We start from the raw sequence: 288,358 nt of genomic DNA, 5'->3' as shown, positions 1-288,358 counted from the left end.
GAGTTGGGCTCCAGAGGCCACACTCATACCTACTGCTCTGGACAATGGCCTAGTGGCCTTTGAAACCCTCCACAATGCACCTGCCACCCCACCAGCCTCCCCATTCCCTGCACTCCAGTTACACTGGCCTGCTTCCACTTCCTGTACCCCTTCTGCTCTCACTCCAGGGCCTTTGCACACACTCTGCCCTCTACTGAGCATGCTCTTCCTTCCCCTTTCAGCAGAGGTAACTCCTCCTCACTTGCTGGACCTCGGCTCAGGAATGCCATGCATGGTTTCCTCCAGTAGATCAAATCCCCGCAGAGAGGCTCCCAGAGCACTGAGAACCTCCTCTGCACAGCATATATCCCATTTGTGCCCCATCTTCCCACTCCTCCAACCCACACAGAAACTCCATGAGGACAGAACTCTGTTCTCTGCTGTCCCTCCAGTGCCCGGCACAGGCTCTGGCTCACAATATTTGCAGAATAAGAAAATGGATGAGGAGGATGCTGATGAATCACTGATGCCTGATATTAGGTTAAAAAAAAGTCCTTGCTGCCACAGCTTACAAAAAAACGAACAAGAGACGCAAAGGACTGAAAGTATGGTTTTGTTGTACAGTGTGGTGCTGGCTATGGTTCTTGGCCATTGGCCCTGATGTGGACAGCAGAGAGCAAGCAGGTGGTCGTGGAGGGAGCCTGGGTCTTGGGTCCAGAGAGACGGTGATTTGAAGCCCTTCCTCGGGGCTGATGTTCTGCCACATTTCTGTGGATTTCAAATGCTCTTTTTTTCCTTCAAATTTTAATGTTTTTTGAAAGCACAATTGATCTTACAACTGAGCTGTACACTCAATGAAGTGTATTTTTTGTTGGTCCCCGTGAAGCAGTTATGAAATCAATGGGGAGTCCCACAGTCAATGGCATTTTAGAATTGCGGTAATTCCATTTGTGGCCTTGGGTAAAGTCTTTGCTTTTCTGAGACCTAATTTCCTTATCTATAAAAGGGCAGAGTTGTCGTAAATATTGGAGATGTATATAATGGCCTCTGCACAGTGACTCGTGGCTTTAATTCATCAATAGAAAGTCTATTATGAGTTTCATAAAATATGTGTCAGATGAGTGTTTTGCAAGAGTAATCCATATCCTGGTATGGTCGGTGACACATATCCTGGTCGGTGACACATTTGGCTACTCACAATTTTAAAAAGGAAAGAAGATTTTAGGGGCTCTTTCTTCTTTACATTTTAATTAATGCTGCACAAAACCTTTTTCTAGTATCTTTATGTTGTGAGACGAGACTTCACCAATAACTGCCATGGGGAGAGAGGCGCTTTTGAACTGGTCACTAGGGTGCACTTGTTCCTTCGCTTTCTGAAGACTCGACGAATAGTCTCCATAGGACTTTGCTTCACCCTTACATTAAAAATTATATGGAATTTGACTCATCTACAAAGCACATCTCTCTCTCTCTCTCTCTTAAACTCAGGGCAATTACTTGTTCTATTTCTACAACTAATGCTCTTTTCCAGTTTATTCTTAGTGGGCATTAGTCAGTGCCTCTATATTCTCGGAAAGGATTCTATTTGCTATGAACCAGGAACTGGAGTATCATCTCAGTTAGTCATCTGAAGTCTTCATTTCTGTCACTGTTTGTGGTTCATCGACTTGAACCAGGACACAGACAATGACATAAATGAAGCCTTCAGATGATCCCGTGAAAAATTATGCCTTTATGAAGGACCTCCCTGTACCCTTAAAAATAATCACAAGACCAATAGCTGTCTTAACCATATTTAACTTGGCAGACGAATGAGTACTAAGAATAAATAAGAAAACATATATTCGGATTAAAAACAGAAAAGCAACTGCTGAGTGAGGGCAGAGAAGGAGTATAAAGTGGACTGAGCACATTTTTCAAGAAGAGAGACTTAAATCCCTTTCCTGCCGATTGGCGGAGTCTGCCATAGCGAAAGACAGACTTCAAAGCGTACCTTTTCCATGGACCAGCTTTTGCGATGTCGGCAAATCGTTTTTCGTCTCTATTTATGTTGCTATGATAAGGTTTTCCATTATTTGTCATTCCATTATTCCGCAACTCTTTTAAGAGTTGATTTAATTTTTGGAAACCGCAAAAAACATTGAGAGCTAAGTTGGGTGAATAAAGATGATGATAAAGTAGAGCAATGAGTGTGTGTGTGCGCATGCATACACACGCACACATGTGTGTATGTGTGTATGAGATCTTCCAAACTGACCATGAAGCAATGAAACTGGTCGTAGTGGGTTAAACAGTGCCCCCTCCCCCACAGAAAAGGTCCATGTCTACGTCCTACTCTGAGGAATCTGCGAGTGTGAGTTCATTTAGGGAAAGGGTCTTTGCAGAGGTAATCAAGGATCTCAAGATGAGATCATCTTTTATTATTTGGGTGGGCCTTCAATCTAATGACAAGTAGCTTCTAAGAAAGAGACAGGAGGAGACAAGAGACAGCCCAGAGAACACCATGTGAAGACAGAGGCCAAGGAAGCAGCCATGAGTCCAGGAACACAGAGCCAACAGAGCTGAGCAGACAACGAAGGGTTCTCTGAGAGCCTTCGGAGAGAGTACAGGCCTGCCAACACCTTGACTGCAGGTTTCTGGTCTACAGAACTAAGAGAATAAATTTATTTTGTTTTCAGCTGCCATGTTTGTGGTAATTTGTTATAGCAGCTCCAGAAAATTAATACGCTGGCTTATTTTTTGGCTTGAAAATGTGGTTTTGAGACAATTCTCAAAGAGAAAGGAATTTCAGAACTAATCTGAGTAGTGATATTATCATTAGAATAAGTGTCTATTTTCCTCTAAAGTCTACTTAAAATAATTTCTCCCCATCTGTATCCGTCGTGGTCCAACTAGGGAAATTGAAACCACTGTGGGTATTTATAGAGAGTGAATTTAATGCAGGAATTTGCTACTCCACTGATGAGAGAAGCCAAAAGGAGACAGAGAGGCAACCAAGAGATTCTCAGCAGTGGGAAGCCCCAGCTGCCTCTAGGGAGGAGGTGGTGGTTGGAGTTCAGGGTCACCAACAAGAAGCTGGAACCATGGTGGGCTTATGGAGTGGGAGATGCTACCTGAGGTGGAGAGGGAGGGGAGAAAGGCCTCGGCTTCTCCCTTCTTGTCCCCTTCCATCCTCCTCAGTCCCTGCCATTGCTGAGCTCAGCCAGCAGTTCCCTCACAAGGAAACCTAAGAAACCGCCTCCAGGGGACAGAAGAGGGGAAAGCACAAGGAATGGACTGAGAACGTGGCTGCCCAGGACCTGGAGCCTGTCATGGGGACACATTGCAGGAAAAATGCTCTAGAAGGTGAGACGGCCATTCTACTTATTTCCTAGAAGATTTGGAATCATTCCAAATCTTTTATTTTATTCCTCCCTCTGTGGCAGACAGGATAACAGTCGCCCAAAGATGCCCACGTGCTAATTTCTGGAAACTGTGAATATATTACCTTATTTGACAAATGTGACTTTCTAGACATGGTTAAGTTATCCTGGATTATCCGGGGTAATTATAGGGGGCCTTCAAAGTGGGAGGGAGGAGGGTCAGAGATTCGGAAGGAGATGTGATGATGAAGGCAGAGGCTTTGCCGATGGAGGGAGTGGCCACGAGCCATGGAATGCAGGCAGCCTCCAGAAGCTGGAAAAGGCAGGGGAAGGATCCTCCCCTGGAGCTTCCAGCAGGGAATGGCGCCCCGCCAGCACCTCGACCTTAGCCCAGTGGGACTGATTTTACATTTCTGACCTCCAACTTTGTAACATACTCAATTTATGTTGTTGCAAGCCACTAAGTTTGTGGTCATTTCTTACCGAAGCAATAAAAAACTTATTAGGTTTTTACCTTCTATTGCAAATAGCAAAATAAAACATCCAACATTATTATATCTCCAGCTGACACGATGTGCAAATAGCACAAATGGGAGACTGTGCTCTTTCCTTCCCACTCATTTCTCAATGTACCTCTCTGCCATGGAAGCTCTGGGAAAGCCAAAGGCCAAGCAAATAATGGCAGTGGACTTCGTGCGATCTTGAGAGTTACAAGCCACACTCTTTGCAGTGAATGATGTTACAGCTATCTTGTGTTAAGAGTTTGATTTGCATCTACAAATGGTATGCAGTCGAATGCTTCTAGTCAACAGGCAATCCCATTGCATTCTGACAGATGCCCCTTTTCGACCCTTTGGCATAATCGCTTTACTTTGGTGGGTGGTTAACATTAGTTTGGTGGTATTTATTAAAGCTATAAAATGTCTCATGCTATTACTGGAGTGTCTTCATTAAAGGAAATGGGCTTGATTCAGATAGATTAAGTAGGAAAGCATATTTAATAAAATAATAGCTCATGTGTTTGCAGGGGCTTTTAAATCTAATTAACGGCAGGGCTCATGGCATTGACATTCCTTTCTTCTTTCTCCATGCAAGGCGGGGGGGGGGGGGGGGGGGCGGGGAGAAGAGAAAGACAAAGGCCAAAAATAAGGAGACAGATTCTTTTGAAAATAAGGGATAATGCTACAACCCAGCAATTGCAGTACTAGGTATTTACCCAAAAGAAGTGATCCGAAGGGACACCTGCATCTCAATGTTTATAGCAGCAATGTCCACAATAGCCAAACCATGGAAAGAACCTAGATGTCCATCGACGGAGGAATGGATAAAGAAGATGTGGTTCAATATACAATGGAATATTACTCAGCCATCAAAAAATGAAATCTTACCATTTGCAATGACATGGATGGAACTAGAGGGTATTATGCTAAGCGAAATAAGTAAATCGGAGAAAGCCAATTATATGATTTCACTCCTATGTGGAACTTAAGAAACAAAAAAGAACATAGGGGAAGGGAGGGAAAAATAAAATAAGATGAAATCAGAAAGGGAGACAAACCGTAAGAGACTCTTAACTATAGGAAACAAACTGAGGGTTGCTCGAGGGGAGGGGTGTGGGAGGATGGGGTAACTGGGTGACGGGCGTTAAGAGGGCACAGGATGTGATAAGCTGGGTGTTATATGCAACTGATGAATCACTGACCTCTACCTCTGAAACCAGTAATACACTATATGTTAATTAATTGAATTTAAATAAAATTAAATTAAATGTAAAAAAGAAAATAAGGGATAACAGACTAATAATAACAGTAGCAACAGCAATAATAATATATGACTTAACTCTCTAGAATCTACGCTATGAGGAGGATTGTACATACCCTTTTTGTTTGGTTCTCATGACCTCATGAAAGAAGTATGATTAGCCACATTTTTTTTTTTTAAAGATTTTATTTATTTATTCATTAGAGACAGAGAGAGAGAAGCAGAGGGAGAAGCAGGCTCCCAAGGAGCAGGGAGCCCGATGCGGGACTCGATCCCAGGACCCTGAGATCATGACCTGAGCCGAAGGCAGACGCTTAACCATCTGAGCCACCCAGGCGCCCTGATTAGCCACATTTTGCAGCTGAAGCAGCTGAGTCTCGGTAGATCAAGTTCATCCAGGTGGCAAGCATGTGAACTGGAACTCTGGAATCAAATTTTTTCAGCGCTATATTCGGGTTTTGGGGTTTTTTTTTTTTTTTTTTTTTTTGCTTTTCAGCTTGGCTTTCTCTCATTTGGAAAGGGGAGAACAACTTCACTCAACAAAAATTTATCCATGGCATGCATTTGTTAAATATTTATCACATTCATGTATGAATAAATGAATGAAAATTTCCACCCACCTACTGCACACCTCCAGGCAAGTTACCTGCTAATTCTACGCCTGAGCAATGTGATGCAAAGAGGCAGAACTGCCTCTGGTTTGGAAAAGAGTGAATGACTTGAGTTCATTTATTTGTTCATTCATTCATTTCCTCATCGAACAGACATCGCGGAGGATTTACCATAAGCCAGGTACTGTGCTGGCCAACAGGAGTTAGGGGTGAGAAAGACACAGTTCCGGGGCACCTGGGTGGCTCAGTCAGTTGAGCATCCGACTCTTGATGTGGGCTCAGGTCATGATCTCAGAGTCGTGACAGACAGCCCCACGCCGGTCCCCGCGCTACGCGGAGAGTCCGCTTGAGATTCTTTCCCCTTCCCTCTGCCCCGCCCCCTGCTCGTATGCGCATGCGCCTCTTCATAGAGCCAGGAACCTCAGCCCACCCCGATGACTGGGACAACGCCATAGACTGACAAAGCCTAGACCTGAATGGGACCTCGGAGAGCATCTTCAAGTGAAGGAGCATTCAGCTGACCAGCTGGGCTGTAGTTAAGGGTCAGATAGGCCTGGGTTCGATCCTGGATCTGCTGCTTACTAGTTAGACCTCACTAGCTGCCCTTGTTCACTTGGGGAGATTAGTACATACCCTAGAGGTTGAAATGAAGTTCAGAAATGACATAAGATGCTTAGACATAAGATGACATAAAGTGCTGGCTTAGGATCTGTCCATAGGAAGCACTCAGTCAAGGTTGTAATGAATGTCACTCTCTGTACCACGCTTTTGATTCACATGGACAGCCTCCTGCCTTTAGTGAATGTTTCTGTTTGTGCATCATTTCTACTCGTTTATATTGCAAGTGCTTTCAAGTTTGGTGAGACAAGGTGTGCATATAAAATGTTGGGACTGCATATTTTTCAAAACTCTTTAAAGTACAGGTTCTAATAAATAAATAAAGTGCAGCTTCCAGATCGCAAACCTCCTGGTACCATGACTTGTTGGAGCTCCCCATCACATCTTCCAGAGACCCTTCTCCAGGCTGCTGTGTACAGTCTATTCTCTACATGCCAGATCTTGTCCTTCCCCTGCTTTCCAGAGGCTTCCCATTGCACTTAAAATGAACATGAGCCTCCTACCGTGGCCTGGGAGGCCCCTGCTGGCTTCTCTGCCCATTTCCACGTTGATCCACCTGTGCTAGCCAACTCAACCTTCTCCCTGCTCCTTGAATACAGAAAGACCTTTTGCCTTCTCTCCCTTCCACATACATAGTAGGATCTTCCCAAACTCCCTCAACCAGCCCTGCCTTATTAAATGCCACCTCCTCAAAGACAGTGCTCTCTTCCTACTTTTCAAGCCTTTGCCCACTTGCATTCCCTTCATGATACCGACCACCAGGCACTGACTTGTTTATCCTCTGTCTCCCACACTTGGAGAAGTTCTGAGAACACTGCTGCATTCACTTTTGCATTCCCACGGCCTAGAACAGAACCTGTCCCATAGCAGGTGTTCCATAAATGTCTACTAAATAAATGAGCAAATCCTTCACAACAGTGTGTTTTTTTTTTTTTTCCGATTCAAGGAAACCCACTTCTATACTTCAATAACAAATTATGAATATCTAATTTTTTATTGTGCATGCTTGAATTATAACTGTTTAACAACAACACCAAAAAAGCATTAGATGCTTACTGTTCTCCCGTCCCATAGACCTGTGGGCTGCACTGGACAGAGTAGCCAGAAGACAGGTGTTTATGCCCCACACCCCCAAAACACCAGCGAGGAAAACCTCCTTAAGCCCCGTGATTGCCCGTGAGAAGCCCAGACAGACCAAATGAAGAAGAATGCCAGTGCCGAGGAAATTAAATCTGCAGCCAGAAAAGGCAGGCTCTATAACTCTGCAAAGAGAGGGCAGTACGTGTAACATACACCACGCACAAGGATGTGGTTTAGAGGTCTTCAGATCTGCCCGTGTTTCTTGGGCACTTGGAGAAAGTGACTTGAAAGTAAAGTAGGCTGGGTAGCAAGTCTTAACACTGATGGTTTGTTTTGGAAACAGATGCATTGGAACTTTGATCCAGAGGCTGATATGGAAGGATGGCATGAGGCGATGCAGATCTCAGTGTGCAAACTGGTTCTTGGGTGACGGAAACATCTTATTTTTATGTATAAAGCACAGATACACAGACAGATTTCACAGGGAGGGAAGGCAGTTAGGAAGAAAAATGTCTAAACGTTACCCAGATGTAATTCACCTAACAACCCCTGTGAGGTTGGGACTGTTTGACCACTTTGTAGACGGGGAAACTGATTCTCACATAGAGTAAGGGGAGCACTCAAGCTCTCCCAACTGGAAGTGGGGAGCAGGGACTGCGAGTTCCAAAGCGCCATATTGTTCCAGAAAAACGCATTTCTCATGAAACCCCTAGAAGGTGCTTAGGTTCACGCAGTGCTGTTGGAATACTCTGTTAACAGAGCAGTAAATAAAATTTGGGAGCTGGATATCCTTCCAACTTCCCACCAGGAAGCTTTCTGATATCTCAAGGGTTCCAGAGCTCCTGCTTTGGGGACCTGTTTGTCAACACATCTGAGACCTCCCAATTATGTTGTTAGTGTTCCGTGTCTCCTTATGAGAACACGAGGTGGTGGGGCCTGGAGGAATTACACAGACATAACAAAGCACAAGGGGAGATCTAAAGGAAAACAAGAAAGAAATGCAAAGTGTAAAACCATCAGGCTCTCTCAATGTAGATCTCTGGGCCTATAAAGACAGTGAAACCAAGCTCTGTCCCCTATGGACTGCGTGACCTGGGCAAGTTACTTAACCTCTCTGAGCCTCGGTTTCCCCATCCGGGAGAAGGGTGTGAGGACTAATGAGATATTCTATGAGAATGGACCTCCCAGGCTCTGCTAGGGAAGAGGCTCGTGTCTCCATGCCTGGCTTGCTATACTCTAAGATGAACAGTTTCCTTTTTCTGGGAGTCCTTCCATTTCATTCTGATGTTTGGTATGTCCGAAATGATTCATCAAGTGGGCAGGACAAAGCTCACTGAGTCCTAGTGTGAGTTTTCAAATGGATCCATTTTCTGTGAGCATCATAAGGAGCCATCAGCAACCACAGAACTACTAGTTGGGCAAAGAGCAAATCAGGTGAATGGAAAAATCATGTAAAACCTCACATTATTTTCAATACTCTTGAATACTTTAAGAGCCCCTATTTATATGCAATTGACATAATAATTCCTAATTACTTTTCCTCACTCATTAGAGCACATCTCTTGAGAGTCTTTACTCAGCCTCCCTATTTTAAGGCTAGTTCTTTTCATTCCATGTACATGAATATAGTTAATTTCCATTTTTCTGATGCACAGGAAGTAACCCCCCCCACCCACGTTACACTTCCCACTTTGGTGTCATTATTCTGCAGCCGGATTTGCCATTTTGTTGCCTTTCTTTCTTTGGTTGGTATGGGTCCTGCACTTAGGAGGCAGGGGGGACCGTTAGAAATGCCACCTGCCTTGGAGTCAGAAAGAAATGGGTGAATCCTAGCGCTGTCGCTTCCTGGCTGGGTGAACTTGGGAATGCTGTTCAAGCTCTCAAAGTCTGTCTCCTTATCTGTGGGATGAACATGGTGACTCCTGACGTGTAAATTCATGAGATCTTGTTGGCCGTGATAGTTAACATTCTTCATAGCAGGTGGCAGAAAACTCAACTCAAATTGGCAAAAACAAAATAATATAATTTATTGGCTCATGGAGCAATGAAAAAAAAATCCAGAAGTATGCAATGTCATTAAGGGGAAACCCTCAGGTCCGCAGTGGGATAGAAAGGAGGTGGTGACCACTGATCACATCTGCCTTCAAGACTGAAGACCCACTGTGTGCCTGCACTCTGCAAATACCCAAGGAAAATGATTCTCTTGGTACTTAATTCAGTTATTGCAAAACTTTTAAGTGTGCTTTGTAAAATTTGGATACGTGAATCTACTTTCCACTGGAAATTTTATGAACTCTAAATACAGATAAAATATTGTGGATGAAAATTTAGTGCTATGAGGATAAACTATTTGAAGTATAAAATACACCAGTATATATATATATATATATATATATAAGTGTAAAGTTCATCACTGAATTCCTAAGGCTGAGAATGGAGAAAAATGAAAATATCTCAGTAATTTTTATTTTGATTACATGATGCAATGATAATATTTTAAACATCTTGATGTTATGGATTGAACTGTGTCCCCCAAAATTCTTACATCGAAGTCCTAGTCCTCAGTACTCAGAATGTAACTTTATTGGGAAATCGAGTCACTGCAAATGTAATTGTTACAACGAGGTCATACCGAAGTAGGGTGACCTTGTCGGGTGTCCTTATCAAAGGAACAGCATGTGAAGAGAAAGAGATACATACAAAGGGAAGACAATGTGAAGACCCAAGAAGAATATCATCTGCAGGTCAAGGAATGCCAAAGATTGACAGCGAACCACCAGAAGCTAGGAGAGTAGCATGGACCAGACCCTTCCTTCCTACCCCAGAAGGAACTAACCCTGTGGATGCCATGATTTCAGACTTCTCCCCTCCACAACTATGAGAAAAAACATTTCTGTTGTCTAAGCAACCCAGTTTGTGGTGCTTGGTTATAGCAGCCTTGAGGAACTAATACAGTCAAGTTGAATAAAATATATTATTAAGGTTAATTTCACCAGTTTTGTTCTTACTTTTTAAATATGTAGTTAATAAGAAGTTAAAATTACACACGTAGCTTGCATTATCTTTCTACTGGACAGCACTTCTCTGGGGGAAAAGCGCAGGTATTAAAAACACAAAGACAGGGCCACTTGACCTACTTAAGGGAGCTCAGGAAAAGCTTCCCTGAAGAAGTGGTGTTTAGACTGAGGTCTGGACAATCTTTGGGGCTTCATTAAGTGAGGGAATGGTGAATGGGGTGTGGAAGGGCAGAGGGCTCCAAGTAGAGGGAATGGTTGGCGCAAACACTCAGGCAGATAAAAGCACGGCTCTGGCCTGAGCCCTCCCTAGTAACGACATGGCCCCAATTGCCAAAACACTCCTTTGGTGCATTCAGCTCCCATGGGGTAAATTCCTCTCTGCAATCCCACCCCGGGCTGCTGAGAGGTGCCAGAGTGCAACACCATGGACATGGAATAGTAAAGAAGAATCAAAAGAGAGTCAACAGTTGATGGGGAACATTGGGTGCAAATGAAAGTATGAGTAAATAATTCTAATAAACACAGATGAAAATAAACAATTCAGGCACACGTGGAAGAAGAGATGAGCCTGTTATCAAGTTTAATGATTTCAAGTTCCTAAAATATTTCCCATTATCACTCAAACACAACAACTCCAGTGTACCCCCATGAGTCAGTGGTGGCTGTGACTTCCAGGTGTCTTTTCCATGACAGCCAATAGGACCTGTTGTATTGGGTAATTGGAGATAACAATCCCAACCACCCCATAAGGATTTTACTGACTAGAAGCTAAGCAAGACCCACCAGATCTAATCTCCATGCCCAGAAGAGGAACCCATCCTCCACCCAAACAGAGGATGTGAACCCAACACTCCGAGCTGAGAATGTGGATGAGCTAGGAACTTTACTCGAGAAGGTAACAGAATGAAAGGAAGGGGAGAGAGAAGAAGAGTCATGTATTGATTTCCAAGGTCAGTCTTGTGCCTTTATTTTTTTTTTTTTTAAAGATTTTTTATTTATTTATTTGAGAGAGAGAATGAGAGAGAGCAAGCACATGAGAGGGGGGAGGGTCAGAGGGAGAAGCAGACTCCCTGCCGAGCAGGGAGCCCGATGTGGGACTCGATCCAGGGACTCCAGGATCATGACCTGAGCCGAAGGCAGTCGCTTAACCAACTGAGCCACCCAGGCGCCCAGTCTTGTGCCTTTAAATATATCTGATTTCTTGTGAAAGAATTTCCTCTATACTTTGAAAAATGAAAATGTAGATGTTTAGCACTAGAAGAACATCTTTGAGTCAATCTAATCCCCCTTTCATGCTCTGTTGAAAGGTTGAACTACTGAAAGTTCCTACAGCATCATTCATTCATTCAAATAACTATTTATGGAGCCCAGAGAGGTTCAGTGATTAAGGTCACAGAGCCAGATGGTGACACAGTCTATCCTTTTTGGCTGGAGCATCACTCCCCATGATGATAGCGCAACAACTTTCACACTGTGTGACAGGAGCCTCCTCATCTTAGACCAGAGATCCAAGAAACTCCAGGAGTCTAGAGCATTTTTGGTCTAGACTTCTCTTTTAGGTTTTTCCTCTTCATTAGGGCCCATTCCAGGTGCTCCAATCCCAAAGCTGTGCAGGACACTTCCTCAGTCACACAACGGGGATGCTGACATGGACATTGGTCCTTCCTTCCTTCTTTCATGTATTCATCCAACAAATATTTGAAAATCTATGATGTGTCAGAGACCGTGTGAGGCACTGGGACCAGGACAGTAAACCAAACACGATCGTCTCTGCCCTTGGGCCCCAGAAACATACCGTCTCAATGCCATCAGTGCATTGCTCAATCTTCAGTATTTACTATTTAGTGCCCGGAGCTTTTCTAGGCCTTCAAGAGACAGCAGAGAACAAGACAGGCAAGGTCTCTGCCTGCGTGGAGGTGACATTCTAATGAGAAAAACATTAAACAAATAAACCAGCCAATGAATCTGTACTATGGTGAGTAGTGGGAAGTGCTTATGAAGGAAAAGCTGCATGAACTGATGGAGGGTCATGGAGATTCCATTTTAGATGAGTGGAGGTGGGGGAGGCTTGGCAAAGACAGGATATGGGAGAAAAGATGAGAATGAAGTGTGGGGTGAGCCTCTGTTGAATGAAGATGAGTGATGGGCTATTATTCTTCCCAAGGGCAGACGTGACAATGAAGGAGTCCTGTGTTGTCTCGGTCCCTGGCCTGCCTGAGTAGGGGAGGGTCTTCTTAGAGAGGAGGAGGTCTTCCCAGTGTCCCTCCGCCTGCCCCCCCGCTGATGAAGTTGTGTGTGATGTTGCCCAGTGTCCTCTTTGGCTGGAGACAGAGCAGCCTGGGGACTGGGGAGAGCCAGCCGGAAGAGTCAAAGTCAGAGTAACAGAAGGGAGACTGACCGCCACTCGAGATCACATTCCTCCTGCCTCTTGGAAGCCCTTCATCCGTTTAGGAGAGGGGAGCATCATTTCCCAGAGCTGCTTGATCAGAACCTAATTATCCCTGGAGCCATGAGTTTGAGCAGTGGGGTTCCTGTCACCTGGCATTGGGAAATGGGTCAGTAGCCAGGACAGAATGTGCTGCCTGCCATGTGGGCAGCCTCACCAAGCATGCACCTCAGGGCCACAACCCCAGTACACAGACACTTTCCCAACTGGACACACCTTATTAAAAATCATGGACACTTGATCTCCTAGGCTGGAGAACGGCCATCTGGACCTACTACTTACTCTCCCCTCCACCAAACCCAGGGGGCAGCTCTTAGCCTGTGACCTTCTCAGTCTCAGCCCTGGACGCTGCCTCCTCTAAGTTGCTTTTGTCTGTCCAGTGCTGGACAGTTTACGCTGCTCCTACCTTCCTGCTCGATCTTCCCGAAAACCCACAGCTTCATAAAGTCAACAGTTCTGGGGGCTGAGGGGCTGGAGCTTCCATACAGAGACATGAGACCCAGAGGCGTTCTGCTGATTTCCAATGCCCAGCAATTGGTTCAGGGCAGAGCCAAGCCCCAGACTATACCTTCTGCTCAAAGTCACCTCCATCCTCTCTCTAGTTTGCCTTTTGCTGTCTCCTTCACTGGATTTGGTCTCTGTTACAGCTCCTTAAGAGGTGACTACAGTTCTATCCTCAGCCAGTTCTTGCTCAAGCAAGGCCTCCCTGTTCCATGGAGACTTTGGTACATTTGACTTGAACCTCTAGCCCGTGAAAGGCGGCTCTGCCCATGATTGCCGCAAGTTCCCAGGGCTTGGGTTGCCAAGTTCCCTATGCCTTGGGTCTCTGCTCTGATCACAGAGTCTTTGTGTCACCCAGTGTGGGTGACATGAAAGCTTCTTCTGTTGGCTTTCACCAAAAAAAAAAAATCACTCCTCCTGAAGCTTGTGTGTTTTGGGTTGTTATTCCAAAGATCAGGGAGTTGTGAGGAAGGGCTCCTAGCTAGCAGGACCTTCCTCATCTCTCAGTCTCCATCTTTCCTTCTCTCCCCTTATTTCTCTGGCCCACTTTAACCCCCAGCAAAACATATTCTGCTCCTCTCCTCCCACAAGGCATTTAACCAACTTTTGGAGTCTCATCCTCATACTATTTTTCCAAGCAGACCCATTGTTCTCCATGGCAAACCCCCAGGTGTCCACCTCCTTACACAGCAGTGATCTCTTCCCCGTCTCTTCCAGACCCCTCCCTGACCCCACTGTCTTCTCTGCATTTCGAAGCAAATTTCCACCTGGCCCCTGTGCATGTCCACCCAGATGTTCCAGTGCTAGACCCTCTGTTCTTCTCCCCCAGACCCTCCTCCTTCTTCCTCCTCATTCTGTAGGGTGCCTTCCATGGCCAGCAGTGTCTCAAGTTCAGCCACGCTAGGGACAGCGTAGGAGTGGGGATGGGCTTTCAAGTCAGATGACCCACTCTGAATCCTGAATCCACCACTGCCTCTGCAACTTTAGGCAAATTACTTAAGCTCTCTGAGCCTCAGACTCTCCCCCTGTATGTTGGGGATCCTAATACCTCCTTGGTGGAGATGCATCGAGTCTTAAGTTAGACTAACTTATATAAAGTGCCTGGTACAAACAGGCATTAGAAAAGTGCTAGCCGTTATTCTTGCTGTTGTTATGTATCAATGGCTTTGCTCATTCTATTCCCTCCAGGCAGGACGTCCCTCTCTTTTTATCTGTCTAGATCCTACCCATTCGTCATGGCCCAGCTCCGGCAATCGCAGCCCCGGGAAGCTGGTCCTGGGAAGCCTTTCGAGTTAGGAGAAATCACTCCCTCTTCTGTGCATTTGTGGCTCTCTGTGCTACTAAATCCTGTTCAGCGGTGAATGTATAAGAAGAAATCACTGCTCATAGTCCCTTGGGTCCAGAAAGACACGAAGATCTTTGATAGCAATTTTTCTGGAATTCCTCAGTTTTTGTTAACTGATCAAGCCCAAATGTCATTCCTTTCAATAGCAATTGTAATATGATTTCTTTCATTCCTCCCGTTGTTTATCTGTTGCTTAAGTGTCAGTTCTTTTTTTAAAAGATTTTATTTATTTATTTATTTGAGAGAGAGAGAGAGCTGGGGGGAGGGCCGGAGGGGGAGGGAGAGGGACAAGCAGACTTGGTGCTGAGCGCAGAGCCCGACACGGGGCTCGATCTCATGACTCCCGAAATCATGACCTGAGCAGAAATCAAGAGTTGGCCACTTAACTGACTGAGCCACCCAGGCGCCCCTACTTAGGGGCTCTTGAGGGCAGGCCTTCAGTATCAGCAAACTTTATAGCCTTAGTCCTTCACCCAGGCTTTGCCATATTCAAGTAGCTCAATAGATAGATGTTGAAAGTGCCCCATAGATGCTTATGGAATCAACCGCTGATGTATAAAAGAATGGAATCTAATAAGCGGCAGATATCAGCTCCTGCTAGGCAGTAAATTTACTGGACCTACTGGAAGGTACCTACCAACTAGGAAGCAACCACTGCTAATATTCTCTTGCATCCAGAAAGGCCTAGGGATCTTCTGTAACAGCTTTGTACCGCATCCCCCTTAGTTCATGTCAACCGTCGAGCCTAAATGTCTCTTTTACTATTTTTAGCAGATCTCCAGAATCACAGCTCAGGTCTCTCCTTGTGAAAGGCCAGGAGTGTGCTTAGCTGCCGGTCTCCAGCTGTCAGGTCCTTTGGGATCCTCCTTGGCTTGCAAGCCAGGTCACTCTTCTCTCTGGAAACTCCTAGATTTGACTGAGCAGGGCGGTGATACAAGGGCTGGCCATTTCTGCCTCTGGGAACTGCTGTCAAAGGCTGGCTGTTTCGGAGCCCCTACCAAGGCTGGCTGACATCTGTGGGGTCTGCTTCACAGTCTAATGGTTCTCCTACCCCAGCCTATTTCCCATCTTTTCTTTTACAGGTATTACCCCCCTCAAGCCGCCCCCCCAAAAAAGCCTTTGCATTTTCTTTCTATTCCAGCTCAGCTTCTGCTTTGCAAAGATTCCAAATAGCACGCCACTGCAGACCAGTGTCCCAAGAGAGCTTAGAAGGAGCCAGAAGGGAGAGTGATCTCATTTTCCAGGAGCCATGAACATTGACGGCATGTGAGGAAATACAGAATCCTGAGCTGAGCCGACCGCACCAATTTCAGCCTTCAGAAGCCTTGTCCAGTGGCCTGCCCATATACCAGGAAGGACAGTAAGAGTCCTTTGGTTTTTATGGGGAGATCCAGCTGTAATTACATTGTCCAGAATATTACAGTAAAATCGATCAGAAAGCACGCTATTTTGGGGGAAAATTTTCTGATTTCCCAAATGAGTCCAAAAACAAGACATTATTGATGACTCCTATTATTCCTCTCAGAGGAGATATAGATAAAAATAAATAGTGCTGCCTTGGAGTGTCCACCCCCTGGGGAACCCGCGGGATGGGGAAGGGCATGGAGGCTGGCTGGGGGCGCTTTATCCAGCTGGCCGTGTTGTGGTCTGGAGGCTCCATGATTTGCCCTGCTCTCCAAGGGTGACCATGTCTGTTCCTCCCTCTGCTCTTGTCACCCTTCAGCAACTCTCTCACGGCTCCTGGGGATTCTGGCCACAGGCCAGGCCTCCTTGGCAACAAGGGGACTTTTGTAGGGGGCCTTCTTTCTGCCCATCACTCTTTTGCCCTCAGCTAGTGCTTCTGGGGATATTTGGAGAGGTTCATCTTATAGGTCACGTAAATCATCTAGAAATCAACTAGACCCGCCTCTTGAAGGCTTGAAGAATGGTCCTATCCAACATTCAACAATAGTCCATCATGAGAGAAAAGCTTTCATCGAAGGACACTTAGGTGGTTTCCATATCTTGGCTATGGTGAATAATATTACAGTGGACATGGGTGTGCGGGTATCTCTTTGAGATTCCAATTTCATTTCCTTTAGCTAAGCACCCACTAGTGGGATGGCTGGATCGTATGGTAGTTCTATTTTTTTTTTTTTTAAAGATTTTATTTATTTTTTTGACAGTGAGAGACATAGCGAGAGCAGGAACACAAGCAGGGGGAGTGGGAGAGGGAGAAGCAGGCTTCCCGCAGAGCAGGGAGCCCGATGTGGGACTCGATCCCAGGACCCTGGGATCATGACCTGAGCCGAAGGCAGACGCGTAACGACTGAGCCACTCAGGCGCCCTGGTAGTTCTATTTTTAAGTGTTTGAGGAACATCCATACTGTTTTCCATAAGAGCTGTACCAATTTATATTCCCACCAACAGTGGAAAAGGGGGAAAAAAAAGACGCCTTCCAATAACCTGGGCAAGATAGAGGAAAGAATGCCACTGTTTCTGCTTTCTAGACTCTTGTGGAAAGCATTGATACATTTATTTCCAACTCATCCCTGACCCTGGCCCCAATGCCCCCGAGCAGGATTGTGAAGGAGTAGGACAGTTCTGTCCAGTACAGTCTTTGACACATGGACATTGGCTGCCTGATCTTGGGGAGGCCATTTACCTTGTCCAGGCCTTGGTTTCTCCATCTGAAAACGTCTTCTGTTGCAGGGTTATCGGGAAGCTGCAGCTGAGATAATGGGGGTGAAAAGGCCTTGTTAACTTTGAAACCACCGCGTGAACGTCAGACCTCATATGATACCTTTCAGAGCTACTTCAGTTCTCCTGCCAGGGAGGGTAAATATCCCAACAGGGACGCTTGAGATAGAAACCCTCCCTGGACTTTGTTTTTGGGCAAGCCTTTGTCTGACATGAACCAAATGGCCTGCTGAGGACAAACTCGGGATTTACAACTGCCCTCCTCCTGAAATAACCACTCTTGAGTGTCAGCATTTGGGCCAGTAGACACACCCCTTTTCCCTTTCTTAAGTGATGGATCACCCACTCTCCTACTGAATTAGCAGTCTTCAGGAGCAGTCTTCAAACAGCCACATTTTGATGTGGGCTGGGGTCAGTTGAGCAGAGAGGAAATCAAGGCTCCTCGAAGGTGACCTGACAAGGTCTCTTTGGTGGTAAATGGTGAAGCTGGGATTCAAACCAGGCCCTCCAACAACACATTCCGTGATGCTTCCCACTGCCTCAGCGCTTCTTAGCACCAGATTCTGAAGAGTGCGGGAAAGGGCGGCAGGGGGAGGGCTCTGAAGGCAAGTTCCGGACACTTTTCTTCAGGACAACTCTTCCTGGAAGACATGGGTGGGGTGAAGAGGAGGCCCATAGCTAGGCCTGGAGGTAGGAGGAGAAGTCTTAGTCTATTTTCTGATTTCAGGGACCCTGTCTGAAATTTCCCCCTTGGTGTTTAGCTTATGCCTGAGAGCTATGCTCAATCACGAAGGTCCCTGGGATTGAAAGTCCAATGAATAAACAGCCACTGGGATTAAGTGTGGACGCATTTCAGATACTGCCTTCAGAACACATTTTGATGTGGGCTGGGGTCAGCTGAGCAGAGAGGCGTGAGACCACAGAATAACTCAGATGCTATAGAATGGAAAAATGATAAGCCCCAAATATCTTTAATTTAGTCTTGATTAAAATTAAGTTGAGATGAGAGGCCACAGGCTTCCATAGCAGGAATCTGGAAAAGATATATATCCTCTGAGAGGACAAAGCATTGAATTAACCATTGCTTATGGATAACAGAAGAGCTTAGAGGATATTTACAGACCCATTATTAAACATTTTAGTTAAATCTGTACTCATTTGGTAACATGCCCTTTTAAAGTAGAATTTCTGTCTAAGTCTGTTTGTTAAGAAGAACAAAGAGACTTCCCATAAAATTATCATATTGACATATACATTTGAGATTGTGGAAGACTGTTACACAGAAAACTGTCCTTGTCTTAAGGGATAGACTCCATTTACAGACCCACTGTCTGTGACTCACAGATGTACTTCTAATCAACTCAACCCAACTTAAAGATGGGCACACGTTCTTGGAACTAGAAATGGAGTTTATAAGTCTGGCTTGTAAATATAAATAAAGAGATGTATTAGTCAGCAGTCTCCACAGAAACAGAACCAATAAGATACATATGAGAAGATTTATTATAGAAATTGGCTGATGCAGTTTTGGAGGCTGAGAAGTCCCATGATCTGCTGTCTGCAAGCCAGAGACCCAGGAAAACTGTTATTCAGCTTTGTCTGAAGGGAGTGGGGGATGGGCAGTGGGTGAGGGATGCGGGCACACTGGTGTAAGTCCTGTTTTAGTCCACAAGCCTGAGAAATAGGAGAGCCAATGCCCGAATTCGCCCTTCCTCTACCTTTTCGTTTTATTCAGGCCCTCAGTGGATTGGATGAAGCCCACCTGCATTGGTGAGGGTGATCTTTATTCATTCAACCAATTCACATGCTCATCTCTTCCTGAAACACCTTTGGGTAGACATACCCAGAAATAATATTTTACCAGTTATCTGGGCATTTTATGGCCCAGTCAAGTTAGCACATAAAGTTAGCCTTACAAGTGACTCTTATAAAATAGAGCGACTTGTAAAATAAAGTTACTCGAACTGGTCAACTTTAAAAAAAAAAAGCGCAACATTTCAGAAGAAGTAGAAGAAAACAGATGATGAAGATGAGAGCATATAGTAATGAGGGAGAAAACACAGAGTAGAGAGAATCAACACAAGCATAACTTGATTCCTGGAGAAAACTAATAAAATAGACAAAACTTCGGCAGTATTGATTAAAAAGAAAAATGAACCCGAACAATGCAAAAATTAAAAATTTTCCTTGAAAAGGGAAAGAAAAAGGACATCACAAAGTTGGGGAATGAGGACAAAGAGCATTGAGGGACACAGCTGTCGACATGGAGTTTTACCTGCTTCCGAGTTTCATCTTAGCGTGGCTGCATGTGGCCTGATGTCTGAACAGACTAAGATTCATTTGGTTGCAATAGAGCAAAACCCATACCTTGACTAATGAAGCAAATAAGGGAATTTATGGTCCCACATCACTGCAAAGTTGAATGGGATGGGTTGATCAGATGCCCAAACAATGCCATTGAGATCTCTTCCCCCAGGTGGATGTCTTTCTCAGGATATGCAGGTTCTCAGGCTTGTGACCACAACTCCTAGGCCAGTGGGAAAGCGAGACTGCTTCTTGACATTTCAAGCAAAAGCCCTGACAAGGGATTTTGTTAGCCCTGATTGCTCCAGCTGGATGATGTGTTCTACCCTAAGCCAGTCACTGAGGCTGGGAGAATGGAATGTTCTGGAAAGCTCTAGTCTTGACATGAGCAACAGGAGATGGAAGTATTGATCAAATAAGTCACATGGATTGAATGTTGAGAAGGAGTCATTCCCTCCAAAGCAAAGTCGCGACCTACTGTCATGAGAAGGAGCAGCGGATGCTGGGTGAGAAATATTCCATACTGGTGTGGGGGCAGAGGTGGCAAGGGTCACCAGAAACCATGGGCAGGGTCCTGAGGGCCTTTCTGCTGATTCAGGAATCCATATGAGATATCCATAGGCAGCCCTTTGAGAACATGACTGAATTCAAGAGGCCAGTCGGGGCAAATTTGGAAGGAATTCCAGACTTGTAACACCCACTGAGTTTATGAAGAGAGGAAATGGCGGAAGGCAGAAATGGCATCCACATTTGACCAGCAGCCAACCACAAGAGTGGCATATTGGGGTGAGGTGGTCAAAGAGGGATTGGCACACTCTTTGATTAAAAAAAAAAATGAATGAGACTTTTAAAAATTTTTACTCCAGGGAATCCAATTTGTAGCCATTCAAACCAAGTGCTTTTGAGGTTTGGATGAATAATTTTTCTTCCGTTGTTACAGCAAGCCTCCAGGCCAGAAGTGTTTGACATTAGGGAAGGCTTTCCAAAGCTTACGGTTGTGGGGAGAAGACCAGCTGGGGGTGGGGGTGGAGTTTGGTCGGAAATAGGGAAGGGGGATTAGAAGCATGATGAGGTCTCTGAGATTCTTACAAGATCTACAGTTCGGCTTAGGATTTGAAGATTATTTTTGGTCTAAAAATAGATCCCCAAACTGCAATATTCTTAGATTCACACTCTTCTGTAAGATTTCTGGTGCTCCTTGCTGATCGCACCTGAGAGAGATTTTTCTCTTGAACGTCTGTATGTCCAAAATGTCATTCATTCACTCATTCATTCCTTCAACCAACCAACATGACATTGAGGGCTTACTGGGGTAGAATCAATGTTTCATCCAGGGTATGAAGATTTCCCATCCACACCCCCCCCCCATCATTTCCTTGCTATCCCCACTGGTAAGTTAGCTGCCAACTCAGCCGCACATGGGTGTCTCCTGGACATTTCAGAGTCAACATCTCCAATACTAAACTGCTGATATCATTCTCCCAGCCAAATTCGCTCTTCCTGGCTTTCTCATCTCAAGAAACGGTGCCTCCATCCCCCACTGGCTCCCGCTAAACCCTGGGAGGCATTCTTGACATTTCTTTGCCTTCACGCCTAAGTCCAGCCCAGCATCTAGGGGGCTCTCAATCAATATTGACAGAAGGAACTGACAGGTGGTTGAATGCGAAGGGGAATGAACGAACAGTGCTTTAAGCAGCCTACCCCTGCCGTTCCAGCCCCTGCAGGAAGGCCTGCTCGTGTCCTGGAGACACAGCTGGAGTAAGCGTACATCTGAACGAGGATTTTTACAGTTTGAAAAACTCTTGCTATTTCCTGGAAACAGATTGTGTCTCTCTGATTGTCTATTAAGTTTTTTTTTTTTAACTGCTGAAGATCCTGGAACCAAACCAAAGTAATCTGCATGTCCATTTTTATATCTTAATTTATAGACTGCACCTTATAATTCACAAGCTTTCACTTGGTGTCTCTAACAGAGCTAAAACAAATTTCAACCCGGCCAGTTCGGCTACCCTATCTGAGTCTTCCTTCTGCGCTCTTCCCCTCAGGAACTTTCTAGTTTTTCAGGTTAGGGAGAGTAAGGACAATAATAATGATGATACGTCACATTCACTTAGGGTGGGGGGAAAGAGAGAGGAAGGTCTGATTCCCCCCCCCCCCATTTTACAGATGAAAAGATAGAGGCTGGAGATGGGACCGATAGGACCAAAGTCTTGCTTACAAAGAGTGAAGCCGGGCCTAGAATCTGAATTTCTGGAATTCCTCATGCCAAGGGTCTTTCCAGGACACCAGGCGAGGGTCTCTCCACCTCGGTACCAGTAATATTTTGGTCTGGATCATTCTTTGCTGTGCATTGGTCTGGATCATTCTTTGCTGTGCATTGTGCATGCTGTTTAATAGTATCTCTGGCCTCGATGCATCAGCTGCCGGTAGCAGCCACCCCACTGTGACAACCCAAAATGTCTCCAGACATGGCCAAGTGTCACTGCTGATTGAGAACCACGGTGCTAGACTGTGTCCTTGTCCTTGATTAAAATGGAGGCACAAAAGTCAGGAAAATTCATCTCCTTTTAGAGCCCCTCTTGGCCTCCATCTCTCTCCTCCAGTTCCAGGGTTTTGCTGGGAATTGCCCTGCCTGCAAGATCACATAGACCCCTGGACAAATACCCAGTCCCTCCTGTGTGGCATTGGGTGCTGTGCATTCTTGGTCACAATTAACTCCCGGGGGGGGGCGGATACAACCAGGTGAGGAAATCGAGGCTTAGAGAGGTTATCATTTGCCCACAGCTATAGCCAGTGCATGGCAGGCTGGGATACTAACCCAAACCTGTCTAGTTCTGGGGACAGAGGGTTTGCCTTCTCTACCCGCCCCCCCCTCCACTCCACTCCACTCCACAGGGCTGAGAACCAAAATTTCTTCTTCTGGGGCAGCAGGAAGGCACCGCGCTAGAAAAGCCTCACCCCTCCTCTCCATAAAGCAATAGCCCATCCCTCCGAAGGCTGGTGCCTTTCAGACGTGCAGGACACACATCCGCGATGGATGGTGGGTGCACGTGCCTGCTGCCCTCCCGAGAGTCTGCGTCCTCAGCCCCCAGCACCGGGCCCTGCTGGGTAAAGCCTCTGTGCAAGGCCTGCCAACACAGCGGAGAGCGCCTGACTCAGCAGCCAGCTCCGGAGTAGGATCCTCCTGGCTGGGTCCTGTGTAACCTTGGGCAAGAGAAGAATAGCTCTGAGCTCAATTTTCCCATCTATTAAATGGGAAGACCCCCTTCTCGGAGCAGATGTGGCAATTAGATGGGTGATGAATGTAAACTGATGGACAGGGATGCCGGTGCTGGAAGAACAGTGCCCTGCAATGAACGTCCAACTCCGTCCGTGAAGTTGCCTATAACAAACCCGCTCTCAGCTCCCGAACTTCTTCTGGTCAGCCCGTGACCCCCATGCACCATGTGGAGTGACTTCTTTAGGGCTGTCCGCCCAGCTAGACGTCAAGCTCCCCGAGGATCCCTATGGCCTGTCCCCTTGTCCCCTCCCACAGTGGCCAGCCCAGGTTGTGCTCAAAATGTTTGTGAGGGTTAGATGACTGATGATTCCAATAGTAGTAACCTTTTCCAGCAGGTACTGCCTTTTCTGGGTATCTCTCTCTCTCTCTCTTTTTTTTGAAGAGTTTATTTATTTATTTTATTTTATTTTATTTTAGAGAGCGGGGAGGGGTAGAGGGTGAGGGAGAGAGAAAATCTTAAGTGGGCTCCATGCTCAGCACTGAGCTGGACCCAGGGCTGATCTCAGGACCCTGAGATCAGGACCTGAGTCAAAACCAAGAGTCCCACGCTCAACCCATTGAGCCAGCCAGGCGCCCCTCCGGGTATATCTTAACAGACAAAATGATTTTCCTTGGTTAGTAGCCCGGATGGTGCCCTTGATTCCCTACCCTGAGCAGTTTGGGCTCTTTGCCATTATTTTGGTTCTGCTCTGGCCATTTTCTCTGCTTTCCCCAGTTCACACCACCTTGTGGTAAGATTCAAGCTCAGTGTCTCAAACGTGCTGAGTGGAAGAGGGGCTCCGTAGGGTCCCAGTCCCCATCCTGCTCTGACCCCATCTCTGCCCAGCCACTTACTCCTCCACCTCCAGCCAGCTACTGTGCCTCGGTTTCCTCATCAGTGAAGTGGGGAGATGAACGGGACCTGCCTCCAAAAGTTAGCAGAAGACGAAATGTACGGCGCCTCGGACGTGTGGGGCCTGCAATCTCCGCGGATGTCTGTCCTTTCACTGGGGTGGGGCACTGCCCCTGAGCCCGCTGAGCCAGGGAAAACTTTCGGAGGCTCCGTAGCTCCGTAGCAAGACCGTAGGCCGGCCGCAGAGCAGCGGGCAGGGGCGAGCAGTGCTGGAGCCCCTCTTCGGTCCTGCGTTCCTTCAGCAGGGAAAGGTGGCTGGCTTCAGTCACCCCCCACTCCCGGGGGGGGCTGCGGGAACGCGCGCCAGACCCCGCCGAAATCAGTGGCCACATTCACTTCATTTCCTTTCTTGAAAATTAATAAAGGCTGCTCAAAATTCTGTACTCTTCAAAGCACCCAGCAATCAAGGCAGTTCCCCCGGTTCCTACTTTTTTTTTTTTTTTTTTTTTGGCCTCACACTTTGTCCCAGATGAAAGGAGCCCAGTGCCTCCCCCAAATCCTTTGGAGCCCTAGGAGGGACTGCGGGGATCTGAGCCCCCCGCCGCTCAGCCGGGCCCCCGGGGAGGGGGGGTGTCTCCGTCCAGGGCCGCCCCTCCCCCCAAGGTCACCCAACTTTTTCCCGGGGCCCCGCGGCTCCCGGGAGGGTCGGGAGGGCCCGGGCGGGGCGCGCGGCGGGGGGGGCGGGCACCCGGGCCGCATTAGTCATTGGCCAGAGCGGGCGGCGGGCGCGAGTGCTGATGTCAGGCGGGCGCGAGTGCGGCGGGCGCAGCGGCGGCGGCCGCCCAGCAGCCCGGGCTCGGGTGGGGGGGGCGCGAGTGGGGGTGGCGGGCAGCATGCTGCTCGGCTGCGGCTCGGCCTCCCACACCCGCGGCGCCCTCGTCCTCGCCAGCAGCGGCCGCGGCGGAGCAGCGAGCGGCGCCCGCGTCTGCGGCGGCGGCGGCGGGCGCCCGGGCGGGGAGCGGGCGGCGGGGACCCGGCATGGCGCTGCGGCGGGGCGGCGGCGGCGGCGGCGGCGGGGCGCTGGGGCGGCTGCTGCTGTTGCTCAGCGCCGCGTGCCTGATCCCGCCGGGCGCGCAGGTGAGGCGGCTGGCGCGCTGCCCCGCCACTTGCAGCTGTACCAAGGAGTCCATCATCTGCGTGGGCTCCTCCTGGGTGCCCAGGATCGTGCCGGGCGACATCAGCTCCCTGTGAGTGAGTGGGACCCCTCCGGTGCCCGCCCCACCCCGCGCCCGCCGCCGCCGCCGGGGAGTTGCCTCTGGCGCTGGGACCGCGCGACCCTGACCCCACTTCCCAGCCTCTTTTTGGCGTTTGGTTGGGGGCCCGCTGTGGGACGTGGGTGGAGTCTCGGGCCCTGGGGACGGTGGAGGGAACCCGAGCCCCAGAGCCTGGGAACCCAGACAAGTCCCCGTGGCAGTGTTGCTTAAAGTGTGGCCTGCGGGCCACCTGCCTCAGACCCACCTGGCGGGGGTGGTGGGTGGGGGGGTGAGGGAGCTCGTGCCAATGCAGATTCCCGGGCCCGCGTTGAATGAAGCAGGGTCTCAGGAGTGGAGCCTTGGAGTCTGCATTTGGCGTCCCAGGTGATTCTGGGGGTGCATTAAAGTTTAAGAGGAGGGCTGTGAGGGGAGAGGTGGTCGGGTAGGGGCATGAATGTGCAGCCGAGCGTGACTGGAGTGAGCGTCAACAGGGGAGGGATGAGGCCTCACCGGCCCACCTCGCGTCTGGGGCGGTGGTTTACACCGTGTCCTCCTGCCGACCCGTCCACACTGCAGGTTGGGAAGAACCCGAGTAAAGGCATGCAGCCTCTGGAAGTGGGGGGCCACCTCCTGAGGCCTGGAAGAGGGGAGCACAGGGCTTGGCAGAGCTTTGGGGCATGTGGGGCACCCAGGCCAGTGGCCAAGTGCTGGAAGGCAGCCTGACTTCTTGCCCGGAGTTCACAAGCTTCTTGCCCCTCTCCCCACCACACATTATGCTGGCTGCTTTTTCAGCGCTGGAGGAATTGACAGGAAGGGTTCCACCTTATTTCTTCACCTGCTGAGAGATGCTTTCAACCCGCCCTCACACAGCCACTCTCCCCCACAACCGGCTCTCCTAATGGCAGTGGAAGGGGCTACGGGGCCATATCTTTACTGCTGGGAAATGTTTCTGGCTGAAAGCACTTCCTCCTTCCAGGCCAGAGTGCTGGGGTGATGCCCACTCAGTCACAGAGGCAGGGAATCCCAGGGGCAAAGTTGCTCAGGTCCCTTGTACGACACGCCCCTGCTTCCCACCCCTGGCAAGGTCCAGGGGTGAAGGGGTTCCCATTGGCATTACAGAAACTCAGGATGACCTGGCTGGCAGGAACGGGCGGCCTTTTTGATTACTGATGTTGCTAGGTCGTGTGACATGGAGGATTCCAGAAACTGGAATTCCCCTTGTTAAATCCTTTAGAACAGCAGCTGCTTAATTGATCTGCCTGTTAACTGAAATAATTTTGAACTAATGTGTGGCGGTCCTGCTGTGGCCAGAAAGGATAGGGGACCCGGTGGCAAAAATAGTCAAGCAGCTTGCCCCTGTATTGACCATTATATCTGGCAGATGGCATTGTCTCCCACCGGACATTCAGGTTCAGGTGTCTCTTGAGTTTTCCCCCAAGGCTTTCACAGTGCATTTAATCAGAAGTGCTCTGAGTGTCTTTCAGAGATGTGCTCCCAAGGAGAATGCTTAATCCTACCCTGGAGTTTCCCCTGCGGACATTAATGCTGTGTCCATACAAACAGAATCATGGGCAGAGGTGAAGCAACTATCCATTTTCAGCCAGGGCCTCCTGTAGTTAAGAAAAGGAAGTGAGGAGATTGATTTAAACTTGCTGAGATAATGTCTGTGGAAGGAGCTCTATTATTCAGACTAGTTTTCATATTGATCCAGCTCATTGGGAAATGGCTTGACTCTTCTCATTTCTACCCCTGAGAAGCCCCTGGTTGACTATTTTAAGCCTCATCCTGCGTGGAGGAGTTCGAAACACAGGTGGAGGATAAGACTGGTTGCCCAGCCTGCAATCACTTCTAGAAAAATAAAACAAAACCCCAAAATCCTAGGCCTTGTTTTGCTTCTCTTTTGCCCATAGGAGCCTGGTAAATGGAACATTTTCGGAAATCAAGGACCGAATGTTTTCCCATCTGCCTTCCCTGCAGCTGCTGTGAGTATGGGAAGTTCTCTCTGAAAATGGGGATCCTGAAGGTGCAGTCCTGGGAGAAGCCATCTCTGCCTCTTTGGTGTCAGTCCTTCCTTAAATACCCCAATAAACTCTCGGTGTTAACTGTCCTGTGGTGTCCCCACCTATCTGAGTCTCAGGCTCTTTGCTCAGTGTCCCCTCCTTCTTTTGACACACATTTTCCTCAAAGACTTTATCATAGATCCCAACACCTGTATTTGGCAACTGAGGGACGTGATTACACTGAATGATGGCCTGAATTTCACCTAAATGAAGTGTTTCCCAGACACCTAACTTTAAAAGAAAACCTACATTGTGGGGCGCCTGGGTGGCTCAGTCATTAAGCGTCTGCCTTCAGCTCAGGTCATGATCCCGGGGTCCTGGGATTGAGCCCCGCATCGGGCTCCCTGCTCCGCGGGAAGCCTGCTTCTCCCTCTCCCACTCCCCCTGCTTGTGTTCTCTCTCTGGCTGTGTCTCTCTGTCAAATAGATAAATAGAATCTTAAAAAGAAAACCTACATTTTAAACTCTTTATGTGTCTCTGGAAGTAGAAGTATTTTTAGTTGACTGACCATGTAAACGATTGGGCAGCATACTATACGTTTATATGGAAAATTTTATTTAATCATCCCTACAAGGAGAGTATTTTTATTTCCCCCTTTGACCGACAAGAAAATTAAGACTCAGAGAAGTTAAGTAACTTGTCCAAAATCCCAGCCACAATTCTTTTTTTTTTTTAAAGATTCATTTATTTACTTGAGAGAGAGAGTGTGAATTGGGGGAGGGGTAGAGGGAGACAGAGAGGGAAAGAGAGAATCTCAAGCAGATTCCCCGCTAAGCATGGAGCCCCTCACAGGGCTCCACCTCAGGACCCTGAGATCATGACCTGAGCTGAAAAAAATCAAGGAAATCAAGTGTCAGACGCTCAACCACTCAACCAACTGAGCCACGCAGGCGCCCTCCCTTCCCCACGCCCACCCCCAAGCCAGAATTCTTTTTTTTTTTTAAGATTTTATTTATTTATTTGACAGAGAGAGATAGCGAGAGAGGGAATACAAGCAGGGGGTGTGGGAGAGGGAGAAGCAGGCTCCCTGTGGAGCAGGGAGCCCGATGCAGGGCTCGATCCCAGGACCCTGGGATCATGACCGGAGCTGAAGGCAGATGCTTAACAACTGAGCCACCCAGGCCCCCCCCCCCCCCCCGCCAGAATTCTAACCCACACTCATAACTGCTCTGCATCTAGCCACTCTTGGCGAGTACTCATGTTATGCCTGGTATCCCAGTTCAGTTATTGTTTGCTGATGAAAAGAAATGTCCAAAAAGCAGTATTCAAAAGGAAGTCAGTGATAGGCGAAGTCATGAGTACATAGCTCATTCTGTTTGTTCTGTTTCTTAAATTTGAGATGAGATTAAAAATAAGCAATGTACTACAGAAAAATAGGAGGAAATAGCCTTTAGGAGGTCACTTCTCATCCTAAATAAACTTAATGTTGATATTTTTGTTCTTGAAATGTTATGGACCTACTCATAACATTGTACTTAACATTTTAAAATCTGTAATTTCTTGGAAATTTTAGTTCTATTAAAATATACTTTCCATATGCTAGAAATGCAATTTTAGGTATCTCACCAAATAGACTTAAGTGGTGACTAATAGAAACCTATGTGCTGATAAAGAGTCTTCTGAAGATTTCTTAAACTTTTTTATTATTTCTCATGGGAATGTATAATAGAGAAGAAAAGATTATTTATTTATTTATTTATTTAGGTCTCAGCTGTGTGACCTTGGTCAAGTCACTTAACCTCTCTGGGCACAAATTTCCCCCTTAAAATAGAGTCGGATTAGGTCCTTTTAGATCTCTGATTCCAGGACTGCTTGTGCATGTTAAAGCATTCACTGGCTGTTTAGTTGTGCTGAGCGTTAGAATGTTTTGAGATACAGCTATCAAGTCTTATTTACTGAGACCTACCGGGGAGAAAGGGTAGAGCAGTGGGGGTGACCAGAAAATCTAGCCAAAAGAATCCACTTGCCACCGTCCATCGCATCTGTGAGTTGGGCTGTGCACCTAATGAGCCAGTCTTAGGCTGAGAAGAGCCCATGTTTGCCATGGATCAGAACATAGCGAAAGAAACCGAAAGAGTTTCGCTATGTTACTCAAGGTGTCCATCTCTGCACTGAAATCCATCCTCTACTTTCAGATTGCTGAATTCTAACTCATTTACCATCATCCGGGATGATGCTTTTGCTGGACTTTTCCATCTTGAATACCTGTAAGTTCTGTGCTTTGTCTCTTTTCTGAGCATTTGGCATGTCCATAGAATCGCTGTCTTGCTTTCCAAGCAGGAACAGCATCTCTCAGAGAGCTTAGGGGTGGAGAAAATGGAGAAAACCCCATTCTCTTTTCAGCACTGACCTTTTATAGTTTACTTGTGTATAAACATGCTGGGACAGGAGGAGGTTGGAGACAAAGCGGGTGAAAGCAAACAAAGAAGGCAAGATATTCATTCATTCTCTGCTGACATTTAATTTGGCATGTAGTAAGCACAACTGGAGATTGCGTTGGATATTTTTACCTCTCATAACTAGGCATGGATTTGCTGATGAGCCAAAATAAAGCTGAAGGATTCTGAGTGTTACTTATTTTTAAGTAAAGTCTCCCTATATGGGGATACACCTTCATGTTTTTAATTTGGCTCTCCTAGATCCCGTTTGCAGTATCTCCTGTGGGCTGCTGCTGAGAGTCTAATTTTATTTTTTTCTTCTCTATAAGAAGAGGGCTTTTTTTTCCTTTTCAGGTGTGCAGTTTTCTTCCCGTAGCAATGAGCTTTGCCCGTGTTCTGATTTCGTTTCCTGATTTCTTTTCTGATTTGCCCCTCCCTGCCCCCTCCATGTCCGTTTCCCCCTTAAAAGCTTTCATCCTTGTCTTTTGTAATTTTGTAATAATATTAATCCTGCTATCAGATGGGATTTCCTTACTTAGCATTCAGAGGGATTTTTAAAGCCTCGTCTCTGCTTTCTTATCTGAGGTTAACAGGTAGATGTTTGAATTCTAAACACATCCTGGGTCTAAAAAAAACTCTGCTGATTTTATGTCCTTAGGAAAGAGGTCTCTGAAGGAATTCTTCCTCCAGAGTACACATAATATGTATACTTTCCTAACAGCCCTGATAGTATACGTAATATGGAAAGCGGGGTATGACGGAAGCTAAGCCTAACCAGGTTCTATCAAAGCACACGAACAGCTGATGGCGGTAGTGAATGTAAAGCTATCGGTTTTCTCTTGTGAGCAGTTCATCTTACTGCCAAGGTTATTGAGGGGAAGTTCGCTTATCAGTCTATACTGAATTCTATTACTGAATAGACCCCTGATTTAAAAAAAAAAACACATCAAAAAGATGTCAGTACAAGAATCAAGAACTATTTCACTAATGAATGGCATCGTGTTGCAAAGCCTCTCCCTTGGACTATCTCATCAAAGACCCTCTTACATTTGATGTCATGGGATGCCATAAACTAAAATATAGTTCCCTGTGGTCCTAGGGAATAGTTGGAGTGCATTCGCTTCATGTATTTCCCATAAAGACTTTAAAGCATGGTCAGAGTTATTACTGCAAGGTCCTGTGTGCAAGCCCTAAGCCATTTTAGCACAGAGCAAGAGGTTTGGCCCATGCTCAACTTCATTATATTTCCTATTTTCTAGTGGCTTAGAGATCTTGAGAGAATCCTGCCTTGTTACCCATTTGTTCAGAGATTAGACTGTGTAGGACATGCTGAAGTCAAGTTTGCCAGAAGCCAAGCTTAATGGAATTCTCCCTCGGCAAAAACTTGAAGGCAGAGATGTAAAACAATGAGCTCCCCTCAAGAGACAACGATATTAATGAAAGTATTAATAGCCAGGCACTGTGAAATATAAGAAGGTTGGAGTGGGGAAGATGTCTGGAAGCATTCCAGTCTTGCAGAGTTTTAAGAATTTCTTGCTTTTGTATAGGGCTTTCTTTTTTTTTTTCTTTTCCCCCCAAGATGTTTTTACCCATGTTGCCAGCTCCGAATGTGAAGCCTTCCATGCTGCTTTTGGAAGGAGCGCAGAACATACATTTGTGTGCACGCATTCTTGCACACAAACCCAGCTCCCGTGCAGCTACCTAACCCTCAGAGATGAATGTTTTAAATTCATGCATGTTTTCAGATTTTGTTTTGAATATCACTTTTTAGAGATACTAAGTCAAGAAAATTCCGTTGAATGCTACTGCTTTTCTCTTTAGGTTCATTGAAGGGAACAAAATAGAAACCATTTCAAGAAATGCATTTCGTGGTCTCCGTGACCTGACTCACCTGTAAGTCCTGTGAAAAATGTTGCGGGTCCTTTAATGGGTGGCATAAAATCCACTTCCTGGTGCCTTGCGCTTTCTTGGCTGCACTGTACATATCGTTAACATTCTCTCAAGGAAACTAATTTCCAGGTTGCCCCAAAGGTTTCTGTGCTGTTGATCGGACACCAGCCTAGTGTCATTACCCATGCACTTGGCTTTATGATCTTTTCCATCATCCTGATGGGCTGTTGTGGACCATGTGACTGTACGTGCGGTGAGGAGCCCGCTGAGCCGTGAGGGGTGGGCGGGGGGTTATGGAGGAGGCAGGAAGGAGACCTCCATCCACCCGCACCTGCTGTGTGCGGGGCACATACCTGCGTGCTTCGTGAGCCTTCTCTTCTTTATCTTTCACGATATTTAGTGAGTCTCCATTTTACAGATTTGGGAACTGAGGCTTCCCTGACTCATTGAAGAATGTTGAGTGCAGGATCAAAATTAGGAAGAAGTGGAATAGAGACATTTTTGTGGTTGCTCTAATTTGAATGCAAATAGCTTTTTCTTTTATGTTGGATTAATCTGCAGCTTAAGCTAAGCTCTCTGGCTTCTTTAATAGCTTTCTGGAGGAAAAAAAAATTAAACAAATTGATTTGAATTGGCATATCAGAATGAAGCAAGTACACACACTTGGCAAACTTAGGAAGCCGGAAAACATTGTGGCGGTATTTATGAAAATGTAAAAATAGTCATTGTCTTGGTAGGAGCAATTTATTAGCCAGGGCCAGGTCCCATGTGCATGATAGGTATTTTGTGATTGAGTAAGATAACATGTCTCATCTTGGTGATAAAAGGAAAATTGGGAGAATAGGAGGATGTTGAGTGGGGGGTTTTGGGCAGGGGTGATAGAACGTTCGGCAGGTTCAGCCTTGACTGATACACATCTAAGGAGATAATCATGTACATCAAGTCCTGATACAGCCAAAGGTGTCCGTCCACAGGCTCAGGGGGCACTTGGTTCTGGAAGCCTACCAAGCAGAAGCCCTGCCTGAGTTAAATAAAGCTCCTAGAATAAGAAGATGAGGGAGGAGCGTGGGAGGGAGGTCCAAACATCTGGATCGGCACCATCAATACCAGAGAGTGTCAGCCTCTTGTTGCCATTATTGCTCCAGGTTTTCCTTCCTTTCTGGAAAAGTCTTGTTTTGTTGTTGTTTTCTTTTGTTTTTTCAGATTGAACCCAGATACCAAATCCCCATGTTCCTGTAAAGGTTAAGATAATGGATTTGGAGTCATGTAGACTTGGGTTCAAATCTCAAAGCCGTCATTTATTACCATTGCTTGGCCTTTCTGAGCCAGAGTTTCCTTATCCTGAAGGTGTGGGTGATTACACTGACCCCATAGGATTGTTGCACATGATGGGTTAATGCTTGCTTGCAAAGCATCCAGCCCATTACCCTTGGTAAACGCTCAAGGGCTCAAGGTATGGTTGGCGTTGCTACCATCATCATCATCAACAGCAATATCATTGCCTCCGTCCACTCATGAAGAAGTCTCCATTTTCTCTATGGACTGCCGAGGACCCTTGGCAGTGCGAGCGGCCAGACAGGGTCTGCTAAGAAGACAGCTGTGGGTGTCTGGAGAGGAACAGCTGTGGCCAGACAGATCTGGTTCCCAGAAGTCAGGAATGAGGGGCTTTGTTTTTGAGCAAAAGCTCTGGGCAGATCATGAACCTAAGCAAAGCCCATGTGACTGACTGAGTTAGCCCAGATGTCAATTTTCATTTGACCAATTGGCTATGGGTCGTTGGTCTGAACACAGGTGTGACCACGCCGGTATTGTGCATGCAGGTTTGCATATCTTTGCACAGGTTTGCTCAGGGACGCATGGACTTCTATGCATGGGTAGGTATGTGTATATAGTGTGTGTGTACAGAACTGTGTGTGCATGCTTGTTATTCGTGCACACAACCACATGTGTATATAATGCGTGCATATGTGTTAAAAGGCACCTCCTATTCTGTGTGACATGTAGAAAGCAAGAGTCCTTTGGGTACTTCTTTTTTTTTTTTTAGAGAGAGAACATGCAGTGGCGGGGGAGGAATAGAGGGAGAGGGAGAGAGGAGTCAAGCAGGCTCCACACCCAGCGCAGAACTCGACCCAGGGCTCGATCTCATGACCCTGAGATCATGACCTGAGCTGAAATCAAGAGTCAGATGCTTAACCAACCGAGCCACCAAGGCGCCCAGGTCCAGAGTACTCGCCCGATGCAGTAATTTGCCATTCTATAGTCAAGCGTATAGAACCCGCCTCTCCCCACTTCTCCGTCCTCATTTCCTGAAATGTCTGCAGAGCACTGCTCTCTCCGTGGACCCCCGTGCACACCTGACTCATCTTATAACTGGGCTTTTCCTCACATCCTTCCCTTGACCGGAATGTTGTTTCTTCTACCTTCCACCTCCTATAATCTGCTTTTCCTTCCAAGTCCAGATTAAGTTCTGTCTCCCCTCCTGGAGCCATTCTTGATCTCCCCTCTGCCCTTCCCAGAGCCCTTACTCTGGTTCCACACACCCAACACTTGACCGTGGCAGTGGCCATACTGGTTGGTACTGTTTCATGATGTCAGTTTTATCCCCCCCCCTCCCCCCCCACTGCATTGAAAGCTCCCTGAGGGCAGGGCCCAGGCGGATGGTTCATTAGCTCTGCTCTTCCCCCAGGCGTCTAGGACTGAAAGCCAGCACGACATTCTTTCTGATTACCTGGTTGATCAATCAGTTCCTTACTGAGTTGGATTTTCCTTACATACTCTGCTTCTGGGCAAATCAAGTGACTTTCAAAATTGACTCCTTAGGTTGGAGATGTAGGTAGTAATTAAAGCATTTAATGCATTGTTTAAAGAATGAACCAGTCCTCCCCACTTCATCCCAGTTTCTGTAAACTTCTAAGCAAAGGGACCAAGAAGTCACTATCTGGACTTTGCTTGTTTAAGGATCTGGTTTTTATCTTTTATGACTTTTTCCAACACCTACGGGCTCACATTCTTGTTCTCAAGAAGCATAGATCAGGTTTCAAAGCATTGAAGAAGCAGTCCCAATCTGTAACTAAAATCTAGGACATTTGTTTTCCAGCAGTCCTATAAAGCCCAAGGGACAGGTTGCTGTTAAGTAGTTTTAGAAATGAAGTAAGTGCCATAAATTTGTAGACAAAATGAAGTGGAAAGTGAGATGTTATGCACTTAGCGTGAGTGGAGTGGATAGTCCATCTAAATAATTTGGCTTTCTGAAATCCAAATTGAACACTTGGAAAGGTTGCTAAACATACTGCTTTTTTTTAGCTTTGACCATTCCATCTATTCTTGTCACTTCAGTACCATACGTTTCAATTAACTAAAAATGTTTAGCTAAATAATTAACCCTTAATTAGCTAAAAAAGTTGTTTGGACTTTCCAGAAAAAATGACCCTCAACCAACAAAAAAGCAAAACAAACGTTTTTTTTTTAATTTCAGAAAGCTACTTCTAGGGCATGTTCTGTCTGATTCCATAGTCAGCCTATTTTCCAACATCTTTAAAAATGTACCAATAAATCATTTAGGAAAGAAAGATAAAATAATAGATGAAATTGTATTTTAATCCATTTGTGGTTACCTAGGTGGGAAGGCACATAATTCTGAAATGATTAGGTCTCCCCATAGTCTCTTGGTATCTTGCAGCAAGTATGTTTGGGCTAAAATGGGCTCAAAGTTTTCTCTGCGAGCTGATGCTAAGGAGGGAGGAATGCCCATTTCTTTAATTCCCTTTTCTGCAGTGGATCACTATGAGGCTACGGAAGGCTAATTTCATGCATATATTTTAAAGAGGTTGGTGCTGACTCGTCTGCGTGTTTATGATTTATGCGTCTTGCTGTTTGTATTCCCCCATACAAAAGAAAACAAAAGTAGACATCAGTTTCTTGGCTGACTCCCGTTAGAGCATGATGCCCAGGGGGGGAAGCACAGACTTGATGAGCATCTTTCAACACCCAGCATCTTTCTACGTCAGCCGCCCAGCACCGCGGACATTCATCTTCAGCAGGATGATGACAGGGCACTGCATGATCCTGAATCATCAGAAAAAGAGTTGATGATATTCATTCTTCCTGGAGAGGGAGAGCAGACTAGGACATTTTGGAAAGATCTTCAACACTGAGAGCAAAAATGCAAAATGTTTTCTGGTCAACCTTCGTTAGTGAGAAGATGCAATTGATCACAATCAGTTGTTCTCTAAACATTGTAGTTCTTTGCAATTTTTATATTATCATGGGGCTAGAGCTGAGCATCTTTATGTGAAAGAGTATTTACTGAATCCTTTCTTAGAGTCACAAGTCATAGAATTCACTTAGATGGGCTGTGAGGGAACTTCTTGGACAAGACTATACACCTTTTCTTTTATCTTTCTCACTTAAGTGCTTCCTTCATTCACTCAACAGAGACTTAGTGAGTTCCTGTTAGGTGCCAGGCACTGTTTAGATGCTGGGGATTCAGATGTGGACTAACCCAAAATCTCTGTCCCCATGTTGCTTATGTATAGGGAGAATACACAGCCAATAACCGAAGAGGTAATTAAAGTAGGTAGTATGCCAAGGGACAGTTGTGCAGTGAGGATCAACAGAACAGGGAAGGGAGATGGTAGAGGTCAGGGAAGGGGTGATCGTTGAGGACAGACCTAAAGGAGAGCGAGCTGTGTGCTAGAATGAGCTGTGTGGGTAGCTGGAGGAAGACCGTTCAGGCAGACGAATCACAAGTTCGGAGGCCTCGGGGTGGGTGCGTGCCTTGCCCGTTTGAGCAGTAGCAAGGGGCCCAGTGTGGGTGTTCTGAGTAGTCAGAGGTTCAGTCCATCGGTAAGTGGGAGTGGGGGTAACTTGACAATGGAGAGTCTTGTATGCCATCAAAGGGATTTGGCTTTTATTCTGAGAAACATAAGATGCCATCCAAAGTTTAAGAAATGTATATAAATAAAGAGCTTAATAAATGCTTCTTTAAAAAACAAAGCAAAAAAACTTACATTGTACTCCAGCATCTGTAATGCTGTCTTTGTACAACAAATCTCATTTCTTTGTCTCAGTATCCATGCGCAAAGCCAGAAATTGAACCAGGTTGTGCTGAAGAGGGTTAGAGCTCTGTTTTAAATCATTAGCTTTGTTTCCGGGACTTTGGAGTGACAGGGCATGAGGATAATAACCACATTAAAATATGACTTTCTTGTTCTAGTTCTTTGGCCAATAACCACATAAAAGCACTCCCAAGGGATGTCTTCAGTGATTTAGACTCTCTGATTGAACTGTAAGTAAGGAAAATTAAGTTTATGTGTGCTTGTCATTGTGCCCCAGTTAATCATGTCTTTAAGCCCCCTCTCCCCATCACTGCATTTCTTTTATGCTGTAGTTAGGAATCGGTGACAAGAGTGCATGGTGGGAAACAGCATACATACAGTTTATATTATATTAGTTAGATCTTGCCATGTTGGAATACACTTAGTAGCATTAGGCCAATGGTAAGGTAGGCTTGCTGGTGTGAGGTTTCCTTTCTCAAGGTAGCGGATCCCTCTGTTTTATCTTCTAGTGTTCGTCACTTCTCACTGGACATTGATCAACAAGATCTTAAAGTTTCGATCGTGTTCGCAAAAGCGATCTTCTTAGAATGTCCTGATTTTGTTTGTGAGAACCTGCATCTTGGGGGGGTGGTGTTCTAATGTCGACCCCGTCCCCCCTTCCCCATCTCCAGCATGGCGTGGTGACAGTTTCAGGAGAGTTTGGAGACATGGTGATAGGTTAACTCTGTGAGCTCTCTGCAGGCTCTAGTTAAAATCATGATAAGTACAAGAAATAGGATGTATTAAATACAATTTTTAAAATTTCATATAAGTATATGAGGATGTTAAATCCTGCTGGATTTCCATATGACTGCTGAAACATTTCAGGCCTGTCTGTTTCTCCGTCGATGCGTTTGTGTTTCATTTTGTTTCTTAGCGATTTAAGGGGCAATAAATTCGAATGTGACTGCAAAGCCAAGTGGTTGTATTTATGGTTGAAGATGACCAATTCCACTGTCTCCGATGTCCTCTGTGTCGGTCCACCAGAATACCAGGAAAAGAAGCTAAATGATGTGCCCAGCTTCGACTACGAATGTACCACCACAGGTATTCAGAACCTCTATCACTGAAGACTGTTACGGAGGATAATCGGTTTGTTTTTCTTTTAGGTCATCCACAGGGAATGGAGAAAAGCGGGTGTAAAGGCGTTCTGTCCAGATTATTTTAGGCAACGTTTAAGCGTTCTAAAAGAAATGAATTGATGCGGTCAGGAAAATATCTCAGCAGTTTGGAAGGATTTTTGTTAACTGCCCTTTGCCTTAATTTTGATTTTTTACACAATTCCAATCTCTCTGACTTTTTTTTTTTTTTAAAGGGCCAAAGTATAAACTGATGAGTTGGGCATAAGCCCATTTACGGGTCAGGTTTCATGGAAGGTCAGTGCAGAGAGGCCCGCATTCCTGCTCTCGGGATGATCCGCTCTGGTCACTCCTCTCCTGATTGAATAATGTGAAGTTTACTGAATATTCAGCTAATAAATACCAGCCTTTAACATCCGTAAATTCCTTTTGTAGTTCTATGTACAAAGAGATAACTTGGTGAATTATAACCAATGGCAAAATAGAAATAGAAGGGAACAACTAGCTATCTAAAAAAAAAAACAAAACAAAAAACTCCTATTGAGGAAAAATGTACAGAAACTTTGATTTTGCATTTTTCCATGGCCTGCCTCAAGGTTTCCATTTATACATTTTACAGGTTATAAGACAAAATTAAAATACTAACTGCTTCCCCTGTCGCGTCTCGTGGGGAGCAGGGGCGTGTCTCCGTCTGAGAGGCCTCGGTGAGTTCCTCCGGCTTCTAAGGCCAGCTTTTAAAGGAAAGCAGATCAATCCCCAGTATGAAACCTGCTTACGAAACTCATAAGAATAACCGTTTCGGCTGAGAGCTGATACCTACAAAGCCTCAAGGCATGTCAGGGGGAATAGCAGGCATGAGAACTCAGAAAACAGTGACAGAAACTCAAAAGGAAAACAAAAAAAAACAAAACAAAAAAACAAAAAACCCTCCAAGAACCAACTGTGAGATTTAGGCCAGTCCTGCTGCCCTCCAAACAAATAAACAAACAAGAACCCACAAAGTAAAAACTATTTCTAGGTATCTTCATAAGTAAGGGACTTGGCAAGTTCTCTCTCTGCTGGGAGAAAAGCCACAGATTCGTGGCTGCCCATGTCTTCCAGTTTGAAAAGGGCCTTACTCAGCTGTGTAATTGGCAGGTACCCTTTGGCCAGCAGAGACCACGAGCAGGTTATTTATTATATCACGGAGGAGCGCAGTAAATCAGAGCTCAGAGTCAATCACATCTGCACCAAAAGGTGGCATTCAAGGCCATTTGGTGTGAAATGCCAAACCACAGCTCCCCGGGGCTCCTTTCTGTCTCCGCTCCAGTTTTTCTGGAGAGTTCTCTATCTAAACCCCAGGTGAAGTGAGCCGCTTTTTCATTGTTCTCTTCACACCTGGCCAGAGTGGCTGAAAATTTTGCCAGTCTCTGGGAGACATGACATGGGTTATCCAGGGCCTGGGAACAGGGAATAATTTATATGAGAAAACAGGATTTCTGATTTTTGCAACCTGGGGATGGTTATGAAAATGATCTGGGCTCTCAGAATTGTCACAAGGGTAAAAGGGGCTTGGAACCAAGGTAGCCAGCTCTGGAAACCTGTCCTAAACCCAGAACCCATGGGGCAGCATGAGCCCCCTAACATTTTAGGGCATCCTCCCTCTCTTATATATATTTGTCTTTGTTAGAAACCTTCCTACTAAAATTTAGATAGTCAGCACTACTCCCTGGTAATAGGCAGGTGATGATTCTATCTTTGCTACTGTTTTCTCCCTTTAAGACCCACGAACAAATTAGCTTTCGCTCATGGTTTCCTCCATCAAGAATAAATGGCGTACCCAAGCGGGGCCCACCCCCAGATACAGTCCCTGCCTTGTAAGAATGAAGTCAATAAATTCTGAGTTTTTTTGGTGCCTGTCTTCCGCTCATATCAAGCCTCATCCTTTGGTGCTTTATTAAAGGCTGGGAGGGAAACGCGTGAGGATGGAAGGCAGATAGAAAGCCCCATCTAAGAGCCCGGGGACTAGTGAGGACGGCATCCTCACTACATTTTTGGGAAGAAGTACATTCTCTGAGGGCATTATTTTTCTCTTAGCTCGGATTTTCAGGAAAGGCGTAAATTCTTCAGGTAGGGGAAGGAGAGGAAGATCCTATTCTTCCCAGAGAGAGGAAGGTTTCTCTTGCCATTGTGTTGTGGTGCCCGGGTATAATTCACACGGCAGAACCACTGCCGGACTGTTTCGGCTTCTAGCTTAATCACAGTCCTTCCATAACCCTCCGCTTTCAAGTCTATTTTTAACCACCTCAGAAATCCCTGTTACCTACTCATGATTCCCCGTGTTAGGTGGGTAATTCGATAAATTCCTTAGAGGGAGTGCATCTTGCATCCTAATTGTCCTGTTAGCAGGGGTTTAGTAGCTATCGCCGGGCTGATGAAATGCAAAGAGAAATAATGCATTAATGTGCAGTTTCTTTCCCAATAGGATCAGCGTCATGTATAATTTATTTTCTGCAAGGGCTATAAATAGCTATAAATAGCTGTGTAAAAATCTGTTGATTCCAGTGGGAGCAAGGCCTAAATTGTAAGCGTCCCACTGACATCATGAACTTAATCCAACGTGAATGGAAGTGGCAGCGCTTTGTGGAGAGCGTGCCATTAATACTTTAACACTAGTAAATTGATGTCATATCAATATGTGTATTGTTGGAGATCTTTGCACGACGAATGTGCTTTTGCCGGTCGTGAAAGATGAATTAAAATGGGGACGGGAGAGGGTCTTTAAATTCCTCCAGCCCCTCCCCACCCCCAACCCAATACATAGTGATCAGTCATTTTCTTTTCTTCCTTTCTTCCTTTCTCTTCTTCCTCCTCCTCCTCCTTTTTGGGGGTGGGGGACGGGGAGAAGGACTCTCCTATTAAGAATTAGATTTATAATTCAGATGATTTAACAGTCTGTGTTGTGCCAGATAGTCAGCATATAGAAAATATTATGAAACCAATGTTTTGGGAAAACAAATGAAAATAGAACCGTTAAAAGCTAGATTTGTAAAATGCTGTCTAATTTTGGCAGCTCTCTTTCTTTCTAGGGTTTTTTTAAATAAAAAACTGGAACTTTTTGGTCTGCCCTTTAAACAGCCTGCAATTTTCAGTGAATGCTCATGTTTCTGAGACGTCGGTGTGCAGGCGGGAGACGTGGGTTAGAGGCAAGGCAGGACTGTTGGGAACCTTCGGGGCTTGCGTTAGCAGAAGGCAGCCCGAGAGGCAGAAGGGGTCTGTGGCTGTCTCAGAATTAAAAGACCGCAGCTGTATTCTCGGAGTCCTTTCCTGTCTCCAGAAAAGGAAGCAGACGATGACTGCTACCATTTCCCTTTTTCTGTGTATCTACAGGTTGAGTTTTGTCCGTTTTTACTCTTTGATGTACTCTAGTATCTGGGGGGTTTGACAAGGGACAGGGCTGGGAGCCATCATGATCCTTCCTGAGTGTTCACGCAGCAACTCAACACGGTCATTGTTCTACAGCCTACAAAGCTATCGTATCAAACTCCCCATACACGGGACTCTAATGCTAACACTTACACTCTCTTACATAGTCGCTGCGGCAACCTCACGAAATAGGTGTCACCTTTATTTCACTGATGCGGACCCTGAGGCTCAAGTTTCTTGCCCAAGGTCACAGAGCTGCAAATACAAGCGGGAACCCGAAGCCTAGCCTGTCTTAGCTAAAGCCTCAGCTCTTGCGGATGCTCTGCTCCCGGCTCTGGGGGTGAGGGGATCCCTCACAGTAGTGGTACTGTCACTTGTCCCCGCTCTCCCTCGGCTACTTCTTGCTGTCAGGTGCAGAGGCGGCCTCCTCTTTGCTTCTCCCTCTTGTCCCTGCACCTGCGTGCGTCGTTCATTCACCCCCAGCCTCCTCCCCACACGGTCTGCAGAGTGGACCACAGGGTGGGCGAGGCCAGCCTCCCACACTCCTGTGCCAGCACACATTTATTAGGCTGTGCACTCAGAATGGGGATAGGGACACCTCCCAAAGTGAGCGTGTATTGAGCCCTCACTGTGTGCTACGCACAACTCTACGTGAGTAAGAATTAAAATATCCGATGAGGACACTAAGCCAGACAGAGGTGAAATAACCTCCCCGAGGTCACTCAGCCAGACATCAGTCACAGCTCTGCCATGTCATCTTAGATGCTGTTAGGATGGACACTTCCTCAAGAGACAGCCCAGGGATGGCTGGGACGGAGGAGGCAGGCTGTCCTTCCTCAGACCTCAATTCCATATTTATGAAGCCCCTACCACGTGCCAGGCCCCGAGATGGGCACTTCCACCAACATTACCAATGCGTCCCTGCCATCAAGCTTGGCAGGTAAGAATCATCGCCCCCATCTGGCACAGAAGTAAACTGAGGCCTTGTCAGGGAAAGTGCACAGCCCCGGGCCTCAAGTGCAGGGGTTGGTTTCAGGGGGTCTGAATCCAGGCACAGGGCTCTTCTCTGTGCCGCATGCCATCCTGGTTCCCTCAGCCCTGCTCCCTTCTCCCGCCCCTCATGATACCTGCTCTTCTCATCCCCGCTCTACCCTTCCCACCTCAACCCTTGCTCAGCGTCTCTCAGTCTCTCCCTTCCTTTCCTGCCTCTGCCCCATCAGCATTATCCTGCCTTTGCTCACCACTGAGTGGCTCACCCCTTTACTGTCTTTCTCACTTGACCTCATTTATGAGGCTTCCTCCAAATCAGAGTTATTTCTTGAGTGGCCACCATGGGCTTACGCCGTGGGAGGCTCTCAGGAGGGTGGGACCCAGGCCTGACCTCAGAAAGCCCTTGGTTCAGGAGGCACAAGACCCTGGCTGTGTGGACGCACGCCCTCTCTGAGCTTCAGCTTCTGGCTCTGTGAAAGGGCTCAAGGCTCTAAGATCTTTCCCATTTCTCCAAAGCTGACTCTGAAGTTGCCATGCTGGAGATTTGTGAAGAATGAGATTGAAAGAGCCATGCCTAATGATGAACCCAGTGAGGGAGGAGAGAGTCCTGTGCATTGGATCTGGGACGGCTTTGCAGGAGAGATGGGGCCAGAGTTGGCACGGCTAAGGGGTGGGTGGGCAGGGGATGGGCAGAGCCAGGGTTTTCTCAGAGGAACGACTTCCCTCAGCCAGACGTCCACCGTCATTTGACCCTGGGTATGCTTAGCCTGCCAAGAAGCGGTGCACATGGAAGCATCGCTAGCCCAAGAAATAACTTACCTTCAACTTTCTTAGTGTTTTGTTCATTTGTTTGTTTTAATTTTTCTTCATTGCTTCCCTAGCTCCCACACACTATCCCTCCTTGCATCCCAGGGCATGCTCACCTGGTTCCTTGGTAAGATGGTACCTCCTTTCCAAGAGAACACAGTGAGTCAGTGGGAGCTGAGGGGGCCATACCCTGAGGAGTGTTGACTTAGCGCTAAGTGTAGGAGTAGAACACGTGTTCAGATAGGATGGTTCTACGTAGCTTGAAGATCCAACAGAACTGTCATTGTTCGCGGACCGCGGGACACTGTCCAGATTGCAGGCGTAGCCGTCCCTCACCCCCTAGTCCAACAACCAATAAACATCCTTCGGTTCACTTCTCTGCTCTACGGGCTTCATAAATCTCTGGGTCTGTATCAGAGGGCTTGGCTTGGTTCCCCAAAGTGCAGCGTGCCCTGTGGGGAGTTTACCTTTGGTTTTGAACCTGGAGTTGGGGAGCGTGGGAGTGTAACCACAGCCGAAGCAATCACCTTGGCAGGTAAGCTTGAGAAGCACCCAGCAAGCAAAGCAAGTCAGGTTTTTTGCTCCTGGGGCCATCCTGAGAGGGCTAGAAACCGCATTTCCCAAACCCCTGCGACCACTGCAGCCCTCTTCCCAGAGTGATTTGCATGATCGTTGAGGCAGTGTTGTTCCATGGCATCTTTGTGCTGGTGTTTTTGAGAGCCAGGTCTCCCCAAATTTGTTTTAAACTTTGCAATCCAGCAGCCAAGCTGTGAGCTATTCATCATCCTGTCCAAGGCAGAACCCTTCTGGAACCTTCCAGAGTAAAACATGCTGTGATATGTGTGTTGCTTCTCTCCGGTCCCCCCTCCTCCCTGCTCATCTTTGGAACCGATGCTACAAAGGGTAGAAGGGAAATGGTGGGCAATAATTCCCACAAGGGATCTCATGGAGACTTTTTTTTCTTTAAATACCCATTCCCAGATTTTGTTGTTCATCAGACTTTGCCCTACCAGTCGGTTTCGGTGGATACGTTCAACTCCAAGAATGACGTGTACGTGGCCATCGCTCAGCCGAGCATGGAGAACTGCATGGTGCTGGAGTGGGACCACATCGAAATGAATTTCCGGAGCTATGACAACATTACAGGTGTGTTGTGACTTTGATCAGATGTACTGACGGCCTCAAGCTGGTGAGAGAAGCAGCATTCTGGCATCCCAAGGAGGGGAGGCGTGGCTCTCTGACTTGGCTAGAGTCGGGAGCACATTCCAGCCCACCCTCTTCTCTCTGATTGCTTCTCGACTTGGTCAGTTATTGGTGAGAACAGAAACTGGGGGTGGTGATCTTATTTATCGTTTGTGATCCTTTGAAAGGGGAGAGAGGATGGGTTTCATATAGTGGGAGGCATTTTCCAGTAGTGCTGAGAAGTCACCTGAGAATCCCTTAATCCTGAGCACTTCGGGCAGCCTAAGACCGCAACAGCTTTTTAGTAGCTAAATGATACCTTTGACTTCTGTTATGCTGATCGTTAACTAATATGCTAACACATGCTCATGCACACGTGCTCGTGGATCACATGCATGCACAGACACACATCCATCCACGCACGCACACAGACACATATCCATCCACGCACGCACACACAGACACACATCCATCCACGCACGCACACAGACACACATCCATGCATGCACACACAGACACACATCCATCCACGCACGCACACATAGACACACATCCATCCACACACGCACACAGACCGCATCCATCCACGCACGCACACAGGTGCACATCCATTCAGGCATGCACACACAGACCGCATCCATCCACGCACACACACAGACACACATCCATCCATTCACGCACACACAGACACACATCCATCCATGCACACACACACAGGCACACATCCATGCATGCACACACAGACCACATCAATCCACGCACACACACACAGACACACATCCATCCATTCACGCACACAGACACACATCCATCCATGCATGCACACAGACACACATCCATCCATTCACGCACACACAGACCACATCAATCCACGCACGCACACACAGACACACATCCATCCATTCACGCACACACAGACCACATCAATCCATGCACGCACACACAGACACACACCCATCCATTCACACACACAGACGCACGTCCATCCACGCACGCACACAGACGCACACCCATCCACGCACGCACACACAGACACACGTCCATCCACGCATGCACACAGACACACATCCATCCACGCACGCACACACAGACACACGTCCATCCACGCACGCACACAGACACACACCCATCCACGCACGCACACACAGACACACGTCCATCCACGCACGCACAAAGACACACATCCATCCACGCACGCACACACAGACACACGTCCATCCATGCACGCACACAGACACACATCCATCCACGCCCGCACACACAGACACACGTCTATCCACGCACGCACACAGACACATCCATCCACGCACACACACACAGACACACGTCCATCCATGCACGCACACACACATCCATGCACGCACACACAGACGCACATCCATCCACGCACGCACACACAGACGCACATCCATCCACGCACGCACACACCGACGCACATCCATCCAGGCACGCACACACAGACGCACATCCATCCACGCACACACACACAGGCGCACATCCATCCAGGCACGCACACACAGGTGCACATCCATCCACGCACGCACACAGACGCACATCCATCCACGCACGCACACACAGACCGCATCCATCCAGGCATGCACACACAGACCTCATCTATCCACGCACACACACAGACACACATCCATCCATTAACGCACACACAGACACACATCCATCCATGCACACACACACAGGAACACATCCATGCATGCACATACAGACCACATCAATCCATGCACGCACACACAGACACACTCTATGGCTTGTTCCTGCTGCCCTCTTGCCAGGTCCTGGTGATCACTGCTTCCTTTAAATAAGTGCAAACAAAATAAGAATAAATGGCTCTCTAAATTCATGCCTTTGGGTCGAGGCCTAGTTAATGCTTCTTTCAACACTGTCAGGAGCCCAGTGTCTCAGCGCTACTAAAAATGGGCCGTCTACTTGCTTTTTATTTTTAATTAATTTTTTTACTTGCTTTTTAAATAAGTAAGTAAAGTCAATAACCTTTTAAAGACTTCTCATTTATCAAGTGCAATCTGATCATAATATTGACTTTATAGACAGCACCACGGTAGCCTGTGACCCCACAAGAGGATTTCCTTTAGTGGTTCCTGATTTGGGGTCAGAGCAGTATTTTGCTGTTGCAGCGTATCAGGTAGACATTCTGGATCAGGAGGCTCCTAGGAAGCTCGCAGGTGCAAAGTCGTTTTGCAGCAGGTGCAGGGGTGGAGGGAGGCAGGGAGAGCGTGGTTCCACCCCTCCCAGAGCAGAGATGGTAATAAGCCTGATCTTGGCAGCACTGGGAGGTCTTTGAGGTGCAGAGGCGCCCCAGAAGCTCCGAAGATGCCATGTCAGATGCGCCTCCGCGGTGCAGCCACCTGGCCTCCTAGTGCTGAGCTCACACTCCCGAGAGCAGCCCCACCCCCGCCAAGCGCGCACTCAGCACAGAGCACCGCAGGTGAACCTGGCGAGAAAGCCCAGGCCTTTGGACCCTAAACCCGGTGCATATTAAAGGAAACAAGGAAGGCGAGACCCGCTTTCCATGTGCTCTTTGCTTCCCTCTTTTTCCAGACTTGGGAAACGGGTGAGGGATGAATGGGCCGGCCCCCTGGCCTCCCCTCCTCCCACCCCATGCTAGGAGATGGGAGCAGAGTGAAGCTTTGCTTTGTGCAGGGCGGGGAGGGGGGTCCCCACCAGGGCTGGTTGCCAAGGCTGCTTGCAGGCCCGTGAGGTGCCAGGAGCCGGTTTGTCTCGTTGGAAACTCACCACAGCCCCTGAGGTCTTAGCGTGGGTTGCCTGCCCGCAGGTAGACAACAGAAGCCCTGTTCAAGAGAAAGGGGGCATAGAGATGATAAGGAGCTCGGCTTGTGAAAACTGATGGACGTGGATTGTACTCCGGACTCTGCCAGGCGCTGAGATATAATGTGGACTGTGGCCTCTGGGGCTCGGTCTCCTCATCTGTAGAATGGGCAGTGCATGTACTTTATATGGATGCTGTGAGGAGTCAGTGAGTGCCAGGCACCGAGTGAGCAGTTCTAACGAATGTCAGCTTCCTTCTCACACCTTCACAGATGGAGAGATCAAGGCTCAGGCGTGTTGAATCACTTTGGGGGCAGAGCCCAGGGCCTGTCACTGCTGCATCTCCCCCCTTTCCTCTCTTAGGTGGACCTCGGTAGGAAGGGACGGTACTGCCCTCTGCTTGCCCTTCCGACAGTCTGCAGCTGGTCGCATCCCTACGTGCATCAAGTCATTCATTCGTTCATTCATTCATTCACAAGGATTTCTTGAGCCCTTAATCCGAGCTAGGCACAGTCTAGGTGCTGGGGTCACAGCCATGCACAGGCCAGATGAAAACCTCCATCCTCAACGGGTTTGTATTATAATGGGAGCAAGAGACAATAAAAAAGACAATTATAATACATCCAACACATCAGATAGCAACACACTAAAAAGGGACAGGAAGAGGGGGATGGGAGTTTTGAAGAGACGGCCATGGGAGTGTTGACATTTTAGATTGTGTCTGGTAAAGGCCTCGAGAGGAAGGTTGTTTGGAGAAGCCAAGTGGGACATGAGGGGTTGATCCATGGGGACAGTGTGAGGAGGAAGCAGTCCAGACAGAGGCAACAGCAAGTGCAAAGGTCCTGCAGCGGGTGGCTATCTTTCCTGTTTGGCTCCTCCAGGGGGCCATTTTGGCCTGAACAAAATGCTCCAGAGGGAAAGCTGCAGGGGACAAAGTCAGAGAGGTAAGGAGGGCTGAGCACGGGGGCCTTGCAGGTCCTGGGAAGGACTTGGGTTTTTAATCTAGAGCTCGGCAGAACCACAGCGAGCTTTGCACCGAGGTCGGCAGGGCTGCCCAGGACGAGGCAGGGGTCTGGCGCAGGGTGCTGGGCTGTGAGCAGCTTGTGTTGGGGACAGGGGACAAAGGCGGAAGCAGAGCAACTAGCTGAGAAACTGATGCGGGAATCCTCGCAAGCGCATGGCCCAGGCCCGGCGTAGGCTGCAGTGGTGGTGTGTAGGAAGCCGGCCGTGAGGGCGCACTGGGTGTGGCCAGGGCCCGAGCGAAGGCTGGGCCTTGCTAGTTTCTGGGGACTTCTCAGCCCCTCGTTCTCAATCTTCTGAGCGGTGGGCAGCCCCCCATGATGCCCACCTGGATCCTCTTCACAGCCAAGCCTGAGAAACAAGTTACAACAGTGGGGTAGTTCAGCCCCTGAGCCCCAACAACATCAGGCTTGTTTCTGATAAAACTGGTTCCAGATCTTTCTAGGTGGTGACCTTGGCCAAGTTAGTTACTTTCCATGAGCCCCTTTCATCTGTAAAATGGAAGTATCGTGAATTCTCATTTCATCTGTAAAATGGGATCGTCATCGTATCGGACCCATGAGAATTTAATGGGGATCGTGTGTGTAACACTTTGCCCAGAGCCGGGCATATAGTAAATCCTCAACAAATGTCAGTTTTATCATCTGGGGATAAAAAAAGGAGCAGCCCTCCTTCTCCTCCCTCCCAGACCCTAAAATCTCTCACTTCAGGTAAACTTCTCCGTAACTCTCATCAGCGCAGGAAAGGAGGGGCCAGCATGGAAGGTCCCAAGGGAGCAGGGGAAGGGGGTGGTTCAGAAGTCACATGGATCCCTCAGCGCAGGAGGGAGTGTGGCTAGCTGGGATTGAGCTCGGTGTGGAGGAAAGCCCAAGGCACACGCGTGCCAGGCAGATGCCAAATGGACAAGCAAGGGCACAGCCCTGCAACCGCTTGCCTTGAACGGGACCAGCGTAAACACGGATCTGTTCTCTGCGCATGGGCCATGTGCGTCTCATTTGTCATCTTGCTTGATCACGGAGTGATCCTAGAGTCTGCAAGGGCTGGGCAGGGGTTTCTCAATCCATTCCCAGCGAGACTGGGGCTCTGAGCCATGGAAGGGGCATGTGCGTGCAGTCTTCCTTTGCCATCCTGGTGAGCATGGTGCCGAAGGGGCATCCCCAGCCATACATCCGCTTTTGGGAGGAGAGGGAAAGCCACATCAGGGTCACCCCAAGGCCTTGCACTTCCTATCTTCTCCTTTTGTTCCTCTACATCTCTTTTCAGCTCTCCTGTTTTTGGTTTATTTTGTTTGCCTTTGATTTCTCCATGCCAGGTATGTTCCAGCCTGCAGGCTCTCTTCCTACATTAACACACACACACACACACACACACACACACACACACACACACACACTGATCTCTACGGCTATTGACCGTTCAATAGACTAAAAGTGTTTAGCTGGATGAAGGTATTCTGGAACATCTCCAAAGAAGGAATTCTTTCTGTCTTATACAGCCCCTCAGCAGAGACAGGCAGGCAGGCAGGCCCGAAGGACACTCCCAGGTGGCAGGGACCTCCCTAGCTAGGCCACTCAGGAAGGGAACCCGGAGAATGCACCCACAGTTAGCGTTGGCAGGGAGGGGGTTAGTAGAGCTTCCAAAGACCAGTTTGGTAGTTTAAATCCAGAAGCCTTCAAAGTGTGCACAACGTTTACCCCAGCAATGCCTACATTTAAGAACACTGCCAGATGGTTTTCAAAAAAGATTGCTCTACAAGGAAACATGTTACTCAAAATAATGAAAAGCTAGAAATAACTGCAATGTCCAACAATAGGGGATTTGTTAAAAAAAATAGGATACACCCGTACAGTGCAATACCTTATAGTATTTAAAATTCAGGTTGTAGAAGGTGCAGTAGCAGGGGAAAACGGTCACAATGTCATGGTCAAATAAAAAAAAAGGTAGGTTGTAAAAAGCTCATGTATCCTATAAGCCCAAATTTATTTGTTTATTTATTTTTAAAGATTTTTATTTCTTTTTTTGAGAGACAGAGAGCATGAGCGGGGGGGAGGGGTGGTCAGAGGGAGAGGGACAAGCAGAACAGGGAGCCCCATGCAGAGCTCGACCCCAGGACCCCGGGTCCGTGACCTGAGCCAGAGGCAGACGCTTAACCGACTGAGCCACCCAGGTGCCCCCCAAATCTATTTTTAAAAAACACATTTAAGTATGTGTGTAGAGTAACGATTAAGGAAATATATCAAGACGTTAAGTGTTATTTCAACTTTGCAGTACAAGTAATTTTGATTTTCTTCTTGATGCTTTTTGATATGTTCGTAGCTGAGTGTAGACTGGAGCCAGACTACCCGGATTTAGGTCCCAGGCTCTACCACATACTAGCTGTATAAGTTATTTCACTTCTCTGTGCCTCAGTTTTACCCTTTATAAAATGAGGATGATGCTGATGATGATAGCACTGGTCTTATTGGGTTGTGTTAAGGATTAAATGAGTGAATACCTGTAAAATGCTTAGTATCATGCTCGGTCATAGTACACACTATAATTGTTACCTATTATTTTTAAAATTTGCTTTGGGGAACATTGAAAACTTTTATACTCAGAAAAAAAAAGGAATAATTAGTTTAAACAAAATAATTTGTTTAAACAAAAGAAAGGAACCAAGTTCTTGCAAGAAGGCCAAAATAGTGAAAGAGAAAAGTAAGTACCACTCTAAAAACTACCCACTGGCTGCCCCCAAAGTTAATACTGAGGACAGGAATTGGATAATTATCCTTGTAATTTACAGACTAAATTCACTTTGGTCCAATCGCCTAGAAAATCAGGGGGAAGAAATAACTTTTAATCCAATGACCTAGATGGAGGGTCAATCCTCTTTGGGATGTGGGTGGTCCATTGCTGGCTGGCTGAGGAGGCTGAGGGGGACAGTCTGGGGGTCCGGGTGCAGTGTGGGAGAAGACTGTAGGAGGTGGTCCAGACAGAAGACTTCCCCTTTTCCAGCAGAGTTCCGGTTCTGGGCCGCCTGAGCTAGATCATTCACGTCATTGACCATTCTTCAGGTACTTACACAGTGCCTGCTGTGGGAGATTTTAGAGGGGTGAGGTCAAGACAATCGTTTCAATTATCCAGTAATGATAGCTACTAATTGTTGACCACTTCCTGTTTGTGGGTGCTCTGTTCTAATAACACCAGGAATTTTCTCACTTAGTCTTTACTAACCCTGGAAGGTCAGTGCTAATAGCGCCCTCATTTTATAGATGGGGAGCCTGAGCCCAGACAGTTAACTGGCACAGGGTCAGAAAGCTTATAAGGTACGGGCTGCATTTCAACCCCTGGGCCACCGTGACCTGAGCCGAAGGCAGACGCATAACCAACTGAGCCACCCAGGTGCCCCCCAAATTTATTTTTAAAAAACACATTTGAGTATGTGTGTAGAGTAACGATTAAGGAACTATATCAAGACGTTAAGTGTTATTTCAACTTTGCAGTACAAGTAATTTTGACAGAGGGCTTAACACTCCTCTGTTCCGTCTCTGCCTCCGTTCAGCTTCCTTTGGCTCCAGAAATCAGAAGGAGCCAAATGTCTTCATTACATTCTTTTCCTCCTGTCTCTGAGACCTAACTCCTACCTTTTTACCCTCCCTTACCCCCATGCCCCGAACAGAAGCCCATTTGTCTCATTCCACTGTCCGGAGTTGGGAAATACTTTTTTGAGTAACATGGAGACAATTCCCTTGGTGTTGGTGCCTTCCCTGGATAGTACTCTTGCCTCTAAAGATACCAGAGGCCAGGAGACCAGCCCTTAATGGAGACACATTTTGTTTTTTAAGTTTTTAAAAATGTTTTAATTGTGGGGAAATATGCAGAACATAAAACTTACCATCTTAACCATTTTTAAGTGTACTGTTCAGTAGCGTTAAGTGCATTCACGGTGTTGTGCAAACAATCTCCGGAACTCTTTTCATCTTGAAAAACTAAAACTCTATATCCATTAAACACTAACTCCCCATTCTCCCCCAGCCCCTGGCCCCTATCATTCTATTTTCTGTCTCTTGGAATCTGACTACTTTAGGGACCCCATGTAAGTGGAGTCAGATATTATTTATCTTTTTGTGACTACCTTTATTTCACTTAGGATAATGCCCTCAACGTTCATCCATACTGTCATGTGTCCTGTGTGAGGATTTCCTTCCTTTTTAAGGCTGAGCAATGTTCCATTGTGTGTCTACACCACATTTAGTTTATCCATTCATCCATCAGTGGACACTAGAGTTGCTTCTACCTTTTGGCTATTGTGAATAATGCTGTTATGAACATGCGTGTGCACATCTCTTAGAGACCCCCTGCTTTCTGTACTTTTGGGTATGGACCTGGAAGTGGAACTGCTGGATCATATGGTATTTCTATGTTCAGATTGTCGAGAAGCCGCCATGCTGTTCCATGCATCGGCTGCCCCATTTTCTCACATTTCTTTACATCTGTCCTCATTTTCCAGCTCACGAGGGTTCCAATATCACTACGGAGGAACATTTCTCCCTGCGGTGCCCTAATGCCCTCTCGTTTCTCTTGGGGCACAGGTCAGTCCATTGTGGGCTGTAAGGCCATCCTCATCGACGACCAGGTTTTCGTGGTGGTGGCCCAGCTCTTCGGTGGCTCTCACATCTACAAATACGATGAGAGCTGGACCAAGTTTGTCAAATTCCAGGACATCGAAGTCTCTCGCATTTCGAAGCCGAACGACATCGAGCTGTTTCAGATCGAGGACGAGACGTTCTTCATCATCGCAGACAGCTCTAAAGCTGGTCTGTCCACGGTGTATAAATGGAACAGCAAAGGGTTCTACTCCTACCAATCTCTGCACGAGTGGTTCAGGGACACGGATGCAGAATTTGTTGACATAGACGGGAAGTCGCATCTGATTCTGTCCAGCCGCTCCCAGGTCCCCATCATCCTCCAGTGGAATAAAAGCTCTAAGAAGTTTGTCCCCCACAGTGATATCCCCAACATGGAGGATGTACTGGCCGTGAAGAGCTTTAGGATGCAGAATGCCCTCTACCTTTCCCTCACCCGCTTCATCGGGGACTCCAGGGTCATGAGGTGGAATAGTAAGCAGTTTGTGGAGATCCAGGCTCTTCCATCCCGGGGGGCCATGACCCTGCAACCCTTTTCTTTTAAAGATAATCACTACCTGGCCCTGGGGAGTGACTATACATTCTCCCAGATCTACCAGTGGGATAAAGAAAAGCAGCTATTCAAAAAATTCAAGGAGATTTATGTGCAGGCACCTCGTTCCTTCACAGCTGTCTCCACTGACAGGAGAGATTTCTTTTTTGCATCCAGTTTCAAAGGGAAAACAAAGATTTTCGAACATATAATCGTTGACTTAAGTTTGTGAAGGGGTGACTGGTGAATTTAGAGACACGTAGCACTAGCTTTCACAAGAGAGGCCCGAGAAGCAAATAGAAGGCCAAGTTCAGAGCTCCACAATTAAAAACTCACTGGGGAAATAGAAGTTTTCAACATTTTAGAACTCGCATTTCAATCAGGGATTGCATTTATTGGCTAACTGCATGACATGTCCATTCTCCCATTTCAAAAGACATCTTAAAGCCTGTTATCTCTGAGAAAAGAGTAGAGCATTAACTCTTACCATCTAGGAAAGTAATGTGCTTTTTTCTTTTTCTTTTCTTTTCTTTTTCTTTTAATGAGGAAGGAGGAAATCGGATAAGATGGGACAGTTCTTATGATGAAATTAAAAAAAAAAAAAAAGACCAAACTATGGGCCGTTCTCATTCCATTTTAGCAATCTTATTGGGTAAGAATGCTTAAAGCCGAAGTCAGCTGAAAAAATTTGCTGATGATTCATTTAAAAATCTGATAACACTCAGCAATGCTATTTTGAGTCATTTCAGTTTCCTGAATGCCCCTTCATAGCAGAACGTTGGCTGTTTCATTGGCTCGGGCGGATGCTCGTGATGGGGGGTGTTCACAAAATAACGTTGGGCATTGCGTCCTTTGCCACAAAGAAAATACTCTGCTGACACGCGTCCAGGCCCAGCACGGGCCATAGGCCCATGAGTGAGACAAAGGCGGTTTCCCCTCTTCCTTGTGGTTCAGAGCCGACCTCGTGGCGCCCGGAGCAATATTGCTTTTAGATGCCCTCCATGACTCGGCTGCTTCCCTGAACCCATTCTTTGAGTTTGTGGGTAACCAGCAGACAGGCCAAAGACTGAACGGTGCTTTTCATCCCATCCTTTAAAGCAATAGAACAGGGCTTTCCAGCTGATGAACATTCGGTAGAATTTCTGAAGCAAGATTTTGTGGGATCAAAGAGGACTTTACACAAGTCTCGCTGTACTTTGAAACCTAGAGGTGGCCCTTTGATTTGTGCATGTCTGTGCCCTCTGGGCAGCTTCCTGTTTCGAGTCATTGAGTACCAGCCTACCTTCCTGCCTCCCTGCCTTCCTCCCTACTCCTTCGTCGGTCCTGCTTTGTTGATGTGCTGTTGCCCCCGCTGCCAATGCGGACAGGCTGGGGCACCACATTGCAGAACCCAGGGTGCTCCTGACGCTGGTGCCCCTTCCTTTCCCAGTAGTTTAGCTGAGGAAAACCCCCTGGGGCTCACACCCTGACGTGGGACCACGTACTGGCAGGGGGCTCATCCTGAATAGGCTGGGGCGGGGGGCAGGGGCGGGCTCGGGCTGATCACTGGGGACTAGCTTTGGAGCTAGACATACTGCATCCCACAGACCAGGTCTGCGCTCAGGGGGCCAGAGGATCTATTTCAAACTGGCCTTCTCTGGTGTGGATTATTGGGAAGCCCATGGGGTCTGGTTTTGTGGAAGCTTCCCAGTGGATGCCTAATTAGCTGGTTCTCTTGAAGTGGATTTTAGGAGTGGCTCTCAAAGAGCCACCCAACAGCGTCTCTGGTAGCCCCCAAACCAGCACAATCATGTTGTACTGGAGAGTTAATGATCGTTTGCCAAGTCATGAGTAGGTAGATGTTTTGCCGCAGATCTGAGCACGGTGTTGTTTCTGGTTGAAGCGATGCAGATCAAGGCAATGAGTAGCCTCAATGCTGGCTACATTCGGGACTGCAGACTGAGGGCTTCCAGCCTAGGACACTGGGGATTTTAAAGAACTCGGTCACCCACACGGAGTATAGCGTTCCTGCTTGAAGCTTTCCTACTAGGCACCAGCCAAACAGGAAAAAAGTGGTTTGTTCTCATTTTTGAAGCATCAAAATCACCCTTCCACGTTCTTTTGCCTTCCTGGCTAATTTGCATTGACTGCAAATGCCCAGATCCCCGCATCATCGGCGGCTGAAAGTGGGACAGCTCTGCTATTCCTCTGGCTGTTGAGATGGGCAAGCAATTCTTTCTGGCACATGGAACACCTCAGACAAGCCTGGGTGGAAAAACAGGCCCTTGGCAAACAAGGTAGGGGACATTTCGGCAGCCCTAGCACTTGTGCGAGCTCGAAATGATGTTCCTGAGTCCAACCACTTGCTGAGAAGGCAACTGGGGCATCTTTTTGCAAGGCTGCCCCTGGGGAACCGGACACCGGCTCCGCAGCTTCCCCTCTGAGGGGGGAGGTGGCTGGAGAAACCGTCGGCATTCACCGTTGCCGAGAATGAATCTGGGAAACCTGGAAGCCCGGGGTGCGGGGCTGGGGACGGGGTGCTTGCCGAGTCCGGGGGAGACATTGACCGGTGGAAGAAAGATCTAAGGAACTGGCGGCAAGGTGAGGGCAAGAGGGCGGTAGTCCACGCGGCTGCAGCCAGTTCACTTTTCCTTCTTAAGAAATTAGACAAGATCAGAGTCTGCAGCCTCCAAAAGTCTCCACGCCGAGGGAGGAGGTATTTGTTCTGGCCGGCTTGCTAAAGGAGCGTAGATGTTCTTGGCGCGAGGTGGTGGAAGCTTTGCTTCATTAATCTCACTGCTCCATCCCAAGAATCCCTCCAGTTTTAAACAATTTCTGCAAGAAGCTTTTTCCCAGTAATAATGTAAGACAAAACAACAACAACAACAACAACAACAACAAAAAAGCCCCAAAACCCCAACAACAACAACAGAAACCCAAGGCAGAGAGACACGTGGGACCATCCCCTGTGGAGCGAGTTCTGGGAAGGGCTGCTCTTGTCCATTCCTTTCCCATCACCCATGGGTTGCCTTCTTGCTAGCTTGTTTCTTCTTTACAGTCTCTGTGGCTAGGACTGAGCTCCCCCACGTAGCCAAGTGGCCACGCCACACAGCCTTAAAGCGTGGGATCAGGAACCGATCTCTCACGAAGACTAAAAACGAGCCTTTGGTGTGAACGGCAGGGTGTTCTCAGGCAACGGATAATAAGCCCACCCTGCATTTCGACAAAGCTTTATGTTCTTTCAGTGTACATTTGTGTCCATCTCATTTGTTCATAAATAGTTCAGTTTATTGGTGGGCAGGTATTCTAATTTCAGGAGAATGAAATCGGCATAAAAAATCTAAGTCAGTCGCCTGCTCGAGATCATCCGGTAGTGAGGCAAAAGCAGAGCTTTGTCCTGCACAGCGGGCTTTGTATTTTCTTTGTGACACTCTGACATTGCCTTCCAAATGAAGACTTTTTCTCATGATTCAGAATATAGCAGCACCTTGAGATAAAATAAAAAATACAACAAAATATGCGTAGCCAGAAGGAAAATAGTGTTGAATAGACACCATCTCATCAGCTGGTCCCTTTAACAATTAAACGCTACGGGATCGCTATTACTCGTGAGGCCCCACTCTTGAAAGTCTTCCAGAAGTTTCAGATAATGTTCTGTTCTAAAGAGGATTTCTAGCTGGCAGGGTTGCTTCTCCACACACTCCCCCCCCCGCCCCAATAGCGGTGGGGCGATGTTGAGGTCGAGACACATCTGGTTCTTGTCACAACGTCCACAAGATAAACAAGAGAGTTCTATCAGGGAACAACTAAAAACTCTAATGCACGAGTGATGATGAATTGCTCCGGGTCATAATCAGCCTTTGGGGAGCACGCTGAAAATGCCAGTGTTGCATTTTTCTTCCCCATGGATTGAGAGGCTGTGTATTTTTAGGAAAGAAATCAGCGTGGGATGCTGGAGGTTTGGCTGCCAGGAACACTCACGATGGAAATTTCTCTGACCCGGGGTGTAATGAAAGAGAGATGAAGGTCTGCAGGAGGGGAGTCTATTTGCATGCCACCTAAAGAAAATCTCTTTAGCCAGCTTCCTGATTCTTCCGAAAAGGTGTCAGCCCCTCTGCTCCGCAGTTTTGGAAGAGAGTTCTTTAATTAGGCAGTGGCCAAAGATTCTGTTGAGCAGGGCTCTGGAGTGGAATGCAATAATCTAGTTGCTGACGCGGTGAGTAAGGTGGTCCAGACTTAGGACAGTCTAAAGGGAATGGGCAGAAAAGCAGGGCAGATGGCTGTGGAGGAAACTCTTTTGGGAAAGTAGAAATAAACTGGAAGAAAAAAAGGTCATCATGATTTCCTTTGCCTCAGCCAGGCAAGTAGAGGTTGGACCGACTAGGCAAATTAACAGCCAATTATTAACGAAGAGAGCCCATTGTAATGCTAATTGAATAAGAATTGTGTTGTAAAACTACTGAGATCTAAACCTAGCGAGGCACTCTTATCCTTAACGTTATTCCATTACTTGTATCAGAATCTACCTTTTTTTCTAGTAGGAAACTATGCATTCCCTATGGATCCCTTTGACTATCAGGAATGTATAAAAACTGTGATAAAATAAGCCAATATGCCATTTGGTACCATTTTTATGTATCTTAGATGCATAACTTAGGTAAAATAAGAATAGTTTATATGTATATGAAAGCAAATTTTGTAGTATGCAAGCTACAATGGATGCATTTTAAGGCTGGATATATATTTAGCTCTTTTTTGGTAAATACAGTTAACAAACAACATGCCTCTTAATTCGATATATTCTGTAAGTCTATGAATAAAAAGTAGCTCATGCCTAATGTGGCTTTGATCTCTGGTCTGCTTGAATATGGGTATGTCCACTCGGAGTCACAGAGTTGAGGGACTGATGGGCTATTGTGGAAGGGCGGAGTTTGCGCATTTATCTTTGTGGCTTACTCCCCGTTTAAATGGAAAATGGGCACCTCGGGGGACTTTTGCTTCTACTGGCAAACTAAAAAGTCACTAAAAAGTCACTGAGGTTCTTTACAGCTACACCTCTACCTGATCTGCAGAATCATAATCTTGACAGACTGACAAAGAACTCTAGAGATCTTTGGGCATCTGATTCTGCATGGTGAGAAGATGAGGTTCCGAGATCCCATTGATTGGGTTGAACCATGAACAAATTGAGGACAAGACTTTTGTCTTGTTCTCTGCATGTCTGGGCTCTCACCTAGTACACAGCACGGGTGCAGTGCAAGTTTGCCTCATGTCTCTATGTCTTTAGACCCATTTGGTTTCATTGGACAAATGAAGGGTCAAAAACTCAAATCACATGCCCGTGTACTTACTGTGTGTCAATTACTTTGATATGCTGTGGAGCTTTTTAAGAAGTCTGAGAGCAGAGGAGCACTTGGGTGGCTCAGTTGGGTAAGTGTCTGCCTTCGGCTCATGTCATGATCCCAGGGTCCTGGGATCGAGTCCTGCATCAGGCTCCCTGCTCAGTGGAGAGCCTGCTTCTCCCTCTTCCTCTGCCCCTCCCCCTGCTCAAGGGCTTGCGTGCGCGCTCTCTCTCTCTCAAATAAACAAAATCTTTTAAAAAGTACAGAAGCAGAGTTCTTGGCCTCAAGAGACTTAAAGCTAGTTAGGAAAAGTCACACTTGCTGGAAGCTATAGTTACAACGCTAGGTCTAGTGTTTCTGCATCACACAGAAGTGTATAGCTGATTGTGCAATGAAACAGGTAGTGGTGATAACCAATTATTTAACTCCTGGCATGGCATATGTGTTGAATTAGTTCTCTATGGCTGTGCAACAAAAGATCACAAATGTAGGGGCTTAAAACAAAGCATGATCATTCACTCACAGTCCCCAGGGGTCAGGAGTCCTGGCACAGCTGGGCTGGGTCCTCTGCTCAGGGTCTCATGACATCAGCCAGACCGTGTTCTCATTTGGAGGCTCAACTACGGAAAGATCTTCTTTCAGGCTCGTTCTGGTTGTTGGCAGAATTCATTTCCTTGCCATGTTGGGACTCAGGACCCTGTATTTTTTCCACCTCTTGACTGGGGAGCCTCTTTCAGCTTCATGGGGGCCACACACAGCTCCACACTGGTGGCCTTCCCTATTGATCCTCTCATGACAGAAGGCTTCTGCAAAGTCATCAGGAGTCCTAGGTGTGAGATCCCATCACCTTTGTCCTACTCTGTTAGTTTGAAGCAGGTCATAGGTCCTGCAGTCACTCAAAGTGGGTGGGGGATTATAAAGGACTCATGGGGTAGGGGGTCCCCTTAGGGTGTGTCCATAATAGGCACCAACCAAAGAGAATGGATGCCCAGCTGATCAGGTTGATACTAGCCATAAACAACCATTGACCTGGGCGCAGTGCATTCCAGTGAAATATGAACTATGAATACAGATCATAAATTCATAGGAGGAAGGGTCGCTTCAGGCCAGAGTAAGTATTCTTTCGACCAGGATAGAGGGGAGAATGGCCTGGTTCCTCTTCATTATCGTCCTACCACGAAATTGTTGTTTTTGGATTTGTGGAGAAGTACAGAAAAGAACTGAACTTTTCCAGACCTGCAAGTCAGAAACTCATTAATCCCAGTATTTCAGCACATTTCATGTTGGAGCTAAAATGCTGTGTAAATTGCTCAGTTCTGACCATGTGGTCATTAGCAAGGCAAGTACACTTATGTTCTCTATTTCTCAGAAAGCTAATTGAGGACTGTCTAAGAAGAATTGGAGGCATGAGTAATGTGTCACTTTCATTGATCACCTCTTCTTACAATTGGCTCCTCTCCCCGCCTCCCAGACAGGACAACCCTTTACTAACCAGAGCTTAATTGGCACAAATGACTTTTTCCAGCAAATTGGTAGCAGAGCTAAGACTCCAGGCCTGGGGTAAGCCCCACCTCTTGGTCTCGGCTCTAGGCAGCCTCTTGCTAAGCCTCAGCTTCTGCCTTCAGCCAGGCAACAAACCAAGGCAACATAGGGAGAAGCCTACAGGATTTTAAGTGCTACCCCCAAATTCCCAGCACTTTCTGAAATCTGTATATGAGCCCCGAAGAATATTCTCCTGCATTTGTCTCCAGGTGTCTATTCCGGGAAGTCTACTAGAGACCAAGAAAAAAAAAATACAGCTAAGTTCTTTCATGTTGCAAGAAACGTTAGGGCAGAGGTTCTGTCCAGCTCTGCAAGCCCCACCTGAGCCCTTGCATCATCCCCCGAACTGACCCAGACCCTGACCGGCATCTCCAACAGTAGGGCTGAGAGATCCCTGCTTGTGTCACCACGCCCACTTAGTTCTGTCATCTCCGTGTTTGCTTTCAAGGGTTGTGTGGGCTGAAGAGCATGTGAAAGTAAGGTTGGGGCCTCCAGAGAAAATAGTAGTCTTGACACTTGTCCTGGCCTGTAGGCTCCACTCTGCTCATTCCTGATGTGATTTACCCTGAATCTCCTGCACTTGTTTCTTCTAACCCATCTAGGCATTCTGGGCACATGGTAACCCCAAAATGTTTTTATTTCAAGTTTACATCATTCCTCTGTCCCTTTGGATCATAGCATCTTCTTGGCTCATAAATCATGTGAAAATCCAAATTAACTTTTTTCGCTTGATTCTTTCTAGTACCCACTGTGTGAACAGTGCCGTGCTGGGTCCTCAGAATACAAATATCTTAAAGAAGATACAAAAGCATTTGAGAAGCTTTAAAAGCAATGCTTCCTCGCTACTTTACATTTGTGGTGGGAATTCTCAGGGAATGTGAATGTAGCCTGAGTAAATAATAAGACCCAGGCGATTCAGTCTCACCACAGTGCAGAGTTTAATGAAACAACCCCCAAATAAGGGAGTAATTACAAGTAGCTCTGGTCTCTCCTTGTGTCCCTGAAAGAAGAGGAAAGCTTGGTCATAACCCTCCACATGTTTCTTCTTCTTCTTTTTTTTAAGATTTTATTTATTTATTTGAGAGAGAGAGAGAGAGAGCATGGGCGGAGCAGGGGCGGGGGGTAGAGGGAGAGGGAGAAGCAGGCTCCCCCCTGAGCAGGGAGCCCCACTCAAGGCTCTATCCCAGGACCCTGAGATCATGACCTGAGCCGAAGGCAGATGTTTAGTTGACTAAGCCACCCAGGCATCCCCTGACACACTGCTTCTTAAAACCAGTCTCCCCCAAGCTTCCTGCTCTCTAACATCTCACATTCTGCAGCAGCCCCTCCTGATCCTCCAATGTTCAAAAACCCCTCCCATATGCCACCGTTCCATCCACTGCCTGGCCTCCTTCTCATCTCTCCACATCAGTTTTCCTGGGAAGACAGTGGGCGGGGTGGGGGGAAGGTCTGAATCCTCAAATGTTACTATATTTTATTCCTGCCATAGCACATTCAGTAAATTTTAAGATTCTTCTGCCTTTGCTTCTCTTTTTCTGCACCGTGTTACCCATGGTGGTTTTAAAATGTGCTCACAAATTCTTTGGGGCCCCGCGTTGGGGAGGTGGAGACTGATTTCCCTCCCATGAATGCAAGCTGTACTCACTGACTTGTTTCCAAGGAATGGAATGTGGTTGAAGTGTCGATGGGTAACTTCTGAGAATGGGCCTTCCGAGGCAAGGGGCTTCCCCCTGGCTCTCTCTTAGACAGCTCACTGGGGGAGGCCAGTGTCATGCTGTGAGGCTGTCCAAACAGCTGTTGAGAGGCCCACATGGAAGGGCTTGAGGCCTCTTGCCAACAACCAGCACCACCATGTGAGTGACCCACCTACGAGGTGGGTCTGTCAGCCCCAGTCGGGCCTTCAGATGACTACAGCTCTGGCTGGCATCTTGACTACAGCCTCATGAGAAACCCAGTGCCATTAAGCCACTCATGGGTTACTGGCCACAGGGGCTGGGATAATAAGTGTTTATGTTTTAAGCTGCTTAGTTTTGGAGTAATTTGTTGTGCAGTGATGAATGACCTGTACACCATCTTTAATGGCTCGTAGAAATGAGAGTGCTGCCAAATGAACCCTTAATTGGAGAAAGTTGAGGAACCAGCATAAACCACGCCCACACCCCGCACACAAGCCACATCACACACACACACTACACATACACGTGCACACACACACCCCCACACTACACCCCACACCCCACACACACCCACTGTACCCCCAACACACACACACACCCCACACTACACCACACACCATATACACCCCTACCACACCCCCCCCACACACTACACTATGCCACACACCACACATGCATCCACTTCACTCCATACTACACACACCCCCCACCACACACACACACACACACACACCACACTACACCACATACCACACACACACATACACAGCACAAACATACATACATACACACTCCACCACTCCCCCCCCCCCCCATACACATTGTCTGAGGGACAAGCACCATTTCCACAGTACTCAGGGGAGGATGAAGGCATTTAAGCAGAGTCTTGACTGGGAATTGAATACGGAAGAGGAACATAATTGCCTTCGCTTCCTTGACCATTCCCAAGAAGATTTCTTAGTGACAGTGAGGCTTCTGGCCTGTGTTTCATGGGTTGTGGCTGAAGTAGAGAAAGACAATGATGCTCTGAAGACCATCCATGGTACCTCAGAGATAGCTTTGTCGACTCCCGGAATTGGAGGTAAGTTGGTCACTAGCTGCTATGGACTGAATGTTTCTTTCTCCTAAAATTCATATGTTGAAGCCTAAACCCCAATCCCCAAGGGGATTTGGAGGTGGAACCTTTGGGAGGTGATTAGATTATGAGGATGAAGCCCTCATAAATGGGATTAGGGGCCCCTATGAAAAGAGGAGGAGACATAGGATCTCTTTCTCTATCTGTTCTCTGTCATGTGAGGATATAGGAGAAGGTAGCGAACTGCGAGGTAAGAAGAGGGTCCTCAGCAGACACCAAACCTACCAGCACCTTGATCTTGGACTCCCAGCCTCCAGAATGGTGAGGAATAAATGTTAAGCCACGCAGTCTATGGTGTTCTGTGATATCAGCTCAATTAGACTGAGACAAGCTCCTATTCTCCGTCTGAAAACTGTACCCATTGAGAAGCAGTAAAATGCCAGAATAGCACCTTTATTGCTGATGGGGTTTATATCAGAGACTGTGACTCCTTATATGCGGGCAGGTGGGCTTCCTAACACTCAACCCTGAAACAGACAGACATCCCCTGGTCACAGAAGTACAGTGTGGAGGAGCAGGGGACAGCCGTCTTTGTGGGCGGAGCAGGAGGGGGAGGATGAGGTTGCCTTCAGCATGCCCATTTCTCTGGGTGAACTCACCAGTCACATCAGGATGTCCCACCTCGTCTCAGTGGAGAGAGGGAGTGCGCAGGTTGGTGTCAGAAGTATGATGCTCCTGGGGGTCCCTCCACGTGGAAGGAAACATCAGGAGTAGGAAAGAAGTCTTTTCCCCGCTCACATCAACAGCTCAGGACAGGGCAGTGTTTCTGTATCCACGAGCGGATCTGGGGAACAAGGACTCCCTATTTCCTACCTCTGTGTGTAAGTCATCCACAGAGACCAGGGGAATATATTTTTTCCCACTTGTGAAAGATTTTTCTGGGATGAAATAGACCCATAGAGGAGGAAAATTGGCCAGGCCTGAGAGAGGATGTTTTCTGCAGGTGATGGAAGTTGGTGGAGCTTAGCAGATCTCTCTTCTCCCCTACAAACCCCTTCTAGTGTGTTATTCGCTACCTCAGCAGCCTTTTCGCACTGAATAGCCCCCAATACAGTGAAATATAATGTCATTCTGGGGTCCTGAAAGAAGAAGCAGGTCAACTTCAAGTGTCTTTCAGTAACATAGGAAGTCAGGAGAATTTTCTGGCATTTCATATTTTCAGCAAAGTGGAGTATCTGCTCTACTTACTAAAAATGACACTCTCTCCCCACCGTTTCCATCTGCATTTACGTTCTGTGCATACTGCTGAGGTAGCTTTTTCCCCCTTATGTTTACTGCCAACCCATTTGCATTTTCTGTCACAATAAATAACCCAGTAAAACCCTCCAATGAGTAGGTTCTAGCCCTGGCTCTTTCTAAGCCTGGAATCATGAGACAATGATTTATAGTCATGATGGCCCAGGGGAATGGAAAAGTGGACATTTGCAAAGGAATAATAAGTGAATTCAAACAAACACTCGGTGGTTGTTAGGGAATTAAAGACATGCAATTTCTAGAACCATTAAAGTCATGGGTGGTTAAAGGAGGCCATTGCGGGAGGCCTCTAAATGGAGGCCTGGGTCTGCACGGGTCACCACTGTTTCCCCAGCACTCAGTGTGTCGCCTACCTAAAAAAGTTTCCCAATTCATATTCGCCGGAAAAATGCTGTTTGAATGATGGTTGGCATTTGTTGAGTGTTGGGCAGAGTGTTACATGCATGAACTCATTTATTCTCGTGACTGTTCTGTGAGGCAGGCACCCTCATCTCCCCATTTTACAGATGAGGAAATGAAGGTACAAAGAGGTTGAGGGTTTCCCTGGTCACACGGCTAAAGACTGGCAAAGCCAGGAAACCACGCATGGCCCAGAGCAGTTACGTAACTTGCTCAAGTTTGTACAGTGAGTAAGACCTGGGATATGAACACAATTAGTTCGACTGCAGAATTGGGTTTAAATTGCAGGATGCTCAATTAAATCTGAATTTCAGATAAACAGGTATTTTTTTAGTCCCAAATATTGCATAAGACATATGCTAAAAAAAATTATTCTTTGTTTTTCTAAAATTCAAATTTAACAGAGCATCCCATGTTTTTATTTGCCAAATCTGGCCACCCTAACCCAGAACCCACTCTTTTAACCACTGCACTATACTGTCTTCAAGATGCTCAAAGTGCACTCAGGGAGAATGAGCCCCTTCTCATTTTAGTTTGTATGTCTGTATTGTTTACATCACGTATAACATATTTACATCTGATCTTCATAACCAAGGGGCAGGGCCAATATTATTATCTTCTTTTACAGATGAAGAAACTGAGACTCAGATAGCTCACATCACTTGCCCAGGGTCACACTGAAAATACTAAGCATATCTAACCCTTACATGGCACTTGCCCGATGCCAGGTGCTGTCTAAGAGCTTTCTACCTGTTTTTTTTTAATTTGATCCTTGCCAATTCTGCAAGGTAGGTCCAATCATCCTCCTACTTTCATAGATGAAGCAACAGAGGCACAGAGGGGTTAAAGAACTCTCCTGGGTCCAGAGACCTGGTTCATGTGGGCCTGAAATCCTTTGGAAGCCCTTGCTCCAACATCGTTGTGTTTTAGGTGAGAAGCCAAGGCCCAGAAATGACATATGTATTAGCCACGGCTCTCCAGAGAAGCTGAACCAATTGGAGAGGGAGAGAGAGAGATGATAGATTATAAGAAATTGGTGCACACCATAATGGAGGCTGAGAATTTCCGAGATCTGTCGTCCAAACACCCGAGAACCACGAGAGCCAGTGGCGGAAGCTCCAGTCTGAGTCTAAAGGCTGGGGAAGACCAGTGTCCCAGCTCCAAGACCATCAGGCAGAGAGCATGAATTCTCCCTTGCTCAGTCTTTTGTTCTATATAGGCCTTCAGTAAATGGGATGAGGCCCCCTCCATATTTGGGAGGGAGGTGCTTTGCTCAGTCTACTGATTCAAATGCAAATCTTATTCTGAAGCACCCTCACAGACACACCCAGAGATAATGTCTAACCATATATCTGGGCACCCCACGATACATAAAATTAACCATCACAGTGTGTGTTGCCCAAGGGTCGTAGACCCGGCAATTTCCTGCTTCTGCTTTGTCTCTGAAGTAGAAGATTTTGAACATGGCAGCCCCTTGGAATCTGCAGCTTTAACCATCTTGGTTCCAAGTAAGTAAGACTGTAAAAGCCTCTGGCTTTGTGATTGACTGAAGCACAACCAGGAGGCCGGGGCTACTGTGGCCCTTGAACTAGGGCTGAGCCAGCTGCACCCATCCCTCCGTCTTCTTTTGGCTCAGTCGCTCTCTCAGTCTCACGTGGCAGCAGTTCTAAAGCAAAAGCTGTGCGTCTGCACGGAAGGTCACACAAACACTTGGTTTATTGGCAGACTCTGTGTGAATTGCTACACAGTGCACTGCCTTGCATGTTTGCATTTTGTTGGGGAAATTCATTCATTCATTCATTCGTTCGTTCTTTCGTTTGTTCATTCAACAAATACTTGTTTCAGAGCCTGCTCTGTGTCCGGTATTGTGCTAAGCCCTGGGGGCATTTGGTACCAGTTCGTGTGGACCCATTTGCTATTAGGATGCCCAGAAATTAAGTGGTTTCCTGAGGCCTGTGGTCACATCCCAAATGTGTCAGGCCTACACAGTGATTTGTAATTTTTTGGAGGATCCCCTTTGGATAAGCTGAATAAAGTCATGGATCTTCCCAGAAAAAAAAAAAAAAAGCATATTTCCATTTAAAAATATATCCAGAATCTAACCGTTCCTTGTCACCATTGTCTCCTGCCTCATTGATTGCATTGGTCACCTCACTGGTCCCCTCCTTGCTTCCCTGACTATCCCCAGTCTGTTCTCCACATAGTGGCTGTCTTGATCCTGTTCAAATGTAGTTCAGATCAGGTGGCTCCAAGAAAAGTTAGGGATACTATCATTCACAGAGCAGAAGTCATGTCCCACCAGCAGCCTATGAGACCCTAAACTACTCTCTCTGTCCCTGTCTTCTGTCTCTCTCTCTCTCACACACACATAAACACACACACAACCTCTCTGACTTCCTCTCCTACCCTATTCGGCTTGCTTGCTCAGCTTCAGCCCCTCCAGGCTTACCCTTGCTACTCCTGAAATATTCCTTAGGCATTGAAGAACAAAGGATGGAAAGAACCTGGATCCCAAAGGTGGCTCACCTCCAGACTGTTAACAGAGCAGAGAAATAAGCTTTTGTCTTAACTAAGTCACTATATTTGGGGGTCTCCTTGTTATTGTGTAGCCCTGTACTCTAACCCACGCACCAGCAAACTAAGACTCGAGTCAAATCTGGCTCCGGTTTTTGTAAATAAAGTTTTATTAGAACACAGCCATGCTCATCCATTTATGGATTGTCTGTGGCTGCTTTTGAGCATCAGGAGCAGAGTTGAATAGTTGCAATAGAGATTCTATGAACTGCAAAGTCTAAATTATTTATTCTCTGGCCTCTTTTGGGAAATGTTTACTGGTCTCTGGCTCAAACAATATTTACTTGTGATCATCATTTAACATGTGAAGAAGATGTAGCCGTAGAGGGTTAAGTTGTTCAAAGTCCAAAAGCTAATGAGCAGCTCAGCTGGAGTTCAGACCCAGAACTTTCTGACTCTCAAGTTCAGACCAAATCGTTCCTTAGATATAAGCCAGGCTAAGAAACAAAGTCAAGTCGTGGATTGACTTGCATTCCACCCAAACATGCAAAAAAATTAAGCTTCTGTAGTTTTCTTCTAAGTGACCTAATATTTTTTATGGACCCCTCCCCACTAGGTGGTCAATGAGTCAATGTAGGCCAAGCCAGTAAACTCAAGTTTAATCCAACTATTTAAATCATTTAGTGAGATCATTCAGGCTGTGGCAAGTAAAATGCACAGTGCTTCACATTTCCCCCCTCTTGGCTTCTCCTTCAGGAGAACTTTCAGGGTCCTTGTGGCAGTGGGAGTCAGGTGGAAAGGGTCCTCACATGCATGCAGAATTTTCTGGATACTCCCCGGCCGGCCTCTGCCCTGCCCTGGTTTGCTCCCTGGCCTTGGGACTACTAAGGTCTGGCTGGTTTTATCTAATCTTGCAGAGGGGCTTCAGACAGGTTTCCTTGTCTGCAAAAACTGGATCACAATAGTACCTACCTCACAAGATGAACTCAAAGACATTTATAAATGAGATGACAAACAGAAAGGTTTTAGAGCAACACCTCGCATTCACTAAGTGGTCAATATGGGTCAGACGTTGTTGGCCAGGCCCGTCACTGGGTGTTGGCCATTTGCCCCAGTCTTAGGTGCCTACCTGCAGTGGCCTCTTTGTCCCCCTGCAGGCCACTCTGCCAGCTCTCCTCAGGACCCCCTGGTCTTCTCACTAAGGCACATAAACCCTGAGATCCCCGGGGGCTAGAAGTACGGCTCTGTCAGACTTATTGTCCCTCACCTTGCGCCATGTTGGAAGCGGCCACTTGGTGGGCTGCTCCTAGATCCTGGCAGCCTCTGCCGGGATGCATGGGGAAGTGTGTCATGGCTCTGCAGAGTTCTTGGCCCTCCCCTTGACCTCCGCAGCACACCCCCGCATCCAGGACCTTGGCCAGCCTCTCTGCTTCCCCTGCCTCTCTCTCAGCGTCCTCCCATCTTCTCCCAAGGTAGAAGGGATGGTCTTTGCGTTTTCCCCACCTCAGACGATGGCTTCTTCCTCCTCTGTCTCTAGGTAAAACTCTAGGATCTAGTCAGCCAAATTCTAATATCACAGTGACACCGGAGGAATTTAGAAAATCCTTCTCTCCTGACAGAGTCTGGCTGTCAAGGCTATTGTCTTGCTAAAGAGGTTAAGGAAAGCAGCTTAGAGACTCAAGCTGATGAATGGCCTCTTTCTTCTGGATAGAACCTGCCCTTTCCTTCTCTGGGGCAACTGAAAGTTATGATTATCCCCACTGGAGAAGCACTCTGGCAGGCCCACTAGGTGGGGATGTTGTAGAAGGGAACTGAGCCCCAGATGTCTGCTTGGCCTGAACGTCCTCCCAGGCCCTTCCTAACTGGAGGCACTGGAGATGGGGAGGGGGGGCCTCGCTAAAGGTCAGCCTATTTCCAAGGACACTTCTCATGGTGCCAAGGCCCACACTTCCAGTTGGCTCACTACGATCATGCTTTCCCAGGCTCAACCAATGGATCCAGCCACTAGGAGCAGCAAAGGTGGGATGAAGGAAAATCTATAAAAATTTAAAAAATGTTTCTATCATCTATCAAGGCATCATGAGAAAATGTCCGACTGAAGAGTCACCAAATGTGGGCAGCGTGTTTGGAAAAGCCTGTTTTATAATATACGCAGGGATTGTGACACCAGCTTGTGCTGTGTCTTCTGGAAAGAACAGACAGACATCCTCTGGGGTTTCGAACGAGCCTCCATGTGAGGGCCAATTGGAGAAAACGCGCAGTGTCAGTGAAAATGATGTAGATGCGGGAAGCAAGCTACAGTTTCAAATATGAGCCATGAATTAAGATTCAATGATGCAGGTGCCACAGGCTGTATTTTCCAAATTTGGCCGCGGCAATACCTCCGGTCCCAATATTTGAATCTGGGTGGGCTGCTGGTTCACTTGCACCCAAATGAAACACAGCAGAGCTTGTGCTGTGACTTTCAAGGCTGGATCATAAAAGGTGGGTGTGGTTTCCATGATGCATAACAGATGACCACACGCTTAGTGGTTTCCCACAACATGTGTTACCACTTCACACTTTTCGTGGGTCAGAAGTCTGGGCAGGGCTTGGCGGAATTCTCTGCCCGGGGTCTCTCAAGGATGAAATCAAAGTGATGGCTGGCTGGGTGGTGGTCTTATCCGGAGGCTCAACCAGGGAAGGATCCACTTCCAAGCATCCTCAGGGTTTTGGCAGAATTCATTTCCTGTGAAATTAATTTATGGCAACATTTATGGCAGCTGACTTCTTCCAAGGCAAGTGTATACATTTGCTAAGGCCTCCATAACAAAATACCACAGATCAGGTAGCTTATATCACAGAAATTTATTTTCTCACAGTTTTGGAAGCTGGAAACCCGAGATCAAGGCATTGACAGGTTTGGTTTCTTCTGAGGTTTGGCCCCTCTCTTTGGCTTGCAGACAGCTGCCTTGTTGCTGTGTCCTCACATGGTCCTTTCTCTCTGCACATGCCTCCCGGGTGTCTCTTTGGGTGTCTTAATTTCCTCTTTTTTTTTTTTTTTAAGATTTTATTTATTTATTTGACAAAGAGATAGCAAGAGCAGGAACACAAGCAGGGGGAGTGGGAGAGGGAGAAACAGGCTTCCCGTTGAGCAGGGAGCCCGATGTGGGACTCGATCCTGGGACTCCAGGACCATGACCTGAGCGGAAGGCAGATGCTTAACTGACTGAGCCACCCAGGCATCCTCTAATGGTCTCATTTTTATCATAATCACCTCTTTGAAGGCCCTGTCTCCAAATAGTCACATTTTGAGGTCCTAGGGGTTAGAACTTCCACATATGAATTTGTATGTGTGGGGAACACAGTTCAGCCCATAACAGCAAGCAATGGACCGAGAGTCTCTGCCTCTTAGGGTCTCTTACTTCCGGGGAAGTCTAGGTCTCCTCCTAGATGACTCACATGATTTGGTGGGGCCCATTCAGGATCACCTCCCTTTTGATGAACTCAAAGTCAACAGCTTAAGGACCTTCACTGCACCTGAAAAAAATCCTTATACTTTGCTGTCCAGTGTAACATCATCATGGGAATGACAGCCCACTGCCTTGTCGTATTCCATTGGTTGGTTGGAATCTGGTCACGGCTCTTGCCAACCTCAAGTTGGGGGATTCCACAGGGTGTAAACATTAGGAGACAGGAATCATGAATCTCCCTAAGGCATGTGCAGCTCATTGGTTTGCTGGGACACTCCCTGGAGCTCTGTGTCATCCCATTAGTGGTCTGGCTGCACTGAGGCCACCATGCCGTGAGGAAGCGCAGACCCTCCCGCACAGAGAAAGCCCCTGGAGAAAACTGGAGCCTACATTAGAGAGAGATGCTTGGCAGCCCCCTGCTGCTCCAGGCTCCAGCTCTTGCAGCTCTAGACCCCGTCTGACTTCACTGCCGGCGAGACTCCAAGCCGAAACCACCTGTCCGAGCACTTCCCTGAATTCCTGGCCGACAGAAACACTGCAAGATGATGACAGAATTCTTGTGTTCGGCCACTCTCTGTGAAGCCATCCCTTAGGCAGCAGGAATTGAAAGAGCAGGCCTTCCAGATGGGAGCCCGTTCAGAGAGCGCTGCCCCTTATTGATAATGCTATTGGCCGCAGATCAGAAGGAATTCATTCCCTTAGCAACCCTCCCCTGCTCCCTATCCCCCATGTTTCTCAAGTCCTCACCTGTTTTACATGTCCCCATTGCCCTCGCCATCTGGTACACGCGTGTTTAGCTGTGTGCCTGTTGTCTGTGCCCCAGCCTGCCCCTCCCCCCCAGGTATGAACTCCATAATGACAAGCTCTTGTCCCTTCTGCCAGTGCCTGGCGGGAGTGGATGCTCAAGACAAACTTCACCAGTTCAACTGTGGATGGCTGATCTAACAGCTGCAGGGAGGCCAGAACAAGAAAACAAGTGTCCAGAAGAAGTCAGGAGGCCAGAAAACCCTACAGAAATAGAGCAGGGCTGGTCCTTAGTGAGCATACAGTTCAATGACACATTGTATCCTTGGGAGAAGGACTGGAGTGGACCCACGAGGAGGTTAATGGCAGGGCTGACTCCGAGCACCAAGGCCTCTGACCCTGCTTCTACGGTTCTCAGTGCTAGGTCACGTTCACGGTAAATATACACAAAGCTGCCGTATCTACGCCGCCCCCTGAGTCTTCTGGTAAAATTTTGCCTGAACCTATACCAATGGAAAGGTACTTATTTTTTTTTTTTTTATAGATCACTTCCTTTTATTTCTCCATTAAAATACAGTTAGAGCATTATACTGATTTTAAAAAATACTAGGTGTGGAGGTAGGTTATTATGAATGAATGAATGAATGAATGAATGAATGAAGTTCAGGAGAGTCCATGGGGGTTGACTGAGCCTGGGTTCCCTGGCTCCCCAGGGCCCGAGACAAAGCCTTCCTTGCAAGGGGCTCCAATCAGGGAGCGTGACCCATGGGGGCAGGAGTGAGGAGCAGGGGGAGGAAACGAGTTTGCTGATGTGCTGGGGGTTGCTGCCCGTTCCCACTAGGTCCTTCCAAGTGGCCCGTGAACTGTACTTCAGAGCTGCCTACTGAGGGGGTGAAACATGAGCATTTATGCTTCAACTCTCATCCCCTATTAGCCAAGAGATGACCTTGCAGGCATCCACCGCTGCCCACTTCTGGGGGCGCCCAGCCTCTGAGGGTGCCCTGGAGGATGGCATCAGGATGCATGTCCTCCCAAGGCAGGAGGACAGACGTGCAGGGCTAATCCCACCCAGCGTGCCCGGCTGCATGCGTGTAAAGCTGTTCAGGGGCTTTGGGGGAGCGAGGGTTAAGAGGTGAGGCCCTGGGGATGGTAAGGGGTGTTGGAGAGAGAGCTCGGTCATATCTCAAACCTCAGTTCTTTCCAGCGCAGACAGGTGTCAGTAAGTCAGCAGGGGGAGGCCGCTCAGAGCCTCTGCTGTGAGCCTGTGGTATTTCTGGCTAATCACATGGCCTGGATTTATCACCACCAAGTCCTCTAGGAAATTCCATCCACAGCGTCAAAGTCATAGAGAAGTTCAATGTGCCTTTATATTTGGAAAGAACTGAAACGAAATCCCACTTCTGGGAATTCTTGGTTGCCTAAGTTTTCCAAGTACCTTGCTGCCATTGTGGGTGTCAGATTTGTCCCCACCCGGGCGCTGAGTATGTGGAGGTTGGTGAGGCAGAGCTAGGATCCCAGCCAGGGAGGATGCTGCGGGAAAATGCACCTGCACCAACAGGTAACAGCCATCGGTTGCTGAGAATGTATTTTTTCCAGGCCCTGGGCTAAGCTCGTAAGAGCCGTTTTTCTCAGTTAATTCTCACCGCAAACCTCTGAAATAAATATTATTCCCATTTTGTAGAGGAGCGGGACTGGCTACCTAATTTGCAAGGCTCCATGCAAAGCGAAAATGCAGGGCCCCTTGTCCAAAAATTGAGAATTTCAGGGCTCCTGGGTGGCTCAGGTTGTGATCTCGGGGTCGTGAGATCGAGCCCCGCGTCGGGCTCCGCGCTCAGCTGGGAGTCTGGGATTCTCTCTCTCCCTCTCCCTCTGCCCCTTCCCCCTGCTCTCTCTCTCTATAAAATAAATAAATAATCTTTATAAAAAATTGAGAATTTCAAGATGGCAACAACAAAGCATGAAACTAAGTCCTGGGACCCTCTAAGTCAACAGGGTCCTATGTGACTGCACGGGTCACATGAGTCCGAACCAGCCCCGCAGAGGAGGAAACCAAAGCTCCCAGAGGTTAAGCGAGCTGCCTAAGGTCATAGAGGGAGGAAGTGTTGGTACAGTGATTGGAATCCGGGTTGTTTAACTCTACGTACACTTTCTTGGGCTGAGGCAGAGGGCTGAGCCGGGAGACTGAGGCTTGAACAACTCCTCACTCCTCACAGGGTCTGGTCTTGGCCTACTTTCCTTGTCAATGCTTTCCACCCCAGAAGCCCAGCACTGGGGCAGTGGTGGTGGTGGTGGGGGGCTTTGGAAATGAGATGAGTGGAGGTACCAGGAGCCACCTGGCATTTTGCCTGTGACACAGAGGCTTAAGGTAAGACGGGCCTGATCTCAGACGGGCTGCTTCTGCTGAGGAGCTAAGGGCTAAGGGTCCTTCCTTGGGGACTGGAATTTAACAGGAGACTGTGAGGGAGCGGGACGGTCAGGCCTCTGAGTCACCGGCAACAGACGCCCGCCGACATGGGCTGGCCAAGGAGAAAGGCTGTTTATTAAAAGGTGGCTGGGCACACCACCCGCATCCCCCTCTCAGGTTTCTCCAAAGGAAGTCTCCCTTCCAACGGTCTGATCGGCAGAGCCTTGTGCTGGGAAGGGCCTGGCATTTGTGTTTTCTGAGTTCTGCCACGGAGAGGCCCAACTCTTACTGTTGGAATTGCCCCAAACATAGCAAGGATGCTCCAATGTTCGGGACAGACTGAAATATCCGTGGCATGGACTCCGAAATGTAATGATGCTGACCAGTTAGACTCATGTTCAACTCATGTAACAGAAATCCAGCTGCAGGGGAATAACCCAGGGGTGTTCGTTCTGCTCACATCATGAAGAGTCTGGGGATGGGCAGGGTGGGCCAGTGATGCTGCTCAAGCAACTGGTCTCCTTCCTCCCCCCCACCACTCATAGAGTGTGGCTGTCAACCCTTATGGTTCCAAAAAGGCTGCCCTACCTCCAGACATTGTGTCTGCATTCCAGGAAGGAAAAGGGGGGAAGAGCAACGGGCAAAAGGCACATGCCAGCCAGGTCCCCTTTTTCTCACCTTAAAGATGACTTTCCTAGGGGCCCCATCCAGTAGACTCCCATTTGTACCCTTTGGGCAAGAACTGGTTTACATGGGAAGCCAAGGAAAGGAGCCTTCTAACACAAGGCCATCCGAAACACAATGCGGATTTTGTCAGTCCAGGAGAAACGGAACCCAGATTTTGGCTGGGCTGGTCTAGCAGCATTCACTGCAGCAGCTCTGATACCACACGGCTCAAAAACGCTTCCACGACGTCCCACTGTCCGTGCCGGCACCAGCCGCATGGGAATATAACACAAACCACAAACTCAAGTTTCAGGTGGACTTCGACATTTTCTAGTGGTCAGATTAAAAAAAAAAGGTAAAAAGAAACAGGTGAAATTAATTTAAATATCTTAGTTAACACAACATAGCCAAGGCATCATGATTTCATTGTGTAATCAATATTTTAAAGTATCTTGAGATACTTCAGGGTCTTGTTTTTTTTTTTCATGCCAAGTCTTCAAAATCCAGTGTGTATTATTGTACTACGTACTACCTACAGCACATCTCAGTAGGACGAGCTTCATTTCAAGCGCCCCACATCCACAATGCGGCCAGCTTTCGTCCTGTGCAGCACCCACCTGGGCTTTAAGAAACTGGTTCTCAGCTGGGTGTTTTTAAAAGCGCAGGGCAGTCAGAAGTCATATGTGAGGGTGCACCCACTGCGCTCTGTGAGTAGAGATGCTGAGGGTCCTGCAAGCCCCTTGCCGATCGTACACTGACTGGATGGTCCCAAAGGGGATGAAGAATTGCCCTGCTGAATCTAATAGGGCTGTTAGTGGGGATCACTGCTTTAATACATGCAGAGTGCTCAGAACAGTGCTTGGCTCATCATGAGCACTCAATGCAAGTTTACTGTTATTATCATTAGCCGGTCAAGGCCAGATGTCATCCTCTGGCATATAAGAAACACACACACAGAATACCCACGGTAATACAGGAGGGTAGTTGGTCTACTGTACATATTACAGATGTGTGTGTGTATGTATATGTATGTGTGTGTGTATGTATGCGTCAATATATATGTATGTGTATATGTATATCTACCTCCAGGCTCTTCATATTTCACTGGTCCTCCAATCTGCCTCGGGAATAGGTAAGGATTATTAGTCCCATTGTACAGATGAGAAAACAAAGGCCAGAGGAGTTGAGCTGATTGCTTCAGTTCGCACAGCCAGTGAGTGTGACTTCAACCCTCTTCGTTAGAGGTTATCCGTAAGTCTGGGAGTCACCCCGATGCCGAGGCTGTGGGCATCGTGGCCTGGCCAGTGCATTTTCCATTTCCAAAGATCTGCCAAGCCTTACCTGGGGCGACACACCGGAAGAACGCTTCTCCCCACCTCGGGCCTCAGACTCACCACGGTTTCACTCCTATCCTAGAAATGAGCGTGGAGCAGGCGACAAAGAGAAACATCCCCGCGCAATTGCAGCCTCCACAATGAGACTGATGAGGCACAATAGCAGGGTCTGGCCTGTAATCAGTCTCAAGCTAGACTCAGCCGTTTAGACGTCCATTCTGCTCGCTCCGGAGAGGGTGCGGGGAGAGGCACACACCCCTCAAGTTGGGTTCCTTGCTCATCATCACGGCGCACCACGCGGAAAAAGGACCCCTTTGTGACAGCACCGCAAATTACAGCCCAGGCAATCTGGAGTCTCAGCTAGAGCGGGCTCTTCTCTCTCTCCTAAAAGAAAAATCTGTTTTAAGCTTAATTATAGTCTGTCATTACCCGCAATCTTGTAATGATCCAAAGTCCCTGGCAAAATGATAATAATAAAAAAGAGAGAGAGAAAGAGAGAAAGAGAGAGAATCAATTCAAATAGGAGTTGAAAAGACACAGACAAGTGTGGGGAAGGGAGGTGATAGTGGCATTCTTCAGAAACAATTGTGAAATGAGGATCAGAGCTTTAGAATGGTAAATAGTTATTCTGGCTCGATTGTCAATTTATCAGGCCCAAGGGCTCAGTGTTAACCTTACCCACTTTCTGAATCTTTAATATCGTTGTTCCAAAATTCACCTTGTAAAATGTAGGAGCAGCTCCCAAGATAAACTGATGCCCAAAATCAAATGACCTAGATTTAATAGGACAATGCTTCTCAGATCCCAGGAGGATGCATTGAACAGACTAAAAGTGTTCAGTGATTGTTCTTGGCATGTTAGCGAGAAGATGCTGAGGTTTATCAGAAGACACCTTTTAAATCGAGTTTTCTTTGTCAGTTTCCATGGCCTGGACTAGAATTCCTTTTCAGGTACAGCCGGCCATTGAGAGCTCCCTCTTGTGGCCACGTCGGGTATGGAAATGTACGTATCTCTTCCCACCTCCTCACTCACCCCCAAAAGCAAAACAGAGAAGGCCAGTTGACCCAAGCTGGTCCGTCTAGGATTGGATACTAGAGAGGCAGGCTTTCTGGGAGTGTCAGAGGTCACGCTAAATCTACATAGAGGCTGGATATCCTCCTGAAGCCCTGAAGCTTTATGAAATGATGTGAACGTCAGGATAAATTTCTTCCTTTCTTTTCCCGTTTACCTTCCTCCTTGGTTGTTGTTCATAAATAATTTGTGGAAATAATTATTTTACATTGTATATAAAAGACTCCTTCATTATTTTTTATTGATTGCTCTGTGAGAATTAGTGGAGCATCAAAGAAAAATTTAAACCTTTGTGCTCCCACAGGAAGATTCTTGGTGTGAATTTAGTTTTCTGGAATAAACGTCAGTGCATTAGACATAGAATTTGGTTTGAAACATGGAGCTGACTGTGTTTAGAGAGAGTTGAATGAGTTCCTTAGTAAGATCCCCTTCACTGGAGTGGCCAATGGGTCACAAAAAGAACTTGGCCACGAGCTAATGTGGCTCCTCATTCTCTTACCATCGTGTTCTGGTTTCAGGAAGGAAGAGATAGCATGACTTACCCATCAGCCCTGTTTCCTGGTTTTGAAGCCACAGGGAGTCTTCTCAGTTATGGGAACAAAGCTAGGAAAGAAATGAGTTAGGAATAATTGTTATAAGTAACAGAAAACTCAGGTCAAACCAGATTAAACAGTATATGAAATTCAGAGGTGCAGGTAGATAAGAAGTCTAGATATAGGCTTCAGGTAAGGCTTGATCCAACAAACCAGAACTATCTTGCTTAACTATCTTAAGATCTTGCTTCTTTCCACCTCTTCTCTCTGTCTTCTATGTAGCACCCACCTTCTCTGTGCTCTGCCCATTTTCCTCATTTCAATCTTTCATAAAGGTCACTTGCAGACATTTCTTGTATGCGCTAAAGTTTCCTTGGATCTTTCTACCTGAGGGCATTCTCTGTCTTCAGTAGTGTACTCAACAAGCTGGAAATACCAGAGAGTTCATATCTCAAGACCAACCCTCAACATCAAGGAATAAAAGTTAATGAATAAATATCCCAGCTTACTCACCCCCAGTGAGACCATGGGGATGTGCTCCACACCCTTTCTCAAAGTGTCCCCCAAGGAACTTAGCCCCCATTACCTACAGTGATCTTATCAAACTACCTTTAGGGGCATCCATCCTTTCCTTGTCTCACCCCTACTCCCACACAGGGCTTTTTGGAATCCCTTTTCCTCCAAATCACTTGCGCCCAAATCCTTGTCTCACAGGATCTCTTTCTGGGGGGTAGCCCAGGCTAAGCTCACTGTGTTCAGAGAGGGGGGCATGGATGTTGGCCAACGGACCACAGATCTCACCCCATTGAGAAATCCAAAGACACACAAGAGTCAGAAAAGCCAGTGGACCTCCCTTCTGGGTGTGGGGCATTCCAGGGAAGGAGGTCAGTGAGGACAGGTGGAGGAGACCCTGCAGGAAGATCCCCATGGAAGTAGCACATAGGACGCTGAGCCCACTCCATTCTGTGGAAAGCAGTGGGTTAGAAATGGGGGGAGGCGTAATGGGAAACAGGAAGACAGGCCATTTTATCCACAGGGCAAATTAGAGGCAACAACCAAACAAGACTGTTTCTAAATGGCATCCCACCCCCAACCCATCCCCTGATCTGAGATTGGTCTGATTTTCTCGACTGCTCTAGAGCTCGCTGACCTCCCACACCAACAACACACCATCCCCCACAATTTAGGCTCATGGTGTCCAATGGGAATATAAGATGAGCCTAAATTCAAGTCATATATGTGATTTAAATTTTTCTAGTATCCACGTCACATGAGGGAAAAGAAATAGGTGAAGGTAATTTTAATAATAAATTGTATTTAACTAATACATCATAAATATCCTTTCCATGGGTAATCATTATAGAAATTGCTAATGTGATAGTTACATTATTTTTAAAAAATACTTAGTCTTTGAAAGCTGGCATGCACTTTACACTTACAGCACATTTCAGTCTAGCCTGGCCCTATTTTAAGGGCTTAGTACCCGCTTGTGGCTACTGTGTAGGACAGGACAGATTTAGAACATGATTTTTTGCTATGTTTGCATTGGGCTTTAGAACTGCAAAATGCTTTCATATGCATGTTATCATTTGGTCAATATTCCTAAGAGGCAGACTTCTGGGGTATCATCATCCCCATATTGATAATACCTTAGGGAAAGGCATTATCAGGAGTGGGTAAACTATTTTCTACCCCTTGGGGATAGTGGGACTGGCACTTGAGCCAGACTCTGGTGCTGTGTGTCTTCCTTCACATACATGCATTTCATCTGGGCTTATAGCATCTTTTTTATCTTCTTCAATATCAAGTAATTGCTAGAGATGTTTTTTGATTACCAGATAATATTATTCAGGATTTATTTGGGACAAATGACAGAAACTCAATTCGAAATGGCTTAAATTGAGAGAGAGAGAGAGAGAGAGAGACAATATTGGTTTATAAAATGAATGCATGTGGTTTCAGGAATGGTTGGATCAAGGGGTAAAAACTGATGTTTTCTGACTCATCACTCTGCTTTTGTCTATGCTTAGTATCATTCTCAGGCAGGATCTCCCCCAGAGATGCCATAGAGGATCACCATCCTGCCAGCTTGATATTCTCAGTGGAAAAAGGATACCTCTTTCCTAATAGTTATACCAAAAATCTTTTGGAGGGATCTCCTTAGTCTGGTGTGGTCTCATGCCCATCCTTGACCCAGTAACCATATACCAGTATTGACATGTTTCCAGCCCTGGAGTTATAGAGCAAAATAGAAACACCGGAGCTCCCCTAAAGAAAAAGAGAATAATGAGGGCTGGGCAGGCAGAAACCACAGATATCGCTCCTGTGGATCTCACAAGCCTGTCTTAGGATTTGCGTAATTAAGAATAAGTTTTTTCTGGTCAGGGCCCTCAGCTAACTCAAGCCTGGAGAGGAGTAACTGGGAGTGCATGGGCTCTGGACTCTGGGTAATCCATGGATATTCCTTCGGTGGCCAGATGTCCCCATATCTGGCATCACTTCCAAATGCCCCCATGGCTCAGAGCCCATGCGAATCACACTGCACAGTTGACAGTGCTTCTGGTGACATCCTTTGGGCAGGACACAGTACCAGCATAGGCCTGATGACGGCACAGTTTGGGTAACCGTGTCCTGGTGATCTTCCAACCCTTCACCATTGCCACCCTCCCCCTGCCCCTCCTTAGAGTCACACTTCTACCCTTCGATCTCTCCACACAGACCCAGTTCCAGGGCCAAACCGTATCCAAGCAGGAAGGATAACTACAGACTGTCCCAGCAAGGGACTGCACTGCTCCCCATGTTGTTTTGCTTGCTAAGTGGGCCCTGGGATGACTCTGAGGGGCCTGGATGTGTTAGAGAAGATCCCTTTGAGTACCAGTTCCTCTTAAAAAACATTAAACCAGGGGCGCCTGGGTGGCTCAGTTGGTTAAGCGACTGCCTTCGGCTCAGGTCATGATCCTGGAGTCCCGGGATCGAGTCCCGCATCGGGCTCCCTGCTCAGCAGGGAGTCTGCTTCTCCCTCTGACCCTTCCCCCTCTCATGCTCTCTCTCATTCTCTCTCTCAAATAAATAAATAAAATCTTAAAAAACAAACAAACAAACAAACAAAAAAAACATTAAACTGACTTTAGGGAGAAGGTCATTTATTGCCCTGTATAACTGAAAAACCCAGTGTAAGCACAGGCTGAACAGAGAGGGCTCAAGAGCTTGTCACCAGATCTCTTCCCTCCCTTTCTAAAATGGACAAGCATTTGAGTTTGGGAGAGACGGACAGACAAGAAATGCACAAAAGGGAACAAGATAATTTCAGAGGGTGACATGTTCAGTGAGGTCAGAGATGGAGGGAGGGTCCCCCTTGGACATGAGGAACCAGGGAGGCCTCTCTGAGGAGGCGGCAGCTGAGCTGAGCTGAGCCCTGAGAGAAGGAGCCAGCTTCCCACAAAGCCAGGGGTGGAACATTCTAGACTGAGGAAACAGCGGGAGACAGAACAATGTCTGAGAAACATTGAGGCGGGCAGTGCTGAAGGCGACGCTGTTTGCAAGATGAGGCCAGATCACTAGGGCTCTGAAGATCGTGGTGAGGAGTCTGGGTTTTCTTCTAAATGCCAGGTAAAGCCACTAGAAGGTTCCAAGCAGGGGAGAGCTGGGATCAGAGCCACACCTACCTCCTGGGGTCTTCGATGTCTCTGTTTTGAGACATCAGCCCTGACCGCAAGTAGGCTTCAGTGGAACAAGGACAGATGGAGATCCCCATAGACTCAGAGAAGCTTCCCACCAGCTTTGAGTGGGCCAGCGGACATGGACACCCTCAGAGTTAGGGAGAGCCCGAGCCCCACCACTGGAGGCCATGCAGCCCAGTATGAGAAGATGTGGTTCAGTCATACACTCATTGGGCAGACATTTGTTGAGCACTTACTGTGTGCAGGCATGGTGTGGTGGTGTAGAGATGACCTGGACTTGCTTCCCTCCCCTCTCCCCCTCCCCCCTCACACACACACACACACACACACACACACACACACACACACACACTCCCCTCCCCACACCCCCACACACACTCCCCTCCCCTCTCCCGCCTCACACACCCTGGAGAAGCTCAGAATCTGAGAGAGGAGAAAAAGGAAAGTCACATTGCTAGAGCACTTCCTACATCCCGGAGAATTATCTCATTAAATCCTTCGATGAGTCAGCCAGGAAGAGGCGGAAAGTCCAGTTCTCTCTGGGTGTGACAGAGGAGCTGGGGGGTCTTGTCAGCTCTGCCTGTCTCCAGGGGGGGTCCCTCTGCCCTCTGGCCCCGTACGTTGGCCACTTGAAAAGACACCTCCCGGCCTTGCTGACAGAGCAAAGCGGTGTGGGTACCCTTGGTGGAATTCGAGGATTTTTCATCCCACTGGGTTCTGGGTTGGAGTGGGGGCACCCCTCCTCTCCCATGGACATGGGGGGCCTGCAGCCAATGGCGTCCCAGGCCCGTTCCAGGTCTGAGTCTCAAACCACAGATGGCTGATTGGTGGGGAAAGGAGCCGGCACCTGCCGGTCACCTTCGGGAACAAACTGTCAAAAGGAGTTGTGCCTGAGGCTGACCTAGTTTGACAGTGGGCTGCACACAGGCGCTCTCCTTTTCAGGATTTGTTCCAGGCGTTTGTTTATTTGCAAACCACTCTATTTGTCGCTAAAAATACTCCTCCAAAGCAGATGCGCAACTGACCGTGACTCTCAGTGAAACAGCCCAGCGCCCAAGCACTGAAGCCTGCCCCCCCGGGGCCTCTAGGCTCAGGGACCACAGGAGAACAGGGGAAGGCCTTCCAGCCTTAAGACAGGCAGCAATGGTCACTCCCCATGCCCCCCCGTGAATCCCTCCCTAAGATATGTGCAGATTATGAAGGGCCTCTCTGGCTGGCTACGAATAGTATTATGTTGAACTCTTCAGTTGCAACAGAGTCAAATAAGCTCAGACTGAGATCACACACACACACACACACACACACACACACACACAGATGTATTGCCTCAATGAGCAAAAATTCTAGGAGTAGTTTCAGGCGCAGCTGGATCCAGGTGCTCAATGGATCACCAGAATCCGATTTTTTCTGGCCTTCTTACAGTTCTGTTTTCTTTTTTTTTAAAAAAACTTTATTTATTTATTTGGCAGAGAGAGACACAGCGAGAGAAGGAACACAAGCAGGGGGAGTGGGAGAGGGAGAAGCAGGCTTCCCGCGGAGCAGGGAGCCCGATGCGGGGCTCGATCCCAGGACCCTGGGACCATGACCTGTGCCGAAGGCAGACGCTTAACGACTGAGCCACCCAGGCGCCCCACAGTTCTGTTTTCTTCTGGGTTGGCTTCACTCTCAAGCAAGTTTTTTCCTCACAATGTCAAGCTGGCTGCCAGTAGCCCGTGGCTTATATATTCACAGTGCCAAGTTCAACCGAAGGCTTTTTTTCCCCCAATAATTTTTTTAACAGTTTTATTGAGGTACAGCTGACATACAGGAAACTGTACATATTTAAAGTGCATGATTCAATAAATTTTCACATAATACACACCCATGAAATTAACCACCACAATCAAGGTAGCAAGTATATCCATGACCCCACAAAGTTTCCTTGTGTCCCTTCGTACTCTCCCCTAGTCTTCCTTTTCGCCCATCCCCAACTAACGATTGATCTGCTTTTTGTCACTTTCGATTAGTTTGCCTACTCTAGCGTTTTCTATAAATGGAATCCTACAGTATGTACCCCCGGTGGGAACGGGGAGTCCTGGATTACTCTGAGTTTAACTGGCTCTTGTTTTTCAAGTTCCTTAAGGTAAGAGCTGAGATCATTGACATGGGACCTGTCTTATGTCTGATGTATGTGTTTAATGCCATAAATCTCTCCCTGAGAACTGCTTTAGTAACAGGTCACAAACTCTATGTTGTGTTTTCAGTTCCATTCCCTTCAAAATATTCCTAACTTAATTGTTAATTTCTTCCCTGACCCACACAATTTACAAGTGTGTAATTTAGTTTTAAACATTTGGGAATTTTCTAGAGATATTTGTGTTATTGATTTCAAATTGTTTCCACTGTGGTCAGAGAACATACTTGATATGACTTAAATCTTTTTATAGTTTTCTTTAGGGGCTGCTGTAGGTATTTCAATATCCCTAGAAGTCTGACCAAGGACAGACTTTTGCAGTCTGGTGGCTGAGTCATTGGTCCACGGGGCTGTTTCGTGTCCCTCCTGCAGTGGGTACTGCAGTTCGGGGAAGTTAAGGAACTGTTCAAAGATATCACACCTTATGTCTGCTCAGGGCTCCATGCCTCTCCCCCAGACCCTCCTGTTCCCTGTCTTCTAATCCTGCCCCTTCCAGTCCTCTTCTCAACTGTCTAAGTCAGGAGTCAGCCATCCTTTTCTGTAGAGGGCTGGAGAGAACCTGTTGTAGACTTTGCAGGCCATACACGTGGTCTCTGTCACAAGCACTCAACTCTACGCGGCAGTACAGATGTGCCAACGGAGCATGAAAGTGAATGCTGTGGCTGGGTTCCAATAAAACTTTATTATACAACAGGCATGCGGCTGGGTTTGGCCCCCGGGCCGGAGTTGGCCAGCTGTGATCTAAGTCAATCCCCATTGCCCCTGAGAACACGCGTTCCCTTGACTCCCTCTCTTATTGCTCTGTGCAGAATGGATGACCAACCGCAATGCCCAAGGGAAGATTTTCTCTCGCCACTTTCAGGACCACCGCCCAGTGGGGCTGTCTTGTGGCGGTGGTCCATTTTAGGCCAACGTGTACGTATCAAGTCAGTGAATCAGTGGGGTGGGCTTGGGCTAGTTTCTCCTCTTTCAAAGTGTTGTAGGGAACCCCACGTGAGGTTGGAGGTGGGTGCGGCAGGAGAGTTGGGGAAACACTGGTGGGTGACATGAGATCCGGGCCACTTGTTTGTGATGCTTCCTGTGCGCTCTGACCCCGCTTAGGTCTGACCCGGGAGGTCCATGTCTGTCTTACGATGGACAGTCACTCGGTCTGTCTGTGTTATTGCTTGGTTGGTTTGACAGTCCCAGCAGATGACAGGCAGCTCTGGTCATATAGTCACTTGATGTCCCATGGTCAGCAACTCAGTTTCCACCAGAGTCCAATTACATGTGAGCAGCTGTGTTTCGAATGGCATATAGTTCTCTGCTGTAGACTTCATCGCCTGTTCCAGAACTCGAGGGGTCTGTGTTGTGTCCCTACTATCGGGACCAGAGATTCCACAAAGCTCTTTCTCTTGCACAAATACCTCTAATGATATGGGACTTCTTGGTTACATAGCATGAACTACAGAGATGCTCAAACTTCAGTGTAGTCCTTCTTCAGAACCCTTCCCTGCTCTGGGCTCCACTCAAAGCTAGAAGCTTTCCAGCTCACCTGATGAATTAGATTGTATTGGTTTTCTCCAATGTGAAATATGCCGCCTCCAAAACCCAAAGAGGCCTAACAAGTGTGAGTTTCCTTCTTAGTGGTAGGAGGTCCCATCCTGCCTCAGACCACTGAACATCTATAAAGTTCACAATGTGGCAGACCCCTGATTCTTTATAGGTTTTATCTCCCATCTCTTCAAGTGTCCCACTGTGACATTCTACTTCTCGTGCATTGGGCCCAATTCACATGATATCATTGATACAAGAGACCAATGCATTGTTCTTGTGGTCGTCCACATAGCCCAGATCCCTTCAGACTATAATAGGACAGAAAGTGGAATAATCTCGGGCAAACTGTGAGTATAACTCCAGAGCAAGATTGTGACTATATTATTGTCCATCTCATGCAAATGCAAACTGCCTCTGACCCTCCTTCTTGATGGGTGTGGAAAAAACCACATTCACCATAATGACAGCCACATACCATATTTCCAAGGTCATGTCAATTTGCTCTAGTAAACATATCATATGCAGCACATTAGCTGAAATCGGGGTTATTACTGTGTCAAGGTTGTGATGGTCCATGTTCATCTACCACGATCCATCTGATTTTTGCAGGGGCCAGACTGGGGAAGAGAACTGAGAAATGATGGGGACCAACACCCATGCATCCTTTAGGCCTTTGAAGATGGCACTAATCTTAGTTGTTCCCCTCCCACAGGATTAGGTAGATAGATAGGCAAATAGAGTCATATTTATAGTTCTAAAAATTTAATATAAAATATGTATATATTCTTTACTATCATGTCTTGGCAGGGGTGAGGGGATGCTGAAATTTCAGGAGCTTCCCCTTGGTGTTTACAGATCAAGAAGCCAATGTGAGGCCTCTGCCAATTGCTAAGGATGTCCATTCACATTATATGTTTGACCAGAGATATTGCCCAGTGGACCCACTGTGAAACAGACCTGCCCTGGGATTCCATTTATTACCGACCTCATATGTCTTCTCTAATGGTGTTGATTTATGACTCCGGGTATCAGTGTCAATTTAGACCTTATGTCCAAAAACCTTTGAGGTCTCTAGCTACTCCCTTCCCCAGGTTACCTGAATTAATGGACATAGATCCTTTGTGGAAGGACTGACACATACTCTGTGGTCGTAAGATCTATCCTCATGAGGACTCGGCTGCTTCTTCAGTCAGTGGGTTCTGGGTGAGGTGTGGCTCTGGTCTGGAAACTGGGCAAAGGATCATGACTTCCTACCAAGGTGGCTAATCTTGGTCTTCACTTCATCCATCCTTGATATCTCTCTCTCCCCGTCTCTCTTTTAAGACTTATTTATTTATTTTAGAGAGAGAGAGAGAGAGAGAGAGAGAGCATGAGAGCATGGAAGGTAGGGGGGAGGGGCAGAGGGAAAGGGAGAGGAGAGAAAGGATCTACCTAAGCAGGCTCTGAATTGAGCACAGAGCCTGAAGAGGGGCTCGATCCTACGACCCTGAGATCATGACCTGAGCCAAAATCAAGAGTTGGACTCTAAACTGACTGAGCCACCCAGGCGCCCCCACCCCGATCTCTTGAGTATCCATATGCAACAGCACCCTTGTTGGCTGCCCATCCCTCTCGCCCCCCAGGGGACACCATGCTCTACGGGCCAAACAGCGGTGGTGAAGGCATGGCGTAGCTGGAGTAAGGGGTGAGTGTGCCGTGTGTGCTGGGTGTAACTGAGCTACCGGAGCGCGAGAAGAATTTACATTAATGGCCTGAAATTGCCTAGATCTGATTCAGTCCTCATAGGCTGGCAGTGTGGTAAATTCGCAAGTCCAGGCTGGAGGATGGAGTCCGAGGGCTGTCAGCAGCCTTTAAACAAGACAGGACAGCTTTAGAAGTCACTTTGAAGGTCTTTACATATGTTAATAGAGGGTCACCAAGAGGGTGACTTGGGACCGGCAGGCCTGGGGCAAGTTCAGAGAAATCCTTGTTATGGGGTCGAGTTGGGTTAACTAGGTTTTTTGTCATCTCACAAGAACTACTTTGACTTCTACCTCAGCGAAGGAAGAAATGACTCAGCATACATCCAATTAATTTGCTAGAAGATACAGGAAAACCCTGAGGTTGATATTTTTGCCTCTTAATACTCTGACAATTGTGCCAAAATTTTTTCAGAACCACCCCTGGAGTCTCTACTACGTGAGGCTTCCTGCCACCTTCTTGGGGGAAGATTAAAGCAAAGATTGTTTTCCTGTCTTTGGGGGGAGGCGGTGGGGGGGAGGGGGAAGTGTTTAACAGAAGAATTTTATCTTTGTTTCTTCCAATGGAGCCTAGGCACGCCACTCCTTTTCTAGCCACCAGAGAAAGTTGGCCTCACTGACTCTCATGCCTGGAGGGAGTTGTCTTGGCCGCTTGGGAGCCCTGGCACCTTCCGGGGCTGATGAGAGCCTGGGGACGGCGCCTTCAGAAATCCTGGCAGTGGGAGAGGAGGTTGGAGGTAGCTGTGCCCCACAGCATTGGCTCTGCTGGAGCCCCCCACCCGACCCTGTGAAGTGCTCTTCCTCCCTGGCCCAGCTGTCACCCACTGGCCAGTCCCCTCTAGACCAACAGATGGTGGACAATGACAATGGGAAGGGGCCTGCCTTCTGTCACTGGGGGAGTGAGCCCTTTACCAGAGGGGCAGGTGGTTCTCTCAGAGCAACACGGAAAGGGCATTTCTATCTCTTAGTCACATCATACCATCGTCTAGCAGAAATGCTCAAATCCAACCTTCTGATAAAAAGGCGTTTCCAAAAAGACAGCTACACCACGACTCCACTTACATGAGGCATCCAAAAAAGTCAGATTCACAGAAATAGAGTAGAATGGTGGTTGCTGGGGTTGGTGGGGGGTGGGGGTGGGGGAGTTATTGTTTAATGAATCTAGAGCTTCAGTTTTACAAGATGAAAAAGTGCCGGGGAGGTGGGGTCAGGAGGAACAAAGAGGGTTTTCAGGGCAGTGAGAATATTCTGTATCAAACCATATTAATTGACAGATGTCATTATACATCTGTCCAGATCCATAGGATGTCCACCACCAAGAGTGAACGCGATGCAAACCGTGCCCTTTGGGTGGTGATGACGTGTCAGTGGAGGTTCATCGGTTGTAACAGAGGTCCCGCTCCGCTGGGGAATGGGGGTAACGGGGGAGGCTGAGCATGTGCAGGGGCAGGGCGGGGCGGGGCGGGGCATGGAAACTGCTGTTTCACCCCCTGAGTTTTACCGTGAACCTAAAACCACTCTAAAAAAAAATAAAGTCTTCATTTTGAGCAAATCTCCGCCAAAAAGTTCTGGAGAGCTGTTTCACAAGAGTGTGTAAATACGCTTAAGACTACTGTACATTTAAAAATGGTTAAGGTGGTAAATTTTAAGTTACGTGTTTTTACCACAATAAAAGACATCTTCAGAAGTCATTGAAACCTCACCTACTTCAAACCCAGGTGGCTCCAAATGACTAATACTAGGATATGCATGTGTATAAATAAAGCCGGATGTTCTCGGCGCGTCTGTTTGCACACTCCGTAGGTGAATGTGTACACACAGGCCGCCGGAATACTTTCAGGAGAGAGGGGTTATGAGTGTCCTAAAGCCAGGTGGAGAAAAACTGTCTGGGGCGCTCCTGTGTCAGAGGGGTAAGAAGGAGGAGGCCCCGAGAGACTGGGCCAGGCGAGCTCTAGTTGAGCCGGGGCCATTGGAAGCGAGGGAAATGGGAACGCCCCAGAAGAGGATTGCAAAGAAAGGGGGGAGAGGCCTTGCCCTTCATGGAAACTTCTGCATTGGGGGCTTTTGTGAAGATTTGGATTATTAAGATGCAAATTAATAATCGTAATTCCTGGCCCTTTAACGGCACCTCTTCCTGAAGGGCCTCAAAGAGCTTTACTATTTACTGTTCCACACAAAATGCTGCTCTCTCCAATAACACTGTGAGGTATAAATGGCCACAAAACCGATATAAAAAGAAAACATTTTAAATACAGTCACCATCGCAGGTGCATTTCGGATAGGAAATGCATTTGGTCGGATAAATTGTTATCAGCTAGGCTTTCCCTACTTTTCTCCCTTTTTAAGCCACCGTAAAAACCCCAAGTAAGTTACCATGAAAAGCTATAATAATGCTAATTTTGTTCCCATTTCCTGGCTTTTTCCACTAGACTTGAGGCTCTTTAATATGACTTTAAAATTTTTTTCCATTAATAATACCCTTTCTTTTGGGCTCTGCTCTTTTGAAGTTGTATTATTATTTCCCTCTATGACTGACTGTGGCATATTTGCTGTTCAAAATCAACTCCTAATGCATGAAAGCACATTCCCAAGGGCCATACTGTCTACCCTGAAGTTTAAAAGCTTCCAGAAATGAGTGGGGATGCATCATTCTGAATGGAAACTTTTGGGGCGGCTTGCTCTGAAACCTCCTTGGGAACAGGCAGATCTGGAGCATGGGGGCGCACCTCGATGAGGAGGCGCGCGTCTGATTTGTCACTTGCTGCCCGTGGTCCTGGTAACAGCCTGGGCACATGTGAGACCCACACGTGGGTGTGGTAGCACCCACCGAGGGCAGCGGTGTCCCGCACACTCCTACCCAAGGCCCCCCACCTGCCTCCCCGGCATGGGAACAGCTGCTTTTTCTCCAGAAGGGGTCCCCAGGGGTACACAGATGCTGAGCTGGGGTGCTGAGAGAATCGGAAGGCTGAATTTGAGAAACCTGGGGAGTATTCAACTTAGAAGTGAGAGTGATGTCAACTCACCTTTGGCCGGGGGTCTGCTTATCAGAGGCCTCGAAGGACCGGTACGTGTGCCTTAGACCCACCCCCAAGCCAGGAAACAGGTTTGTGACCCTAATATGCTCAGCTTGCTTGGTGGGAAAAAAATCTGTTTATTGAGGAAATGAATGAATGCATATACGAAAAGTAGAGGAGTGGTTAGTGTTAAGCCCCAGCACAACCCTAAGAGGTACACACTATCATCATCACCATTTTATAGATGAGAAACCTAAGGATCAAGAGGGTAAGCTCTTGCCAAGATCTTAGGAGGGTAAACCCTTCCTATGAGCTGGCTCACAGCAAAGCTAAGATTCTAATCTCTGTCTTGCTCCAAAGCCTGCAGTTCTTCTCCTCTTCCAACCTTGTGCTCATGCCCTTTGGCAAAATTCCCACCTCCAAATCCACTTGATTTGGGGACCATCTCGAAGGTCTTTTACAACTTGGTCACCAGTGTATGAAAATAGTAAAGTGACCTGGAGTAATCTTAACCGAGACTTACATAGCACTTACTCTGCACCAGGCACTGTTCTAAGTGCTTGTGTGTATTAATTAATTAAAGGTTCCCAACCCTCCTAGGAGGTAAGGTTAGAACTTGCCTTTGCACAGGAGGAGAATGAAGGCAAACATATGACATGTCAGCAAGTGGCAAAAACTGGATTCCAAGCCGGACCATTTGGTGATTGAAGCAGGCGCTTTTGTGTATTCCCTCTGCCCCTCACCGGGCTGAGGAGTGTCAGGGCCATGCCAACATTAGTCCCAGCAGGACAGAGATGTCACATTCCCATGGGCAATTGAGGAAAATTTAAGGAAGAGATGATTTACGAAGGTGTGGGTGGGGGTTAAAGGAAGCCCAGAATGGATGATGAAGTTCTTGAGAAGAACAACAGCCGTTGCTACCCACATCTGAAGGGGTGAGGTTGGGGGATGGTTCTGGAAGCCAGCAGAAGGGAAAGAGAGGTATGGTTGAAGGAGAGGGACACCCAGCAGGAATAGCAGCCCAGCAGGGAGGGACCTGGGGAAATAAATATCTTGATTTCTCCCCCCGCCCCTTACCCTGTGTGGCTCTTCCTCCTGGCTGAACCCAAATGGAAGCAAGGGGTTCTTCTCAGTGCCTTGGAGCTCAGGGCAGGGTGAAGAAGGCTGGTGTTGTAATCCATACAGGCCGCTAAACAAAAGTATCCATGGACAGGTGGCTTAAACAGCAAACATTTATTTTTCCCAGTTCTGGAGGCTGGTGAGTCCAAGATCAAGGGGCTGGCAGATTCGGTGTCTGGTGAGAGCCCGATTCTTGGCTCACAGATGGCCATCTTCTTGATGTGTCCTCGAATGCGAGGACAGGAACAAGGGTCTCTTTATCAGGGCACTAATCCCATTCCTGATGGCTCAACCCTCATGATCTCACCTACCAAAGGTTTCACCTCCTAATACCCTCCCACAGGGGAGTCGGTTTCAACATGGGAACCTTGGGGGACAAACACTCTAGCTATGGCAGGGGGAGTGTGGGGCTGGAGGAGTAAACCAAACACGCAGCACAGTAAGATAAATTCACTGACTAAAAAAAAAAGCCTTCTATGACTGAAAAGAAAAACAAAACAAGACTTTGGAAACCATGACTGGTCCAACCCCCTTTTTCACAAGTGAGGAAATGGAGGTAGTAGAAAATAACGTCTTGAACTGATCCGAACTGCAAAGCTAGAATCCTAGTCACCTGACTGCAAATCTCTACTTTGTCCTCAAGAATATTCTTCTAACTTTTTCTTGTGGACATACTTCAGAGTCACATGCTCCTCCACGCACTGGTGTTCGAGACCACTTGCTGATTTTTCGTGATAGGTCCCCTAAATCACTTGCTGTAACCCACCGCCTGGCCACTCTGAGGCCTCTGAATTTACAGTTAAAGTCACGTCCATGAAGAGGGAGGGAACGAACAGCTCTCCCATCCCTTCAAGCCCCCAAATTGATTTGGCACTCAGAGTCACTGTTATATTTTATACTGAGTCTTCTGAATCAGTTCATTGAATTTTAGCTGTAGCTATATAAAATCCTCTCCAGTGAAATTATTTGGCCATATTGCGGATAGTTCTGCCATGATCTATCAATGACACTAACTATCAGCAATAAAAAAAAAAAATCCTCCTTCTTCTCTTTTCATTATAATGAATTTTCTAAACTCAGATTGAACCTCGGAAGATGCTTTACCAGATTTTTAATTTTTAAAAGGTAGCATTTTGTATTTGTATAGAAAACACGCAAGTTGGGTGATGGCAAATTTTGAGTATTTGTTATGCTGCAGCAAGGTTGCTGGGGAGATTCGGGAAAGTTGGCTTGGATTTCTTGGGAGGAGAGGATGGGTTTGGGGAGGTTTCAGGGGAGTCCAGTTGGACTTGGACACCTGTCATCTAGTGGCAGTCAGGGGGTTGGGGTTTAAGCAAAGGGCAGCTGTGAGAATCTGGTTGGGATCATTTCAGTGCACAAGTGCATCGATAAAGGGGCATAATGCATCCAGCGGTTGCAAACATATATATTGTTGTCCTGCACAAGAACCTGATTTCCAGATCAGAGCTCTGCAAGCCAACTTCAGGAAAGCATTACAAAATGGCGTAGGTGGAGGACGCAGATGGTATCGCAAAGAGAAAAGAATTCACAGTTCAGGGAGCAAAAACTATGCATCCAGATGAATACTTAGACACCACAAATAATTCTGTATTAAAAACCTCAGTCTTATACTCTAAAAGTGCATCTGGAGTTAACATAGATGAGATCTTTAAGGCAAATCTTTAGGTAATGATGAAGCCAGAGTTAATATTAAGTTGCTCAAAAAAATGTGGGACAGGAAACCCCCCCTACCCCTTGCGAGGGTGAAGTGGCCACATATTTACTAGTGCTTTGGTCTTTTCAGACAGACTTTTTTTTTTAAATATTTTATTTATTTATTTGACAGAGAGAGACAGCGAGAGAGGGAACGCAAGCAGGGGGAGCTGCGGGCAGAGGGAGAAGCAGGCTTCCCAAGGAGCAGGGAGCCCGATGCCGGGCTTGATCCCAGGACCCTGAGATCATGACCTGAGCCAAAGGCAGACGCTTAACCGACTGAGCCACCCAGGCGCCCCTCAGACAGACTTTTAATATACGTGTTCCCTCCTCAGGGGAAAGCCCTTTAGCTAGTCAATATTATGTCCTCTCACTTCTATTCAGTGGAATATACAATGACAATTTAACCAATGGGAAGCCACATAGAAAGATTAAAAAAAAAGACAATTTCAGAAAGCACTCTTTGTTGAAATATTTGCATTACTTTTGTAATTGGGGGGAAAAACCCCAAGGTGTTTCTTTTTTTTTAAAGATTTTATTTATTTATTTGAGAGAGAGAGAATGAGAGAGAGCACATGAGAGGGGGGAGGGTCAGAGGGAGAAGCAGACCCCCTGCCGAGCAGGGAGCCCGATGTGGGACTCGATCCAGGGACTCCAGGATCATGACCTGAGCCGAAGGCAGTCGCTTAACCAACTGAGCCACCCAGGCGCCCCTCAAGGTGTTTCAATAGAAAAAATGTCATGTTTGAATGATAGAGAATTTGAAGTAAAAAAAATTAAGCCCTCATTCCACTCCACTTTCAGAGAAGAGCGGACCACTTGAAGAGCACAAATGAAGACAACAGATATTCTATTAGTTTAGCTCCTTTGGTTGCAAGCAATGGCAGCTGACTTAATTAATTTAACAAAAAGGACTTACTGGAAAAACCCACAGTTCTCACAGAATCTCCAGGAGGCTGGAGGGCTACTTCGTAAAGTGCAGGGCCTGGCAACCAAACCCTGACACCCATCTCCTAGTGACGTTTGGTCACAATGTTGGAAAGAGTAAATGCTGTATGTGTGTGTCTGCATCTCTTGCTTACAATCCGAAGCCCAAGAAGAGAGGGTGACTGGCCGAGCAGGGGCTCATGCCCACTTCTGCCTGCATTAGGTCGGGCACAAAGAGGGTCCAGCTTCAGAGTAAAGTCTCCTGAAGTGACCTTTTCAGTGGCAATTATCCAAAAGCAATATGAAATGCTTTGGTATGACCCCAAAATAGCACATGTCTGCTACAGAACCCAAAAGAAAAAAAAAAAAAAAGTCAGAACTTCCCTTTTCTCAAAAATATGCTATCACCCAAATTCTATATTTTCTGGTGGAAAGGTACTTGACAATTTTCCCCTTTTTTCTAGAAGAATAATTCTCAGCAACCACTGGTGCATTAGTTTTCTAGAGCTGCCATAATGAATTACCGCCAACTGAGGTGGCTTAAAAAACAGAAATTTATTCTCTCACAGTTCTGGAGGATAGGGGTCTGAAATGGGGGTCTTGGCAGCCTGTGCCCCCTCTGAAGGCTCTTGGGAAGATTCCTTCCTTGTCTCTCCCTAGTTTCTGGTGGTTGCTGGCAATCCTAGGTTCCCATAGCATGTCAATGCATCACTGCAATTTCTGCCTCCTTCCTCACATGGCTTCTCCCTGTGACTCTGTGTCTTTTCTCTTCTTACAAGGACACAAGTCACATTGAATTGAGGGTCCACCCTAATCTAGTAGGACCTCATCTGAACTCATCACATTTGCAAAGACTCTAATGCCAAAAAAGGTCATTTTCTGAGGTTCTGGGTGGACGTGAGTATTGGGGTGGAGGAACACTATTTGACTCAGTGCACCCAGGAAAATGCAAATCCTCAGAAATGCAAATTCTTAGGCCCCCACCCTAGACCTATCGAGTCATAAGCTTTAGCAGTAGAGTCCAGCAATCTATGTTTAAATAATATGTCCAGGGGATTTGAAGCCCTCGAAAGTGTGAGGACCAATGTCCCAGAAGGAGCCACTCATGCATCTCCCAAGTCAGCACTTGGTCTTCCCAGAAAACATGGAAAATTATCATTTTGAGGAGAAACAAGGGTCTGATGGGAGAGGGGGAATATGGTAGTAGGGTAGCAGGGTAGAAGGAATATGGATCTGCACTTTGAAGGAGGAGTGGACTTGCACTTGAACTCTGATAACTTTGCCAATGGTTAGAAGCTACTGCTTACTTATACTTACCAAAAATAACCATCATCATAGTCATTATAATCATCATCCACTCAAATCACATATGGCAGAAAACAAAAGTCATCACATAGAAGATCTCAGAACTTGTTTATTAGAGTCAAATGATGTTCTTTCTACCTTGGCAATAGATTTAATTTCTTTAAACTGTGTTTTTAGTCCTTAATGTTGTTTCTTTCCACTAGAGAAATTAAGACTTTTCTTAATAGCCAAAGGAAAAATAAATAAAATTCTCTCTTAAGATTTCTGCACTGTTACGATTCCTCCTGATTAGGGCTCTGTCATTTCTCTTTAATGCCAGTCATTGATGTATGGTACAGACTCGTTCTCAGGGTTTGGTTGAATCGAATTGATGCCATTTGAAGATCTTGGTTCAGATGAACTATAGCTATTTCACCATGGTTAAACTTTATGCTTCATATCAATCAATCCATCAGTCAAGGAGAAATTTCAAGCACATTCTCTGTGCTCCAACACTATGTAAAGAATTTTTAGAAAGGAATAAAAAGGTACATACAGAAATATTTTTAAATACCCCCTACATGCCCCTCCCCTCCTACACATATAATTGTTAAGAAGGCGGTGTAGTATTAGGAAAGAGTGTGAATTTGGTGTCTGTAGACCTTGGATGTTAGTGCTAACCTCCCTCTTTCTGCTCCAGAACAGCCTGTGACAGAGACATTTACTGCTCACTGAATGCCATGTGCTACCCCATAAGTCCCTGCTTCCTTACAGTTAGGCAGTCATGTGACTGATTCGGACCAATAGGTATTAGCAGAAGTGATATATGTCCCTTCCCGGCCAGGGCATTTGAAAGCCAGTGTGTGACCCTCCTGCTTTTCTCTTCCTCTCCTTCAGAAAGCTCTGAAGCAATATATTGAGACAGAGCTACCAGTGTAACCTCCATCAGCCTGAATCACTAAGTGACCAAGTGGAACAGAGCCTCCTGCTTACTTACAAGAACTGAGCAAGAAATAAGTCATTGTTTGTTAAGCCACTGAGATATGTTTTTTTTTTTTTTAAGATTTTATTTATTTATTTGAGAGAGAGAGCGAGAGCATGAGCGGGGGGAGGGACAGAGGGAGAAGCAGACTCCCTGCTGAGCAAGGAGTCCAACATGGGGCTTGATCCCAGGGCCCTGGGATCATCACCTGAGCCAAAGGCAGAGGCTTGACCAACTGAGCCACCCAGGTGCCCCAAGTTATGGGTTTTTAATGTTACTGCAGCACAGCCTAGTCTATACTGACTAATAGAGCCACTGGTCTACATTCAACCAGTAGTTACCCTCCCAGGACTTTGAGTCTTGAGTGAGTGCCTCTATAAGTGGTAAATGCTAAGTGAATGAATGCTTGGAGAATATTCATTACACTCACGGTTTGTTCATTAGACTGTTCTTGCTAAGAAACAGATACCACAGTACCCCCTGTCCAGCAACCCAGGGTTCTACTTATTCCTATCCCTTTCCTAGCCAGGTTGTCCAGATTTTTGTCAATTCTGTGGGTCTCTTCATATCCCTTAATATGTTCACCTTTGCTTAATTTAGCTAAGGTCTACTTCTTTTGGCCTTGGTAAGGCTCCTCTCCTTGGCCTTGGCACCACTGACAATGGGACTTTAAAGAGACCCACCTGTGCCCCTGATGAGACTCACTGTTCCTGCTATGGGCATACCCACTGCATGCCAAAAATTATCTCAGAGACCAGGCCCAAGAAGGGGTTTATAATTAGAACTGGAGACCAACAGGACCAATCTCATTACCTCAGACACCCCCAAACAGTGCCAGCCTCCCAGGCCATTCCTAACTCATCTGATTCCCACATAGCTCTGGGTATTTCCTAATGTGACTCAAGCTGCCAACCCCCCCCCCCAACCCCCAGGTTGTTCCAACATACCTCTAAAACTCATGTTTGATCAGCAGCAAAATCCCACTATCCCCAGCCTCTTCTCTTATTAAAGCCTGCCTTTCCCTCTGAATGTGTTTTCCCTAAAGCCCTCTCTAATCATCACTGACTTTCTCCTAGAGGCACAGGGCATTCTCTGCAATTCTCCTTCTAGACCACTGCTTTCCATTTTACCCTGGCCTCCCCATTCTGCACAACCTTCAGCTCATTGGAAGCACATAGACTCACTTCTTTCCTATTGCACTTAACTACCAGCCTTCAAGACAGGTCTCCTTATTCAGGAAGAGTTGGACTAGCTTGGCCCATTGTGTTTTCTCTCCAGCATCCTTGGAGGCTTCAGTACCTATGAAGATGGCTCATCCAACACTCTGGCCTCTCAGTTTCTATCCCCCACTTGTCTTGTTTCTCATGCCATCTCAGCAACCTGTTCCCAGAATCATATTCTAGACTTTGACGTGATCAATAAATCTACCCTCTCCAGAATCTCTATTTCAAAAAGCATCCCACTCTCTGATTACATCTTTTCCTCTCTCCAGCTCACTCCTTCTATTATCCTAACTCCAACCAAACCTTTCTGTTCCATTGACCCTACAAACTCTTTGCTGTCCATCACTTGCTTTGTGTCTCTACTCCCCTCCTTACCCATCCCTACAGCCCCTGTCTTGTACAAATCCTCTGGAGAAGCATTGCAGGGGTTAGCAGCACAGGCTCAGAGTCAGACTGCCAGGGTCAAGTCCTGGCTCTGTCACTTAGACATGCTATGTGTCCTTAGACAAGTTACTCAATCTTCTGTGCCTCAGTGCATCATCTATTATAAACGGGCGGAATAATAGTATCTATCTTTCTCAAAGTGTTGTTATAAAGATTAAATGGGTTAATATTTAATATTAATATTTCATACACAAGTACTTACATGTGGCTGGTACGTAGGAGCCACTATACAAGTGCATGTGAAATAAATTTTTAATACTCCTCAACCATTTCTGAAAAAAAAATGCAACCCATCCCCTCCCTTTTTCACACTTGGCAAAAACCAAACTCTTGGATAAACTCTCTTCTCCATTTACTCCATATATGCACCTTAGCAGGTACAAATGGCTAGAGAAAAACACACAATCATATTTTACTCTAAATTTATAAATATATAACCACATACCTCATGTGGGTTCAGAATTCTGCCTCATTCCCTAATGAATAAATTCTTCTACTCTATTTTTAAAGCATAATCCTCTCACTGTAAATCTTTAATATCTCTACCTAACCTTTAGCTGACGACCTTCTTTCTCCTTTCATTAAGAAACCAAAACAGTTAAAGAACTTTCTCATATTTCAACCACCATATCACCTAGGCCATTTGCATCTGTATCTACCCACTCTTCTGTTTCAGGCCAAGCCTTCCTCTGAGGCACTGGATCTCATCCCCTCTTATCTACTGAAAGCCATGGTTTATGAAAGTATTTTCTGCCTCCCCTGATATATAAGTTTCTCCCCATCAATAATGTACATTCCCTTCAGTGAAGAAGCATGCTCTAATATTGCTCATCTTTTAAAAAACTTAAAATCTCCCTTATCCACAGCCCCTACTGACCCATTGCTGATCTTTAAAGCAAAAGTCTTTGCAAGAGTTGTCTATATCAGCTGCCTCTACTTTCTCATAAGATCCCCCCTCCTCTTTACTCATTGAACTTGCTCTTGTCAAGGTTGCCCCAAATTTCTGCACTGGCCAAAACCAAAATGTCCTCATCCTACTTGACCAACACCAGCAACTCGGTGAGCACTGCCTTCTTCTTGAAACATCTTTCCCTGGCCTCCGGGACATCACTGCCTTTCTTGTTTGTTCTCCTCACAACTTTCCTTCTGTCTCTTTTGTTGGCCTCTCCTCTTCCTTACCTCTGAAAGTTGAGAGTCTCAGGTCCCATTCAGTTTCGTGGTTCTAAATACCAGTTATATTTTGATGACTCTTAAACTTATTCCTTTAGTTTCCCCTCTCCCCTGAAATCTAGACTCACATATCTAACTGCTTAACTAAAATCTATATTTTGATTCTGAAGAGTCACCCTGAACTTAAAATATCTAAAACATAACTCCTTATTTTTATCACCCTACCCCAAACCTGCTCCTCTTGGGTCTTCTCCATTCCAGCAAATGATAGCATGATTGATGCCATTGGCCAGGCCAAAAATTTTGAACTCAGCCTTAATTCTCTCTTTTCTCTGACTTCTATATCCAATCTATCAGCAAACCTTGCTGGGACTAACTTCAAAATATATCCAGAATCTAATATATTCTTGTGCACCCATTGCTACTATTCTACTCTACGCCACCATCATCTCTCACCTGGATGACTGAAGGGGTCTCCCAGGTGGTCTCCCTCCTTCTACCTATACTCCTTCTTTCCTCTCATTCATTTTTCACACGGCAGCCAGTGTGATCCTTGTGACACATGAGCCATTTCATATTACTCTTCTGTGAGAGCTTCTTGTCACATTTGGAATAAAATATAAAGACCTAACCATGAACTCCAAGGCCGCTGATAATCTGACTCTATCTCTGGCTCCATCAACTGCCTATTTACTCTATTGTGCGTTCTTCTTAGACACATCCCCAGGATCTTTGACATCTTTGTTAAACTTCAGACACACTATGTGCCTCCCATCTCAAGACCTTTGTCCTCATGGTTCTGTCTGTCTAGAGCACACCCCCACACACACCCATCTTTGTCATGGCTCAACCTCTCTCCTCATTCCAGTCTTTGTTCAAATGTCATCTCCTAAGACCATAATATCTAACACAGCCTGCTTTCTGACTCCATTCACTCTCTGTTGTAGACAGTTTCCAATGATGGCTTCCAACAAGTCTGCCCACTGGGAGATGGAGTCTATTTGCCCACCCTTGAATCTGGGCTGGTCTCATGCCCTGCTTTGGCCAATAGAACACAGAGGAAGTGGCAATGTTCCGGTTCCAGGACTAGTCTTTAGCAAACCTAGAAGTTTCCAAGATGCTTTCTCTGGGGAGGCCAGCTGCCATACTGTAAAGAAGACCAAGCTAGACTACTGACTGATGAGACACCATGTAGAGAGAGAGAGAACGCATGGAGGAGCATGGAGGCACCACACATATGAATGAATTCTTGGACTTTTCAGCCCAACCCAGTGCCAGTGAACGTGGCCAAGTGATTGACCCCAGTGGGTTAAATGAACCAGCTGAACCATCCCCAAATTTCTGACCCACAGAATCATGAAAAATAATAAGTCCTTGTTTAAAGCCACTAAATTTGGAGATAGTTTTTTACAAGGCAATAGAAAACTGAAATACTTCCTAATACCTCACTCTGTGCTATAGACTAAATGTTTGTGTCCTTCCCAAATTCATATGCTGAAACCTGTTCTCCATTGTGATGGGGAGGCAGGGCCTCTAGGAGGTGATTAGGTCATGAGGACAGAGCTCTCACAGATGTGGGACACAACACCCTGATAAAAGACACCACACAAAGCTCTCCTGTGCTCCTTCCACCACGTGAGGACACAGCAAGAAGATGGCTGTAACAAAGCAGAAAGTGGACTCTCACCAGACATCAAATAACCAGGCACCTTGATCTTGGGCTTCCCGGCCTCCAGAACTGTGAGAAATACATTTCTGTTGTTTATGAGCCACCCAGCCTATGGTATTTTGCTACTTCATATTTTCATGGTGTTTTGTTAGAGTAGTCTGAACAAACTAAGACACCACTTACTTTTTTTTTCCATTTCTTTTTCTTCATAGCAATTATTGCAGCAAGAAATTACACAATTATTAGTTTACCTCCTGTTTATTATCTGTCTCTGCCTCCAGAATATAAACCTACAAGGAAAAGGACTGTGTCTCATTCACCATATCATTCCCAGTGTTTGGAACAATCTCTGGCCTATTTTAGGACTCGATGGATATTTGTTGATAAATTAATATACCAAGAACGCTAACTGATAATGAACCTTACTTTTCTACAAAAATGATATCCATCCTCACAGAAACACTTTCTTTTAAGTTCCAGCATCCAATTACATTTGCCCTTTAAACCAGAGATCTCTATCAGCTTACTAGGAAAACATCAGGCTTTTTTTTCTCCCCCCAGAGAATACTTTGGGTCAAGATCTGCAATGCATTTTAAGATGACTTGGATATTGTTACCACTCACTGGATAATGCAGAGTGATCCTGTGGGTTGGTTAATGACAAAGTACCACTTAGTCCCCTTATCTTCCCAGGACAGACTTCTTGTGCCTTCCAGCCCCTCCCATTTAAATACATACAAGTCCCCATTTTAGGACAGAACATCCCAGCAGGGGCTGATAGTTCTTATTAATTCCTGCGATCCCACCAATTTTTCCATCAGGGCAACATGAGAACAGCCCCCTCTGTGTTAGTCATCGAAGATCATTTTCCATGTTTCCTCCCTGACTCACTGGCCCTCACTGTGCATAAGATAGCGGACACTGCCACATTGGGGAATGCCTTTCTCTGAAATAGGTTTACTGTGATTTCTTTGATGCCTGGTTGGAACACAGAGTCATAATTAGAATGAGGCTCCTCTCCCAGGTCATTGTTCTGATGGTTCTAAATTGGTTCACACAATCCCATTTCTTTCTAAATGAGCAGGACCTTTGCCTTTCTGATTGGAGACATGTGAGATTGACCACCAGGTCCTCAACATCTCCCCATGACTACCATTTTCCCTGATGTTTTGGCGTACTCTGCCCTATACATTTCATTTGGGGAGCCACATTGCTAGGTTGTAATTTAATTTTTCTAAATTTAGTTTGTAGAAGGCTCACAGCCAATGGAAGGGGATCATAGCTTGCTAGGAATCCACATTTAAGCAGGAGAAAGTCCTCTCTGGGGATCTGGATTTATTTACGGAGTTTGGGGACTCAAATGAAGACCAAATAGACTTAGCAGCCACACTTCCCCACTGCAATTTAACAGTGTCTTAAGCACAAAATCAAACACAATATAAATAAAGTGGCTTGAGTCTTTCCTGAGTGTCTTACCTTAACTTCCGCTGCCTTCCGTCTTGCTGTCCCCTAGATGTCCCCAAAGACCCCAGTCTATCTTCTTAAAGAACTGTAGCTTTTAAAGGAGAAACAGTCACCCATCCTGAAATGCTTTCTGATACTTCAGGAGCAATCCGGCAATGCAGAAAGAATTATTAAAAGATCAGATCTGTTGAAGATCTTAATTAGAAAAGGTACTAGTTGTGTGCAATACCTTTCAGAAAACATGTTATGTGCCTAAACCTGTACTTGGCATTATGGGAAATAAAGAAATGAATCTATTTTATATCTTACTCTCTGCTAATAAGGAAGTTAAGAAGACAAGCCATAATATAGTAGAGTAGTTCAGAGCATACACTGTGGAAGTAAATTGGCTGTGCTAGAATCCTGGCTGGAATCTGGTTAGGACACTTAGTCTTTCTGGGCCTCAATTTCCTCATCTGTACGTTGGAGACAATAAAAGGAGGTACCTCATTGGGTTATTACGAGGATTTCAATGAGTTGATAAATGTAAACAGGACAGTGTCTCACATGCAGTAAGTGATTTCTATTTTATATAGACATGGATGTGTGTGTGTGTCTATGTGCATGTGTGTGTGTGTGTGTCATCTTCATATAATGTAGAAATTACCCACTGCAAGGGAGGCGCACATATAGTGCTCTCAGAATCCAGAGGCAGGAGACATCATTTGCAGCTAGAAAGAACCAGGGAGGCTTCCTGGAAGAGCAGCAAAGATGATTGTGCTCACTAAATATTACCTTGCTTTGCCCACTTCCCAGTTCTTTCATCGGGGTCCCATGACAAGTTCTGGCGAGTGGCGTGTATGTGAAAGTGCCGGACTTATTTGGTCCCTCCCCTCCTGCTACAGTCAATGAGAAGGCTCTGCGTCCCAGATAGTGCAGCTACAGATGATAGAAAGTCCTTCAGTCCATCAGCCTGAGTACCCAAGTGTTCAGCATGGAGTACAGACACCTCCTCTGACCCAAACACGCACATTCAGTCCCCTGCCATGGATATATAGCATGGGCAAAATATCAATCTTCCATATGCTAAGCCACTGGGAGTTTAGGCTTCGTCACTGTAATGTAACCTAGCCTGTCATGACTAAGTATATCTCTCTATATAGACATATATTATATGTGCATTATATTAATAAATAAATATAAATATATAATTAAAATTCTATAAAATTCAAAAATATATATACACAAAATGGTGGTGGAGCAACCCAAGAAAAAGAAAGGAAGTATGACAAAGTACAACATATTGAACAAATGTTTGTTTGATTGGAAAAAAAAAACTGGGGTCAGATCAGGGAGGGCCTTACGTTCCAGACTAAAGAGTTTAGACTCTATTCCACATGGGAACAGGGCAGCATTCAGCATGTTTCCTGGGATAATTACACCAAACAGGCGGCCCCAAGTGAGAGTTCTTCGAAGAGCAAGAGCCTGTCGCGATGTCCAATCCTTTTAGGTGGTACCTGTTTGAGCCGGATAATCCCTCCCTCCCTCAAACAGTTCAGAACACTAGAAGTTTGTGCTATGAGTTGATATCAAGAAGAACTGGGTTTTATGATCTCTAAAACAGAAATTTTTTGTCAGGATTCCTAACCCATCTCCATAAACTCTCCCAGTCCAGGGTAGCAGGAACCTCCTCTGCATTTGTTGTTGGAACTGGAGTAATGTGTTAGTATAACAGTTTCTAGAAAGAGCAACCAAAACTCTCCATGCTCCTCTTCATTGAATGGGGCCTTTCCTGAGTGAGAGCATTTCTGAAAGTGGAATGGCTTTAAATACTTCCACAACCAAAATGAAAAGAGGGTATGTTTCTGCCCAAATTGAAAAAAAAAAAAAAAACCCAATTGCTCAAGAAAACCAAGAATTATAGTTTTTGCACTTTCCCCCAGAAATATTAAAACCTACTATACTGGTTAAGGTAATCACAGTTACTATAACAAATAAACCCCAAACTGTGTAATGGCTCAAACATGGTAGACATTGGTCTTTTCTACAAAATCCTAAATGGTATTTCTGATTTGGAGGTGGCTTCTCTCTGTGTGATGATTCAAGGATCATGGCTCCTTCTTCCTTGTGGCTTTGTCATCGTCCAGATGCAGTGTCCAAGGGTCCAAGGTCACCATGCTAACCTGCATCTAGCTGGCAGATGGGGAAAGAGAATAGAGGGTCACGCGTGGAGGTTTAACAGGCCAAGTCTTGAAGTGGTAGTCATCCTTTCTGCTCACTTTCCATTGGCCAGCGCTCAGTTAGAGGGTATCTTCTAACTGCTAAACCGGCAGGTAAATGTCACTTACCTGTGTGTCCAGGCAAAAAAGAAAAGCTGTTTGAGAAATAATAACCAGGTCTGCCACACCTGCTATTGTTCCCTTTCCTCCCAATAGATGTCTATTAAAAAAATGAGCTAGTGAATTAAACTTCTGGTTGCTCATTCTTTCAATAGATATTTATTGAACATTTATTTTGTTCAAAGCACATGCATGGTGGTTGGGGGCTGGGGGATGCAGAGAAGAATGTGACAGAAAGCCTCCCTGGAGGAGCTGATGAGGCAGAAAGGTGCCTTGGTGGCTCATTGGATGAAGCGTCTGCCTTGGGCTCAGGTCATGATCCCAGGGTCCTGGGATCGAGCCCCGCATTAGCGGGGAGCCTGCTTCTCTCTCTGCCGGCTGCCCCCCGCTTGTGCTCTCTCTCTCTCTCTGTCAAATAAATAAATAAAAATCTTAAAAAAAAAAAGAAAGAAAATGATAATAGCTCCAGGAGAGGTTCAGATGGGCTTTTTGGAAGTTCAGCAGCGGGGTCAGGTGGAGGATCCCATGATAGGAGTGGTGTGCTGACAGTTAACAGGAGCAGAAGCACAGAGGTGGGTGATCAGGGAGTCCTCGCGGCAGGAAGTGGGAAATTCAATCGGACTGGAGTGAAGAGTGAAGGAGATGAGAGCAAGTGTAAGTTGGACAAGTTTGTTAAGGTCCCCCGCCCTCAGACTCTCACCCATCACGGGTGATGATGTGCTTTCTGAGAAAGGCTATTCAATCACTTATTTTCCCCCCATCTATTTTTCATTAAGCAGGTACCCTGCTCCCTTTCCACTTCAAATAATTATAAAGATGATTATGGAAATGATAGTGGTGGTGGTGCTAATGAGGAAGGAGAAGAGATTTTGTAAAAATTTCCTAATCTACTCGGAAATCTCTGCCTCACTCAGAAGAATCCCTGAGATCATCATTCGTGAAGCTGCCCTGGGCTGATTTCCACTCCCTGGGAGCCCACAAGAGAAAAAGTGCAGCAGATTCGGGACCACTTCTCAGACTCAGCAGAGCAGGGGGGCTTGGCAATCAGTTTGGAGAACACGGACATCCCAGAGCAGCGCACTGAGGCCAGCTCTGAATGGGACCCAACATCTTCACCAGACCATGGGACTGAAAACCTCTGGTGTTGAGACTAGTTTCCTCCACGCTCAGCCTTTCAGAAAACAAAGCAAAACAAAACAAAACAAAACGAAAAACACCAATGCATAAGAGCTAGAACACTGGGCTAATAAGGGTGCTGCTTCTTCATGTGAATTAGGCAGACAGACCAGAGAAGTGCATGACACTGTAGCAGCCTGGCAGATGAAGTTTAGCAATAATCCAGATCAATTCAGTTGGCCACCAATGTCACCAAAGAGAAAGGGTGTGTGTTGCCCAGCCGGCCTGTCCTGCGGAGTGCAATCTGCCTTTCTTGTCCTTTGCCTGTCTTCCTTTCTGGACTCATTTCAGCTCCCAGACACATTAGAGGATGATGGGCAAACAGCTCTATTCTGTGAAGACTCTGAGACATTTGTCTTAGTTCGCAGGTGAGGTTGCCACAGCAAAGTGCCACCAACTTGGTGGCTGAAAATGGAAGGCACGGGAGTTGCTAAGGCTGTGGGGTGGGAGGCTGCATGGCCGGGCTAATGGCCATTAAGAAAGTGAGAAAAATATAGGAGATCAATGCCAAGCCTTCCTCCATTGCATATGCCATCCATGTCATTGGCATTCCTAGGCATCCTTCCAAATTGACTCGTGCCCATTTCCCTTGATTCTGCCCCCTCCCTGGGCATCTACTCTGTCTACACACACTACCAGTCTCACCCTCTTTTAATGCCAAAACCTCCAATGTACATATCTCCAGAAAAGCACCTAGCATGTTGCTTTGGACACAGTAAGCGCTGAGTGGTGTTTCCCTTTCTTAGCTCCTAAAATCCTTACCACAACTTTAGGGATTTTCACTGCAAATCACATCTGAAGTGAGTTTTTAGAGAAGACCTGGTTCATGTGCAAAGACACAGAGATGCAACAGAATCCTTTCGAAGAGCTCTCTTGCTAATGCTAAATCGTAGGGAACAATGCATTTCCTGACATTTTCAGATTCCCAGACCAGAGATAGACTATGATCAAGGGGGGAACAGGGGTGAGCAGTTTTATAAAGGTTCTTTTGTCCCATCCTTCTTCCAGACTATGTCTTTATTCATGGGGCTAAGGGAGGGAATTCACTTTGAGTTCATGGATGTACACAGGTGTGTGTGCCCTGAATTTTGTCCAAGCCAAGTCTTATGGAAAATATACCTGTTCTGTAAAGGAACTCTAAAGGGCTCCAGGGGGATGGAGAAAATTCTGTGTATGCATGTGTGCGTGAATGTGTGTGGGGGGTGGGGGCGTGAGAGAGAGAGCATGTGCAAGTGTAAATCCGTTTATGTTGGAGAGGGGAGGGAATGGGGGATCAAGTTAACGCAAGGGAATTTAATCTGCATTTGACTGCTTAGCCAAATAGAGAAGTAGTACCTAAAGGATGACATCATTATACGGGAAGGTGGTTGTTTCTAAGTGCAACACTTCAGGCTTGGAGAAGGTTTCAGCACCTGCTTTAATCAACTTTACAACTATTTTTATGAAGACTTACACTTACAGATAGAAGTTTGAGTAGTTTTCTCAAGTTCCTTCCTTTTACTTATAGTTTGGAATTTTTCCATGTTTTTGGACTCAAATAAATGCAGCTGTTTGCTCTGTGAGAGCAAGGGAAAACATATATTTATGCTGCATTTGTAATATAGAGAATGTTCAATTGAGACTGGATTTGGCTTCTTGCCTTATGTTTCAACTTTTCTTTTTAATAACATAAGAATCTTTATTCATGCAAATGATGCTATTGACTCATCACCATGGTTAAGCAAAAGAACAAGGGTCTGGGCATAAAAACAACTGAGTTTCAGTCCTGCTTCATCAGTAATGACCTTCCTGGATGTGGCAGATTATATTTTCCAAAGATGGTCCCCAAATCTCACATCAGTACATCTTGACAATGTGACCTTGACCCTGTCCCATCAGGAGGAGGAATCTGTGAACCCTCCTCTATAACCCAAATGGGCTTGCGACCTGCCTGTAACCAACGGAATGCAGCAGAAGTGACCCCGATGCACCACTTCCGAGGCTGGGTCATAAAAGACAACGAAGCCTCCCTCACCTTGTTTCTCGAAGCTGCCATGTGAGAAGTTTGCCCCTCCTGAAGCTGCTTTTCTGTGAGGAAGCTAAGCGTGTGGTGTAACCGCTGACAGGCACTCGAGTCAAAAGTCCTGGTCTTTGCTGGGTGGTGTACGGAAGTGTTGAATTACTATACAGTATGCCTGAAGCTAATATAACACTGCGTGTTAACGACACTGGAATTAAAATAAAAACTTAAAAAAACTCCCGGTCTTTGAGAAAGACAAATACCATATGATTTCACTCATATGTGGAATCTCAAGAACAAAACCAATGAATAAACAAACAAGCAGAAAATAGATTCAGACCTCTAAGTAAAGAGAACAAGCTGATGGTTGCTTGAGGGGAGGGGAGTAGGCGCAGCCTAAAGAATATGGTCAAGGTTATGGTGATGGTTATGTGGTGACAGATGGTAGCTACACTTGCGGTGAGCATCATGTAATGTATAAAGAAGTTGAATCCCTATGTGCACACCTGAAACTAATGTAACATGGTGTGTCAACTACAGTCAAATTAAAAAAAAAAAATTAAAGTCTTGGTCTTTGCATTCTTGCAGCCCAGGGGCCAGACATAATGATTGAAGAAGTCTTCAGATGATCCACACTCTCCGTCATGAAGTTCCTCAACACCTTCAAGGGTTTCCAGCTGAGGAACCAGCGAGGCCAGAGACCAGCTATCCCCGCCGTGCCCTTTCTGCCCTGTCAGCCTGACCATGGGAAGGAGAAATTCAATTCTTTCTTATTCAAGTCCCTATACATTTGGCTCTGGATTACTCAAGCTCAGCTTTGATCTTAATACACCCATCAAAGACTCCTGGTACTTGTATGATAAATTCCCATTTCCAGAATGTGGTTAAGGGTCTGGTCGTCCCTCCAGCCTGACCTCCTGTGACAGTCTTCCTCACTCTTTGTGCTCGGGTTCAGGTAGTCTTCATAAAGTTTCTTTGTTCTCACACAGTTCTCTCTGCCAAGGCGGTCCTTTTTCTCAGCCCATCCTCTTGCCTAGCTAACTTCAGGTCTTAAGTTATTGACACTTTACATAGATTCCCTATTATGTACTCTTATAGCACCCCTGTATTTTTCTTTCACTGTACTTATCACCTTGGTGATGAAATAAGCATTTGCACAATTGTTTGATATGTGCTTCACCACAACATCATGGGGACAAGGCCCATATCCCTCATGTTTCCTGCTCTGTCCCCAGTACCTGAACCATGCCTGGCACATAGTAGTTTACTCAAAGAGTATTTGCTGAATTTTATTGAATGAACTTATAAGATAGCTGACCAAAGTTTGCAAGTTAGGCTTGTGGCTGTAGAAGTAAGCAAAAGATGAACCTGCACATATTGGTATCAACCTATGACCTTGGCTTCATAGTTATTATGCTCACAAATCAGCTGAGCTCACCCCACCAGGCTGCAGGCATCCTGAGTTTGTTCCCTATAGGCTATATTGAGTGTCATCAGGGACACTTCTGATAATAGAGTCTCTCTCTTTAAAAAATTGGTTTATGGATGAAAAAGTCCCAAGTATATAGGATGCTGAGTTTAGCAGAATCTGTATGTAAATTGGTATTTTGCTGGTGATCAATCTTGTGCTAAAAATGGAAAATCAATAAAAAAAAAGAAAATCTAAGGAGAAAAATAAGTTGTAGACATTTTTGGTCCAATGAGTTTCCAAGTCCGAGGACACTGCCTCTGAGACCAAGGTTACTGTCTGTTTCGAAGGAGTGTGCAAGAAAACCGGATGACCATCTCATATACACAGAATATGGCTGAAGCTCTCAGTGAGAGAAAAGTTCCAAAAGCAATGCTTCCTATTACCCTTCCTGGGAAAGGCCTTTGCAGGAGCTCCTTGAGATTGGAAGGGATTCATCATACACGACCACTGGTCCTGGGATCCCTTGAGCTGCAGAGTTCACAGAACTGTTGAAGGGACAAGAGCTGAAACAGCAGCGAGCTTAAGGACATGGAAGTAGCATGAAAATGAATAAAAGTCAGTAAAAAAACACCTCATCTCAGATCCTTCAACTAGATATCGAAATGGGTTGGCACAATAGACACCTAGGGATGACAACTGGGCAAGAGCAAATGTCGCCAAGTAGTGCCAATTCAAACCACTTCTGACTGAAGTAAGGAGGGGAGCCTTGGGAATGGTGAGGCACTAACGGGGGACCTAGTAGTCCTATACACTGTGAACTTTCTCCAGATAATTTATGTAGATGCCTAATTAGCTTTGTTAGAGATGAGGGAAGTCTCATTAAGGAAAATAGCTGTTAGAGTTGAACTGTGTCTCATCCCCCAAATCATGTGTTGGATTCCTACCCGTCAGTACCTCAGAATGTGACCTTATTTGGAAATAGGGTCATTGCAGATGTAATTAGTTAAAATGAAGTCAGACTGGAGCGGATAGGCTCCTAATCAATCCAGTATCACTGGTGTCCTGTTGAAAGGAGAAATTTGGATGCAGGGACAGACACATATAGAAGGAAGACAATGCGAAGAGACACAGAGAGAAGTTGGTCATCCACAAACTACAGAGAGAAGCCTGGAACAGATCCTTCACAGCCAATTTTGATTTCACACTTCTAGCCTCCACAACTGTGAGACAGTACATTTCTGTCATTAAAACCACCCAGTGCGTGGTCCTTTGTGACAGCATCCCTAGCTAACTAATGCAGTAGCATAGCATAATAGCACAGTGCACAGAGCTCAGAGAAAGTTTAGTCCTGGACCCACCCTCACTAGCCGTGTGACCTTGGCCAATCATTGAACAACTCTTTAACATGCTCAGCTTCCTCTCCTTTCACATGTAGATAATCAGAAATGATATTCAAAATATTTAACATCCCCTAAGGTACACTGCAGAGACTGCCAATCCCACAGGCGGCCATAGGAGGGTGACTTCAGATGCATTCGTTCTTGAAGACTCATTCCAGTCTTGGACAACGAGATGGACACAAAGCACTTACCTGTTGAGGTACCAGCACCAGCCACCAGGGCTCCATTCACCCCTTCAGCATCTGGTCAGCTCAGGCCAGGGAAACACATGGGGATGGGAGCCGTTGTGGGGGAACCATGATGAGAGCTCCTTGGCGGTGCCCACCTGGCTCTCTCCTGGGCTGAGGTATTTGGTGAGGGAGAGGTATAAGGGTACAGGGTTCATTCCAGGGGCACAGAGCATCTGTTATTTACCAACCTGTATGGAAGTATTTTACACTTCCAACAACCAGCCGGGTCTTCCTGGCTTTTGCCTGCTGAATATCAGATCTGGGATAATTACAGATACTACATGGTTTTGTGAAAATTAGGTGAAGTGACATGTGTCAAGTGCTTAGCAAAGTGTCTGGCATGTGGCAAATGCTCAATAAATGCTAGTTTAGATTATTATTTTTTTAAAGATTTATTTATTTATTTTAGAGGTGGGAGAGAGGCAGAGGGAGAGGGAGAAAGAATCTTAAGCAGACTCCCTGCTGAGTGTGGAGTCCGATGCAGGGCTCGATCTCACGACCCTGAGATCATGACCCTAGCCAAAATCAAGAGTTAAGACACTTATCCGACTGAGCCACCCAGGTGCCCCATGTTTACGTTATGATTGAGAAGGAATGTATTTAAATAGAACTCAAGGAATATTTATTAAGCACCTGCTATGTGCTGTGTACCGTCCTGGGTACTGGGGATCCAGAGATGAATATGGCCAATCCCCGTCCTCGAGGAATGTATTTTTATTCTTTTCTACTTCCCTGCTCTTCATAATGAAGGGGCATTGAGTCTTTCAATGTTTCAGTGCCTAACCCTTCCTTTCCACACAGGATGTACTCATACCGTCGTCATTTAGGTATTTCTTTTTTTTTTTTTTTTTTTTTTTTTTTTTTTATTTTTATTTATTTGCGAGAGAGAGAATGAGTGGGAGGAGGGTCAGAGGGAGAAGCAGACTCCCTGCTGAGCAGGGAGCCCGATGTGGGACTCGATCCCGGGACTCCAGGATCATGACCTGAGCCGAAGGCAGTCGCTTAACCAACTGAGCCACCCAGGCGCCCCGTCATTTAGGTATTTCTATAGGGACTCCTCTATGCCATGGTTTAGCTTGAGTGATTCCTGAACTGATAGCATCTAAAACAAAATGAAACAAAAAATTTATATGGAGGCCTGAATTCAATTGATTTTGTTTGCATTAAGATAAAAAGAAAAAAGTCAAGCTCGGTTAATATGCTCCCAGGGTTGCTTTTTGCAAAGATGGCATCAAAGGATCATTTGTGATAAAAATCAGAACTGTTGCTGTGGTCGTGTGTTTCCAGAGATGGAATTCTTTGGAATTCATCTCTCCCTATGTGCACATGGATGGCCCCATCCCATCCTTATCTAGAGGTAGCGTCTATTACCCTACTCTCTTGAAACTGGGCTGACATGTGACTACTTTGACCGAAAGCTTGTGGTGGAAGTGATCGCATGCTAGTTCCAGGGCTGACCTTTTATAGGCCTGGCAGCTTCCACTTTGCTATGGTCTGAATGTTTGTGTCTCCTCAATATTGAAATGTTACAATTTTACCCCAAGCTGATGATACTAGCAGGTAGGGCCTTTGGGAGGTGATTAGACCACAAACGCTCTGCTCTAATGACTGGGATTAATGTTCTTATAAGAGACCCCAAAGACCCAACTCGCCCCTTCCACTGTGTTAGGTCATAGTGACAAGATGGCCGTCGAAGAACTGGCCCTCACCAGACACCGAATCTGTCTGCACCATGATCTTGGACTTCCCAGGTTCCAGAACTATGAGGAATAAATGTCTGTGGTTTTTCAGCTACTCAGTTTAAGGGATTTTGTTATAGCCTCCTGAATGAACTAAGACACACTTCCTCTTCCTTGAAACACTTGCAGTTGAGAAGCTCCTTCTGGGAACCTGGCTGCCATGTCGTGAAAAGCCTGACATGGCGAGACAGGAGTAGGTGTTCCAGCTGCCGGCTTTAGCTGAGTTCCCAGCGGGCAGGCAGCACCGACTGCCAGCCTCAATGGCCGGCCATGTTAATGAGCTGTCTTGGACATCCGGTCCAGTTGAGCCTTCAGAGAAGCACAGGCCCAGCCTCTGTCTGGTCTCCACAGGGGAGACTCCACATGAAAATGACCCAGCTGAGCCCAAACAACCCACAAAACCCCAGGAGACAATAGTAAATCAATGTTGGAGCTACTAGGTTTGAGGTGGTTTGTTGCATAGCAATGGGTGACCGGAATTCTGCTCTTCGGGAACTTCAAATATTCTCAACTTCAAAGCATGGTAAAGAAGCCAGAGCATGGGAATCAGAAGCTGGGCTCTGGCCACAGCTCTGTCCCTAACAGGCTCTGTGACATTGGGCAAGGTGCTTCGTCACTTGGGGCCTCTATTTCTCTCCTTGTAAACTAAGGGGTCCAGATCTCTGAGATTCCTCATACTCCTAACTCTTTATGGTGGTGTAATCTTTCTTGGGTGCTGGTTAACAACACCTTCACTAACCTTCTGTGCAGAGCTCCACCCAAATGTAAAATTTGGCTTCATTTCATTGAGCTGCAGACCCTCAAGGTCATCTGGCTCAAGCTGCTCATCGTAGAGACGAGGACACCAAATCACAGACAGGGTGGTGAAGGTGCCCCAGATCCCCAAACTCACTACTCCAACTCACTGCTCCCTTTCTCAAGCTTTTGTCCGACTATTTCTTCCTTCACCTCAGAAAGGAGTCATTGCAACCTCTTTCTCAAATAATCTGGGATGTGGTGCAGAAACTCGCCAACTCATGTTTTCTGTGTCTTTGATTCTGCCCTCTCACAGCTTTCTAATTGGACCTGGTTTTTCTTTTTTATGTGTTTTTAATTTTTTCAAAAGTTTTTTTTTTTTTTTACTTATTTTTATGGTAGGATATATAGAACATAAAATTTGCTGTATTAACCATTTTTAAGTATACCAAATGGGTCTAGTTTTCATGATTCATTCCCAGTTCCTGGAAAGGGTGACTATGTGACATAATATATAGCCGTAGAGGCCGATTCTGGAATATTTCTCCACGTTTCTGCAGTGTTCAGCTGCTTGGGGAACTTGGCCACTAGACTAAGAGCCTCGAGGACAGAAGCCAGCATCTTAACCTGGTTGTTAGAAGATCCTCCTAAGATCTCTTATATCACCTTAAGATTGCTTTTCCTGGGTGCCTGGGTGGCTCAGTGGGTTAAGCGTCTGACTTCCATTCAGGTCATGATCCCAGGGTCCTGGGATCGAGTCCCGCATTGGGCTCCCTGCTCAGCAGGGAGTCTGCATCTCTCTCTGCCCCTCACCCTGCTCTCGTGCTGTCTCTCTCTCTCTTGCTCACTTGTGCTCTCTCAAATAAATAAATAAATAAAATCTTTTTAAAAAAAAGTTTTTTTTCTGCCTCACGGGAACAACCAGGGCTCATAAATAGCACCAGTCACAGGTGGGCATATATGCGCCTTTTTCCCCCCTAAAGGTAAGCTACTCAATGGAATAGCAGGAACACAGTAAGCTCATAAATACCCTTGTTGACAGTCTCTCTTTAGAAATCATGTTTATTTGCCAAGTTGTGTTTCTGCTAGAGAACAAAGAGAAATTTGCCCTTTGGTGACTGAATGAGGTCAAAGCATTATAATCGGTGTCACCAAGCCCTGACAATTTCTGCCCCATGGATGTAGTAAAAGCAAGCAGATCACTGCCATCCTTTGAAACATTTGCTCAAGTACACCCACAAGCCCCGGCTGCGGACTGCAGGCAACAGCTCTTTGTCTGCCCCTAGCTCAGGGAGCCACAGCAGCTCAACCGTTTGGACACTGAAAGGAATCACAGTTCTGGTGGAAAGCAGACACCCCAGTGCTGGTCCCATTCGCCTCTGATGGGAATGAAGGGGCAGTAAAACACTTTGGTGGACCTTGCGTTCTGGGGTCTTGAATCTCCGGTCTCACCGTGGTTGCAAGTTGCAGAGGAAGGCCTGGCTCAGAGAAGCTATTCTCAAAAATCCATGAAGGGTTCTCTTTGCAGTCACGGTCATGGCCAGGCTGGAGAGGTTGCTCCCAACTGGGAGAGGCACATCATCAGAGAAATGTCATGACCCTGGATGAAGGGGGAAGATAAAAATCAACATCCAGGGTTCTGAAGGACAGCCTAATGGACAATAAATATTTTACCAGCTCTAGCTATTTATATGGAATGCCACCTTTTCACCCTATCAAATTGTTTTCTTTGTGTTTTCTTCCCTCCCCCAGGTCCCATTACTTTTCCATAGCGCAGAAGGAAAAAAAAAACAACACTCTTGTCGCTTCAATAGTGAATTCTGTACACACAGTAGGTTCTAGATAATGTTAGTTCTTTTCTTTTGGTGTCCCTTTTCACTGAAATAAGCCTGTCCGTCTCTACTGAGTAAAAACCGTCCCCCCAACCCTAAGAGAAAAATCTGACCGGAGGACAATGTAGGTGATCCTATTTTAGACAATCATCAGACTTTTTTTTTTTTTTTTAAGAAGCCTCGCAGAGCGACAGGGTCAGTCCCTCCCTTGGCCTGCAGGAGAGGCCAGTGGCCCCCAAATCAGCCGTTTCTATTTTCAGATCCCCAAGTCCAGAGAGTGCTAACCTCCCCTGTGCTGAGGGCCACGCAGCCAACCCGGCAGCCGCTCAGGCCTGCAGCCTCTCTGCATTTACATTTCCATAAATTTACATCCAATTTGTGCTGAATCATATCCCCCCCACGCAGAAGAAATGAAATACATTATCAATAAGTACAACAAATTTGAATAATCTGGGAGCAGAGTGACTTTCCCTGTCTCTGTACATTTAACTCCTTCCTTGGGGCCCCGACTCACACCATTTCCCCCACCAGCCTGCCCTCGCCTCTGCTTCCCCCCGCCCCCCTCCTCTCTCCCACCTTCTTGATTTTCTGGCCTCTTACCAGGAGCCCCACCGGGCCCTGCCTCTCCCTTTGCCCCTCCTTTCCTTCCTGGCCTCCTCCAGCTCTTGGCCCTTTGCTGCTGACTTCTCGGTCCCCCTTCTCAGAACCCTTCCATCCCAGGAGCGGCCCTTCTGCCTCGGCTGGTCCCCGCCCCCTGCCCCCACAACGCCCCAGCCAATCACACCGACGCCTGCACCCCTCCAGGATGGCACCGGTCCCGGCCTGCCAGGCCATCATCAGCCCCACTCAGTCATTTGAGCACCTCAGTGGTGGTTCAGCGGGGAGTGGAACTTCCTTCCACCCCCTGCTGCCTGGCTGATTGGCAGCCAGCGGGGCTGGGGGGGTTGGGGGGGGGAGCAGCGAGCAACTGATTGTTTGCTGCTGGGCTAGGAGGGCGTAGTGGTGGCAGAGGGAGGGCCCAGGAGCTCAGGAGGCAAACAGACAGAGGATGCTCTGAGTCAGGAACCCCGGGCAGAATCCGGGTCTGGCTGATGTCTGGCTGCCAGCCGTGGGAGGGATATGATGGATGAAGCGCTTTGCAGAGCATCCCCAGGTAGGGAGAAGAGAGGAGGCTTATCTTTTATAGAATTGAGGCCAGTGGCCCAGGGGACCTCAGGTCTCAGCGCTCTGTAGGAAGCCTGACTGCCATAGACACTAGGACCTACAGTCCTCTGCAGTCTTCCCCCCACCCCCTTAAAATAAAGAACAAAGGAATGCACTTAGCAACCAGGTGGGGTGGGGGAGGGCTCCTGGCAGGATCTGTCTATATCCCTTCTTTGACAAAAGCAAGAATTGGGGATCTTAGTTCATATGGAGTTAATTTTTTAAAATTATATAAATATACAGTATATACATATATAATACATCACTATAAACCGTTATCATTATGAATCATTTTCTTCCCAGGCTCATCAGACTGGATTTCCTAATTCAGACAAGAGAAAGGTGACTAGGGGAAAGGAGTGGTCATGAATATTGCCCCAATTGTGTAGTTCAGAGAAAAGCTGAGCCAAAAATCTCAACTAGAGATTTGCTAAGTTTCCTTTAAGGAGAACACTGACATTTTTGCTTGGGCAGCCAGAATTTGAATTGAAAATACTGTCTGGAGAAGTTGTATCAAAAGCTTTAGGGCTTTCCCGGGTCTCTGGGGCTGTTGGGACTCGGCCAAAGTCATCTCGCAAGTCAGTGGAGACGTGGTGATGAGAGGCTAGGTTCCTAACAACAAGTTCAAGTCATCCTTTCGCTCCCAGTCTCTCCAGAGATTTTTTTTTGTTTGGTTTTGTTTTGTTTTCATCAGTATCTATCTGCTGGTTCAATGTCTTAGATTAAGCTATTTTGGAGTTGCTACATCTAAAACCCTCTCAAACTTTTGAAAGTGAGAAGCATCACTCAAAAGCATCTAAGCACTTTCTTCTAACCCTATACATACAAGAAAGAAAAGAAGAAAGAAAGAAAGAAAGAAAGAAAGAAAGAAAGAAAGAAAGAAAGAAAGAAAGAAAGAAAGAAAAAGCAAGCAAGCAGGCAAGCTGGCCCTGGGGCTGTGAATCAATATGGAAAAATTGGGACCCTGGAGAGTGTGTGAAAATAGAGGCAAAGCCAACGTTTCAATACTAGTGTCTGGGTGGCAAATTTAAGATAAAGACAAATTTAAGACCATGCCTGGTTTTCCATTGGTCCCGTGCGAATGGACTGTGGGCTGGAGCATTTCATGTACCGTTTTTATCAGACATAAGGACAGTTGGTGAGCAGTTTTAGTTTTTTCTTTGACAGAAGTTCACCACAATATAATTAGCTTTGTTTTTGTCAGCCTGGGCTGCTGCTGAGGTATCTAGAGGCCTTCTGGTATAGGTGCCTAAAAGCTTACACTGCATTTAATTATTATTATTACTCAATGTCAGGCTGCGTAAATGAAAAGAGATAAAAAATCTCTTAAAAAATCTTAAAAAATCGCTTGCAGCTCCATTGCTTTGGTTCGTGATTAAACCACATCTCACAAGCTAAGCAGGTTCGAGCTGGCACTCGAGGCCTGGAACCCTCTAAGGAAAACTCCAGCCAACTACAGAGACCGTGTCAATGGAGTTGAAAGTCTCCCTGCATGCTGCTGTGGGTAGAGGCTTGCCACTCTTCGATTTTCCTCCCCAATTTTATTTTTAAATACCTCAATCACTGGCTGACTGACTGCAGGGAAGAAAAACACATAGGGGAAACAGAGTCACACAGAGGGCTGTCTTAAAGGTACATGGTCTCTCAGGTGAAGATTCCTGGGCTCGCAACTGCTTCCGGATTGTCCTGCCGCCTGGCTCCAGAGCAGCAGGTGAACTGAAAGCCTCAGGTGCACATGGTAACGGGAAGGGCGGGGCTGCTTTTCTACCTGACTGCCTGCCGAGACAGAGGCACAGACCAGGAGGCAGTGGAAGGCAGATGGACCAGATTATGCCTGATCTTCCTGCAGTGTATATCGTCCACAGGTCGGATGAAACCAGATGGTTTGCCAGAGGGCAATATATTGGCAGACAGTACTTTGCTTCGTAGCATGAGACATTGATCAGGCTGTTAGGAACAAGTGTTTGGCACCGAGTTAACCCTAGACGTTCAGCTCAGGGATGAACCTTCTTTCCACCACCTCCTTGGATTAAAAAGAGAATGGATTAGGTGGCCCAGCATGGTCAGAAACCAGAAGCCTTAGGCTGCATTCTAGCCTCTTCTTTCTTCTCTTCCCGCTCACTAGAACATGACTTTGCAAAACCTCGATGGTAAGGCTTGTGAACCCTCCTAGACAGGGACCATGGTCTGCAATGTTATTGAACATTCCCAGGATGTGTACAGTATTTGTACACAACGGGCACTGAATATATGTGTTACCTGGTAGACTGGCTCTTTCTCATAGCCCGAGCTGTAGAATCTTCTTTAGATGAGGGCCCAGAAGGTCATGATGCCAGGGGTTGTTGCTTGTTAAGGGCTGCCAGGGACAGTTCCGACCAGCCAGGCTCTTTATCAGTGTATCACCATCTGTGTTGGTTATCTGCTGACATATAGCAAACCACCCCAAACCTTAGTGGCTTCAAACGTAACAGCCATGTATTTAGCCATGTGATCTGTGGGTCAGCAAATTGGGCAATGCTCAGCTGGGTGGTTCTTCTGCCGGTTTCAGCTGGGCTCATGCATGAACATCTCATCTGTGGGGGTCATTGGCATCACTCACATATGTGGCAGTTGGCTGGTTGTTGGTCGTGAGTCCATCATCCAGCAAGCTATCCTGGGCTTGTTTGTTTGGTAGGGTTCACAGGTTCCCAAGAGCATAAGCAAGGATTAGTCCCCCTGCACATTTGCAACCCTGCACTAGCTAAAGCTAGTTACGTGGCTGAGCCTAGAGTCAAAGCTACAGACAATGGCAGGGAATTATTAACACCATTTTATAGTCTACATGCCGACAAAATGAGGCCAACGATAAAATGCAATATGGCCTTCTTCCAGGTGTGGTACCTCGTGTTCAGGTTTCCAAGATGCTGAAGAGACCCTCTGGGAGCCAGATGTCCTCACCAAGTCTCTGTTTCTCCATTTTTCAGATCTGTTTCCACATCTGATAAATGAAGAGAACACTCATCTCACAGGGTTGATCCAGGATCCACAATGGGCTAAAAATAGTAAGTAAATGTTGACAGTGATGCTCCCACAACTGTAAAATGGGTCCACAGCTTCTTCTCAACCTACCTGCTTGTCTTCACAGGTTGGGCTTCTGCAAGACTGGAAAGCTCACCTTGGTGGTGGTCCATGAGAGGATTTTAGGAGACCTGGGAAAACCATCTTGAATATTAATGACTTATTTGTGAAGATTCCCTGCCCTCTGTAATTCTCTTCCGTCTTTCCTCTCAGGAGACAGCCTCAGATTGAAGCCAGCAGGTCTTTAACACCTCCCCTGGCAGAGCACGGCATCCCACTCAGAGCTTTTGGTCCTATTTAGAATTCAATATTGTTTTGTTTTCTATTTTATCATTTGCTTTCTATTTATGACAGCTGATAATTTGCGAAATAAATGTAAGTAAACATTACTAGCTTCAAAACCAATGTTAAATATATAATAACGCGTGGTCCCTTCATTCCTGTGACCAACAAACATTTGTACAGCACCTACCATGTGCCAGGCCCCGCACCGAACGTTCACTGGGGAACAAAGCCGCTGCCCTCCCCCGGTGGGAAGTGGGTCAGGGGCTGGCTGGATTTGGGGGGTCACGCAGGTGCCTGTGAAGCGCGCCTCCCGCCAGGGGAGAGCAGGAATCCCGGAGCTAGTAGTGACCAGCATGCTGGGACCCCTCCGGCCCCTTCCCTGCGAGAATCGTGGTGTGTGTGTGCGGGGGGGGGGGGGGGGTGTGAACGTGGGGCCCGGGCGCAGGAGTCCGGGGCACTGGGCGGGGGGGATCGGAGGTCAGGGGCTGGGTGCATGGCGGTGCGGGGGGCGGGGGCCCGGGCGGCGCGGGGAGGGCGGCGGGCGGCCAGACTGTGGCTGCGGCCCCGGCCGCCGCGGCTCCTCCTCCCCTTCCCGCGGAGGCGGACGTTGAGTCAACAGCGCGGGCGGCCGCAGGCGGCGGCGGCGGCGCGGCGGATCGGAGGTGCCCGGCCCTGTCGGGGCCGCGCGGGGCTCGGGTGGCGGCGACGGCGGCGGCGCGGCGCGGGGAGGCGGAGGCGGTGGAGGAGGCGGAGAAGGAGGCGGTGGAGGAGGCGGAGGAGGGCGGCGTCCATGAAGCCGGCCCGCGCCTGCAGGAGGAGGCCATGAACGGCGACCGGACCGAGAGCGACTGGCAGGGGCTGGTGAGCGAGGTGAGGCCGAGGCGCCGGCCAGGCGGGAAGGGCCGGGCCGAGCGGCCGCCGCAGCCCGGAGCCCGCGGCCCCCCCACCCCCCACCCCGCCGCGGGGTGGCCGAGCGGGGCGGGGACGCGCGGGGGACGCGCTGCCCCCCGCCCCCGCCAGGTGCGCCGTTCCTCCCGCACTTCCCGGGCTAGCCGGGCGCCACTTCGCTCCGCGCCATCTGGTACCGGCTTCTGGAGAGGGGCCTTCGTCCCCCACCCCCCGGCAGGGTTGGGCCCCGGATTGGAGAGCGCAGCGCGGGGATCCGGGAGGAGAGGCGCCAAGCCCCACCTGCTTGTCTGGTCACCGCCGTTCTGGAGCCTCGCGATTGGACGGCGGGTGCTGAAGCGGAAAGGTGGTGCCAGTGGGGGGGGGGGGCGGGGGGGGAATCCGGGCCCTGGGGTTCCACTCGGGCCAGGTGGAATTACCTGCCGTGGGGGTTCGGGTGGGGGAGTTCGGGGTCCTCCGTAGCCTTCATGCAGTCACTTACTCGTTTCTGTCAACACATGTATGGCGGGCCTACCCCGTGTCAGGTGGAGAGCCTTTTGTCAAAGGCGTGAAAGGCAGGTGCAGAAGTCATCCCATCTGTGGAAGCAGAAAACACCAGTCCTCTCCCCCCCACCAAACTCTTTTGTCACAAACACCCCTGGGGCCCGCTTGTAGTCTCGTAAGCTATTCCCTCTTCAACCCAGCTTGGGCTTTTTGGCCCCGGAGGGGCTGTCCACAGACTTTTCCGGGTGAGAGTGAGGGCCCATGTCCCCCTCTCACAGGTAGGTAGCTGTTCCTGACTTACCACCATATGTGACTAGCCACGTTACCCAGCCATGCTGAGCATCCCCCGGAAATTTTCCATTCTCTCCCTCCTGAGAACCATCCCCTTTGCCCAAGGCCAACTTGGGGCCTCTTGGACTTGACTCCTGTGCACACAATGCAGGTTGTAATGGTTTGCTCTCTTCCTTCCCTTGTGGGATGCTGGAGGGGAAACCCGGCATTGTCTTTCTCCTTTAATCATTTTCTGGGCCTCCAGGTCAGTCTGATAACATTACTAAATGTTCAGTGTGTGTGAAGCATTGTATTTCTGAAGAGGAATAAGATGTCCTAAGTTCTCCCTGGCTTAGTTTGTTTACTCTTGGTCTAGTAGTTGAAAGCTCCTAACTAGACAACATTCTGATACATTGTTTTTGCCCGGGTCTAACTATCAGGCTTTATGTCAAGGGACAGATCCTCTAGAGGACTTTTCTCTTGGCCCTTCAGGACTCACACCCATTAGTCAAGGAGGCTGGAGGTGGATCTTCATAAAAGTCCAGTGCTGGGCTCTGAAATGACACCACTCCAACAAATACTTACCGAATGTCTATTAGCAGCCAGGTACATGGTGCTTGGGATTCAGTGGCAAAGAAGACAGACAACCTCTTCTGCCCTCTAAGAATTTCTGGAGCATAATGCTACAGTTTGAGAGAGTCCCACAGTAGACACAAAGAGAATGCTAAGGAACAGAATGTAAAGGATGGAAAACCAAAGGAAGGAAATGCTTAATTGCACTCGAATGTGCCCCTCCGTGGCAGGCTTACCTCCACCTTGCACTGACCACACTGTATCGCAGCCTGACGGTCGCCCCACTAGGACGTGTGTTTTCCTTCGCTTTGTTCCAAGTGCCTACACACTGGGCTCCGTACACAGCAGGTGCCCCCAAAATGCTTATGGAATAAATCAAGGTCCTGGAATGGGTCTTTCAGGAGTTGCCGTGCCTGTTCCAGCTGCATTTCTGCAGGGTAATGCCTTCTTGCCTTCCACAGACATTCATTAAAGGCTTGCTAGCCTCACAGCTAGAGAATTTGAACCCTGGTCTGTCTGACTCCAGAGCTTGGGATCATTAGGCTGTACTTTGTATTTTGATCATTGGTTCATCTGTCTATATCTTTAACTAGACAGCGGCTTCTCCAAGGGAGGGGACCATGTCTTACTCATCTTTGAATCCTCAGCGACTAAATCAGTGTTTTTTAGAGTATGATCTACACATCACCTGCACTAGAGTCATTTGGGGAGCAAAGAGTGCAAAGAGTTACTCTGCGTTTTTGGAAAAAATGCAAGTTTCAGAGTCTCTCCCCAAATCTATTGTGTGCCCACCTCCTCACCATGGATACGTCTAAGTCCTAACCCCTGAGTAGCTATGAATGGGACCTTATTTGGAGATAGGGCCTTTGCAGATGTAATCAAGTTAAAGACCATGAGATGAGATCATTCTGGATTTAGGGGGAGCCCTAAATCTAATGACTGGTGTCCTTATAAAAGAAAGTAAAGGTAGATTTCAGACACAGGGATACAAGGGAGAAGGCCATGGGAAGACACACACACAGAGGGAGGCCATATCAATAGAGATTGGAGTTGTACAGCAAAAATCCCAGGATGTCGAGTTTTGCCAGCCGCCACCAGAAGCTGGAAGAGGCATGGACCAGATTCTCCCTCAGAGCCTCCAGAAGGAATCAGTTCTGCTGACACCTTGACTGTGGACATCTGGTCTCCACAGCTGTGAGAGAATAAATTTCTGTTTTAAACCACCCAGTTTGTGGTAACTGGTTATGGCAGCCACAAGAAACTGATACACCCATGGCATGAAAATGCCCAGGAGTGTAGCCTCAAATCTGCTTTTCTGAGAAACTGAGCTGCCCGGGGGATTCCCCTGCCCACTCAAGTTTAGCTGGCTGGGTGTGGACTGGGTCTGGCGTGGAGATGTCTGATACTTAGCCAAGCAGGATTCAAGGAAGAGAGTGGTCAATGGCCCGTGGTGTTTCACAGTGATTTTGGACCCCAGCCGAAGGAACTGGGGAAGATGTCACCAGACATCTGACCTGAGCTGACTGGGCTTTTTGACAGCTCCCATCGGTTTTCTGCGGAAGACCTGGCTTCTGCCTCCCACCCTGGATGCACACTCCATTACCCCTCCTGCCCAGAGCCCCGTGCTTTCTTTCAATCAGTTTGCTTCCTCGGCTTGCCTCTAGGAAGCAGTTTTCATTTAAAATGATCCTACAGAGATCAGTTTTATTTTCATATTTTTAGTATAACAAGCTGAAATTACAGCCTCCTCTCAGGCCCTGAAGTCAACACGGCCATGCATGTGAAAAAGCATGGCTGGTGTGCTATTTTGGAAATTAAATGTCTGGGGAGGGGGAAATGTTCTTCTTAACACCACCTGAGGTGATCTTTCAAAATCAGGGAGAAATCTGGAACTGCAGCCGTGCAGACAATCAATAACTTTCTATTTTTAAAATAAAAATGCTAGCCACTTCTCAGCCTACTGCCCTGTGATAAACCATGCCGAGTTCAATTTCCCTATTTTCACTATTTGAGTGTTGGTTAATTAATTAGATAGCAATCAGTCTCATATTCCTTGAGCGTGTCATATAACCCTGGGCCTCTGCCCAGAGTGGAGCCACTGACATTTGAAAGAGAGAAATTGAAGAGACATATAGTTGGCCCTGTGGTTAATGGCACAGCTTTGGGTCTCGGTTGTCGACTCAAATCTAGGGTTAAATCTTGGCTTCCTCTTTCTGGGTGCAAATGATCAAAAACCCAACCCAAAGTGGTTCAGCTCAGGGAATTAATTGGCTGGTGTTGTGGGTTGAATTGTGCTCCCCAAAAACATGTTCAAATCATAACCCCCACCCCACAGCTGCGAACGTAGCCTTATTTGGAAATAGAATCTTTGAAGACGTAATCAAGTTAAGGTGAGGTCATTAGAGTGGGCTCCTAATCCAATGAGGAGAGGAAAATTTGGATGTAGAGACGCACAGAGGGAAGGCAATGTGAAGTTATAGAAGAAAGAAGGCCGTGTGATCAGTTATGCAGCTAACAGGAGTGCCCGAGATTGCTGGCAACTACCAGAAGCTAGGAAGAGGCAAGGAACAGTCCTCCCCTAGAGCATTATTAGGGAGCATGGCCCTGCTGACACCTTAATTTTGGACTTCTAACCCCCAGGAGTATCAGAGAGTTCATTTCTCTTGTTTCAAGCCACCTGGTTTATGGCAATTTGTTACAAGCAGCTCTAGCAAACCAGTACACCTGGCCTGACTACTGATTCCCAGGTAGGGTGGTTTTGGGCACAGCTGGATTCCCTACTCACACGGACGCTTGGGTCTCCTTGCTGTTTGTCTTCAGCCTCAGCCTCCCATACATTCAAGTTCAGAGCAGAAAACAGAAGCTCTTATGTAGTACATTCCATAAAACCACAGGAATCACTCCCCGTGAACCCACTCAGATCACTGGCCTGCCCTGGAACGAAACTGCTCAGGAGCGTGGTGATCTGACGGTCTTAGGCCCTGCCCCGGAGGCCACATGGCCCGAGAGCAGGTCAGGGCCCTGGGGGCTGTTTGCCAGAAGCAGAATGGACTTGAAAGAATCACCTCACTGTGCAATTTCTCTGAGCCTCGTTTTTTCCTCATCTTCAATAGAGTAATAAAGTGGCCCCTCATAGGTGCTGTGAGGCTCAAAGGAAGTAGTGCTGGTTAGTGCTTTGTCCTCTGCCAGGCAAATGGTCTGTGAACATTAGTACAGTGACCATGAACCTCAGGACGGAAACTTGGATATTCACAAAATGAAAACTTCTGTATTTTGCTACAACACCTGAATTTTGGTTACGGGTTCCCATTGTAAGGGTGGTGGAAGGATAATTTGGAGTGCAGTCATGCCTCTCTCCCTTTCCCTGAGCTTGTATTTACATCCCAGGGGGCTCCAGCAGGACTCCGCCATTGGCAGGGGTGATGGGGGGGGCACGCATCTGGTGCCTGGCCACAGTCTCCTCATTTCAGGCTAGTATCTGGTCAGAGGTCACTGTTGTGTCCCTCCTTGTCCCCCTCTTATGCTACTCATGTCCATGTAGTGCTCAGTCACTGCTCTGAGCATAGGGGACTTCACTCTCTGGCCCAGGCTAGGGGACAGGCATTCCTATCCTGCCACCCCCGAATCACTCCTCAGCTGAGGGAAACTTGTGGAAACTGTTGTGCACTTGTCTGCGTAGATGTATCACATGACACCAGGCTGGGTCCAAGACCCGTGGGATTATTTCCTACTTCCTCAGAAAGAAGGGTAGATTGGTAGGGTCAAGTTTAAGCCACGATAACAAAGATACCTACCCTCAAAATATATCATTCTAATAAGGTAGATATGTAGGTCTCATGCATGTTACAGTGTGGTGGTCCAGCTGGGGAGGGTGGCCCTGCTCCACAAGGCATTTAAGAACCCGGATTTTGGGGCACCTTCTTACTCCAGTGTGTCTTGGGGATGGTCCTCAACTGTATGTGAAAGCTGGTTGCTACCATGTTTTTGCCCCAGCCCATGAGAATGGAGAAAAAGAGGGCAGGGGGAGTCCAGGGCAAGGGGCTTTTCTTTAATGAGGGATGACTTCTGCTCACATCCCCTTGGTCTGAGCGTAGTCATGTGGCCGCACCTTGCTGTAAGAGAGGCTAGGGAATATAATCATTAGCAGGATGTGCCCAGCTTAAATTTGGGAGGGTTCTTCTTATCACCACCTGAGACGATTTTTCCAAATTTGGGAGATTCAAAAGTAAGAAGGGTACATAGGACATGAAAAATACAACCATAAAAGGAAAAAAGGATAAATTGGACTTTATCAAAATTTAAAACTTCGGCTCTGAAAAACTCCATTAAGGAAATGAAAAGATAAGCCATAGGCTGGGAGAAAATTTGTGCAGAGCACGTATCTCATACCTAGAATATAGAAAGAACTCTCACAACTCAATAATAAGAAAACAGGCAACCTAATTTTTAAAATGGCAAAAGAGTTCAATAGACACTGCTCTCGAGAGATTTGGATGGAAAACAAGCACATGAACAGATACTCCACATCATCCATCGTTAGATAAATGTAAGTTAAAACCACAGTAAGATCCCCCCGACACGCCTATTAGAATGGAAGAACAAACAAATAAAAAATGAGTGAACCAAGTGCTGACAAGGATGCAGAACAGCCGGAAACCCCATGCATCACTGGAGGAATAGGACATGAAAAAAGTTTCGCAATTTCTCATCAAATCTCAATATACACTTAACCGAACAACCCAGCAATCCTACCCCTAGTTTACCCCAGAGAAACGAAGACATGTGTTGACATCAAAACCTGTATGTGAATGTTTATAGAGTTTTCTTGATAGTTGCTGAGAATGGAAACAGTCCCAACGTCCATGAGCTGATGAGCAGGTAAACTGCTGCACATCCGTGTAACAGAATCGTGCTCAGCATTAAGATGGAACAGATCACTGATCCATGCAAAAACATGAATGAATCTTTAAAACATTTGGTACACCTGAAGCTAATGTAACACTGTGTGCCAACTATACTAAAAAAAAAAAAAAAAAAAAAAATTGGCAAGTGAAAGAAACCAGAGGCTCAAGCCAAGCGTACCTACTGTAAGATTCCATTTATATGAAATTTTTGGGGAGGCACAGCTAAAACGGCAGGAAGCAGATTGGTGGTTGCCAGAGCCTGAGAGTGGGGTGAGCAGATTGCAGAGGGACATGAAGGAACTTTCTGGAGTGATGGACGTATTCTATGCCTCGATTGAGCTGATGACTACATGACTGTATACGTGTGCTAAAATTCATAGAGCTGCACACCCAAAAAAGAGGAATCTTTCTCTGTGTGAATTATGTCTCCATAAAACTATTTTTAAAGGGGAGAGATGGATAGTCAAGATCACCATTCTCTAGAGAGCTTCACTCCTTACCTCTCCAGGACCCCACCTCATCAGGTTTCCATCAAGACTGGTCATGCTCCCACCCCTGTCCCCTGGTTCTCACTCTGCTCTCCCCACGCAGGCTGATTAGGCAGAGCTCTGTGTTCATTCTTAGAGACTCCCTGATAACCAAGCTCTCCTTCCTTGCACTCTGATTCTGTCCTTTCCTTAACTTTGGAGATCTTTCTAGTTTTCTGGGGGGCTTTGGGAGAGAAAGCTCCTGGGGAGACTATTCTATGCCCTGATGTCTTAAGGATCAAACTTTCAACACTGAAAAGCCAATCACTTTGTTACCTGTGTTTTGCTGGGTGCTCCCTTCCTGGGAACACGAAGGCAGGATGTTGGCTTCTTAAAAAGGGAGGGGAGAGGGATATGTAGTGAGAAACGGGGTAGGGGTTATAGGAAATGGAGGCAAGGTGGGTAGATAGGACATCAGTTAATATTTCAAGGGTATTATTCATATTAATAATATTATTATTAAATGAAAAAGCAGTGCCCAATTGTGAGCACATATATAGATGGTTGGTAAGGCTTGAGAAGTGGGAAAAAGCTTCTCAGAGGCAGTGGAACTTGAACTGGGGTCCCTCCCCTTTGGTTGAAGAGGACATAGATGATCATGACGGGAAGCAGGCATAAGCCCTGGGCTGGTGGTTGACTTTTGAGGAAATGCTTCTGATAAAGGCTGTTACTAGTGGGTTGGGGTATAGCAGACATTAAGCCTGGACTAGCCGGGGTGGACCAGATGGTGAACAACTTCAAAAGCAAGACAGAGGGTGTGCTCTAATGTAGCTGGTAATAGAGAGGCACCGGGTGCTTTTTTAGATGGAGTACAAGTTGATGAAAATATTTGGAATTAGATTTGTTTCCACTGAACTCAGTGATCGGGGAACCTCTTACATCTACGATGCACCATGCCAGGCACTGGGGATGTACAGGCAAATTTGGTAACTTTGCCAGGAATCAGGAAGAGACAAGACGAGAGACCAGTAATCTAGTCTTTTCTGTCACCACCAACATTCCCGATTATTCCTTTTGCACCTAAGTCATACCACTAATCATATAGTTTTCTAACTCGTAACTTGTTTATCTCTCCACTGAACGCAAAAGATCTTGAACCCCTTGAGAGTAGTGACCATGTGTTATTAATTTGTGGCCTTAGCTCTTTGCACTATATTTTGCCCTTTGTAGGTATTAATTGTAGAATATATGAATTTGGATGTTTGAATAAATAAAGTGATAAGGAGCGTGGCGTCAGTAGGAATAGAGGTAAAAGGATGGCTATGAAGAAGATTTTTTTAAAAAAGACCCCGACAGGATTTCGTAGTCAGCTATATTGGGAAGATGAAATTGAAGGAGTCCGAGATGACCTTTGAGAGTTGGTGACGCTGGGTGTGATAGAGGGTTGGGGGTGGCTAAGTCTGGTGAGAAGAGATGAGTTCCATTTAGAACTCTGCATTGTTCAGAGTTTCCTGGGAGTACTTGAACTCTTGCAAGGCAAGCTTCGTGCTTACTGGGAACATTTTGGATGAGCAGCTATCTTCCTAGTGGCAGGCTAATTTCAGAGTAAGTTTATTAAAATTAGCATGTGGGGGAAAGTGAGCACAACTGCTATTTTTAACTAATAGGATTCATGTTCTCTCCTGTGCAGGGAAATTCGCATATGTGCTTCTAAAATTGACAATTTCTACTCTTATTATGTTAAAAAATTAATTTAGTGGCTTTCACATTGAATAAAATACATTGGCTGAAGATTCGAAGAGGACTTTGCTAGTCCCTGAATGAAAATGACCAGAGTGAATGACATTTCTCACTCACCGCCTGGTTTTCCACTAATCAAACCACACTGGGGCTTTGGGTGCCTCACAGCAGAGGGCCTTGCTTAGTGGAGAGTCTGCATCTCTCTCTGGCCCATCAGGTAACATGGCGCCAGTGGGAGGGGATACCTGGTTCCCAAGGAACACAAACCTTTGGTTGGTTTTTTTATTTTGAAGTCTTCCCATTTTCAATTTTTATGTAAGTTTGCTAAATAGTCTACTCTGTTTCCATTGCCTTATGCTGTTTTATTGTAACAAACATTTATGTGCAGGGTATCAGCTCTTCTTCAAGCCAGCCTATCCCGCATCAACTATCAACAACCTGTTTTGCCACCTTAAAAAGAAAAGCACTTTTCACTAGGTCTTCTTACTCAGAAGCCTTCTATGGCCCCCATTACCTGGTATTCAAAGACCTCCCTCAAACTAGCCCTGACCTTTCTAGCTTTATATCTCATTGCCCCCCTCAGAAATTGGCTGCCCCAGACAATCTGATCAGTGATGCATTCTGGCTTTTACCTCACTCTCACATCCTGATCTCATCTGGGTGGGCCTTTGACTTCTTCCCACAGCCTTTACTAGTCCTTCTGGGTGGAACAGAAGTCCACATCCATCATAAAATCATCCATGACCACCCAAGCTTGAAGTGAGGTCTTCGACCTGTTGCTTTATGTGGTTCATGTTCCAAGCCACGCATCCAGCATGAAAATGCTCCCAGAGAAAGGAAGGGACCTTCTCTGTGTGTGGATTTTCACTCCTACACCAGTGAGCTCCTAAGAGAAGGGATCGTGATGGCCTGTGTTGGGTAGGAGATAGGAATGAGTTTCATGCTATGACTTAAGAGGAGCAGGAACTGAGTGAGGACACTGAATAATACCCGAGAACCAACCTAGTTCTGGCCATAGATAGGGCCTCTACTTCGATTTCACATCCTCACTTACGGAAAGTAACTCATCCATGTTCCTGCCTACTTCTAGCTTTATTAAATGGCTGACACACAGGTAGAGTGTTAGTGACATTAGGATGGATCTGTTGCTGCGTTAGGTTGGTTGGTTGGTATGATGGAGGAGTAAAGGACAGCCAGGAATATTAAAATGGGACGGGACAGCAAAGGAGAAGGTCAGCATTCAACACACCAGACGCAGATTGAGAACTACTGTGTGCAGTGCCTTGGACATGAGACAGTTGCTCTTGAGGGGTTTGTAGTCTAGTGGTGATAGAGAATGGGGATAGGCCACTACCCTGTGACATACATTTTGGTAAGTGCTCTGCTGGTCAAGGGGAAGTTAATTTAGATTGGGGGATTGAGGAAGGTTCTTGGACCTGGAAGGTTGGGCAAGATTTGAGCAAGTAGAAGTATAAAGGAAGGGTGTTCTAGGCAGAAGGAACAGAAATAGCAAAGGTGCAGAGGTGGCAAATGCAAGACTTATTTGGGAATTAATAGAGTCTGGTCTCTGGTTGGCAATGCATAGTGGGGCTTGGGGTGGTAGTTGTTAGGCAGACCTTGAATGCCCATTGGCTTTCTAGAGAGTGCTAGGGTCCCGAGTGTGGCCTTTACTCCGGAGGTGACTGATGGCATGATTATACCCTTTGAGCAGGGAGGAAATTACCTGGATGCATTGGGAAGGTATGTAAGCGGTAGGGATGAGGATTGAGCCGGACACAGGAGCCCACCTGTACCTCTTCCTCTGTCCCCTTGCTTTCATCACTCTCAGCCCACCCGCGTCTGCCTTCCACCTCTTCTTTACTCCTGCAAATGCTCTTGCCCAGGCCATCCAGGACCAGCCTCCTCTTTGCCATATGCAGTGGTCTGTCTTCAGGCTTCAGCCTTTGTGGTCCTGAGCATGCAGCCTCTGACACTCCACCCTTTTTTCCCTACATGCTGGGCTTCTACATCCCTCCATGTGGCCGCTGGACCTGTCTCCGGGCACCTCACACTCTATGTGCCCTAACCTGAATTCCTTCTCCCTCTGCCTTCCGCCGTTCCTATGTCTCTTCCCTCCTTCCCTCCCGGCTCAATTAATGACGTCACTACAGAGTCTGTGATTCTTCCTCCCAGCGGAACCCAATCCAATTATTAATGAAGGCCCCTATTCTCTGCTCAGGGACGAGTCTTTAATCAGGGCTCTGGGTCACCACTCCCACCATCCCACCATGGCCCACGTTCTTATCCACTCTCCCCAGACTATCTACCACATCCTGTAAGGTCTTTCTTCCATGTCCGGCTGTCCAGCGGGAGTTGTCCTTATAAGCACTGAAATGATTTACCAGTCCTTTGCCTCAAGCTCTTGGATGGCCTTCCGGGGCCTGCGGAGTGAAAACCCAGGCCCTCTAGGGGCCCTACTCCCTCCTCATCGCCAGCAAATCCCCGTCTGCCGACCACTTCCCCACTCTCCACAGAACTCCTGACTGACACCAAATCATTCCATGCCCTGAGCATCTCCAGGCCTTTGCTTGTGTTCAAGGTGACCTCCTATGCATACTTTGAGGCCCAGGTCAAATGTCACATCCTCTACTTAAGTTTCTTACCTCTCCTGGGCCTGGTGTATTTTACTTGGGAAGTGGATAGTATATTTGAGTTGGGAAGATGGTGTGGGAGATTGTTGGCAGCATGGCAAGGCAAGGTAATGGGGTTCCTGAGGATGGGGACCCTCAGAGACGTGGGTGGCCAACAATATCGAGTACAATTCCAGGCATGTGAGACTTAGCAGGGACTCAGGGAAGGAAGGAGAGAAGGGAGGAAGGAAACAGTCGATGTTGCCATTTCTGATACTCGCTGTGAGGCCAGCCCTGCTCAGCTGCTGCTGTGCACCCCCTTCCAGCCACTCGCCCAGACCGATCATGGCCCTGAGACCCTGCGAGTGTGTGTCCACATGGCCCCAGCCCATGGCCGGTGTCCTGGCCAGCTGCCGGGCTCAGGCCGCGGTGCGTGACGGAAGTCATCAAGCTCCACCCAATCTCATGACTTCTCCAAGGCCTCGGTTTCTCTGGACTTCATACAATGAGGATAACATTATCTGTCTTGTGTCTCTCACCTAAGATGGGGATAAAGTGAGGTGAGATATATGGAAGTGTGTTTTAAAGTCCCCAGCCCTCTCTGGCCGAGGTGGCGGTCCAGTCCTTGCCTGAGCTTTAGGAAAACCCTTCCCAGGGCCCTGGAGATGCTCCTGCAGAGAGAGGTGATGTGTCAGCTGCTGGTTGTCAACACGACGCCATTGAAAATCCATGTCGCTGGGGTGCATGTGGACGTACCTGCCTGCTCAGCCATGTGCAGACCCCACGACCAAGGCAGGATTGGAGGTGGCAAGGATGGAACTCCCTTCTTTCTAGCCAGTTCCAACTGGCTTTGTAATTAGCTGCAGTCCGGTGAGGGCTGTCGGGGTCAGTCTGCCACCTTTCCTTCTTTCCTGGCAGTCTCCAGCTTTGCCAGACCTTCCAGCACCTGGGCAGGTTACTCATTCCGTTCCTGGGGGGGTTGCTCAGTCCATTCCTGGGTGCCTTCCATCTCCCTGGCCCCTTCCGCGCTCCTCTCACTCGCCCTCCGGCCTCGCATCCTTCCTGCTCTCCCTGAGTCCAGCCTCACGCTCCTACCCCCTTCTGGTCTTCAGAGCCGTCTGATGACAACTCTCCTTCCCTCATTTCTTTGGTGCTGAAGAAGCCTGTTTGCGAGCTGACTTCTGTGCTCAGGACACAGCTCTCTTACACAAAGAGCTAGCAGCAGCCTCCTCCCTGGAGGAGGTGCGTCCTCATCAGCCCTCCTGCCTCCTGCATCCCCGTCTGCCTTTCCACCCTCCCCTCTGCCTGGTTGAGTGCCTGGAAGCCAGACTGGGCTTCTGACCCTTCCTTGCTCGAAAGCCTCCATAGCTCCAGCTGGCCCTCACTTTGGCCCAGACTCCACTGTCATTTAAGGCCTTTCTTACCTTCATCCAAAGCAAATGTTCCAGCCTCATCTTCTGTTTCTCCATTTCACGTGTCCCGGGCTCCTGTTACATAGAACCACACCGGGTCTCTGCCAGGAGCCCGCGTTTCCACACACCCACAGTTTGCTCAGGCTGGGCCCTCTGGCAGGAACTCTGGTCCTCTTGCTTCTTCTCACTCCTCTTCCGAGGCTCAGTGGTAACCACCGTAACCTCCAACTGGAAGGTCTTCGGCCTTCTGCGATCCTGCAGCGTCCAGGTGCCCCTCTGTGACCAGCGTCTCCCTGGCCGCCCTAGGCGGGAGTGATTTACGTACGTGCCTTGTCTCCGGCCTGGAGTTACTCAGAGCAGGAACGGGCTGATGCAGTTTTGAATCTGCCATTGTGCCCAGCACGACGTCCTGCTCATTGTAGACAAATCTGAAAGAGATGACAAACCTCTCGGGTTCTCCGTGAATACCTGAATTGAAAAGCTCCTGAATTAAAACAAGGACATTTCATTTTTTGTTTGTCAGAACAACATTCTCATTTGTTTCTTTCCCCAAAGCTCCCTTTTATCCGTTTGATCTCACACACCTTCTGACTTTCAAAATACAGATTGTGATCTTTTAAAGGTAGTAAGTCAAATCTCCTCTTAATAAGCTCCAAGGGATTTATGAATTCACTACAAGTCATTTCCTCCCTCCCCCTCTCCCTCTCAGCTGCCCCTTCTTTCTCTTCTTTTCTCCCAAACTGAAATTTTATTGTATCAGATATATTGCTTGAAAAGAGTCAGGCAGAAGCCGCGGGTGGGAAATCATTCGGTTCTAAAGAGCTACTTTCTGTAATGGGCTCTGACCTGTATTATAGCATGTCTGAACACTCACCAGTCTCTGCCTCTGCTCTGGACTAGACGTGAAGCTCGCTGCAAGGTTGTTTGCTCCCACAGGTCTTTCATGCAAAGAAGTTATGCAATTTCTTTGGTCCCTGTGGTCACGGTCTCATCATGAGAAATAATTGCTAAAAACAGTACCTTATATCTGTCTGCCTTCCACTGATATTAAAGAGGATGAACGCAGCCTCAGGCACTTTGCTAAAAGTTGGGGTGCAGAAGGCTACAGGGTGTTGTCACCTTCCTCTCCATTCCCTTATCCTTGTAACCGCCTTGTCAGTTGGAATGAGTAGGGGGTAGTGTCCTTTTATAAATGAAGAGACAGAAACTCAGAGTCCTTATTGATGGTCACTCGGCAAGAAACGAGTGTGTGGAGGCAGGCCTCTTAACTTCAAGTCAGATGTTTTTCCCACCCGAGGGCTTGGGTTCGTACCCTCTGCACACTCACACCAGCTGACCTAGAGCAAAGCCCCAGGAACTGGAGCTGAGATAGAGACTTCTGGGTCATTCCAGATCCCTGCCCAGACTTCAGTAGAGGCTGGAAGTTGAGCAAAAGGGGTGTCAGGGACACCTGCAGATGTGACCATAACTGAAGGACAGGATGCCACCTCTGCTGCGTAGGCTGAAGACAGGTGCGCCAGGCGACACAGTCCTGTCTGAGCAGAGGCTCCGTGGAAGTGTGAGACTCTAATAAGGCCAAGGAGCCATCCGCCCACTCCCTGCCTACTTGACCCCATCACAGAGAGTTCCTCAGGCAGCAGTGGGGGCCCTGCCCTCACCAGCCTGCATCTGTGAATGAAGAAGAAAGGGCCGGTGGGGAAGACAAGTGAGTGGCTGAAGGTATTACCTACAGATGGTCAGACTTTGGGTCAAGATGGATTTAACTTTAAATATCTGAGTAGATTGCTGTGTTCCCTAAATTTAGAAAATACAGGGATGTTTAAAAGAAAATAACTGTAATTCCAATACCCAGAGCTGATTGCTGTTAATATTTTAGTGTATAATCTCTCAGGTATTTTTCCATGCCTGCCTGCCTTTCTTCCTCCCTCCCCCCCCTCTTTCCTTCCTTCCTTCCTTTCTTTTTCTTTCTTTCTTTCTTTCTTTCTTTCTTTCTTTCTTTTTCTTTCTTTGTGAGCAGGGGGAGGGGCAGAGGGAGAGAGAATCTCAAGCAGACTCCACATTGAGCCTGGAGCCCAACATGGGGCTCCATCCCAGGACCCTGAGATCATGACCTGAACCAAAACCAAGAGTCGGACACTTAACTGACTGAGCCACCCAGGCGCCCTCCATGTCTTTATTTCTAAAAATGAGTTTATATCATAGGCTGCTTTATTTTTTTCATTTGTATTGAGGCTAACACACATACAGTGAATGCACACAGTGAATGCTCAATGCCTGTTTGCATGTGCATGCACCTGTCTAACCACCACCTAGGTCAAGATCTAGAACATTCCCAGCTCTCCAGAAGGCTCCGTATGCCTTTCCCAGTCAACACAACCCACCACCCACCGTAACCATTATTTTGAATTCTGTCACTGGATGCTCTTTTTATAAACTTGTTCTTTTTCCTACTCAGCAATAAGTAGTGACTAGTTTCCATGTCCTTCACTCATCAGCACCATCAACATCAGTCTATGGCAGCATGAGATTACACTGTATTGACAAACCGTATGCTTGCTGGACTTTGAAGCTATATCTTAGAACTTCTTACTGCATTGTTTCCCACTATCAGAATGCTCAGCTGTCTGACATCAGGGTTCTCTTAGGCTCTAGAACAGGCTGCCGGGGCAGTGACTTCGAGATTTTCCTGTGGTTTTTTGCAAGGCCAGTTTATGCCTTCCCTGGCTCACTTAGTTTCTTTGAATACTCATGAATTATGCTGAATGTCCTAATAACCACCCCTGTGCATCGGCAAGGATGTCTCGCATCCTACCATGTGGTGTGTAAACATCTGTGTGGGAGAGCAAATTCTAGGGTGTTCGTTCATCCCATTCCTCAACTCCTTCTTAAAAATTCAGTTTTAAAAGAGGAGAGGAATTCATTGGACAATTTAAACACCTGGGTTTAGAGAGAGGTCCTTTTCTGATTACAGGATTGCTTGGTGAATGAGGAAAACAGTTGTTTTGATTACTGGAAACAGTCATGAGGATTCATGAGAAAAATGCCCACGCTCCCCCCGGAAACAGTCTCCAGCCCAGTGCTGACCAGTCCTGTTTTGATCATGTAGGCATTAACCATGCACATTTGGGGACCTTCCTGGCTTTCACCCTCTCCCAGTTTGGCTTTCGATTATTTTACTACCACTGTTACGACGAACACCGCAGTGATGGTTACTACTCTCTCAGTATCTTCAGTATGACTAACAGCAGTAGTTATTCGTCCATTGTTTCCATTTATTAAGCCCTTGCCATGTGCCAGGCGGATAAGGTTTGGTCCAGGCACATGTTGGAAGGAGAAAGGACACAGTTATTGGGCACTATTTAATGTGCCCACACTTCCTATATGCATTTTATTTATTCCTCCCAACCCCCTTGAGAGGCAACTAGGGTTACCACCATTTCACCTGCTGTGATCAGTATGGCTAAGAGTTGATGAGTAAGCATACAGGAATATGCTGGTAATGCAAGAGCTGGGATCTGAACCCAGGTTCTTTTGACCCCAAAGTCTGTGTTTTCCCCACTCGACACAGCCTCACCAAATGAGTGAGTGAGAGAGCGACCAAACAAAGCGCTATAGTGTTGTGCTCGTGTTTAGCAGGTATGTAGTTTGAATTATCAAGCTGAAAGAGAAGGATTCTTTAATTTAAACCCTGTTCAAACCTCGGTGTGGTATTTCTATGCTTTCGTGTCATGGATAGCCAGTGACAGCGGCCAGTAGTAACATAGGGCTCTACTGTGAACTCAGTTATGTATCTTCCTCAGTATCAGTTGTTTGGCCATGTTGGCGTATTATTTGGGATTAATTTTAAGGTAATACCAGAAACAGCAGTGGTTTAGATAAGATAGAGTTATCTGTATTTCTCCCTCAAGTACAGTGAATTTAGAGGAAGGCCGTCTAGGGCTGATATGGCAGCTTACGGTTTGTCTGGGACCCAGGCACCTGCTGTTTCTCTCATCTACCATTCCAAGAGTGGGGCTTTCCATTTTGGGACCAATATTTTGCAGGAGGAAGAAAACACGAAGAAGAGTGGGCTCCTTCCTTTAAGAAGACTTCCCAGGAGTCCCAGGACACTTCTGCTTCCATGTCATTGGCCAACACTTTCATATGGACGTAGGGGATATAGTAATACCTACCTCACAGGGCCTCATTGTGAATGTGTGTGAAGTGCCCAGAACGGTACCTGGCATACGGTGAGTGGTGGAGGAGAGTCTGCCATCAGTGTTTTGTCTGACGCATCCATGGTCATATGTGGGATCTAGGCCCGTCAGGCCTGGTAGGTCTTTCCCAAGGACTTGTTTTAACTACTTCAGTCTTTGCACCCTCCCACATGGTATGGACAGGAACAGTCCTAATGATAGCCATGAACATGATGCTTATGGATGATGATAATGATGATGACGATGATGGTAAAGATAACTTCTCAGTAAATGCCAGCTACATGCCAGTTACTGGACTAAATGCCTTGTTCATTCATTATCTCTTTTAACCTCACAAACCCTATGAAGTAGATACTCTCATGGTCCCCATTTTACAAATAAGGTGTCTTTGGCTCAGCAAGAGGTGGATTAACTTGCTCAAGGTCATTCAGCTAGAACTGGCAGGGCAGAGACTGGAATCCAGGAAAGTCTGATCTCCCTGCACCCCAGGGCTCAGGGTCTTACTCGGGATATCCACTGCCATCCATATCCTTTTAGGTCTCTCTGCCTCTGAAATTTCATCTCCTTTTGGAGTGGTCACCTGGCCATATATTTAGTCCGTCCTTTTGACAGTGCTCTCTGTAGTGACCCTGGTTGTCAGTGAATTTCCCTACTGAAGGAGAAATGCCCAAACCTAGACACTACCTGCATCAGTGATGTCTTCTCCAAGGAATTCTTTTCAAGTGTCAGGCCTTGCGTCTGTGCTTGCAGAAGACTAAACTGGAACAACCCATCTTACTGTCACTTAAATGTTCTTCTGATGACCCGTGATGGTAGGGGACAAATGGCCGGTCAAGGGAAATAAGAAAATGATCCCCAATATTGGCTGGTGGCTTGTTGGTGATGTGGAGCCAATGAGGATTTTGCCTTCCTCCCTGGAAGCCATAATAAATTCAGATCACCCACAGGAGCCCTTTGCTAGCATAATCGACCCATCTGCACAATCACCAGCTAGAGAAACAGACGTGGACGGAGCCCTCGCCTTGAGAAGTGTTTACAATTTAGTCCGTCCTCTGAAAGCTCCTGTGGTTTGAATCACCGGGATCGCACATCCTCCATGTTCCAGAATGCCTCTCCACCCAATTTGCTGCTGTGGGGCTGTGTTCTGAACTGACGGTTCTTGTTGAGGGAAATTTCCCACTCATCAGTGCTACCCGGAGCTGGTGGGAAGAGAGTGATAGCAAGTGCAGGAGCAAATGAGCGGTGCTCAGAAGAATCTGAGCTAGGCGCAGAGAGAGGGCAGAACCAGCTCGCAGCCGCAAGCTTCGGCTGCAGACACCTTCATCCTGTTGGCAGAAATGCGGGCCCAAGTGACCCCTTGAATGATGACTCCGTGGTTCTCACACAGAGAGAACTGCTGGGGGAGCTGTGATGATCGTGACTGGTTGGCGTCTTGGCAGATGGTGGTATGAGTTCTATTTACTTGGATAATTAAAATGGTGATGGATTTGCATGTCTGATTTCAAGATCTCTAGTCTGCAGATGACTGCCTTTTGGAGCAGACAGGGATGGAACCCCTCCTTGCTTTGGAGTATCTGCACTTGACTCAAGTATTGGAGGGATGGGAGCCAGGGAATATTCCCACAAATGCTCCGTCTTGAGTTGAATCTTCATCTTGAGCACTCTGACCCTCTTATGGAACCATTCATCCCAGCAGGGAGATGATATTTTTCAGAAAGGCAAGGTCTGCTGACAAACTTAGGAATCAAGATGATTTTCTTTCTTTGAATAAGAGAGATGAAGTTCTTTGGGTTATTGTGATTATTAATAAGATTGGTACCTTTAGAATTTATTGAGTGCTTTTTAAATTTTTTTTATTTTTATTTTTAAAAATGTTTTATTTTTAGAGAGAGAGAGCATGCAAACATGGGGCTGGGGGAGGGACAGAGAAAGAGGGAGAGAATCCAAAGTAGACTCCATACCTAGTGTGGAGCCCAACGCAGGGTTTGATCTCACGACCCTGAGATCATGACCTGAGCCGAAATAAAAGTTGGATGCTTAACCAACTGAGCCACCCAGGTGCCCCTCGAGTGCTTTTTTTAAACATGCATTGTCTTACAGAATCCATGTGATTCTTCTCTGAGGGAGGCATGGGGCACTGTGGCAGGAGGGGCGTGGGACAGGCCTGGGTTTAAATCCCACCATTGCGACTTAGAAGTTGGGTGACCTTTTCTTAATCTCCCAGAGCCTCAGTTTCTTCATCTGTAGAAGGGGATAATGTCTACATTTTGAGGTTGTCGTAAGGATTAATGATTTATATGTGCAAAATGCTGAATCACCTTCGGGCACAGAGTAGACCTCAAGATGGTGATGGTCATTCACACAGCACTTTTAAAGAGGAAACTGAAGCACAGAGCACAGGTGAGTGGCTTCCCACGGCCAGTCGTTGGTGATGGCCGTGAGAACCACATCATTTCACTCTAAATCCCATGTGCCATGTTGTGTCTATTCATGTTCCCTTTGTCTCTGTGCCTCCCAAATTCCCCTTTGTTAAAGTATAGTCCTGGAATCAACTGTAGTCTTCCAAATGCCATCCCTTGAGCCTCGTTTATCAAGTGGAGGTGCAGCTAGAGGTCCCCTCTGCCTCACGGTGTTTGGGGGCAGATCTGAGAAGTTAGGAGCAGGTAGATAGACAGCAGCCGCTGTGGCTCATCAGTAGGAAGGGTTTAGGGTTTTGGGGTTTTTTTTATGATTTCTTTTTGATACTGGGGAAGATGAGCCACAGCAATGTTATAGCTTTTAAAGACCATTTGACCAAAATGTTGCCCATGTTTTGCTGGCTTTTTATTGCTGCCCAGCCCACAAGAAAAGCTTTCTGCAACTGAATTAAAGAATTGAATTATTATCCTATAATGAAATGACGAGTGAATCTATCATCACATTCCACATCTGACCGTTGTGTGTTACAATATGTCATTGCGTATGTGAGTGTTGGTGACATGGGCTGTCACCTGTATCTAGTGTATGCCAGGCCCCTGGCAACCTGGGTGGAAAAGGGAGGGCCTCAGATGCATGGGTAATTTTAGTGCCCCATCCCGAACGCCGGAGCTCTGAAACGAACCAGAATTGCACACCCTGTCATCAGCGTCTCGGCCAGAGGCAAGGTCAGATCAGCCCAGTACTGGGGAGAGCACAAACTCACTCTAGGCAAGCAAAGATTTTTAAAAATATATGCTATCTTCAGCAAATGAGAGGGATTTCCTTGCCCATTTATGGCCAACTAGAAGGAAAGCCAGTCTTTTTTCCTTGCATTTCCTCCTCATCTCTGTAGGCCTGCGAAGAACAGGGCACACCCAGACAGTATAGAGACTGAGAAGGTGGGGAGAGGGAGGAAGGGAGAAATAACAGGAGCGGAGGATTGAAATAGATATCCAGGCAAACCTTCGTTATTCCTAACTTCAGTTAACCAAAACTGTCAGTGAATTTCACATACCCCCCAGCTACTATAGTTCACATTATAAACTCTTCCAATTACCTGAAATCTCACTTAACTTAAATTTCAGCACATCCCCTGGGGCACTCGAATAATCAAAGTTTGCCTGTCAAAAGTAATACTGAAGAGGGAAAACCGCCTGGTGACTCTGAGAAAGATAGATCATAAAAAAAAAAGAAGTCATCTTAGAGAATGGCATTAGAATCATTAAGTTACCAACCTGAAATTGCTGAAATGTTATCTAAAAATTACAGAGGCGAACACAGATTTAGAATAGGGCTGTGGAAATGCTCGGGAGTGCACAGTTGGAGACTGGGGTAGGGTCACGGCCAGCGAAGGCTGCACCCCTGGGCGCTGGCGAGTCAGCGCGACTCGGTCCGGATGCCTGTGGGCTGCAGGACCTCAGCGACGTGACCATCAGCATGGGCTTGGCCTCGCTTGGCTTCTTACTCCATAGATGCCCAAACTTGCCCTGGCAAGGTTCAGGGTATCTCCAAGCAACAGTCCTGGATGCCTATCCAGAGAATGAAGGTGGTAAAGGAAGTTTATGCCCTTGTGATATGGGGAAGTGCTCATTTTAAACAATAAAAATGAGGTGACATGCAAATGCCATTTTGCTAATTCTATAGGAGCTGTCTTATGACCTCTCCATACACACCAAGTTTTTGCAAACAGACTTATTGTTCTAAATGATGCTAAAATGCAATTAGAGATTTAGACTTAACAATAAATAATAATTGATTAGCTTACTAACATACATATTACAAATACATATATATATAATATATATATGTATATTTCAGCTTAGTGGGAACCAAAATTCATTTATTTCTCAAATACTTATTAAGCACTCACTCTTGGTCAGGAGCTTGGCTCTGGAGATGCAAAGGTGAATGAGTTGGACCTTGGCTGCAGGGAGACCTCAGTCTGTGGTGAGGCAGATAGGTGAACAGGTGGCTGTGATTCTCTAATTAAGGTGTACCCAGAATGTCACATGGCTATGAGGAGCCAGGAAGAGTCAGAGGTAGACTGCAGCCAGATATCAAAGAGCTCTTGTTTGTCAATCTCCTTAACAGAGATATTTTTAAAGACGAGTGAGTGGCAGGACCTTATTTATGGTTTTCAAAGGGACTGGTACCTGTACTAGACAGGTAGAATGACGAGGAGGCCGTCATGACGGTCCCGGCCAGACATCACCGGGCAGGGCAAAGTAGGGGTTCCGGGAATGGGGGGGGAGTGGCTTATCTGAAGGTGAAATTAAGTCGATTGTTGAGTACTGTTTACCTAAAGCTGCAAATTGGATGAGAAAGGAGGTATCCCGGATGGAGGATGGAAGATAGGGTAGAAAGAGGGTGTGACAGAGTAGAGGGGGACCAGGGGAGGAAATACCTCTAAGAAAAGAGTGAGTCTGTGAATTGAGAAGTTTCTAAATTATTCCTGAACATGAACCCTTCAGCCACATATGTTTATCATCACGTGGCGAAGCCTTTGGGGATTGGCAGGTATGTTCTTGCAGCAGCTAATGAGAACTAGCCTGATCCCATCAGTAAAAATCGCCAAGGACCATGAGTCACTGTTTGAGAGTGAGAGTCACTTGATGGAGAGGTCCCCTCCCTGACATCCTGGCTACCTTCATCCCTCTCAGCATTTATCTGGTTGTAAAGCCATCGAAATAGTAATGTAGTATGTCAGATAGACATTTAATTATTATGATCTTCTTTGTAGCAAATTATGATTTGCTTTATTGCAGATAACAGTAAACGGGTAGATAAAAGCCACTCGGTGGTGAAAACTGTGGGTCTGGGTTCTTAAGATGATAAGCACAAGGCTACCTTCATGGTGTTTGCGTGCGGGCATGAATTAACATGGACAAATGACTTGTGAGTTGTGCTTTAAAAATATAATTGAAATGCAATTCAAAAGAAATCTATTTTTGAGAGGATAATAAAAATATTTCATGATATCTAGTATACATGCTGAAAACTGGTCGTATTTTGCCAAGTTTATTCCATCCACGTTTCACCGATTACCCAGTATAGTTGGTGTGTGGTTTTTCCTTTCTCCAGTTGGGAGGTGTATATACCCCACTGCAGCCTGTAAACTTCACCACTGTGTGTGCTTTTCTGGGTGTGATTAGTAGAGCCTCAGGGGTCCATTAAAATAAAAGGAATTCTTATTAAATGCCCACTGTTTCTTTTTTAACCTTTATTCATAAGCCACCAGAAGGGGAGGACCTTAGCAAAGTTGAGAAATAAGCTCAATAGAATGGATCTACCCAGGTTAATGTGGCAAACATTTATTGTTCTCTCACTTCCAACCACACCCCACTTTGGAGGGTATTAGTGCTGGATATAATCTGCAGAGAGAGTGCAGGACGACAGTCCGGGTATCTTGTACTTCCCCAGGCGAAGGATGGCACATGATCTGCTTTAGGCCGGCTGGAGACTCCCTTGAACAGAGAGATAAAGAAGCTGAAGCATAACGGAGTCGGGTTCTACCCTGATCGATTGGTGGCCTCTGACCTGATCTTTCCTGCACTGACCCCTCATCTAGGCTCCAGAGCCACATCGCCACCTCCCTGTTTCTAAGCCGACTTCTCTGTCCTCCTGCCAATTCTGTGAGTGCCAAAGTCCTTCCAACACATTCCTATGTGAGGGGATCTGTTCCAGTTGCTTACAACCCAAGGATCCTGACTGATAAATGCAGAGAACAGTCTGGCTCTGCTACTCATTACTTTAGTGATGAAGGATAAGTTGACCTCGCTGAGCTTCAGTGTCCTTGTCTCTAAAATGGGGCTAATCGTACAACCTATTTCATAGGCAGCTGTAGGGATTGAATATAATGTTTCAAGTCGAGCATTTAGTACAGTTTGGAAAATAACAATGTTCACTGAATAGTGCCCACTGCACTTACTATTATAATTAAATAAAGGTCTCCTTCTCCTTAGTATTACTTTTAACGGTACCTGGCACATAGCAGACATTCCAAAAATATGAATTTGTTTTCTCCTTCGTCTTTTCTGAAAACAAACCCATACCCTCCTTTCCTTGGGTAGGGAAGAGAGCAGATAGCCCCAGCCCCTCCACCACGCTCGAACTTAACAGGCATAATTACAACTTGACTAGGGAGCAAAAATGGAAGCATAAGGAGAACCAAGTGCATATCCCTTGGCCCCACCCAAGTGACCAGAAAGTGGGGGCAGTTTCACGTGGCTTGTCCCCCTGGGCTCAGCCCTTTGTCAGGCGGTTGGGCAGCCATGTGACCCATTCGCCCACCGATACGATTCGGATACCAGCTGCCGTGGCGAGGCTAAACCCATGCCTGCTTCTGGTTGCCTGGGTAGCACCCTACCTAACAGAATTGCCTTAGACAAGGTGCTAACAGAATCCATATTAAGAAACAGCAAAGTCAGTGTGTTCTTTGTAGGCTTGACAGATCAGATCAAACTGCAGGATCCAGAGGTGTGTCTGCAAAGCAGGCCCTGATCCCCAGCTGTCTTCCCTTCCCTTCCCCCTGGGAGCTTGGCAACCAATTTTACCCAAGCTGTAGAGTCAAAGATAATTTACGCCACATGATGTCAGGACAAAATTGTCTTCCTCAGAGGATTCTTAATGTCACTCCCCTATTCAGAGCCCCTCAGGGCTCCTGCTTGCTGGAAGAATAAAATCTGAACTCTTCAGCACGACTTCCAGGCCCTTTCTGACCTGACCACCCATCTGTCTCTCTTTCCAGCTTTATCTGATGCAGGTTTCATTCCCACCCAACGCCAGAGACAGCCCAGCGTGTCGCTCACTGTTCCGACAGCATGTCTCCCCGTGTCTCACCTTTGTGTTTTGCTCTGGCTATTTCCCTGCCGGGGATATTGTTTTCCCATCCCCGCTGCCTGTCACAACTTCATCTACTCCCCAACAAAACGAACCCCTCCACCTGTCCTTTGGGATCCATTTCAAATGTTCACATCTTCCTCCAACTCTTCGAGCCCCTTCTTTGCTGAGCTGTGATCCTCTCCTTGTGATTAAAACGAGTAGAACAGCAATACACAGACAGCACTTACTATCTTAAATGTTTTGTACATACGAATTGCTTTAATTCTTGCATGAGCCCTATGAAGATACTATAATTATACCCATTTAACAAGTGGAGAAACTAAGGCACAGAGAGGCTAAGTAATTGATCACGTAGCAAGGGAGGGGTCAAGCCAAGATCCAAATGCAGGTATTGTACCTCCTTCTGGCTGGAGATAAAGAGGCTGTCAGATCCCACAGTTTGATCTGATCTGTCAGCCATTACTTTATTTTTTTTTTTTTAAAGATTTTATTTATTTGACAGAGAGAGACACAGCGAGAGAGGGGACACAAGCAGAGGGAGTGGGAGAGGGAGAAGCAGGTTTCCCGCCGAGCAGGGAGCCCGATGCGGGGCTTGATCCCAGGACCCTGGGATCATGACCTGAGCCGGAAGTCAGCCGTTACTTTAAACTGCCTTTCCCTGTGTTTCTGGGAGCTTCGTTACTAGCATGCTGTAGTTAGTAATGATTAGTGAATGATGATCAGGCAACATATTATCATCTATTATTATCTCTTGTATGATATTAATAATTTTTATTACTATAAAAAAGTACCAGACACCATTCTAAGTATAGGCATTTATGTCTCACCAGGGTTGTGTACCTTGATTTGGTGGGTGGAGAGAAATGCACTGGACTGAGAGGAACCCCCAACTTAGGTTTTGGCCCTGGGTCCTACGGGTCAGCCCTGGGTAAGCCAGTGTACCATGCTGAGTCCCAGCTTCCTCATCTGTGCAGTTAGGGCCCTGGCTGAGAGGATTCCTGAGGTCTTTACCACCTTCGTGAGTTTGAGAATCTGTCACAAGGGGACAAAGCCACATGTGTCACAGGACGCCGAGGTAAGATAATGTATGCCATTTTCTCATTCACTATATGTATGTATTGAGCCTCAGCTATGTACCCTGCATTGTTCTTAGTGCCAGGCATCTGGAGAGAGAGGTTGAAAATAAACCAAGAGCGAGTTATATAACTCAAGGTCAAGTAATAAGTGCAATGGAGGAAAGTAACACAGCATAAGAGGATTGAGAGTCTGGGTGCTGACAGACAGGGATGAGCTTCCTGAGAAGGAGACGTTACAACAGAGATCTGAAGGAAGCCAGGGAACGGGCCATGCAGTCCAAGCAGAGGAAGTAGCAGTGCAAAGGCCCTGAGGTTTGAGTGGGTCTGATGTGGTCATAGACCAAGCTGCCTCTCAGGTATTCAGATGGAGGCATCCAGTTAGAGATGAGAGTGAGTGCAGATCAGAGTCTGAGCTGGTGACACCAGTTTGGGTGAAATCAGCACAGAGATGACAGAAAAGCCATGGAAATGAATGAGATCCCCCTGGTTGAGGTGGGGGGAAGATTTGAGTTAGCAAAGAGAAGAGGGCCTGGGGCCTGAATCACAGCCAACATAACTGTGTGCAAGTGCCCTTTGAAAAACTAAGTGTCTCGTGCCCGTGATTCAGCTGGTGACAAGCCCAGTGTGGTCATCAGCACGCGGCCAGCCAGAACTCTCGGGGATTGGGGTTAGTTGATACCTGAGCAGATGGCTAGGTGGCCTCTTGCACCTCAGCCCTTCTCCCATGCAATATGATTGAAAAGGCCCCAGGAGAGCTTCCAGACAGGGGCCTCAACATGCTATGAGTCAAAATGCCCCACTCTCGGTACACAATGATCTCTGAGAGTATCTTCTTAGAAATGTGGTTAGACCCAAGAGAGGTAATATGTGGACCTGCTAATAATGTATTTGGTACCAATATAGAATACTAAAAAGAGCCTGGAATTTGTAGTTAAGACTCCTGTCTGAGGGGCACCTGGGGGCTCAGTCGGTTAAGCATCTGCCTTCGGCTCCAGTCATGATCCCAGGGTCCTGGGATTGAGCCCTGCATCGGGCTCCCTGCTCAGCGGGGAGTCTGCTTCTCTCTCTCCCTCTTCCCCTGCTTGTGTTCGCTCTCTCTCAAATACATAAAATCTTTTTTAAAAAAGAGCCCTGGTTTGAGCTGACAGTAGTTAGTTATGTGACTCTGGGAAAGACAATCTCAGCTATTTTGCCAAATGAGAGAAACAGTTTTTGTCCCACTTGTCATATAATGTGGACCATCAAATGAGGGAGTGTCTGTGAGAGCATTTTGTTGGCTTTAAGTGCGAGAAGAAAAATACCTTTAATTTTGAAAAAGTGTACAAAGTCAAATTTTCGCATACACCCTCCATTTCGAGCTCAGTGAGGTGGGCAGGGCAGGTATTAATTAATCAGGGCTGTGCCTCAATCCCAAAACGCTAATTATCTGCATTACATAATGGCCTTTATTCGGGTGCCGTTATGGCCACCCATCTCTCAAAACCCACCAAGCACCATTTCCTCCAAGTAGTTTTCCTCCCTGCCCATACACCCACTCCCTCATCCCACTCTTGCCTCACTTGGTGACCTTCATTAAATATTTGTCCAGTGAATGAGTAAATGCGCAGAGTGGCTTACTACAGAATAGTAGTGAACAAGCTTGTAGAATGATGGTCCACAATAAATGTGTGACGATATGCAGGGGTGTGTATGTTTATTCCTACACACATGTTCAAAAAGAAAAGTTTGGTGAAATTGCATGGGATGCACATTGCCATCTTCTGTTCTATGCTGCATCTTTTGTTGTTGTTGTTTTTTTAAAGAAAATGAGGGGTTGCAAGTGAATTGATCTTGCTACCCAGATGAAGGTGTCATGACCCACGACCTGGAAAACACTGTTAGAGAATATACAGCAGCCAGGGACCTTGTTCTTTGCAGTTTTGGGCAAGTCGCTTGGGTTATCTGTGAGGTTTATCCCAGTTCCAGCATTCGATGCTAATTCTAAAGAAAATAGGAGCTATGGGAATAGACACATAGCATTATGGCAGCTTGAAGATTTACTGCACGTAATGTACTTTTCGTTTTTCCTGGTCTACACGAGGAAGTCAAAATCTAATGAATGCTTAGGTTTGGGACAATTACTGTTTGAGGAAGATTGGGTGTTAGGCACACACGTGTCATCGAAACTATGTAGGGATTGGCGAGGGAGACTTTCAAGTAAAAGTCAGGTTCCCTATCTAAAATCCTTGGGCCCCAGAGGTGTTTCAGATGCAGGAATTATTGGAATCTGAGAGGAAATGCCATAAGCCTACGGTACATTATGTACTGGCCCCAGCAGACTCTAGGGCGGTGACTTAGTCAATAATCAAACACATTGATTCGTCTTCAGCAAATGTATGAATATTCACATTTAGTGGCATAAAGACCATAAACGCCCTCACATGACTGGGGTCACTAACCGGACGTGAACACGTTTTCGGTTTTCAGAATGCCGGGGGATTCAGAAAAACCCATAAGGGGTTGTGGAAATAAGATTTGTTATCCAGGTATCATGTTTTTCATTTTCAAAATCAACAGGACCGTTTATCCCTTCGGGAGAAAGTATTTGTTGAATGGGTGGCCGAGACCAGCAACAGCTTAGAGAAAACTGTTCCAACCTGGCCACTCTGGAGGAAATAGCCCTCTGGTTCTTTTCTGACGCCCTGTAGTTTATCCCATTTCTTATAAGTGGATAGAAACCTTATTGTTTCCACTTGGCTCCCTCTCAAGGAGCACAGGGGAGAGATGCTTGTGGAGTCTTTTGTTTTTTCCCTTCTTCCTTCAGGCCTCGTCCAAGGGAAGGAGAGGCAGACCCCTGAGATTTGGAAGTGAATGGGTGAAGAGATGAAGGTTTCGCTCTTTTGTTTGCAGTCTAACAAGTAGCCAAATTCAAAACCGCCCTTCCTTAGCTTCCTCGTGCTGGGAATACCAACTCAACATAGGAACTGACTCCATGAATATTCTGGTATTTTTCTTTCTTTCTTTTCTTTTTCACAGAATGCTTAGTTTATCGGGCACTGGGGCCTTCCAGGGGTTGGCTCTACAGAGATGTGGGTTCAAATTCTGACTCTGCCCGCCCCTTGGCACATTACATAAACCCTTCCACACCGTACACAGTGATAGCAGAGTGACCTCACGGTGTTGCTGGGAGGATTGAAGGCACCCATATGCGGAAAGCATTTGTCGCAAAAACTTTGTTTTTGGTTAATCATGATAATAATAAGAATAATGGATCTTCATCTTTGTAGTGGCTTGGCAGAAACACAGAGCAGGGGCAAATATCCTCCCCACCGGTCTCCCTACACTCACATTCTTTGATACGGACTGTGGGAGTCAGGACGGGCTAAGTTAGGCTCTAGTAACAAACACTTACCCCAAATCTCCGTACCTTAACACCACGGAATTTTACTTCTGGATCATGTCACTTTCTCTGTGGACCCAAATGACTCTCCAGGGCAAGTCGTCTGCTGTGTTGGCACCACACTCCAGGCCGTTTCGTTCTCGTGGCCCCACCTGCTTCCACACCCGTTGCAGCCGGGGAGGAGAAGGCGTGGCGACTCTCACCTTGACCTTTAAGTGCTTTTGCCCTGGGAGAACCTCCTGTCCCTGCCAGGCCCATTTTATGGGATAAAGCAAGTTACATGGCTCTACCTTACGCCAAAGCATGGGGAGGGATAGTCCTGCCATGGGCCTGGAAGGAAAGGAGAGCTGGAAATATTAGAGACATTCATGTCAACCACATAGGCATTAGCCTTTTCTCATTCTGCCGTAAATTGTAATCGCAAACACAGCTTCAGGTCAGCACCCATTGCAGCCAGGTGGCGTCCGATAGCCCCTGCCATAAAGAGATTGTGGAACTGCCACGGTCATGGATGATCTTTGGAAACCGTTGAGCCAGTTCTGTCCTAGAAAAGGCAGGGGAAGCGATTTCTGGATGCTTGAAGTAAGTCCTACCTCCTGGACGGGAGCCCCCTACCCGCCTCCCCGTGCCCCCCACCGTGTTTTCCCGGACACCCTTTACCCCCAGTAATACTGGATTGTGGTGTTAAAATTATGGGTTCCTCAAGTTGCAGGGCACCTTCCTCTCATCTTCCAGGCAGTGTGTATGTGTTCTGTTCTGTGGCTTTTCCAGGGTCCCCGCCATTCATGATTAGCTCCTCGCGAGACCTACTTCTGGATGGAGGCCTCCTGGCTCTGCCTGCTGGTTTTCTGCTGTCCACCTCCTCCATCCTCTACACTTACCCCATCCTCCCTTTAGGAGCTGAAATGTCTCAAGCACAGTAACTTGGTTGGTCCAGCTTTCTGTTTTATTTTTGGTCCCTCCCGAAGCTGGGGCTGGATCTGTGCACTTGCCCGTTGTTCAGAGCTGCCAACAAGGAGGCCCTTCAGGACCTTTTCCTTTCCTTCCAGTTCTACTGTTGTTTTGTTTCCAATTGGAGGGCTAGGAAATGGGTCATTTTAATGGCTGCCACCACGTGGACTGAACTATAACCATTTTAAAACGAGTACGAGAAATTCCTTCCCATTCCCCAATATCGCCCCCTCTGATGTGGTTTTGGAATATAGGTGAGGTTTGGTGGGGTGAGGTCCGGGGCCGACGACCAAGAAAGGATTCTTGAGACGTCTTTGATGCAAAATGGTAATTCATTAAAGCATGGAGACAGGAGCCGTGGGCAGAAGGAGCTGCTGCCCCGGAGTTGTGGGGGGTGGCTGATTAGATACTATGGGGTTGGGAGAGGTGAGGAGAAAGGGAGGTTTCGAGAAAGAAGTTTCATATGTTAAAGGATACCGGAGGCCATGCCATTGTCAGGTTAAGGTTGTTTACCCCTGTAGTAAGGCATTAACAGTAAGATAGTTGGGAGCTTCTGAAGGAACATTATACTTTGCCCGCTTCAAGTATCTGTCAACGGGTTATAGATTATAATGACATTTAATTGTATTTACATTCCCTTCTGGAAGACCACTGATAGAAATGCTTTGTTCTTGTAAATTGCTAAGACTTGTGTAAACTGAGGGAGACTCCTGTCTTGTAGGATTGTGATCTCTATAAGACCTTAACTCTTAACTATTTAGGGCAGCCAGGAGTGCATGAGGAATGTCACATATATCCCATGGGGGGGTTGTGGGGTGTCAGCTTCTGCTTTGTCCTCAGCTTGCCTTCTGATCCCTCATCACCTCCATACACACACACACACACACACACACCCTTCCCAGAGTTTTCTATTGTTATTTTGACAAAAGATGTAGGCTCTTTGGCCGGGTGCAGGAAAACGGAGCCCATGCGTGTACTTGTTCAGAACCCCTCTGGGCTACAAAAAGTGGCACGGATAGCCCCAGAATGGTCCCGGGACCGTGCCTTGCCCCTGGACCCACGGGCCCCTGCCGGCCTCTCTAACTATTGCAGTTAGGGGTCTAACTCTCGAGGCAGCATGAAGCTGGAGACCCCTAGAGCCTGGGTTTTCAGAGTGTGGCCGGAGTAAGAACCCCCTGTGCCAGGGGCTAAAATGCAGCTTCCTGAGCCAGTACGGGAGACTCAGGACGGGGCATCCGCATTTTCACAAGCACCTCCCCCCAGCCCGGCGGGGGGCGCACAGAGCAGTGTTTTCTAGCCTGCCTTCTTGGTGCTGCCACACCAGGGTCAGGGGGCTATGGGGGAGCCGTCCCATCTTCAGGGCAGCACCACTTTGAGCTGCTTCAGAAATGAGGCTTCAGCCTGAGATTCGTTTTCTTGATAAAAATAAATGGCACGGAGGGCAATTTTTTTGTTTGCTGTTCCAGACCATAGTAAGCAGAAGGAAGAGCAGTCGAGCTGTGGGTTCCTAAAGACCGCCCTTTTGCTGCTGTTGGCTTTAGGTTCTGTAGGGAAGGTGTTTGTTTTCTGACCCCGTGGGGCGGGTACGATTGTCCTGTTTTCCGTGCCCTGAAGGGGATCCAACTGCAGTGATGCTGCTCAGCAGATCCCGGGTCACATTCTTCACAGAGGCCTCTGTGCCTGTTTTCTGCCAGGTACTTTGGACCCAAGGGAAGGAAGTCCTATCACTGCCCTTCCCAGCTTCCGAGGCCCTGTTTGAACCAGGCCTTGGGAGAGAAACAGCTTCTCTCTTGGATCCTAACAGACAGCAGGTCAAGTTCAGGGAACCTGAATTTCCACTTTGCCGTTAAGGTGGCCCCTACCTGTTCCCCTTCAGGAGACCGGATGTTACAGCTAATCTCGTCTATGGCACCTTACAATGTCTCCACGCAATTGGAATTTTCTTCCCCATAGTTGGAAGACAGTATCTTTGGGGCCTCAGAGTTGGATCTGATAAATCGAAGGGACAAAGATGGCCATTTTTGTGCCACCAATACCAATAGTACTGACAACTGAGGCTGCTGATCGCGGGCAAAGAACCGAAGGCGCAAGGGCAGATCTATTAAATTTTGTGTAAATGGGATTTTTTCCTGTGTAATCTCAATACCTCCCTTAGGACATTGCAGTTTAGGTTTTTGAGCCTCTCTCCTCTGATATTTACTCGTTGGGGATTTTACTCCTGAGAAATCACAGTGGCAACAGAACCATTTTGCCTCCATGAAGACGATGTCAAAGTCTTAAAAATCCAGGACATTTTAAGGCAGGATTCCAACCTCATTACTGCCAGGAATAAGATTCACCCAAGGTGGAAGTGTCCTCTCTTAGAACTCAAATCTGTCTCAGAATGGCTTTTCTTTCCCCTTTGTTTTTGAAGCTAAGTAATTACTTTTTTTTTTTTAAGGAAAAAAAAATTGTGCTAATGCACAAAACTCTTTTCCCCCTTTCATTTATTTGAAATTGAACTTAACAAAGTCAGTTCCAAGCAAGCACCATATATGAGTAATGCTTTTTGTCCAGTAAAAGCATTGACTCCAATCGTATGGGAGCACTGATTTTCTCTCTGCTTTGTGTGAGAGCGTCCATAATGACAAAGTGCTCGTGTCAGAGTGTATAATGAAACTATAAATTGTTTTCATGAATGCTCTGAATCTGGTCTTTTATGGGGCAAATTCAAAAGGTATTTAATGCCGCATTTGACATACGTGAATAACCCCAGACGGTGCAGTATATCCAATAAAAGTAAAGAGTCCCAGTCAGGCTCACCCTGGCCCATGCGGTGGGTGATTATCAGGTGAGGGTGGTTCATGGTCAGCGTGAGGGGTGGGGGATGGGGAGAAGGAGGGACGAAGAAATCCTGTCTCTCTGAGGAAGAGTTCCAGCTAAGTACGCCCAACTGTTTGGGGGCAATGAAAGTGTGGCTAAACGGAGTTGGTCCCTGGGTAGAGGGTGCCTGCGTTGAAATTATGAACATTGTACACATCTTGGTGGAGGTAGTGAACAAACATTCTCAGGTGAGAAAATGTCTGCTGGGTTGAATGGGCAAGTGAAATCTACCGCAGTGACTTATAGTTCAATTAAGTTATTTCTAATAACACTTTTTGTATTTCTTTATTATAGTATAGCCATATGGGTTTCTTCCAGAAAATTTAGAAAACATGGAAAAGCACAAAGAATAAAATTGTAAAAAACACGTGACCAAGAGTTGTTACTAATATTTTTACAAAATTTGTATTGAATAGTCTTTCTGTGTATATCATTTCATTGAATTTTAATAAAAATTTACATACTGTTACCTGAATATATAAATCCTTTTAAAACAAAATTTGGGTCCAACTATCTATCTATCCATGTCACTTAAAAAATTTTGCTTTTTTACTTATATGTCAGTTAAATTATTTTATCCGTTTATCCCAGTTTGCTAAAGTTCATGAACACCCAAGGTTTTGGTTCGGTGGTGAGGGGCGTATGTCTGGTACCGTAGCAGTCTGCATATTGTATGCTTACTGCGTAAGTCATTTACTGACCGATGTCTCTGGGTATATGTTCTCTAAAAACAAAAAACTCCACAAAACAAAACCAACCGGGCAGGATGCGTGAAACACAGGGTGTGTTAAACGGAGGTCTATTGACGTTTTTGACCAGCTGCTTGGATTTGTTTGTTTTGCAGTACCTAGTGTGTAAAAGAAAGCTGGAGAGTAAAAAGGAAGCCCTGCTGATCCTCTCCAAGGAGCTGGACACATGCCAGCAAGAAAGGGACCAGTACAAACTCATGGCCAATCAGCTTCGAGAGCGCCACCAGTCCCTGAAGAAGAAGTACCGGGAGCTGATAGTACGTGTTACGTCACGGCAACGTTCTTGTGCCCTCATTAAGATAGAAAGTGGGTTACGCTGGAATTAAAATTTAGAAAGAAAAAAAAAAGAAAGTGAGGACTTTAACATGCCAGTTTTTAAAATAAAAAAAAAAAGATTGCATTCAAACAGTTCCAAAGTGGAAAAATGAAGAAGTGCAAGTTGTTACCCCTGTTTCCTCCACAACCCAGCCCCAGTCACTGGCCAGTGTGTATGTGCTTCCAGACTGCTTTCCCCAGCACCTGTGAAATATGCACACATACACGTGTTTGTACATGCCTCCTTATTAATTTATTTGTATGGGGCTTTTTTATCATTTTGTTGTTGTTGTTGTTTTGTTTCTTTTTTCTTTTTCTTTTTCTTTCTTTCTTTTTTTTTTTTTTTTATGTAATCTCTACACCCAGGGTAGGTGGGGCTAGAACTCACCACCTGGAGATCAAGAGTTGCATGCTCTACCCGCTGAGCCAGCCAGGCGCCCCTGTATGGGGCTTTTTAAAGAGGATTCGTATTATAAATCTGCACTAATCCAGAAGCCACTATCTACATGTGATTATTTAAATTTCATTTGAAATTAATTAGAATTCAGTAGACTTGAAAACTCTGTTCTTCAGTCTCAGCACATTTCATGGGTCCAATCCCCACAGGTGGCCGGTGGCTACCGTATGGGATTATGTGGATATAGATTTCGCAGATGGCCACTGTATTGGACAGTGAGATACAGAGCGTTTCCGTCGCTGCAGAGTGCTGTTCGTCAGCACTGTGTCAACGTTGTTCCAGCACTCACCTTTCACTCAGTACTTTGTCTGAGTCATCTCTCTAAATTTGTGCATACAAATTTAATTCATCTTTAAAAACAGTTGCATAGTAAGATTTCCATAATTTCTTTAACCTTTCCCTTATCCCGGGCATTTAGATTCTCTCTGGGTTTTCATGTGGCGAGAGTTTTAAGGATATAGATCATACTGAGATGGAGGGTACCAACAGCAGGGCACTATTTTGCATTCTACTTTTTTCTCTCACGGATACGATCTCTGTTTTTGAGTGCCAACCCGATGGCTAACATTTAGCTGTCTGTGTTGGGATCATTGAACTGTCCTGGAGCAGAAATAGGATAGGAAGATTCCACGGGTCAAAATAGTGTTGACTTACATTTGGGCAGCATCGGAGAGAAGCGTGCTCGTTTACTGAGCATTTATACGTTCACCTGAGCTCTTTTTATTCCCAGGTGGCACCAAAAGGTGGGGGGGACTGAATCCTTTTAAGACAGAAAGTGTGATAGGAGTGCAAGTTCTCAGTTAATTCTCTTTTATTTTGAGCATATCCTATCCCCTCTTCCCTACCACCCCCCCCAAAAATTGTTCGGCCCATAGAGAAAACTCAAGCATGTGTGTGTCCACTATTATTCCTTTGGTTCTAACTATTTAAAAGAGGGATTCAACTCAAACCAAATGAAATATTATCTCAGTTTTAGCTCTGCTCAAAAACAATTTTGATAAATCCAGTTTATTCATGCATTTACTTGATTCATATGGTTTTAGAAAGTATATAGGTTTGGTCCTAAGTGGAACTAATTTCTTAGAGGTTTTTCCAAAATAACTGGTTCAGTTTATAACTAATTTTTTTAAGTATATTTGAGGGGCACCCGGGTGGCTCAGTCGATTAAGCGTCTGCCTTCAGCTCAGGTTATGATCCCAGGGTCCTGGGATCGAGCCCCATGTCAGGCTCCCGGCTCAGCAGGAAGCCTGCTTCTCCCTCTCCTCACCCCACTCATGCTCTCTCTCTCCCCCCCCCCTCTCAAATAAAAAAAAATCTTAAAAAGAAAGTATATTTGAATTTGGTTCAGCACACTATTGATTGCAGGGGGCAGGAGTGGGAGGGTCTGAATTTAGTTCAGAGTTTGGTTCAGTTCCTTAAATTTAAGCACATATTTTTTTTTTAAGTAAAGTGTAACATTTGTTTCTTTTTAGGATGGAGATCCGTCACTTCCCCCTGAAAAGAGGAAACAGGTAAGACTTATTCCTGAAGTTTAGTGACTCTTGGGTTGTTCAAGCTGATGCCTTACAATGACTGGGGGAATCAGGGAATCCAAATTGTGTAGAGAACTTCTCTTAGCTTCCCAGAGTCCTTTTGTGTTACAGAGTGGGGGAGTCGGTGGTAGAGAAATGCTCTCTGAGAAGAGAGGTTGGCAGTGCGGGGGTGGTGTGGAAGGAAACCCAGTGAGGTCCAACGAGAGAGAAGATGGCACACGAGCTGACAGCATTCCCTTTCTTGTTGGGAATCCTGTCAGAAGCCATGAGTTGGGAGCTCAGGGCTATCACTCTTTAGTGTACTGTTCATGGATGGATTCTGTGCTCCTTTTTAGCCTCTACCACTTCAGGCTTTTAAAACCATCTCACCAGTAAAACTCACATGTTCTTTTCTACTAAATGGTAGCCAACATTGTTTATAGGTGAATCCATTTTTCCCCATAGATTTTAGATACTTACTTGTGTCATTGAACAAATCCTTATATATTTGTGGATCTGTTTCTCAACTTTCTGTTCTGTTCCATGGAGCTTCCTGTGTAGTCCTGGGGTTCTACCACATTATTCTAATGGTTTTGGCTTTATAATACTTGTGACATATGTTTGGGTAGTCTCCTTCCCTTGCTCTTGCTATTCATGTTTCTTTTTTTTTTTTTAAGATTTTATTTATTCATTTGAGACACAGAGATAGAGAGAGAGAGAAAGCATGAGCAGGGAGAGAGGCAGATGGAGAGGGAGAAGCAGGATCCTCGCTGAGCCCGATGTGGGGCTCGATCCCAGGACCCTGGGATCATGACCTGAGCCAAAGGCAAACGCTTAACCATCTGAGCCACCCAGGCGCCCCGCTATTCACATTACTTTTTCCAGATAAAACTTGCAAACATTTTATCAAGTCTTTCTCTTACTCCACCAAAACAAACCAACCAACCTATTGGTATTTTGATTGAAGCTTTGTTAAATTTCTAGATTAGTTTGGGGATAGTTAAGATTTTCATAACATTATGTTCAGGAATATCATAAATCATATTTCTTTTAATCCAGTTGTGTAATACATATCTATGTTGTTGTTTTCCAAATATATCTGTCAGACCTTTTCTCAACTTCGTAATTGTTCTCTGCTGACATGCCCTGAATTACAGCTTTTTATTTGCTTGAAGGGAGCCCAGATGATGGTGATGTTAATGCTGTGTGTTCCACGTTATGGAGAAGCCTCTGCCCCAGAGCAGGGCTTCAAAACTGGCAGATGCAAATAAAGATACAGGAATCGCTTTGTCTCTTCATAGCTGAAATGGCTAACTCAACGTCCTGTTTTTGCTCATTGACGATATACCTGACGTCAAACGTAAACTCGTTGGGTCCATTTCCTTGAGATTTTTGATGCTGAGTAAATAGTATGCCCAAGACACAGACACACACACGGGACTTTTACCCTTAAACTGCAATGCAGCTCAGCCCTATGGTTACCCATTTGGTTATTTAGTTTTGCTCATTCCTATATTCTCTTCCTATTTTATTTGATTATTTTATAATGCTCGAGGTTTGACCTAAAGTCAAATTTTGCTATGGAGCTAATTTTTTTCTAACCAAAATTACAAGGATGTAATTTTATCATGAATGTCTAAAAATTGGGCTCCTTAATCTGGAATTGCTAGATGTTTTTGTGTTTTTGGTGGCTATGAACAGTCATCTTTGTTGAGGTTTTCAAGTTTGTTAGTATTCATGAAGGGGTTTTACAGTTTAAGTGAATTCACGTTCCGTGACTTTGTAATAAAAACTTTACATTGACTGAGGAGAATCTGAAGAATTCCAGTAAGTCTGTCAAGCTGCATTCGTATAGCTCTGAGAAAACAAGTTCAATGTCCTAAGCGTTGGCTTTTTAGATTTGAATATGGTGTTCGGTTTCTGTCCCTTTGGGATTTGTACGGTGGTGTGACTTTGGCTCTGTATCCTTCCTGCCTAGGTTGGAACCTCTGACTTGCTGCATGAGATAGGATGGGTTGGGGTACAGGCGACTGAAATTCTAAAGTGTTTAAACAGTAAAGAAATCAATGGCCTTGCATAACCAGAAGTTCAGAGGTAGTGCTTCCTACTTCTCCATTGTGTGTACTCCTTCTCTCCATTGTGCCACATTTGGCAAATAAAAACACAGGACACCTGGGGGGGCGCCTAGAGGGGCGCAGTCTGTCAAGTGTCCAACTCAAGCGTCGGCTCAGGTCATGATCTCAAGGTCATGAGATCGAGCCCGGCGTTTGGGCTCCACGTTGAGCCCCCGCGCTTGTGTGCATGCACACGCTCTCTGTCTCTCTTAAATAAATAAATCTTAAAAAAAAATACAGGACACTTGAGAAATTCGGATTTCAGATAGACAATTAGAACTTTTTTAGCACCTTGGGGTACCTGGGTGGCTCAGTCGATTAAACATCTGCCTTTTGATCTCAGCTCAGGTCATGATCTCACGTCCTGTGTTCAAGCCCTATGCTGGGCTCTACGCTGGGCATGGAGCCTCCTTAAGAAAAAAAAAAAGTATGACCCATGCAATATTTGGGACAAATTTATGCCAAAACACTTTTCATTGTTTATCTATAATTCAAACTGAACAGGGCATCCTGTATTTTATCTGACCACTCTACCACAGTGCCAATTTTAACATCAGCTTTCTCTCTTGAAGAGAAAGAGAACTCTTGAACTTTCTCTTTCTTCTCTGCCTAGAAGAAAGAACTTAGCCTTCTTCTAAGGCTGGTTCCCCTAAGCAGGAGAGGCAAAACCCCCAGCCATGAAATGGAAGTGCTCTTCTCCAATCTAACTGGGCTAGTATAGGACATGCTCCCATTCCTGGTCTACTGACATTCCCCAGGAGAGTGCCATATGTTGATTGGCTTCGATTAATCACCGAAGATAGAAGTGCTGCTAGGAAGCCAGCAGTGACACCCAGTAAACTAATTGTGTGGCCTTGGGAAGGTTCCTTTGGGTGTCTGAGTCTCAGCAGTCTCATCCATAAAATGGGAATAAATATGGTACCCACCACATAGTAGTGCCGGCAGATTCCTCCCTATGGTGCCTGGCAAAGGGTGAGCACCAGTGAATATTTATCATCCTTTCCTTCTCCTCCTCAGCCCCCTTAAATTTTTTTTTAAATCAGTTGTATATTCGTGTGTTGAATCTGCCTACCACGGCCCTTGTCAGGACCCTTCTGTTTACATTTGGCAGGTTGAAGTGGCTGGGGCCACAGAGGAGGTTCCTGGCTCATAGAACCTCAGAGGGGTCGGTTGAGCAGTGAGCAGGGAGGCAGAGATGCAGCCAGGGCCTCGGGTATCCCAGCTCCCTCCTCTGCCCTCAGCAGCTATCATTTCTTTTTGTGCACTTGCCTTCTCTGTAGAATGGGAAGTGTCGATTGCACGAGGACTACAGACTCCACATTTTCGATCTCTAGAAAAAAGTTGCTCCTCAGTCCCAAGTGAGAGCTCCTCTAGGCCAGGCTCAGGCCAGGGGCCCATCTCAGGGTCGGCCAGGCACAACCAGGCATCCTACAGACACAGGAGGCTTCTACTGTTGTCATGTTAAGGCTGGGTAGGCAGTGTCATAACCATCTGCTCTACGCACCTTCTTCAGACAGTCTTGGAATGACCAATAGTGATGCTGGCAGCCAATGTTTTGGAGTGCCCGCTCTTGCCGTGTGTGGGCCCTGTGCTCAGCTCTGCACTGTGGATGAGCTCATTTAGTTCTCACACAGCCGTTCGAGGTGGGTACTCCCATTGGTGTCGCCATTGGACAGATGAGGAAATTGAAGCCTATGGTGGTCAGGGAAATCACCGCAGGGAAATGATGTAATTCACGGGGGTGGGAGCCAGAGTTTGAACCCCTGCCGTCCACTCAGAGCTCATGCTCGGAGCCACCATGACTCAGTACCTATTTACGGAGCATCTCACGGGTGTCTGTGCTTACGGTCTTAGACAGTAGAGACACCGGTGTGAGAAGTCACACCCAAGTCCCCGAGCTTCTGGAACTTGCCTTGTAGGTAGGGCAACCACAGCTGTGTTTCCCCAAGAACGTCTCCGTTTAGTCCTGGCATAATTTGTGTTAGTGCTCTTTTTCACTCTCCCAAACCTCTTGGTTTAGATGACGAATAATATAGTCACCTTAATTCTAGTAGAGATGCTATGAACCAACAATAAACAAAATAATTAAAATATATCGGATGGTAATGGTCACTGGTGCTATGGAGAGGGAAAACATAGCCCAATGCAAGGGAGAGAATTCTGGCTTAGTAATGGAAGAGATGTCTTGAGAAATAGTGGGGGAAAATAGTTCCAGGATTTGGAAAAATAAAGAATTTTACCCATTCAAAATATGTTTTTTAAATTTCATTTACCTTTAGTTAGTTTATTTATGGAAGCATGTGTCTGGTTTTGGGGGAGCGGTTGTTAAGATGCCTTCTTCATTAGCTCGGTGTGGGGAAGAAAACGCACCAGTAAGTGTTTAGGTACGGGTTGCAGTGAGACTGTGCATTTAGCCAGAAGCAGACAGCTTTGGTACACATGTGACAGGCCTGGAAGGGAGAGGCATAATGATTTTCTCCACTTTTTCGTCTAGCAGGAAGGGGGAGAAGGATGCACTCTGACCCAGCGTCACCCATGTTGCATGTTTATCCCAAAGGCAAGACAGTGGGTAAAATATTTACCCCCCCAGCTGCAAAGCAAGTGCTCCTTATTTAAGCAGAAGGCACCGGAACAAGAACCAGCTGTCAGGTTAACAGATGGGACATGGAGGCCAAAAGACCCCCCTATTAGAAAAGCAGAAGATGTCACACGGAGCCATCACGTTGCCCATCAGCCTTGTTTCTTGACTGGGAAGGAGGAATTTCTGTGGTCTCTACTTACTGCCCTCTTCCCCTGTTCGTGTCTCAACTCAGAGGGAGAGATGGCTATGATCACTGTTACGGGCGGGATGTTTGTGTCCCCCCAACATTCATATATTGAAACACTGCTCCCCCAGTGTGATGGTTTTAGAAGGTAGCGCCTCTGAAAGGTGCTTAGGATGAGGTCATGAAAGTGGAGCTGTGATGAGTGGGATCAGTGCCCTTCAGAAGTCACAGAGAGCTTGCTTTCTCTGCTCTGCTCCCTGCCCCCTGAGGATGCCCCAAGGAGTCACAATCCAAGAGGGCCCTCGCCAGAGCCTGACTGCATTGGCACCCTGGTCTCAGATTGTCAGCCCGTAGAACTCTGAAAAATAATCTTCCGGGGTTTATAAGCCCCCCAGACTATGGGATTTTGTCATAGCAGCTTGAGCTGACTACAGATGTATTTGAGGGTTCTTCTCAAATGTAGGTAGAAGCAATACCACGTCCTCAGCCTTGGTCATGCTTTGTGCTTTTCAGAGACCATATATGCATGCGCGTATGGACAAATGTGACCTCCCAACTATCTCCGGAAGTCACGCTGGACAAATTAGGTCTTCCACAAAGTTGCAAGGCATCATCTCAGCTCGCAGCAGGTGGTAAGAGCCTGGCCTCTGGCATCTGATGGTACCGATGCGAATTTTACCCTTCCACCTGCTGGTGGGTGATCTCAGGCAAGCTGCCTACCCTTTCTTAGATTCACATTCCTCCCCTCCAAAATGAACGTAATAATGAGACGTGTTCATAAAGCTCCTCTGAGGAACTGGTATGATAATGCTCATCATGCGCATTGCCTGGTACTTGCTGAGTGCTCGGTGAATGTTGGCTGGTTTCTGTTTTTCCCGTGACTTGTCCAAGGTCACACAGCCAGTTCATAGAGCAGGACTAAAATCCAGATCTGCTGGGGCACCTGGGTGGCTCAGTCGTTAGGCGTCTGCCTTCAGCTCAGGTCATGATCCCAGAGTCCTGGAATCGAGCCCCGCATCGGGCTCCCTGCTCTGCGGGAGGCCTGCTTCTCCCTCTCCCACTGCCCCTGCTTGTGTTCCCTCCCTCGCTGTCTCTCTCTCTGTGTCAAATAAATAAATAAAATCTTTAAAAAATAAATAAAATAAAATAAAATCCAGATCTGCTAACTTGTAGTTCCGTGTTCTCGTTCAGGTTTTTTGTTCTATATTCGACTCTTAGACTGAGTGGGGAGGAAGCATAGTCAACATTTAACCTAACCCATTTTGGAAGTCCAGAAACGAAATGCTTTGAAGTGCTTAGATGTAGTGGAGAGCCAGAAACAGCTAGGACTGTTTACCTGGTAAAGCCAGTGTTTTTCCCATGGCCACCGAGGGTCTGGTCATAAATATCTTCCTGCCTCTTTTGTCCCCTCCTCAGAGGACAGACCAGAACCTTCATGTTTGTAGTTCTAGAAATATAGTTGTCGAGGCTTTCTTTTAGAACTTAGAATCCCTGGGGTGCCTGGGTGACTCAGTCGTTAAGCGTCTGCCTTCGGCTCAGGCCATGATCCCAGGGTTGTGGGATCGAGCCCCACATCAGGCTCCCTGCTCGGCGGGAAGCCTGCTTCTCCCTCTCCCACTCCCCCTGCTTGTGTTCCCTCTCTCGCTGTGTCTCTTTCTGTCAAATAAATAAATAACATCTTAAAAAAAAAAAGAACTTAGAATCCCTTTTCAAACAACTCAATTTCCAATGGCAAATCATCCGTTAAGGAAGCTGTGAAGAAATCGTGACAACAGTGATGCACTAATAAGTTCTCATGGGATATTGAAATGAAAACGTCTTCTTGATACTCTAGGCAGACTATACACAGAGCACCTCTTCACGCCGCAGGGAGAGATCACCAGAAGATCTCAAGCAACCCTTTCAATATTTTTCTTTTGTTAAACAAGCTGTTCCTCCAAAGGAGACAAAGGGAATTTAAATTATCTTGGGTGAATGTTCTTAGTAGATGGGACTCTTTGGGGTCACAGCAGCATATTCTCCCCATTCAGACTCCTCCCTGAGTCAACAATCAAATGCATCTTTGTCGTCTCCCATTTTGATTTCAAGCCGACATACCACAGGAGGTATTCCTCCTGGTTTAAGAGGCAGCCTTCACTTCCTTGCCTTGAAGAGTGACGGCTTATTTAGTTGCTGACTTGTGCCAGAATGCCGAGCCCGGAGAAATCGGAGCATAGAGTGGCCCTCTGTAGGATGGGACGGAGCCTTTTACTTCAGTAGAAAAGTCTTCTTGGTCAATCTTATTTTCCTCCCCTGGTGACTGCAGATCAGAGCAACTCTGTATGTGTGTCCTGGGTTTGATGCTCACAACCTAAAACCTCCTTCAAAGATCTCAAGTGCTTTGAGATGTTTCTTTTCATGATCTCTGAACAGTACAGCTTTCCTGTTCCACCAGGGAAGTTGGGAAGAAATCCAGGCCCAGCTTGCGGGAGCCCTCCCAAATCTTAGTAACTGTAACTTCATTCTGAGTACTGGAGCATCTTGCTATCAGCTCTGTGGATCCTTGCAGGGAGTTTGGGAGGAAGGTGAGAGCGCCCCCCAATTTATAGATGAGGATGTTTAGCCTCGAGGAATCTAGAGACCTTGAGAAGAGGCAGATGTAGAATCATAATGGCCAAGATGAAGCAAGCATTCAAGTCAACAGCAACCTCCCAAACCTCTGGACGAGTGTTTGCCTGTGGGCCCGGAAATGCATTCATTTGCAAGTGTGTGTTTTGAGGTTATGAGGTGGGAGTAGGCTGCTGAGGGCTCCTTGCACAGTTGAAAAATATGTATGGAATGAGCTCTGGTTGGTTGTTTCTGTGTAAATAGGAAAACTGTCACTGTAGCAGAGGTCATCCCTTGGGCAGTTGCTGTGAATAGGGGCCCTTGCTCAGCAAAGCAAGTCTCCGTCTATTACTATTAACACAGGAGTTGCCATAGACCAAAGCAGCGGAGTCGAAATTGCAATTAAATTTGCTATCAATCACACTGTTCAAGTATACTTGATGTTTCATCAAACATTTTTTTAAACATATTCTTATATAATCTAGTACTTTGCCCTATCGAAGGTATGGCTTCAAGGAGTCCACAACATCAATTTTTTTTTAAAGATTTTATTTATTTATTTGAGAGAGAGAGAGCAATAGAGAGGATGTATGTGAGAGAGAGAAAGAGAGAGCACACAAGCAGTGGGGGGGGTGGGCAGAGGAAGAGGGAGAAGCAGACTCCCTGCTCAGTCCCAGCCCAGGACCCTGGGATCACGACTGAACTAAGGGCAGACGCTTAACCAACTGAGCCACCCGGGTGCCCCAACACAGCATCAAACTTTTAAGCACCTCGTCCAGCAGCATAGTTTCTAAGTCTGATCTCTGTCTCTTTCCCCCTCACCCTCTCTTTTCCTTACTGTTCTTGAGGAAGTATGTAGGTCAAGGTTTTACCTGTCTCTCTGTCTCTTACTTACCTTTTTTCCCCTCCCACTTTTGATTTGCACTCTTACTCAGCAAATTGAGAAGTTACAGGACTTTCTGGTATACATCATTTTTACATTGTGATGTAGACTAACTTTTCCATGGCTAGGTTACTGCAACAAATGTATCAAATAAATTACAGAGGTTCAGGATGACAGGAGGGATTGTCCCTGGAGTGTTGCCCCCACCCCCTGGTCGCTGGTCTGAATTATTTAAGGACTCAGGTGGAAATATGTAGCCCGCCCGTTTTTCTGCTCTTCCCGGTGTCTGGGCTAGCGCAAGGATGGAAGGTTAATCTTAAACTTTTCATCGCTTTCTTTTATTTTGTGTTGTTGTTTTTTTTTTTTTTTCACTCTGTACTCTTAGGTTCAGTCAATGGGGGCCTGCCAATTTAACTAACAAAAGACAGAAGGAAAAGCATACAATTTTATGGCTATTTTATGTGTATGGGAGTTCACAGAAGAACTGAAACTCAAAGAAGTGGTTGGCTCGGGCGCTTATATACCATTTTAATAAAAGAAAAGGGGTTTGGGCTTCAGGGGTTGATCAGGTGTGGGAAAGTGACAAGGAAATGTTCAAGGAAATTAATGGAAGCTAAGGGGTATTTTAGTAAGTCTTGTTTATGCAAACTTTTTGGGGTGTCCCAAGTGGCTCTCTGGTGATGGGTTGCTTTCTTCTTCCTGGTATGGAAGAGGGCGGGACACCTTCACAAAGGGAAACTTATGCCCTGTTTTTAGGCACAGATGGGGAGGAGGGAAGGGAACTCTCTGTATCTGTTGATTCTCAATTGCCTGCCGCTCAAAATATCCTTATGGCAAAGTGGAATATTTTGGAGTGGGCATATCCTGATCCCCTGCATGTCCATCTTTACTTTTCCTACTTCAGGGAGAAAAATGGTATATAGTGGATCATTTTCTCCCCATCTGAAGGATTCAGGGCTGTTTCTTATAGCTAGTGTCCTGAAACCCCTTCCTTATGAGCCAATGTTGATTACTTGATCATTGAAAACTAGAGTCCTGGGGCACCTGGGTGGCTCAGTCGGTTAAGCGTCTGTCTTCAGCTCAGGTCATGATCCCAGGGTCCTGGGATTGAGCCCCACGTCGGGCTCCCTGCTCAGTGGGGAGCCTGCTTCCCTCTCGCTCCCTCTGTGATCTCGCTCACTCTTGCTCTCTCTCAAATAAATAAAAATTTTAAAAAAATCTTAAAAAACAAATGAAAAGAAGAGTCCTTAACAGTGATGATTATTGTCATTGCCAAATGTGATATATCATTTATTTTTTTTTAATCTCCCTGCCATCACTTCTTATAAGTTTAAAAAGTGTATTGCATCTAGGATGTAAACTGTTCTGACGTATTTAATGGCACTTACAGGGGAATCAAAACCCAATGGTAGAGGTAAGAGCTAGAGCCAAGAAACAGCCCTGAATCCTTCAGATGGGGAGAAAATGATCCACTATATACAATTTTTCTCCCTGAAGTAGGAAAATTAAAGATGGATATGAAAGGGATCAGGATATGCCCACTCCAAAATATTCCACTTTGCCATAAGGATATTTTGAGCGGCAGGCAATTGAGAATCAACAGATTACAGAGAGTTCCCTTCCCTCCTCCCCATTTGTGCCTAAAAACAGGGCATAAGTTTCCCTTTGTGAAGGTGTCCCGCCCTCTTCCATACCAGGAAGAAGAAAGCAACCCATCCCCAGAGAGCCACTCGGGGCACCCCAAGAAGTCTGCGTAAACAAGACTTACTAAAATACCCCTTAGCTTCCATTAATTTCCTTGAACATTTCCTAGTCACTTGCCCATACCTGATCAACCCTTGAAGCCCAAACCCCTTTTCTAGGATGCAGTGGGACTGGAAGAAAGTTGGAAGAACGGCTCCCCGGGCCCACGTGACTACCTGCCTTAGGGAGAATGTCTGTCCCCGAAAGGAGGAAAGGTTGGGGTGAGAGCCACACTTCTCTCTCACCTTCCAGATCTTTGCCTCCACAGTAACTGTCAGGATTTGTGGGCTTCATGTTTGTGCAGAGAGAATTGTTGGGACCAGCATGGCGCCCACACCAAGGGCTGGTCCGGCAGCACGCCTCTGCAGACATCACTGGTCATTGGGGGTTCAGTTGTTCCTTGACAAAGGTGTGTCTGAATCCTTTCAGCCCCGGGTGTGCCAGTGATGTTCCCATCCAACCTCGCTCACCTCTCTTCCCCATCACGATGTTAGTGAACTTGCCACTGGAAAGAGTCACTGCGGTATATGGGTCCTATGATAAACGCCACTGTATTCATTCCCCCGTTAACAGAGCTAAAATGTCAACCTTTCACGTCGGCCCGGCTAGATCTGAATATTTAAAAGAGGCTTCTTTCTAAACCTTTTTACGGTTTGCTGTTTATGCTACCTCCTGCCCCAGAGATTTAGAGGAAAGATCTCTCAGTTTGGTTTTCCTTCCCTGCGAAAGCCTTCCCAGGGTTAGGCGGTCTGCCACTTTTTCTTTGACATTTCCTTTACATAGTGCTGCTCTTGCCAACTGATGGTCACAGAGTCCTTCTCAATAACACGGAGACAAAACGCTCTGTGTAGCTGATAAATTATAAGCAGGTGCCACGCGTTAGCTTGATGGATTGTTAGAGTGAGCGTGTGTGAGTCATGGTGTTATTTTTGGTCAAAAGAATCGTGTGAACTTTTCTCCTCTATTTTGAGTGCTTCAAAATGGACTACTTTTCTTTCTTGTCTCTCTTTCTTTTTTTTTTTTTTCCTCTTTAAGGTATATGTCAAGGAATTAGGTGCCCTATCAGAGCAGTCATTTTCCAGTTCCTGAAGTTATTGTTTTGGAGTTGAGGAGGCAGAAGGACTGAAAAGACTGAATAGAAAAGAAATGGGTGTTGACAAGTAACCCAGCCTGGGAAATGTGAAATTACAGCCGCCAGCTTTGAAGCCGGGTGCCTCCCCCACCCGACCCTACCGCGGGGGTCAGTTTCAAAGCCAGGGTAGATTTCCTAGAGCCCAGCGTGGAGGCTCTGTGCTCCTAATTGACCACCATTCTGCGGCTAGTATACAAATGCCTGGCCTTATTTTGGTAGAATTCTTTTCAGCCGGCTGCCGAGTAAATAATGGTTGGCAGTCACATCACTGGCTCCAGAAATCGTTGTTTCCTGAAGCAGCTCTGTCCTCTGCTTCACGTAGCACCGGAACCTTTGATTTGTATACGGGGTACCTGCCCTGCGCTAATAGTCAAGTACCTGGGAGCGCGTTGAGCTTGGTGCTTTTCAAATCGAGGCCCAAGGACCATGCTGGGGGGCAGGCTACTGGCTTCTGGTCCACAATAAACACAGAAATTGAGGAAGTGTTCAGAAACTTCTGTGGCAATTTGACAGCATGATTTTATGTCTGTTGACTCTACCAAACACTTGGGGTTTTTATCTTGATGTCACTTTAAATTCATTTTTTAAAAGATTTTATTTATTTACTGAGAGAGAGAGAGGACACAGAGGAGAGGGAGAATGAGAAGCAGACTCCTTGCTGAGCAGGGAGCCCAACATGGGACTCGATGCCGGGACCCTGGGATCATGACCCGAGCCAAAGGCAGATGCTTAACCAACTGAGCCACCCAGGCACCCAAATTCATTTTTCTAGAAATTGATTTTTATTGCATTTTACAAAAGTTCTACTCCGTGCCGGGTTGGAGGTAGAAAACCAGCCCTTCCCCACTGACAGATCAAGTTGTACTCGTTTAGCTACTACTTGAGGCTGGTGAGTGAACATCAGGTCTTCCCACTACCTGAGGGGCTCAAGCCACTGTTGATTCAAAGAGGAAAGATTGGGGCTCCTGGGTGGCTCAGTCCGTTAAGCATCTGCCTTTGGCTCAAATCATGATCCCAAGGTCCTGGGATCGAGCCCCGCGTCAGGCTCCCTGCTCAGCCGGGAGCCTGCTTCTCCCTCTCTCTCTCCCTGCTCGTGCTCTCTCTCTCTCTCTCTCAAATAAATAAATAAAATCTTAAAAAAAAAAAAAAAAAGGAAAGATTAAGGACATTGCAGATATTTCGGGGAGGGGTGTCTTCTATTAAGTTTCCACTGGTGGTACTCTTTTTAAAATTTTAATTTTAATTCCAGTATAGTTTACATGCAGTGTTATATTAGTTTCAGGCGTATCGTAGTGATTCCACAACTCTATACATTACTCCGCGCCGGTCACGACAAGCGTCCTCTTGATCCCCCTCACTGTCACTCTTACGAGCGTTTGTTCCTGAGCGCCCCTTCCGCTGGTTAGGACGAGGCAGGCGCTGTGAAGCAGAATTTGGCTGTGTCTCCCGCAGAGGGGTGCTGAACCGCTGCTTTCCCGCCCCTCCGTGGGGCCAGTCCCTCTGGTCTGTGAGGGAGGGATTATGCTTGCTGAGCTAATGTCTGGGAAATGTTCTGGGGTCCCATGGCGAGAAAGCAGAGGCAGCCCACTTGGGCTACCATGTGCTAAGGAAGGAGAGCTGCAGATGGAGGGGAGGAACTGGGAAAGCGAAGACAAGAGTTGAATTATCACTGCACTGCGGTCCCTGGTCTTGTGTCCTTGAACTGCTCTCCAGAACAGAAATCGGGAATCGTGTGATGTGACAGGAGAGGGAGCGAGGGAAGCTGGGTGCCTTTTCCCCTATCTGGAACTTGCCCCCCTCCCATCCACAAGGCTCATGCCGGCTCTCTCTGCTTTTTTAAATCTTGGTTTAAATGTGGTCCTTTCCTCGGACACACTCTGTTCCCTTTGCCCACTTCATTTTTCTCATCATCCAACCACTGGGTCCTTCTACACTTTATGGCAAAAGAATGTAACTAATGTAATATCATCTATTCAAATGTGAGTTTACAAGGGCAAGGCATTTTGACAGTATTGCTCCCTGCTGTATCTCCAGAGTCTAAAACAGTGCCTGGCACATGGTAGGTGCTCAATAAATATTTGTTGTATAAGCGAACGGATGAGTAAGGAACAGTGAAGGGGCAGGATCACGAAAGAGCCAATTGTGTCCAAGGAGGCATTCGGCCATGTCTACCCAGCTGTTCACTGAGTGGTTGAGTTGGGGCCACTGGAAGGACACAGTCAAGAGGAGCTAACCAAGCCTTTAACCAGCACCTATTGTATACCAAGCACTGTGGTAGGTGTCCTATGTTCATTCATTATTCAGTTTAGGTATCACATCACCACATGAGGTACATGTGGTTAGCTGCATTTACGGATGGGGACACTCAGGAGGTTGAGGAATTCACCCATGGTCACCCAGCCCTGTAAGTGGCAGAACTGGGATCCAGCTTAATTGATCTGATTTCCTTTTTTAAGTGTAAGATGGGAATTAATTTTCTGCATCCTTCACCAAATTTTATCTGATAAGAACAGAAATCTGGGAAAATCAGAATACAACTATTCTAAAATATGAACCTTGCACATATGAGGTTGAAAATTAGATTGCATTGTTGAGTAATACGGGGCTTGGTTAAATCCAGCCAGTGGGGATGAGTCAGGTTTCCACACAAGACTCTGTGCTCAGCACTGACTTCAGTGTTGGTACATATTGTTAATATTCCATATTCTTCCCTAGGCTGAGACCATAACCTCCAGACTCAGCATGTTGTCTCTCATTTAGAAAATATTTATGGAGCATCTACTAGGTGCTTGGGGCAGATCCATAGAGAGAACAAAGTTCTTCGCCCTTCATGGAACTTCTATTTTTGTAGAGAGAGGGAGGCAGGAAATAAGTAGTAAGCAGTAGGCCATGAAATAAATTACATGGTATCTTAAAATTAGGTGGCATGGGCTACAAAAGAAAAAAATTAGGAAGGGGCTTGGAAGATCAGGGTGGAGGTGAGCAGGTTGCAGTGTTAGCTCGAGTGGTCCAGGTGGGCCCTGTTGAGACTGTGGCTTTTGCACAAAGGCCTGAAGAAGGAAAGAGGGGGAGGGAGCCAAGAGGTATTCTGGAGGGAGAGCATTCCCACGAGAGAGTATAGAACAACAGCACCGGGATGGGAGGATGCTTGGTATGCTTGAGGAACAGCGAGGAAGTAAACTTTGGGGGAGCTGAACTGGAGTAGGGAAGAACCTGAGGGTAGAGAACCTGATACCCCAACAGATGGGACATGGGAGATGAGACAGAGTGCAGAGTCAGGGATGAGCCAAGCCAAGGTTTAACTTTTTTATTCTTTCACCTTCGTTCCTTTTTTAGTACCTGACATCATTGAGTATTCCCAAAAGTATTAGCATTAAAAAAATTCTTTATTTTTTTTTTTTAAAGTAGGCTCCACGCCCCATGTGTGGCTTGAACTCATGACCCTGAGATCAAGAGTTGAATGTACTGACTGAGCCAGCCAAGGAGTGCCCCCAAAAGTATGAGCATTGAGGTCTTTGGAGATTTGGCCACTGCGCTTAGACTAGTCCCCTAATGCCTCTGGACTTGGGTTTCTTCAGCTATGACATGAAAGGAATCTTCAAGATAATCTTAAAAATCCCCTGTACAACTATTTCCGAATGGTTCCCCAAAGGCCATATTCTCATGGCTTGCTTGCTTCTCTCCCTCCTTCCTTCATTCATTTATTCATCATGAGTCTTTAAAACATTTGCTGGAACACGAGCCCTTCCTGGAGCAACAGATACGCATGCCGAGGAAGGAGAGAACAGAATCTCTGCCTTTCTGTAGCTTGCAGTGTTCTCGCTGAAGTTAGAGAAGAAGGCAACTAACAAGGCGAGACCCAGAGCAAGTGGCAGCTAGCAAAATACAAACAGAGCTGTACGACAAGCAGCCACGTGACTGCATTTCCAGGCTCAGGGCACCCGTGAAAGGGGTGGGAGTGTGGTTAAGAGGTGCTCACATGCTCTGGGAAAGGGGGCAGTGATGGCAGGAGGTGCAGCTAGCTTGAGAGGGGGAGGCTGGTGCATGGAGAGTGGTCCACATGGGCCAGAGGGGTTTGGGTCCGAGCAGGAGGCACCCCCTACGGAAGCGATGACGGCGTGAAGCCAGGACGGGCGGGTGAATGGTCCTGATACCGGGGGACCAGAAGAGGGGAATAAGGAGGTGGAAAAAACCAGCCCAGGAGACTGTTGGATTACCTCTGGACCCCGATTTCTGAAGTGGTGGCTCATTCCTCATCCCCTCTCTGGCTGCCTCATCTCGTGATTGAAATTCTGGGCATTGAGGTGGCAAAGCAAAGCTCACTAAACCAGTTCTGTTTGAAGGGGAAGAAAACTATCTAAACGAGGAAATGAAGCTTTTTCCTGTATTGTTGGCTCAAATTTTAGAAATGAACTCTACATCCACTTGCAAGATTTTTAGTGTGGAGCCCTTAACATTAGTTTTCTAAAAAGTCGAATACGACTGATTGCTCCGCTACTTGTCTGTGAGCCCTTCTGGAAACAAAGAACATCCCCGTGCTGAGGTTCACAGCCAGCACTGATTCCCCTCCATGCGGTTGTCATGGTGTGATTTGCACACTTGCTACGCTCGTGTATGCATTGATCTAATGGGCTTTGCGTGGCTCCACTCGGCCTGGACGCCAGCCTCGGAAAGCCTAACAAAGCCCCACATTTATCCGCTCCTGTGTTTCTGATTGTATTCCATAATATTTGACATTTCCAGGCTAATCTTGCACAACTACTGAGAGATTCTCAGGACCGAAATAAACATCTGGGAGAAGAAATTAAAGAACTTCAGCAAAGGCTTGCAGAAGTCCAGGGCGACAATAAGGTACCGTGAATATTTAAAGGGAAAAAGCTCTGCTGTGTAATTGTGCGCTTAGAGGTTTAGGTATAGCACATCAGAAAAATGTAATGCCACATTTGCTGAAAAATTTGTTATAGATTTTTACATTTGCAATGAAAATTCACAGTTTAACATTTCTTATCTTTATGACATTCCCTTTGTGTGTGCGCGCATGCGTATGTGCGTGCTTCTGGGTTGTTCTAAAATATTGCCACAACCCATTGTGGGAGTTTCATTATGTTCAGCTTGGTGGTGAATAACTTTGCGGTTGAGGGCAAAATAAAACCCAAAATGCTATACTTTCCCCCTTCTCTACAAATAATGGATTTGTGGCTCAGATGATTTGGAATTATTCACATTCAGTTTTGAATTTTAAGTAGTCATCCCACTAATTATGTTCACATAACCAATTTATTTTATTGCTAAATTTGGCAATTTGTATGGAACATTGCTCAAAATCCACTGTGTGGTATTAATCAAACTCCCCTGTTAGCAACGTTAATTATAAAATATGAACTCATAAACTCTAAACTAAATGTGTGCTCTCTCTCCCAGCTGAAGCTATGAACAAAAGTACAATTGAGAAAAGGAAGAAAAACTATCAAAGTTTAATTCTGTCCCCCCCACCAAAAAAATTTCTGTTTTGCCACAATAGATTCATTTTCAACTCCTCACCAGAGGCAGCTTTCCTGACAGAAATGGCCATTGGGGTTTGACTCAAGAAAACTCCATGGCAGGGAGGAGGTCCTTTCTTGGGAAACGTCTTTTAAATGTTACCAAATTTTCTTGACAAATGACGGTGACGTTCACTGTTTCTGGGAGTTGTTGGTTATTGGAAGGCGCCATTTTGAAAGATGCTGGCTCTTTAAAAAATGCACGCAAGAGTCTGGGTTATCCAGAGACGTCTTGCATAACAAAAGATCAGAGAGGATTTTCTGCTACTGCTGGTTGGAGAGGCTCAGTCTGAGGACCAACTGCGAGGTCTTCCTGCGTAGCCTCTTCTCCACTTAATCTGCCTTTACATTTTTTTAAAGCCTCTTGGATTTAACATATATTTGAAAAATTAGGCTTGACTATTCCGGGTCATGAAGTAGGTGGTGGGAGAGAATGCCTAAGAAGGGTTCTAATTAACACTGGACAAGCTAATCAGGCCTCTGGTGTGGTTTTATGCACCATTACAAGGATTTTAAGTTCTGTATCCTAGGTGTTTGGTCCATAATTAAAGGCCAGACCTTCTTAGTCACTTCCTCAAGGTTTTCTAGAGAATAAAATGAGATGTGTGTAGTAGTTTCCTTTAAACCCATAAAAAATACTACAGGAATTTTGGAGATATAATAAATCCACAGAATACTAGAACATTTTGAAGAAGATGTGATTTTTGGATTCATGGTTCTTGATTGACTGATTTTTTTTTCTTATTTCTTTTTTTTTCCCCTCTTAAATGAGCTACCCCTTCCCCAACTTTCCAAAATGAACTTCTACCTCATCTTTTGGTCACTTTTAATTTTGTCACCTTTTGGACATGGGGTATATTAGGAATCGACGTTCGCAACTGATACTTCAAGGAGAGAAAGGGAGGGCGTGTGTGTATGTGAGTGTGTGTGCATGTGTGAGTGTGTATATGCACGTGTCACACTAAGCACAGGTCTGGGGCTCCTTGTGTGTTGGCACAGTCTGAATTCTTGATTTGTTTGTGCTCTGGGTCTTTATTCCAATAGCTGGACACATTTATCAAATTTGTTTTCTTGCCCAAGGTTTAGAATTTAGTGACTCATATTCACGGTCTGTGAAGTAATTCGCCCTCCAAAAGGTACGGGGAAGATGTTATAATGTTCAGCAGACCCCGTATCTCAGTATCCAGCCTTGCCTCCTCAAAAAAGACCAACTGCAGTGAGCCCCAGAGAATCCATTTATTCTCATTTGCATCTATAGTTATAGGGCTGATTTATTTTCAGATCCCTGTGAGTCATAGCCACCCTCCCCCCACCCCCACCCCCGGTCGTCAACATTAGGGCCAGATTACTCATTCAATAATGACACCAGGCATCTTGGGAAACTCAGAGGCCAGTGTTCCTTGATGTGTGGTGAAGAATGGGTTAACCCTTCTTTTTTTTTTTTTTTTTTTTTATTCATTATGTCACTCGCTGCTCCAACCTTTCTATCACCTTCCAAATCCAGTCCAACCTCCTTGCCATGGTGGGCTAGGCCCCCCAGTATCAGGCCTCTTACTGATTTCTCCAGCCATGTCTCTTGCCACTAGTCACCTCATGCTTCAGTGACACAGCACTAATTTCAGCCCTTTTGCTGAGCTATACTGCCTTGTGCCTCAGGGCCTTTGCACCTGCTGTTGGCTCTGTCTGGGATACTCTTCCCCTTTACTTCTCTCTCCAACTCCTGCTCATCTGATCTTAGGTCAAATGTAGCCTTCTTCAACTCTTAGGGCAGGTCCTGTGCATGCCCACAGTGCTCTGCTCTTTCCCCTTTGCTTACACTTTATGGCACCCTTGCCCCCAAAGAGTAAGCTCTTTGTAGGCGAAATTCCTGAGTGGTGTACTGCTTTATTGCTAGGAATTAGCACTCTTAGTTCCTGGTACATAAACATTACTTAATAAATCTTTATTGAAGGAATGGAATGGAATAAATGAATGAGTGAATGAATAAACTGAATGAATGAAGAGAAGGAAAAGAAGAGCAAAAAGATTCAAGAAAGAGGAAGAGGAGAACAAAAAGGACAAAGAATACAAGAAAATAAGCAGACTGAGAAAAGAAGCTGTGGTTGTCACCAGTAACTCCATTCATAGGCCGAGAAGTAGTTTTGAAATTTGGAGAAAGGAGCTAGAAAAGCAAACTTTCATGTAAGAAAAAGCAAAACCAAAGCAAACCCACAGTATGAGACCTTGGGAAGCCCTTGTGGAGAGAGCAGAGTGTCTGAGGCTGAGCCTTGGTGGACTCAGGGTATGAGCCCTGCTCATAGGCTGCCTCAAGCCTGTGAAATTCAAGAACACTTAGTAACTGCTGTTGTTGGACTCCTGACTACCCCCGCCCAACCCACCCCATTCCAAACAGGAGGGCCAATGGCATCATTTTATGAGTGCCTGTTAAAGCAGGAGATTTTTATCTCCAAGTTGCCATTTTAACTCATGACCCTTATCCATATTTTGGGAAGCCCAGATTCTAGATGTTAAGTACATTTAAGAAACAAGGTGATAGGAAATTACTTGCCTTGGATATTTTAAGGTAGACTAATTTTTCCATTTGTTCAGCTAGAGCCTTATAACCCTACGTGCCATAAAGCATTTTCAAACAGCCTCTTGAAAGATTTGTTGCCACCCTGGCTTACAAGAAGCTTAGCCCTCCCATGGGGTTGGGAGGGTGGGGGGGGTTCTGTGATAAGGTGGGGGTCCCATGATCAGACACCACCTGCCATCTCTTTGAATTGTGCCCAAGAATTTCTCGGAGCTCTTGGGTGGACACAAACCCCCAGTCCAAGCTAGAAGAGAGGCATGAGAAGGGAAACTTACCAGGCACCCTCCGTTTCCTTGATAATTATAGTTCTGAAAGGTTAATGAGGAAAGAGGAGGCACGCGGGGAAGGGAGGACTCACATCTCCACAAATCACCCTGGGAAAAGCTTTTCATGGGTGGTGGATTGCCCTGGGCTCTCAGGGTGTCAGTCTGTGAGGAGTAAGGACCAATTAGGTGGAAAGACCCAGACAATGTTGGGGCCTTAAGTCTAAAAAAGAGCCCATCAGGAGAATTGCAGCTTTCCTTCCCACCCTAGAGGACGACCTGCTCCTCTTCTGGGCATTAAAACAGTGGATTTAGGGAAAGAGGACCAGGAGAAAGAAGGGGTTCTCTGAGAATTTAAGGATTAGTAAGAGTCAATCAACAAAACTAGCAGAACACATTTGGATCAGATAGCCAGAGATGAGCCGGTAGACCAGCTCTCCAAAAGAGGAAGGCTGGCTGATAGCACTTTGCTGATTTCCATAACAAATCATGAGGCCACTGACGTGAAGGCACTGAGCTGGGAGTTGGAAAGATTGGCACTCCAGGAAAGGCCAGCTTTCAGCCTTGCCAATGTCAAGTGGTATAGAGAAATATAGTCCACGAGGTCCAACTTTGGAAATTGTTAGACCCAGATTTATAGTCTAGCTCTGCCCATGGTTGTTTTATGGCCTTGAGCAAGTCAGTTTTCTCTCCGGGCCTCAGCTTCCTTATCTTGAAAATGGAAGCAATCATACCTCACATAGAATTGTTGTCAGGTTTTATCATTTATTCATCCACACATAGTTGGGGTCTTGCCATATACTGCTTAATGTTCTAGGAGCTGTGGATACACCAAGGAATAAGAAAGACAAGGTACCCATTCTCATTGAGCTTATATTCTAGTTGGGGGACATAAGAAATCTAGTTGGGAGACATAAGAAAATAAAATATATAAGATCATCAGACGGGTTAGTGCTGAGAAGAAAAGAAAGCAGGACAAGGAGATTTAACGATCGGGTGTGTGTGTGTAATACTCAGTGTTTGTAAAGGGTGTAGCGTAGTGCCTGGCACCCAGTAACCGTTCCATGAAGGGTAAATATTGATGGTACCTTAGCACGACCTGGGGCCAGATTGGCTTTAGAATTCTCTTGTGCAAGTATTTTTGCCAGGAAGCTCAGGTCTTCCTTCCTGTTGATCAACTGTTTCCAGTGAACTGGGTATGTACCTCCCAATAGAGACAGAAATTGTGGTGAGAAGCCTGGCCTCTGGAAGATGGATCCCCCAAACTCAGCACTCCTTATAACCACCCCAGCATGCTTGCTTTGGTGCAGAGGTCCTGGAAGCTTCCTTGCATTTTGTGTGCCCCGTGTAGAATAAGTACCTAACAGATTATGCCAGGAACAGGAACTCATGTTCCCATTGAGACAGCCAGAACTGGGTTTTCTTGTCCATTTGCTCTTGTTTCTCTTCGTGTGACAGATTATGGCACTTTATCCCAGAAGAACAATAATGCAACGCAAGTTATTCAAAAGCAAGGAAGTTCAGGTGGACAGCGGCTCCTACCAGTGTCCCACATCCGCATTTCCTGGGCCCCCACTGGCCAATTTAAATGTAGCTATTTGCGATACTGCATAAACACGGGGTTTTGCCCTTAATAATGAGCTTTATGTTACACCAGCTGATGGTCTTTAAGCACCTCTGTTTTATCTGGCGTTGTCACCATAAAACGATAGAGCTCTTCTGTGAACGTACCTCTATTGACGTGGGACTTTTGGATGGTTTCGGAGAGCAAACCAATTAAGTCAAGCCACTAGCCAATAAAGACAGACCAATGAGTATGCAGGTGACTAAAGTTTTTTTGTTTTTTTTTTTAAGAAAAGAGTGCTCAGCTGCGGCTGTTTGTAATGGTCCTGGATGAGGTATCAGAAAGCTCTTTGCAAACTGTTCCTCTTTATGCTTCAAAGGAAAGGAGAGATGTCCCAGTCTGTAGGAAACCCAAATGAAGAGAGCACTCTAATGAAAAGCTCTTACCTTGGGGCATTATAGAAATTAATTACAAAGAATTAAAATGAGTGATAAGGGCCCTTCGCCTGCTCGAGCCCCAGCATATCTTATTCTAACTGGGATCTTAATTGTGAACCATAGACAATGCTCAGTTAGTTCAGCAAGCAGCCAGAGTAGATCAGTATTCCCTAATGTTTTACTGTCAGATGAATTAGACACATTGGGTCTCAGAGACCATATTGGAGCCTGTCTTGCCTTCTATGAGCACGTAGCTTGGGTGGCCCATGAGACCACTGGTTTTGGACATCCATCCCATAGACCAGGCATTGTAGTTACTTTTCATTTTTTACTTTTCTTAAGTAATATTTACTCTTTTTTTAATTTAAAATCAATTTAATTAACATCTAGTGTATTATTAGTTTCAGAGGTAGAGTTTAGTGATTCATAGAGAACAGGTTCTGAGAGATAGCTGCCCAAGACTCCTTTTACAGCACACCATATCCAAATCACACTCAAGTACAAAGACATTGAAGCACCTTACAAATGCTTGGTGGGGCCCTATAAAGACTGTGGCTCTGAGGTTAATGTGTACTGAATTGACTGAAGGTAATTCAGGGGCTTCCTGTGGATCTTGGGCCAGTTGCTTGACTTCTCTGGGTCACAGTTGTTCTCATCTTTGGTACAGTGGAGATAACAGTTGTATTTGCCTTATAGTGCATGGTTCAGTGCAAATCATTTCAACAGAGCTTTATTGAGGACCCGACTATATGCTCTACGGATGGGGCAGTAAACACTGAATCCCTGCTTTCATGGGCCTTCCATTTTAGTAGGGATAGATGAACAGTAATCAACTAAACAAATAAATATATTCTATTTCACAGATTCTGAGATGCAGGTTTTCACATTTGAACATCTCTGATATATAATCAGTGGTATCGTGTTGTTAACGATGGACAATTTTTATTCTCTTTAGAGGTATATAATGGTGGGTCTTAAAGTTGAGGGGAGTTTTTTTGTTTAAGATTTTTTAAAATTTATTTTAGAGAGAGAAAGCATGAGCAGGGAAAGGGGCAGAGAGAGAGAATCCCAAGCAGACTCCACAGCACAGAGCCCGACGTGGGGCTCGATCCCATGACCCCGAGATCATGACCTGAGCCGAAATCAAGAGTCAGACGCTCAACTGACTGAGTCACCCAAGCGCCCTTGGAGTTTTATATTTGATGAAATACAGTATAATATGTCAGAGGGTGTTTAATGCTAAGTGAAAACGTGACTTAGAGTACATTGGGGTGCAGCCAGGGCTTAATGAGGACACTATTTATATTGGGTGGTCAGGGAAGGCTTATCTGCTCACATGCCCTTTGCCAAGAAACCTGAAGGACGTGTAGCGGGAGGTGGTCAGTAACGGAGGGATAAGGTGCACAGCCCTGAGGCAGGGACAAGCTTGGGATGATAAAGGCATGACAGGGAGGCCAGTGCACCTTTTATGAAAATTAGATATGAACAGTTATACAAAGCACTTGACACAGAACACGCTCCACTGGGGGAACGCTGTGTGGTAGCTGTCATAGTTATGGAGAGAGGTGGCAGAGCATCAACTCCAGGACCCTAGACTGCCAGGGTGGACCTCCCAGCCCTGCCATCTACCAGGTTTGTGATGTGGGCAGGTTACTTTACCTCATCAGAAAACAGAGAGACAACAGTGCCTCACAGGGTGCCTCGGGCTTAACCGCGTTCATGTGTGTAAGCACGGAGGCCAGGGCTTGGGGTGTGGGAAGACCCACCTGTGTGTTCGCTTTATGTGGTAAGAGATTACAACCTTCAGAGGAGGGGCGCTGTGGCTTACTGAACTCAGCGTGGACTCAGGGCAAGAGTCTTGACTTCAGAGCCTGTGTCGGCCTTCTGTGGGGTTGCGGGGGGGGGGGGGTCTCTCCTGTAAAGGGCATGACAATGTCTGCCTCCCGGAATCACAGGAAGCATCAAATGAGAGCCCTTCTATGTTTAAGAAGCATTTAAGGACCCCTCCGGTTAGCCAGACACCACTTTGGGTGCAGGGGATTCCAGGGCATGTGATAAGGGATGTTCCTTGCGGTGGAGCTGACGGTAGGGAGGGCACGAGAGACGGATGAGATCGTTTCTGGTAAGTATGATGAAGACAGTGGGGCCGGGTGGTATGAGGGGGAGCCACTTCGGGGTGAAGGGCTCTCATGATGGTATCCAGGGAAGCCTTCACAGAGGAGGTGACATTGGATCTGAGACCTAAAGACAGGAAGGAAGTGGGTTCTGGATAGACTAAGAGGATGTGCAAAGGCCCTGGGGGCAGGCATAAGCATTTATGTTTGAGGCATTGAAAGGAAGCCAGCCAGGCTAGAGAACAGAGAAAAGGCAAGTGGCTGGTGATGGAGTCAGGAGGCAGGTGGGGAGCAGCTCACATCCTCATGTTGTGCCTCGTCAATCTGACTAAAAACTCTGGCATTTGTTCCAATGCAGTGAAAAGCCACTGAAGATACGATGTGTCAGAAAAGCTTCTAGCCATTGTTTGGCTCAAATTGGGTGCTGGTTACTCAGGAGACGTTGATATACCCACTAATGAGTGTGCGTGATGATCTCCAGAACCTTGGGAGGAAGACAGTGAAAACAACTGTTTTTTTTTTTTTTTTTTTTTTTTGGTTTGGCTTGTTTTTTTTAGTGACAAATTCTTTTGTTTAAAGCTAGAACTGGATTGTCGTATAGATCTAGGAATTTGGACTCTGGTCTACACAATAGAGTTGCCCACTGGAGCCTTTTTAAGCAATTATGTCTAATTTTACTGAGGGTATTTCAAAAGGTCAGAGGGCAGTTGGAGAGCATATGGAGAAAACCAACAGGAAAAGTAAAGATAGGCAGGGCCTTGTTTATTAAGTCGGCAGGCACGGCACTATGCCAGATGAATGTCTAATAAATGCCTTTTGATGCTGACCTCTCCCTAGGTGGGCTTTTTGCAGCAATACACAAGAACTGGGGGTGAGGGAGGGCTAGCATCCACTTCCTGTTAGCAATTCTTTCATCTGATCCTCCCAGTGACCCTGACAAATAGAGCCTCTGCCTAAGAACGGTAACCATACCAACTGTAACTGGGGATTGCACTTTTAAAGCTCTTTGGAAAGTTACATCAACAGTGATCATTGCATTGTAGCTGCGCTTCGTGAGGATAGGGATAGGGACCAGCCCCCCACCAGGGCTGGCATTATGCAGTGCACAGGATGGGCAGCCGTATGTAGCTGTCCTGTCTACAAAATAACATTTATCCTTATTACAAACTGAAGGTGTCCCCCCAAAATTCGTATGTTGACACCTAACCCCCAATGATGGTTGGGCCTTAGGGAGGTGATCAGGTCATGACAGCATAGCCCTCATGAATGGGATTAGTGTCCTCATAAAAGGGACCACAGAGAGCTCTTCTGCCTCTTCTGCCAAGTGTGGTTACAGCAAGATGGTTGTCTATGAATGAGGAGGCAGGCACTCACCAGAGATGAAATCTGCCAGTGCCTTGAGCTTGGATTTCCTCACTTCCACAACTATGAGAAATGCATTTCTGTTGAGCAGAAGCCACCCAGTCTATAGGGTGCTGTTATAGCAGCCCAAACAGACTAAGGCAGGAGTTGGTCCCGAGAATTGGGATGCTGCTAGAACAAATAACAAATGTGGAAGTGAATTTGGAACTGGATAATGGGTAGGGCTGGGAGAGTTTGGAAGTGTGTGCTAGATAAAGCCTACATTGCTGTGAATGGACCATCAAGGGCGATTTTGGTGAGGGCTCAGGAAGAAAAGAGGAGCGCTGCAAAGAAAGCCTACATCTTCTTGGAGAATATCGAAGTAATCCTGAAGAGGATGTTGGTAGAAATATGGACAGTGAAGGCCATGGATGAGGCCCCATAAAGAACTGGGGATGTATTGGAAACTGGGGGGAGGGCCATCCTTATTATGCAGTAGTCAAGAACTTGGCTGAATTGTGTTTGAGTCCATTGTTTTATGGAGGGTAGAACTTGTGACCAATGAAATTTGATATTTAGCTGAGGAGATCTCTAAGTAGAGTGTTGAGAAATGGCTTGGTTTCTCCTGATTGCTTATAAAATACAAGAGAGAAATGATTTGAAGATGGAATTGTTAAGCAAAAAGGACCCAGAATGTAAAGATTTGGACAGTCCTCAGCCTATCTGTAGTGCAGAACAAATGAGACCACCAAGGGATGGCCAGGTGACCATTTGATAAGCAGATAAGTACTGACCAGCCAGCTCAGACAGAAGCCAGGGGTGGTTCTTAAAGACAATGAAAGAATGGACATGAAGGCAAATCTGAGATCACCCAGTCTGCATGGTGTGCATGGGCCTGGGGTCACAGCAGCCTGGTTACAAAAGATGGGGCCACCCGGACCTGCAGGGCCAGTAGAGAGCCACTGTGGGATTGTCCTACCAAGTCATAGGGGTGAGGTTGCCACCCTTAGTGGGTCCGAAGGCGGAACATCGAGCCAGAGAGGATGATTCTTGAGCCTTAAGGTTTAATGTTGTTTGTTCTGTTTGGTTTTGGACTTCCCTAGGACCTGTCACCCCTTTCTTCTTTCCTATTTCTCCCTTTTGGAATGGGAATGTCTATCCTCTGCCTGTCCCGCCTTTATATTGTGGAAGAACACAGATCGTCTGGTTTCACAGGCTCACAGCTTGGAGGGGTTTTCCTCAGGACGAATCATACTGGAGTCTCACCCATATCTGATTTAGATGCTATTTCAGTGAGGCTTTGGACTTTAGAGTCAATGCTGGCTTGAGTTAAGACTTTGGGGGCTGTCGAGATGGAATGAATATATTACGTATGTGAGAAGAACATGAATTTTAGGGGGCCAGGGGTGGAATGTTTAGAGACTGAATATTTGTGTCCCCCCACAAATTTGTATGTTGAGATCCTAACCTCCAGTGGGATGGTAGCAGGAGGTGGGGCTTTTGTGAAGCGATTGGGTCAGGAGGGGGCGCTCTCATGAATGGAATGGGTGTCCTATAAAAGAGGCCCGGCATCTCTGTCATCTCCTCCACTACATGAGGATACAGCAAGCCGATGGCCATCTCTAAAGCAGGAAGCAGACACCACATCCTCCCAGCACCTCGATCTAGGACTCCCAGCCTCTAGAACTGCGAGACATAAAGGCTTGTTGTTCAGAAGCCACCAGTCTGTGGCAGTCCGTTTCAGTGGGCTGGATGGATGAAGACAGTCCCCGTTTTCAGATAAACAGATGTCACCTGGGGCCCAACAAGGTTAGATGACTTGCCAAGGTGGCATGACGAAGATGAGCAGCATCGGGATCTGAACACAGGTAACACCTGCGAATAGCAGCTGGTCCTGCTCCTGGCTACCTGTCACCGTCAACAGGGGAAGAGGGGTTCAGGCAAGCAAAGACCAGATGAGGAGAGGATGTGGAGGGCCGAGGGGTGAAGCCTGAGAAGAGATTGTGGAAGGGAGTGAGTCATTCCGACTGGGGGCCCCCAGTGAGGACCAGAGTTTGAACAGGGCCTCCACAGAGGGGTCGGACTCCATCCATGGGGTGGAGGAGGAGCACCCAAGAGCCATTTGGCCACATGGTTTTGTGGACGCGTCCCGCCGCCACATCCCAGCTGCAGCTGCTCCTCAGCCATAAGCTGACGACTCACACCCATAATTCATTCATAAACGTTTATTTCCATCTAAATCAGCAAATGAATACATCTATTGGTGGCATGCGTGCGCCTCGCAGGGCAATGATCCGCTTCTCGGGCTGGCGCAGGGAGGGTGGCCGTGGAGTTTTGATGGCCCCGTTTGGGGGAATTAAATGCCCAGAGCAGTTGCTTCATAGCCATTTCCAAGGTGGGACATCAACATCATTGCCTGTGGTCTACAGATAAGGTTGGCTCTGGAGCTCTGCTTCCTCCAGCTTGGAAGAAAGACTGGACCTCCCCAGCGGGCGTATGTATGGGGACGCTCACGTGGAGGATGACAATGATGACAGTCATAACAGTAATGGTGACAGCAGCTGACGGTGCACACTTTCTGTGTTCCGGGGGCTGTGCTAAGTATTGCAGAAAAATCCCATCCTCTCTTAGGATTAGGTCCTGAAGTCAGCACGTGAGACGCAAAAACGTGTCTCGCCACCGTTCCCCGTGATGGTCCCTTAAATTGTCCATAAAGTTCAGGGCATGTGGCATTTAGGTTCCCGAACCGGGTAGTATGGATAAATATGAACAATGTGATTGTGTCTAAAGGTATTAGCAGCCACTCTCCCACACCCCTCTGTCCGGGACCCTGAAAGCAGGGGTGCGTAGTGACCCAACTTAAAAAATTTTGCTCGATCATCCTCTCTTCTCCGTGGCTCTCTTCCTCCTCTTTTTACGTTCCTGCACCTCTCTGCCAAGCAGGGATATTTGAACCCTTGAGTTAAATGCTCACTTAAAGCAACTCTAATCCTTCTCAGTTCACACTTATAGCGAGCCTCCCTGCACCCCCCACCCCCGCCCCCAGAAGCTATACTGTTCCTGCTTCAGTGGAAGATACTGCAGCTCAGGGAAGGTCAGGCCTGTGTACACTTGCACAGCAGGCAGACTGTGGAGCCAAGACCCAGACCCCAACCAAGACAGAGTGCAGAGCCTGCGAGGCTGTCGCCCTGGAAGGCGGGAGAACTCTTCCCGCCGCATCCCTACCGCAACCCCCTCCTTGGGCCCCTTCAGCTGGTTGCACTTGAGTTTGACCAACTAATTGATCCAGCTATTACCAGTGTGGGCCTCACTTTTAAAAATAAATGTTTCAACCGGTCCAGCCCTGCAATTTAATAGGCAATACTGTATGCATATTAAACACCAAATGATTGTTAACATATTTATTGAAGCTTAACAGGCATCGGGCATATAAAAGATGACTCTCTTATATGGCTGTCAGACCTCAATAAACATGTTTAATAATTAATTGGCGTTAAACAAACATAATTGTGTGATTCTAAATTAGGTGTTCAGTGAAGCGTTCTGTGCATGGAAAACCACAGTAGTGTTTTATTACTTCAAGTTCAGGCTGTCAGTCTGGTTTTCACATACCAAGAGAAGCGCCCCGCCCCCTTCCCCTGTTCCACGCCGTGTCAAAGGCCTCCTGTGTCCTCATGCCGAAAAAGGCACAAGCCCTCTTGTTCCTGGACCCTTTGATCTGAGAAACGTTTCTCATTTGGTTAGCTGTTTGTCTTTCTGCATATCCACTTGGGGTTCTTAGCTGTTTCTCAGCTAAGAAATTGTGTAATGTAGAAGATGTTTTCACATATCAGCTTTCGGTCGAATTAACCAGTTCTGCCATAAACTCCATCTCCCCCAGTACAGGTGATTCGCATTATTCTTGAGAGCTCTGCTCTCTGAATTCTCTGCGAACAGCGAATTAGCAAATACCGAACCATTGCTCCTAGGGGAAATGCGAGACTAGGTTCCTCTGAGCCTCTGGTCACAATATTTTTTTTAATCAATTCACACAGAACTTTCTTTTATGTGTGTTTCTGTGTAAAGCCATCTTACTTAGCCTATACAGTTGATTCTTTAACATTGAACTCAGGGCCTGTAGCGCTGTAACTCACACCTGGCTCGTATTCTCCGTCAGGCACCTCACAACCTTCGTGTGCCTAGGAACACGAGACATCCCTTCAGCACTGTGCATTTTAAACAGCAAAACACCAACAAAAAGGACAAAAGCATGAACAAACAGGGCACTGAATAGACCATGAAAGGGACACTTGTTTGCAGTATGAGAACTGAAACAAGAAGGTAGAGCGTTGCATTGTTCTACCTCAGCTGGGAACGCTCCTGTCGGATGAGTCACGTGTTTGCAGCTTTGTACTTACCTGCACATGTCTGCCCATGATGCAAAAATGCCACGAATGTTGATTTTGAGATTATAAATAAATGTGCAGGTAGGTAAATTCACACATACGGGATCCTTGAGTAATGAGGATCAACTGTACTCAGATTCCAGGAAGCCCAGCCGTCTGTATACTTGAGTATCCCACGTCCTCTGCCGGCCCTTTGTACAAGCTGCCCGGAGCATTGTCTGCTCCGATGCTTTAGTGCATAGTAGGTGCACAATAAATATGGGTCACATTCAGTTGAGTGGTTTTCAAATAAAGACCCAAAATAGATATCGTTTGAAAATGCTCTTTGCTTTTCTTTAGGCACTGTTGTTTTCCGTGGTCATTGCTGGTATTTATTGTCCCAATCTAGTTAATATTCTACCTTGGCTTTTAACTTTCTATCTCTCACCTGCCCCTAAATCCTTTAGAGACTTGAAAATCCATTTTCTTTGCTGGCCATGAACCCCTTAAGATCCATGTTGGAATGAAGAAGAGCATGCCCCAAGCAGGCATTGCTGGCTGGGTCGTAAAAATCTGTCTCTAGGATGTCCTCTGTCTACGAAGCCCATCCACACACACCCTACAGGGAGGTGGGGAATCAGGCTTACAACCTTTTCAGAAGAAGCATCAGGAAGCAGGGCCATAACTTGAAAAAGTCAGTCTCATGGCCACCCCGTTTGGCACTGAGCTAGGCACTTAAGGGCTCTTCTGGCCCCATCAGATCTTCCAGGGATCACAGTTTCCATCATGGCCCTACCCGAAGGTTTGGAGTTGCACATGGAGCAAGGCTCCAGAGTCTGGGGCAGCTCTCGGTTCTGCAGGGATCCTTTGGAAAATTATATTTTGAAGACTGGAATTTTATCCATAGGCATTTTAAAACCTATAGATAAAAGTCTGTTATGAAAGTCATGTGTGCTTATTTGAAAAGTTAGAAGTTAGAGCACAGAACAGAGAACATACATGGTCTCACCATCACCGAAACACACACATTTAAAAATTTCGGTGTATTGGGTCCTTTTTTCTTTTGTGCACGGGTTCTTCGTATAATTTCAATTTTACTGCAAATGAAAGTCTTCTGCTTTTTGTTCCCTGCTTAGCATGCTATCATAAGCATGTTCTGTGTTATTACACAGTTCATCACCCTTATTTCCAACAGCTGCAAACCAGCCCATTGATTGATTGCACTACACTTTGCTAGCCATCCCGCTCTCGTTAGACGTTCGTTTTCGTTTAGCTCTTTCTGGAAATGAGAGTACAATCTACTTTTTCTTTTTTCCTAAAGCTAGTGCATGTCTGGGATTGTTGTTAGCCCAGGTTGTTAGAGGCAGGGTTACTGGATCTTTGGTGGGGACATTTTTAAGGCCCTTGCTGACGTAGCCTCATTGTTAAGATGTGGGAGGGCATGCCCATCTTACTAGAGGCTTCCAAAAATTGCATTACCATTTTGTCATCTTTGCTGAGTGTAAAAGAGACCCAGCATTTTTTCTTCACTGTGGTAACACTACAAAGGACCTCCACCTTCAAATGCCCAGGCCGGCGTTCCCGGTAGATTTATACTGTGTATGCATGCGTATAGGGGTATATGCATGTGTGTACAAACTACAATATATATTGTATTTAATTTTTTTTAATTCATGATATTGACAAGACATTTCTTTGTCTCGTACCTTTCCTTAGTATTTCTTGAAAAGTCTTACCTTCCAAAACGTTCTGCCTAATATGCTTGGGTTTTTGTTTGCATCTATTCATTTTAACACACACACACATTCTCTCTCTCTCTCTCTCCCTTTTCCTACTAATGGAAAATGCAGCTCTTGAGGATGACAATCGCCAAGCAGAGGCTCGGAGACGAAGAAATTGGCGTGCGGCACTTTGCAGCTCATGAGCGTGAAGACTTGGTTCAGCAGCTGGAGAGAGCTAAGGAACAGGTTATTCCTAACATCTATTAAGAGTGGGGGATATGTTTGTACCATTGGACTGTGCCCCCTGTTTCTCAGAGAGGGCGAGGTGCCTGGGATGCCAGTTGGAGGCGGAAGGAGGGTGTGAGTTGAATGCTTTTACGTTCTCCCTGCTCTGCTACTTCCCGAGCGGCCTCTTGTGGTTCTTGCTTCCAGCAGTTCTATCCTCCTAGTTTGGGGTACCACTGCTCTGAACACAAGAAACATCCCCCTCCCCCTACTCAGGATAGACAGGAAAGGAACAAGACATGACAAACTGGCCTTCATTTGCAAGTTTCCTGAAGTGCTGAGTGATGCTTTTTAGGCAAAATCTCAACGGGTACAGAGCCCTAGTTAGGGAACGGGGAAGAGAGCCTAAACTTCTTTTTCCTTCTCTCGCTAATTGGTTTTGAAGAGCGGAACAAGATTTCTGGGTCTGGAGTAGCCGGAGAAGGTATGCACATGCAGGACCCCGGCTGCTATTGCTAGTGTCTGGATTTGCCCTCTCCGAGCCTCTTGCTTTGGGGCACGCTGCACTTGGGAAGGGATCGGTTCTGCTCCCAAGCTGCTGCCCCCGCCCCATCTTAGACATCACGAGCGTCTGGCAGGGACTTGCTCCCTTCCCTGAAGCTTTTACCCAGCGTGTGGTGCTTGTGGTTTCATAGCATACGCGGGTGGGATGAATATGCTCTGTCAGAGTCGGTCAGCCAAGCAGAAGGCTCCATCTCTGGCCATAAAATGACGTCTGAAGAACATCTTAAGTAAGGACACTTCCTTGGTTTCAGATTGAGTCTCTGGAGCATGACCTGCAGGCCTCTGTGGATGAGCTTCAGGACGTTAAAGAAGAACGGTCTTCCTACCAGGACAAAGTGGAGAGGCTCAACCAGGAGCTAAACCACATCCTGGGTGGGCACGAGAACCGCATCATTGACGTGGACGCCCTCTGTATGGAGAACAGGCAAGTGGCCAGGCCTGGACGCGCACTCAGGCAGGACGCTGGCCGCGAGTTCTCTGCAGCCCAGAGTTACATTTGCCTTGCAATGAAAGGAAAGTCCCACCACCAAAATGGTGATAGTAATGTCACGTATTAGCTGTAAAAGTCGGAAAAGAAGCACCACACACCTGCTTGTGTGCCTCACCGACCCCTTTCTCTCTCCCCCTACCCTCCCCCCTCCCCGGCTGGGCACGAAGGGTAGGGAGCCAGTGAAAGCTGCTTGGTATTGCTGTTAAGGAGAGGGGAAAGAATAAGAAAATAAATTGAGAAATTCCCTTAGCTGTTTCTTTTCCCCGAGGCAAATTTCAGTGTGTGTGTGTGTGTGTGTGTGTGTGTGTGTGTGTGGTCTAATTTAATGTTACGTCTGGTGTCGCCTCTTCCTGCCTGCCTTCCCAGTGGAATCATCTTAATGAGAATTATGTGAAAACTGTGTGGAGACCCCTTAGGGGATCTCTGCAGAAGGCTGTTCTAAAGTGGGGTTTCTGTGATTTGGGCATATTTGACCTTGATCGTCTCCGTTTAAGAAGAGGTCACCAAGATGCACTTTTCTCCTCCTCTTTTGGTGGTGAGAAAGCATTGTATGTACACAGTGACTCTGGAGTCGGGTTGTTTTCTTTTTTTCTTCTCCTACTTGCGTGTATGTTTTTTATTTTGCTCCCAAACACTTCCTAGTTGCATGTTTTCTTTCCTAGGTACCTTCAAGAGCGATTAAAGCAACTCCACGAAGAGGTCAACCTCTTGAAATCAAACATCGCCAAGTACAAGGTAGAGAATCGTGATGATGCTGGTAATGATTCACTATTGTACATCTAAATGCCATTCTATTTTAATTCCCTTTTATGTGCCAAAGGCATTTGAGTGCTCGCCTGCCCTCCCGGATAGAGTAAGAGCTTTCACTGAGGTAACCAGGAGGACTTAAGCCCAAAACAACAAACACAACAAAAATAGCTTTTGCAAGAGCATCTTCGTTGCTGTCACCAGGACGGGGCACACGGGGCCTGCCAGGATCTGGACGTGGCCACTTCACAGCCTTGGTCCACATAGAATCAGGCGTCCTATTGGCTTCTCTAGAAAATGTTCCATCATCAGACGCTATCTGTCTCATAACTATCCATAAGAAAATGGTTTCCGAGCAACAAGAAGAAACCAAGATTGGGAAATCACAATCTGAGCGAGAATGTTCACGTCACACTGAAAGGACAGAATGTTTAAATTCTCCCACTGTTGTTTAGACTCATTCCAGCCCCATTAGTTTGATAATATCTATTTCTGCAGATGTTCGTTGTGAGCGTTATAATTAGAAGCATCTCCTGGGTTTCTCTGCTTTGAAAATAGATTGATTTCTCTTCCTGAGGGTAAAATTTTACAGCAGTCTAGATGCTTGGGAGAACCTTCTCGTTTTCCTGGCTTCTGGTGTTAGCTTTTCTTCTCCGAAGTCTCTATGCTGTTCTTCCTTTTCCATGCTGCGGGGGCCACACTTTATGCCAGTCTATATATACACATGGAGCCACAGAAGAATGCAGCTTTTAAAGTTGTATAATTAATACATACATTTAAAAAATGTGTGTATGCATTCATTTAACAGCCTTTACTTCATTCTTCAATGTGCCAAGCACTGCTACACAGTCATATCAATTGTAATGTGACGGTCTGTGATAGAATGGCACTTTGGTGGGCACCTGTGCACCTGCTAATCTTGTGTCCATGGCAGACATCATCCATGGGTCCTGACTTTTTCCAGTCCAGCCACGGAAGACTTCCAAAGACCAATAGCGATCTCTTGGCATCGGCAAATGAAAGGAAACCTGTTCTCCATCTCATGTCTATTCAGAAGGGGTTTCCATAACTAGTGACTTCACACATTTGATGGAGCTCTTGCTTTCAGATTTGATTTAATTTAATGAATACGCATTGAGTGCCTTTTATATATAGGAGAAGGTAATTGCTGTCATTCTGCTGGGCACCAACTTTAAGAAAAAAAAAACAACTCTCTACCAGGTCCATCAATTTCATAACTCTTTGGCAGGGACTTGGGATTTTAAAAGTTGGGTCAGCATTTGGAATTTGCCAAGGGTTCTTGTGTGCCCGATGGGAGGATGTGTCTACTCTAAGTAGGTATTTTTCTTTCTTTCTTTTTTTTTTTTTTTGGCTTTTTTGATAGAGATTTGTATTTTCTCCCAATGCTGCATTAGAATGCTCTCGAGAGACGGAAAAACTCGAAAGGCCAGAGTAAATCTAGCAGCAGCGCGCTGACTGGAGTCCTGTCTGCAAAGCAAGGTAGGGTTTGTTCTCTGGAGGGACCACTTAGGACCACAGAACGCCGGAGCTCGGGCTCCGCATCTCCGTTTGTGGGTGGGGAACCAAGGTGGTTCTTAGAACAGCCCTTCTCAAACCTTCATCTGTATCAGCATTGGCTGGAGGGCTTGTTTGAAAACATAGATTACTGCCCCCTACACACACAGTTTTTGATTTAGTAGCTCCGGGGGACCCCAGAGAATACGCATTTCTAAAAAGTTCCCAGGTGTTGCTGATGCCTGTTCTGGGATCCTGCTTTGAGAACAGCCACATTAGCTATCTTTCTAATAACAGGACCCCCTTCGCATCTGGTCCCCGATCCTGTGCTCTTCCTTCAAGAGTGCTTTCCCTCCTCTGATCACCAGTTTAGCATCCCTGGGTCCATGTTCCAACCTCGCCAAGCTTCTCCTTTTTCTGGCCTCTGTGACCAGAATAGAAAAGTCTCACAGCTGCTGAAATCATTTTATCATGGAACATGTGCCTTTTTCAAAGAAGCTTTTATTGATTGCAATTCTGTTCCTCCTTCTTGTCGATTCTGATGAAAAATAATGATCTTCCAGGAACAGTCCAGGGGAATAAATAGCAGAGAGCTTGCTTCTGACACTTAATATTTGGGAATTCAGTTCTCAGCGTAAGCCTCAGGTTTGAACATGCTTGCCTGGCCCACTTTCGGGTTGTCGGCCATGCAGACCAGCAACGAGCATGCAGGAGTCTTAATCAGAGCTGGAGTGGCTAGGGGGAAAAAAAATGTGCTGAATCTCCAGCCGGCCTAATAACCAAGGCACTTTTCCAAGCAACTTCTGTTTTTCCACTCAACTAAAAAAAGGATACCCTAGAATTGTTTTTAAATAGAAAACCACAATACTCCACAGAAATGTGAAGTAGCCCATGTGAGTTTAGCTCTGGATACCCTTGACAGCTAAACGTCTTTGAATGGTGAGACCCAGTCTTATCACTGATGTGGGGAATGCCAGCCACGTTCAAAGGCCATGCTGTGAGCCCACAACGGCCTTCTGGACAACCCAGCCTTTCTGGATAACCCTCCGGCAACTTATTTTGAAAAACCTTGAACTCATCCCCTTTGAGCAGCAAGAAATAATTACCGATGTATGAAAACATACTGCTTGAGGAAAGTTCTTCCTACATTAGTTATAAGAAAAAAAACAACATAAGAAGTAACATAAATTTCCAGCAGAAATTAAATAAATTATTCTATATCTCTATATGGGCTCCCAAGCTGCCTTTACATTTTGTGTTTTAGGAGATATTGATGATGAGGAATAGGGTTAAGTGAAAAAAGCAGAGCTTTTTCCCATTTCAGAAGAAAAATGTATGAATCTGTATATCTATGTATAGGCATATAGAAAATGATGTTCAAAGATCTAGTGAGAGATTTAATTTTTTCTGTCTGATAGGAGTACAAGCGGTGTCTTTTTTGTGGTAACTTGTAGTTTCTAAAAACATGCAGACACAAAATATATTTTGTATTTTAAATAATGTCCCTGTGATCTTGCCACCCACTGAACATACCACACCGTAGGAAACTCTGCCACAAAGCGAGGAGCTCGGGACCAGAGTCATTGCCATTTGCAAGGCTGTGTGACCTTCAGCTGATGTTTTTAATCAGTGCCTTGCTTTCCTGTCCATGAAATGGGAATAAATAATACTCCCCAGGTGGGGTTTTGTTTTTTTTTTTAATTTTGGACCTCAAATGAGTTAGTATGAAAGTGTTTCGAAAGGGTAAAATAATGGACAAATGAAAAAGATTATTATCCCTTTAAAAAACTGATGATAAACATCCATGAGAACTTCCTTGTTTCTGCTCAACCCTCACACTGAATTTTATTTTATTTTGACACCTGAAGTAGATTCTTCAATACAACATCATAGCATTTAGAAGCGGGGAGCCTATCCCAGCTTCATTATCCAGGAAGAACGGACATTGGTTTGCATTGCAGTGTTTCAGAAGGACTTAAGACTGAGCTGTAAACTTTATATCCCACCTAGTTCAGGATCTGTTATCTGAAGATCATGGGTGCAGTCTCCCAGCTACTCCACAGTCCATTTCTGATCTGAAATCTCTGGCAACGGCCCTGCTGGAGACAATCCACGAGAAAAACATGGTCATCCAGCACCAAAGGCAGACCAACAAGTAGGTAGCTGGACCCTTGGGTGGGTGGTGGGCGGGAGAAATGTGGGATGCTGGCTGGTGGCAGCCAGGTGGGACTGCAGGCCTTTGGGGGAGGGGAGGGAGCCCTTAAGTCTGGAAGGACACTTCTTAAACTAGAATGGTGTGTCTGCATTACGACAGCATCTTAGCCATTTGCCGGAGTGGGGGAGAGGGAGAATACTACCAGCCATTACGTATTGAACACTTACTCTGAGCCCCTCACTGAGGAATGCAGATGACATGGGCCATTTTGACAGTACCATTGCCCGGGGAACTTACCCCACCTCTCCTGTGGGTCTCCTTCAGGGGCGGCACCTCCTCAGTGCCATCTTAACCTACAGCATGACCATGAGGGGTTCTGACCAGGAGGAACGCCAAGCAAGGCAGCTGGGCCTACAAGGGAGTGTCATGTCACTCTTCCAGAGAAGCAAAGAAGGTGGTGGGACGGAACAATTAAAATAGAGGTCTTCCTTGGTTTTTATAAACATATCGACTAGGTGGGGCAAAATCAAGTTAAAGTAGCCATCAGAGACACACGCAAAACTGGAGGTGTTCAGAGAATGGTGAATAAACAATAAGTTAAGGCAACAGACGTCGGAAACAGGGCTGGCTTTGAGGGCAAGCGACTGTGCTTGGAAGGGCCCTGCCCTTGGTCCGGAACTCCACAGTCGCCGTCTTCAGATTCTTGATCATTTTTGAACAAGGAGGCCTGCATTTGCATTTTGCGGTGGGCCCCCCAAATTATGTAGCTGGTCCTGCTTATAAAACCTACACGTAGCTCCAAAATGAAGGCGTGGAAGAAGTGAGCAGGCTCGGAAAAGCTGGGCTTCCAGCAAGGAGGGGAGGGATGAGGGAATCGGGGTCCTGGCGAGGGGGAGGGGCACAGGGAGCGAGGCAACTGGAAAATGAATGAGAGTATTGTAAAAACAAAATAGAAAAAAGAGAAGCCGGAGTGAAGGGAAGATCGCGCAGGAGATTAAGATATATATAAAAGAAGGCAGGGAGCGATGGAGGGAGTCTGGGTAAACTCAGAAGGATGACAAGGGTCATTTATTGACAGAAGAAGTTTTTAAAATTCTTTTAAAAGAAATCTTAACCAAGGAATGAAACAGTCAGGTGCTAAAATGCAGATACTTCTCAGGGGAGGGAGAGGAAATGGAAATCTCCCCAGAATAGGTATGAGGTCTATTTTACCCAGCCGGTGGTGTTCTGCATGAGCCTTCTTTGTCCTCACTGACTTCCAGTAAAGCACCGCTGGGGCTCTTTCAAACCTTCTCAGGTCTTCTAAACCCTAGTCTGTTCTCAGCAGGTAACCTCAGCTGCTCTTTTACTGAGAAAATAGATGCTCCTCACCAGGAACCCTATGACTTACCCTCCCCTGGAACCAGGGCCTTCCACCCTCCCCCTCCTGGCTCTGGGAAACACACCGGCCCACCATCCTGTTGGTCCACACCATCTTCCCTCCTCTGGGCCTGGCTCCCCTGTGAGCAACTCTTCCCACCTGTTCCACTCCTAACCCCCCTCCCCCCGCCCCGGCTCCTGCCTCTTCATCCAGAAACCACACGGAGCTCCCTGAACCGCCAAAGCCTTTTCTCTGCAGCTCCCCCTGAATTCCATTCATCCAGCGTCTTTGTGAACAAGAAGGCCTCCTTTACTTCTTCAACAGCAACCCCCTCAATGTGTGTTCTGGGGGGCATCCATGTCAGAATCACTCAGAGACACTGGTTTTGAAATGCAGATTCAGGGGGATTTTTTGGAGGGAACATCAGGGTTCTGGATCTGAACCAGCCCAAGGGGATGCCATATGCAGGAAAGAAAGACCACCTTGGCTTCAACACCTCCCGAGACCTCTTCCCAGATTTTTCACAGCAGTCTTCCTTTGAGGGTCTCCAATACCCCCAAACCCCACTTTCTTAGTCTGTTTCTTTTCTAATTTCTCTGCATCCCAATTCCCATCTTGCACTCATCTCCTTGGATTCCTCTGACTTTCTCCTCATCCCCTCGATTGCCTCCATGTCCCTCGCTTCCCTCCCAGGTCTCCACCAGGCCTTCTGCTCTCCTTACCCCACCTGGGGGGCTCCATCCCCACCCCCCATCGTTGCCTCTCACTCTCTGCAGGCTCTTCTCAGAACTCTTGTCCCCACCTCGTCATCCAGAGCAGGACCCACATTTCCAACTGCAAGGCTGATGGTTTCCTCCATATCCTTTCAGCTCTTCACATTCAAGGAATCTAGACTCTGGGCCACCCACTCCTTAGTACATTTTAAGACCCTTGAAAATGCTCCTGCCCTTTGACCCACATGGTCTGCATCTAGAAATTTATCCTAAAGAAAAAAATCGGTATGATGGCCTCAGATTCATATATAAGGTGTTCACCATGGGTTCATTTGTAGGAGGGGGAGAAAACAGAAACAACCCAAATGTTTTTATTTATATTTTGTTTTATTTTATTTTGAGAGGGGGAGAATGTACGAGCGCAGAGGGAGAGGGAGAGAGTCTCAAGCAGACTCCATGCTGAGCATAGAGCCTGATGTGGGCCTTGATCTCACAATCTGAGATCATGACCTGAGCCGAAATCAAGAGTCAGACGCTTAACCAACTAAGCCACCCAGGCACCCTCCCCCAATGTTTTTAAGCTGGAGGCTGGTTAAGATTATAGTAAATCCATAAGATGGAATATTATGCAGCCATAATTCAAGCATGACTTGAAGAATATTTAATGGGCTCTGCCCACCATCCTGATACTCAGGTTCAACAAACCTCCACATCATGCAGGTTGAAGCTGTCCCAAGGCCAGAACGTTTGTCCATTAGAATTGCTGTTCTCTCCCAGTACAGAGGACAGTGCTGGGCCCACAGTAGGTGTTTATGATTATTTAATGAATGGATGATGGAATCATCTTCTACTCTTTTTTTCTTGTTCCCTTAATGCTCTTTACAGTTTTCATGGATTCAATATATAGGTCAGGTCCTTGTCATGGGACTTCAGTGTACATCTCCTAGCTGCCCTCTCTGCTTTGTTCCCACCAGACTATCACCTCTTCCTTGGGAAGGCCCTCCCATCGGTCCTCCAACTGCAGACCCCCAGACCCTCCTCCGCCGCCAACCCCCACACTCTCTCAACCCCCGCCAGCTACAGTTCTGATCACATCACAAGCCTCCACTAAACAGCTGACTTTTCTTTTTTTGTTTGTTGCAAGTTTTTATTTAAATTCTAGTTAGTTAACATATAGTGTAATATGGATTTCAGGAAAAAGCGGGACCATTAGAACAGAGACCTGCTGCCTGCCGAACTCAGTAACCCCAGGCCGTCAGGCTGAGGCTCCCGCCTCTCAGGACATGTTGATTTTCTAGCACATTCCTACCGTAACCCTACTGCAACCAGCACGCCCCCAGGCTCCATGATGGGCTCTCACCCTCTTTGAGAAACAGACATGTTTTGCTAGGTTTAATTTTGGTTTCTTTGTTTGTTTTTTTTTTTCAAGCTTAATTTTGTTTTAATGCACCTTGTCCTTTGTAACTATTATTTAATAATTTTGTACCATCTCATGGTTCAAATTTTTAAAGGTTAAACATCAATGTGTCTCTAAACTACTACCATCTCTCAGACACCCAATTCTCCTTCCTGGAAGTAACCACTATTTCTTATTTCTTATGTATCCCTTTCCAAGAAACATAACACATTTCCACAGACACATATACTCATGTATACTTGTATAAATATAGTCTTTTCTCTCTTCCTTTCTTTCTTTCTTTCTTTCTTTCTTCTTACAAATGGTAGCAAGTATTCACCAAAAAGAGGGTTTTTTTTTTCACTGTTCTGCACCTTGCTTTTTTCCGCCATAACAATAGATCTTAAAGATTGCTTCATATCAGTACATAAAGTACCTAATGTGCCATTTTTAAAACTTAGAAGGTCTTCGGTTTCATACTTTCAATAAATGTTTTATTTGGGGGCATGTAAAAAAAAAACTATACAACAAATGGAGTGGGGGCTAGGAATAGAATCTGAATTCGGTCTGCTTACTGTGATCCCCCTCAACTTAGCCTTTTGTAGCTAAAATAATACAGTAGTTTTGTGTTGGTGGAGCATTATTAAGTGAGAATAAAGGTATTCTGTTCTGTAAGCCTGTGCTCCCCCTACTGGCTTTCCGCTGCCTGACACCCCCCTCCCCTTGAGAGGGCCCAATGGGAGCCATCTTGAAGAACTGATGAATCCACATAGGACTTTATTTTTTGAGAGGATTTTCAAGTACTGGGCATTTTGCTTGAGGTACTCATTGCCAAAGAGTTGGCAGTTCTCTGACTATTGCTAAAGAAGAGATGAGCTTCCTGTGACTTACCAACAGGTAGCAAAGCAGTAATAGAAGAGACAGGTGTTGGGGCGCCTGGGTGGCTCAGTTGGTTGAGCGACTACCTTCGGCTCAGGTCATGATCCCAGAGTCCTGGGATCGAGTCCCACATTGGGCTCCCAGCTCGGCAGGGAGCCTGCTTCTCCCTCTGACCCTCTCCCCTCTCATGTTGTTTCTCTCTCGCTCGCTCTCTAATAAATAAATAAATAAATAAAATCTTTAAAAAAAAAAAAAGAAGAAGAGACAGGTGTTGAAATCTTGTTTTACTGAATGCCCCATTTAGTTTTCCAGTCAACACTTTGCTGGTGGTAGGGTGCTGGTCCTGGTGCTGGTGGGGGTACATGAAGATATACTGGCCTTTCACTGCCCTTCCTGCCGTGCTAACACTGTTTACTGCTCTCCACCCCCCCCCCCCCCCGCCCCCGGCCAATGGTAAATAGCTTGGAAGTTCAAGATACTGGGAGCAGCATGAACTGTCATGGACCAGAGGGAAGAGTCAAAAGAAGGCCACCCGGGGTGGAGGTGGGGACAGGGTAGAGCCAGTCACGTCTTGAGGACCAGGCTCTCCCCAGGGACCCTCACTCAGGGATTTCTGCTCCCGTGTTGTCTGGGGAATAGGAGGGGACACACAGTGGTGGCCACCTCCCGAGTCAGGTCTGTCTTTTCAGATCCCCTCTGATATTGTTACTATCAGAAACTACTACTGAAAATCTATCTGGAGGCCTGACATCTTGAGGATTTTCCTAGACTGCTAGGTAGACATACGCTGAAATCCCTCTTAAAGCAAACTGTAGCTAAATAAAAACCTGATTGTAAAATCTGCCCCCTCCTACCAAAAAAAAAAAAAAAAAAAAAATCCTCTCTCAAACCTGTTTATGCCTCAAGCTACTGCCCTAGCTGTCTCCTTCGATTCTCTGCTAAACTTCTTGAGGAGTCATCCGTATTCCCTGCTTATGGTTGCCCTGAGTCTGCTTCTCCCAACCCTGTCGCTTGAATTCTTTGGTTTCACCCCTTCCACTGTTCCTGAAACATCTCTCTCAAGGGTCAGACATGTCTTGTAGGTGGACTCTTTCATCCAATGTGACCACCTTCTAGAATAAGACAATATTAACCCCAACCATCCCTCCTGGGTCTTCTCTCCCCTTGGCTTCCTGGCCCCAGGCCACCTCTTCCCTGTCCAGCTGTGCCTCTCTAGTCCTCTCTTGCCTTAGACAAGGGGTACTCAAGGGTCCTGTTCTTCTGACTTCTCACACTCTGCTGGTGAGCAGACTTACTCCCCAGCCTCCATGCCCATCTCTGCATTCCGAGACTTTCCTTCTCCCACGTGGCCAGCTGTCTCCATGGATATCCCATGGGCACCTCAAATTCCTCACCTACCTCGGTATTATTACTCCATTTGGTTTACTTCCCACATCCGCCCCGCCCTTGGCTTGCTGGGGCCACCACCATCCCTGACTTGGACATTACCCTTCTGACTGGTCTTTCTGCTTCTACTCATACTCATTCCCATCCATTCTCCACTCCACATCAAGAATACTTTTCTTAAACGTCATCATGCTGCTTCTCTGATTAAAACCTTCCAATATCTCACTGTTGCCAATGTGTAAAAGTCTCACCAGTCTCAATAGGGCAATAAGATCATTCATGATCTGGGTCCTTAAAAACCACTCTGGATTCATCTCTCATTTGTCTCACTTCCACTCTATGGTTCTGCTGAAGTACTTGTATACTTTCAGGCCTATGTTTTGGTTCCGGACCCTCCACTTAGCAGCTGTGTTGCCCTGGGCCAGTTAGTTGACCTCTCTGAATCTCTGTTCCCTCATCCACAAACTAAGCATATTAAAGGCTCCCTCCTCAGTTGTTGCAAGGGGTAAAGGACATACTGTCTGCGCAGTGCTTAGAGTAATACCTGCTAGAGAACAGGCGATTGAGAGAGATTATTCAGACCTTTCACAGGCTCTGTACATATGTGTCTGTGTGTGTCTGTATGTCCACGTCTGTCCTCCTACCAGACTTTTAAAAGTCCCTCAAATACAGGGACACAGGGGCGCCTGGGTGGCTCAGTTGGTTAAGCGGCTGCCTTGGGCTCAGGTCATGATCCCAGGGTCCTGGGATCGAGTCCCATGTCGGGCTCCCTGCTCAGTGGAGAGTCTGCTTTTCCCTCTCCCTCTGCCTGCCTCTCTGCCTACTTGTGCTCTCTCTCTATCTCTCTGTCAAATAAATAAATAAAAAATCTTTAAAAAAAAAATTACGGGGACACAGGCTGCTTCTCTTCATTATCCCCTACAGCCTCAATAATTGTGTGCTGAATTGGTCATACTGAATTCAGCGGACCCTGTTCCTATGTTTACTGCCTTCCTCAATGCCTACTGTCCTCTCTCCCTGGACTGCACCACCCCACGTTCTGTGGACCACCTGCCATATTTGTTCAGCATGAAGCCCATCAGGAAGAGTCTTTCTGTCATTTAAAGAATCTTGGGTCCTATCATACAGGTCAGCCCAGTTGCATCCACATTTCAATTATGAACAGTTTTTAAAGAGTTCTTGCTCCAGACACAAGGATGCTTGTTTTAAAGTGCCATTGTGAGGTGTTGGTTAAGAGCGTGCACTTTGGCAGCAAACGGAGTTGTAGGTTCAGATCCAGAGTCATCACCAGCTGAGTCCTGCTTGTGGTTCTGGTCAAGTTAACTAATTTCCATGCCTGTGTTTCCCAATGGGAGGAGTAGAGGGGGCTGGTTGAGAGCACCGGGGGTCAGCAAAAGACACAGCTTGGAGATAAACTGTGTGCCCTTGGGCATGTTGCTTAACCTCTCTGTTCCTTGGGGTCCACATTTGTAAAAGGATAATAATACAACATACACTGCAGGGTTTTTGTCAGGTCAAATGAGATCATGTAAACTCACTAGGTGCTCAGCATGAGCTCTGTCTCATAGCCAGGACTCAGGAAAGATTAGTTTCGCTGTTCATGTTAGCGGTTGTGTGGTTGCTGTTGTTCTGGATAATGTTATGGCTACTATCACTCCTAGCACAATTCCCATTGGACCCATTTTATTACCTCCAGCTCTGTATCAGATGCCTGCATCAGGCCAAAGAGAGCAGTCACTGCTGACAAACAGGCAGGGTCCCTCAAAGTATGGGACACTAGCAAATTCACTGCAGTCCATTTCTGGGAGACAAGGCTCTGTTATCCGGGAACATCAGGGGGTAAAAAAAAAAAAAAAGTGCAACCAAATGTCTCTGCAGCACGCCTTTGAACGTTGCTCTGATGGCATCCTTCAGCATGCACAGAAGAGTTAAGCCTTATCTTTTGTTTCCAAGAGGCAGCCACACACAGATGATCTGATCTCGTTAAGAAACAGGCATCAACTTGAACTCTGCTGTGATTGCATCTCAAACCCATCAGCTGGTGAAAAGGGAGCTCGGATCAGAAGGTCTGAGCAAAATATTGAAAGCGAGATTACGAAGAATGGTGTTTATTGAAGGGTCAGGGACATGAAAGCAGAATAGACCCAACAAATAGGGTGGCAACTGAAAGTAATTGATAAAGACTATGCAGAATTTAAGACTTAAGGAAAAGAAGAAAAGCTCCAAGTACCTAGGTGAAGAAAACCACATGTAGTAATGTCAGAGTTTTCTGGAAGCTCAAAGAGAATATTAATTAAGATGCTGCAAGTCAATTCAGGTAAAATAAGGATGAATCCAAAGCCATATATATGTGCAGATAGATACATATTCATGCCTCTATGTATGTGGGTGTGTACAGCTATCTCTGGAATATAAAGAGAGGTAGGAGAACAATTCTAGCATCCTGATTTCTCCTGCTGAAAGGAATTGAAACTTTGCTATTAAGGTGATTTCCGCGTCATTTTAGCATGACAGCGCCAAGAAAATCCCCCAAATAATATAAAGACTGGTTTTTCAATTTCCAGGCCAATGGAAAGTGATTCAAGTTTGAGATGACTATGAAATCACTTCCCAACTATGTTTAATTTTGTGTAGAGTGGAAGAGGGGAAATACATGCCCACGTTTATGTCTTCCCATGCATACAAAGTTTGGCTCCCAAGTAAACATTATAATCTTTTCAGATACACGTTCCAGAAATTATGTCCCAGTGGGTCAGAATGGTCACCTTGGAAAGCAATATAATTCTTCTAGTGACTCTGCAATTGCTGGAAGTCCTTTTGAAAGGCCTATTTCTTCATTCTGCCCATAGATAATTGCAAGCCTTGAAAGAAGGAAAGCATTTTCTTTAATCAGATATGTTTATTGAACACCTACCATCAACCGGGCATTCTGCTAGGTGTCAGGGATATGGATATCAGTAAGACATAGGTTAGGTTGAAGAAGGCAGATCTTATTATTTTATTGACTCAAAGCAACTTTACCACACATGTTCACCCATCTTACTGGTTAGACTTGGTGGTTTCCAGAACTCAGATACATCCTCAAAGAATCAGGTGCGATACTACTAAGGGCATTCAAAATGAATGATTATCTTTAGCAATGAGCAATCCCCAAATAGAAATTGTGTAAGATGTTTGGGCAATGATGGAATAATTGTTTAGCTTCCCCTCCTTTTTGGGAGAGGACTCACTTAAATGGCAACATTTAATATTTTTTTAATCATTCACTGTATATTTTCATATGTATGTTCAATAGTGTGTGTATAATATATTATATATTATACATATATATTCTTTGCACATGCACACACAGTATGTTTTCTGCATATACTTTAAATCTCAAAACATTTTCTATCAGGGCACTCTAGGGGGTATCCCCCAAGTAGCTTGCTCACAGCTCCAAGAGCTGATGAGATGCTCATTAATTTGTCTGTTGTCATTTTTTCCCATTTTCCAGAATCCTAGGGAATCGGGTGGCTGAACTGGAGAAAAAATTAAGAACTCTGGAAGTTTCTGGTTTGTGGAGTCTTCCAGGTAAGCAGAACTTCATGAAAGTTATTTTCCTTTTTTTAAAAAGGCAGCCCTCACCTATTTTGCAAAGAAGATTCTACTTTCTAAATATCCTTTTATTTGAAGATCATTGTTGAAAAATCTACAAGTGCTTTAAACAGAAGCCATCAATTTTGAGGAAATCAGAAAAACTCCTATAAATATGCACGTTCCCATCTGTGGAACTATGAAGTTTTGCTAGCCTAAGCTCAGAAATTGTCATTATATGTGTCTGTGTATGCTTTATTTTTCACCTTTGTGAATATAGTAAATTGTTTCGTTGTTTTTTACCCGTAGGTATCTTATAAAGTTTTGTTCATTTTAATTATCATCCTTAAAAATGAATATAAGAATGTACAAAGATTTGTTCAATTTACTCCTCAATCCTAAAAATGAATATAAGAACTGACAAAAATTTGTTCTATTTAATTATCATTCCTAAAACAATGAATGATACCTAAAAATAAATATACTGACAAAAATTTGTTCTATTTAATTATCATTCCTAAAAATGAATATAAAAATGAGTATAAGAAACTTCTTCTCCTCTCTTCCCCTGTCCCATTTTTTTTTTAAAGACTTTATTTATTTATTTGACAGAGAGACAGCGAGAGAGGGAACACAAGCAGGGGGGTAGTGGGAGAGGGAGAAGCAGGCCCCCCGCGGAGCAGGGAGCCTGTCGCGGGGCTCGATCCCAGGACCCCAGGATCATGACCCGAGCTGAAGGCAGACACTCAATGACTGAGCCACCCAGGCGCCCCTCCCTGTCCCATTTTATGCAGCTTGAAAATCAAAATTTCCTTTGGAGATTTTTTTCCCCCCACAATTGTACACAGTGTGAGGAAAACTCTGATGTTTCACTTTAATTAGCTATATTTATCCTGTTTGTCTTGGTAAAATACCCCCTTCGTGAGACCCCCATCAGCTATTCCCCTTTTCTTTACACTCTCCAGAAACTTGTATTTATCATTTTCCACCCCCTCCTCTTTCCCTGAGAGCCACATTTACATATATTTTTAGTTACTTAACCTTTCTGCACAAACCAGCCTCCTCTACCCTTGAATCGTATCAGTTGCTGCCCTGTAATGTTCGAGAAATGAAAATTGCCACGGGGACATGGACCAACAACACGTTTTCTTAATGTGATCTGAATAGCTGCCTTCGGTTGCCTACAAGTGCGTTTCATAACTTGGAAGTTTTAGCAGAGATTCCTTGAACTTGATGTCAAAAGACCTAACAGAACTAATTAGTGGCAAGTGCCATTCTGGGGATTTGAGTGATCCATTTTGCACAGGAACCTTTTGATGCAGTTAAAACGTTATCTCCTTTGAAGGTCTTTCTTTTATTGCATTGAATTTCAGCGCAGTCAGGCAAATTTATCGTTTATTTGTGCAGTCAGATTGCTATTTCTGTGCATAGACTGGAGTTTTGATGTTTGGTTTTTTTTTCCCTCCAAATGACTTAGTGAAATTTCACGATGTTTTATTTCTACAATTTACGTAAAAAAGATGAAAGTTGAATAAGTAAAGGAACGCTGAGAATTTTCTCTGGTGTTGTTTGGTCTGGGCTGGAATGGCTATTATGCATTAACAATTCTTTCTTTCCTTCTTATTGCTGCCTGAAGGCCTGAGCTACAATGTTTCAGTAGGATTCGGGAGTATGTTCTATTTAAAATATCTGTGTTTGTGGCTAATATCAGCAGTGCATTAATATCATCCCTGCATGTAAATAAATAGAAATGCATTCTGTATGTATCATTGCACTTTTCTGATTAGAACAGTCCTTTGAAATAGAGAATTCAATTAGTACCAAGCAAATATTAAACGGTAAAATGAGCTTTGAGGGACCTGGCTAGATGGATTTTATGCCATGGCCATGTTTGTTCTAGTATCTGGCCTCCACGCAGACACAGAGTGGGAGTACAGGGAAAACAGTGGGGACTCCCCAGATCTGATACGGTTGATGTAAGGGAAAGAGGATTGCTTTGCTGCAGTTGTGAAGGATGTCACAATGAGGCATCTCCATGTGATCGTTTTTAAACCGCGGTGAGAAATAGTAAGGGAAGGGCCTCTTGCAGCATCAATTCAATCAGCCCCTTCCATCCGCTCATTGTTTTGTGGTCGCCATTTAACCTACCGAATAGTGGAGCAAGGGGCAGTATGTTCTCTTCCTCCTTCCTCCTTCCCTCCCTCCCCTTCCTGTACCTCCACCTCCTTCTCATCCTTTCTTCTTCTCCACCTCTTCCTCTTTCTCTTCCACTTTTTTCCTCTCCCTAGGTAGAAGCCATGTCAGTGTTTTGGCCCCCTGGTGGGGACTGAGTCCCAGTAGTCAGAGAGTTGCTAGCTCTCTCTTATTTACTAGCATCTGAAAGGATCAGTGTCTTCTTCAGTAAATCAGTCCATCAATGTGTTCATACCTTTTTGAGCATCAACTTTGTGAATTCAGTTCTCTATCAGGCATTCTAGTCGTGCCCCCTCCAAGAATCCATAGTCCCATTAGGGAAGCAAGATGCATACACATCTAGCAGTGAGAAAAAAACACAAAATGATATATAATTAAGTGCTGAGTGGTAAAGGTGTTGGGGTGTAAGTAACAAACGTGAAGAGTCATCAATTGTCAGACCTGGAAGGAGAGTTAAGAGCAAAGAATTCAAGGATGGCGAATATTTGGTGTATATTACAAAACACCCATTCCCATGCCAGTGGCAGACATTACTAATCAATCACATGGCTGTTGCATGCTGCCCTCACATATGGCCCTCAGAACAGGCATCCACACTGGCTTTCCAGGAAGCCCCCTCCTGGTTAGACTTGACATGTGAGAGAAAACATTTCCCCTTTCCTGATCTAGTCTAATCCCCTCATTTCAGATGGAAAAAACAAAGGTTTAGGAAATGAGAGGATACTGAAGGGACACAGAGGCTGGTATTAGAACTCAGGTGTTTCCACCCATGCTGGGGAACTGTAGTTCAGAGAAGAGAGGAATTGAGGGGAAGGGGCAGTGGTTAGATCAGCTGGGGACTGGAGAAGGACTCAGAAGCCAGAACAGTCTCCTCTGAGACTCCGAACGGCAGTGGCGTATTCTGCCTTACTCTGAGACAGAACTGCTGTTGGACTTTGAGCACGCAATGAGTATTCTTTGAGTCTCATCTCCCTCCCTCCTCACTCTCTCAGCCAACAAATATGTAGTTCTCCATGTTGTTCAACAGAGTTGGGGAAAATTTGTGATCTTGCTGGAAAGTAGGCAAGTCTGACAAATGCCACAGTCCACGTGGAGAAATCATCTGGATAGCAGAGCATATTCCAAACTGTTTCATCGGTTCCCAAGAGGTGGGAAGGCATGGGGCTCCTGCAAGAAAGTGGGGGGGTGCAACTGACCTGGTCCCCCAGAAGGGGATGACACCCCCCACCACCACCAGCCTCAGTCCCCCAGCCCTTTGCTGGCCTCTGCAGGGAGAGTGGTGCCTGGGGGCTCTGTGGGGAGGTTTCCTGGATGTGCTCCTGCTCTAAAAAGAAATGCTGAAAGCTAGAAAAAAAACCTGGCAAGAGCAGAGTCAGGCTCTTTGAGTTTTTCATTTAATTCTCTCTTCTCCACTCAAAGCATTAGCCTGAGGAAGAAAATGTGCATTTTGAAATTACTTGGGAATAAGGAAGGTTTCCAGACACTCACATGCCTGGCAAGCAGAGGGGCCTGTGTGGCCTTCCACACCAGCTGCCGCTTGACTCTTTGTGGTCACCTCCCCCACCCCTCTTCCTGCAGGCCAAGGCACCAGAATGAAACAATGAGACAGCCGATTATCAGATTAGAGCTCACATTCATGAGCGTAGATGGAATCCAGACTTAGAAATAATAGGACAGGCTTACAAGGAGGTCTTTGAATCCTTCAACAAACACTTTGCAAGAATGACCAAATCTTGCCATTTTACCTTCAGATTAGGGCATGATCTCTCCAGGTAGGAATTTCAGGAAGTGTTCAGCCTCTCTCCAACCTCCACCTTGATTGGCCATGGACGAGTCGTGGCTTCGGTTTCCTTCGCTAATGCTTGTTGCTCAGACTCTGGGAGAGGTTTCGCAGGGCTGGCTCCAGTGTTTTTGCGGAGCGGCTATGGAACGGATGATGCTCTGTGGCTGGAGAGAACCAGGGACACCTTGCACCCTAGAGAATCCCTTGTGACAGGAGGGGCTGAGGGCTTCCCTCAGGCCACCTTAGTCCCTCGGCTGAGGCCAGCTCCCCGCTCTGCCTGTAATTCTGATTCTTCAGCCACCAGAGCACAGGGGACTTGGAAGGCTGGCTGGTTGGGACACAAAGGGGCAGAGTGTGCCTCTTCCTGCAAGAACAGCCGGTCTACCTGTAGAGAAAGATGGCTCAAGAAATGCAGTCTCTCTTGACTTGAGGACAGTAGCTGTTGTCTTGATCGAGAGAAACAAAAGAAGTCCACGCTGAGGTGTCTGCTCTGGGTTCAGAGGAACCATTAATCCCTCGCAGTGTTTCCAGATTGTATCTTTACAGTACAAAAGGAGACCCGATTGTGTTTCTTTTTTTCTGAGAGCCTCTTAACAATATCCCAACCTGTACATCTACAGTTCTCTTTGGGACACTTCTCCAGACTGTGTCCCTGAAGATTTGGATTTTTTTTCCACGTGAGACAATAGCCGTGCTGGTGGAGAGCTTTCAGATCGGCTCCTATCAGATTTCTGTTCTTCTGGGATGCACCTCGGCCGAACCCAGAGTGCTGATTGCTGCTAACAACATATCCCATCTGCCGGAGGCAGCAGCGAGCACCTGTGCCCACCACGACATCAGCAGTCCCAAGAATCCATCACCCGTGTATTCAGATACAAACCGGCTCTTTATTAAGCACCTACCATATGCCAAACTCTCTCCTACAGTCTTGGAAATGAAGCTCCCTAATGGGAAGACAGTATTGGGAACAAACTGAGGGCTCAGAGGTACAGTCCCAAGGTTCACCTGGTTCTCTAAAGGTGGGAACATCTTTACAGAAATACCATTCTGTGTCCACTGAACCTGAAACCGAGTAAAATCACAGAGTTTTGGGGCCCCTGATCTGAGCCCCAGAGAGATTAGGGGCTTGGCTTTAGAAGAGGTCTTGCTCAGAGTTAGACGGCTAAGGCTGGAGCATTGGCTTGGCCCACAGCCCTGGGGTTTTCATTTTGGGCACTGCGATTCCCACCGAGGGAATCCCAAGCCCTTGTGGACAGAAGTTTGGGGTCAAATCCTACTTGTTGTGCTCTCCTGACCACTGGGCAGCATTCCCTTTATGTCCACATGTTCTGTGTCCGTGTGTCTGTGGTCACGATGCTCACGTTTCAGAGCCATACTTCCTGTTCCTGACTTCCAGAACTTGCCATGGCCTCCACAATAGAGTGGTGAGGGTCTTCTTTCCCTCAACCTCTCCATCCACTGGGGGAGTTCATACAAATGGATACAAGGGTTTGGCTGGTAGGGGACTATATGTTCTAAGTGAAAGTTTAGCCGTGACAATTTGGGGGATCTGAGACTACCCGCCTTATGACAGAGTCGTTACTCAGTCTAAATGACCACATTGAATTAAATCAAAGGTAGCGTATGGCAGTGCTGTCTACACCGTAAGATGATAATTTCAGTATATGACATTTATTGAGTGCTAGTGAAATGCTTAAGGGCTTTACATGAATCGGTTCATTTCATCACCACCGCCCAATGAGGTAGGTGCTGTTCTTCTTCCTCATTTTACAGATGAGGGCTCTGAGGCTGAGTGACTTGCCTGAGGTCAGCCAGCTAGCAAGGGATGGAGTCCAGAACACAAACCCTGTAGTTTGGCTCCAGAGCCGGCACTCCTCAGCCCTCTGCTGTGGTTATGCCTGTTCTCTTCTCACCCAGATCAAAGCCATTCGGTTTTTGGCCAACATACCAGGCTGCTCCTTCATGGTGGCATTTGTGGGCGGCCATGTCCTGAGCAGACTCACAGACTGACCCTGGACCTCACTGCCTGGTCCTCACACTACAGAAAGGGCCGGCTGGCCATTGCCCTTCTGCAGCGTTACCTATGATTAAAGAAAGTGCCTTGTTCACCCAAACAGCCAGTCCATTGTGTGGGGCGAACATAACCACAACTCCACTGGTGACATAATATGTCCATGTTCCCCTTTTCCATGACAGGGGGCAAGGACACCATACTCTTCAGTGACCCTGCTCTTCCCACCATACAGAGATCAAGATCCCCACTGCTGAAGTTCATCGAGCAGCCCACTGAGAACAAAGCAAATTCTGAGGACGGTAAGCACGCCTTGATTTCTCTGTCTCTGCCTGACCTGTGCCTGGAACGGAGGCAGGGCTCAGTGGACTTCAGCTCCTTCTTGTAGCTTCTGGGGCACTGTGGGGTCATCCCTCGCATTTCCTCTTGTTGCCTATATGGGTTTGTGTTGTTTGGGGCTTCCAGCAGAAGAGTGCAGGCCTCTGTACTCAGCACAGTGACATAGAGATTAAGAGAAAGGGCTCAGGATTTGAACAGCTCAGGCTCATAGTCCACCCCCACATTGTGTTGGCTCTGAGATTTTGGACTAGTAACTTCTGCCTGTCTCCTTACCTATAAACTGGCGAGATGATGGTGCCAACTTTGGGGAGATCTCAACACATTGCCAGGCACAGGGGAAGTGGTCTGGGAGTTAGTTGAAAGGAGAATAAAAGCTTCTCCTCTACCAGGCACACTTTCTGGAGGCAGAGTGTTTTGAAGGAGATCACAGGCCCATTTAGGTGCCAGAGGAGCCCGCAAGTGTGAGAGGCATCTGTCTTCCCATGTGACAGTCTTGTTTCCCCAGCTAAACTATCCCTCACCTTTCTAAGTTTTGTCTGTCTTCTTTTTCTACCCCCCAGTGTGATTGCCAGCTTCCAGTATGGCCCCAAATGATCCCCACTTCCTGGTATTCATGCCCTTGTATATTCCTCTCCACACTGTATCAGGGTTCATCTGTGTGACTAATAGAATACAGCACAAGTGATAGTATGTGACTTCCTAGGCTAGGTCAGAAAAGATATATGGGATCTTCCTTGCTCTCTCTGTCTTGGGTCATTCTCTCTGGTGGAAGCCAGCTGCCATGTCTTGAGGATACCCATGCAGTCCCACATGCTGTTCATGTGGTCTGGAACTGAGGCCTTCTAGCCACCAGCCATCTGGGTGCACCATCTTGGAAGCAGATTCTCCAGCCCCGGTCAAGCCTCCAGATGACAGCTGCCCTAGTTAACATTTTGATGACAATTTCATGAGCGACCACTAGTGAGAACCACCCAGATAAACTGCTCCCAGGCTCCTGAGTCTCCAGCTGCTAAGTTTTGAGGTAACTTGTGGCCCAGCAGTGGGTAACTAATATGCCTAGCATGCAGGTGCCAAGATTCTTTCCTTGATTTCTATATTTTCTCTCCATCCTCCATTGCTCTGAGTCACACCTGCAACCATCACCTCTATGAAAATATTCTTGAAATATTTTTCTCCCACTGGATGCCATCTGCAGAGCTACAGTCCCTTATTTCCCAAAGTGCAAACTTTACCATCTAAATATTCTGTGGACTTCTCAAGTATGACATCACCAGTTCTCCATGCTTCTTCCCTTTTCTTGCCACTCTCTCAGCTACCCAGCTACCTGGAGTCATCATCGACCACTGTCAACTTTCCTTCCTCATCCATATCTGCTCTGTGGCCACTCTTTCTTCAGAGTTTCTCACACCTCCATTCCCACCCCCTCTGGCTTTAGCTCAACCCTCTTTACTTCTTCGGCACGGCTTGGTGCCGTATTTCCTGTCTTCTAGACTCTCCCTACTTCATTCCCATCTTCCCCCTGCTGCTATAGGATAAAGCTTCTGGAGCACTACTCTCCAATATGTGTGTACCCTGCTCAGAAATCTCTAGTGGCTCCCAACTGTCTCCCACTTAAAATCGCTACCCTGCAACCTGACCTACCCTCTTTCTAACCTGATGATTATCTGACATAACAACTGTGCTTGTATCAAACTGTACTAACTAGTTAAATCACTTGCTACCATTGTGTAACAAACCACCCCAAAACTTAGAACTAAAAGCAACTACTATGCATTATTTATCATGAGTCTTGGGATCCGACGAGCAGTTCTGCTGATCTGAGCTGGCCTCAGCAAGGCTCACTTATGCATCTGTACAGCTATGTTTTGAAGTTTGTCTCAATTCCTCACAGTAGTACATAGAATGGTAAGAATAGGACAGGTCTGGGATTTCAACAGAGGGGATCCCCAAGCATATGCAGGGAGAATTCTTAGAGAGAGCGCCTGACTCAGGTGGGTTTCACACTGGCCAGAAGGCAAGCCTGGATCTTTCCAGCCAGCAGCATGTGGCTCTTTGCAAGCCTGGCCTGTAACACGCCATGGCCCACCACGCAGTCTGGAACATGCCTTGGCCAATGGTCATCCCGTGCCCGCATCCAGTGTCCACGTGGAGACCCGAAGCCCTCTGTCTGCTCTGAGCTTGTTTAGCCCCTGGGTGGGCCCAGGGCCCCCTGAGCTGAAATGGAACATGAGCCTGGCTTGATTTTCACAAGGGTAGCATAAGTAATGGCCTGATTCGAAATGATAGCTTCCAGAGTTCCATCATTAGCTCTCATTGTTCCAACTCTGTCCTTCGCCAGTGCGGGTGGGAACAAGGAAGCATTTATGTAGTGGCTGGCAGCGGCTGGGATGGTCTCATCACCGCCGCATCTCTGATTAATTCCAACTGAAAGAAGCTCACACTTGGGAGGACAAAGCCCATCAGAGATCAGTTAACAAAAGAAGACGAATGTCCCCTTTGGGCCAGTGTGGGAGGGTGACACATTTTTAGGAGCCTAACACTCTTTCTACAAAGAGCTACTTTTTCTTCATCTTTTCGAGAAAATATTTCTTCTCTCCATACTATTTGTGTCATAATGCGTTTGTATCAGTTGATTGCCTCATCATTATTGATATGTGTTTTGTTATTAATACGCATTAATGATACTAATTCTGTTTTGTAAAGCGGCACAGAATAATTACTATTATTTTCTAATAATATTTTCCCATGCTGAGCTCAAAAATCCTTATTTTATGGAAATGGCAATGCTCTGTGTCTGTTCTCAAAGGAAAAGGAAAACTCTCACAGCTGAAGAGTTACCATTCCAGAATCACAGAGGTAAAGGCAGAGTTTTGTTCCCCCAGCAAGTGGCAGAGGCCCTAGGCCTACAGATCAGCAGTTGTGACATTTTCAGTAACTTTTCTTTGTCTCCTGATAAGGACTGGAGTGTACTTTTTAGATATCTTTTGGATAACAAAAGGGAGGAGAGGATTGATAAATCTTGCTGATGACCCCTAATCTAATCCCAGGGGGAGCCTGGTCCCAATATCTTTATGGTCCCGAGGCTCTTAACATCCAGACTTTCTCAGAAAAAAATACATCCCTGATAGGACCAAACAATAGAACTACAGCCTTGCCCATCCCCCGCTTGCTGCTGTGTTTTGACCTCTAAGGATGGCAGCAGTGTTCTCCCCTCCCCCCGCCCCCCAAAAAAGGTTGCAAAGTTCTCCCTGGTAATCTCAGAGGTTTGCCATTTTAAAAAAGATTCATGCGTTTGGACATGAGCAGAATGTCATCTAAAGAAATGGCACAAGGCAAAGTACCAGCCACCAAAAGGCCCCAGTGTAATTTAGACCACCCTCACTTAGATGTAAATTAAGGTAGAGAAGATTAACCTGACCCACAGTAAAAACACCGCAAATGGTTTAGGGGTTAGGTTGTTACAGGTAAGGTTAATTAATTTTTCAGGGGCACCAGAATATACTATTAAGTGTCCTGGAAGAAGTAATTTCATAAGAGTAATTTCCAGAAGGAGTTTATTCATCTCATGTTGGTGAAAAATTTAACTGCAGAAAAGACCATAATTTACTCCTTTTGAATAAAGCTTCTTGCCCTGTGCTGGAAACTTGCTCAACTTGTACAACTACAATAAAAATTTTCTTTTGTTAGTATGAAAATGATGTTATTGCTGCCCTGAGCTACCTCAGATGTAGCTAAATGTTCGTGTGAGTTAGAAGTCTTTTTTTCCGGAAGTGCCCTTTTAAGAACTTTTAGGGTAGCAACCTGAATACAACTTAGAACGAATACCATAAATTCAAGGATTGCTTTCGTTTTTTGATGCAAGGCATTTACATATATGTACTAATATACTCATTTGTTCATGTATTCATATGTATGCCCATAGATCCAAGCATTTAATAAGCTATTTATTGAGTCCCCACTATAGAACATGGGTAAGGTTTATCGGGTAAGATTTTATACTTCAGGTGATTTTTATAAGCTAACTATACATAAGTAACAACTTAAGTGTGAAAAAGTAAAAAGTACAAAGTTCCCTTGGGGGTCTAGACACAGCTTTGTGGAGATTAGGGCACTGTGGAGATTACTTTTTGTCCGGATTTCATCAAACAGGCTTTGTAGTGGAGATGGAGGTCGCGCTGACTGTTGAAGCTGGCCATCTGGATACATACAGGAACCATGGCCATGGCAGCATCATCCACCTAAGCAGAGGCTCAGAGGGCAGGACTGGGATGCCATGAAGGGTTAGGTGTGGCTGGGGTGTAGGGATACGAGGGCAAGAGTTGGGATGTCAGGTGGAAAGGTAGATGGAGGTTGAGTCATCGAAGGCCTTGAATGTCAGGCCAAGAGCTTAGGTTATGTCCCTGAGACAGTTAGCAGCCTTAGAAGGGTTGATAGCTGGGGAAAGGCATAGTCAGATTTGTGTTAAAGCTCTCAGTGCTTTCTACACTGTCATGTGTGCCCAAATCGCCTGGAATCTTGTTAAAACGCAGGCTCTGAACCAGTAGGTGTGGGGCAAGACCTGAGATCCTACACATCCAACAAGCTCCCAGGCGATGGTGCCACCGCTCTCCACGGACCCCACCTTGAGTAGCAAAACTCGAGGCAAGGTCCCTCTCCAAGCCATCTGGATTAGAGCAGGGGGAGACTAGGAGCAAAGAAACCTGTTAGGTATGAACGTTACATTATCCAGGCCAAAACCGATCTGAATAGTTATTTTCTCAAAAATCAAGGCTTGCATCATTCCTTCATTTACATATTCGTGAATTTCACTGTAAGGACAAGTCATGGTCTCATTTTCAGGTACAGTACTTCCCGAGGTCTGTGAGTTCTTAGGACAGTAATACATAGCTGTCCGTAACTACATACAGGCTTTAGAAAGTATAAAGTAGATTTGGTTGAACTTCTGCCCCTGGGACTTTGTCTGTGAACATCAGAAAGGCTAAAGAGAAAGAAAACGGCTTTTTTTGAATGTGGGAAGCAGATTTGAACCAGAAGAACCAGAGGTATGGGGCCTGGGGTGTGGGAACAGTGGTCCAGGTTGAGTTGCCGCCCACCCCCCAACCCCGCCCCGTGATTCCAGTGTGCCAAGCATCACATCCACCTCTTCTATCTACCACCATCTCTTCCTGCATCCCCTTCATCTCAGTCTCATTTCAGACTTCCGGTGCATCTAAACTCACTAATATTTCATTGCTTCTGGAGTTTCTCAGAGTTTTTACCAGGGTTCAGCCCTTGTAAATGCTTGATTAGGTTAATAAAGCCTCAAAATCACATGCAGTTATTTAATTAAATAAATAGCTGTTCAAAACATACTTTTAACATACTTTTCTCTTTCTTCAGCATTTTATTTATTTATGTGAGAGAGAGACAAGAAGCAGGGGGAAGAGCAGAGGGAGAGGGAGAAGCAGGCTCCACACAGAACAGGGAGCCAGATGTGGGGCTCGATCCCGGGACTCCAGGATCATGACCCTGAGCTAAAGGCAGATGTTTAGCCAACTGAGCCACCCAGGCGCCCCCACATACTATTCTTATTAACAAATACCTTTATGCACCATCTCACAGTTAAAATGGAACGCACATAGAGTAATATTGTTACATGTTGCAGAAATTCTAGGCTGCATTTTAATTCGAACTTTTTAGATCTTATCGACTTTTTAGGCTACATGTAGTTAGATGTATGCACTTTTGAATACTCAGTCTTTCTAAATGATATAAGTAATCCTCAAAAATTCATATAAATCTTATTAATAGTCACCATGTAGCTATCGCCTGCCAGGGGCTGGGTTTATGAACTATCAGGAGTGGTTTGCGCTTGTTTTCTGAATGCTTACCCGTTCATTGGCTGAGGTGATGTTAAGTCAAATCCAGCTGAAATTTTGGGAAATGCATCTAGTGATTTATATAGGGAAGCCTTAGAAATCAAGCTGTGACTGCAGAGGGTCTGCCTTGGGAAAGGAGAGGAAGAGGCAGATGCAAGAAACTATGAGTGTTTTAGTCAGCTGAGGCTTCTATAACAAAATACTATCAGGGAAGTGTCTTGAACAACAAATATTTATTTCCCACAGTTCTAGAAGCTGGGAAGTCCAAGACCAAGGTGCCGGCCGGTTCAGTGTCTAGTGAGGATCCTCTCTTCCTGACTTGCAGACATCCACTTTCTTGCTGTGTCCTCAATGGCAGAGAGAGAGACAGACAGACAGAGACGGAGAGGGAGAGGGAGAGAGAGAGGGAGAGAGGGAGGGAGAGAACAAGAACTCTGGTGTCTCTTTCTCTTCTTAAAGGGCACTAATCCCATCATGGGGCCTTCATCCTCATGACCACATTTAAGCTGAATCACCTCCCAAAGGCCCCACCTCCTAATACCATCATATTGAGGATTAGGGCTTCAAATATGAATTTGGGTGGGGGAGAGGATAGTTCGGTTCATAGCCCTGAAGGACATACGTAGTACTTGGCGGTTGATGGGTATAGAAAAGGGAAGGACACTAATGTGGGTGGCTTCAGGGTGTGAAGCCCGTATTACCATGAATGGTACTGATAGGGCAGGCACGAGCACATCTACCAGGGGAGGTTTGGGGGCGAGGGGAATTCCAGATCATCCAAGTGGGGGCATCCAGTTGGCAGCTAGAAACCTGGGTGTGTATGTCTGACAGAAAGGGGTCAGAGCCGTGCATATAGATTTGGGAGCTGTACTCATGGTCAGGAATTAAGGTCATGAGCTGGCCAGTGAGTGAGAGTGAATGAAAACAAGGGAAATGCATGGCACATAGTTGGGGGGGGGTTGGGAATCAGAGGGGCCAGAAGGAGATTTGGGATAGACAAAGGAAACTAGGAGGCATGCAGAGTAGGCTGAATAGTGGCCCCTAAAGATTCCAGATCCTAATCCCTGGAACCTGTAAATGTTACCTTCAGTGGGCAAAAGGACTTACAGGTGTGATTGATTTACCCACTTTTGAGATGGAGAGATTATTCTGGATTATCCATGTGGGTCCTCAGTAGAAGCATGTGTCTCCTTGTAAGAGGGAGGCAGAAGGAGATTTGCCACACACAGAAAAGAGAAGGCAGTGTGACCACCGAGGCAGATACTGGGGGATGCTGTTGCAAGCCAAGGAGTGCCGGCAGCCGCCAGAAGCTGCAAGAGGCAGGAAACAGATCTTCCCCTAGAGCCTCCAAGGCCGTGTGGCTTTGGTTCTGGCCCAGTGAAAGCCATTTTGGATTTCTGACCTCCAGAGCTATAAGAGAAAAAAATGTGTTCTTTTAAGCTACTGAATTTGTGGTAATTTGTTACAGCAGCTATGGGAAACTAATACAGCATGCTCACCAAACAAGATTGGAGGAGAAACAGAAGAACACAGTGTTTTGGAAACCAAAGGGAGAAACAGCTTGAGAGGAGGATGTGGTATCAGAAACATGCTACAGAGGAGGGGTGCCCGGGTGGCTCAGTCAGTTAGGCGTCTGCCTTTGGCTCAGGTCATGATCCCAGGGTCCTGGGATCGATCCCCGCATTGGGCTCCCTGCTCCGCGGGGAGCCTGCTTCTCCTTCTCCCTCTGCCTGCCACTCCCCCTGCTTGTGCTCTCTCTCTCTGTGCGTCAAATAAATAAATAAAATCTTCAAAAAAAAGAAAGAAAGAAAGAAAGAAAGAAACATGCTACAGAGGAGGCAGGAGGGGACTGAGAAAGGGGCGGTGGATGTGGTGACAAGAGCTTGCTCACTGGTAGGGAGGATACAAGGCAGACTGAAGGATCTGAGTTGTGAATCAGCACTGGGAACTGGAAGCAGTGGATATAGGCTCTTAGGTCTACAATTTAGTGCAAAAAAGGAAAGACGAGATGTTAATTGGTGACAAAATCTTGGAAGTTGCATATCTTACCTTTTTAAACTAGTAATACAAGCAGGTGATTAAAATGTAAATGACACACAGGGGGCACCTGTGTGGCTCAGTACGTTTGACGTCCAACACTTGATCTCAGCTCAGGTCTTGATCTCAGGGTCTTGAGTTCAAGCCCCAAGTTGGGCTCCTACTTCAAAAATAAATAAATAAAAAGAAAAGAAAATGTAAATGACACAGAAAGGTATAAAGTTAAATTTAAAGCCTTTTTCCATCCTTGTTTTCTGCCCTGACCCTCAGCTTGCTCCCTAGAGGAGAATTACAAGTTTTAGTGTATGCTGCCAAAAAAATTTTTACGGCTCAGCAAGTATATGCAGAATCCCCTGTTGATGAGCACTCAGATTCTCTCCAGGTTTCTGCTATAAAAAACAATGTCATGGGGCACCTAGGTGGCTTAGTCAGTTAAGCATCCGACCCTTGGTTTTGGCTCAGGTCATGATCTCATGGGTCGTGAGATTGAGCCCCATGTGGAGCTCCTCCTTCATGAGGAGTCTGCTTAAAGATTCTCTCCCTCCGCACCTCCTTCCACTCACACAGTCTCTCCCTCTCTCTCAAATAAATAATCTTTTTTAAAAAAGCAATGTCATAGTGAGCATCTAGGTGCATACATCTTGAAATATTTGGGCTAATATCCATAGGTAGATTCCTAATCCTGAAAATACTGAGTGAAAGGGTAAATGTATTTGGGATTGTTGCCTAAATACCCTGTCAAAGAGTTTTGCTCATTTTTATTCTCTTAAGTAACGTGTGCTTATACCTGTTTCCCCACATCCTCAGCCAAACTGAGCTTTATCAAACCTTTTCATTTTTGCCAGTCTGGTAGATGAAAAAATGCATCTCTTTGCAATTTAGATATCTTTAGTTAGAGTGAAGTCATCGTTTCTCGTTTGCCATCCATTTGTATTTCCTTGTGAATTGCCTGTTTTCATTCCATACTTAAATATTTGTTGTGACACCTTCAAATGAACCCACTCTACAGACTGTAACATGGATCAATCTCATACACACAAAACAATACAGACACAAACCAGCATATACAATACGACTCTGGTATGGGAACACCAAGGACCAGGCAAAACTCATCCTTGGTGTCTGAAGTAGGCTAGTGGTCACTCTTGGCAGGAAAGTGACTAAGAAGGGGCCCAGGGGAGTAGATAGACTGGGAAGTGTCTATAGGGGGTTGGTTATTTTGCTTCTCGTCCTGGCTGCTGGTTCCATGGGTGTGTCCACGGTGTGAAATTCAGTGAGTTGTAGACGTAACGGTCGGCGCACTTTTATGTACGTTATACTCCCATCAAAAAAAAAAGGAAAGTGAGGAACTTTTCATAAACATTCTTGAATCCTTAGAATGTGCCAAGCACTGTGAACAAGTCAGGCGAGGCCCCCGCTTGCATTCTAGAATAAGATCAACAGGTAAAATGCTGAGCACCGAGCCCAGCCCAGAAAAGCACCTAAAAAGCGTTAGCTGCTATGATTCAGTTTTAGAGAGGGAGAATCCACAGGTGCCTGCAGAGACCGAAAGATAGCACAGAATGGACAGAAGGACACACAGACATGAGAGAACCACAGGAAATGAGGCTGCGGGCTGAAACAGGAGCAGATCGGGTAGGGCCCTGTCAGAGACCTAAGTGAAAGGAATTAAAATATATCCCACAAGCAGCTAGGCTCTGGCAAAAAGTCCTAAGCGGGAAAATGCATGGTCAGAACAGGTCAGCTTCTTCTAATCGTCCTGAGTTCTCCCTCCACTTCCCCAAGTCCCAGCTGTCAGCCTGAAGCCATCCACATGTGTCTGATGCCAGCCCGATGGTGGTGGGACTCTACTCTGTCCCACTGGGGGTACCAGGACGTGTCCCCCAGAGCCCTGGCCCCTGAAATCAGCCCCATGAGGTGCTTCCATGCATGTCACCACTGTTTGGCTTGCAGGCTAAGAACATCTTGACTTCTGGGAACCTCAGAGTCTGGTGTTGAATGCACAGGACTGGATGCTGGGAGGTTGCTCCCCAAGCATGTCTCTGTCCTGCACGGCCACAGGTGCTTAGGTCTGGAAGGGACATCAGAGAGTCCTGCCCCTTGTTTTGTGTCTGAGGAAAGGAGGCCAGACAGGTTCTCCTGATCGCAAAGTAATGAATAAGTAGGAAAATGGGGCTAGATGCCAGTTCTCAGGACCCCGTTCTCTCCCATCCCCCTCCAGTCGAGATCGAAAATGATGTTTAGAGAAGAGGTTTGGGCAGACCAATGTAGTTAGGAGGGGCGGGGAGCTGAGGAAACATCAGCAGTGTGCACCGAAGAATGAGGTGCTGTTGGAGAATGAGTGGGAGGATGGGGGACACTAAATCCCTCCCACACTGTTCTTCTCTTCCCCACCTGGAAGGCCACCAGCACCCCTTTTCATGACTAAAGGCCCCAGGTCTTTCCTGAGCCGCAGAATCTACAGAACCTTTGTCCTCAATGTAGATGCTTGACGGGCACGAGGAAGCACAGAGCGGGAAGCAGGAGACAACCAAGCGCCTGGAAGGGATGGGTGATGACCTTGGCCGCAGGGTCCCTTTCCCTCCATGAATGACACGGCAGTCACCAGGGTGGCTGCTTTCTTTGTTGACGTGGGTCCCGTGATCCCCTGCAGCGGCACTTTCCACCTCCGAGCCCCGGTGACATGGGCCTGAGGTTGGGAGGAGAGAGGCAGCGAGGGCTGACCTCCTGCCAGAGGTCTGATGCTGTCCCGGGTCTGTTTCAGGGGAGGTCCAGAAGCCAGAACGAGGTGGAAGCCAGGCGGCCACCGAGGCGTTGACAGCCCCGGAGGATGCTGGAGGGCCCGCCGTCCGCTCCGCGGCAAATCACGACCACGGGAAACAGTGCAAACCCTTTCATCCTTCATCACTGCGGGTAGCGTCTGAGGAGGAAGGAATGGACAGGCTTGGAGGGGAAAGAATGAGACTGACAGAGGCCGAACCAGAAGGCGTCCGAAGAGCGAGTCCCGGGGAGGCTCGGAGGCACGAGATGGGGACAGCCCCGCCAAGCCTGGCCTCCAAGGGGGAGGCCCCCAAATCTTGCCCGGGTTCCTTTGAGTCCAGCCAGGCGGCAGCCGAAGGCTCTACCCCAGAGGACGGCAAGGAGACCCCAGAGGGTGGCGGCAAGGGGAGCGCCGTGAAAACCTGAAGGGGAAAGGGATCCGCACGGTGACACGTCTAAGGTGCAGGGGACGGTAACGACTTAAGCATCAGAACAGCGCTGGGAAGCTGCTTTCTCCTAACACACTTCCAAGCCTGCAAGTGAGAAGAGACCCAGGTCCTGTGGCAAACTGTGAATATTCTGATGATGCCAACACAGTTTGATTTATTAAATGCGGGTCCTCAAGCTTCCCGGTGTCATCTCTTTCTGCCGGAGACACGCTACTGCGAACACGGCCGGGCACAGATTCGGTCCGCCATATGGCTGGTTTTCGGCATCCGTCTTTCTGTCAGCGTTGGTTCTATTAGAGATGTTTTTCTATTAGCGTTTAATGTTGTCGATCAAAATTATGGGAAGAGCTTGAAACGGATGGGGTTTTTAATCAGGTCCCCGTCTTTGTAATGGTTAGGCGGCTGGAGAGAAAGGTGTAATTGAGCATAATGGGTCCAGAGGGCTCACGGCTCCGCTCCATCATGTCAGGGCCCGGGGGGACCTCCCAGCGTGGGTGTTCTTGGCACCCTGCCCACGGCACTGTCTGTCATGCCACCGACTGGCAGGTGGAGAGGGGCTTAAGCGGGCTCAGAAGGTGGGGTTTCCGGTTTGAAATCCACAGCCCCTGTGGAGACCCGTTTGCTGACTGCTAGAGCTGAGCTTTCCAGCCTGTAATTCTGAAGGATTAATCGACCCGGAGTGATGGGAGGGAGAGGAGTGGGGGGAAGGGGACTCCAGCGGTATTTTGATTTTTCGTTTCTGAGATAAGAGCCAGAGCCTGGGAATGCTGGTTCTCTGCCTTCAACCCGTGCTGCCTATAGGGTTTTTATGGCCATGGAGCGGTGGGTGTGGGGCTTGGGACAAGATAAGCAGTTGGGGCAGGAAACTGCTTAGGGCCGATCCAGTTTCCCGAGCCATGTGAAACCTTGAACCCTTCACTCCCCCTGCGGGGCGTTAAGGCTGCTTCCCCTGTGCCGCCAGGTACCCGGCCGGATCTTAGAGACGAGACGCAGAGCACGTGGCCCGATAGTGGCAAGAGAGAGGAAAACAAAATAACTTCATTACAGCCCGTTTCGGGGGACTGTGGAACCAAGAACCCAGGCTGGGAGAGGAGGGGGCGTCAGCCCTCCTGGTTCTTTCCTTAGGGATAAAATTAGCTCTTCTGGGTGACATCTGGAGCTGCAGAAAATGGAAGGCCCATCAAACGACAGACCTTTCTTTGAGCGAAACTCAGTTCATCACCCCAGAAAGGCCTGATACCACATCCCAAAGCTCAAAACACCCCTAAGAACCAGAATCACTCCTTTGAGAGGCTCTCCTGCAGGAAAAAGAGAGGCTCCCGAGGTGGGAAAGTTGAAAATTCATCCAAAATATCAGGCGGGTAGAGCAGGTGCGTGATCCTAGGTGTGAACCCCGCACGGGGTAGCCAGCCCACCCCGATGCCTCCCTGCCCTATTTCATCTCCGGCGTTACTCTGCTCGCAGAGCAGGAGCTCTGTCAGATTTTGCGCGCTCTCACCCTGAAGGACAGCGAAGTGGAGGCAAGAAGGTCCAGTTTGGGGCCCGGGTGGGCCTCCAGCTGCTTTCTTCCCACTCACCAGAGGTCACCCCAATAGTGGAAGAGGGGCGTGCCCAAGTCGGTGCACTGTTGCTCCTAGACGCAGGAGCTGGGATCTGGACATACCATGTGCCCCTTGCCCATCAGGCCCCGATGCCCCAGGCATCCTTCTGTGCTTCAGCCTCTCCCCGCTCCCCACACCCGCCCCCTCGACTTCCTCTCCGGGGAGGTGGCTTCTGCAGCTGCAGAGTCTGCACAGGCCAGCAGCCACGGAAATAATTCTCCTGCGGCACTAGGCCTTAACTCTCTGCAAATGTTCAGCGCTACTGCATAGCCCGCCAGAGCCACCAAAGGAAATCACAGCCAGATTTAATACAATCATAATGAAAAGAAAAATCTCTCCCCACGGAAGCGCTGGTTTTGACACACAGTCGGCCAGGTGCACATCTTTAGGGCCCATTCCATCACCTTCTGGAAAGCAGCGCTTATAAGAAACGCCACCACATTCCATCACGGGCAGGAACACTACTGTGAGTCCCGGGGAGTGTGGGGTTCAGGGTGGGGCGGTCCGAGGGAGCGATAACCCAAACGGTGCATGCAGTCCGCCTGGGAGGGTTTTGTGTTATTAGATGGAATTGGAGCCAATGAGTTGATCCTGTCATATGAGTAACCTTGACAATGCCCCATACACACACGTGACTCTGTCCCACCCCTGCTGTTCCAGCCCAACATGGCTCCTCTGTTCCACAGACATTAAAGGGAGTTTCAGCAATTACTTATGGCTGTCTTTTGTCTTTTTTGAGAGTCCTTGTGGAAGTGCACGGCGTTCTCTCCCCTGCTCCACCAGCTAGCCTTGCATCAGTCTGAGCACGCTCCGCTATGATTCACACACTTTAAGAAACTTAAACAGTAGGAAAATGAATTATATTGCATAACGAGAACATCAGAAGTGGGGTATTCTGGGGCTGGTTTATTCAAGAAGTCATCAAGGATCTGGGTTTCCATCTTTCTGCTCTGCCTGCCTCATGGCCAGCTACACCCTCAAGCTGCCGAGATGGCTGCCACAGCTCCAGCATCAGTCACCTGTTCTCACATTTGTGTCCAAAGGCAAGAAGGAAGTTTCTCCCCATGTGTGTGCATGCATATGTGTGTGTGCGTGTGTGTGTGTGTGTGTGTGTGTGTGTGCATGTGCGGACGTGCATGCATAAGAGCAAGAAACCTAGTTCTTGTCACAATTCATTGGTCAGAATTATCGCAAGCCTATGTCTAAACCAACCCCTAGCGAGGGAGATGGAATTAACTGAGAAGGGCTTGGACTCATCAGGATCACCAAGTGAACTGGGGAGGGCCCGTCCCTGGACATGCAGACTCTAAAAGGGTGAACAGCAAAACAAAATCGAGCAGTAGAGGAAAGTTGAGAATAGATTTAAATAAGCCACCAGCAGCATTGTCTCTGAACCCCACATCTGATTTTGTTTCATTTTCTTCCCTTAAAAAGCCAGAATATTTCGTTACTCATGAGTCTGGAGCTGGGGGGCGGGGCAGTGGCTGTTTTTTGTTAAGAAGAATGTCATCTCATCTCCGCTCTCCCCTGGCTGCTTTATCATCTGTTCTGTTTTGTAGCTGGGACGTTCCCACCTTTGTTTGCCTCTTCGAGTGTGTCTGTCCTTCCATTATTTTTCCAGCTCAGTTGCCAGCAGAATGCAGAGCAGCCTGGATAAATGAAACAGAGCCGACAGGTTTCTTAATGAAAGCTTGTTTGCACATCCTGCCTTTCTTGTGACCGCTCTGTACCTGAGAGCCCTTAGGTGTGGATTTTTACATACGAGCGTGTGTCGTTCTTTTAATTAAGGCCCCTAGAAATGGATTGGCTTTTTTATTCCAGGCATTTCTCATCCCTAACTCCTCTTTCCATGCCTCCTCTGCCCACCTTCCTCCCCCACCCCCACCCCCCCTCCGTCTTCTTCACCTCACACAGCTATTCCAGAAGCCTCTCTAGCTAGGAGGCTCCTGGTGGCATTCAGCTCAATCCCGGCTGGAGCCTCCTCCCACTCGGCAATCTTAAACGAAATGCATTTTCCCGTCATTGCGCCTCTTGTGCCCTCAATCCCCAACACACACCACCATCACGACAGGGAATTCTAGAAAAGGGTTCTGCCATCAGTCATTCACCTGTTGGGGTGAATCTTTGGATGTGTTAGTCCCACTGGGGCATTTACACCCCTACTCACCATGTGACATAAAAGGTTCAACCTCTTCTTTAAGGAATTTCCAAGACCAGCTCCCTGCTCATTGGTGTTATCTTCCTTGTTTCCTTAAAATTACAGCATGCCTTCACCCCTCTTGGTTTGCTGCTCCTCCAAAATATGGGGCCTCTCCTGGCTCCATCGCTTTGCTGCAGCCCTTTGGATGGCTTGGTATCCTACTTCTCTTTGAAAAAGTCCTCTATTGGGGCGCCTGGGTGGGTCAGTCTGTTAAGCGTCTGCCTTCAGCTCAGGTCATGATCCCGGGGTCCTGGGATCGAGCCCCACATTGGGCTCCCTGCTCCGCGGAGTCTGCTTCTCCCTCTCCCTCTGCCCCTGCTCATTCCGTCTCTGTCTCTCTCTCTCAAATAAATAAACAAAATCTTAAAAAAAAAAAAAAAGTCCTCTCTTTGAGCACCTTCTCCGTCTGCCCTTTGCTTTCATTCTGGAAGCCTCCATTTGGAAAAATCTCCCTCCTTAATAAATACTGAGGGTACCATGACACGGCTCAGTTAGGATGCCAAGAAGCCAAAAGATTCCCCTTAACTCACTACTTTAATATATTCCTTTTTTTCCAGATGCCTTTCTGAACAGAGAAAAATGTGAAAATCAGAGATGCAATAGAGAGCTCAGTAGTGAATCTAATTAGAAATGAGAAGCAGAAAAAATAAGAAGGACCTGTCTCTCGATATTACGATTGCTCACAAAAACAAAACAAAGCAAGTTGATACAGCATGAAGGCAATTTAAAGTGATAGGTACGGATGCGCAGCCTTACATTCCATATCACCTCTCGACTGAGTGGGACTTTTTTTAATAGGGAGAGTTTGTACAACACTGACAAGTTCGGCTTTCTGGAATCTATGTGAGCCCAGGAATATATTTTGCATCTTAGCCGAGGCCAGTGATAGCCTATTAAATTTAAAACAATTGGCTTTAAAAAAAACAAACCAGCTGCTATCTTGTAGTTTAATTTAAAGAAAGAAGTAACCTCTATTCATTTGCAGACCCTGTGTTATTGGTTTCTACGATCATCATGTAGTATAACTATATCTTTTTTCTGTTACCTGAAATAAACATGCAGTAATTTTCCTGATCTAGATGATTATCTTTATCATTCGCACCATTTTCCCTCTCCACCCTCACTGCAGGCCAACGATATAGGCTGAGCGTTCCTTCTAGAATATTGTGACAACTTATCAGTTGCAATCTGTCACCTAAAATTATTAGATCATACGGCAGTCGTGAAAATTATGGAGAATGTAAAGATTTTATGCATTCAGTCAAAAATGCCAGATCTAAAATCAGTTGGTTTATTTCCTGCCGTCTTTCAAGTTGACCAAAGCACTCACTGATTTGCTCTATTTTCTTACGTTTTTAGTATTTCTGTATATATACGCACTGAAAAGCCCCACTCGGAAAACATTCACTGCAATTCTGAGAAAAAGCTTATCCTAAACATCTAAAGATAGCATTTCTAATTATTGTCTACATTGTGTTTAAACTGTGCAAACTTGAGCATTATTCTCACTTTACCAGCTGTGTCTATAGGTACAGTCATTACATCAAACGCTTCTAATTTTACAAAAAGAAATCAAAACAAGTGTGTGTTTAAGTCTCAGTGACAAATGCAAACCCTGTGAGTCAAGCAGGCAAACTGATTAGCAAGCTGGCTGGGAAGTCAAAACAGCGAATATAAGGAGATTAACAAAACAGATCTGTAAGAGGAGAGGAGTAAAAATAGCCTCCAGGGGCCAAGTGGGGTCCAGTGGGCGGGTTTGGTGGCACACATCAGATTCTGGGCCCAAAACCAGATGCCTGCCTGTAACCCTAACCCTAACCAGATGCCTGCCTGTCTTCCTTCGTCTCAGAACCCCCCCCCCCAAGAACTGGGGTCAAGGTTCATCCCAGCCAGCTTCTTCATGGATGCAGAAACTTTCTTACAAACCTAAGTGGAAGCAACTTTTCCTTTACTTGAATCCTTCTAGTTGCAGGACCCTCATTACCTTACAAGGTAGTCGAATCCATTCGTAGGTAACTATTTTTCTGACCTTAGCCATTGTTATTAATTAGACATGTGCTAGATACTTAGGTCTTCGTGCTACACTATATAGCTGTCACAAATAACACTTGATTTAATCCTCACAACAATATGATGATCTTATTTTACAGATGAGAAGACCCAAGCCCAGAGAGGTGAAGTGACTTAACTCAGGTCACACAGCTTCTAACTGTGGCAGAGCTGGGGTTCCAAACAGGCCTTTCTACTTGAGCTGTCAACCACCCTGCTAGATGCATTCCTTTGCCTTTAGAGTGAACTGTAATTTACCCTTCTATTATTTCCTTTCTCTGTTTCTTGTCTCTGGAGCCCCACGGAATAGTTTATCAATCCAATTCCCCTTAATGAACAGAAAGCAAAAGGAATGGGTCTGCTAGGGTATCTCTTTAGTCTTGTGGGGGGCCAAGGGTAGTGAAAAGAGAAACTAAGAACAGAAGATGCTATGATCTGAATGTTTGTGTTCCCCCCAAATTCATACATTGGAATCCTAGCCCCCAAAAGATGATGGTAACAAGAGGTGACACCTTTGGGAGGTCCCAAAGTCATGATGGGGGGAGCCTTATAGAAGAGGCTCCACAGCGATCTCTAATCCCTTCCTCCATGTGAGGACACAGTGAACGTCAATGGTTGTGAACCCCAAAGAGAGCTCTCACCCGACTATGCAGGTGCCGCGGTCTTGAACTTCTAGTCTTTAGAGCTGTGAGAAACAAATTTCTGTTGTTTATAGGCCACTCAGTCTGTGATATTTTGTGATAGCCCAGATGGACTACAGCAGAAGCTTAGTGATGAGAAGCACCAGTCTCCTAAAAATAAGTCCAAACCTCCCCTGATGATCCTGAATTAACCTATAATGGGGCAGCAGAGTCGAAGATGGGGTGCTGGGCATCCATCCATGGGGTGTTGATGCCTCCACTGTGTGTCCTCTGTGATTCCTGCCTCGTTTTCACAATTTTTAATTGTGGGGATAGGCACACACATCTGTTGGGATCAGGGTATTTAAAGCCTCCGTTTGCTAGTTCCCTCTCAGTGCTGATCTGCCCAGTTCAAGTTAATACTTCAAACCAGTGAGAACCAGTTGGTGGAACAGCCACCAGGCAAAAACCTCTCTCTCCGGTTGTCACTTGGGTTCAAGGAAAGATTTTTAAATAACAAGTTAGTCCTAGTAAGAAGCAAAAATAACCACTGGGGATGGGTTTCTGGCTAAGGTTCCATTTGACTCACTGCCTTGAGAGGCTGGGAGAAATGGAAGCTGCCTCTGAGTAACCAGGGTGGAAAACCTGCAGCTAGAGTGGGTCTCCCCAAGGACATTAGAAAGTTATTGGGAGTGCTTTTATTCAATCACCGAGGGTGGATAGAGGCACCGGGGTGGCTCAGTCAGTTAAGCTTCCAACTCTTGATTTCAGCTCAGGTCATGATCTCAGGGACCTAGGATCGAGCCCACGTCAGGCTCCACGCTCAGTGTGGAGTCGGCTGGGGATTCCCTCTCTCCTTCTCCCTCTGCCCCTCCCCCTACTCATGCACATGCGCTCTAAAACAAGTAACATCTTTAAAAAAATAAAATAAATGAAGGTGGACGCACTTTCTGATCTAGTGTGTCTATAGATTATGCTTTCAAAAAGAGAGGCTGAACATCCAAGTCCTAATCAAAATCAGCCTGCCGTTGGGCTCCATGGTTCCAACTGCCTTTGTGTCAAGAAGTCAAGAAGGAGAACATTGTCCTTGTCCGGGTCTTGGAGAAGGCCAGCAACTTCAGACAGCAATGCCAACCTCCCTGTAAACTGCCCGCTCGACTGCTTCACTGGCCCTCTCCCCGCCATCTGGGAAGTGGACCTCGGGCTGCACTTAGAGGCCCATGCCAGGAGACCCAAGGCCCAGTGAGGTGGCATGAGCCGTGTGCCAGGCCGGTGGCTCCAGCCTGAGAATCACCAGGAAGCTTGTTGCAAATAGATGTCCATCTTTCCCTTTGGATTCTAGCCCAGGAAGCCGTCATTTTTTTTTTTTTCCCCTCACTTTCCTGAGTGATCCCGGTGCCCTCCATCTTGGGAGCCACACAGAAGACATGCCAACCAGAGACTGAATACCGTGGCCAGCAGACTTGGAGAGAGGAGGATAAGGAGAAATCCTGTGGGGATTTGGGAAATATCTTTGCTCTTTCCAAAGACTAGCTGAGCCTGGGAGCAGAGCCTCAGACAAACAAAATAAGTGACCAAGGCCCCAAATGCAAGTCTGAATTGCTGAGTTTTAATGTGCAACACAAAGACTGCCAAACAGCTCCCAAAGGAGCAGCTCTCTGCGGGGTGGCAGTGGGCGAGTGACAGCTGAGGGCACCGGGCAGGGGCGCCTAACCGCAGGCTGCTTGAGCTGGCATGGTGCGTGAGAGGTGGCTGGGCGGGCGTGGGGTCTGGGTAACCTCAGGAGGGGCCTCAGAAGGAATCTACGGGGTGGGAGGAGCTGAGTCCTTAGGGTAAAGAGGGATTTCAGGGCTCCTGGACTGAGGGTAGGGGTGTCAGGGTGGAAAGGGACCTGGGGGAGGCGGGAGGGGTTTGGGGAGGGCAGATGGGGTATTTCAATACCTCTGGGGGTCCTCAGAGCTCAGGATGAGCGTCTCAGAGGCCGGGGGCTGCCTCTGGAGGCAGAGGGGTGTCTCAGCATACGGGGTTGGAGGCCTCGGGATGGAGGGGCTTTGGGGGGAGACCTCAGCCATGGCAGCACTGGGACCCCGGGGGGGGGTCTCTCTGGGAGCAGAGGGAGAGACTCGAGGCAGGCAGGGGGCAGGTCTCGGGCGCGCGCGGAAGGGAAGGGCGTCGGGGCCCTCCGGGAGGCGGGGTGCGCGCTCAGGCGGCCTTGCACTCGCTCTCCCGCCGTCGCTTCCTGCGCTCCGCGTACTCCTGCGCCAGGCGCGCCCAGGGCAGCGGGCCGCTCACGCCCACCACGCAGCAGGCGAGCCGGGGGCCCGCGTTGCCGTTCTCCACGCTGGCCGGGTTGCCGCCGCGGCCCAGGTCGTCCTCGCCCGCGTGCACCACCACGGCGCGGCCCACGATCGAGTGCGGGCCGGCGAGCGAGGCGGCCAGGCCAACGCGGTGCTTGAAGAGGCGGCCGTCGCGCACGGCGAAGTTGCCGAAGTCGCCCGGGTGCTGCGGGTGCGGCACGGCCAGCGGGTTGTAGTGCGCGCCCGTGGACTCGCAGCCCTGGCTCAGGTCCCCGAACTGGTGCACGTGGATGGCGCGGCTGGAGGTGTTGGCCTCGGCCGGGAAGCCCTCCAGGTCGAAGAAGGCCTCGAGCCGGGCGCCGGGCGCCAGCTGCCGGAAGAGCACGAGGCCGCTCACCCGGGGCTGCGCGGCGTCCAGCGTGGCCGACGGCTGAACCCGGCAGGTGGCGTAGAGCGCGGCGTCCGGGCCGCCGTCGGCCGCCGCCCGCCGCTGCGTCAGCTCCTGCCAGATGGCCGTCACTTTCTCGTGCATGTCGCGGATCTGCGCCGCCGTGCTGGAGCCGGGCTCCTCCGGGTCGGGGCTGGGCCAGGCGCGCGACGCGGGGGCCGCCAGCAGAAGGCAGGCACACAGCAGCGCCGGGGCCAGCATGGCCGGAGTCGGGCACCTGCGGGCAGCCCCCCCCAGGGGTGGGGCAGAGCGAGCCTTAGTCCCTGGCACCGGGCAGTCTCGGGACCTGCCCCCACCCCGGGGCCGGGGAGGGGGGGGGGCTTCCTTGCCCGGTGGGCATTCCTGCCTTCTCCCCTGCGTCTCTGGGCCTGCTGTCCTCCAGGACCTGGGTGAGGTGCTGAGGGTGTAAAGATGGATTTGGCACAATCTCGGGCAACTCATGGGGATCTCTTTGAGCCAGCAATGTGATCATGGCCCTCTCCAGTCCTGTCTCCATCATGTGGAGGGAGTCTTGGGGCAATCAGGGGAGCATTTCAGGACGCGTGAGGATGGCCCTTCCAGACCTCCTGCTTCCCCTGATTACCCCACCGCATCCCCTGCCACTCTGGCCAAGCATCCTTCGTTACAGACATACTAAGACTTGTTGCCCCTGCCTTCTTGGTCTTTGCACGAGCGGTGCCCCCTCTCTGAAGTGCCCTATCCCTTCTTCTCTGCCGCGCACAATAGACTTGAAGCCAGAAACTCGGTTTTACTCATCATCCCCAGCACCTGGGCCCCCACCTGGCTGTCGGCGACATTTAATACATGATTGTTGGTTGAGGAATTCACTGAGGGACAGACATGTCATCAGATCATTCTAACGCCATCCTGTGATTGAAGATGGAGGAGTCTTGTACTTGGGAAGGACAGAGGAAGGAGTACCCACCCCCAAGGGGATCTCCAGGAAAGCTTCCCAGAGGAGATGACATTTGAACGTGGTCTCACAAAGCAAGCAGTTTTTGAGCTGAGCCAGGCTGGAAGCCCGTGTCAGGCAGGAGGCGCAACGTGCATGTTCACAGCCCGTGACAGGGTATGGTGTGTTTAAGGGATGGGGGAAAATTTGTGTGGCTGCAACATGGCCTGTGTGGCCAGGGAGGAGGGAACTTAGAGCCAGGGGCTGAGGGCCTGGGTTTGCTGTGCTAGGGAGTGTGAATATTGAGCTGTGGGGTGGGGGGTCTGGAGCCGGTGGAAATTTTAAAGCAGACGGCGATGAGATAGTTTTTAGTTCATTAACCTGGCCAGAGAAAGGATATGGGCTGGTCTTTGGGGATGGAGGGAAGAGGGGAGAGGGAGTGGGGATAGCCCAGTAAGAGATAGAGACACAGAAAAGGAAGAATGGAGACTGCCAGAAGTAGATGAGTTGCCTGGTTGCCTCAACCCAAACTGGAACTGATGAAGGCCTTCACCAAGATGGAGGCAGCAAAGATGCAGGGGCCATGGATTTGGGAGACATCTTGAAGAGCGCTTACAGCGGGGATGGAGAGAATGTGGGAGCCCAGCAGGGGAGACGGGCAGATGCATGGTGGTAAGAGGCCCTGAGAAGTCAGGAGAGAGGGTTTGTTCAGCCTGAACCCGCTGGTCAGTGCCCAGGTCGGGTGTTCGGTAGCCGTTTGGAAACATGGGTCTGGCACTTGGGAGAGGCAATGTCGCTGCGAGGGGTTTTCAGTGTTGACGGCACATTGGATTCTGGCTCTTAAAAGTCACATGCCCAAGCCTCGCCCAAGGGATTCTGATTCAGTGGGCATGAATTACTATTTTTTTTAAGCTCCATCAAAGACTCGGGGACTCAGCCAGGGTTTCACAGGTTCAGATCCCAATCCCAACGTATGCTAATCGCGATATTGTGGGGAAGTGACTGACTCTGTCTCAGCTACCCGCAAAATAAGGTAATGTCACCAAGGATCACGGTGAAGATTTAGTGAGACAGATATGGCAGGCTGTCTTCATAGTTTTAAGTCTGTCCTCACAGACCAGTGCTTTCTCCACAGAACTGGGTTGCAGGTCAGCTGCGCTTTCAAAGGCAGGTGCCACTTGAAAAGCAAGTTCCAGGGTGGGGTATTTATTCCTTCTGTAACCATTACGTAAAGCCAATCTGTATGGCAATGAGAAGAGTGGATTCTGGACTCACTGATAGTGCGGAGTACCAGAGAAACTGCTGGACTAAAAGCTAGTTGGGGTCCACCTCTTTGCTGAGCCTTGTTACTTTTTTTATCTGCAAAATAGGGATAATTGTATGTACCTTCGAGGCTTGCCGTGAGGCTTCAGAGAGACAGTGTGAAGGGCTAACACTTACCGAACATACCTACAGGCTTTGTTAAAAGCACTTTGTCTCTGTCGAGTCATAGAAGCCTCACCTGAACCCTGTGGGGTGGGTGTTACTGTTATCCCCCTTCCAAAGAGCAGGAAACTGAGGCCAGGAGAAGCAGGCGTCTTGCCCAAGGTTACATACTCGATAAGCCGCTGACGGCAAGATTTAAAAGTGTGTGGTCCAAGCACACTGAACAGCTGAAGGGACACACAGCACAGAGCCTGGTAGGTATCCGGCAGCTTTTAGCGACCAGAGGGGAACGCTGATAGAAGTTCCAGGCCGATCAGCTGAGAGATGCTACTGAAGCCATGGGAGGAGGAGGTGCCCAGGAAAGGCTCCAAGAAGGAGTGGCAGGAAGGTAGGAGAAGCCCAGAAAGTGACGTCAAGGGTACCACCGCCTCAGACGTGGCCTGCTATGGGGGTCCACACTGGAGCCCCGGGGAGCGCGTGCGGGAGTGGGGGACCATCCCAGGCCTCAGTCTCCAGCTCTCCATCATCATCATCGCCTCTCCCACCCCTGCCAGCAGTCTTGCCCCTCGGGAGGGCTCTGCCAGTTAGAAAGCTCTTCTTTAAAAACAGAGCCAAAACAGATTGTTTGGGGTGTGTCAATGAAACTTTCTTTTTCAAGAATGCTTGGGTCATACTTAACAGTCTAAGCAGATTCTTTTCTCTTAAAAGAAAAAAATTCTTCCGCAACCCCAGGTGAGCCCTGACTCCGTGGTTCTAAACCTTGACTTCTGCCTCCTGAGGCCAGTCCACATCAGGCTCACCCATCTCATACACGCACACTACCCCCCCCGCCCCCGAGATTGAGCTGTGAATGACCACGTGGTTTGGGGGGGCTATGTGCCTGGTCTGGAAGGGAAGACAGGTTATCGGAGAAAGAGGACAAAGCAAGCCACGAACCCTGTGCCTCCTTCCTGGGTCTGGATCTGGGAAGACAGTGACCCTTCTGACACCTTCCCGATGTCCCAGGTCCTGGGCTCATTCCTAGAAGGAGCCCTGGAGGTGAGCCTGAGCCAGCCAGGCCCTCCCCTAAGCAGGTGGCTCTGCCCTAGGAGGTCCCGGCCCCCGAGGCATGCAACATCCAGAGAGGTGGCCTTCCTCCCTCCAGGTTTCTCTTTTCTAACCCTAAAATCCGCTTCGGGCCTTCACAGGTACAAAGGACAACAGTTCCTTTCTCCCCTGAGGCTTCCCCCCTCACCCCTCCCCCCTCCCCACTCACCCCCTTCAGAGCAGCCAGGTTCTGTCCCTCAATGGGTCCCTCTCAAAAAGACGATCAAGTGCTTTTCCAAGCAGAGGCCACATGCCCCGCCCCAGTTCCAAACTCATAAAAAGCACCCTCTGAGAAGAAGAAAATGAACCTGAACTTGGCACCCACCTTTCCAGCTCTTCCAAGAGAGCTTTCCTCCTGAGAAGTAGGGAGAAGCGCCCAGCGTTCACAGGAATGCGGGCGGACTCCTGCGGCTGGGCTGTTTGTGGGCTCAAGGGGAAGCCGGCCCACGGGAGTGGTCACGGCCAGGGAGGCAGGCCATTGGGCTGACTGGGGGAGGGTCAGGAGGCCCCGTCCCCGGGTGTGCAGTGGCCTGGCCCCCTCCTCCTCTGTCTCCACCCTCCTCTGTCTCCACCTCCGCCCTCCCCAGCCTCGGGCTCCCCGGCCAAGTTTTCCTTCTTGTGACTTCACTGGTTTGTGCAGACGTCGCCAATGACCTTCAGCACGCAGCTGGGGGAATAAGAAGTCGGCAGAAAATAGCCTTTTTGGAGAGGTGTACAATGGGCTCTTTCTTGCTCTCCCCTGATTTCCTCCGCTGTTGACTTAGGTTTGCTGGATGCTACTAAGAAGGAAATGGGCCACTTGCAAATATGCGTGATGCCCCCCCCCCCAGCCCTGGTGCCAGCCCTCTGAGAGGTGAGGGGCAGGTGGCTAGTGGTCACGTGGGCCAGGCTGCCCAGGCCCAGCTGTGTCACTCCCTAATTGTGCTCCTGGACCAGCCCCCACCCCTTGCCGGGGGCCTCCCCTTCATCATCTGTAAAATGGGGATCTGATGCTAACGCCGAGCCGGCATGCTCACACACCATCACCATCCCTGTTGTGGTCGCTTTTTTATTCAAGTTATGCTGGAGTCTTCTAAGCGTGTGTGGCCCAGGGGACCATGAGCCTTTCCCACCCCTGGCGACCTGCCCGCCTTTGCTGCCATGGTCTTTCCTCCATCGCGGCAACCTCTTCCCGAAATAGAAGCTTTTCTCTCCCAGGAAAGCCCACATGGGAGAAGGCAGCTTGTCTGCAAATGGGTTGTGGGTGCTCAGTCCAGGCCAGGTACCCAGAGCTGCAGGAGCCCCTGCCATCTGGGGCTTCAGACTCTGGGAGGGAGCGGGGATGTCAACAGATCCATCCAGTGCGGAGTAGGGACTGCAGCTCGGGAGGGATGGGGGGGGGTGCGCCCTAGAGACCCAAACACTAGTCTTGGCAGCAGGAAGGCTTTTTCAAAATCTAGACTTCGAGGCTCCACCCCGGGCTGAGCGAATCCATTGCCAGCTTCCTAGAACTGTTGTTGTTTTTTAAAGTTGGTCATTCTGGTGGGCAGTCAGCTTCGGAAACATCTATTCCTGCTTCCTTTGGCAAGAGCACCTCAGTTCTCTGCTCGGAAACCAGGGCTCATTCCATCCAGGAGGTATTGACTCCACCCCTCTTGCTCCAGACGTGGGCGTGTGACTAATCAAAACATTGCATTGGTTCCAGGATCATTCAGAGCCAAGGAGATGCATTGACACTTTCCCTGGTACTGCTAGAAAGACTAGAGTTGTTGCAGCCCCCTTGCCCCACTAAGGGAGAACCCGCCTGAGGACAGGGCCAATGTGGAGGGAAGCGAAGTAAAAGTTGAGGGAAATCTGGACCTAATGGCAGAGTGTGAGCCCCTGGATCTAGCCATACCTGAAGCTCTGTTTTTAGGCTGTCAGTCAGTGCATTCTCCTTTTGCTTAAGTTGTCTGGGTGGGGATTTTCGAACTTGCCACAGAATACTTTGCAAAACGCCTTCTCATATAGCATTTTTTATTCAATGCTCATATAAATGCCGTGGGATGGGTATGAATTTGCCCACTCGGTATAGATAAGGAAACGAGGTTCAGGAAGGCTAAGTAATGGGCCCAAGGTGGCAGAGCTGGAAAATGGCGAAGTCAAGATCTAGACTCAAGACTCCGATTCCTAAGCCCGCCTCCTTAATCATTAGACTTTACAACCTCCCGGCCTGCAAGATAAAGGGAAGAAACAACAGGTGAGCCCACACCCCACAGTTACCTCCTAACACCAACGACTGCCGTGCCGCGAGCCGCTGAACCACTGACCTCGCTTTCTTTTCACATCTGTTAATGTGTAATACAACAGAAAACCAAGTGAGGCTTGTAAAGGCAGCAGTATTCGGAGATGCGCTCAGAAGTACTCCCATCTGTGTAGAAGAGATCTCTGCCAGAGAACTTTGAACTTCTTTTGTGCAGGGATCCCCGTTGTACTTTCCCTTTTCATTGTATTCAGAAAACCCATAGAATAAAATTCCACCGGGAAACAGAGTGGTTCCCAGGAGGAGAAAATTCCTGAAAGCAATAATTAGGGTTTCAAGGTTGTCTCCTAAAAAGGCCAAATTCTGTGTGAGGACAGTTTACCCAACGCGAGTACTTTCGTCACACCTGAGAAAACTTCCGAGTGTGTCTTTCTGCCCGAGGTCCGCCCAGAAACCCCGAGGGGAGCGGAAGTGGAGTCAGGGACCTGCGTGGTTCAAGCTTGGATCTTGGCATTTTGTCCAAATACCTCTGGGTGATATGGGGAAAAGGAGGTCCTTGCTAGTGAGGTGGGCAGGGAGAAAAGAAGCATCGTTCTTACTAATAGCAATAAAATCATAACATCTAGCGTTTATGAAAGTGCCTTTTGTGTGCTGGGCACTTGTTAGGCAATTTGCCTGCACCTTTTTTTTTTTTTTTGAAGGTTTTATTTATTTATTTGAGAGAGAGAGAGATCGAGAGCGCAAGCGCAGGGGAGGGAGAAGCAGATCCCCCACTGAGCAGGGAGCCCGATGCGGGGACTCGATCCTAGGATGCTGGGATCATGACCTGAGCCGAAGGCAGATGCTTAATCAACTGAGCCACCCAGGCAGCCCTGCCTGCACCTTTTCATTCATATTAAGAGCACAGGGGCCCCCAGTGAAGAAGAGAGATGGCATTCTGTGTCCCAGCGCCACGGTCTGGCCAGCTTCCTTCTCTCTGTGAACATGGCACCCTTCTGTTCAAGTGTCAGGTCAATGCGTGTGCATCAGAAGGTAATGAAGGCCAGCCAGAACCAGGGACTTCTCAAGCACTCACGCCCCGCTGGCCATGGGAGGAGCACGACCAGCGATAGGGCTTGAAAGCAGTGCATCCTCCAACCAGAAGGTCAGCGTGTGTGAAGCTCTTCTCGGGAAAACAGCAGAGTGCAACCCCTCCGGGCAAAGCTCTGCGTGGACTCCGACTCTGCCTCCAGCGCCTCCTCCCGCCCGTACCTGGGAGGGGAAACGCAGGTCCTTCCTGCTCTGCCAGATGCAAGCCAGATAGTGGTGTGAGTAACCAAAAAGCACATGCAAGGCAGGGCCTGCTTCCTCAAAATCATTGCACAGTCTGTTCCTCTCGGGAAAAGAGAAGCATTTTCAGCTTACTTTTAAGTCCTATTTATTGAAAAATATTCGCTGAGCCCAGGGGCGCCTGGGTGGCTCAGTCAGTTAAGTGTCCGACTCTTGATTTCAGCTCGGGTCATGATCTCAGTGTTGGGGGATCGAGCCCCGCATTTGGGCTCCGCACTCTGCACGGAGTCTGCTTGAGAGTCTCTCTCTTCCTCCGCCCCTCCCCGCACTCTCTCTCTCACAATAAATAAATAAATAAACTCTTTAAAAAAATAAATAAAAATAATTGGGGCGCCTGGGTGGCTCAGTCGTTAAGCATCTGCCTTCGGCTCAGGTCATGGTCCCAGGGTCCTGGGATCGAGCCCCACATTGGGCTCCCTGCTTAGCGGGAAGCCTGCTTCTCCCTCCCCTCTCCCCCTGCTTGTGTTCCCTCTCTTGCTGTCTCTCTCTGTCAAATAAACAAAATCTTAAAAAAAATAAAAAATAAGTAAAAATAAAAATATTTATGGAGCCAAACAGCCACAACTACCCCTCCCTCTTCTTGCTGCCTCCCATGTAGACGCTGGAAGGCCAGACACTTGCTTTGCCAGTATCCCTTTCAGGTAGTGGTAGTCCTGTGACCCGGTTATCACCAGTGAGATACAGAACCTGATGTGGCTTTGGGGAAAGTTTTTATTTTCATTTTTAAAAGAACAGAAATGGGGCGCCTGGGTGCTTAGTTGGTTAAACGTCTGCCTTCGGCTCAGGTCATGATCCCAGGATCCTGGGATGGAGCCCCGCATCGGGCTCCCTGCTCAGTGGGGAGCCTGCTTCTCCCTCTCATTCTCCCTCCGTGCTCTCCCTTTCTCTCTCTCTCTCTCAGATAAAGAAATAAAATCTTTAAAAATAATATTAAAATAAAATAAAGGACAGAAATGGTTGGTGCCACCTCTTGCCATTCTCCTGCCTTGAATGTGGGTTTGATGTCTAACAATGTGGCAGCTACCTTTGGACTATAAGTTGTCAAGAATGAGAACAAAAGCCAACATGCCCAGGATGGAGGAGGGGAAGGATCTAGGTCCTCAAAAGCCTCACTGAAAAAATACTAAAGAAAAGAAAAGAAAAAGAAAAAGAAAAACAGTGCCTCATTAAGCACTTAAGCAACCCCAGTACGGCCCTGGTCTTCTTGCAGAGGAGAAAAGAAACCCCGGTATGTTTCACTGTTAGTGGGTTTCTGTTACTTGCAGCCAAATTCATGCCCAACTGATAGAATTATGTGCCAGACCCTTCGGTGGGCATCATGACTAGGAGGTTGTAGAAATCCTAGGCTTACTTCAAGCAGCCCATAGTCTATTTGGAGAGACCAGTATATGAGGGACCCTAGCAACCTCCCTGTGTCACTCGCATATTTTATAGATAAGGAAACAGACCCACAGGAGTTAATTGACTTGTCACACCCATTAGGTGCAGAGGAAGGGTTCATGCCCAGATGGCCAAGTTTTCTGACTGAACTTCTACCTCACCAGTTCTGACTCCATCGACCATCTCTTCGCTTTTCCCACGCTGCCCCCCTCACACACACACACTGCAACCTCACATGAAGAGGCAATGCTCCTCTCACTCAGGTGGCCAGTTTGGCCCAGTCCCTTTCCTGCACACCCACAGGATGACCAAACTCACAGAAAAGATGGGCAGAAAAACCCCGAAGAGCTTGTGCAGAATGCTCAAACATCACAACATGTAGAGAATAAAATCTAGAGACAAAGGTATTAGAATATTCTCTACTCCTAGGATTATAGAAAATTATTGCTGGAAGGAGCTATAGAGAAAAGAGAGGTCCTCTGACTCAGCCTCTGTTTTTAAAAAAGAAATTAGAAAGTCTAAATGCTGACAGGCTATTCAAACAGCCTCAGGTTTAAGGCCCAGGAAAGAAAATAGGGAAGCAGTCATGTGATTCACTCAGAAAATGAATCCAATATGGTTCTGGCCCTTCTTCAGTGATGGTCTCAGATGGAGTGGGTTGGAACTCCCATCACAGCTTCCAAATTGCCATCACCCACCAGGGCCACTCATGGGGGCAGCAACATCTGGAAGATTAGAGCAGTTAGAGCAGTTAATAAATTGAATTAATTTTGGAGCAATCTAATAAAGCAATGAGCATCCTCATAGTACTTCTGGGCCCTGGCTCAGATGTCCAGGACACCATCTTGTCCTTTCTGGAGAGAATAGGAGAAATAGGGTTGGGTTTTATGGCATTCTCCTCACAGTGGAGAGATAATAGGATCTGCTGGCAGCTCTATCCAGGGACCAAGCATGGAACTTTTTGAATGTTTCCCTCAACTTTTGTCCTCTTTGGTGTAAGAGGCTTTTCACACTGGTCTTTCTCCACAAAACTTACATGAAAAATAGGAGTTTATCTCTCATTGGCCTATTTCCCTCAAAAGCCAAGGCAAAAAAGATGGGATCTAACTGTTGGTTGAACTATTTTGTTTTACTTCTGGAGACATGTTTTAATAATTAGAGCATTGTTCCAGTTGGGTTTTATCGACCAGAATAAAGTTATCTTTTCATTTGTAAGCATTTATTCATTATATAAACACTAGTGTAGACTTGCATTTACAGGTGAGAGCATCCATTTGTAAAAGAAAATGGCTGTGTGTAGCCTGAAACCAGCATCTCTTTTTTTTTTAATTCTATTTTTTTAATTTATTTTTTATTTTTTATTTTTTAAATTTTTTTATTGTTATGTTAATCCCCATACATTACATCATTAGTTTTAGATGTAGTGTTCCATGATTCATTGTTTGTGCATAACACCCAGTGCTCCATGCAGAACATGCCCTCTTTAATACCCATCACCAGGCTAACCCCTCCTCCCACCCCTCTCCCCTCTAGAACCTTCTGTTTGTTTTTCATAGTCCATCGTCTCTCCAAGTTAGATAATCCCAAACAGAACTTGAATATTTACAACAGGAATTGAAAACTCAAAGGTCTTTGGGGGCCAGACAGGTTATATAATGAATAAAACGGGCCAGGTATATGTCCTCTCCTTTTTGTCTTCAAACACACAGCCTTCTTATCTCCATTGTGTCTTCATATTGTAGTGGAGATATTTATCTGAAGAAATATTTGCAGCTCGTTGAAAATGGCAATTCAGCCCCAGGGCCTGAGCACAGCAGAGAGGAGTGGGGATCGTGACACATGGAAGAGAACATGCCAGGTCTATAGGGGGCAGCAGCAGCTCAACCATGTGTTGCCATATGGGAATGCAGCCGGTTATTGCCAGATCTTCCATTTCTCAAGAGAGGCCAGAGATTCAGACTTCCATGTGATCTCTCTCATTTTTAAAAAAAGCAGTTCAGTAGTGTTATTTGCTGCCTATAGGAGATACATAGCAAATATAAGGACACAGACTGACAGTAAAAGGATGCAAAAGAGATATACCATGCAAGCAGTGAGCATAAAATGAGCATGATTATATTAATAGCAGATAAAGTAGAAGTCAAGGCAAAGATGATTGCTGTAGACTGTCACAGAAATCAGACAGTTCGTGATGATAAAAGGCACATTCATCAGGAAGCCTGTAATCCTCAATGTTTATATATCTAATAACATAACTTTAGAAGACATTTAACAAAAACTTATAAAGCTAAAGAGAGAAATAAACAAATCCATAATCATAGTTGGATATTTTTAACATAGCCTCTTATTAAATGATAGAAGAAATAGACAGCATATAGATTATCTGAACATTATCAACCAACATGACTGAAATGATATTTTCCCAACAGTTCAGAATAAATGTTCAAGTTTACATGAAGTGTTCCTATCCTAGTGTATCTTGTTTTCATTAAATTTAAAAGATTAAAGATTTACAGACTATGTTACCTGGTTGCAACGAAGTAAAAATAGAAATCAACAAAAATGAGAGATCTAGAAAAATCCCCAAATATATAGAAATTAAATGATGCATACAAAATAATTCACGAGTCAAAGAAGAAGCCATAAGAGAAATTAGAAAATATTTCTTGGTGAGTCACAATGAAAACAACATATCAAAATTTGTGGGATGCAGCCAAAGCAGTGTTTAGAGGAAAATATATAACTTTAAATGCCTATGTTAGAAAAATACTAAGGTTTAAATATTATGAAGCTGTAAAAATAACAGCAAATTAAACTCAATCTATGTAGAAGGAAAGAAATAATGAAGAACATAAGTCAATGAAATTGAGAACAGATAAATATTACAGAAAGTTTAAAAAGCCAAAAGTAGTTTCTTTAGAAAGATTATAAAATTGGTAAAGCTCTGGCAAGACTAATTAAAAGAAAGAGAGATCTGAATTACCAATATGAGAAATGAAAATGGGCATATCACTTCATATCTTATAGCTATCAAAAGTAGAAGTAAATATTTTGAACAAATTTACTGTTATAAATGCAATAACATAAAATGGGAAAATTCTTGAAAAACATTAACAGCAAAATTGACACAAGAGAAATAGTTTAAATGGCCCTATATATTTAATGTCTATTTTGTAATTTAAAAAATTCTTTCCACGAAGAAAATTGTAGCCCAGATGGGTTCACTGGTGAATTCTACCAGTTAGCAACTATTTAAGAGAGAAGTTATACCAAACTTACACAAACTCGTGCAGAAAATAAAGGAGAAAATTCTTCTCAATTCATTTTATGAGGCTAGCGTAACCCTGAAACCAAAATCTTAACAGACCAACATCCCTCATGAACACAGAGAAAAGTTCCTCAACAAAATAGTAGCAAAAGAAAATATATATGGAGGGGCGCCTGGGTGGCTCAGTCAGTTAAGCGTCTGCCTTCAGCTCAGGTCATGATCCCAGGGTCCTGGGATCAAGCCCCACATGGGGCTCCCTACTCCGCGGGGAGTCTCCTTCCCCCCACTCATGCTCTCTGTCTCGTGCTCTCTCTCTGTCAAATAAATAAATAAAATCCTTTAAATGTTTGCTCTTCAAATGACACCTTTATGAAACTGAAAAGACAAATCACAGACTGGGAGAAAATATCCCTAATACACATATCTGTCAAAAGACTTGTATCCAGAATAAATAAAGAACTCTTACAACCATGTAAGAAGAAAGATAGCCCAATTTTAAAAATAAATCAAAAAATTTAATCAGTGCTTCACAAAAGAAGTTATACAAATGGTCAGTAAGTATCTTTATTGGTCGTCAGGAGAATGCAACACAAAATCACAAACATCACTCTATATCAGTTCACTTGCTAAAAATACAAAGACTGACAATGTAAATGTTGGTGAGATCGTGGATTAACTAGAACTCTCATACATTTTGGTGGGGCTATAAAATGGTACAACCGCTTTGGAAAACTGATTAGAAGTTTCATATAGGGTCAAATACACATTTAACATGTGATCTGATAATTTTATTCCTAGATATTTATTCAAGAGAAATGAAAATGTATGTCCATACAAAGACTTATACAAGAGTATATGTAAGAGGTTTCATCATAATACTTCCACTGGAAACATCACAAATGTGAATAGATCATTTGTGTTATATTTCCACAATTGAATACTATTCAGAAATAAGAAAGAAACTACTGGTACATACAACAACATGTATGGACCTCAACAATATTTAACCCTGGGTGAAAGAAGCTAGACACGAAATAGTGCATACTGTATGATTCTGTTCACATGAAGTCCTAGAACAGGTCAACTACTTTATTATCATAAAAGTCAGAACCGTGGCCTCCTAGGATGAGGTGAGGGCACACTGGATGTGGGTGTATGTTAGAATTAACTGCAAAGGGACATGAGAAGTCTCGGGCGATGAAGTGTTCTACATATAAAAAATAGGATTCTCACGTGAGGGTTTACATTTGCCAAAGATGCATTTTATTGCTTATAAATTATACTTTGATAAATTTGAAAGGCAGAGACACTTGTAAACATTAGCAGAATAACAATCAGCAGTTGTTGGGCTGACCTCATTGGTATGAGGAGAACCTCAAGTTCAGAGTCTTTCCAGGCAGTCACCTAAATGGAACTTTGCATTATATGTTGCTGGCCCTTAAAATTCAGTCTTGCAGAGTTTGAGATCAGACCTCTAATGAGCCAGCATTCTAGAGTAAAAAGAGAAGCCTTCATTGCAGGGATGGTTGGCTTGTTGAGGTATTAAAACATCTGAGACAATTGCTGGACCCGCTGTCCATGAGACATCAGGAGAGATGAGAACACTGCTCTTGACCTCAGGCTAACTAAGTTGGCACCTCCTCCCAGCATTTACCACTCTGAACCTTGGGGTCCTCACATGTAAGAACAGGGACAGGAATTGTGTGAGGATTAAATGAGATATGTATGTGAAAGCAATCAGCAAAGTGCGTGGCATATGGTCATCACCACATTATGTAATTTTATTACTTGTTTTTGAGGATACTTCATTTTATACACTGAGCTAGGAAATACGTGAAGGTATTAGGGTGGAGTTAGGGAGACAGTTGTGAATATAAAATTAATTTTTTTATATAGTCACGGGTGACTGCTTGTTTCCTCTTTAAGACTCAAGAGAGTCTGGCACCTTTTGTTTCTGTATATTAGCTAGATCTCCTTACATTGCAGTCAACTTCAGCAGATGGGGTTTTACTTGTTCCTATAACTAAAAAATCCAGGCTCTTATATTCCAGTAGCTCTACAACTCCTAAAAATTCCAACAAAGGCCCAGGTTGAGTCTCACAGAACCTATCTGGGCCATGTTTGGACATCTGAACCAACTACTGAGGATGGAATAGAGACTGTGTCCTAGCCCCACCCCTTCAGCCAGGAGCTGGGCCAGCACACCGGAACCTCCTGAGGAGGGAGGGAGAGACATAGTTCCCCAAAGGAAAGCACGGGTGGCTCTCTGTTCCGTCCTAGCTCGGTACTTCTGGCAGGTGGTTCCTGGTCCTACAAATTGCTCTTCCTTGGGCATGCCACATCCAATACCATGGTGGTTTATGCATAAGCAGATTAGTGTTCTGCGGAGAAATGAACTCTTGCGAAGCTGCCTACGCATCAGGGGATCCTGTCACTCAGTTTTCACATCCATTCCCAGTGCGGCACTGGATCTTGAAATTCCAAAGAACATCAGCTCCACACTGACAAATAGACTATTTCCAACGTGCAGCTATGATTTTGTTTCGTTATTAAACAGACTTTGGAATCTTCTTCTTTCCACTTAAACAGAGTTTGGGTTTCCTTCAGGATCACTCTTTTGTATAACGAAGGTGGCTCAGTTGGGAGGAAGAGAAGGGAGGAATTGGTTTGTTTGTTTGTTTTCAAATATTCCATTTTTATAAGTGGACTGTTTGGTCCCTTGGGAAATGTTAATTTCTTCCTGTTATGAGACCAGTCAAATAGGATGGATGAATTAAACCATTCAGTTGGAAGCCATAAATGTTAGCTGAATGGGCAAGAAAACAAGCCCTCCTTTTTCAAGTGGCGGCCGGAAAGTCCTCAAACCAATGCTGGCAGCAGGCTGCTAGAACCATCAGCATCAGTTTGTACTTTGGGGCTTTCGGCATTTTGCGAAGTGTTTATAGAACGTGTGTGGAGCCCGCTTTGGGTTCCCTGTGATTATCAATCCCTGCTCTTCCTTTCCTTTTGTTCATGTATCCAGCTCTACCCAACGGGACCCTGGGGGCTCACCAAGGAAATTTCCTGATTCATCTAGTTTAATGAGCACATAGCGTTCCCCAAGGATAGCCGAGTAGAGAGATGGAATTATCTGGGTCCCTGAGGCTGTGATGGTTCTGCACCTGTGTCTTTTTTTATCTCTGGACTTGCCGCTCTGTGATTTGTTACCTAAGTTCATGCAAGCCAGGGGTTTCTTTTATTTGTAGCCCAAGCTAGTACAGTGTCCCCTGTGAGGACCTGGCCTTTATTCAGGCAGTGTTCAGTAAAGAATGCTTTTTCCCTGACCTGCTCTGGGCACCAGGACTCAGACGGCGGTTTTCAACCAGATCAACCCAAGAGGAACTGCCAGGAGTGCGTTTGGCTGCAAATAACAGAAAATATGATACAAAGTTGTTTCGGCACTTAGATGTTGGCCACATAGGACAAAAGGTCGACAGCTGGCTGAGTGACTGGATTACACCCCCAGGGCCCAGAGCCTTCCTGCCTCTCCTTTTCAGCATCGTCAGTATGTAGACTTCTGACCTCGTGCTGTTGCCTCGTTGGCTGGACGCCGCCTTTTACCCATCTAGATGTGGCATCCTATTTCAGGCAGAAAGGAGAAAGTCGGGGAGTAGCAGCACCCTATGTCCCAGATTTCAGTCTATGTCTCATGACCACAGGGCCTCCCTCGATGCCTAAGAATTTGGCAGAGCAAAGTGTTCTTAGCTGAAGCTATTGCTACCGTAACAAAATGGAATTTTCCTTTTTAAGAAGGAAGGGAGAATGTTTATTAGGTAGGCAGCTAGCAGGGTCTGCCACATGAGTTCAGGTATTTATCTTTAGCCCTTTGAGGAACTAGGAAGTTCTTTTAATTTAGGATTTTATAAAGGCAGCAAGAAGGTTAGATGAGAAGGACTAAGCTTGTTCCATGGATTACCTGCTTACCGTTAAACTTAAGCATGAATAAAGAGGCCCCCAGCTAGAAAGTCGGGTTCCTTCTCGCACTTGCTGTCCCTTGGTGACAGGGGCTGCCACTAGGCTGGGTAGCTGAGCCTCTTGGGTGCTCAGGGCCTGGCAAAAGTTTCCCTGGGGTCAGAATGCTTGAAACCTCACTTCCCCCAAATTCCATTGGTCAAAGCAGTTCAGGGCCAAACTCAGATTAGGTGGAAGGGTGTGTATAAACATACGAGAGGAGTTTTAATGCTTAGAATGCCACACGGAAGAGAGGAGAAGGCACTGAACATACAACTTGCCTATCTCCCGACTTGACTTGTAGTCAGCACCCAGACCCTCCCCGCACCAGATTTATTTAGGAGATAATCCTCACGTAGGAGGCCCGGGTGGTGAGATAGGGTTGTGTGCAATTTGGGAGTCTGGCTCAGAGTCAGAGAGAGTCAATAATACCCTTCTTTCCCCTCCACAGTTCCACATATGTGTTTAATAATCCATTCCTCAGAAGGAAGATGAGGCCTGCTTTTGCGCATTAGAAGAAAAGGTAGAGCCCTGGTCTCGTTCTGCTCTGGCCAAGGCGGACTTCATGACCACCTGTAAGAGCACCTTATTTAAGCAAAATGTGTTGATTATTTTTAGCATAAATTAAGCCCCGGGAGACTAATGAGGTGTTAACAGTGTGTGTTAATTATGTGATTTTTGTTGTCTTCATTAAAGTTAAGATTCTCGATCCTATTTGCCACCTGAAGTCCCAGAGGAGCTCCATTAGTCTTCTGACCCTGGCATCTTTTTGTTTCCTGCAGCTCACACAATCACGTAAACATATTTTGCTTTCCCTGTGGAGAATCAGATGAGCGCAGCTCACACGCTCACAAGACCTCGGATACCCCCGTTTCAATTCCTATCCATTTCTCATCTCCGTCATGATTTGCTGGTTCTTACAGGAAGCTAGCGACATTAGCTCATTTTTGATCATCTAAAACGGACTGTCCTTCAATTCTGGCAGAAAACTGCCAGAGAAGCTGAAAACCCGGAAAAGGAGAAACACAGAAATCAGCTTTCATTGCTTTTCATGGCGTTTTAATTAACCAAGGAATTGTGTTGCATACACACGACTCTGGTTATTTTAAACTCCCGCAATATTTGCTATACCTCTGTCCTGAGTGACGATACATCCCACCCGGAATAACCCTTTCTCAGGAAGAGATAATCACCTATCCCAGACTCATTTGAAGTGGCAATCAACATCCCGTTCATGCCTCTGTCTGCAATGCTGATGTGCTGGAGAAACTTTATTTGGCAATGGTGTTAGGGGCCTTATTGCAAGTCCAGGAGGTAACGGAGTTCAGCATTTCAGCGGAGGGTGTCTTAATGATGGCCTCATCAGGGTGTATGAAGTTGTAATGAAAATAGCAGGTGAATCTGACTGGCAAATAGCACATTATGGGTCTTCCTAGTAATTAGAGTTGTCTAAAAATGGAAGGGACTGTCACATGAGGTGATGAGCTCCCCATCAAAGAAGCAGGGACGTCGAAGCGAGAGTCCCTTGCCAAGGCGGGGGTTAGACTCGATCCTCTTTCGGGCCCCTTCCAACATGCATCCACATTCTCTGATTGTTCTAAGCCCACGCAGAGCAGGAGTCTTGACTTTGGGAATTTGCAAGTTGGGGTCCATGGTGGGGTGTGATCAAGTGGAAAGTCAGGCGGGTCCGGGCTCCCATCTCTGCTCTGACTCTTGCTGGCACTATGTGACTGTGAGCACTTTACTTAAGTCTCTACGCCCTGCAACATGAAAATGGAAATATATTGCTTCTAGGGCTGTTGTAAGTGTTACAAATAATACATTTAAAATATAAGGCCCCAGGTAAGCACTCAATAAATCTCAGCTCTAGGTGCTCTTAGAAGTCTACTTCTTTTACTTTTTTTATCCACTCTCTACTTCAACGGTACAGTCTTGATTTGTAAAAGCAGAAGAAATGGAGGGCTCATAAAGATAGCGGAGAAAGATCATGCTAGTAGTTCGACTAGTTGAACAAAGAAGGCTGAGCACATCTTCATGATATGTCACCAGGTAGTCTCCTGAGCAGAAAGAATCCTGCAGCACTGCCCACTTCCTGGGAAAGAACATCAGCCATGCCGAGTGCCTGTCGTGTATTGGGCACATAACTATTTTATCTGAATTCTCTGTAAAATTGCCATATCAATTCTGAAAGGTAGGTCTGATCACCCCCATTTTACAGAGGAGAAAAGTGAGGCTCAAAGAGGTCATGTGACTAACCCAAGGACATATGCCCATTTCCCAGATCCACCTCACCCACCCTATTACCAGGTCTCCTGAGCATTCTGCTCTGTCCTCCGTTCACCGGGCAGAGTAAATCAAGAAGCCCAACTGCCCTCTGGAAAAGATACTCCCACCTGATAGAGTATGGTGGATTAACGCAACCAGTGCATGCCTGGAAAGCTAGTGGTTCGAGAACTGAGCTAGAGCCTTAGTTTATAGATTCTGAGTTAATTGTGATCTGCCACTAACTCATCCTTTACCTATTTATCTTGCGCTTTGTAGAGGGTATGCACGTATCTGTCATAGCCCCTATTGGCAACATGGTTCAAAATTTTAAAGTACAAAAAGGCATCCATGGCAAAGTCACCCTTGTGCCCTGTCTCCCAGGTACCCATTCTCTTCTCCAGGGACAATTAGTTTACCAGTTTCTAAGTGTAGTCTCCCAGAGGTCTTCTTCTTCTTTTTTTTTTCTTCAAAAATTGAAGTGAAATTCACAGTCATTTTAAAGTGCACAGTTCAATGGCCTTTATTGTACACTCTAGTTTCCAAACTTTTTCATCAACCCAGAAAAAAAGACCAAAACAATCGGTAAGTAAGTAAGTAAGTAACAATTACTCCCCATTTCCCCCTCCCCCATCCCACGGTAACTGCTACTCTGCTTTCCATCTCTATGGATTTGCCTCTTCTGATAACACTGTATAAAAGGAACCACACAACACAGAGCCTTTACTGTTGGGCTTTTTTCACGTAGAATAATGTTGTCGAGGTTCCTCCAAGTGTTGGCATGTATCAGTTCTTTGTTCCTTTTTACGGCTGGATGACATTCTATTGTACCTGTGTGCCACAATTTATTCATTCATCCATTGATGGACATTTGCGTTGTTCTCACGCACTGGCTTTTACGGTTAATGCTGCTATAAACATTTGTGTTCAAGTTTCTGTGTGGATATATGTTTTCATTTCTCTTGGGTATATATCTAGGAGTAGAATTGCTGGGTCATATAGTAATTCTGTACTTAAATATTGAAGAATCAGAGGTTTTTAATATGTCATTCCCCCTGTTTTTTTCTTTTTTTTTTTTTTTGGCTTTTGTTATTTTCTTTTAATTTTTTTATTGTTATGTTAATCCCCATACATTACATCATTAGTTTTAGATATAGTGTTCCATGATTCATTGTTTGTGCATAACACCCAGTGCTCCATGCAGAACGTGCCCTCCTCAATACCCATCACCAGGCTAACCCATCCTCCCACCCCCCTCCCCTCTAGAACCCTCAGTTTGTTTTTCAGAGTCCATCGTCTCTCATGGTTCTTCTCCCCCTCTGATTTCCCCCCCTTCATTCTTCCCCTCCTGCTACATTCTTCTTCTTTTTTTCTTTCTTAACATATATTGCATTATTTGTTTCAGAGGTACAGATCTGAGATTCAACAGTCTTGCACAATTCACAGCGCTTACCAACCCCCTGTTTTTTTCACTGTAGCTAGCCTACGAGGCACATTGCTTTATACACTTGACAGTAGGTTTTGGAGATCTTTTCAGTGATATGGTAATAAATGTTTTAACCCCAGCTCTCATGGGGTCAGGAGTGCCTTGGGCGGTAGCATGTACAGATTTCCATGGCATAAGGGCTACCATGGCCAATTTCAAGCTCTGTGAGGTTACTGACTCCTGAGTTAGGGACACATGCTAATAATCTGCCCTCATGGACTGGTCCAAGCTACCTCCAGCCCACAACTGGATCATTCCATATCAGAGCATGAACAACTAGCTGGCTCATTCCCTTTTATGACTGTGTAGCATGTCATTTTCAGAAGCGCTATAATTTTTTAACCAGCCCTCGTGGTAGACACTTAGGTTGTTTCCGGTCTTTTACTTCCACAAACCAGGTTTTAATGGATAACCTTGTGTGCGTGTCATTTTGCTCATGTGCAAATATAGCAACAGACATGGTTCCGTGACTTCATGAGAATCACTATGGGAAGAAATTCTCAAAAGGCAATTTATTCCTTCATTGGACAGTTATGGTGTTAGGAAGAATTCTATGCAAAGAAACTGTCTGTTTTTGCCCCAGTTTCCTTGTGAGTAAAATGGATGCAAATTAACTATCCACTTGCCAGCATTGAAAAATTAATGTAAAACATTGAAGTGAAATTGAAAAGCATGCTTTTCTTCCTAAAGACAGGAATTTGCGTAAACACAATGTAACATGGTTCACATTTGGTGACCTCAGGAGCTCTCACAAGTAGGTTAGTGAGAAAAAAAAAAAACCCTTCCTGGGACTTTGTGGCCCTGCTCTGGAGTCTCGCAGCAGAAGGATCCAATAAGTTGGTTAAGAATAGGATAGATGAAGAGTTTTAGGCCAGTGCTTACTTAGATTTGTTGACCAAGGAACTAGAGACAATTTTTCTCAAGCATGATTGCACTTTTTTTTTTTAAGACTTTATTTATTTATTTATTTATTTGAGAGAGAGAGACAGAGCATGAGCAGGGGGCGTGGTAAGCAGAGGGAGAGGGAAAAGCAGGCTCCCTGCTGAGCAGGGAGCCCGATGTAGGACTCGATCCCACGACCCTGGGAGCCAAAGGGAGACACTCAACCCACTGAGCCACCCAGGCACCCCATGATTGCACTTTTGAATCATCTGGGAAACTTTTAAAATCCTGATGCCCAGGCTACAGCCCAAATGAATCAAATCAGACTGTGCAGTTGGGGACACAGGCATCTGTGTTTCTTAAAGCTCCCTTGGTGATTCCCCTGTTCAGCCAAGACTGTGAAAAGAATATAAGGAGGGAATCAAATTAGGGAGATATGGAAACACATTGGTATTAGGATTCTCCAGAGAAGAACCAAGGGGATGCATATACACACAGAAGGAGATTTGTTTTAAGGAATTGGCTCATGTGATTATGGAAGTGACAAGTCCAAAATCTGTGCAATGGGCCTGCAGGCTGGAGACCAGGGAAGAGCGGATGCTGCAGCTCAAGTCCAAAGGCTACCTGTTGATGAATTCCCTCTTGCTTGGAGGTGAGTCTTTTGTTCTAGCCAGGCCTTCAGCTGACTGGATGAGGCCCATCTACATCAGGCAGGGAAGGCAACCTGCTTTACTCAAGGTCCACTGGTTTAAATGTTAATCTCGTCTAGAAACGCTATCACAGAAACATCCAGAAAAATGTTTGACCCCCTGTCTGGCTGCTGTGGCCCAGCCAAGCTGACACATATGATTAGCCATCACAATTTAACAGATGTTTGGGGTGACTCCAACACGTCTTCTTGAGGATGCAGAGACAGTTCAGTGGTTGCTTGAAGGTGTGTTTCTCTGGTTTGATTACAGATTCTCACTGAAATTCCTTGGCTACCCCCCGCCCCCAAGAGGAACTGTTTCCTTGTCATTTGTAAGCCCTAATCCCAGAGCTCACAGACTTTATAAAAATTATTAAAATTAAGAATTATGAGATGATAAAGTGTTTTCTGCCATCATCTTGGAATTGGATGTTTTTATTAGAAGATTATCAGCTCTTTTTGTCAGCAGGAATGAGTGTTGTTAATTGTGTAAGGAGATTCACTAGAGTAGATATAAAAAGGTTGATCTTAAGCCAGAAATATATTCCTTTAAGAAGATCTGATTCCTTCTGCTCTCTCAGAAGAATCCCAGAAATAAAAGAGATTAGTGTCAAGAGTTCTATCAGTCTCCACAGGAAGGAATCCGTGGTTTATTGGGAAAATCATGGACAACCTAATTAGTCCTTCTCTCCTTTATAAAGAGCGTGTTAGCGCCTTTCCATGTCACCAGCAATAGAGTTTATGTTCTTCATAGTGACTGGGAGTTTAATCTAGAATCCAGTTTTTCTAAGTAGCTAACTATCAGGTTGCATGAAAATCCCAAGGTGTTTGATTTCAAGTAACAGATGAGCAATTGGAAGCCTTTGGCTCAGGAGCAATCTCAGCCCCATGCTTCCAGCTGGCCTCGTACCTCCCACTCTTGTTCAAGCTCCCATTTCAGAGGGCACACTGGAAATACTCAGTATTTCCTCTTCAACCTTCATGAAGAGGTTCAGGCCATGAGGACAATGCAGGGGGGTCTGAGGACTCTTTCTGAGTCTCTCATAGTGGCCCTGATGCTCTGATTCCCAAGGATCTTGGGTTCTGTCCCGAGCCACTTTTAACCTGTGGAACCAGCTGACTGGTAAAGCCAGGGACTGCTGTGAGTCAACAGGAAACTGAGTCAGCCTCATTGATTTGGAGTAGGAGGGTGTGGGTTGAATGTGTCGGGACCTTGAGTGGGTTTCTGTGGTCATGGAAATAGTTTCATTTTGCCAGCGACGAATCAACTAGCATTCATGCAGGCCCAGAAGCAGAAGAGCTACAGTTAAAAATAAGTCAACCTTTTATTTTTAGGCAAGGCAGAGCACAGCCCTAAAATGGGAATTGGGGCATGTGGACCTGCTTCTCTTTGGAAACTCAAGGGGAAGGGGCAGTAGCACAGGGTCTCTCCTATGTAGCTTCCCTGCCTATGGAGGAGGGTATGTGGAAAGAGCTGTCCGAACATGGGAGGTGGCCCTAAACTGAAGCATGGTTGCTCTCTTATTCCATTCCCAGCTAAAGTTCAGAAGACCCAGAGCCTCAGCTTTCTATCTAAACCCTGTCACGAAATGACATCAGGGTGGGGACATCTGTGTTGTGGATAGATTTGGTGTGTATAAGACTGGTGTGCATCAGCACCCAGCTGCTCTGCTTGTCAATATTTTGGAATTTCATCCTATTTTCATACTACTTGGTAAATAGACATTGACCTAGTAAGTCCCCTATTTGCCTCCTTACTACTGGCTACCCATCCCCTCCTCTGGGACTTCCTGGACTTCCCTGGTACCCAGCACCTAGAGAGTTCATTCCTGGCACAGCAGGGCGGGCATCCAGAAAATCTGGTTCCCTCTGTTCTCCAGAAAGAATGTCAGTATCAAAATCCAGAATTGAAAAGAATTGGTGTTGAAAACTCTACTGGTCTCAGGAAGGAATCCATGGTTTATTGGGAAGATCATGGACGATCCAGTTACCCCTTTTTTCCTTTATAAAAGTGTTTTATAGCCTTTCCAAGCCACCAGCGACTTTCTTCTATAAATAATTGGAAGCTTCAGCACCAGGGCCAGCTACGTCCTTTGGAATGATCAACACAGTAGTGGTTAAATAGAGTGACCATTACCAGATGTGTGTGTGTTCCATCAAAGGCGGGTGTTGGGCTGGTAACCCGAGGGACTATATCCATGACCCTGCCTACTTAGTTGCAGAAAATACTCCATTTCCTCACAACATTGTCCAGCTATGTCAGGCCTTGGGCTGCCTTCTCCCATGTGCTTGGGCACAGACTCTTGGGTTCTGCACTCAGGCCTCTTCATCATGCCTCCACTCAGTGCCTTTGCCCACAGTGTTCATCTGCTGGTGACTGCACGGCTACTGCCAGTTGACCTCAAGGAAGCGAAGTGTCCACTGAATCCCCAAAGTGGGCAGCCTCTTCCACTTGGTCCCCACAGGGGATCAGAGACCAGGATGTCACTTTTAAGGAGGCCTAATGTAGATGAGGCAATAATGACAGGAAAGGAAAGTACAAACGAAAGTTTATAGCTCTGATGGGCTCTGGCCTATCCTGGATTCTTAACAGGTCAGTTTCCCTGACAGGCACCCTTTTGCCTGCTTTGGGGTTTGGATGAATTCGAAAGGCCCCAGATCTTACTACATCTTAGAGTTTAGGCCAGGCTGACTCGGCCAAGCTCCACAACAAGGAGGAAAGGATTTTGTCACCCAGCTCCAGGGCCCACTATGAGACTGATAGCTTAGCTTAGTCAAGGTGAAACAGCACCAGGTTCAGTCTCTCTCTAAGGGTCCAAGCATCCTGCAGACCCCACTTACCATGAGTGTGATTGTTATATTGTCATTCCCATTTTATAGAAGAGAAACTGAGATCCAGAAGAGTTTAGTGACTCAGTGAAGCTCACACAGCCTGTAAAGTTTGTAAGGCCTTGTACCTGGACAATCACTCCAAAACCTGAGCTTTAGCCACTACCCAAAGCACATTTCTTATGTGGATCTGAGAGTTCCTAAAAATCTTCAATTATCAGTATGTTACAAAGATGCAAAAGGCACATGGCACTCACGAGTTAGGCATGAAGTGAAGCTTGAAGACCTCTGGTGGGTTTCAGATGTAACAGGAGCCAACAACAAGAAGCTTAGAAAAGGACACACTAGCAGAATGCTTTTGACATTTCCCAGGTGATTTCTTCCCCATCTTAGAAGTACTGTCAAGAGAGGCAGCTTCAGCCACGGCACTTGCGTTCTTGAGTTCTTCAGTTGCCTCGTCCCTGCTCACATTATTCACATGCAGCTGTTTAAAGTCAGCAAACAACAGGTGTGACAATCACAAAAGCCAAGTGTTTTCCCAAGACCTTGCTCTGCCATATTCTGTAGTTTCTTTTGTATCAGGCTTCTTTCAACAGTGATAAATAAATCTTTATTTGGGGTGAGTATGATTTTTCTCTGCTGATCTTTTTAGATCAGGTTTCTCATCGCTGTGTCTTTCTGTTTCTCGTCTTTTAAATTTAGTCATCAGTTGGGTTGCTAAATGAGTCCTCTGGTTTACTTGTCAGTGCCAAGAGAATGTCCTTATATATCCCAGGTGATCTCTATGGTTGCCCATGTAGATGAGAATCTGTCCCTTGATTATAAATTCCTTGAGGACAAGGACTATGTCTTAAGTACCTTTGACTTCCCCTCAGCTCCTAGATCTGTGCCTTACTGTAAGACACATCAGTATCGTTGGGAATTGGTTTATGTGTTCTATGTCTTCCATCAAAGAATAGTTTCCAGGTCATGCCTGGCCCTTTCCCACTGTATAAGCCCTCCATGTCTCCTTACCAGCCACCCAAGTCCATCCCATGGCAGCTCTGTACCATTTCCATTTACCTCTGCTGTGCGGAGGTTGTAAGAAGTACACCACCCTCATCCTGGAAACTCCTCATTTTCTTGACTTTCAGTTAAGTTCATTTTCAATATTTCTCTCATTAGGAAAAATTACAAATGTGTGTGTTTCAAAATTTTTTCATGGAAAACAATTTTATATGGTGGTATACCTACTGGGCTGATCACCTTCAAGGGAAGATATTCACAAGTTTGGAGAATTAAGATACAGACATCGTTGGGGTGCGGGGCGTTATTCTGCTTTCCACAGGCAGGAAGAACATTAGATGACCTAAAACACAGTATTGTTCCAGAAAGTAAAGAAGTACTCAATAAATGATGGGGATGTGTCACAACGCCTCCAGGAGCCAACTTGAAGGGCCTTGTGTTAGTTCGCTCTGGCTGCCATAACAAGGCTCTACAAACTGGGTGATCGAAACAACAGATATTTGGGGGCGTGTGGGTGGCTCAGTCGGTTAAGCATCCAATTCTTGGTTTTGGCTCAGGTCGTGATCTCAGGGTCATGATCTCAGGGTCGTGGGATAGAGCCCTGCTCCACACTCAGTGGGGAGTCTGCTTGAGATTCTCTTGAGATTCTTGAGATTCTCTCTCTCCCTCTTCCTCTGCCCCTCTGCCCCCATGGGCACATTCTCTCTTCTCTCTCTCTAATAAATAAATCTTTTAAAAAATATGTTTTAAACAACAGATGTTTTATTTTCCCACAGTTCTGGAGGCTGGAAGTCCAAGATCAAAGTGCAGGTTGGATTACTCCCAAGGTCTCTCTGCCTAGCTTGCAGATGGCCACCTTCCCTCTGTGTCTTCACATGGCCTTTCCTCTGTGTGTGCACTGAGAGGGAGAGCTCTCTCGTGTCTTTTCTTCTTATCAGTCCTGTGGGATTAGGGACCCACCCTGATGACCTCATTTAACCTTAATTACTTCCTTATAGGCCTATCTCTGAATACTGTCACCCTGGGGGTTATGGCTTCAACATACGAATTTTTAGAGCACACAATTCAGTTCATAACAGTTCTTCCACCTCTACTGTGATGTGGGCCCTGCTGTGTGAGCAAAAACGAATCAAGAAAGCTCTCTGGATATCAGAATGTGGGGAATGACTTTTGACTCCACATGTGTTGGGTGACTGAAAGCAAGCCCAGGTTTGTACCATTTTTTAATCTCATCGTTTGATTTATTTCTCCTGTTGATTGGTTCATGGGGGAGACAGAATTTGATTGTAATGGAATGTATAAACCTACTTTGGGGGCTCTTGAGCCTGTATCTAAGAAGATAACATCTTTGGGCTCCTTCCTGGCCCTAAATTCAACAGTCCTGGAAGTGTCATATAAGAGCCCGTAGACCACAGCTCAGTCAGTTCCCAGCACAGTCAGGACGCCTCCATGTCCAACTAGTCACCTCAGTGCCCCATCTCACCCCTTCATGGTTACCCTAAGTGTAAACTAGAAGAAAATGGGAGAGGTCAGAAAGCAAAAGTATAGAGTCACTTAGAAATATGTTGCGCATGTTGTTTTCTTGTCTTTCCTTCCTATTATGAAATAAATGGAGAAAATCATCCATAACAACAGAATAATTACAATAATATTTGCATATCTTTCCAATGTTTTCCATGTGCCTCTTCCTTGTGTATCATTTCAGTCACAGTATACATGCAATCCTAGATTCTGCCTTTTGTACTTAATCTTAGAGAATTTAAAGTGTTGTGCTGGCAGTTTTAAAACAAACCTGCAAATTCTTTGTCATTCCTCTATTGAGGGGGGTGTCTGTGTTTCCTCCCTTCATATCTGGGATGGCTTAGTGACTTCCTTGTAGCCAATAGAGTGCTGCAGGAGCGATGCCGTTCAACATTCAGAACTGGGTCAGAAAAGGCCAAGCAGTTCTTGCCTGGTTCTTTTGGGATGTTAGCTCTAGGGGAAACTAGCACCATGTAAGAAGGCCAAGCATCCTGAGACAGCCATGCTGGAGAGCCCGTATGTACCAACCGATTGACAGCCCAGATGTGCTCGCGGCCCACACCACCGTCAACTCCCAACCGTATGAAAGAGCCGCGTTGGACATGCAGCCCAGTCAAGTCATCAGATGTTTGCAGCCCCAGCTGACATCTTACTGCAACTGCATGAGTAACCCCAAGTGAGAACTGGTCAGCTGAGCCCTTTTCAAATTTCTGATGCACAAAATTATGAGCAAAATAAAATGTTTGGTTTAAACTAGTAAATCGTGAGGCAGTTTCCCACACAGCCAGACAAACCAAAATGAATTTTGGTACTTGGAAATAAAGGGCTTTATTACATAAACCTAAAGGCTTATAACATAAACCTAAAACAGGTAGCATTGACTGACACTGGGCAAGAGGTAAGGGCTGGAAGGCCTTGAGAAGTACGTCAGTGAATGCTTAAAGGAAAGTAAGGAAAATGTTATAAGGAGCTGAAGACCGGTGTTGTGTAATGGGGGAAGGTTTAGCAAAACCGTCACCTGCAGTAATGTGGAAAGTAGAAAATGCATCCAGTAAACTCTGTGATTGAGCTAAGAAAACTTCCAGGCAGAATGCTTAAGATGCCACCTGCCTTTGTTGAGCTGCCTATAATAAAATGAAAGCAGAGAGATATAAACAGATAAGCTGAAAAACCAACCATTCAGCTTTCAGGGAGAATTTGGAAGAAATACAAAGGTCCCAAGAGAATATTTTTAGCCAGCAAAAGGTTCTTAAAGTAAGAAAGAGCCTTGGAGAAAGATTTTTGGGAAAATGTGGTCATAGGGTAAAATTAAAGTCAGAGGGATGACTTTAAAGCATGTTTTTAAAGACTTCAGAAAGATTCAAGGTGGCATCTCATAGACATTGTCAACCAGAAAAAAGAGTGTCTTAAGGATCTTAAAATCATGCTTTGTAGCTCATACCTCTTAAATAATAGAGCTTCCGGGCTCTTCAGAATATCGCCCTTAGCAGTCTTATAGGCAGTCTGAGATAGAGAATGGTCCGTCTCAAAGAACTTTTGTGGTTTTGGTCTAATGATGAGACTTCTAATAAGGGTCATAAAAACCCAGAAATTTTTCAAAAGAATTATATTGGCCAAAGCAATGCCATCTTGACCAAAAGAGTCAGAAGCAGCACAAAATGAAAAAGAGGCCTTTGGATCTATGACCTTCTGTAGGAAGGAAGCAGAATGAAAAAGCTACCCAGCTGCAAAAACAGGCTGTTTATTATGGAAAAGAATGGGCTACCCAAAGCCATCTATAGATTCATTGCAATCCCTATCAAAATCCCAATGGCATTTTTCACGTAATACAAAAAGCCATCTTATAATTTGTATGGAACCACAAAGGGGTCCTAATAGCCACTGCTGTCCTGAGAAAAAAGAACAAAGCTGGAGGAATCACACATCCTGATTTTAAATTATGGTACAAAGTTATATAATAAAACAATATGGTACTGGCATAAAAATAGACACATAGACCAATGGAATAGAATCACAAGCCCAGAAATAACCCCCGTATATTGGGTCAACCAATATTTGACAAGGGAGCCAAGAATACTCAATGGGGAAAGGATAGTCTCTTCAATAAACTGTGGTGGGAAAAATGGATAACCACATGCAAAAGAAGGAAATTGGACCCCTATCTTATACTACTCACAAAAATTTACTCAAAATGGATTAAAGACTTGAATATAAGACCTGAAAACGTAAAACTTCTGGAAGAAAATACAGAGATGAAACCCCTTGATATTGGTCTTGGCAACAATTTTGGGGGGTATGATATCAAAAGCATAAGCAACAAAAGCAAAAATCAGCAAGTGGGACTGCATCTAACTAAAAAGAAAAGGGAACCCTTGTGCACTGTTGGCAGGAATATAAATTGGTTCAGCCACTGTGGAAAAAGCATGGAGTTTCCTCAAAAAATTAAAAATAGGATTACCATGTGATTCACCAATCCACTTTTAGGTATATAGCCAAAGGATGTGAAAATAGGATCTTGAAAAGATACCAGCATTCCCATGTTCATTGCAGACTTATTCACAATTGCCAGGATGTGGATACAACCTAAGTGTTCATCAATGGATGAATGGACAAAGAATGGATATATAAAGTAGCATATATCTACAATGGAATATTATTCAGCCACGAGAAAGAAGGAAATCCAGCCATCCCTTACTACATGGATGAACCTTGAGGGCATTACAGTAAGTGAGAGAGTCAGAGAGAAAGACAAATACTGCATGATATCATTTATATGATCTAAAAATGTAAAAATGCAGAACTTGCTGAAACAGAGAGTAAAGTGACTGTTACCAGGGCCTAGGGGGCTTAGGGAACTGGGGAGATGTTGGTCAAAGGGTAAAAATTTGCAGTTGGAAGACGAATACATTCTAGAGACCTAATGCACAGCAGTATGATTATAGTTAACAATACTGTATTATATAATTGAGAGTTATTAAAAAGTAGATATTAAATGTTCTCATCACAAAAGAGGAAACAATTAATGTGACATGATGATGGTATTAGCTAATGCTACTGTGGTAATCATATTGCAATATATAACTGTATCAGATCAACACACTGTATACCTTCAACTTACACAATATTATATGTCAATTATATCTCAATAAAAAATAAAAATTACTATAGCTGCTTCCAATTTATTTTCTCAAATATAGATAATTATCACTTTCCTCATTTTCCTTCTTTTGGATAATTTTTTAGAATACATTTCCAAAAGGAAAATAACCAAGTGAAAGAATATGAGCATTTTTATAACTTCTAATTCACACTGCTAAATCACTTTCCTAAAAGATAATACCAATTCGTCACCAAAAACTTATGGGTATAGCAGCTTTATTGCAACTTCTCCAGCTTTGTGTGTTGTAATTTTAGGTATATTTAAAAGCATCACAAATTTAAAAGCTGTATGTACTGGAAAGTTCCATTTTCCTACTCCTAGAAAGGAATCCGCACTAGTTATAGAGCTCTCTCCCGCTCAGTCTAACTCAGTTCTTTATTATCTGGTTGGTACTTTTCTTTTTATCCACAACAAAATTATTCTATCGTATCCGTAGTTTCCTTCTGGAAAGTTAGCCAAGGAGAGCCTTTTAGCATATCTAGTCCTCAGCATTGCTTGCATGTCTGTTAAAAATAGCTCTGAACTATACTGACTTTCTGGTCTACCTCTAGCCTGTTATTGTTACCATTGACTGAGACTTTACTGTGAGGCATACATATGTTATTTCATTCTTTCAGCCACCTTGTAAGGTAGACTTTATTCCTCCTTTTCAGATAAGGACTGAGGATCAAGTCATTTAGCGATTCACCCAGGGCACATAATGTATAAGTGAGGGGGATAGGATTTGAACCCATGCTTCTGGCCACTACACTGCCTCACCTGGACTGCCAATCTGTTGGGTGTTTCCTTCCTACACACCCAGACTTCTTGGGAGAAAGGGAGAAGGTGGTGGAAAATTCCCATTTGCTCCCTCCAAACATTGTCCTGATCCATATTTTTGAACCATCCCAATTGTAAAGTCAATGTCCTGGTTTTAACTACATCTGTATCTCCACATGACAGTAGCATTAAGATGCATCTCGATGTACATTTTGTTAGAAATTATTTGGAGAAAGTAAAAGTGAGTATGCATACATAAATATACGAACATCTTTTCTGAAAAGATTTATTCATGAGTGAGAAATTTTATACTTCCTAAATAAAATGGGAAGAAAAAAAGTATTTTAAGTTATTCTACTTTTCTGCAGTCCTTTATATTTCTTCTCCTTCCTCAGATAATCTGTGATATGAAATATCGAAGCCAAAAGAAGAATCCTCTGAGATTTGGGGAATGAGCTGTAAATATGACTTTGCTTCTCTGGAATGTGAACTCCATGAAAGCAAGGGTTTTGGTTGTTCACTGCAATGTCCCCAGCACCTTTAACAGAACCTGGTGCTCATATCAGTGGAATGAATGAATGAATGCCCTGGCTCCCTACCCAACTGTCCTCTAGTCTCTACCTCTCAGATAATTTATCACATGACTTCAGGAACAGCATCTGCTTAGGAACCAGTCTGAGTCCCTTAGTACTCAAAGCCTGGTCCCTGGCCCAGCATCGGGAAGCTTGTCCAGGGAATACAGAGTCTGAGGCCCCAGTCCAGACCCACCGAATTAGAATTTGCCTTTTCACTAGATCTCCAAGTGATTTTTTTCCCACATTAAAATTTGCAAATGACTGTCTAGGCCAATCTCGGAGTGTGGTCCCTGGAACAGCACCATCAGCTTGGGAACTTGTTATAACAACTACAGAATCTGAAACTCTGAGGGTGGGGTCCAGCAATATGAGCTCTAGGAGGTTCTGATGTACCCTCACATTTGAAAATCCCTGGCACAACCCCACCAGTTTTGCTCCCAATTCCACTCAGACTTTAGATCTTGGTTGTAGTAACTAGACTGTTCTCTTATTTCCTATGACCAAACCTTTGCTTGGGCCCCTCTAATTATGGGGAATCCAATTTCTTTTAAAGCTTTACCTTTCAAATTTGGATAGCTGTGAAGTTCTTCCTTACCAGTTGTATGTAATATGACATATTCCGTTCCATTCCAAACATAGTGAATAACCTCATTCTTCTGATATAGCCCTTAAAGAGTCCAGATATAGAGCTCTATATATGGGTTCCAGAACATAGGAATAGATCATGTCAAGACTCTCCAGGTCTGTGGAATCAGCTGTTCCCTGCACAGAGATGCTCAGCTGAAGGGGTATGAGAAGAGTGAAGTCTAGCCCATGCTCCACTCTGTGAGTGGTTCACTTACAGAGCTACATCTGCCCAGCAGGGGGCCTTTTTCTAATTCACCCCAAGGTGTTGCATGAGCTAGCTGTGGTCCTCTTACTCCTGTGACTGTGGATGATCATTGAAATGGTTATTACAGTAGAGTACCCCTGTCCAAGATCAATGCAGTGCACACGGTTCTAACGTTTTCCATGCTGCGCCCATCTGCCTTGATTACAGCTGATGGATTATTCTCTGCTTCTCCTAACTGACAGTTGTTGGACTGTTTGCTCATCTAATTCCCACACTTTCCTTCAGGTTCACTGTTAGCCTCTCACTTGTCAGCTATTTGATCTCTTCTTTAAGGCTTTATTGGTGTATCTTCTTCCATTTCTTAGAGCTCTTATACACAGTTCTGCAATTCTTTTAAAACTCTTAAACACCCTTAAGCAAATAAATGTTCAAAATATATATAGTTCTTTTATAAATAGTGTTCGTACACTGTATTAATTTCAAAATAGGAAGCACACATTTGCTATTACAGGTTACAAACTGTAGTGCAGTTGCTAAGCTTCATTTTCAAAAGAGTAGGTGAACAAAACCTTACAAATACACACACACACACACACACACACACACACAATTTATATAGCTATCACCTACCTGCCATGTATTAGTGTCAGTTTTTATAAATTAATAGCTTTGGTTTTCACAATGATACATTCTTTGACTGGAATTATAAAGTGAAAACCCATTTTCAGATGACCTTTGGGAAAATATATTTAAGTATTTCATTTAGAGGGATATGGAATTAAAATGCGTCTATTTGTAGCTTCTGCCCATTGATCCTGGATCTGTCACTGGAGGCAGAGAGAACAAATTTTAGCCTTCTTCCACCTGTCAGACCTGCAGATTTTTAAAAATAGCTATCATACCTCCCATTCTATACTATATTCCTACCCCCTTATTTTCTCCTCTATAAACTAAATGCCTTCTGTTCCTTCCATTGTTCATCACATGGTAATTTAAATCAATTTTCCATCTTGATTGTTCTCTTCTGGATGTGTTCTTGGGAGTCTGTAGCACACAAAATGTATGATGCCAAAATGAAGACATAACTTTGAGCACTCTGAGAAGCATGAAATAGAGAAGGACTATCATTTCCTTTGTTTAAGGTAATATATCTCTATTAATGCTACTTAATATCACAGATTACTTACTTAGCACCTACATCCTGCTGCTGGCCCACATCAAACAAACCCCAAATTGTCATACATGATGTTGGTAAGTAAGCCATGGCTACCCAACACTCCCATGCATGGTTTTTAGTAGGACTTCTTTCTGCCATAGCCTTCTGGGGTTTTCCTCCCAACCTCATGCCCCTCCAGAAAAGACTACCAGCAGCCAAGTCTCTCTATGCCATGTTCCCAGGCCCAGTCCCAATCCAGTCTCTCGGCAGCCCAGGTCAGCCTTTAAAACTATTGCTGGCTGCTTATTTACCAGCAGACTTGAAAACTTGATTTTTAACAAGAGCAACAAAAAAGTGTTATCTATGAGGAAATCTGGTGACAATGATTTGTTATTATTACTGCTATTCCCAGCCCAGATGGTCCTCCAGATGAAATGGATAAAAATTGGATCCTCTTTGTGGCTGGTGACAGGTGCAGACTTGGCCCCTCCAGTGGGATCTCATCAGACACACAGCACACTGCCGGCTCAGGAGCTTCCCACAGGCATGTGTGTGTTGTAGCAGTCCTGAAAACTGTCAAGTGAATAATTGGCCTCTTATCTGGAGTCTTTAGAAGATTCCCTTTTGCACATCCTTTGAAAAGCTGTATCGGTCAGGTTCTTTGTTTGCAAGCAACAGAAATGGGCTCTGGCTAACTTGAGCAGGAAAGGCATTTTTTTTTTTTTTTGGACAGACATGGGTGTTCTTCACAGTTGATGAAAGGCCAGAGAACCAGGCCTGGGGAACTACATGATGTGAACCAGGGAGCTCTGGAAATGTAGGTAGCAGGAGATAATTGGGAATCTTGTCAGGGTATAGATAAAGTGAATGGAGTACAACCTTTGTTTCTGTTTTCGTATCTCTCCCACCAAAACGTAATATTTGGATCAAGAGAGTTTGATGGCTCAGCTGTGTCTTAGGTGTATCTCCTGACTAGAAAAGGGTAGGAACTCTGGTCAGCAGTCTCAGCAAAACAGCACACCATAGAGAGATAATCACATCAAATTATACTGAAGAGGTAGGATTTCCAGAATGGAAGAGAGAGGAGCTCAACAAATTCTTTCTCCTGCCAAACAACTATAAAACTGGACAAAATTGTCAAAAACAACTTTGAGACACTGGAAATTGACCAAAGACCTGCAAAAAATTGAGAAGTGTTCATTCAAGTAAACCTATGAAAACTTGGCTAAGGGTGGCTGGACTCTAGGGTGTTCCAGCCTGTGGCTGTTCCCATTATCCCTTCGGTTCCATCAGTATAGTAGGTCTACCGGGGCAGGGCAAGCTGTGAAAAACAACAGCTTTTCTGCCAGAGGAGGCTGACTTGATTTGAAATGGAGCATGGAAAAAAATCCCATGCCCTCAGAAATCATGGGAAACCCTAGTGATTGTATTATCAAACGAGTGGGGAAGGCCAGTGTCACAGTTATTCTGAGGTTGTGATATTGATTGGGACAAGCAATAGACTGGAAGCTTAGCCAGAAATTTGACAGGGACATCCAGGGAACAAGACAGCCATAGTGGGCTTAGGAAAGCTCCAACATATCCCTAAAGGACTGAAAGGCTGTAATCATGCTCAAGGCTGAGTGCATGCTCAATTGAGGCTATCTACACATCCCTGGATGAATATGAGACCTTGTGGACATGCAGAGAAGACACAAACGGGCTTGGTAGAAAGTAAAGACAGGAGCAGATTTGTAAAAAGCCTGACCTTTAACTTTCTTCCCCAATCCATATAGCAATCCATTAACAAAGGGTAGAAGGCTTAATGGCTTGATGTGTTTGAACACAACTTGTGATCAATTAGTAAGCTGTGCTAAATGAAGGGTGAATGGTAGGAAGCCAACTTAGAAATAAAAACAAGAACAAAACTAAAACTTAGTAAAGTCATCAACTGTCAACACTGAAGTAAAGAGATACTCTACAGAGTAAGTCCAGGCAAGTCAGTAAACAAACAATAACAACAACTCCCAGAGAGGGAGTGAGAATCCAGAGCTGCTACAATATATTATCTAAAATGTCTAGTTTCCAATAAAAGATTACAATACATCCAAAGAAACAGGAAAGTGGAAAAAGCTCAGGGAAAAAGCAATCAACAGAAACTATCTCAGAGGTCCTTTAAGATGGTGGACTTAGCAGAAAACAACTTCAAAGCAGCTAGTCAAGATATGTTCAAAAAGAAAGTGCAGGGGCGCCTGGGTGGCTCAGTCGTTAAGCGTCTGCCTTCGGCTCAGGTCATGATCCCAGGGTCCTGGGATTGAGCCCCGCATCGGGCTCCCTGCTCGGCGGGAAGCCTGCTTCTCCCTCTCCCACTCCCCCTGCTTGTGTTCCCTCTCTCGCTGTGTCTCTCTCTGTCAAATAAATAAATAAAATCTTTAAAAAAAAAAAAGAAAGTGCATTTTAAAAATTAAGGGAAAATGTGATGACAATGACTCATCAAATAGAGAATATTGACATACAGATAGAAATTATATTTTTCAAAGAACCAAATGGAAAATCTAGAATTGAAAAGTAGAGTAAGTGAAATGGTATTTTCACTAAAGGGGCTCATCATTTTATTTGAGATAGCATAATAAAGAATCAGTGACCTTGCATATAAATCAATAGAAATTATCCACTCTGAAGAACAGAAGAAGGAGAAGGAGGAAGAAGAGGAGGAGAAAATTGAACAGAACTTTAAAGAGCTGTAAGACTCCGTCAAGCATACCAACATATATGTATGTAGATGTAATCTCAGAAGGAGAGAAGTGAGAGAATGAGCATAAAAATATTTGAAAAATAATGGCCAAAACATCTCCAAATTTGATGAGAAACATTAATCTACAGATTCTAGAAGACCTATGAACTCTAAATAAAATAAATATAAATAGATCTACATCTAAATACAAATCTACATCTAAATCAGATACAAACTGTTGAAAGCTAAAGACAAGCTTGAATGCACCAAAGAGAAAAATGACTCATCACACACAAAGAGACATAAATACAATTAACAACTAACTCTTTATTAAAACCAGTGGAGGCCAGAAGGCAGTGGAAGGACATATTGAAGGTGCTGGATGGGGGTGGGGGGGGAGTCCAATCACAAAGAAATAAATTAGAAGTCAGCAACAGAAATTAAATTTTAAAAAATCCACAAATATTTGGAAATTAAATAACGCACTTCAAAATAACCAATGAGTCAAAGAAAAAATTCACAAGCAAAGTTGGGAAATATTTTTAAATGAATGAAAATGAAGACACAACATATCAACAATTTATCGGATGCAGCTAAAGCAATGCTAACAGGAAAATATATAGCTTTAAAATGCCTGTATTAAAAAAGAAGAAAGTTCTCAAATCAAAAATTTAAGTTTCCATCTTAAGAAACAAGAAAAAGGAGCAAACTAAACCCAAAGCAGAGACAGGAATAAAAATTATAGTGCATATCAACAAAATAGAAAACAGGGGCACCTGGGTGGCTCAGTCTTTAAGCATCTGCCTTCAGCTCAGGTCATGATCCCAGGGTCCTGGGATTGAATCCCACATCGGGCTCCCTGCTCGGCAGGAAGCCTGCTTCTCCCTCTCCCACTCCCCCTGCTTGTGTTCCCTCTCTTGCTGTGTCTCTCTCTGTCAAATAAACAAATAAAATCTTAAAACAAAACAAAACAAAAAACAAAATGACACTAAAAAATCAATGAAACCAAAAGTTGATTCTTTGGAAAAACAAACAAAATTGACAAATCTTTAGTTAGATTGACCAAGAAAAAAAAAAAGAAGATATAAATGACAAAAATCAGGTGTGAAAGAGAGGATATCATTACCTACCCTACAGAAATTAAAGTAATTATAAGAGATTAGTATGAACAACAGTAGGGCAACAAATTAGACAACCTAAATGAAATTGACAAATTCCTAGAAGAACACAAATTATCAAAATGGACTCAAGAAGAAATTTAAAAATATGAATAGATCTATAACAAAAAAAGAAATTGAAGTGCTAATTTAAAATTCTCTCCCCCCCCCCAACACACACACAAACCTCCAGATCCAGATGCCATTAGTGAATTCTATCAAATATCTAGATAATAAATAATACCAATCGTTCAGAAACCCTTACAGAAAATATGGGAAATGGAAACACTTTGCAAATCATTCTGTGAAGCCAGCATTATCCAGATGCCAAAGTCAAAGGTACCACAAGAAAATAAAACTAATATCCTCATGAATATAGATGCAAAAATCCTCAATAAAATATTAGCAAAATGAATCTAGAAACATATAAAAAGAATTATACAGCATGACCGTGTAGGATTTCTCTCAGTAATGCAAGATTGGTTTAACATCTAAACATTAATTAATGTAAAGCACCACATTAATAGAATAAAGCATAAAAGCCACATGATTATTTCAATAGATGCAGAAAAAGCATTTAACAAAATCCAACACCCATTCAAGTAAAAAATTTTCAATGAACTAGGAATAGAAGGGAACTTCCCTCAACCTGGTAGAGGGCATCTCTGAAAACCTTACAGCTAAAGCTCAGACTTTTTGGTGAAAAACTTAATGAGCTTCCCTCAAGATCAGGAACAAAGCAAGGATGTCCTCTCTTGCTACTTACTACTTAACATTGGGCTTGAGGTTTTAGCTAGTGTTTTAAGGCAAAAAAGGTTTAATTAAAACCATTCAGATTAAAAGAAGAAGCAAAAAGTCTTTATTTGCAGATTACATGATCCTGTGTGGAGAAAATCCTAAGGAATCCATACAATTTCTTTTTAAACTACTATAATTAATATATGAGTACAGCAGGGTCACAGGATATAAAATCAACAACAAAAATCAATTGTATTTCTACATAGTAATTGCCAACAATCCACAAAATGAAATTAAGAAAACAATGTCATTCACAATAGCATCAAAAAGGATAAAATATTTAGGAATAGATTTACCAATAAAGTATAAGACTTGTGGCCTTCTGTACTGAAAATTACAAACCATTATGGAGAAGAATTAAAGAAAATCTGAATATATGAGAAATAGTCCATGTTAGTAGATTGAAAAACAAAATTGTTAAAGCAATTATTCCCATATTAATCTTTATTTTTTTCCAGTTTCATGGTCTCCATTTGTTAATTAGATGTTTTTCTTTGGCAGAACTCAGCTCAAAAGGTTTGATTTTAACTTTGTTTATGACACATGATCCTTATTTGCCCATGCAGTATATTTAACTATTAACAACGTAGAGAAAGGAGGAAAGTAAAATTAACAATCTTTAGACTCAACATACTCTCTATTAAAATTCCAGAACTTTTTTTTCTAGAAATTGACAAGCTGATCTTAAAATGTATATGAAAAGGCAAAAGTCCCAGAATAGCCAAACCAATTTTGAAAAAGAAGAAAAATGTATGAGAACTTTCACTTTAAAACTTACTATAATGCTATAGTAATCAAAACAATGGAGTGCATTTGTGGCTCAGTCAGTTGAGCATTTAACTCTTGATTTTGGCTCAATTCATGATATCAGGGTCATGAGATCGAACCCCGCGACAGGCTCCGTGCTCAATGCAGACTCTGCTTGAGATTTTTTCTCCCTCTCCTTCTTTCCATCCCCCTGCCTGTGCACACTCTCTCTCTCTCTCAAATAAATAAATAAATGAAGCTTAAAAAAAAAGGCAGTCTGGCACTGGCATAAGGAGATAGATGTATCTAAATTAAACAGAATTGAGATTAGAAATAAACACATATTTAGGGCCAATAGATTTTTGACAAAGATTTCAAGACAGTTCAATGAGGAAAAATAGTCTTTCCAACAAATGGTACGGGGACAATTAAATATCCACATGCAAAAAGATGAATTTAGACCCTTCACACCATACAAAAAAAATGAATTCAAAATGGATCATAGACATAAATTTAAGAGCTAAAATTATAAAACTTCTAGAAATTGAAAACAGGAATAAATCTCTGTGAGCTTGAATTAGATCAAGAATTCTTTAGAGGCAACACCAAAAACATGATCCATAAAAGAAAAAATTGATAAATCAGGTTTCATCAAAATTAACAACTTAGTGCTTCAAAAGATACCATTAAGAAAACGAAAGGAGTCATAGGTTGGGAGAAAATAATTTCAAAGTGTATATCTGAGAAGAGACTTGTATGCAGAATGAAGAACAGAATAAATAAAGAAGAACAGCTCAATTTAAAAATGGGCAAAAGAAGATGTGTCACCAAAGAAAATATATGAATCACTGATAAGCACATAAAAAAATGCTCAACATCATCAGGGAAATGCAAATTAAAACCACAATGAGACACTACTTCACACCAATTAGAATGGCTATAATCAACAAGACAAGACAATAACAAATGTTAGCAAGAATGCAGAGAACTTAGACCCCTCATAACATTGCTGGCAGTAATGCAACATGTTTACAGCTGCTTTAGAAAACAATTTGTTTCTTTTAAAGGCAAATATAAAAGTATTATATGAGCTAGCCATGCCACTCCTAGGAATCTACCTGAGAGAAATGAAAACCTATCTCAAAAAAGACTTGTTTGTAAATGATCATAGCAGTATTATTTATAAGAGCAAATTCTGGAAACATCCACATGTTCATCAGCTGATGAATGGATAAACAAAATGTAGTGGATCTATATAATGGAATACTATTCAGCAGAAAGAAAAAAGAGAAAGGAAGGGAGGAAGGGAGGAAAGTAAAAGAAAAGAAAGAGAAAGAGAGGAAGGAAGGGAGGGAGGGAGGGAAGAAAAAGAAAAGAAAGAGGAAAGAAAGAAAAAAGAAAGAAAGAAAGAAAGAAAGAAAGAAAGAAAGAAAGAAAGAAAGAGAAAGAAAGAGGAAGGAAGGAAGGAAGAAAGGAGGAAGGGAAGGAGGGAGGGAGGAAAGAAGGAAGGAAGGAAGGAAGGAAGGAATTATTGATATATGCTTGTTATGCAAATGAGCCAAATATGGTCTCTGTGTGTTGGCCCCTAGGTTGGTTATTTCTGCAGGCTTGAGACTCATTAGCCAAAAAGCCTGATGAGACCCAAATTCTTATACACCCAATTATTCTAAAAACAGTCGTAACAAGCAGATTTTTAACCATTTAGAGCTTAGCTTCTTTGCATTCCCCACTAAACCTCATCCCCTATCTGCTAGCAGTAGATAAGACCCCGAGCTCCTCCTGCCTTCCTCCCAGACCCAGAGAGCACCGCTGAGTGGCATCACTGAGACATGAAAGCCCCCTTTCTGACCCAGCTCTCTGTCGGGAGTTCTGATCTCCTCCCTTTCTGGATGGTGGTCCCAGAACCATAAGCCTCTGAATGGTCTCGTCCTGAAAGGGATTTACCCTCTCACGCAAGCCTGAGCACCTCCCAATAAAGCTTGCGTGTCCCTGCCTCTCCAGGTCATATATATTGTTCTCCATCACCCCCAAATCCTTTGAACCCTCTACAATGCTACCACGCAGATGAACCTCAAAAACATTATGTGAAGTGAAAGAAGCCAAACACAAAACACTATATATTGTATGATTTCATCTGTGTGAAATGTTCAGAAAGGGTCAATATGTAGAGACAGACTAATATTTGCTTGAGGTTTAGTGTGTGGGTGGGGATTGACTTCACACAGGCAGGAGGAGGTGATGGAAACGCTGAATTGGGGCGATGGTTGCACAACTCTATAAATCTAAAAATCATTGAATTTTGTCACTGGTAAAATTTGTGGGATGTAAATTAAATCTCATTAGGTTCTTCAAAAATTATGTTTGAGTGCTGATTCCAAGATGAGGAATTAATGTTGGGTATCAAAGCACGACAAATGCTCAGAGCTCCGTGTTCCCTCAAACTGTCATTGACACATGCTGTCTTTGTTTGGAGCTAGGTGTATATAGTCAGGCAGGACCACTGAGAGCAACTGTGCTAATCAGTTTTGTTGCTCATCAACGTGACTTTCAGTCCTACGCCTCGTGCGGCACCTGGCGGGATTGCACTTTCTGGGCCCCTGCAGTAGATAGCACCATGTGACTCATTCTGGCCAATCAACTGTAAGTGGAAGTTCTGCCGGTCATTTCTGGGCTGAGTGTTTGCCAGTGGAAGGAGCACCAGAAGCTATTCTGCTTTAGTCTCCTGGTAAACAACAATTGCAATGTTCCATAGGACTGAAACTCTGACAGCCCCCAGCCAACCTGTGATGAGAAGTAATATGGATAAAAATAAACTTTTACTGTGTTATGCCCCCTGAGATAGGGATTATTTGTTAACACAGCGTAAGTTAGCCGATCCTGACTGATACATGGCAGGCACATTTGAACCGAGTTAATTTTTGGTCTGAATCTGAGCAATATCAATTACCACAAGTGATTGTAGTACCATTTTATTAACCAGCTACAATGTGCCATATGCTCTGCAAGGTACCTGACATAATACTAATTCTCAAAGCATCATTTCCAAGTAGAAATTACTTTTCTCACTTTACATATGAGATAACTGAACCTCAGAGAGTTGCAATAACCTGAAGCAGGTGATATAAATCTGATCAGCTGCTAATATGAAACTCATTTACTCACCTATTCACTCTGTATTTGCTGTTGCTGATTGCCTGCTGACCCTATGCACTAGGCACCAGGATATGATGGTGAGCAAGACGGTCACAGCCCCTCCCCTCCCAGGGTTTAGATCCTTCAGAATGACCCAGATGCCTCAGCTCCACCCCTGGAGATGGTTCAGTTGTCTGAGGAGGGGCCCCTGACATCCCTGTTTCTTAAAAGCTCCCAGGTGATTCTGTTGAAGGGACAGGCGGTGACACACTGGAGTCATCCAGAGTCTGGATGACCCAGGCCTTCTGGACTCCAAACCCCTACTACCCAGTCTCAGCACACAGCCTCTTGCTTCTTTACAACCTGGACCGGGTTTGAGTGGGCCAAAGCAATTGGCTGGGTTGATAGTTCTCCTCACTTCCTCTCATAGACCTTGCTGTGTTCATCTTCTGTTCCCTCAACCTCTCTCTCCACCTGCCGTGCTACAACAGGACCTTTGAGCTGAACGAGACATTAGTTAGAAAGAATCATGGTTTTCTAACATTGTAAAGCTCTTACTTTCTTTTTTGAAAAAATTCTTATGGAAGTACAGTATGTGATGCAGATGTTAGTAACACCTAAATGGAATTAGAACATGGGATCGAGGAGCTGTTTTGCCTTCTTTTGCCCCTTACCTGGGCCATCTCTCTGGAACCCTCAGGCTCTGAAGGACATAGTTTGAAGACTACCGACATAGTCCTACTCCCTCATTCGATGCCGCAAGAAGAGAAGGGACTTTCCCAATGTCCCACAGCTTCCTCAGGGGCAGACACAGAGGGAAGAACCTAGGTCTCCTTGCTCTCTGCCCCGTGCTTTTCCTACCACAACCTGGAGCCCCTCAGGCCATGTTAAGGGTAAGGGTGGTATCAGTGTTGTTCTAGAACGTGAAAATATCCAACCAAAAAATAGCAGAATATCAGAAAAGGCCTCCTGGAGGAGGGAGTGGCCAAGTTGAAGCCTGAAGAATGAGTTGACACTGGTCAGGCCAAGAGAGATGGGTAGCATTTCATCTTGAGGGAGCTGCATATGCAAAGGTCCTGAGGCAAGAGAGAGAGAGAGTGAAAACTTCAGCAGCTTCAAGTCTGACCATAGGACAGGTGATAAGAGATGAGGCTGAAATAGGAACCAGAAGCCAGATCATAAATGACAATGAACACCATGCTAAGGAGCTTGGACTTGAACTTTGTCCTAAAGACAATGAGAGTCACCTGGGAAAATTATATATTATGGAACATCACTCTGGCTCAGTGAGGAGAATGGTCTAAGTTGGTCATGATTTGACCCAGACAGTCCAGTCAAGCTACTGTGATAACACATAGGAGGGAGGATAGCATCAAGGGGGTGATGACTGGGCACACTGAAAGCCAATAAGGAGGTCACTATCCGGGCCTAATGAATGATTAAGTTAGGAGGATGAGAAAAAGGCAGGCACCAAGGATGACAACCGGGTTTCTCCTTTGGGCATCTGCGGTGAGGGGTGTCGGCGGATGGTGAAGCCATTCACAAAGACAAGGAACATAGAAGGGGGGATCTCTCTGAGCAGGGAAGATGTGAGATCAGTCCATCAGTCAGATGCTCTTGTCTGCAAATCTCAGAAAATTCAATCCCAATTGGTTGAAACAGTTAAGGATACATACTATCTCATATTACAAAAAGTTTAGACGTAGGGCAGTTTCTGAGCTGGTTAATTCAGAAGCTCAAAAAATTCATCAAATACCCACATTTTTCTGCCCCTGCACCGTCATCCCCAGCGTGTCTATGAACAGCCCTCATGGTAGCAAGACAACACAACAGTCCCGAGCATGACATCATCACACGCTGTTCCCTAGGGCTATTGTAACAAAGTGCCACAGACTGGGTGGCTTAAGACAACAAAGTTTACTGTCTCCTAGTTCTGGAGACCAGAAGTCAGAAACAAGGTATTGGCAGGATTGGTTCTCTCTGAGAGCTTCAGTGAAGAATCTGTTCCAGGCCTTTTTCTTAGCTTCTGGTACTGCAAAATCCTTGGCATTTCTTGGCTGGCAGCTACCATAACTCCCGTCTCTGTCTCTGTCATCACACCACCTTCTCTCAGTACCTGTGTCCAAATTTCCCTCTTTTTATAAGGACACTAGTCATACTGGATTAGGGCCCACCTTCTGCCAGTGTGACCTCATCTTAACTATACCTGCAATGACCCCATTCCCAAATAAGGTCACCTTCTAAAGTACCAAGGGTTAGAATCTCAACATATCTTTTTGGGAGACACAGTCAACTAATGACCTACAGCAAGTCAGAAAAAGAATGTGATGGGTAATTTTATGTGTCAGTTTGACTAAGCCACAGGGTCCCCAGAAATCTGGTTGAGCATTATTCTGGGTATTTCTGTGAGGGTATATTTGGATGAGATTAACATTGAAATGAATAGACTGAGTAAAGCAGATTGCCTTTCCTAATGTGGGTGAGCCTCATCTAATCAGTTGAAGGCTTGAATGGACCACAAAGACTGACCCTCCCCCAGGAACGAGAGAATTCTTCTGCCTGACTGCCTTCAAACTGGGCCTTTTTCCTGCCTTCAGATTCAAACTGAAGCAGTAGCTTTTATTAGATCTTGGTCCTGCTGACCTTCAGACTAGAACTCCACCATTGGCTCCTGGTTCTCCAAACTTCAGACTCAGACTGGAACTAAACTATAGGCTCTCTTGGGTCTCCAACTTGCCGACTCACCACACAGATCTCAAAACTCGCCTATCTCCATAATCATGTGAGCCAATTCCTTATAGTAAACACACACACACACACACACACACACCCCCTATTGGTTCTCTGGAGAATCCTAATAACACAGGGAACCAGTTCTTCTTGGTATCTCTTCTATCCCTTTTTTTAGAGTTAAGAAACCTTACTCAGAAGTTCTAGTCTCACTGGCTAAATTTGGGGAATGGGATTGCCCAATTGGCTTAGACCAATCTGAATTCCTCTAGGTGACTTGAGGGAGATGCACAGACTGGAAAAAGTAAGACTCCTCCAACATAGAAGAGGGGGAAGGACTTGCCAGTGTCAGCTACAGCAGAAAGTCAAGGTGTTTAGGAGCAGCAAGCCTCAGGTCGGGCTCCAGTCAGGCGCCAGCATCCAGGAGGGCCTGAGACACCAGTGACAGTGACTTGCGGCTCTAGTCCAGCAAGCCATTTCCTTCTTTCAGGGCCAGAACCTATCCCATCTCTGAGCCCCGTGGTGGACCCCCTAAGTGAGACTGGAAGAAGAATGTAGTTGTCTGGAAATGAGGAGGTGCTGAAGGCAAATCCTATGGTCCAATCTTAACAGGAATCTATTTCTTCAGGCATGGAATGTAGAGATTTTCAGATTTTGCCCACTTGTGTCATTCCCAGAACTCGTTCTTACCCTTGAAATGAACTCAAAAATGCTGCAGCTCCCAGAGAATCTTCTGAGAGGCGGTCACATTATCTGCCTCTGAGAGGTAGACTGTGAACATCTGTGGTCATGGAAAATACCACAGAAAAATGTCCAGGTGCTAGATGCTGTGCCTTCAGAAAACCGCCCAGTCCCTTCCCCTGAGGAGCTTACAATCTGTTCTGGACCCCAAAATATGAGGCTATAGTGAAACTTGCTCCTATTTGTCAGGAGAACTTCCTAAATGCCAGGCACGGAGCAGAGGGCCTCACACGTGTCCAATTCTCTACTTCTCACGACATGACGAGATATATGCCGTTATTCCCATGTTACAGAAAAGGAAATGGGAACTCAAAACCATTCCCTAACTTGTTTGAGTTTAGATGGATGGCAGAGTTAGAACGCACACTCAGCTCGGTCGCACACCAAAATGCAAAGCCTGTGTTCTTGCCCATAAGACATGGGACAAATGACATCTCTTGGATTCTGAGAAAGAGAGAAATTTTTGTGGGTGGGGTAGATGTAAAGAGCAAAGATCTCCCGAAAGGAGAGTAGTTTAAGGAAGCTCACCTTGAATGATGAATAGAATTTATTATAAGTTTTCTTTTCTTTCTTTCTTTCTTTCTTTCTTTCTTTCTTTCTTTCTTTCTTTCTTTCTTTCTTTCTTTCTTTCTTTCTTTCTTTCTTTCTTTTTCCAGAGTGAGACAGCGAGACCCAGCAGGGGAAAATGAGTCTTCCAAGGTCGTGCCACAAGTCACTAGCCAAGCCTGGCCTGTCACTCAATGTTCTGAATTCCCAGCTCACTGAATTCAGCAATTGAAGCATGGGTGGTGGGACTATGTCAAATTTGTTTGGAATAAAACACATACCCACAATGTTTCCCCTCTCCTCCTTTCCCCACAGTGTCCCTTGCTCCCTCCACAAACAACCCTCTTACTTCCCCCTGCCTCCCACCGATCCATAAACCATCCCAGGAAATGCCAGGATCTGAACACCATAGTGGCCATGAGGGACTCGGTCAACTTCTTTGCCTTCTGGCTGTTCTAAACAAACAAAGGGCAGTGCACAAGTTATTAGTAAATACCAAGGCTTAGTTTATTGTATAAAACTTCAATCCAACAAATAAATGAGCCATCAAGTTTGAATTTATGTAGCATTCAGTACACATTAAAGCCATCTGACCATGACAAAGGCCTTTCCTGCTTTGAATGATGAAGCCAGCATTGCAAATACCCTTCGGATGAGGCATTAAGCGAGGTCCTTTCAGTTTGTCTCTGGGGACTGTCAAGGTGGAAGGTAAAGGTTTCTGGCACTTTTTTAAAGAGTTCTTCTGGGAAAAATCCCATCTTGGCTAACATCTCCTTTCTCTAAAAAAAAGGTTTGTGAGCCCATAATGGTCAGAACAATTACAGTCACTCAGCTAGGGGTCATCTAGCCGACCGCCCCAAGGTCCTTACTTACCTTGAGCTACTCCCGGAGATACATCAAGGAACACACAACTTATCATTAAAGGATGCTGGCAGCTGATCACGGGAGGTTCCAGATGCTGTGGTGGCCTGTCTCAGAGCAGTTTCTCCATCTGCAAATTGGAGACAAGCGAATGAGATAGTACAAGAAAGAGCGTTTTATCAATTCCAAAGCCCAGTTCAAATGAAGGTGTTACTGGGGTGCCTGGGTGGCTCAGTAGGTTAAGCGTCTGCCTTCGGCTCAGGTCATGATCCCAGGGTCCTGGGATCGAGCCCCACGTCGGGCTCCCTGCCCCTCGGGAAGACTGCTTCTCCCTCTCCCACTCCCCCTGCTTGTGTTCCCTCTCTCTCTGTCTCTCTCTCTCTCTCTGTCAAATAAATAAATAAAATCTTTAAAAAAGAAATGAAGGTGTTACTCTATTTAATAAGATATAAGAGAAATAGTTCGGCCCCACCTTCACACTCCGGTTTAGTTTCTATTGCTTTCTTTATAGGCAGTGGAAAGTTCCTCATCACAGCGGGCATTTCTGCTTTTGCAGGGAGCTCCTGGGGTCTGCAGCTGCTATTAATGATTGGGGTTCACTCGCTGGCATGGAGGAGCTCCATCTGGCCAAGGACAGAGCCTCTCCAGCAGCAGGTGGTGTTCAGGCAGGCATTGCTTGGAGATGTATGTAGAGAGCCTAGGAGAAATTATATTTGGGTGGTTTTCTTCCCGTTGCACCCCCAATTCCTACCCAAATGAAGATCAAAGACAATATTAAAAGTACCCCCTCCAAAAAGAGCCCTAAAAAGGTAGAAGTACAATAAATCTGGGTGAGAGGGGTTGGAAAGGGAATATTCACTCAGCAAGTTGATCGGACACCTACCACGTGAGGGCACCGTGTTGGCTGCTGAGTTACAAAGATGAATAAGACACAGGGCCCGCTCTCTGGGGGGAGTCAGATGTAAACAGACCAGCCCAGGAGTAGACAGGCTCCCGCTGAGAGTAGCAGCCCACCAGCTGTGACTTGCAGAGCCCAGAAGCACTCCCTTGGTTTCAGGGCCTTTAGGGTTAGGACTGATTGGCGTGTTTAAGAGTTCTAGGTCATTTTTAGTGCCTCTTTCTTTCAGTTCCACAAGGACCTGGGTCATTAACTTCCTCAGTCTCAGCTTGGGGTGGCTGATCTCAGTGGAGGCACCATGGGGTACATCCCATGCAAATTCTCTACTAGGAGGCATATTGGGGGACAGGAGAGAGCAGAAAGCAACCAAGGGTCCAAAGAGGACAAAGGAGACAAAGTGATCAAACAGAATAAACGCAGTCCTTGGTCTCTAGATGTCTGAACTTTTGTATAAGAGCTGGAAAAAATTACGAATATTTACGAAATTCTCGTGCTAGACTCTCAATCCCACTGTCACTGTCAACCGTCACCGCAACCCCAGGAAAGAAATGTTCAGCCCCCACCCCCATAAATATCTTTTCCAAAATCCGTAGCTAGTGAAGTCAGGATTTGGACTCAGACCTAGATGACTTCCAATCTAGACTCTGCGCGGGCCTTGCACTGCCCCTGCCCAAGGCTTTTACCTTTGACTCCTCGTTAAAAGCCTGATCTTTTGAAAATATGCTTTGAAGATTAACGTTCAGAAGAGATTATGGGTATAAAGCACCAAGTGTAATACCTGGAACCTACTAAGTGTTGAATATATGACAGCGACTTGTCCTCCTACTGTTATCATCATGCCGAGGAGGGAGCTCAGAGACCAGAATCCAGCTCTAACAGAAGGCGCTGGGGTGGCGGGGCCGGGGGAGGGGGAGAGTGAGGCAAATTATCCGTGTATTCAGGGAAGGACCCAGGTCCTAAAAGAAAAGACAGAACCGATGAGTTCCGGATGGTGGATCTTTGTGCTAAGCAAAAGGCTGCAGAGTGTGTGTGTCTTTCCGTCCAACGGTCCATCCATCCAATAGAATTTTTCCAAGCACATCTCATGGGCCTGGCCCTGAGGATAAAGTGACGAACAAAACAGGCATTAGCTCTGATCCCATGAAGCTCAGAGGTGGGGAGGATGGACAACAGTAAACACAGAAGGAAATAAATCTGTCATGACACATTGAGGAGAGCATCATGAATGTGATGCACAGAGTGCTCTTATAGAGAACCCTGGAGGAGAAAACCTACTGAGAATATCAAGGAAGTCCTGGTGACACTTAAAACAGACTTGAAGGATAAGAAGCCAGCCCAGGAAAGGAGGTGGGCAGAGCGAAGGGAGACCTGTCCCACACAGAGCTGCCCAGCAGGCCACCCGATGGCCAATCTTGTTGGCACAAGAGCTCACTTTCAAGCCCTCAATTCATGAGAGAGTGAAAGGTGGTGAATGACTCTCCCTGCATCATTGGTTTGGAGACTGGGGCCCTGGGGCCCTAATGGAGGCCAGGAGGAGCTAGGATATCAAAAACAAGGACACGAGTAAGGACCCATAAGTTGCCATCCAGACTCTCCCCAAATTCCTCCTGAGATACCTTGAAGGAAGGGGTTGGATCTGAGTCTGGGGAACCTGATGGGGACAGGCCACCCGGTGAACTCTAGTCAGTCTGTTTTCCAAAGCCCCAAAAAGAGCACTACTGCTATTTACATTTCAATGTAAATCAAGCCGCCTTCAACCAGCAAGGCTGTGTAAACTTGCGTTTAATGTCAGGTTTATATTAATATTTGCATTAACAAGATTGATCGTTTACATAACAATGCATATGTACCGTCTGGGCTAGGTTTGGGTTTACACACATTTGCATAATGTTTACAGATTGATTGATTAGACAAACTGTGCATAAATCCAAGTAAACTATTCGTTGTTTGTTTATTTTTTCTATTGGGGCTGGGTAGCCTATATCTTAATAAGTGGGCTAAACTGAACCTCAGTCCTCTACTATAACCTTCACAGAAGACTTAATAGTTTGGAAAAGTAATTTTCGCTGAAAAAGAGAGAGATGAAATCATTGGGGCTATTTTGTCCTTTAATCTCCTGCACTGACTGGTTAAAGAGGACCCTGGCTGTAAACTATGCTCTAACAGAGATAAAACCGGGCTGTAGGCAGAAAAAAATGGGATTCAAGACCCCTTCTGCCTTTGCTGGGGCAGGAGAGTTTCTCAGAGACGGTCAAGTTTGGCAGGGACCTTGACGGGGCTTATGAGAATAAGCAAAGGCTATTTATTCCGAGTTTGCTATTAGCAAAGGGGTCAGCCACTGTCGCTTGCATTTTGGCAGAGATTCAAAGGCAGGCAGAGGAGTGGGAAAATTTCATCATGGGAAGGAGGAAGGCTTCATGCATGTCCCGATTGGAGGCTGTTGGCCGAAGCTGGAGGTGGACTAACTAGAAGCAAAGCATCCCTATGTGACTTTGGGTTTGGGGTTTGGCTTTCTCCGACTGGTATCTTAAGTTGGAAGTGGGGACAAATATTAGGGAAGCTCTCAGTTATTAATCAAAACCAGGCCACTTGGGGCCAGAAGTTATCGTTTAGCTTCTGGATCAGTTAGAAGCCTGACTTCCCACAGGAATGACCCAGCAGGCTGGCTTCCGCGGCTGGTTATTTGAGATAAGGGTTTGGTTTCTTGGGCTGGCTGCTCCAAGTTGTGGGTCAGAGTTCTATTTTTATACAGAGTCCGGCCATTGTCTGTTTGTATATTCAATCTCAAGATACGGGTACCTTATGAAATAAGTAGTGTTGTTTTCTGTGTGTATGTGTTTTTAATTTACTAAAGAGCATTGTGCATAAATCTCTCGGTGTTCTTACTTTTTGCATGCAATGCTACGAGTCAAGGGTGTATCTGGGTAGTCGTACGTGTGTAGAATATTGCACCTACAGCTGCATGTGCTCCCTTGTGTACATCCATCGGTACGTACCTTCCACTTTTCTATCAAGTTGCCTCGAGTATCCACCACCACGGCCAATGCTGAGATCAAGATCCTCACATGTGTTCACTTGGGAAACAGTATGCCAGAGTTCCTATACTCAGTGTAGGAGAGCTGAGTCGTAAGACGTGTGCTCCTTCATTTCAGTATCACTAGACTGTTCTCAGAGTGGTTATAAAACTTTATATCTTATCAATGATGCGTGAGGGTTCTCATTTTCCCACATCCTTGCCAACACGTGGTGGTAATAGGCTTTTTATTTATGGAAAACGGGAGGGTGCAGAGTAGTCTCAATTCCACTGATGTTTTAATCTTCTGATCATTTATTACAAGAGAGGTTGAGCCTCTCATTATATGCTTATGACACATTCAAGATTTTCCCTTCCGTGAGCTGTCTGTTCATATGTTTTACCCATCTTCTACTGGTTTCCCTGTCTTTTTCTTGTTGTTTTACAGAAGCTCCTTGTATGTTCTAGATGTTAAATCCTTGTTGGTTTTGGAAGTTGTGGAAGTTTTCTCTCAGCCTGTCCCCTTCTTAAAGTCTAGTGAACTTTACTGAATAAAACTTCTGAATTTTAAAGCAGACAAATTCATCAATTCTTTGTGGGTTAGGTGGCCACTATAAGAAGTTCTTCCCTAGCCTAAAGAACACAAAAACAATCTTCCCCACTTCTATCAGCTCTGTGAAAGGGTTTTTTGTTTTTTTTTTAAAGATTTTATTTATTTATTTGACAGAGAGAGACACAGCGAGAGAGGGAACACAAGCAGGCGGAGGGAGAGGCAGAAGCAGGCTTCCTGCGGAGCAGGGAGCCCGATACGGGGCTCGATCCCAGGACCCTGGGATCATGACCTTAGCCGAAGGCAGACGCTTAACAGCTGAGCCACTCAGGCGCCTCATGATATCATCTGAACTTGAAAATAGGACAAAAATAATACATATAATATATAAATTATGTTCAAAGATGCATAGAGAAAAACCTAAAAGAAAAAATGTCAGTGACAGCATTAGGAGCATGAAATTACGGGTGATTTTGATTTTCTTCTGAATATTGCCTGTATTTTCCATTATTTCTATAGTGAAGCTGTATTATATTTAACATAAAAAAAACATTTTCTAAGAAATTTTAATGGATGGTATCCAAAATACAGTCTGGATAAATTCCCTGGAAAAACCTTTTTAGTAATAACCTGATAATTCAGAATGTACCAACTCAAACCAAAGCCAATTGTAACTTTTCCTTTGTGTTGAAAAAGCAAATAATGGACCAATATTTCAGAAAATATTGAATGTATTCATCTTGTAGACTCTCATCAGAGCCACACATGGTATGTTAAGAGTTTTCCAAGGATTCTCTCAATTAACCTTTCCAGCAGCCCTCGAAGATGGGTTTTGCTATCATCATCTTCATCATCATCTTTATTTCCATTTCAAACCCAAAGAACCTGAGGCTTATCCCACTGAAATATTTTATCCAAGCTCTGTGTATCTAGCAAGTAATGGAGGTGGGATACAAATCCAGGGAGATCTAAGGCTCACCCAAGCACTGGAAAAATCAGACTTTTCCCCAACACTGCAGAAATAACTATTCGAAGCTTAGCGTTTCCATCCGTTGAGGTGCTAGTTTCAAGTGGTTATTAATTATTCACCAAAGCAGTTTCCAGCAGGACCTCTATTTACCCAAACTTGGTCTAGTTGTTCTCTTTCTCTTCTGATCTTTGGAAGGGCTTCATTTCTTTAAAAAGACCCAGCAGTCAGACCTCTCACTGGTTCGGGCAGGAAAGCCTCCCCCCTTCCTTCTGGCTCTCCCCTTTGTGACCCTGGTGGTGCAGAATCACAGAGCTTGTGTTTTTCTAGGCTGTACCGCAGTGGAGGCCACCACCAGGCTTTGACTTTGGACGGCTTCCTGGATAAGGCACCTGCTGGTCGTTAAGTACTGTGCCCCTCCCCCCCACTTATACTTGCCCCACATTGATTTCACTGGTGTTGCTCCAACAGCCCAGCTCGCTCCCACCTCAGAGTGTTGGCATTTGATGTCCCCTTAGCCTCGAATAGCTGTCCCCCAAATCTTCCAGTGGCTGTCTTCTCATCCTCATGTCTTGGCACTAATGTTCCCACCCCAGTGGAGCCTCTATGATACCCATATCTAATATCCCCCTCCCTTCCCTGGTTCGCTTGCTATCTCTCTCCTGTGGCTCGATGAATTCTTTTTTTTTTTTTTTTTTTGTTAAAGATTTTATTTATTTATTTGAGAGAGAGAGAATGAGAGAGAGAGCACATGAGAGGGGGGAGGGTCAGAGGGAGGAGCAGACTCCCCGCAGAGCAGGGAGCCCGATGCGGGACTCGATCCCGGGACTCCAGGATCATGACCTGAGCCGAAGGCAGTCGCTTAACCAACTGAGCCACCCAGGCGCCCTTTCTTTTTTTTTTTTTTTTTTTTTTTATTTTATTTTTTTTTTTTCGACGAATTCTTTTCTTTGTGGCACTTCACACTGTCTATACCCATCTCACTAATTTTTAAATGCTTGTTGTTTGTGTCCTCCATTAGAGTATTAGGTCTCTGTGGTAGAGACCCTGTTTGGCTTCTTCATTGCTACATTCCCCGTCCCTGGCACCTAGGAGGTCCTCAGTAAAGAGGTGTTGAATAAATTATCCCACTTAATCTTTCTAGCAACTCATAAGGCATGCCCTGCACTATGCTTGAGGGCACTCGGTCTCAGAGAAGTTAGAATAATTTGCCCAAGCCACACAGCTGAAGACTGGAGGAGCAGGGCCACAAGAAGTTCACACTAGGGGACAGAGTAGACCACAGGGCCAAGCTCTATAGTATTGAAAGGATGGTGTGCCCCCTGGTTCCAGTGGGGAGATATGATTGGCTTATTTTAATAATTCTGCATGCTAGCAAAGAACTGAAACCCGCTACTCAGGGATACACCTGGTCCTTCTACTAAGGAAGGTTGTTTTTCTAGGGGACCTTATGTGCAGAAGCAGAAGGGAAAGGGGAATTGGGGATGAGGGCATTGGGGGTCCTCCCAATTTCACCAGATGTCAAGGCAGCACATAAGATTGGACCTTAATTTTAGGCTTTTTATTGCACCCATGTTACAAACTGTGTTAATGGTAAGAGAGAAAAGAAGAGGACCGGCAGCAAGGAGATGAAGTAGAAGTCCTCGCTAATCAAGGCAGCCCCACATTAAAGAGGCTCAGCCGGCGCCCCCTGAGTGCAGTGCACCGTCCTTCCCCAAATGCTCTGCAATCTTCAGAAGATTCTTTCTTATCTCAGGATATACTGAAAAATTGGCAAGGCTGGTCTTTCTGGAAAGAACCTCAAGGGCGGTATTTTAGGTCATTTGAGCTCATGAAGATGATGGCCATTGGCAGACCGAGTGTGCTGGAACCCGTTCAACACTTACCCATAATACCCGTGGCTCTTGGTAGTATGATTTTAAACACCCATAAAAATCAAACTTTATTGATGGGGAAAACATAATATCTCCTTGGAAGTGGGCCCTGTTTGATGCAAAGGCAGCATACACAATGTTCCAACTATAGATAACTGACCCAGGAGTCCTCTGGGGCTATCGCGGCCTCGAACACAAACTCGTTCAAAACCGCCTGATTGGCATCTAAGTCGTGTCACTCGTGCCTCCATTTTGGATGCTTGGGTGGAGCAAACAGCAGATTCTCTTCAGGATGTGGGATGCAGAGACATCCCTTTGGCCTGTGCACATGTCTATGTGGTGGTGTTTGTTGCTGCTTTTTATCTTCATTTTTTTGAGAGTGAATTCTTTCTGGACCTGAACATCCCCACACAGGAGAGGAGGTGAGCGCTGAGCTTGACAGTTCCCTGACCTGCTGGGCAAACATGCAACCTTCTCATGTGCGTCACTTGGAGAGGTGTCTCCAACACGCCCTTCGCTCCTGCCTAACACGTATGTGAGTGCACACACACACACACACACAGTTGTATGCTAACACCACAGACAGCCCGGGTCCAGCCTACCTTTTGCCACTTACCACCTCACCCTTTCACTCCTGCTGGAGAGAACATGGGCAGACAGTACAATGCCTTCACCTCCTGACAGCCCCATTCTGTAATCCTCGTGTCCAGGGTCTGCCCCGGGGTGGGTGGTGCAGAGAGCAGCTTCTCCAGCTGCCCCGTGTGACCTGATCAGAGTCAGCAGGGTCAAGACCACAGCAGCAGCTAGGACGATCAGACCTATCGATTCCTCCCCCTGAGCTGTTCTCCCTCTTCAGCCCTGTCTCCTCCGCCTCGGTTCAGACCAGCGTTGACATCCCATGAACTGCAATCGCAGCCCTTTAACTGGCCTTGTCTCGAGGCTTGCCGCTGCCCAGCCAGATCTGGTGATGTGACCCCGTCCTTGCCCTTGGGCTTCTTGCCTGGGCTCTGCTCTAAACACGGTCTGGCTCTGGCCCGCCTTCCGCTGCAGCCCTCCCCAGAGACAGAGTCTGCAGGCCAATGGGGATGGTCCCACTAAAGCCCCTGTCCCCCACTCCTTCCCTTACCCTCCTCCCCAACACAAATTTGAGACTGCCTTTCGAGATGCCCAGGACCTTGCATTCCCTCTCAAATTCACGTTCCAGACCTGCTGAACGATTTGCATTCCCTTAGCAGACAGTGCAACCGGTTTTATCATTATCTCTTTACTTTCTTTTTTTTTTTAAGATTTTATTTATTTATTTGAGAGAGAGTGAGTGAGAGAGCCAGAGAGCACAAGCTAGGGGAGCAGCAGAGGGAGAGGGAGAAGCAGGCTCCCCACTGAGCAGGGAGCCTGATGTGGGGCTCGATCCCAGGACCCTGAGATCATGACCTCAGCCAATGGCAGATGCTTAACCGACGGAGCCACGCGGGCTCCCCTATCTTTTTACTTTCTGATCCTCTTCCTCCCTGCTGCACCTTGAAAACCAAGACTTGTCATCCACTGGTGTCTCCCCAGTTTCCAGGACTGGGCTTCACACACAACCAGCTCTTAGGGAACATGCAGGGGAGGGAAGGAAGCAGGAAGGGGCCACCAGAGCTGGATTCTCTGCCTACCGGATCGATGGCATTGAGTGTCTGAGCAGCCTCAGTCCACATACCTCAGGGGTCTAAGGAGCTTCTGCTCTGATCGTGTGGGGAAAAGAGGAATGAGTGGGATAAAGAGCATATAATAAGTAACAAGAAATGTTTATATGGAGATAATAGTGAGAACAAGCCCTCATTAGAAGTTCCTCCAGAATCACAAGCTCCAGACCCCATACAAGCTCTGCCATGAGCTTGCAGGGTGGGCTAAACTAAGCCTAAGCTTCTCAGCTCTGTCTTTGCAGCACAAAAGTGGCCGCAGACAGTGCATAACTGAATGGACGCGATTGTGTTCCAATAAAACTTTATTTACAAAATCGGACAGTGGGCCAAATTTGGTCCCCTGGCCATAGTCTGCCAACCCCTGATCTCGGTGATCTCAAGCATTAACAAACCTTATCTGAAAAAAAAGTTGGGAATGTAATACCCACTTTTTAACAGCTGAAGAGATGTTATATGAAATTATCTTGAAAATTATAATGAACTAAAACACTAGAGAAGTGTACATTAGTAGTGGTAGCGGTAACGTTAATATGCTATAGTTAGCCCCATTAATTAAGAACATTTATTAAGTACCCACTGTATACTAGGTGCATTGCTTTCATTATTCTACCCAGTCCTCAGAAAGATCTTGCAAAGAAAGAAACAGTTGACTGATGGGGAAACTGAGGCTCAGAAATTAGCTCAAACATTACAGAGTGTTAGAGGCAGGGCTGAATTCTAGCGAATAGCAGTTTCCAGATCCAATATAGCAGCCTCAAAAAAAGAAACGTTAAGTGTGTGAGGGGTGTAAATTATGGATAAATAGATGAATAAATGTCTGCAAACAGACCGTTCCCTGTTGTGTTGAGACAAGAGGGCAGGCCCAGGTAATATGCCCCCTGGCTATGGCACAATTACCCTGTGCTTGCCCTGGCATCTGGGGCTGGATGCTCTTCCCCGGAGGAGAGAGGCTTTCCCTGGGCAGGGTCCCAGATTTAAATCCTAAACCAGGCAAGCTACCTACGGCAGACTCTGCCAGTGGCGGAGGGCCGGCCTTCTCTGCAAGGGATTTCCTGAGTCACAAGGCAGCCCTCCAGAACTTTCTGGGCCTGCCCCAAGCCAGGCCGGCCTCAGCCCCGAGGGGAGGCGCGAGCAGCCGGTGCCACTTGAACACCAAGTCCCCTGCACGGAGGAGGCCAGATTTAGCAATCTGTCACACACAGCCCGCCTCATCGTGACACCAGGCTGGGAGAAGCAGGCAAGCAGAAGAGCATCTGTCGGCATGCCAGGCAGACGGGGATTAGAGAGAATGGGGGAGGATAATTATGGCATTTGCTTTCCTATAAAGTGCGTGTCAGGAGGAAAGGATTAAGCTAATTGAAGAAATCTCCAGCACTTACGTCAAAGGTGGCTGCAAAGCGATTGCTTTAGCTTGCATCTCACCTGCTTCTGAGACCCAGCTCGAGGAGCCTACCCACATCTCCACTTTATCCCCAGCAACTCTTTGCAGAAATAGTTTGAGTTGGCGTTAGCCATTCTGCAAAAGAGAGAAGAGCTAAAAATAAGCGCATATGAAGGAGGATCCCTGCCTTTTTTTTTTTTTTTAATTCCAAAGCTCACATCAGGTTTCCCAGAGAAAGATGGAGAGCCGATTTTCCTAGGTTTTTACATATTTGTGGATGTGGGACAGGTGACATAAATGGGCACTGAGTGTGTGTACTACACAGGGACAGGTGGCCGCCTCTCTCCAACTCCATCTCCTTTCCATCTCTCTGGAACGTGCTCCTGAGGGCCGTCCGTGTTGCAGGCAAAGAGAAAGCCCGGACTCCGGCGTTATTTATCCTCGCTCTCTGCCACGCACCACCTCGGGTCCCAAACCTCCAAACCCAGAACCACTGGAAAGGGACGGGCTTTTGCTTTCTGTCACACAAATGCAACTTGGTCTTTGCGTTACCAGGTGACAGATTCTGGAATTTGGAAAAGCAGGAAACAGTCAGAAAGGTTTCCTCTTTCGGTTAGTTCAATGTATTCGACTATGACGACCCCAAACAATAGTGGACCAGTGGACTGCTCTTTCCCGATGAGTAAAATACCACATCAGAAAAATACAGCCAGTTGCCTGATTTTTGCCGTGATGATTCTTGGACTACCTTAAAAAATCGATGACTGGATAAATCCAAAAATATTTGTCTGAGTGCCGAGCACCAGAAACCTGGCTCCATTCTCTGTCACTGTCTAGCTTCCTGACCTCAGGTCCATTATTTCAACTCACTTTGGTTTCTTCATTCGTAAGGTGGGAGAATAATGCTCAGTGCATAGAGTCCTTGTGAAGGTTATAGGAGCTGCCTCAAGAAGATAGGAAACACTCAAGAATGGGAGCTGTCCTCATCGTCATACCTGCCAAAAAGGCATAACTAAGGTTTTGTGTTTGGGTTCTCTGGAGAAACAGGACCAATAAGATGTAAATATGTATATACATAGTAAATGTAAATATAAATATGTAAACAAGTGTGTGTATGAGTGGGTGTGTATAGAGAGAGGGTGGGGAGTGGATTTTTAGAAATTGGCTCGTGCAGGGGCGCCTGGGGGGCTCAGTCAGTTAAGCGTCTGCCTTCGGCTCAGGCCATGATCCCGGGGTCCTGGGATCAAGCCCCACATCGGGCTCCCTGCTCAGCAAGGAAGCCTGCTTCTCTCTCTCCCTCTGCTGCTCCCCACCCCTGCTTGTGCACTCTTGCTCTCTTTCAAATAAATAAATAAAATCTTTTAAAAATAGAAAGACATTGGCTCGTGCAATTGTGGGGGCTGACAAGTCCAAAATTTGCAAGGCTGGCTGTCAGGCTGGAAATTCCGGCAGGAATTAAAGTTGCAGTCTTGAGTCTGAAGGAGTCTTGAGTCCGAAGGGAGTAGGGAGGCAGAATTCCTTCATCTCCGGGGACCTGGGCTTTTTCTCTTAAGGCCTTGAACTGATGGGCTGAGGCCCACCCAGATTTGGGAGGGTAATCTGCTTTACTCAAAGTCCACCGAATTGGATATTCATCACATTTTTAACAAATGCTTTCACAGCAGCACGGAGACTGGTATTTGACCAAACAATGAGGCACCATGCATGGCCAAGCCAGGTCAACACATGAAACCCTCACAGGCATGTCATCTCTTCTTCCAGGGGAAATCGTACCTGACCAAGCAGTGAGAACGGAATGAACCTCAGAGTAACAACACACCATCTAAAAGCACAACAGCAACACAAAGGTACAACATCTGAGAACTGCTTCATCCCCTCAGGCCCATCCAAGCCTCGAAGGAAGACTCCCCAGCAGGACGGAAAACACTCGACGGTCAGAGCAGCATCCCAGGTTCTACATCCTTCTGCCCCTTGGCAAGTATGTGGTTTGCAGGCGGCTCACTGAACGTCTAAGCCTCCTCAGCTCCCACTCATAATAAACACATCTGTCCTGACTGCTGCAGGCGGGGGAATTGTGGGAATAAAATGAGGCAACCATTGGCAAGGCTTTGCAAGGAAATTGCTAAGTGTCCCCGTAGAAGGCATCATCCTGCAAGGAACATCATGCTCTGGACAGACTGAATCCAGTGATCTGTACTAAAGCAAATAAAAGGCAACTCGATTGGGTCATAGATTCGACCTGGCTCGGATATTTTAGCGACAGAATCATGAATGTTTTCAATTAAAATTGTCTCACCTTCTTGGGATCTCAAATAGCTTTTTGGATGTGAATTCAATGATCAAGTAGTCTGAACACTAATCCTTTTCCCCCTCTGTCAGTAGACTTTCATTACATTTGATCAGGGCTCAAAGCGGCAGGTCCAACACATGTTCGTTACGGATAATTCACTCATTGCAGAGATATTTCTGGAGCCCTCACCATGCGCTGGGCACTGCCCTGGGCCCTGGTTAGAGAAGGGGGTGACTTTAAGGCAGGAGCCCGGTCGTGGCACAGGGTGAGTATTAGATAAATGCCAGCTATTTACTATTTGTTCATAGGCTATTATGTGACTATGTGTGAAAAAAGAAAGACAGGAGTCATGTCTTAAACCAAAGACAAGGCTGAGCCAACATGCCTTCCAACCTCTGCAGCTTTTTCAAAGTTGCCAGGCCTACAGCTCAGCATCCGTTCAATATCACTCTGAAGTCAGGGCACCAAAAGCCCTGAAGTGAAGCAATCATTCTTTGGAAAACTTCACCATCAGAGGAAATTGTCCTGTGTTGTCTCTTAGAACACTTCACACTTCATTGGGAAGCTACAAAAACAATTACCAGGTCATTAGTAAAGGTTATTATTTTTTTTTAAGATCTAAAAACATCTCTCTCAGAATGACCTTAGCCAGCATTTCAGCATGAGAGAATTGCTGTAGTGCAAAGAGGGAGAGGTTTGGAGTGGAAACTGGGGGACCCTGCACTGGGTGCTGAAGTTTCTCCGAGCCTCAGTTTACCCAACTCTGTGCTAAAGCTAGGAGTCCCTGCCCCCTGGGCTGTTTGTGAGGCTGAAATAGAATGGCTTTGGGAATAACACTTACACCACCCCTGGGCACTTGGAAGGCACTCCGTGAATACAATTCCTTCCACGTCCAGGCTCCATGATGCCTGTATTTGGGGGCCGGAGGCAGGAATGGATAAAGCAGGAAGGACTGAAAGGAACACTGGATCCATGAGGATAGGCTAGGTTGTGCTGCAGGAACAATCCGAAAACTTGCTGAAGACAACTGAGTTCATTTCTCACTCACACCCCACGCCCATCACGGATTGACAAGGGAGCTCTACTCCTCGTGACCACTCAGAAACCTGACAGAACCCCGACAGAAGCTCCATCTTGCTACATGATTCCAAGTTCACAGAGGGGGAAAAACAAGAACGTGATGAATCATAGGCTCACTCAAAGTTTCTGCCTGGGGGCGATACACATTCATTCCACTCACATTTCATTGACTAAATCGAATCACGTGGCCACACCTGAGATCCACAGGGTGGGGGTGTATTATGCTGGAGGTGTAGGCATGGATCAACATATAGGAGCTTGGACCTAGCCAGTGTCCATCTGTAATAAAGAGTGGGTGGAAATCTAGCGCAAGCTGAGGCTTTGAATATAATCTATCTTGTCATATCAACTCAAATTTTAACCATAATTCCATGAAACATTCAACCTTTGTTTAGTCAATGACACGGTTACACACCTTCAGTGTACCAGGCACTGTTCTAGGCTCAGCGAACACGATCTGGTCCCTGCTCGTACGCAGCTTATTTTCTAGAAGAAAGTCAAACAACAAACAAGTAGGAAATACATACTGTCATTTCAAGGGGTGATTAAGTGCTATAGAGACCACAGGGTGAGGCGATCAAATTGACGAGGATGAAAGGAGGGATTCAAAGTGTGTGCTTGAGGAGTTGAATGCTATTCTCCCCATTTCTATTTGATCTCTTCCCCCCATCCCCTTAAAGTTTTCTGGAAGGCAACAGGAGTGCCTCAAAATAATGCCAATGACAATAGCAAAGATTTCACAAACATAAGAGTTCACACCAACTCCCACCACCTCAGCTGGCTCCCCTCCTCCCAGTGTGGACCTTCCCAGATACTGGGAAGTGCCCCAGATTCTTGCTGCTCCAGAGCCCCATGGGGATACAAAGTGGGACAGGTTAGATGAAGGCAGGGCAAGAAGAGCCTCCACTGGGTCATGATGTAACCACTGGCTAGACATCAGTCTTCCTGGGCATCAGCACTGATCTGGAACATTCCATGTATTCAACTGCAACTGTGTGTGGA

At 46.1% G+C, this 288,358-nt stretch overlaps 3 protein-coding genes and 1 long non-coding RNA gene across 15 annotated transcripts; 2 read left to right on the top strand and 2 right to left on the bottom strand.

Moving 5' to 3' along the window:
• The first annotated feature begins 24,838 nt into the window (after positions 1-24,838).
• On the top strand, positions 24,839-57,752 carry LGI2 (leucine rich repeat LGI family member 2). Its single transcript, XM_036090599.2, has 8 exons — positions 24,839-25,062; positions 26,979-27,050; positions 29,264-29,335; positions 31,328-31,399; positions 36,612-36,683; positions 37,370-37,539; positions 43,755-43,919; positions 52,346-57,752. Exons 1-8 carry the CDS (start codon positions 24,854-24,856, stop codon positions 53,161-53,163), a joined length of 1,650 nt encoding a protein of 549 aa, XP_035946492.2. The 5' UTR covers positions 24,839-24,853; the 3' UTR covers positions 53,164-57,752.
• A 55,413-nt stretch (positions 57,753-113,165) lies between these two features.
• On the bottom strand, positions 113,166-119,135 carry LOC118534637 (uncharacterized). 6 transcript variants are annotated; one of them, XR_013446298.1, is made up of 5 exons: positions 118,686-119,135; positions 118,265-118,344; positions 118,037-118,188; positions 117,416-117,932; positions 113,166-113,721 (listed from the first exon to the last, which is right to left on the bottom strand). It is a non-coding gene; the product is annotated as an uncharacterized LOC118534637 (long non-coding RNA). The 6 variants fall into 6 exon arrangements; XR_013446297.1 differs by adding an exon at positions 116,712-117,179 and having other exon boundaries at positions 117,416-118,133; XR_013446299.1 differs by adding an exon at positions 116,712-117,103 and having other exon boundaries at positions 117,416-118,133.
• A 67-nt stretch (positions 119,136-119,202) lies between these two features.
• CCDC149 (coiled-coil domain containing 149) lies at positions 119,203-223,107 on the top strand. Of its 7 annotated transcripts, none has more exons than XM_036090606.2 (13): positions 119,203-119,368; positions 152,470-152,631; positions 154,619-154,657; positions 170,624-170,731; positions 185,926-186,042; positions 186,837-187,009; positions 187,738-187,810; positions 189,238-189,322; positions 191,348-191,492; positions 200,723-200,799; positions 202,439-202,471; positions 206,975-207,091; positions 217,788-218,407. In XM_036090606.2, exons 1-13 carry the CDS (start codon positions 119,321-119,323, stop codon positions 218,207-218,209), a joined length of 1,599 nt encoding a protein of 532 aa, XP_035946499.1. In that variant the 5' UTR covers positions 119,203-119,320; the 3' UTR covers positions 218,210-218,407. The 7 variants fall into 7 exon arrangements, with proteins under 7 accessions (XP_035946499.1, XP_077924583.1, XP_035946498.2 ...); XM_078068458.1 differs by lacking the exons at positions 119,203-119,368; positions 217,788-218,407 and adding exons at positions 137,380-137,503; positions 222,591-223,107; XM_078068456.1 differs by lacking the exon at positions 119,203-119,368 and adding an exon at positions 137,384-137,503.
• Positions 223,108-226,289: 3,182 nt separating this feature from the next.
• SOD3 (superoxide dismutase 3) lies at positions 226,290-231,332 on the bottom strand. Its single transcript, XM_036090608.2, has 2 exons — positions 231,176-231,332; positions 226,290-227,664 (listed from the first exon to the last, which is right to left on the bottom strand). The coding sequence occupies exon 2, from the start codon at positions 227,646-227,648 to the stop codon at positions 226,905-226,907; it is 744 nt and encodes a 247-aa protein (XP_035946501.1). The 5' UTR covers positions 227,649-227,664; positions 231,176-231,332; the 3' UTR covers positions 226,290-226,904.
• Positions 231,333-288,358: the final 57,026 nt, after the last annotated feature.

This window comes from Halichoerus grypus, chromosome 3, assembly GCF_964656455.1.
Source record: "Halichoerus grypus chromosome 3, mHalGry1.hap1.1, whole genome shotgun sequence".
NCBI classification, from domain to species: Eukaryota; Metazoa; Chordata; class Mammalia; order Carnivora; family Phocidae; genus Halichoerus; species Halichoerus grypus.
Note: the sequence above shows the minus strand (reverse complement) of the source record. Positions and strands in the feature narration are given on the sequence as shown.

Bases quoted from the DNA above. Each gene is read 5' to 3' on its own strand.
- LGI2 (XM_036090599.2), top strand. From the start codon at position 24,854: ATGGCGCTGCGGCGGGGCGGCGGCGGCGGCGGCGGCGGGGCGCTGGGG. The intron at 31,400-36,611 runs GTAAGTCCTGTG...TTCTTGTTCTAG, and splicing joins CTCCGTGACCTGACTCACCT to TTCTTTGGCCAATAACCACA. The intron at 36,684-37,369 runs GTAAGTAAGGAA...TTTGTTTCTTAG, and splicing joins TTAGACTCTCTGATTGAACT to CGATTTAAGGGGCAATAAAT.
- CCDC149 (XM_078068456.1), top strand. From the start codon at position 137,420: ATGATGACTCCGTGGTTCTCACACAGAGAGAACTGCTGGGGGAGCTGT. The intron at 154,658-170,623 runs GTAAGACTTATT...TGACATTTCCAG, and splicing joins CCCCTGAAAAGAGGAAACAG to GCTAATCTTGCACAACTACT. The intron at 187,811-189,237 runs GTAGAGAATCGT...ATGCTGCATTAG, and splicing joins CAAACATCGCCAAGTACAAG to AATGCTCTCGAGAGACGGAA.
- SOD3 (XM_036090608.2), bottom strand. From the start codon at position 227,648: ATGCTGGCCCCGGCGCTGCTGTGTGCCTGCCTTCTGCTGGCGGCCCCC.